Raw genomic sequence first — 258,454 nt, 5'->3', positions numbered from 1 at the left:
AAAGGAAACACATCACCCCGCTCTGTGGCAGGGAACATCACAAACAGCATCTCTGGAACATCAGGGCAGTTCACAGTCTGCTCCTTGTGAGTCCCAGGCCCCTTCTCCGGCCCTGGCCGTGCTGCGGGGATGCTGCTGGTCGGACACTCGCTCTGGTGGTGGCCACACGCTCTCAGGCGCGAAGTGGCAGGACCCTTCTTCCCAGTGTGGCCCCCGCCCTGTCGGGGTTACGATCCAAGCCTGGCCTGCAGAGCCCCTTGGCTGAGGCGTCTCCCTGTGCGGGGCCCGCTGCCCAGGGTCCCCCTCGCTCTCCCCAGCTGCTCACCGCACCCAGCTCCGGACTGCTCCAGCCCCACCACTCGGTCTCTGCACGGCTGCTGCTCTGCCCCCGCTCCCTGGGCTGCTTCTCTGGCCCCTCTGGCTCTGGTTGCTCCCACGACAGGTCTGCTCTCTCTGGGCTGCTTTACTGGTCCCTCTGGATCAGCACAGCTCCGCTCCCCAGCTCAGCTCGGGCCCCTGCTTTCTCCTTAGCTCGGCCCCACTCTGTCTGTCTGACCCAGGCAAATCCAGCTCTCACAGAGGACGGGACCCCCCTGGCCTCCTGACTCCCTCATTAGCCTTCTCGCCCTGTCATTCAGGCTGACCTGGAGCGTTGGCCTCTCCCCATTGTTCCTGGGGACTATCAGTCTCAGGGTCCTGGTTTCCCATCGACCCTTCCCCTTTTAGTACTGGGAGCGAGCCAACCAAAACACCCCCACTGACTGTTAGTAAGGGGGCAACAGTCCCCTTACATTTAGGCTGTAGCTGGGGGGGGTTGAGGATTGGCGGCATCTCAGTGTCAGATTTAGGGAGCTAAAGTGAAAGTAGCAGCCAAGCCCAGCTCAGTATTTTTGTGGAGCTAGCCCCTGGTGCCTAACCTGTTTGGAACAGCCCCCTAGGCCCCCATCTGTGTGGTCAGGTGCCCGATCCCAGACCTACATTATTTTAAACAGATGCTTTTGAAAAACGTACCAAAAGTCTAACGGGCTCTAAAAATCAGCTGAATACATTCCGGGCCTACAAGCGCTAAAATACCTTAATCAAAACAGTGTCTTGTGCTTTGAACGGCATCACGACATGGCAGGGGCTGACAGTCAGTGCTAAATGTGTGAAGACCCATTTTTCATGATTCTTGCTAAAGCCAGTCAGCAAATGTCGTCTAGGAGTAAGTGCTGTAATTATGGGGAAGAAAAATCTGCATTTTTCACACGTAACAGAATGGAATAACTGCATTCAAAAATAAAACGATGGAAAACTTGAAAGGCCACAAGCCCTCTCAGTCCTACTGCTTGTTCAGCCAATCGCTCAGACAAACAGGGGTTTGTTGACATTTGCAGGAGCTAATGTTGCCCACTTCTCGTTGACAGTGTCACCTAAAAGGGAGACCAGGCATTCACAGGGCACTGTTGTAGCTGGCATCGCAGGATATTGAGAGCCCAGATGTGCTGAAGAATCATACGTCCCTTCGCGTTTCAGGCACCGTTCCAGAGCTCATGCGTCCATGTTGAGGACAGATTGAGATGTCACCAGCGGAAGGTTCATTTCCTTGTTCGGTGGTTGGGATCTTGTCGTTTCCACATTGGCGTGTTGCTCTTTTCAGACTTCTGAAACCACGCGCCACACCTCATCCCGCTCAAATTTTGGAGTCCAATTTCAGACTCTTAACTCTTGGGTCAAGTCCTGTGGCTATCTCTAGAAATCTCACATTGGTCCTTCTTCGCCTTTTGTCAGATCTGCAGTGAAAGTGTTCTTAAAACGAACACCACGTGTTGGGTCATCCTCCGAGATGGCTAGGAGATGAAATCTGTGGCAGAGTGCAGGTAAAAGAGAGCAGGAGAAGACAATTCTCCCCCAAGGAGCTGAGTCACCGATTTAATTCACACATTACTTTTTTTTAACGAGTATCGTCAGCATGGAAGCATGTCCTCTGGACTGGTGGCAAAAGCATGCAGGGGCATACGAATGTTTAGCATGCCTGGCACATAACTACCATGCAATGCTGGCTACAAAAGTGCCATGCGAACGCCTCTTCTCAACGTCCGGTGGCCTTGTAGGCGCGAAACGTTGACACTGTTTTCCTTTTGGGTGCAGTTCTGAACAAAACAAAAAATCTACATTTGTAAGTTGCACTTTCACGGCCAAGAGCTTGCACTGCTGCACTTTTATGAGGGGAACTGAAAAATGCTCTTTCTTTTCTTACTTTGACAGTGTAAATATTTGTAAACCATCATCCTAGAACGTGAGCCCTGTATTCTGTGTTGTCATGGACATCAGTATATTTGAAAAAACTAGAAAAACACCCCAAAATCTTTACTAAATTTCAATTGGTATTCAATGTTTAACAGTGTGACCAATCATAACTAAAAAAATCACAATTAAAAAATGAATCATGATTAATTGCAGTTTTAATTTTTTTAATTGCGATTCATTTTTTTGAGTTAATTGCATGAGTTAATTGCGGTTCTCCCTGCCCCAGCCCAGAGCCTGCACCCCCACCCTCTTCCCACACCCCCTCTCCTGCACCCAAACTCCCTCCTACACCCCCACCCCTTCCCCCAGCCCAGAGCCTACAACCAAACTCCCTTCCACAGCCTGCAGCCCCTCCCTCCGCAGCCCCTCCCATCCCCAAACTCCCTTCCAGAGCCTGCACCCCTCCACCCATCCTGCACCCCCACCCTGTGCCCCAGCCCGGAGCCTGCACCCAGCACCCAAACTCCATCCCAGAGCCTGCATCCCAGACTCCATCCTAGAGTGGTGAATAGGACAGATTACTAACTCATCACGGTGGGTTTCAGCCCCCTACGATCACCTGTCAGGATTTTTCCTTCCTTTAAAGAGGGCAGAACCCAAACCCCATTCAGAAGACACGGGGAATCTTACAGTAAAGTCTTCCCACATAGTCCCCTCTGTAATCCCATCTGTCAGAGCTTGCCTTAGCACACGAAAATAAGGCCACAGAGTGGTAACCACACAAACAAGACTTTATTTACGATGGGGGAAAGGACTAGGATAGGCTAGAGAAGGGGTGGAGTAACAAAACTTTAACTCTGGAAATACTCCACTCTCACAAACAATTACACCCAGGAGGAAATGTTGATGTGCTTTCTACCTTCTCTTGCAGGGAGAGCGATGGACAGCTTCTGCTCTCTTGACATTGGACGTCAGGGACAGACTTCGATGATGGACACAGGACCGGGTGAGTAGACCTAACTAAAAACCCTCCCTATCCCTCTTTGCGTCGTCTCTGCCTGGAAGTTAGACCCTATCTACGCGGATTCAATCCGTGCGTGGGAGTGTGCTTCCCAACCCAAATGAATATAGCCAATGGCAAAAGGTCACCAGATTCTTTTGCCAAGTCCAAGATGGCCACCTTATAGATAACAGAAAACGTACATGCCTTTCTTCCCTTCTTTTACGAAAATTTGGCAGGGGCAAACACCATTTTACACACCCAGAGAATGCATTTGACCAATCAGGGGACGTTGCGGGGCAGGGTGACCCATCCAGAAGGGGGTTGTATCTCCCCTCTGAGAACTCCTCCCTCTGTCCTCTACAACTGAAGTGGACGTCAGCTCTGTAGGACCACCCCGAGAGGGGATTTGACCAAATAGGGAAAGTGCCATAGTGGAGTGAGCTGCCCACAACAGGATCCTGTGGTCCCTAAAAAGTCCTCACACCGCCCTCTACCAATTGGCGAGGGTTTCTCTCCCACCTTAGGCCATCTCAGAAGGTAAACGTGTACCAATCCAGAACAGGTTTAGCCCGAAGGCCTAGGCCACGATTTCTGCAAAAGACATCCTTGGAACGAGACGGGCTCTTCCACGCAGTGTTGTGTTGCGACTTCCAGGAGGATGCTGCCAGCCACGCAAACATGGAGCTCCAGAGATCGGCGGCTTCTGGCCTAGACCTTCGGGCACTGCCTATTCTGATCGGTACGTTACCCTTCTGGGATGGCCTATGGGGTGTGTGAAACCCTGACCGATTAGTAGAGGACAGTGGGGGGATTTCATGGAGCGGTGATGGGCCCCTCTTACGGGCAGGTCACCACACCACGGCACTTACCCTGTTTGGTGAAATCCCCTCTCTGGCTGGTCCTAAGGGGCTGAGGCTCACCCCAACTGGGAGGAGTTCTCGGAGGGGTCACGTGACCCACTTCCGGATGGGTCACTCTGCCCCAGAACTTTACCCATTGGTCAAATCCATTCCTGAGGCACATGGATGGAGATAAAACACCCCCAGATTGGTAGAGGAGTGGCAGGAGCTCTTAGAGAGGTCACATGCTACTCCTTGCTTCTACTCAGATTTGCATCCTGATCCCGAAAGTCTTATATCATGGTGTGGGTCTTATGGTGACAGATGGGCGATGCCTTAGGGGTAAAGGAGCGAGGTCCCATGGGTGAAACTAAATAACTGTCCTTAGCCTCAGGGTGGTTTGGCCTTATGGCCAGAGCCAAAATGGCTGCCCTCTGACACAGGGCTGTGTGGCCCAATGCCCAGAGTCCGTGCGGCCGCCCGCTCCGTCGGGGCTGTGTGGCCCAACGACCAGAGTCCGTGCGGCCGCCCTCTCCGTCGGGGCTGTGTGCCCAATGACCAGAGTCTGTGCGGCTGTCTTCTCCGTCGGGGCTGTGTAGCCCAAGGACCAGAGTCCGTGTGGCTGTCCTCTCCGTCGGGGCTGTGTAGCCCAACGACCAGAGTCCGTGCGGCCGCCCTCTCCGTCGGGGCTGTGTGCCCAACGACCAGAGTCCGTGCGGCTGTCCTCTCCATCCAGGGCTGTGTGGCCCAACGACCAGAGTCCGTGCGGCCGCCCTCTCCAACCGGGGCTGTGTGGCCCAACGACCAGAGTCCGTGCGGCCGCCCTCTCCATCGCGGCTGTGTGGCCCAACGACCAGAGTCCGTGCGGCCGCCCTCTCCGTCGGGGCTGTGTGGCCCAACGACCAGAGTCCGTGTGGCTGTCCTCTCCGTCGGGGCTGTGTGGCCCAACGACCAGAGTCAACGGCTGTGCAGTCTAGTGGCGCAATGGGGACGTGGGCAGCCACCCGAGGATGAATGGCAGCCAGGGCAGGGGGACCCAGACTCTCCTTACTCCCCCTTGCCCTAGCCCAGGGCCTTGTCCGTGGCCAATGTGTTTGCCGTTGAGTCAGTGGGGATCCAACCAGAACATGCTGACGTCACTCAGCATGACAATGGCTCGTTCACCCAGGTTACTTCAGAGGAGAAGTCTCTCGGCCACGGGCTGGGGGTCTCTGGGCTCCCGGCGTGGGAAACTCCCAGACACTCCGATCTCCCTTGCACGTCTGCAGGCACCCGGGGGTGCGGCTGGGTCTCGGCGCCTCGGGGCTTCAGCTGCTTCTGGACTGGAGCCTCCAAGGTGCATCCTCCATTTTCGGTGCTCTGCCTAGCGTGAGCTGAGCTGCTCCCTTTCACACTGGTGCTCCAGTTGTAGCGTGTCCGGCAGAGCTGGGGAGGGGCTTGGCTTCCTCCGCCTAGACTGTGGGGTTACGTGGGGCTGGTACACCCCGGCACACGCTGCTCGGCCTCTTCTGTCTCCTCCTACCCGTGCAACAGCTGCTTTGCCATCTCACAAGAGATGGGATCAGTGGTGGGCTCAGTTGGCTCCTGTTGGCCTCTAGATGTCTGGAAGAGGGAGAAAGGGCAGGAGCACAAATTAGAAAAACAAAACCTTCAAGCAGGGTGGTTTTCCACAGCACAAAACCACCCCACTTTGCTAATGTTCATTTGCAACTTCCCGGAGAGCTGGCATTTCTTAAAGAGAGCACCCAACCCCCGGCAACCTCCGCTACCCTGGGGGCTGGCAATGGTTAAGGGGAGTCTGGGAGAATTTCTCCTCTCTCCGCCTGGCACTGATGAGTGAGGGAACCACATGCGAGAAGCTGTGTGAATGTCGGGCTCTGTGCGGTGGGGTGAGATGTCCCACATGGTGCCCAAAGGTGGGGTTTCCTGACTCTGCAGTGACTTCATTCCAGGGAGAGAGATGTCAGAGATCAGCTCCAGGGTGCTGCCCTGTAACAGAGGGTGGGAATGGGGCAGAAGTGGGGCAATGGTGCACTCAGGAAAGGAGCAGGGCTAAGGGGGGCCCAAGCTGCAGCCCCTAAAGCCCCTGTGTGCTGCGTTCCAGCCGGGCCGGCTCTGCCTGGCTGGGGTGGGGGCGAGGAGGATCCACGTGCTGCTCTTCCTGTCCCCCCGCAGCCACGTCGCCACGATGAGCACTGCACCGGGAACCTCTGTCCCGGGGGCTGCTCTTGCCTGTCGGCTCTGCCCTCCCCCCGCGCGTTCCCCCGCAGCTCCCATAGGCCGGGAATTGTTAATCCGGCCCTGGCCCTACTCCCCAGCCTGTTCCAATCCTGCTCTTGACTCCTGACTCCGGCTCCAACCCTTGGCTCCCCTCGGCTCGACCTCCACCACTCTGAGCACTGGGCCCCAGCGCCCTTGCTCCAACCACTGGGCCCAGCCAGCCGTGCTTTGGCTTCTGAACCTAGCGACAAGGAGGAGTCGTTCACCACACTGCTTTCCATGTGTATGGCCCTGCCCTGATCAGCGCTGGTTTTCATCCACCATGGTGCTGCCCAGTCACATGGCTTGATTAGATCCCTTTGAACTTCTTCAAAGTCTCCTCTAGGCTGATTAATCTGCATAATCTTGTGTCATCTGCCAATATCCACCTCGTTGTTCAGCCCCAGTTCCAAACATAAGAACATGAGAAAGGCCAGACTGGGTCAGAGCAAAGGTCCATCTAGCCCAGTATCCTGTCTTCCGACAGTGGCCACTGCCAGGTGCCCCAGAGGGAGTGAACAGACAGGAATCATCCAGTGCTCTATGCCCTGTCACCCATTCCTAGCTGCTGGCAAACAGAGGCTAGGGACACCAAAATGTTGATAAGCGTCTGCTGTACGTACCATAGCAGGACAAAAAGCTCTTCTGTGTCGGTCCCGGTTCCCTAGTCAAATGCAGAACCCGACACAAGATTTACAAGCTTCTGCAACCATTTATAATGTCTGTTGAGGATGTACCACGTGGTCCTGTCAGATTTCAAAGGCACTTCCTGAAAAGCTGAAACCAAGAGGAAACGGGTTGAAAAGCCTCTGGTGCTGATGTGCCTGGTGCCTAGGAAATCTCCACTCCCGATGGCCATCGCCCCCTGCTATTAGCTCCCCAAGAGTCTAAGGGCACAAGAACAACAACTCCGCTCCTCCCAAAATAGCCCTGCACAGAGAGGAGACCCCATTCTTGTCACTTCCCCCTCCGCTGGCCTACACCCGTACACACACCCCTACACACAGATGGTTGGGGGCACTTGTTCTTTCGATGGAACAGGAAAGTGACAGCCGCAGCGACATTAAACCATCCAACATTTAGGCCGAGATCCACAAAGGGATTTAGGCTCCTAATGTCTACTGAAATCTTTTCTGGCCCTGTGCCTTCATTCCTCAAGAGGTCACAGGGAGAAGTGTTTCCCATGTGCCCTCATGGGATTTCCTGTGAGCTGATGACCAATCTCGGAGGGAATCTCCCTGGCCTGCAATCACTCCATTACAGGGAGGGCAGGTGATGAGGGTAATTGTCATCATCATCATCATCCTTAATAACTACGGCTCTTTTCAATACTGTCAGGCCTTCCATTACAGACTTTCAGACCTTTATGAAGACACTTTCCCCACACAGCTTTAAGGCAACGTCTATACTAGGAGCTAGAGATGGAATTCCCCTGCTCCCATACACATATTGTGGTAGCTCGATGACGCTCGCATGACCATCCTTCTTCCTTAAACGCTGTCCTTAGACAGAGAGGGACCTGTGTCCACATTCAAAACTGTGTTCGGGCCCTGTGCTGCACCCCTGTACTTCCCACAGAGGCACAAACACACAGAGATATTTCCTTACCTTCATACAGGCGGAAGATGCCATCTTCATTCACTGTTTCAGACAACAAATCACAGTAATGGTGGATAGTATTTCCTAGACATACAATGAATACAATGGATCTCATTACTTTTCAAATCCTTCGCTGAAAACTGCTGAAAAGATGCAGCCATTTCCCCAAGACAGCCCTTCGGAAAATTAAATACATTCCTTACATCTGTTCACAAAGCACATTAGATAAAGCATCAGATGCCCAGCAGCTACTGAGAAGCTGATTTCTAAAGGAGACTGAATTCACATCAAACCAGCATGATGTGAATTCAATCTCCCCTAGGTGCAGCCAAAGAGCTGCTGTGGGCAGGGGAAGTTGGTGCAGTCGATACAGCTAAGTTGCTCCCTTCATCTTGGAATACATGTTAATTCTCTCTCTCTCACACACACACACCCCCCGTTTTAGGATTCTGGTGCTGTCGGAGGGAACAGAGCAGCTGTCTAGAAAAGGGCTTTGAAGGAAACATTTAAGAAAGCTCAAGTGAATTTGCTCTGCTTACCAATGAACAAGGCTGCAGAGTGTCGTATTGTTGTCTGTGAGCTTTCCAGGTAGTCTAGGGCCTGGAACAGGAATTTGGGGATGTGGCTCTCGTTGTTCTGCATCTGGAAAGAAAGAAGGAAGAAATGCACAATATACAAATGGCATATTCTCCCCACAGCGAATAGTCCAGGAAAGCCAAAGCATATAGCCAGGCCATGGCAACAGCCAATACGAACCCATACACCAGAGCAGCACCTCTCTGAAGTCACTGTTGTGTTCTCCAGAACCTCCGCTTTCATTTGAAAAGACAAAAGTTTGGAGGTCTGACAGTTGTGGAGGAAACTGTCAACAATGGGAACGGATTGTAACTCCTGCAGAAATGAACCAGCAGAGAGCCTGGAACAGAGTCTTGCAACCCGACCGAAGCGGATGGGTCCTCAGGCTGTGGGGTTAGAAAGGTCTCTCTCAAGTCCCCATTCACCCCTCTCAAGGCACAAGGAATTCACCTACCAGGCACTTCCCGACACTCTTCGAGAGCTGTGAGGAGCCATCCCAGGCCATGCTGCGGAACAGCCTCTTCAAATGAGCCCAGCCGAGAAACACTGCGCAGCGGAAGAGCGTCAGTTTACATCGCTGCAAGAGAAGGGGAGACCAAGAGGGTTCTCACTGAGAGAGGGATAGTGTGGGGGACACTGGACCTTCTCCACCCCTTGTGCTGTGTGCTGTGAGGATGGATGAGGCACGAGGCTCCAGCAGGGAGTGAAGCCGGGAGAAGACTCTGCTTGGGCAAGGGGCTCTGGTGATGACTGGAGTGGGGGCCCCAGGGGATTCTGGCTCTTTGCTCTGAAGGAAATAATGTCCGTGGCACTTAGCAGTGTCACACTCTCCTCCTGGTCTGCAAGATGCAGCAGCAGCGGGAGCAAGCAGTGGATGATTTCCTGCTGCACGAGGGCTTTGTCCGGGTCCTGCACCCTGCTCACCACGTTGCCAAGCAGTGAAATGGCAGCTGAGCGCACACTGCCCCTCTCCTGGCAATGACACACGGGGGGTGGGGACGCCTGGTTAAAGCCAGGCAGTATCAGAGCAGAACGCGACAGTGTCATAATCCGCCCACTGCTCCGGTTCCCCCGTGTGAACTGACTTGGGTGGGGGGAGCAGGGCGGACACCAGGCCAGCGCCATAGACATCTTGTGCAGGCGTGACACCCTGGGCAGGACAGCGCAGCCCCAGGGTGTCCCAGAGGCAGTTTCTGTCTGGAGAGCCTAGAATCCCAGAACCCGAGAAGATTTGGGGAGAGGGAGGGAAGTCTGCTGGAGACTGGTCTGGGGAAGGGGAGAAGCCGCTGCTGGAGCCTTGCAGGGATTCGCTGCTACAAAACACAGCATTTCTTTTGCTCTTCGGTGCCCCCGAGAGCCGGGCCATTCCCGACCCACCTCTTTCCTGCTGAGAATCTCCACCTCTTTGGGGGCCTGTGTTCTCCAGACAGCTGGGCATCTGCCCAGGGCCAGGCCCCCTCTCCCCCAGGCCAGGCTGCAGCAGGGGCTGGGAGCATGGCGCTGAGACTGAGCTTTGGCGAGAAGAGCTCTGACAGAGAGGTGGCTAAGCAGGACATTCCCCACCCATGGCGGGGGCGCTCCTTGGAGGCTCCATGGCAGGCCTGAAGGGCGGGAGCCAAGGAGATGGGGAGAGAGAGACAAGGGCATCAGAGACAGCTGGAGGGGGGGAACGGGCTTCTCCTGGGGTTCCAAGCCTTACGTCATCAATGAAGGGGCGAAGGCTGACTGCAATGTCCTGGGAGATGGAGCCAAGCCCCTCCCTCTTGAGGAGGTAGATGATGTCTTGAGCTTTGTGCATGGCCTCCTTGACACACCCTCCATCCCGGTCACAAAACCTGGCAACGGTTCCTGGCAGCTGGGCCTGTAACCATCTCACCTGCAGGAATGAAGAAGGCAACTCATTACTTTCCGGGGTGACAGCCTGGAGCACGTGCTGCACCACTCCCGCCTAGGAGAAACCACGGAGGGCAGAGCCCCCCAACGGGGCAGAAAGTCGTTCTCCTGTCACTCTGTGCCAGCTGCTCACTGTAACCTTTGTCGTTGCTCACCCCACCTCCCCCATTGCATCCCATCTGCAATCAGGGCTCCGCTCATGGGAGCAGGGAGCACGTCATGCCTTGATTTGCTCAGGAAAGCACCTCCACCATTTGAGGGCTGTGTGTTAAACAACAAGGGTTATGTGGGGATCTGGCTCTCGTTTCCGAGCTATTTGAGAGACATCGGCTTCCTCGGTCCCCTGGGCAATCCACGCCTCTTACCTTTTCTGGCTGGAAAACAATACTGCCAAGGCCTCGCAGACTGAGCTTACATATGACGGGATTTGTGTCCTTGGTCCATTCCATGAGCTGCGCCCGGAGCTCTGATTTTGTCAGCACTGTGTCAATGGAAGGACTCTGGAGAAACTGCAAAGAGGCAAATCAACATCAGGTTGAGGAGCAGAGGTCTTCCTGGGGGGTCTGTTCCCTGGACAGTCGTCTTTACCAAAGGGCCACTTACTCCCACCCAAAGTCTCTGGTGCGTAGGGAGCCAGTTGCTGCTGTTTCAGTTGGTTCATTCCCAAAAGTTGGACTCATGCACAGCTCACAAATCAACCCCGAGGGAAAGGGGCATCTCCAGGCCTCATTGAGCGCCATACAGAGACCCCTGGGACAGAAGAAAAGCAGAACCTCAGAAAAAGGTGAGGAGAGAAGCATGGTCTTGGGGCACTGGAGAAACCTCTCCTCTTGTCCCATAATCCCATCGAGGCACATCCAGCCAGGAGCAATCTCACCCTGTCTCTCCCTCCCTCTCTTTGCCATGCCCCACAACCATCCTTGTGCAGAGAGGAGCTAGCTGGCGGTAAGGCTGCTGAGCTGCTGACAATGTGCCCCAGAGCTTACTGGCCTGAGCTGCTCTCCAGAAAGCCCCCTTGTGCCTATCAACTAATGTATCTCACCTCAATACAGAAAGCCATGGCAATTGTTCTCTGCTCCTCCTCCCTCTCACTCTGGACGATGGTGATTGCCTCTCTGAAAACTGCAGGGAGCTGAGGGTTCTCACACTCGATCATGGCTCTGGAACATGGAACAGAAAGTCCCTTGTGATTTTCAAGGGGGAGAGAGAGTTCCTCTCCAGTTGCTGGGCTGAGCTGGCAGCCTGGAACAGAGGAATATTTCACACGGAAATCCCATTCCCAAGAGAGACCCAGTGAGGAGGAAACTTTGGGCTCCTACCTTGCAATCAGGCCAACACCCTGTGAGTAGTAATATCGGGAGGCTATCGTGTCCCAACCCTGCTGAAACTGGATGATGGCAAATTCCTTCCAGTAGCCGGGCATGGAGAAAAGAGTCTTCACAGCCTCCACTGACGTGCTAAAGAGAAAAAAATACCAGTCTCAGGCAACGAGATCAGCCCCAGGCATGGAAAATCTGCACAAGCCCTGGGAAACACAGCATGGTCAGCAGTAGCTAGCCTCCCCGAGGATAGATCCAGTGTGATATCGTGGTGCTTCCCTGCCCAATGGGCCCTGTCTACACTGCAGTTTCATTGAGTTTCTAACCAATTAGTGACAATGTAGCTTCTTAAGATGATTGGTGTCATCACTCCCTATGGCTGAATACTTGACTATTTACTGTGACAGGTAACAGGACTCAAGCTGGCATGTGGGGTCGGGTCCTTAGTTGGTGTAAGCGAGCAAAGTGATGTCAGTTTACACCACCTGAGGTGTCTTCCAGCGCTCTGGTTTTCCCGTGTAGATGGAAGCCCCTCACTGTGCCCACAGAGCCAGTTGAACGGGTCCCTCTTCCTCCTGCCTGCCTGTGAGGCTGAGATCCTGCAGGGCCTGGCCCCATGTGCTGACGGTGTGGCTCTGTCTGCGTTCGGGGACGGAGGCCCCCAGATTTGCTCAGCAGACAGTGATGAAAGCACTGACCCTTTGGCGGGTGGCACAGGTGGATGGATGCACAAACATGGCTGCTGCCTGAGTGTGTGGGGAAAGCAGCTGGCCTGTGGATGGCGTCAGATGAGCGAGTGTGACTCACAAGAACACACGGCTCTCAACCCTTTTCCCTCAAGAGAGACCTGCACCCAACTGAGCCTGGGCTAACGACAGCACCCGAACCACCGATGGCCATGAACGGACCCCAGGTGTTTAGCAGAACAAATCTGTTCTTCCTTTTCCTTTCAGTCATTACCTTAGGAGACTGAGGCAGCTGGATCCCTCCTCGGGGCTGGATGTCTCGCTGGCCATGTAGGTCCCTGGCAAGCGCAGATCCATCACATACTGCACTTGCCTGACGCAGAGGATGAGCAACTGGGGATACATTTCCAGGATGGCTTCTCGGTATCCCCATAGGAAAAGGACCTCATAAATGGTCTTCATGGCCTGGAGGGGGGAAAGCATTTCACTCAACTATCCCAATCTGCCCCCTGCCCCCATTGCCATTTGCGACTGTCCTTTTGTCATGTCTCATTTCCTCTCCAGCATGTTACAAAAGAGGATTGGCTCCTGAGAGGGGAGGAGACATTTGGAAGCTCCTAAACCTTCCCCCATTGCTGGAACGGAAGCAGGATGGAACCCTATGGAAAGATCAGAAGAGTCTGGGTGACGTTATTCCCCGTTATTTCTCTTAATGGTGCAGACCCTGCGCTTTGGCTTTCCAGCCGTGACTGGACGGGCTGAAATCATCCTGAGGAGATGCGTTTCTCATAGGCCCAGTGTTTCTGGCCCAGTCAAACGTACTGGACATCTCAAGATCCCATGCTGGGAAGGTTTCTAGCCACAGTTTACAAAGCCAGAAACCTGGATACTTCCAAGAGACGCCCGAACTGCACCTGCTCACTAAAGGGCCATCTAAAGCAGAAGACGACGGAGCCAGGGTACCAGCAGAGAAACCACTTAAGATCTGTAACTTTTACCTGGGGGAAACTTTATTTACACCTCTTTGGTTTGATTGGAGGTGGCCAGGACACACGAAGGTCTGATCTACACGACAGAGTTAGGTCAACACAAGGCCACTTACCCAGCATCACCCTAACTATGGAATTTCCTTCCCATTGGCAGAACTGCTCCTGGGGGCCAAGTTCATAACTCCACGTCCACAAGGGGCAGAGAGTCCAAGTCAATGCAGTTCGGTCGATGCAGTGTCAGCGTGGACACCACGTCGTTTACGTCAACTGACCCTCAGGAGCCTTCCCGCAATGCCCCACCCTGACCGAGGAATCGCGACAAGCGCTTCTGGTGAGGACGTGCGCTGCTGGCACCAGGGCTGGCTCCAGCTTTTTGGCGGCCCCAAGCGGAGAAGAGAAAGAAAAGAAAAACCCGATTGAGCTGCCCCCGAAGTGGCGCTGAAGAGGAAGAGAGGGAATGAAGGACCCGCTGCCGAATTACCGCCAAAGACCCGGACGTGCCGCCCCAACTTTCTATTGGCTGCCCCAGGTCCCTGCTTCCTTTGCTGGCACCTGGAGCCGGCCCTGGCTGACACAAGCAGCAAAGTGCAGCCCCACCCAAGGGATGGGCTTGCTGTGGCGGCTGTGAGCCGAGGGAGGTTAGGTCAGCTGAGCTGTGTAGTGGAGCTGTGGCCTGAAGCTCAGAAGGGGCGAAGCTCACACACAGACACACACACACACACACACACAAAGATGCACCATCCTCCCTGCGGTGGTGCGTTCGCAAAGTGACATCTCAAATCTCACTTACAGCCAGGGACACATGGCCGCTCTTCTCCTCCCGGCGTCTCTGCTGGAGCTTGTCCAGCAGCTGCCGCAGCACCTCCCTGGTGAGCTGGGGTTCTTCACCCAAGGCCTTCCACAGCTCAAGGGCACATCTGCAGAGTCCGAAACAGAAGTCAGACCTTCCCTGCCTGGCCACCTCTCGCCCTCCCCAGGGAGAGGCTTGCAATGTAGGCAGGAAAGGCGTCTCTCAGTGGAAACAACGATTGGTGTGGGGAGGCTGAGGCTGGGCAAGTCCCTTCAGAGAATGTTGTATTTATTCAAAGCTGAGGCACGGCAAGAAATTCAATTTCTTTCATGCTGCTCTTCAATTTGCTCTCCCATGTGACACAGATTTGTCTCTGGGCAGTGCAGAACAGCATTGCAGAAGATGCCGAGGAAAGCCGGAGTTGTGACCTCTGGCTAGGGTCCAAGTTGGGTTTCACGGCCCCTCGGGACATGGGGATTGTGTTCCAAACACCTCAGATGGATGACTCTGCAAAGTGACCAGCAATAACCAGCAGGACTCAGAGTTTACACCATATTGAGATGAAAAGAGGCACTCACCCCTCTCAGATCTATTATTGCCGGCTGTCTGCAGACTCAGGCAGGCTGCACTGCATTTACGCTCTGGTCATGTGTGGATGATTTTTTGTCTTTTTTGCAACAATAAGACCTGGAAATTTCTGTCTTCAGAGATTTACCTCTGCTGCACAGCTCCAGAAGAATGAGTGTATTTTTTGACCTATTCCTCAGCCATGGAATAACTAGGGATCTGACGACAGGTAACAATCCTGCCCTGGTCTGCAGAGGATAGACAGATGGGGCTCATGGGCCATTTCCGTCTCTGCCTTCTCTCATGCACTAAGGAGCAGCCAGACTTCATGAGCGAGGGATGTTGAGTGAGCCCCAAAGTCATTTATTGGCCCTGTACTGGATCTGAGAGGAAGTGGGTGACCCATAGAAATCAGGACAATGCTGGAATTCTCCAGAAAACTGGCACGTCTCCATCCCGGGGAGTGCAGGAGGAGGGGTTGGCTCCTCAGCGGCTGGGTTTGGCCATCTCCTTTTAGTAAGCATGGACAGCTCTCTGCACAGCAGGAAACTCCCTCCAACTGTGTGAGCCCCAGGGACCCTTCCCGGCCTGTGGCCTGTCAGTGGGAGCAGGAAGAGAAATAACAGACTGAGGTGATAACAGAGCAGCTTCCTACCTGTGCGATGACAGCGTGTGAGCCACACAGGTCAGAACCACGACCTGGGGGTGGGAGCGAGCCAGCAAGGCCGTGGCCCTCAGCGCTGCTTTTCTGGCTCTGGGATCACAGACGTTGTCGAGCCAGATTAAGATCCCTCCCACGACGTCTCCAACCTGAAAGAATGCCAGGAAGTTGAGGGATGGATTAATCAAAGAGTGGCCTCCTCCCAGGGAAGCCCTCCTGTCAGCCCTGCAAGCCGCCTCTGACCTCAGTTTCCCATCTTGGCTCCTCCCTAATCTGAAGAAAGAGGCTTTGACAAGTCCAGGAACCCCAGTCTTCCTGAGGTCTGGTTTAGCACCTTAAAGCTCAGAAACACACACAAAAGTCTTCCCCAAAACCTAACAGGGGGCACAGCCGAAACTCCCCTGATGTCCCAGGGTCTTCCCTGCCATGGCAAACTGCTCTCAGCCCTGCTCTCAAAGGCTTCCCTGCAGGAGCCTTTCCTCAGTCTCTGCAGCTTCCTGTTGCTCTTTCTAGCACAATCAGTTCCTCCAGACCAGGGGTCTCAACCTAGTTTCCATTGTGGGCCACATCCAATCCTACCTGTTTGGCCCTGAGGATGTCCCATGGGGCGCAGCTCTGTGCTGATTGGGACGCAGGCTGAGAACCACTGCTCCAGACCCCAGAGCCCATCCTAGAGATGGCAGGCCGGGCTAGTTGGATGGGGCGAGCCAGCTCCAGACCCCAGTCCTAAGGAGAACCTCTGTGCTGTGGGATTGTAAAACCTGCCGTAACAAATCTTAAAGCCGGCTCTCTACCCTCGGGCTCAGGCTCTGGCACCAAGAACAGCAGTGTAGACATGGTGACTTGGGCTGGAGCCCAGGCTCTGAAGCTCCCCTCCTCCTTGGGCTTCAGAGATCAAAGTCCAGCCCAAGCCCAGAAGAGTCTGCATTCCTCTTTTGGCCCCACAGTGCCAGCCCTGGGAGCCCAAGTCCATAGGGCCAGGAGGCTTTCAGACTCCTGCTGCAGAGTGTGCAGCACAGGCTAGACAGACCCTAAAGGGACAAGCCCCCCCCGAGGGCTCTTCCATGAGGAATTGGTCATGGCTCTTGCCTCTCTCGAACAAGGAGCAGGAGTTACAGCCCTGGGTGGGGGATTCTGGTGACCTGTTCTGCTAGCGGGGTGGGAAACGGGATCAGAGCTTGGGAGAGACAGAGAGAGACGTGCAAAGCCAAATTCTTCCTGATACTTCAGCTGGAAAACAAGGCCCTGCAGCATGTCTGAGGAAACCATGTCTGCTCCTGGAGCCTAATGTGGAGGCTCGTCAGCAGACTAGGTGAGTGCTGCCTTGCCAGGGCTGGGGCTGTCACACTCCTTCAGTGTGGCTGGGCGTCCTCAGGGAAGTGTCAGAGCTCCTTCGGGCAGAGAACACTTCAAAACCTGATGCCGCGGATCCCCGCGGCCAAGCGCTGAATGGCAAGGGGCTGAGCCAACCTTCAAAGCACCATGCCAGTGTGTCCCAGGAACGGTTTCCTAGGAGAGGCGATTCTCCCGTCCCCCACTCTTCCCAGCATCCCCCTGCCCCACTGCGGGCGTCTCTTACTCTCTCCATCTTGTCTCCGTGGAGAGATACGATGGCCCTCAGCTCTTCCTCTGCGGCTCTAAATCTCTGCAGGGTGGGTGTTGTCAGACCCTGCACGGCTGTCATCAGCAGGGCGTGGAGCGGGTCTGAGGAAGGGTGCTCCCCGAGGGTCTGCAATGAACAGGGACAAAGCCTGTGGGGACTGAGTTTTTCCCTCGGGCAGCTGCCCTGGAACAGTCTGTCCCCGGGGGAGGCTGCCAGCGCCGAGGGAGCCTGGAGACTCCGGCTGAGCCCATTTCTTAAAAAGCCTCCCCAGGTGCCAAGGTTTCCTCAGCCTTTCGTCCACGCTCTGTCCCCCTCTCCTGAGAAGAGACGGGAGGTTCTCGGGCAGTGCGGGGACCCCAAGGGCCACCCCATTTCCTCCCTCTCTAGCCCCTCCTCCCAGGATGCCCAGCTTTTGCTGAGAAAGCCTCAATGTCCTGCAAAGCCCATTCGAGTTGCTCCTTGAGTGTCGCCGAGGGGTCACTGGAGAACCTGCCCCATGTCCCATCCCACCCCGAGCGCCTGAGGAGATTGGCTCAGCAACTCTGGCAGCCCACAGTGTCTGCGAGGAAAGGAGTGAGAATAGGGCCCAAAGGGAAACGCCCTCTTCCTTCCCCACCCCGCAGCGTGAGGCGCTGCCAGAAAACAGGCAGGAATCGCCGGCAGGAGAAAAAGTAGCTGAGACTGAAGGAGCGAGTCTGCCTGGCTGAGGAGAACCCCAAACCGTGGGCCTCCGGGGCCAGGCTCCTGTGGGTCAGAACTCACTGGGCACAATGTTACTCCTGGGGGCCCGGTTCCAGGGTCACCTCAACCCAGGGCCTGGGGTGCTGGAGGCCTTTGCCCGGGTGTCCCAGGGCAGCCCCTGGGGATTGCTGCGGCTGGCCTGCGTGGCGCTGGATTAGCACCGTCTGTCCTGGATGCCCGCAGCTGAGGACGCAGTCGAGCACACCGGAGTGGCCGACTCGCCTCCACACTCCAGCCCCCCGGCACCTCAGGAGCTCCCAGAATTGCAGACTTTTGTACGTGCTGCAGGGTGCTCTGTCCCTGACAGCAAGAGTCACAAGGGCGTCGAGGTGCCTTTGTAACTCGGACGGAGCCCAGATGTCAGCAGGCGGGATCGAACCTGGGATCTCAATGCAGGAGCCGCTGCCACAGGAGCTAAAACCCATGCGGCTGTTAGCTCAGGCTGGAGAGCAGACTCATCGGTTCTGTCTCGAAGTGGTCCTGGTGCCACGAGATGGGCCAGAACCCCACAGCCAGGAGATATGCGGGTCACCCCAACAAGGGCAGGGATGGGCCTGGTCTGACTTTCAGCCGTGCCTGTGGGCCATGGGAAGTGCCTCAGAATCAGGCACCTGAGCCAGGCACATCTGCCAATCCCACGAAGCACCCCTGGGCTTCTTGAGGTGCCTAAACCCCCTTGTCAAACTGGGCCTCCTTCGACAACCAGAGAAACTCGTAAAGACTGGCTGGAGTTGATCACACTTCAAGAGTGTTCCTTTTCAGCCCCCTGAGGAAGGGGCAGGTCGTTCTCCTGTCAGAGATCCCAGCTCCGGGAGATATGAACACACACAGCAAGGGGTGCTTTCCATGAGCACAGCCACACAGCGTCATTACCATCGTCCTAGGGGAGATGCTCGTTAATGAGGAGACGGGAGCGCGCTCTTCTTCCTGCTCTTCTGGGCTCCCTTTTTCCCACTTCTCCTTCGTCTCCGACGGCTCCTTCTTCGTCCCTGCAGCAGAAAGAAACATTCTTAACATTTTGCTTTTCCATGTCTTCTCCCTGGTTTCCAGAGGGTGGAATCATAGAATCATAGAATCATAGAATATCAGGGTTGGAAGGGACCCCAGAAGGTCATGTAGTCCAACCCCCTGCTCAAAGCAGGACCAATTCCCAGTTAAATCATCTGGGAAGCTGGGCACAGAGCCCTGAAGCGAATTGCCCCGGCTCAGACTGAAGGTTGTTGGCAGAGCTGAGCAGAGAACTCCGATCTCATGCCTCTTAGCCGGGGCTTTTACCAAAGAAGACTTCTTCTTACCTCGGGGCCGGTTTCTTTTCTTTTCTACTCTTCCTCTCCCCTTGCCCACCTTTCCTGTCAGTGACGGGCGACAGGCCTCATTTTGCATTTAACCCCCCAAGAAGGAATGACTCAGCTCTGGTACGGTTCCCAGCTGTGACCTGCTGAGACCACGGGAGCATTTTCCTGATGAAAGGGACCCGATCCAGTGTTAGGATATAGATATTCAGGCCTGTCTGTGAAGGCCTAGACTCTAAGAATTTAGGTGTATTCTTATCGCTTGGCTAGTTCTAGAGGTATAAAAGAAAGAAATCACTGTCTGCCGGTGTAAGGGCCTTCTCTTACTGTGACAGTTTGTGGCCCTGTGCTTAGGTTCAGGCCTTTGGCTAAGCAGCAGAGGCAGCCATAAGCTGGGAAGCGACCGGTCACATCCTCACATTCCAACCTAGTCACATTGAAATAAGGTGCTATTGGGCTGTTAGGCACTATCAGGACAGGATTGTATTCCTATCACCTCCAGAGAAAGATAATCTAGGCATGGCCCAATATCTAAACAAATACTTTGCCTCAGTCTTTAATAAGACTAAAGAGGATCTTAGGGATAATGGTAGCATGATAAATGGGAATGAGGATATGGAGGTAGACATCACCATATCTGAGGTAGAAGCGAAACTCAAACAGCTTAATGGGACTAAATCGGGGGGCCCAGATAATCTTCATCCAAGAATATTTAAAGAATTGGCACAAGAAATTGCAAGCCCATTAGCAAGAATTTTTAATGAATCTGTAAACTCAGGGGTTGTACCGTATGATTGGAGAATTGCTAACATAGTTCCTATTTTTAAGAAAGGGAAAAAAAGTGATCCAAGTAATTATAGGCCTGTTAATTTGACATCTGTAGTATGCAAGGTCTTGGAAAAAATTTTGAAGGAGAAGGTAGTTAAGGACATTGAAGTCAATGGTAAATGGGACAAAATACAACATGGTTTTACAAAAGGTAGATCGTGCCAAACCAACCTGATCTCCTTCTTTGAGAGAGTAACAGATTTTTTAGATAAAGGAAACGCAGTGGATCTAATTTACTTAGATTTTAGTAAGGCGTTTGATACTGTGCCACATGGGGAATTATTAGTTAAATTGGATAAGATGGGCATCAATAGGAAAATTGAAAGGTGGATAGGGAATTGGTTAAAGGGGAGACTACAACGGGTCCTACTGAAAGGTGAACTGTCAAGTTGGAGGGAGGTTACCAGTGGAGTTCCTCAAGGATCAGTTTTGGGACCAATCTTATTTAATCTTTTTATTACTGACCTGGGCACAAAAAGTGGGAGTGTGCTAATAAAGTTTGCAGATGATACAAAGCTGGGAGGTATTGCTAATTTAGAGAAGGACAGGGATACCCTACAGGAGGATCTGGATGACCTTGTAAACTGGAGTAATAGGAATAGGATGAAATTTAATAGTGAGAAGTGTAAGGTCATGCATTTAGGGATTAATAACAAGAATTTTAGTTATAAGCTAGGGACGCATCAACTAGAAGTAACGGAGGAGGAAAAGGACCTTGGAGTATTGGTTGATCATAGGATGACTATGAGCTGCCAATGTGATATGGCTGTGAAAAAAGCTAATGTCGTCTTGGGATGCATCAGGAGAGGTATTTCCAGTAGGGATAAGGAGGTTTTAGTACCGTTATATAAGGCACTGGTGAGACCTCACCTGGAATACTGTGTGCCGTTCTGGTCTCCCATGTTTAAGAAGGATGAATTCAAACTGGAACAGGTACAGAGAAGGGCTACTAGGATGATCCGAGGAATGGAAAACTTGTCTTATGAAAGGAGACTCAGGGAGTTTGGCTTGTTTAGCCTAACTAAAAGAAGGTTGAGGGGAGATATGATTGCTCTCTATAAATATATCAGAGGGATAAATACCAGAGAGGGAGAGGAATTATTTAAACTCAGTACCAATGTGGACACAAGAACAAATGGATATAAACTGGCCACTAGGAAATTTAGATTAGAAATTAGACGAAGGTTTCTAACCATCAGAGGAGTGAAGTTTTGGAATAGCCTTCCGAGGGAAGTAGTGGGGGCAAAAGATCTATCTTGCTTTAAGATTAAACTCGATAAGTTTATGGAGGAGATGGTATGATGGGATAACATGGTTTTGGTAATTAAATATTCATGGTAAATAGGCCCAATGGACTGTGATGGGTTTTTAGATGGGGTAAGATCCAAGTTACCCGGGAAAGAATTTTCTGTAGTATCTGGCTGATGAATCTTGCCCATATGCTCAGGGTTTAGCTGATCGCCATATTTGGGGTCGGGAAGGAATTTTCCTCCAGGGCAGATTGGAAGGCCCTGGAGGTTTTTCGCCTTCCTCTGTAGCATGGGGCACGGGTCACTTGCTGGAGGATTCTCTGCTCCTTGAGGTCTTCAAACTACAATTTGAGGACTTCAATAGCATAGATATAGGTGTGAGGTCTTTTTTAGGAGTGGTGGGTGAAATTCTGTGGCCTGCATTGTGCAGGAGGTCAGACTAGATGATCATAATGGTCCCTTCTGACCTAAATATCTATGAATCTATGAAAGGGAAGTGCCTAGAAAATGTAAAAGGAAACTTAGTTTGATAGCATCCTGTCTGGCAAGAACTCACTTATCAATAGCTGGGATGTGAAATCTTCACTTCTGTATTGTTTTGTCATTATAGTTCCCACTTTGCTATTGTTTGTCTGTATAATCTCTCTGGTTCTGTGATTGTTCCTGTCTGCTGTATAATTAATTTTGCTGGGTGTAAACTAATTAAGGTGGTGGGATATAATTGGTTACATAATCATGTTACAATATGTTAGGATTGGTTAGTTAAATTTCAGGAAAATGATTGGTTAAGGTATAGCTAAGCAGAACTCAAGTTTTACTATATAATCTGTAGTCAATGAGGAAGTGAGGGGGTGTGGGTGTGGGTGGGGGTGGGCATGTGGGTGTGGGAGATGGGAACAGGGAATGGGGGTAAGAAAATTGGAATCATGTTTTGCTAAAGGGGGAGATGGGAAAAGGGAATGGGGGTAAGAAAATTGGAATCAAGTTTTGCTAAAGGGGGAAATGGGAACAGGGAATGGGAGTAAGGAAGTGGGAATCATGTTTGGCTAAGGGTAGGAATGGGAACAGGGACACAGGTGTAAGGCTCTGTGGTGTCAGAGTTGGGAAGGAGGATACTTAGGAAGGAAACTGGAATCATGCTTGCTGGAAGTTCACCCCAATAAACATCGAATTGTTTCCACCTTTGGACTTCGGGTATTGTTGCTCTCTGTTCATGCGAGAAGGACCAGGGAAGTAAGTGGGTGAAGGAATGAGCCCCCTAACATCCAGGAGAAAAGAAATGATTTCCTCCAACATCCAGCCTCTCTGTTCCCCTTACAGCCTGGAGCAATGTTAGTACTCCCCATCCCACAGAGCCAGAATCCAAGAGGGGGTGACGTGACATTGTCAGCTCTCCCCACCTCAGCGATGGACCTCTGCCACCCTCTCCAAGAGGATCCGGTACTAAATGGATTCCAGAGTCTGTGGTACCCATCACTGTCCCATGAGACGGCCCTGATGTGGAAGTGTAAGGGGACTGTTGGCCCCTTACTCAAACTCAGTGGGGTTTTTGGTTGGCTAGGTCCCAGTCCCAAAAGGAAGGGGAAGGGTGGATGGGAAACCAGGACTCTGATACTGACAGTCCTCAGGGGCCATGGGGAGAGGCCAACGCTCCAGGTCAGCCTGATGGACAGGGCGGGCAGGCTAATGACGGAGTCAGGGGGTCAGAAAGGTCCCCGTCCTCCGCGTGAGCTGGAATTGCCTGGCTCAGGCAGCGTGGGGCCGAGCTAAGGAGAGAGCAGGGGCCCGAGCTGAGCTGGGGAGCAGAGGCGGGCCAGCCAGCGGGGCAGAGAGACAGCCCAGGGAGAGCAGACCCTGGGCTGGGAGCAGGGCTGCAGCCACAGAGCCAGCGGGGCCGGAGAAGCAGCCCCGGGGGCTGGAGGCAGAGCAGCAGCATCCGTGCTGAGGCAGGGTGGAGCCGGAGCTCGAGCAGTGGGGCTGGGGCTGGGGCAGTCTGGGGCTGGGTGCGGAGAGCAACGGGGGCCAGCCAAGGGGGGACCCTGGCAAAGGGCCCAGCGCAGAGAGACACCCCCAGCCGAGGGTCCTTGCAGGCCAGACTGGGAGGGGGATCTGAACCCGGCGGGAAGGAGGGACCCACTCCCCAAAGCCCGGAGGGGTGTGGTCACCACCAGAGCAAGTGTCCGACCCGCTGCATCCCTGCGGCACAGCCAGGGCCGGAGAAGGGGCCTGGGACCTACGAGGAACCAACTGTGAACGGCCCTGACGTTCCAGAGACATGGTTTGTGACGTTCCCTGCCACAGAGCGGGGTGATGTGTTTTCCTTTCATCTTTCCCATTTTTCCTTATTCTTTTTTACATTAATTGCTGATTAAATAAACTGTATTTGCTTTAAATCGTATGTAATGATCAGTGGGTCAGGGAAGCGCCCAGTGCAGGGAGAGCACCCCGGAGTCGGGACTCCCGAGCCCCTGTCCTGGGTTGCCACAGCAAGGTTGGGGGTCGAGCCCCCCAGGAATCCTGGGCCCAGCCTTGTTGGGGTTACGAGGACTCTGCCAGACAGGAGAGTGGAAGGGGAGTCCTCCAGGGCAGGGAGGCCTCTGGGGAAAGGAAGTGGGAGCGAGGACTCAGATCCTTCCTCTAGCCCACTTCACCAGAGTAGTGCAGAAGCCAGGAAAGTTCCCCACAATAGCGGGACCGTTCCCCCGCTTCCATAAGGCTTGTAGAGTGACTGGTGAGAGTATTCCTCACATGCCCCTTGCTAACCATGTGATTTGTATCCTCACCTGTAAGATCCAGTTCAACTTGGTCTTGCTTCTCCTGCAGCTTCTCCTCCTCTGACGCCACCTGGTTCTTGGCTGCTTTCTTCTTCTTCTTCTCCTTCTTCAGGGAAAAGCACGTCCACCTTCTTGGAGAGGAAACTGTTCTCTCCTCGTCGCTATCTGCCATCGAGTTGTCAGACTGGCTACAGACACAGAGTCTTTTCATGCCTGATAGGATCTTCCACGAGCATTTGCTTCTCGTGGGCTTCTCTGGCAAGGCCTGTTCTTGCTGGCTGATGGCAGAGCATGCCTCCATGGCTGCCGGTTGGACGACCACCGTGTGCACATGGCTCTCTCTGTGCTCCCGAGAGGTGAGTCTTTGAAAAAAGGAACGAAGCCTGGAATAGAAAGACGGAGGAAATGGGTTTTTCTGTCCTACTCTAAAGGAAGGGAATTAGTCTGCCCAGGATTCCCAGATCCAAGAGAGTGGTCTTTTGAAGCCATCTGCTCCTCTAATAGCCACGACTGGTTCATACAACAAAAGAATATAAACAACAAAAGACTGGCCACACTGGGTCAAACGAAAGGTCCATCTAGCCCTGTATCCTGTCTTTCGACAGTGGCCAGTGCCAGGTGCCCCAGAGGGAATGAACAGAGAATCATCAAGTGATCCATTCCTGTTGCTCACTCCTGGCTTCTGGCAAACAGAGGCTAGGGACACCATCCCTTCCCATCTTGGCTAACAGCGATTGATGGACCGATCCTCCATGAATTTATCTAGTTCATTTTTGAATCCTTTGTTTCTTTGAAATTTGCTGCCCCTTATTAACAAAGGCTTCAATGGGGGCACTTCGATTTGAACCAAGGACCACTTAATGTGCAGTCAAACACTCTATCGCTGAGCTCTACCCGCATGACTAGACCCAGCCCCAGGTGAAGACACTTGGGACCATGGTGAAAGAGGAATTCTTCTGGGAAAGTTCCAGGGCCCGTGTTATGCAGGAGGTCAGACTAGATGATCAGGGCTGGCCTTAGAGCCTTTGAAACTGTGAATTTATGAACCTCAAGTTGCCTTTAACGGCTAGGATGAAAATTGCTGCTCCTGTCCAAGAGGAGATGCTTTGAGGTTTCCTTGGGGAGAGGCACCAGGATCCCCGTTCCACCTTTGTCACAGTCTTTCTTGAACACAGCACATCACAGCTTCTCCCCTTTTGCTCTATAACAAGAAACCTCCACGCACCAGATCTGTAATCCCGTCCTAGCCCAGTCACTGGCTCCAGTTCCTAGCCTGACTCTCACCCCATGGAGCTCACGCCCCCTCTGCCAATGGACAGACATGGAAACAGCCAAGGTCAATTTCTGTTTTCTTTGCTCATTGCTGGGGCCTAGTTGCAAAAATGCTTCATTATTAACCCCACTCCTTTGCGCACAGAATGTTGGGACTCTGGGAACAGACAGGGCCAAGCCGAAAACCAAGACACCTCTGTTCCCAGAGAAGCCAGGAAAAGGAAAAAAGATTCTCATCTAGAAGGCTTGAGGGTCTGGAAGGATGGATTAGCAGCTGCAAATATGTTGACTTATTCTCAACTATTCCAAAATCTGGACTGTATTAGCAGGGGGAAAATAACCAATAAACTTTAAGTGAAGAATTTCCCATACGATTTATAACGTCCAATGAGAACAATAGGCCACCCAAACAATGACAAAGAAATCACAGCGAGACCCATGACAAATTTAGGCTGCAGTTTATTTAACCCCTTTTCTGGAAAGGAATTGCAGGGGGGATTTAACACGTCTATTTTATGTAGCCCAATGGGGGAATAGTAGAATTTGTAGAGAGTTTTGAAGTCTCTCTCCATGAGATTATTTCTGAGAGAACTACCAAGATGGCAGCCAGGGGATGGGAGTGGAGCTGGGTCACTTTCAATAGCTTCAGATTTATTTCTTCAGCATATTTGAGCTCATTTATGTGCCTTTCAATCATGTAAATTCTGAGACCGATCTTGTCTCAATACACATACATTAGACAATCATGACATGAGACAGACGGTTTCTATTCACTACTTGAAGGCAAGGAGTGCATTAGGGGCAACTCCGAGGGAAATACTATTGATGGAGCTATCAGTCTAAATTCTACACCAGTTTTTTATCTTCCCTTTAGGTTATAGCCATGGAAATTCACCCATGCTAGTCTGCTGAAAGATAAAAGCATCGAAATCTGCCTCCAAAGACCGTGACAGGCTGAAGCAGACGGAGAAGGGAGAGATGCCCACATTCAAATCAAAACGGAACGCTGAGACCTGACTGTTGCAACGCTGGCCCCCACCCGTCCCTGCACCGGGGGGGGGGGCCAAGCTGAGCCTGAGAAGAGCCAGAATTGACCAATGGACATTGCCAAAGAGCCCCAGTAACACGCCAGCAGCCCCCCATCCACCACCCCCTCCAGCCCCCTGCACCTCCCGCCCAGCGGCAGCCTCGCCCGTCAGCGCCTCCCCCTCCCTCCCCACTCCTCCCGCCCGCCGCAATCGGCTGTTCTGCAGTGCGCAGGAGGCTCTGGTGGGGAAGGGGCAGCAGCGAGGGCATGGCAGGCTCGGGGGAAGGGGCAGGGGACTAGGGGGAAGGGGTGGAGAGGTGGCAGGACCTGGGGCAGAGCAGGGGGTTGAGCAGTGAGCACCCCACAGCGTATTGGAAAGTTGGCATCTGTATCTCCAGCCTCGGAGTCAGCGCTGTGCAAGGAGCCGCGTATTAACCTCTGACGAGCCGCATGCGGCCCCGGAGCCCCAGGTCGGCCACCCCTGCCCGAGGGGAAGGAGGCACCAACCTGTCATGTGCGATCGAAGGAGCAGGAAAAGAATGTGGGAATTACCTTCTGTAAAAACTCATCTTTTGTCGAAAACCTGTGGAAAAAGCTGATGCAAGAAGTTGTTGACAGAGGGATAGTCCGCGTCTCTCAGCAGCTCCTTGGGTCACCAGCCGTTGTCAACCAAGGCAGTTGGCAGACTGAAGGCAGGGCAAGAATGCTGAGGCCGAACAGTCTTTGCTGTTGGCATCCGTGACCTCACAATCAACTTAAGCATCAACACACACAGACCCCCCCCCACCCAGAGACACACGCACACACAGAAGCTGGTAACATTTACAACATGGAGAGATGCACCCAAAATCTCGAGGACTTTTGATTTGGGGGAGGGCATCATCGGCGCTGACTGCATGGGTGTCCCGGGGCTGGAGCACCCATGGGGAAAAATTAGTGGGTGCTTTGCACCCACCGGCAGCCAAGCTCTGCCGTCCCCCAGAGCATCTCCCGCTGACCAACTCCTCCCCCACCCTTCCAGGGCCTTCTGCCCACCACAAAACAGCTGTTTGGCTGCATTCAGGATGCTCCCATTTGGTGGGGGAGGAGCAAAGCCATAACTCACCCAGAGATGTGATTTTATTAAATGGTTCGGAGGCTCAGAAACACGTAGAAAATGTTCCAAGGCCCTGAGCTAGTGAAAGTGCCAATCACCCAGAGAGCAGTGGGAGCGGGTCCAAGATGTAGCAAAGAGGGTTTCCTGCAGGGAGAAGGGAAGCAGGGAGATTGCAGCTCTTTGGGACAGAGACTGTCTGTTTGTTCTGTATGTATGCAGCACCTGGCACAATGGGGCCTGATACCTGAGTAGGGCCTGGACACAGTGCTAATAAAGCAAGGGCATTTGTTGAATTACTGAAGTGCCCTGAGTCCCCTGAGTGGAAAGGTGGCAGGTGAAGCGGGGCAAACCCTAGACAGATGGGATCTGCCCAGCCTGGGGCAGCATGTGCGGGAAGGGGGAGGGGAAAGGCCATTGGGAGTGTTTCCACAGAAGCCAAGAAATCAGGGCACCAGCCCTAGCATGGCTGAGTGAGGCTGTTTCCTGGGATAGATCTCCACAGACAACATTCGTGGGCAGGCTGGGAGGGATGGCCTGGATTCACTTTGGAGTGGATCCAGTGTAAATGAGACTAGACTTGTCCCAGAAGGGCCCAGATACAACAGTGACAGACACTGTGGGTGGAGCCTGTGAATAAATAAATGAGGTGCATTATAAAACAGTAGTAAAATAATCCCCCTGCTCTGTGACCCCAAGTCTGACCTTGTACCTGTCAATGGGGCATCATCACTGAATGGGGGAGCTGTTAATGAGGCCCCACAGGGATTGGCTGTAGCCCCCTCACGTCTCAACTTTTTAGTTAACGATCTGGAAGGAAGTATAAAATCACTGTGGCTAACACAGCTTGGAGGAGTGGTAAATAATGCTGATGATGGGGCCGTTGTATGGAGCAGCCTGGAGAGTTTGGTAAACTGGGATTAGTAAAACAAATGCAGCCAAAAGCGAGGCCCTATAGCTGGGAATGGAGACGGGTGGCCGCACCTAGAGCCTCGGGAACGGTAGCCTGGAAAGCAGTGACTAGGAGAAGGATTTACGTGTCACAGAGGACAAAGAGCTGAACACCAACTCCCATTGCTAATGTGATCCTGGGACGTAGAAACAGGGGAGCAGCCTTGGCTTCTTTGTGTATGTAATTAAATCACCTCTTCATTTCTTTAAGTAGCTGGTTGCTTGTTTGGGGGCTTTTCTGGGGGCGCGGCTTCTGCTTTGGTTTTGGTTTTGTTTAAATTTCCCGCCGGTGAGGGTGATTGGCTCCTGGTTGTGCAATCGACTCAAAAAAAAAGATTTCAAGGGCTGCTGGCTAGTTCCTCTGCTCAGGAAAGTGCAGCTGGACCATGGCTGCCGGGGACCTAGCTGGGAGCTTGCAGGACGAAGTGACTTGCTCCATCTGCCTGGAGTATTTCACAGACCCGGTGACCATTGAGTGTGGGCAGAACTTCTGCCGGGCCTGCCTCAGCCAGTGCTGGGGGGAGCTGGAGCCAAACTTCTCCTGCCCCCAGTGCAGAGAAAGCGCCCTGCAGAGAGACCTGCGTCCCCACGGGCAGCTGGGGAACCTGGCGGAGCTAGTGAAATGCCTGAGGCTGCAGGCGGGGCCAGAGCCCGAGGGGCAGAGAGTGGGTGACAGGCACCAGGAGGCTCTGAAACTCTCCTGCGAGGAGGATCAAACCCTCCTTTGCTTGGTGTGTGACTGATCCTGGGCGCACCGCACTCGCACGGTGGTTCCCATGGAGGAGGCTGCCCAGGAGCACAGGGTAGGGAACAGTTATCTGCATGGTTGGAGTTACAGGGGCAGCTTCTCTGCAGCTACAGAGCCCCCCCGTGTGTCTGACCAGCCCTGGGTTAGAGCCAGGGAGCTGCGTAATAATGGGATTGTTGTGCAGTGGGAATTTTTCATAATAGTTTGGATGAATATTGTGTGTGCCTCAGTGTCCCCTATGTGGTGCATGTTTAACACCCACAGACCCCCGTTGTCGTCAGCTGGGATCAAAGAGGGGGACCTGTGGAGCTTAATGGACGAGCCTCTACTGCGTGAGCTAAAAGACCTGTTCTCCTGTCCAAGACTGTAGGAGGTTCACACATCTTTAGTTGGTCTAGGTGCTGCTGAAGGGGGACAGAGTGCCACACCAAGCAGGCATGGGTTACACATGGTTAAGGCTATGAGTTTTTCACAGAGGTTGCAGAAGTCACGGAATCCGTGACTTCCAGAGACCTCTGTGACTTCAGCTCGTAGCTCCAAGCGAGCCCCCACAGCTGCCCAGCCACTGTGAGAGGTGTGGGGACCCCGCAGCTGAACTCCCCGTGGACAGGTCACGGGCTTCTGTGAATTTTTCTTTATTGCCCGTGACCTGCCGTGACTTTTACTAAAAATATCCCTGACAAAATCTTAGCCTTACCCATGGTTAAGTAGGTGAGGGGAGGGGGGAAAGGTGTTACTTGTAGAGACCCAGAGATACAGGCATTAGGGACAGCTGGCTGCCTGGGGCCCCATGCCCATGGAGTGTCCCAGAAGACAATGGCCATTCCAATTGTCTGGACATTTGGCACCAAACAATAAATGACCATGGACGGCCCACCCTCCATGGGAAGCCAGCCAAGTGTGCCCAGCTGGAGGACAAAGGACTAGGCTGGGGTTCTAGGTGTGGACAGCTGGAGGCAGGAGAGGAGCTTGTGGGCTCGGACGACAGAGGGGACAGAGGGCTCTGGGACTGACCTAGATGGACCTTTCCCTTCTCTGTCTTCACTAAGCACTGTCTGCGTTGTGTTCCAGACATGTCAAAAAACAGGGAGAGTCAATTATTTTTTATAAAGGTCCAAATTTCTTGGTCAAGGCATAGTCAAGGTCCAGATTTCAGAGAAAATAATAAAAAATGATAACAATCTTGATCATAATAAAATAATAAAAAGATTTCAGGATCTGCTGGAAAGCAGCTGGTGGTCCAGACTTGGCCCACGGTCTGCCTGTTGACTGCCCCTGTAATAACCCCCCCTGCTTTTACAGTGCAGGTTGAGAGTCACTCCAGGGTAAGGAAGTGGGGGTACATGGCTCCCTGGGGGCCTGCAAGTCTCCCTTGGGTGTCCAACTCAGGTGGACTTGCTGATGTGAAGCAGGGGTGTTGAAGGCTCTGAGATTCAGAGTCAGGAGGCGGTGAAGCCAAGTGACTTTCCTCATTGGAAAAAGTGTGACCTTAAGGGGGTTGCCACACTAAAGAGCTCCTCCCAGGGACTGTTCAAGAGCACCAGACCTATGGCAGGGAAACAGCCTGGAGATGATGGTGCTGGGCCGGAGCGGGCCAGGCCCAGCAGCTCTGCCGGGGAGCTACCTTGGAGCTGAGGTCACTTTTTCAGAGGGTTGGAGAAGGGGGACCTGCTCCCACAGCCTCACTCTGCTCAGTGACGATGTTATCGCTGGGCCCAAACCAGTGACCCCAAACCAGCCCCCAGAGCCATTGTTTGTTTGCAGGAGCAAATCCTGACCCGCCTGCAGCATCTGTGGGAGGAGACAGAAGAGCTCCTGGGCCTGAAATCCGACTGGGACAAGGAGAGGGAGAGGCTCCTGGTAGGTGCCCTGCCCTGCCCGGCCGCTTTGCACAGGGGTGTCAGCAACAGCAGCAGGGGGTCTCTGCGCTGCTTGGGGTCTGGGTCATTCAGAAGGTTAAAGGGTTTCCAGGGTCGCTACAGGGAGACAGGTCAGGGCCATTTTAACCAGTGCAGGGCAGACTCTGCTCTCAGGTACCTGGTGTACACCAGGAGTGAGCCCACCGAAGTCAGTGGGGTCAGGTCAGACTCCTCTGGGACCCTGCTGTTAGTTCCCACTGGGGTCAATGGGTTTACACCAGGGTAGCTGGGAGCAGCCTCTGGCTCTGTCTCTCTAGTGCTAGGAGTGGGGGCGGAGGGAGAGGCCAGTAAAACACTGAATAGGCACAGATGTGGCAGGGTCAGGGCAGAGCAGGGGGAGACTTTTGCTGATCACAGGGTTCGAGTGTCAGACGTCCCAGTGATGCCATTGGGCAGTTTGGGAAGCACCATTTACCACAGCCTGGTCTGCACTTCACTCTGGTGCTGGGACAGTGGTGGGGACGGGCTGGGGGCTGGTGATTTTGGGTCACGTTTTTATACTAGCAAAAGCCCTAGTGTAGCCACGGTTACTCTGGCAAAGAGATGGAATGAAACGCTCTGGGGAGCCCGGACAAGGCTTTGTACCATTTCCCAAGACACCCGCTCTCCCCGGGTCCCTGCCCTGCCCCTGCGTCTCTCTGTGCACCCCAGAGGCAGACGGAAGTGGAGCGGCCGCTGGTGGTGTCCAAGTGTGAGGGGCTGCGCCAGTTTCTGGCCGAACAGGAGCGCCTCCTCCTGGCCCGGCTGGGAGAGCTGGGCGAGGAGATTGGGAGGAGGAGGGAGGACAATGCCACCCACCTGGGTGAGGAGATTTCCCGGCTCAGCGCCCTGATCACGGAGCTGGAGGGGAAGCGTCAGCAGCCGGTGCTGGAATTGCTGCAGGTGAGACAGTGTCGGATGCACCCAGAGCCCAGTGCAGGGAGGAGACGGTCCCTGAGTCACTCGGGCTGACAGGGTAACTCAGTGCAGGGCGCACGGCCCGGGGCGTCTGCAGGGCCAGGGGCCCAGGGCTGCAGAGAGACAGGAGTTTGGGCTGTCGGGGAGGTGGGGGAGGCTGGTGAAAGGCTGTTCCAGCCCTGGGCTCAGCACAGAGGACCCGGCCGTCCCGTCCCTGCGGAACATCTGGTGTGAACGGGGCTCTGCTCCCTCTAGCACAGCCCTTCAGAGTCTCCACCCCACTGGGGGAGCAGCCTGTGGGGCCGGGCTGGGGGAGCAGAGTGACCCGTCTGGGGCAGGGGGCCGGCTGGGCCATGGGCCCTGACTCTCTGCTCTGTCTCTCCTTCCCCTCTGGGGTGTCAGAAGTGCTGTGAGCAGATACACCCGGGCTCCGTCTGCCCCCACAGTCAGGGTATGTCTACACTACGGAATTAGGTCGAATTTATAGAAGTCGGTTTTTTAGAAATCGGTTTTATATAGTCGAGTGTGTGCGTCCCCACAGAAAATGCTCTAAGTGCATTAAGTGCATTCACTCGGCGGAGCGCTTCCACAGGACCGAGGCAAGCGTCGACTTCCGGAGCGTTGCACTGTGGGTAGCTACCCCACAGTTCCCGCAGTCTCCGCTGCCCATTGGAATTCTGGGTTGAGATCCCAATGCCTGATGGGGCTAAAACATTGTCGCGGGTGGTTCTGGGCACATATCGTCAGGCCTCCGTTCCCTCCCTCCCTCCCTCCGTGAAAGGAAGGGCAGACAATGGTTTTGCGCCTTTTTTCATGAGTTACCTGTGCAGACGCCATACCACGGCAAGCATGGAGCCACTCAGCTCACCGTCACCGTATGTCTCCTGGGTGCTGGCAGACGCGGTACGGCATTGCTACACAGCAGCAGCAACCCATTGCCTTGTGGCAGCAGACGGTGCAATAGGACTGGTAGCCGTCATCGTCATGTCCGAGGTGCTCCTGGTCGCCTGTGTGAGGTCGATCAGGAGCGCCTGGGCAGACATGGGCGCAGGGACTAAATTTGGAGTGACTTGATCAAGTCATTCTCTTTAGTCCTGCAGTCAGTCCTATTGAACCGTCTTATGGTGAGCAGGCAGGTGATACGGATTGCTAGCAGTCCTACTGTACCATCTTCTGCCGGGCAGGCAAGCGATGAGGATGGCTAGCAGTCCTATTGTACCATCTTCTGCCGAGCAGCCATGAGATGTGGATGGCATGCAGTCCTTCTGCACCGTCTGCTGCCAGCCAAAGATGTAAAAGATAGATGGAGTGGATCAAATAGACCAGATTTGTTTTGTACTCATTTGCAAACACACACACACACACCCCGTCTAGGGGACTCATTCCTCTAGGTCACACTGCAGTCACTCACAGAGAAGGTGCAGCGAGGTAAATCTAGCCATGTATCAATCAGAGGCCAGGCTAACCTCCTTGTTCCAATAAGAATGATAACTTAGGTGCACCATTTCTTATTGGAACCCTCCGTGAAGTCCTGCCTGAAATACTCCTTGATGTACAGGCACCCCCTTTGTTGATTTTAGCTCCCTGAAGCCAACCCTGTAAGCCGTGTCCTCAGTCGCCCCTCCCTCCGTCAGAGCAACGGCAAACAATCGTGCATCTGAGTTGAGAGTGCTGTCCAGAGCAGTCACAATGGAGCACTCTGGGATAGCTCCCGGAGGCCAATACCGTCGAATTGTGTCCACAGTACCCCAAATTCAACCCAGCAAGGCTGATTTAAGCGCTAATCCACTTGTCAGGGGTGGAGTAAGGAAATAGATTTTAAGAGCCCTTTAAGTCGAAATAAAGGGCTTCATCGTGTGGACAGGTGCAGGTTTACATCGATTTAAAGCTGCTAAATTCGACCTAAAGTCCTAGTGTAGACCAGGGCTCAGAGCCCAGGCAGCAGACCCAGCATCACCCTCTGGATCCAGCCCCCCTCCATCCCCATAGCCCTGGGGCTGCTGCCGCTGTGTCTGTGTGACCCACCCTGGGGAGGGGAGTGCCCCACAGCTCTGGGCTGGAGAACCCTCCCTGAGACCAGGCTGGCTTGGGGGATCATTAATGGGGCTGAGAGCCTGTCACCCCGAGGGCCCAGCTGGGACCTGGCCCCAGTTCTGTCATGGCCCAAAGCCTGTCCCGTGTGAGGGGGGCCCAAGGGCCTGTGGGGAAAGAGCTGAGTGTCCCAGCCAGGCCCTAGTGGGGCAGTGTCTCGGTCCCAGAACCCCCACCCCACGGGGAGTGACCAGGCCCCTTGGAGGCTGAGAGGAGAAGCTGAGGAGAAGCTGGGCCTGGAGAATGAGCCCCTCGCTCATCCCTGGGAGAAGCCCCTCCAGGCCCTTGTGGGGAACGTGGGGCTGGGCCAGGTGTGAGGGGAGCTGGCCCTGCCTGGGCTGGGTTTTCTCTCTGGATGGAGAGAGGCCCCCAGTCTCCAGGCCGGCCCCCCCCCCGGCAGATCGTGCAGGCAGTAAATTCCCTGGGCAGCAGAGGTCACGGCCCCGTTAGCCCTGCCTGTGGCCCAGCTCCCACCCACTCCCCATCTGGCTCTGAGGGGCAGGAACTAAGAGCAAAGGAGGGGGAGGAATAAACACGCTCGTGTCTCTGCAGGGATGAGAAGGCCATGTCTCCACATCCGGTGCCCGAGTCCCCTGAGCTGGAAAAGAGAATCCAGGATTTCCCTCGAGAGAACAATCTCCAGGAGGCTGTGACGGGATTCCTGGGTAAGGGGCGCTGCTTGTCGTGAATTCTCCATCACTGACAATTTAACTTGAGATTGGATGTTTTTCTGAAATATATATGCTAAGAATTATTTTGGGGAAGTTCTATAGCATGTGTTATATAGGATGTCAGATGAGATAATCACAGCGCTCCCTTCTAGCCTTTGAATCTGTGAGTCTAGAACAGTCATATTGCAACTCCAGCTATAAACATAAATCATCTTTCTTTCAGGTCTTTCTGGATTTTTCCCATTGCATCCTATGACAATCACAAATGCAGAAAGATTAAGGAAGAGAAGAGCCTTGAAAGCCATAACAGCTTCTGAGGAAGAAACTCCAGGTGACTGATAACATCTAACTGAACTGAATTACTCAAAAGATTACTGTACAGACAACGATCAGAACAGTGTGCCAACTAAAAAGGACAATATATTTACTACAGGCAAAGAAATGATAGTGGATGTGAATTATTTCATAAGAACATTAAAGTATTTTGAGGCTTTAGGAGTCCTCAGACAAGGATTCTGATTGTCCTCATTTGTTAATTACTTCTTATTTTTCACAAATTATTAATCTTTCATGTTTGTCAAACTGCAATTACTTAGGCCCAGATCCACAAAGGTAAAATTTAGGCTCCTAAATTCCACTGAAATCCAATGGAAGTCAAGAACCAAAATACCTTTGTGGATCTGGGCCTTCCAGATTACAGCATTCATACAAACTGAATACAAACTCCCGTTTTCTAAATAGCTCTATTGTGGAGGTAGAGAGAGCGTTACTGACTGTCGTAAGAGTCTAATGTATAGGAAGTTGTGCTGGATCAACGAACAGGTGAGGATGCACCTGGAGGCTTCCTTCTAAACGTCACCTTACCATTACTTAAGACAAGCCACAGTTGGTTTTTAATTTTACAGTGAACTATTTCAAGATTTTTGTTAGAGGAGGGACACTCAGACCTGGCCACTGTTGCTTCTTTATTTTCACCCAATGAAGCTGCAAATAGTGTAAGCAGCAGAAAATCCTTTTTTCGGTGCAGGGGTGCAGCACAGAATGTGACACGAATTACTTAACCACACTACTGTTCTTCCAGAAGGTATCCCACAGAACATGACCGCTCTAAACATAGCAAATACTTGGATGGTTTTATACCTTTCTCCCTGAACAGTATTTGATCAAACATTATACATGCATCCCGCTAAAACAATAATTTAAAAATCCAGGAATTACCACATGATGTTCACAGATTATCAGCCACCCATAGCAGCCATTCATATTCCAGCGTGTTAAGCACAATAAGAATTGAGCTATGTTCAGAGGCAGACGGCTATCTCTGTTACTTGGAGGAACTCGCACATCATTCATTCGATCGTCTTCCATCCACATTCTAACTCGCTTAAATGTCTTAGGTAAGGCTTGTACCATCCCCGAAGATCACCAGCTTCAGACTCTGGTAGACCAAACAAAGCCACTGAGTTTGAGTCATAGAACCATCACCCCAAAAGCCTTAATGCCAATCAGTGCAAATCTCAGAATTGATGATGGGGAGCACATGAGATCTTTCTCAGCCCACACAGTGCAGCGCATCACCCCTTTTAAAGCACTTGACGTAACAAAGCTGAGACACGCTCACTGGACGATCACAGTATCCTGCTTATTTAAGAAGAGCACAATACAATAGACCACTCTAGTGCTGACAGAAAAGTCGCCTTCCTCAGCTGTTGCTCCAAGATGGCAATCTGCTGCTGTTCCTGCATGTGAGGAAGTTGGTGGGGCTCAAAAGGAGGGCAGCTCACAGCAAGAGAAATGGCTGAGAAGAGCTAGGCAAGTTAGAGGCACTTGAGATTCATTGCAGGCCTGTGTGTTGCTCCCTTGGCAGCACACCCATAAGGGTGCGGGGAGAACCATGGAAACTCAGCCAGCTCTCACTTGCCAGGCAGCTGGGAATTGGTTACATTTTTAATGGAGACGTAAAATCTGAGCAAATGTATACATGGAACCAAAGAAAAATAAGATCTTTTGGGTGATACCTGAAGTCCTGCCTGAAAAGGTTCAGGCAGACATGGCTGGTTTGGATTTTGCCTATTAGTACATTTAAACCAGGGGTTCTCAGAACACATTTTTTGGTGGCCTCGGACTGTGACCACCGATTCTTGCTGGTGGCCGCACTGACACTTTTCCCTAAAATACTTAACTGTAGGAAAAACAAATAAATATGCACATACGCGTGTCCAAATCCTTGTAATTTATTTATGTAGGGTTTTTTCAGACTCACAAATAATATGAAAAATTATATTTGTATGTTGAATATTGCTTTTCGCAGCACACTCTGTAGCTAGCTGGGAGTTTGTGAAAAGTGATATTAACAAACATACAAGTATCACTTTTCACAGCCTCCCAGGTAGCTAGTCAGTGTGCTGTGAAAAGTGATACTTGCATGTTTCTTTGTTTCGCTTTTCTCAGCAAGCCCCGGGTTTGGAGAGGGAGGCAGCAGGGGTCTGGGGCAATGGGGGGGATAGAGGTGGAACCAGGGAAGGCAGTGGGGGCTGGGGGCGATAAATGGGGGTTCGGGGAGGCGTCGGGGAGAACGGTGAGCCCTGCTGCCATATGGCTGGAGCTGGGAGGCAGCACCCCCAGGGTCCAGAGCGAGCGGCTGGAGCCCAGGGTTGGTGGCGGCTGCTGCTGAGCAGCTGGAGGTGTGGATCAACACCCACCACCCTGGGGCTGGGGCTGGGGTTAGGGAGCGGGGTGAGGGCTGGGGGTCGGTGCCAGAGCCCGGAGCCAGCACTTGCTGCTGCACAGACGGGGGTTAGCGCCCAGGGCCAAGGTCACGTGGCCGGAGCCTGGGTCAGAGCCCGGGGCTCGAGCCGTGCAGCTGAAGCCCTGCGGCCAGGTTCTCACCCAGGGCTGAAGCCCAAGCCCCAACGTGCCCTGCCCACCCCACAGGTGAGTCAAGAACTCACCTGGCTCCTGCAGCATGGTGCCCCACCTGTCTCCAGAGGCGGTGCATGGTGGCTCATGCAGGAGCACCAGGGAGGGAAGGGGAGAGGCTGATGCTTTGGCCTCTCCACCACTGCCCAGGAGGCTGTTAGGCCTGCACAAAAAGCCCCTGGTGGCCGCATGCGAGAAATGCTGAGTTAAACTCACTTCCATGCTCTCAAAACCTTTGCCATTGTACCTCCTAACTGCTGGTTGCTCAGGTCAGAGTGTACTTAAGGGTTAAGTGAAGTGCTGCTGTAAGAATAAGCTTCGTGTCCTTTAAAGGAAACCAAGACAGAAAAAAATACTGATGATTTTTAATATTTTTTCTTTATCTACAACAATTAATGAAACGATATAGAAAATTCTATTAAACACACCTTTTGCATTTTACAGATTTGTAGTATGCAAAGTTTGATTTTATGTAATGCCCATCCCCATATATATTCCAGATTAGTATAAACAAGACATGATTTCCCTGGTAACTGGGACCAGTTTTTATTCTGTCTCCTCAAATTTAAAAGTTCATTTGTATGTAGGCTTTGGGAAGAGTTCCTTTCTCATTTCTAAACACACAACACGGTTTTCTTTTCTGGATTTCTCAGCCTCAAATACAAGGAGGTGGGTCTGCAGGGTTGCTTCTGGACCAGTCTGAATGAGGGATGGTTTATTCTCCTGTTTAAAAAACAAAATTATTTCTAGTGTTACAGGAATAAAAGACAGAGAAGTCTGGTTTATAAAGCTGGATCTCTGCATCCCTCTCCCAAAAGGACTGCATGATCAGGCTCAAGGGAGTATTCAGAAATAAATTGTTTATCATCCCTTTAATCGAGTTATACCAAAGCAAGAGTTAGACAGTGGTTGGGCAATCACCATACAGTTAAATGGAGTAAATATTAATTAGAATGTTACTGCCAACAGGGCAGGTGAGTGGCAGGGCTCGGGGTGTGGAGGGGGGATGAGGCGTGAGTCAGCCCTGTGAGGGGGAAGATGGGGGGTTTTGTGGAGTGGTTTGGGCCAGCCCTGCAAGGGGGAGGGGAGAGGGCCAACTCTGTACAGGGGGAGAGGGGCTCGGGGGAGCTCAGTGCCACATGGGGGGGGGAAGGGATGGAAGAGGGGCTCAGAGCACCTCCATGCAGGGGAGAGGAGCAGGAAAGGTAGAGGGTCTTGGGTGCGCGCCATGCCGCACAGTGGTGGAGGAAGGAGAGGGGCTTGCTCCAGTCCCACACAGGGAGCCCCTCGCTCCAGCGCCAGGTGGGGGGCTAGGGCCAGCTCAGCATGGGGCTTGGGCGAGCAGCACTCAGCCAGCTCTGTCTGAGGCGGGGGGATTCCTCACCACCTCCAGGCTTTTCTGGCTGGCCTGAGGTGGGGCCTCCGGGGGAAGAGGAGCCGGAGGGGGAGAGAGAAGGAGCAGGGGCCACAGCTAGATTTCCAGCTGCACCTGTGGGGCCCCCCAGTTGGTCGGGGCCTCTGGGCACGCCCCTGTTGGCCCATACTGGCTGTGTACTGAGCCCTATTACTTTAAAGACAGTATCAGCTACACAGTACTCAATACCAAACATAACCCAGGGTGACAAAGTGCACTTCTCTGTCCCCCCTCGATTGACTGGGCCGCATAGATGTTTATTTGTCTGCTACAGCCTTTTAGCTCAGGCAATAAATAGAGGCTTGTAGTTTTAGATCCAGAGGTCCAAGTTCAATCCCGGCTGCTGACCCTCATGTACACAAACGCTACTGGAACATAGAGTCATATCATTGCATGTCTATGTTCATAATGTTATACAACACAACGAATTAACAGCTTATAATTCACATTGTGCATTGCTGTTTCAGTTAGCATGTTGGTGTGGCTTCACAGAGTCCAAGGTCAGAAGAGACCACTGTCATCATTTAGTCTGACCTCCTGCATAACACAGGCCATAGAGTTTACCCAGAAATTCCTGCATCCGGTCCAACAATTTGTCTTTGAACTAAATTGTATAGGTTAGAAAAGCATCAAAGCCTTGTTTTAAAGACAAAGTGTGGTAATTTAACCACTGGAACAGATTATCAAGAACTGTGGTAATTACCTTCCCTGATAGAACTGGTGGCATCTTACTGCAAGTTTCAACTTTGCTGACTTCAACTTCAAGCCAGTGGATCTTCTAACACCTCTGTCTGCTAGATTAAAAAGAGTCCCCTAGTATCAGATATCTGCTCCCTATGTAGATCACTATAGGACCATCATCAACTCACCTCTTAACCTTCTCTGAGGTAAACTAAATGGATTGAGCCAAAGTTTCTCTTTGCGGGGTATGCTGTCAGACCACACATCATTCTTGTAGCTTTAACTCTCTCCAATTTCTCAGCATTCTTTTTGAAGTGGTTGAGTAGCATTATGGTAGTAACCTAATGCTTGAGAATGAATGTTCCTTTAACTTACGTGTTTCGCGCTTTCTAATGTTTGTGTTTTTGTGAAGACATGCACTTGTGCAACCCTAATTCACAGGGGGTTTTTACATAGGATTGTCATTGTTTTAAAAAATAAAAACAGAAGTAAATGTGAGGGCTGAGGCCCGAAGGCTGTATTAGATCTCTTTTACTTAAAACTTTGCATCTTCAGAAGACAAACCTGAGCTGATGTTCCAGCTTCCTCTGACGCTCAAAGTTTTAACATTTGAAGGAAGAGCCATTTTATAAACCACATTTTATTCACAATTAGGAGATAAGGGACAGCCAACAATACAAAAATATTGTCATTTTAAGTTGTAAACGCATTCCAAATCCACACTTAAGATGTAATTATCCCCTCATCACCCAGAAATCTGACTATAGTCGAGAGAAGTTTCTCACAAGGGGCTTGTAGAATGAGGGAGGAGATGTCTAAATAATGGGACTTCTGCTACCACTGCTGCTTTTATTGAATGTCTGTTATTGTGGAAATCCCTACCCTTGTGGCAGGGTTGACAAAGAGAACTTACAGTTAAAGCTGAAATAAAGCTGTCCATCAGATAGTAGTCAGCTCCATCGTGACCCATTAAATGGCTTGGAATGAACGTGGATTTGTTTGTTGGATAAGAAGTTTTCTCTCTTGTGCAAAAGTCAAAAACTTGCACTGGTCCCCCACCATCACAGAATAGTTCTCCCTAGAAGTCCAAAGTAAAGAACAAAACACACCTTACTAAAAACGTCACTCCGAATTTTTGACAGTGTTTCTAGTGTGTCTAAAGCATGTCTACATTGCCCACGGCGTGGCCTCGCTTCAACATGGGCAGTGTAGACGCACCCTAAATGTAATGTCCACAATGAGTTTGTATCACAATAAAAATGTATATAAAAATCTCTAAATAAGATATTAAGACCACTCCTAGAAAAGTTACGTTGTATGTTTTTAATATCTTCGCTATGGACAGCATCTACATGGTATTAAAAGAATGGCTAGCTTAATCAGCAGGAGGATCAAAAATGCATGACAGAGCTATTGCACTTGTTTATTTGCTGGCCACTGACCTCCAGTTTGACAAAGGCCTCATATGGTCACAGGCCTTTAAAATGGGTCTCAAAAGTCAACATAAAACAGCAGGAAATATTATATGGTAAAATAGTCTTGGAGAGGCAGTTAGCATACATAGCACTGAATTACTAGACCATCGTGGTTTGCGTAACAGAGGTGTCCAATAAACCAGTGCAGCAACAGAGATGAAAAACAGTTGCACTCAGCAAGACGTTTCCCCATAACGACACTTTGTTAGCAGTTACACACATAGTATGCGGAAGGGTTAGTGTTTATAGCAAGATATTAATTCAAAAATCGCTAAGGCCCATAATCCAGGCATCATCTTTGATTTGGCCCTCTTTTGACTCACACACGTTCAAGCCTTGCTGCTTCTCCTCACATAATGCCGACTGTTCTACATTCCTACCTTTCCAAACTACCATCGCTTTTGCTTAGAATCTCTCATACTTTGAATCCAGGCCCTCAGTGTCTCTGTCTCTCTGGCCTTTAATGGGAATGAGGTAGTGTCCCCATAAGTAAGGTCCTCAGAAAATAACAGACTTTTTTTTTTTTCTTTTCTTTTTTAAATTCACGGTAGCGTCCCAGGTAAAAGTTTGCATTTCATGGGACAGGCATGGCTGCTGATCACCCCTGAACTGCTGTGATTTTTCCAACAGTGCCAAGGCAGAAGCACAGTTAGCGGGTCAGTCCCATCCCAGAGTGTGGTAGGAGGTGGAGGGCTGGTCCTATCGCAGGCAGTGTTGGTGTCTTACCACACGATGCTGGCCAGTCCAACCCAGCCAAACCCAGGTCAGGGATTGGGGCCCAGCTAGCTCCATGCTCAGCTCCAGCAACTGCTGCTGTTTCCTGTCTGTCCAGTGGGGAGAAGGGGGCAGCCCTGACAACACCACGATTCGATGCCCCAGCCTGGCCCGCCCCATTGTGACCCCCGGCAGCCTGGGAGGAGACAACACAACACCAGCTGGCGGGGAGCTGAGGCCAGGATCCCTCCCCTCAGCCTGATCCTCACACTCTGATCGCCCTGCAGGGAAGAGGGCTACCTCAAGCCCCGATCTCTCCATCGGGGTAGGGCCTCCTCACGCAGCTGCTCATATTCCAAGTGGCTGCAGTGCTGGCCGTTGTCGTTGTGTTGGCTACGGTGGGGGATGGATCCTGGTCTCAGCTCCTGTGCTGTCTCCCCCAAGGCTGCCAGGGGCTGCTCTGGGATGGGCCACTCCTAATCGCTGCATTATCAGGGCTGCCTCTCTCTGCCTGCTGGCCAGACAGGAATCAGCAGTGGCAGCCTAAGCTGGATCTCAGTGCGGAGTGAGCTAGGCCCTGATTCCTGCCCCAGACCATCTAGTGCCATGCGGTCAGACGCTCCCCTCACCACGCCCTGGGATAGGACCAGCTCACCATCCTCCTGCCCCCCTCCTGAATGGGACCAGCCTGCTAACCCCCGCAATGAGCAACCTCAGTGGGGACGCGGGAGCAGTGATGCCCACTTCCACCTCCCTGCTGTTGGAAAGGGCTAATTCCATGATTTCCATGCAGTCCATGAACGTGTGATTTACAAAGGGCCTTACCCATAATATCCTTATAATAGGCCTTATCCACAACTCTCATTGATTTCAGTGGGAACAAGATTATGCTCAGTAAATAGAAATGGTGAGGTACTGAACAGTGGGGCAATCTCCCGTTCATTTACCTTGGTCCCATAGATGGTGGTTTTCCTTCTACACAGCTGCTCCGTAAAGGCCATCATGGTAAAAGCAGCTGTTGCTCCTCCTTCAAACTCCATGTTAACAACCTGCAGAGAGTAGAGAAGTTAAGAAACATACGGCCCCTCTAAAAGTGCCGAGGGGAATCTGGCAGGAGCGGGTGAAGGTGTATTTCCTGTCATCTATCAGATAACTAGGAGTTACAAAGTAGACAGCACAAACAGCTGAAAGATGAAATTAACAGAAGTTACATCTCTAGCACAAGAGGCAAGCTGTAAAATCCATGAGTTGTGTGTTGTGAACATTTCTACTAGAGCAGCACAGAGTTCAAGTGTTGTACAGGCTTTATTTGTCACAGAGTTTTACTTGGTTTTATCTTGTGCTGCGCACAGTATGCTTTTCAACAGGCGACTTTTTCCAGCGGGTTCACGCTGTATCGGAGTGGTGCTACTAGACCTATGCTTGTGGAAGCATGTCCAAAAGACTAGAGCTTACACACCAACGTTTTCTCAAGGGCCAATCTTTCCTTACAAAATCTCAAACAGGGAAAACTTTAACCAAATAAAACAGCTTAACTGATTTATTTGAAGACGTACTGGTTTCATACTCAGGACTCATCTCTACAATTTTTTAACGTAAGTAAATAAATAAAATTTTACATACACTACTTAGATGAACAAAAAAATATCATACCTGGTTACTGACAACATCATTGTCACATTCATAAACGCATCTTCCGTATGGACCGCTGCGTAGGCCCTCTGTCACAGATTCTATGTCACAAACTCCACTGTTGCACACAACAGACACTGGCCAATTAAAATAACCCTACAAAAATAACAACAATGTTACTTATGCAAGACATACTGTATTCTTATCTCATCTAAAAAGGCAAGAAACTTGCCTCTTCTTATCTTGGACCAAATTCTCATTTATATGTACAGAAATCAGAACCATTTGCTGCAGCTGGGGCGCAAACCTGTTCCTGTCGGTAAACAACGTGAACTCACAGCATGATGCTGTGGCAAGAGAGGTAGCATGATCCACTGAGGTATAAACAGGGGAGCATCGAGTAGGAGCCCAGAGGTGGTATGATCTCTGTGTACACCGGGTCCACTTCTGGTGTCCACACTTTAAAAATTATGTTAACAAATTGGAAAGAGCTCAGAAGAGAGCTACAGGAGTGACTCTAGGTCAATAGGCAACTTGATTAGTCTAATTTCCTACATGAAGAGAAGATTTCTGATAGTTGGGGGGTTTCTAGGCAACAAAGGCATAAAAAGATCCACTCTCTGGGTGCAGAAGCCAAACAAATTAAGATGGGAAATAAAATTAATTTTTTTTTTAACTAAAAGGGTAATTAGCTATTGGAACAACTTACCTAGGTAGCTGGTGGATTCACCTTGAAATCTTTAAATCAAAATTGGAATTCTTTCTAAAAGATACGCTATAGCTAAGGCTCCGGGTCTGTCTGTCCGTGTCCGACTTCTACAGCGGCCAGTATGGCTGAGCCTAGGGCTCCCTCCCTGCAGCTGGTGCTGTGGGCCCCCCAGGGCTCCCTCCCTGCCCCCTCAAGATTCAATCAGGGTTATTTGTGGTATAAGTCATGGACAGGTCACAGGCCATGATTTTTTGTTTCTTGCCTGTGACCTGGTTCATGACTTCTACTAAAAATACCCGTGATTAAATCGCAGCCTTAGCTATAGCTCAACTGAGGAAGGTGAAATTCCATGGGCTGTGTTATGAGAAAGATCAGTCTAGATGATCATAATGGTCCTTTCCAGCCTTGAAAAGTCTTATGAATACTTGCTATCTTTGGGATTCTCCACTCACCTCCTCAGGTCACCCCTGAATCACAACAAGAAAAGATGAGAAGACCCTGAATGATGCAATGCACACTTTGGAAACTGGTATTTTGTGTGAGGGTTGGAATGATATACTTCAGCCATTCAGCAAGTGCAGTCTAAGCTTGCAAAGTGCTCAAATTGACCTTTCCAGTGCTGTAAACCTAATGAGGAGCCTTGGAACTGTTCTTCAACAAATGTGGGATAGTTTTAATGCCTATGAAATTCAGGGGGCTGCAAGGCCTGCTAACTATGAGTAGAAGTCTGCCAAATGCTGCAAAAGACAGAAGACATGCAACGATGCAACTGCCCACTCATTCAGTGACAAGGAGGCCTTCACAGTTAATACCTTCATCACAATCATCGACAAACTGAAGAGTGCATTAGAACATCGGATTGAGGCTTATGAAAATATTGACAAAACCTTTAGAGTACTGACAAATTTTTTGCCTAACATTTCAAGTTCCAAAGTCAGTGAAGGTATCAAATGTCTGTGTCAGAAGTACCCAAACGATCTTCCAGTAGATTTTACTAAAGAATTTGTTCAATTTGTTGAATTCGCATCACACTCTCAGATATAGAGAGAAAAGATGACAAAAGCAAATCTATTTGGATGTACCAAGTTATCACTGAATCCAGTGACAGAAAGTTTCCCAAATGTTGAAACTGCATTATGGCTGTATTTGTCACTAATGATCACTAACTGTAGTGGAGAATGTTTCTTCTCTCTTCTAACAAGGGTCTAAAAGGTCCTCCAATCCACCATGACTCAAGAGCATCTCAGTGCTTTGTTCCTCTTGAGCATTGAGAATTAAATCATCAGGGTTTTGAATTATGATGACATCATTCATGACTTTGCCAAAGCTAAAGCTAGGAAAAAAATGTGTTTGAAGAACTGAGTGTCATGAGAGCAGAATAACCTTGTTAATTTTACATAAATAAATAATATGTAAATATGTAAGTAGAAAAATGTTTGATGACTTCATAATTTTTTTTGCAATATGTAATTCATACTTAGACCCTTCCCTCCATTAGCCTTAGGCTCCTCATAATCTTAATCCAGCCCTAGGTGGCACCCCGAGAGGGGGGACAACCCATCACACCAATTCCTCACTTTCATACTTGTGTCCTTGTAAAGAGATGTGCCTCTTAGATAAACTCAGCCATCCCCCTACATTACTACAGGAATGTATTGAGATATTCAGCATCTGCAACTCCCACTCAGTTCAATGGAAATTGGGTTTGCACAGCACTTCTGAAAAAAAATTAGGCCATTTCTATTCATATGCTTCTAAATTTACATTTAGCATCTTAAAAGGGTTCTGGTGGATTCTCCATCACTAGAAAATTTTAATCAAGATTGGATGTTTTAATAAAGGATATACTCTAGTTCAACAACAGCTACTGGACTTGAAGCAGAAATTAATTCAGGCAAGTCCTATGCCCCATGTTATGAGTCAGACGAGATGATCACAGTGGTCCATCTGGCCTTAAAATCTATTACTGAAGCTCCCTCCTAACATTTCTTTGATCCCATTTATTTATAAAACCTTTAAAATTCACTTTTATACAAAGTTGGAGTCAGAAAGAAATCATCCCCTTCCCATGGCAAACACTCAGCAAACAGCTTGGATACATTTTGGCCTTCTTGTTTCTTCCAAAACGTCAAGTGTTGGCTATCGGAAGCAAAATATTATCCTTGATGACACAATGGTCTGATGTTATACAGTAATTCTTATGTTCCAAGATCTTAGGAAAACCAAAAGATGAGTTCCTTTTGCTTGGAAACTGAACACATTTTGAGATCAATGTAGTCAATATTTGGAAGATATATTGCTTGAAAACAGTACTATACTCACCTTCTCTGCACGTTGTAGATAAATCTTCTTGGCTGAATATGGACAGGTTTGTTCAACTGAACAGTCTAAGCACCGACTGGCAGCTCCTTTGGGCTAAAGCAAATTTACAGTGGTTCATTATTTATTAATTTTACTCATGTATTTTCATCCACAGAAAGACACTTATTGCAATATTAGGAAGATTTAGCCCCTGGGCCAGCACCAGCCACTGCAGAAGTCACGGAGGACATGGAAAGTCACGGAATCCATGACTTCCGTGACCTTCATGACAGACTTGCAGCCTTATTCATCATCTCCCAAGAAAAAGTGGTTTACAACCATCCAGTTGAGCCTCCAGTCCAAGGTGCTGCAACTAGCCCTCTGTCACCAGGGAGCTAGATAAGTATATGCTAACAGTACTAAATAACATGCTCATGCAGCAAGTACTGTAATTGGTAGTTAAAGTTGGAAAACTATTTTCATTTTACCCCATTTTCACGTGTTCACAATCTTCCAAGAATTCACCTTTGGGGCTGAAACCTTTGATCTCTGCCCAAAAATTATATTTTTTTAAAAGTCTGAGCAAATCTTCTCCCTCGTTTTAAGTTATGGGATAGCAGAAAATATTATGCAAAATATTCATTGTAAAAAATTAAATCTACACATTCCTCAAGATACAGCAGAAGCGGCCAGGGACTAAAACTTTGCAGTTAAAACAGACATACATAAACACTGTGTTTGGTTTGAGGGCAAAAAGGAAGTTAAAATTATTTCTGAATTAGCTTCATTGGCATTTGGTGCCTAAAGCACTTAGACTCTTGAAAATCCCAGCATAAGGCTACGTAAAACTATTTCCCCATGTTTATTTTCCCCCCTACTGTTCCTCACACATTCTTGTCAACTGCTGGAAATGGCCCATCTTGATTATCACTACAAAAGGTTTTTGGTTTTTTTGTTCTGTTTTTTCTCTCTCTCTCTCCTGCTGGTAATAGCTCACCTTAACTGATCACTCTCATTATAGTGTGTATGATAACACCCATTGCTTCATGTTCTCTGTGTATATAGATGTAAGCAGAGTCAGGATGAGCTCTACCCTGACATCTGGTGGGGAGTCATGGTGGGCTGTGGAAAAGAACTTTAGGGGCTGATCTCATTTGCATAGGCACACCCACCCTGCCTTGATGGTCACTTTGGCTGCTGTAGGAGCCCCAGTTTCTCTGTTATTGGGGCAAGAATAAACTGTTATTATCCTGATTATGTGAATCAAGGACAGTGGAACTGTACTCGGCCTTTTGTTATGATGGAGGGACTCACCATCAACTAAGCAGCACTTGCTAGGCAAGGGTCATGGGTTCCAAAAACCCAGTGAAGGGAGTGAGGCTGGGGACAGGTATTAATACTTGGTGGTATGGGCTCCCTGGTGAGGGCTTTACATGCTAATTGTACTTCCTCCTCTCTCCACTGTGGAATATCAGAGCTAATTTTGATTCTATTAGGAGTCTGGTTACAGGCTGCTGAGCTCAATTCACTTTGGGCTAATGGTGCACCAGCACTGAGGCTCCCCTACTACAAGCTGAAATCACAAAACAGCTAAACTTACTAAGAGCTGAAATCACTGAGTGTTGTGTTAAGTATAGAATCATAGAATATCAGGGTTGGAAGGGACCCCAGAAGGTCATCTAGTCCAACCCCCTGCTCGAAGCAGGACCAATTCCCAGTTAAATCATCCCAGCCAGGGCTTTGTCAAGCCTGACCTTAAAAACCTCTAAGGAAGGAGATTCTACCACCTCCCTAGGTAACGCATTCCAGTGTTTCACCACCCTCTTAGTGAAAAAGTTTTTCCTAATATCCAACCTAAACCTCCCCCACTGCAACTTGAGACCATTACTCCTCGTTCTGTCATCTGCTACCATTGAGAACAGTCTAGAGCCATCCTCTTTGGAACCCCCTTTCAGGTAGTTGAAAGCAGCTATCAAATCCCCCCTCATTCTTCTCTTCTGCAGGCTAAACAATCCCAGCTCCCTCAGCCTCTCCTCATAACTCATGTGTTCCAGACCCCTAATCATTTTTGTTGCCCTTCGCTGGACTCTCTCCAATTTATCCACAATTTATCAAGTAGTGGGGAGCCTGAAAATATATGGCGGAGCAGTTTGCAGGACAGTGAGCAGAGCAGGGTTTGTGGAGCAGAGCAGTTTGCGGGACGGCTGGCAGAGCAGAGCACTGCAGTTTGCGGGACAGCTGGCAGAGCAGAGCACTTCAGTTTGCGGGACGGCGAGCAGAGCGGCTGGTGGAGCAGAGCAGTTTGTTGGATGCCTGGAGCAGCTCACGGGGCAGCTGGCAGAGCGGAGCCCCATGGAGAGGTGGGGCCATCAGCTTTGGACCACGTAAGGTGCCCCTTAACCACCACCCGCCCCCCCATCTCCACCCAGGTTGGGAGGTAAAACTTTGCAGATAAACTTTCGAACTCTGGGGCTGCCCTGACCAGGGACAGAGACTTTTGGGTCATTGGACTTTTGGGACTTTGGGTGATTTTGGGTTGCTGGGCTCAAGAACCAAAGGGAAAGGACACACCCCAATTTGCTTGGGGTGGTTTTTTTGCTCATAGGTTGTGTTATGAATCCTGTTGGTGGTGTTTCCCCAACATAATGCCACATTGTTTCTCTCTGTCATTAAAAGGCTTTTTGCTACACTCAGACTATGTGCTTGCGAGAGGGGAAGTATTGCCTCTTGGAGGCACCACAGTATATATTTGTCCCAGGTCACTGGGTGGGGGCTCGAGCCGGTTTTGCATTGTGTTATTGGAATGGAACCCCTAGATACTGAACCTGGCCCTTGTTGCTGCCAACTCTGACGGGCAGAAGGGTTACATATATACATATATCTTCCTACTGTATTTTCCACTGCATGCATCGGATGAAGTGGGTTTTAGCCCACGAAAGCTTATGCTCAAATAAATTTGTTAGTTTCTAAGGGGCCACATGTCCTCCTACTATAAATACAGGCATTTTCCCCATCCTGCTCTTGGAAAAGAAAGCAAGTGCCAGTGGCTAAGTTAATGAAATGCTGAGGTTGCACAATTACAAAAAGTCAAGATCTGGAAAATGCGAAGGGCTCCAGCAGCCACAATAATTCAGCCTCATTGCTCATATACTAATATCTATTCCTACTCATCTGGTTAAACGTGTAACTCAACAATGGTGTTTAGATACCCACAACTACAGGTACCTTAGAAATGCCCAATGTTGATATTATCCACACCTGAGATTCACATTACAGTTTAGGTAACAATATGTATACTACAAGACACAGAATTTACAAGATGGCTAAATTAATGTTGATGATGGATCCTTAAATTACTTTACTGCTTATTATTTGTATTGTGGTAGTGCCCAAAATCTGCTAAGACACATTTCAAGCCCCAAAGAGCTTATACTTCGCAAACAAACCAAATATATGCAGGACAGGGGAAATGGATACATTACACAAGAAAAGTGATCTCGATGATGGCAGGCACATCTTGTTAGCTTCATAGTGGGTTTAGGGTGGTTTTTTTCGGTTGGTTGATTTTTATGTAAGTGTATTCATATTTTGTAGGCAAAGCTGCAACAGTGGTTTTTACGTTCTGTGTTTCCTTTTTGGTGAATCCAAACAGACAACCAGACAGTTACATTTACATGGCCTTTGCATTTTTATAAACTGATCATGACATGAAACATGATTGTGAGGAATGAACACCTAAGCAGACAAACTCTTTTGTCCTGACTTTTTTTAAAAACAAATTCAGATTATTTAGCTGAATATTTATTCTCTTAAAAGTTAGCTTACAATTAATAGATGCTTTAAATCAACATTAGAAAGTCAATAGTTTTTCCATTAAAAAAAATCCAAGGTCCCAAACTGTGAATCCAAATATTCTATGAACTGTGGGCCCAATCTAGTAAAATTTATGCACATGAGTAATTTTACTCATGTGAGTAGTCCTATTGACACAAATTAAAATCCAAATCTAAAGTAGAGTTAGATACTGAAAGTGGTGTGGAACAATTTTATAGCATGGAAGGTGCTAAAGAGAATGGAAGGCATAATGGGAAAGCCAGGATGAACTAGCTTGGTGCGTCTTTAGACGTAATGCATACTATACTGAGATTAAATATACATTTTTTTAAATGGCATAAGCAGTTTCTGCTTGGGCTATGTCATTTTAGGCTCTCTACACTCCTGAGTTATTTCATTAGGGCTTCAGGAGCTTGGCTACTGTAAGATTAGGCTTCTGTTAACACAAAAGAAGGAATTTCCTGCAATGTTTATGTCATTTTCACTATATTTCAAAATGCACATTTTTAGCAGAAAAAACACTGATAACTACAGGTATGTTTAAGATGGTCACATACTTCCTGGAAATAAAATAAAATGGAGAGTAAATGATAAGTTAGACCCCAAGGTAGCAAAGAAGTATGAACTTAATTTACAGCACGTGCTTAAGTGGTCTGTTGAATCGAGATAGACTTAAGCACATGCTTAAATGCTTTGCTGAAATAAGGCTAGAGACTTTGAGTATTCCTTTATATAGTAGTATTTATACAAACCTTATGCTCATTAGTAAAATGAGAGAGACTGCCAAAAGATGACACCTTTAAGCACCTGAAATAAAACAGATATTTTCATAAATAAACAAACCTGTCAGTATAAAAAAGTGTAGAAATTGTCATTTTCTTAACTGTTCATTTTGGGCCTGATCCAACACACACCGAAGTCAACAGAAAGGCTTTCACTAATTTCAATCTAACCTAGATCAGGCTTTTAGATATTCAAAGTCCTTCAACACCAATTAATTGTTGGTTTTCTGTTACACTAGTGGGGCAACTGTTTTCACTAAGATTTTTTTCTGATGACATGTCTTAGTATTGGAAATAATTTTATTACTCAGTGTGACGGGGCAAGGCCAGATGGCTATGGAAAAGTAGTGGGAGATAGATATATTAGCTCCAGGCTAAACAAATCCCTGGTACCAGGTTAAGTGAAATGGAAGCTGCTCCAGGTCAATTAAGACACCTGGGGCCAATTAAGAACTTTCCAGAAGGCAGGGAGAATGCTATGTTGATAGGGACACCTGAAGTCAATCAGGGGCTGGCTGAAACTAGTTAAAAGCCTCCCAGTCAGTCAGGTGCGGGTGCATGTCAGGAGCTGTGGGAGGAAGTTGAGCTGTTGGAGAGGCTGAGTAGTACACACCATATCAGGCACAAGGAAGGAGGCCCTGAGGTAAGGGTGAAGTGGAGCTTAAGGAAGTGAGGGCTGCTGTGGGGGAAGTAGCCCAGGGAATTGTATATGTCATGTTTCTAAAAGGTCAGCTACCATAGGTGATACTAGTAGGGTCCCTGGGCTGGAACCCGAAGTAGATGGTGGGCCCAGGCTTCCCCCCCTCCCCACCTTTGCCCCTTGATTAATCACTAAGGCTGGGAGACAACAGAGACTGTGCAAGGAAGAATAACTTCTCCTCACCTCCCTCACTGGCTTATGATGAAAATGGCTCAGTAGACTGTGACCCTTGTCTCTAGAGAAAGAAGGGTTACGTGGAAGATCACAGTGAGCCTCTGAGGCTAGCTAAATCCGCCAGGAAACATGGGACCCACGGAGGCAAGGACAGAGCTTTGTCACATCAGGAAATCTCTAACTGAGCAGGGTCCCAGTCAACGGAATGATGTCAGAAGAACTCAGATTTTTTTCTCTTGTCTCCAGTTTGTTATAAGAATTTACAAACAATAACTGGGCTGCCTTCAAGGAACTGGAAAAAAATATGTCTTTAGTTCTATACTAAAAAAATTCTGAGACTAAAATGGGTCTGAGAATACAAAATACAACATCTCTATGTTTATATTTTTAAGTCAAGGATCACAATTTCTTTATGACCTCTAGTCCAGGATAAGTGCTGCATAATATTTACTGGCCCTGAAGGTGTTTGCATTGGTCCCACTGGATGTTCTGAGAGGTGAGGAGCTATCAAACCGTAAAAATCACATCATTCTGATTCTCATCTTCTTTTCCTCCCTCACCCACTTCAACTCTGGCACGATTTTTAGAAACTGATACTTCACAGACTGTTCAAGATTATGGACCAGTGAAGACAAATGACTTCAACAGGAGCTGCACAACAGTAACTGAGACTATCTGAACAGTTAGAAGATGTAATCCAACCTGGCTAATTCTAGTGGTTTTAGAGATAATGTTACAGAAATTAAGTATTTTACAAAAATAAAAGGGGGATAATAAAAATAAGATATTATGGTCTGATATCTCAATCTCTCAGGATAGAAAAATAATGTATGTCATTGAGAAATGGAAATGCTTGGTTTTCCACAAGCTGACCTTCCAAGGAATATTTCTAGCCTTGAAAATTAGTAAAATTATCACACCTTGAAAATGTCTCTGTGGCATTCAACAAAGCACTTAAGCAGGTCCTTAAGTCCCATTTAAGCATATGTTTGTGTTCTTTGCTGAACTGGGGCCCTTATGCACTGGTTCACAAGTAGACACAGCGAGTCCCAGACTCAGGGCCATTGTCATTCCAATTCCTCCATTTTTGAGGATTCCATCCTTTTCTGATAAATACAAGTTTTACATTCAACTTGCAACTAAATTTTCCAGTGAAGCTATAATAGTTTAGTTAGTTAATTTGGCTAGGTTGGTGATTTTGGACAGCCTGGAGATGCAATTTAAAAAAGAAATTAGACCGTGCTTGGAATACTAAGTTTCAGGAGAGAAAGAATGACCTGTGGCTAAGGTACTAGTGTTGGACTCCGGAGGTTTGGGCTGAGCTCCCAGCTCTGTCACAGACTCACTGTGTGGCCCTGGAAAAGTCACAGACTTTGCCTCAGTTCTCAATCTATAAAATGGATATAAAACCCCCTACCTCACAAGGGAGTTGTACGGATAAATTCATTAATATTTGCAGTGCATTCAGATACTACAGTGATGGAGACATGCATGTCCCTAGATAGATACTTTCCGCCACAGTCTGATTACCGCCTTTGGTTTATTCTTCCTGCCAGGACGTAATAACAACTACGAGCATTTTCCTTTAACTAACGTGAACGCCAATATTTAAATCAATGTAATTTAATCGATCATTTTTTGTATCACTGCAGGAGATCTACATTTAGAAGAAGGTTCAGGCTTCTTGTTCTCTAGGAGGGTGACGGTCAATTACACTCAGCGGGGAAAAGAGCTAACTGGGGCTAGGTTTACACGACAAAGTTTTGTCGGCACAGCTATGTCGGCAAACCTCCAATGTACTGACAGCAGAGTTCTTCTGACGACATAAGTAATGTCGTTTGGAGGAGTGGTGCTACTGTGCCGACAGGAGGAACTCCTTCTCTCATCATAAGCTGCATCTACACTGTAACTAGACTGGCAAAACATCTGTAGCATAGACACAGCCTTAGTCTCTCGGAAGGGGAAAGTTACATAAAACGTGTGTAACTATAACACACCATATTTGTGTTTGCACATGTTTATTCTTAGAACAAATATGATAAAAAAGATGCTGTAAACCTTTTATCACCCATCCAAAAATGAATGAGGTCGATGTCATGGCAGGATTTGGCTAACAAAGAAAATGTACTTTCTGCTTCATTCCTCCAATTTCCTCTCACAAACGAGTGGGCAAAATGCCAGAATCCAACCTATGCTTACAAGAAATAAACAGTAATTAATGAAGTGAATAGATACAAGTAATTTATAGTTTAAAATAATTAATAATCCCAAATCTTAAAGGCGGGGGGCTTGACAGCTAAGAAGTTGCTAGATTGACAGGCTCACTGAGGTCTTATAATAAGGATCAGGTACAGCAAGAGAAGCAGCAGTGCAGGCTTACCTCACCCTATGCCCTACAAGTGTTTCTGACTCTTGACCTGAAAGGACAAACTTTAGGGACTCAAGTGTCCATGGCTTTCAATCCCTGGATTCCTTATGAGACTATCAAAGTTACCAATTAGTGCTAACCATGGTTGTCTTCTATATTGTGGACCCCTGTCTACTAGAAACTTGAATGAAGACACCAAATTCATTTCAGCTAGAAAAACATCACCTTGGTGCATACTCCAAAAACATGTTTGAAATTTGTATATTGCATATTCTTAACATACAGAAAACACAGTTAAAGACCACTGATCCTGTAAATGATGCAGATTTCAACCACTTATATATATATATATATATCAGATAAAATTAAAAATAATATTATTTTCAATTTTTTCTTAGTGAAAAGGTTGTGGTAAAATGGAACATTTAGCAAAATACATTACATTGTGTCAACAGTATTTCCATCTGAAATGTCGCACACATTTCACGAACTTCTTCAGTATACTTCTGTGACAAAAGTGGGCTGTGTTTATCAAATGAACTCCATTTTGTACTATGCACTGAAGATATATCTAAACTTTCCCAAAGCAAGTAGGTAAGTATAGCCGTCAGTACGTTTCCTGTATAGGGTGGTGTTTATGTGGCCATCGCTTATTAGCACTGTAATGTCTAGGAAGTGGATCTCTTGTGTGGACTGGTCCAGGCTGAGGTTGATGGTGAGATGGAAATTGTTGAAATCATGGTGGAATTCCTCAAGGGCCAGGATGGTGTTTTCTGGAAGATCACCATCCTGGCCACTATGGATGTAGAAGCCATTTACACACAAAGATGGACTACAAGCCATCAGGAACAGTATCTCTGATAATGTCACAGCAAACCTGGTGGCTGAACTTTGTGACTTTGTCCTCATCCATAAGTATTTCACATTTGGGGACAATGTATACCTTCAAATCAGCGGCACTGCTATGGGTACCCGCATGGCCCCACAGTATGCCAACATTTTTATGGTTGACTTAGAACCACACTTCCTCAGCTCTCATCCCCTAACGCCTGTACTCTACTTACCCTAGGTTGATGACATCTTCATCATCTGGACCCATGGATAAGAAGCCCCTGAGGAATTCCACCATGATTTCAACAATTTCCATCCCACCATCAACCTCAGCCTGGACCAGTCCACACAAGAGATCCACTTCCTGGACACTATGGTGCTAATAAGCGATGGTCACAAAACCACCACCCTGTACCGGAAACCTAATGACTGTTATACTTACCTACATGCCTCCAGCTTTCATCCAGACCACATCACAAGATCCATTGTCTACAGCAAAGCTCTACGATACAACCGCGTTTGCTCCAACCCCTCAGACAGAGACAAACACCTACAAGATCTCTACCAAGCATTCTTAAAACTATAATACCCACCTGTGGAAGTGAAGAAACAGATTGACAGAGCCAGAAGAGTACCCAGAAGTCACCTACTACCGGACAGGTCTAACAAAGAAAGTAACAGAATGCCACTAGCCATCACCTTCAGCCCCCAACTAAAACCTCTCCAACGCATCATCAAGGATCTACAACCTATCCTGAAGGATGATCCATCACTCTCACAGATCTTGGGAGACAGGCCCGTCCTCGCTTACATACAGCCTCCCATCCTGAAGCAAATACTCACCAGCAACCACACACCACACAACAAAAACATTATCCCAGGAACCTATCCTTGCAACAAAGCCCGTTGCCAACTCTGTCCACCTATCTATTCAAGGGACACCATCATAGGACCTAATCATATCAGCCACACAATCAGAGGCTCGTTCACCTGCACATCTACCAATGTGGTATATGCCATCATGTGCCAACAATGCCCCTCTGCCATGTACATTGGCCAAACCGGACAATCTCTACGCAAAAGAATAAATGGACACAAACCAGACATCAAGAATTATAACATTCAAAAACCAGTCAGAGAACACTTCAACCTCCCTGGTCCCTCAATTTCAGACCTAAAAGTGGCAATTCTCCAACAAAAAAACTTCAAAAAAAGACTCCAACGAGAAACTGCAGAATTGGAATTAATTTGCAAACTGGACAGCATTAAATTAGGCTTGAATAAAGACTGGGAGTGGATGGGTCATTACACAAAGTAAAAACTATTTCCCCATGCTAATTCCCCCCCACACACTGTTACTCACACCTTCTTGTCAACTGTTTGAAATGGGCCATCCTGATTATCACTACAAAAGATTTTTTTTCTCCTGCTGATAATAGCCCACCTTAATTAATTGGTCTTGTTGCAATTGGTATGGCAACACCCATTGTTTCATGTTCTCTGGTATGGCAACACCCACTGTTTCATATATATCTTCCTACTGTATTTTCCACTGCATGCATCTGATGAAGTGGGTTTTAGCCCATGAAAGCTTATGCCCAAATGAATTTGTTAGTCTCTAGGTGCCACAAGTACTCCTTGATTTTTTTGCTGATACAGACTAACACAGCTACCCCTTTGAAACCTTTGCTAAACCTGTGTTCCTTGCTTTCCTTTGTCCCCACAGGGCTTAAACTAGAAGCCCAGAGCATCCATAGCCTTAGTGGAGCTCCGCAGGAACATGAGTAAGCAACTGTGAGGCTCAGGAGGTCTCAGACACAGATTTCAAGGTCTAGGGCAGGAATGTCCTATGTCCCAAGGAAAGGCACAAAGAGGTCTAAGTCTTGGAGAGTGTCCTAAGGACCCAGACCCAGAAATGGTGATGAGATGCTATCCAGACCCAACTGGCTTGGAAGCACATGAGAGCCAGTATACATATTCACTCAGACTGGTGTCCATATAAAGGGGTATTGGGCCAGACGGTAACAACTTATACTTCCTATAAACTCCAAAAACGGAGTTCCAGGAAGCAAAACAAAAATCACAGTCCCTCCCAATCTACTTAAGTATAAACAAATAATTTGCCATCTTCTTTGTGAATGATCCAATCCAGATTTGTTTGCCTAAGTGTCACAGCAGAATTTGCTGAATATCTAAAATCCTTTTCACTAAAAAAAGGAAGCTAATTTCCTGAGTGTTAGTAATGTAAAAAGGTCATAGGAAAATTCTGCTTTTCTAAACACCTGATTTCTGCCAGTTTATTAAAAATGCTTACGCTGGGGACACAATTTATGTGACTTTAATTTTGCTCGAGGTAAAGCGTGCAAAAGTAGATAGTATCATTTAACCACTGTACTTGGAAACTGAAGTATTCCTCCTAAAACAGAATAGTGAACAAAGACAATGTTTGTCTGCTTGGAATTTGTAAGCTACATTAGTTTCTGACATACTAAACCACAAATGAAATGGTAGGGGAAAAACATTATTGACATTTAAATAAAATTTAATTTCAGTGCTTGAATTTTTAAATTTTCACTAACTTTAAACAGTGATGATCTAACAGTAAATTTCTTCTGACTTATATCAACTTTAGAAATAAAAATCCAACATTTTACTGAGAAATTAAAAAAATTCATTGGTAAGGCCCACACAAAATAATGCTCTCAGCACCTTTTTGTAGCTCTGATTAGAAGTTACCACAAACTATTTCCAGATATCGCACATTCCTGCTGATTCAATAGATGCTGTTGGTATACAAACAAGGATATACATGAGAAGGAGCTAGATTCATATGGGGGTAGAGTGTGGGAGAAGAGAATCAAATCTGCCAAATAAGATGGGACAAAATATGAGAGATTCTCCCTCGCCCACACACAAATACTTTTAAAAATGGATTACACAGTCAGCAGAAAGTTCAAAACAAAAAATTTGTTTAGGGATGCTTCTCGTTACAAGGGTCATGGAAGTGAAGTCAGCAGTTCTCCAGTGATTTACCCCCGAGTTTTGGCAACAAGAGGATTAAGCCATTTGTTTTCTAAAGCATTTAAAAAGGAATATTTCTAGTTGTTTTATGTTCACAATAGATGATTAATAAAGAATATAAAAAATACACAAGACTTAAAAATAGTAAAATAAAAAAGTCTGTTGTCTCAAATCCTATTTAACTAATTAAATTTTGTAACTAAGAAGGAAAAGGAACAATAGTATTCAGCACTTAATTAGTTGCTTCTAGCACACTTGAGAATATGCTGAATAGCATATATGCTAACTGTTATGTACGCTAAGTACCATTGTGTTCTGCACGGGCTGAAATTGTGGAAAAGCAGCATCACTTGCCCCATAACCTCAGCCGTGCAGAACACAACAACATCCACAGCCTCAGGAACAACTCTGATATCATAATCAAAAAGGCTGACAAAGGAGGTGCTGTCGTCATCATGAATAGGTCGGAATATGAACAAGAGGCTGCTCGGCAGCTCTCCAACACCACTTTCTACAAGCCATTACCCTCTGATCCCACTGAGGGTTACCAAAAGAAACAACACCATCTGCTCAAGAAACTCCCTGAAAAAGCACAAGAACAAATCCGCACAGACACACCCCTGGAACCCCGACCAGGGGTATTCTATCTACTACCCAAGATCCATAAACCTGGAAATCCTGAACGCCCCATCATCTCAGGCATTGGCACCCTGACAGCAGGATTGTCTGGCTATGTAGACTCCCTCCTCAGGCCCTACGCTACCAGCACTCCCAGCTATCTTCGAGACACCGCTGACTTCCTGAGGAAACTTCAATCCATCGGTGATCTTCCTGATAACACCATCCTGGCCACTATGGATGTAGAAGCCCTCTACACCAACATTCCACACAAAGATGGACTACAAGCCATCAGGAACAGTATCTCTGATAATGTCACGGCAAACCTGGTGGCTGAACTTTGTGACTTTGTCCTCATCCATAAGTATTTCACATTTGGGGACAATGTATACCTTCAAATCAGCAGCACTGCTATGGGTACCCGCATGGCCTCACAGTATGCCAACATTTTTGTGGCTGATTTAGAACAATGCTTCCTCAGCTCTTGTCCCCTAAAGCCCCTACTCTACTTGCGCTATACTGATGACACCTTTATCATCTGGACCCATGGAAAAGAAGCCCTTGAGGAATTCCACCATGATTACAAAAATTTCCATCCCACCATCAACCTCAGCCTGGACCAGTCCACACAAGAGATCCACTTCCTGGACACTATGGTGCTAATAAGCGATGGTCACAAAACCACCACTCTATACCGGAAACCTAGTGACCGCTATGCCTACCTACATGCCACCAGCTTTCATCCAGACCACAGTACACGATCCATTGTCTACAGCCAAGCTCTACGATACAACCGCATTTGCTCCAACCCCTCTGACAGAGACAAACACCTACAAGAGCTCTATCAAGCATTCTTACAACTACAATACCCACCTGCTGAAGTGAAGAAACAGATTGACAGAGCCAGAAGAGTACCCAGAAGTTACCTACTACAGGACAGGCCCAACAAAGAAAACAACAGAACGCCACTAGCCGTCACCTTCAGCCCCCAACTAAAACCTCTCCAACGCATCATCAAGGATCTACAACCTATCCTGAAGGACGACCCATTACTCTCACAGATCTTGGGAGACAGGCCAGTCCTTGCTTACAGACAGCTCCCCATCCTGAAGCAAATACTCACCAGCAACCACACACCACACAACAAAAACACTAACCCAGGAACCTATCCTTGCAACAAAGCCTTATCTATTCAAGGGACACCATCACAGGGCCTAATCACATCAGCCACACTATCAGAGGCTCGTTCACCTGCACATCTACCAATGTGATATATGCCATCATGTGCCAGCAATGCCCCTCTGCCATGTACATTGGCCAAACTGGACAGTCTCTACGCAAAAGAATAAATGGACACAAATCAGACGTCAAGAATTATAACATTCAAAAACCAGTCGGAGAATACTTCAATCTCTCTGGTCACGCGATTACAGACCTAAAAGTGGCAATTCTTCAGCAAAAAAACTTCAAAAACAGACTCCAATGAGAGACTGCTGAATTGGAATTAATTTGCAAACTGGATACAACTAACTTAGGCTTGAATAAAGGCTGGGAGTGGATGTATCGTTACACAAAATAAAACTATTTCCCCATGTTTATTCCCCCCCTCCCCCCGCCCCCTGTTCCTCACACGTTCTTGTCAACTACTGGAAATGGCCCACCTTGATTATCACTACAAAAGGTTCCCCCTCCCTGCCTGTCTCCCCCCCCGCCCCCGCTCTCCTGCTGGTAATAGCTCACCTTACCTGATCACTCTTGTTACAGTGTGTATGGTAACACCCATTGTTTCATGTTCTCTGTGTGTATAAAATCTCCCCACTGTATTTTTCACTACATGCATCCGATGAAGTGAGCTGTAGCTCACGAAAGCTTATGCTGAGATAAATTGGTTAGTCTCTAAGGTGCCACAAGTCCTCCTTTTCTTTTTGCGGATACAGACTAACACGGCTGCTACTCTGAAACCAACCCTTTACTACCAAGGCACTGATTAATAGGAATAACTAAGCTCAGACAATACCATGACACACACACTTACGGGCTCCAGATGCTGTATGTGGCAGATGTCTCCAATTGCTCCAGCATCTAGTAGCTCCTATATAAACAGACAGCGAGGAAACATAATTCAGTTTGCTCTGCCTACTCAGGGACACAAAGCCTCTTTCTGATACCACAAATAGACATGGCAACTCTTGCGAATTTATCGCGAGTCACAATTTCTGAGTCAAATTAAGTCTCACTCACGATCTAGCGATAGAACTCTCGAATGTCAGGATTTTTTTTGAGCTGCAGCACATTCTGAAAATGGGTTTCTGGTCAAACAGGAGTTACCTCCCACAAACAAAGGAATGTGGTTTCTCCAGTAGACAGTTACTTCCAAAGTACTTTGAAAGACATTGAGAATTTCATTTACATATCAGATAAACCAAGCTATCAAGCTGGGGGGAAGGGGGGAAGAGGGAGAGACACCATGGCTACACCCCAGCAGGGAAGAGAAACTTCATCTGAGGTATAAAGAAGGGGGAGAGCCAAACCTCAAATAAGCAATTGAATCAACTGGGAAAAAAAGAACGTACTCACCTTGTGCGGTAAAGATGGTTCTTCGAGATGTGTGTCCCTGCGGGTGTTCTACTGTAGGAGTACATGCGCCCCCCTGCGCTGCTGATCAGAGAACTTCAGTAGCCGTGTCTGTTGGGCTCGCAGAGTCATGGCGAGAACTCCGAAGCAGAGGGGAGGAGGGTGGGTAGTGGAGCACCCGCAGGGACACACATCTCGAAGAATCATTGTTACTGCACAAGGTAACTTCTTTGAGTAGTGTCCCTATGGGTGTTCCACTGTAGGTGACTCCCAAGCAGTACCCCCCTTGGAGGGCTGGGACTTCGGAGTTAGGTTAGTCACAGATGAAAGTACTGTGGAGCCAAAGATGGCATCAGAGGCAGAGTCCCCGATGATTGCATAATGTTCTGCGAAGGTGTAGACTGATGCATCCATCAACCCTTAACCAGGGGGCAGGTCTAGTCAGGGAGACCAGGGGTTTAAAAAGCCTGCTCCTAAGTGACCAGAGGAGATAGCAAAAAGAAGCAGCTAACAGGGGAGTTTTGCGAAGGAGTTCTCCAGGTGAAGGAGGAGCCTTAGGGTGCACTGAGGATACCTCTTGCACTGAGAATACCTCTCCAGGGGAGAAAACTCCAGTTATTAGGAAGAGACAGGTAATAGTAATAGGGAATTTGATCATTAGAAACAGATAGCTGGGTTTGAAATGACTGGGAGAACTGCATGGTGACTTGCCTTCCAAGTGGGAAGGTTGCAGATCTCTCAAGACATGGGGAGGAGCCTGTGGTCCTGGTACATGGAGGTATCAATAACAAAGGGAAGGATAGGAGAAAGGTCCTGGAGGCCAAATTTAGGCTCATGGTATAACTCATTTGCCTCTCTCCAGTGTCACTATTCTGTAGTATCAAATGTATTTATAGCTAAATATCAATTTAAGTCAAACTTAACAGCATCTCTTTTAACTTGTCAAGATCGTTGTGACCCCGGAAGCCTCTCACTGCCGGCCAGCAGAGGATGCAACATATCGTAACTCATACAAGACCTGACACACTCATTGCCCCACCTCACTATAGTCATAATCTGTATCTAAAAGGTGTCTTGTAAGGTATCCTATATAAACTGGTGACATGCTGGTCATTCATATTATTGTGGGGTGTATGAAGAATTATAAATATGTGCCGGAAATACATTCTCAAAATGTGTTTGGCAGGCAGTGTTTAAGTCATCCTGTTCTGGACAAAGAAACATGGTTCCTCTTGCTTGGATGTTTCTCCAATGTAAACTGAACAAGAGAGACAATTAAATTACTTTTACATGCAAGACAGACAAAGCCATTAGGCAAACCAGTGTGGGGGGTGGCCACTTAATTCTCTCAGTGCGGGATGGACGCTGCAGCTCCAGGAAACCTTCCCACATCCTGAAGCAATATCATTGAACTTTGGAAAATATAAACAAGGACAAAGAGCCATCTTGGGTATCCATTACTGAGCAGATGCAAAATGTCAGAGCTCCTGTACATCTCAGAAAAGTGGAACCTTTTAACAAAGAGGGTTGGAAGTCTCTGAAAACTGAACATAAGTGAGAAACTTGATTAGACCAAGACTGTAGCTTGCTGAAGTTAAATTTAATCACTAGAAAGCATATTTTGGTTGTAACTTTTCATCTCTTTCCCTCTTACTAGACCTCACTTAAATCCTATGGTCTTTGCTAACCAACTTATTTTTAGTTTTACTACAAACCAGCTCAATGCTATACATTTCAAACGAGTGTGGGCTTTCAACTAAACTAGCAGGTTGGTGTTTGTTCTGTGTCTTTGGAGGCAGTGAACTTACTATCTTCTGTGAGGGTCCACTGAGAAGGACTGGATACTGCAGGGGAGCCAGTCTGGGAGGAATTCGGGGCTGGAGGGGCTGTTGGGGTCACCCTTCCAGGCTGGTGGAAGCCAGGGTGAGACCATTGTGCTGTGAGCATGATACTAGTATCAGGGCTCTGAGCCAAGGCCACACCACGGAACCAAGGGTGCAAGGCAGGTGGTGCCAGAACTCCTTACTGGCCCGGGTTGAAACCCAAAGCATCACACTGAGATCTTACACAAAAGTGTACCATTATGGATTTTTTTGGGAAATAAAGACTTGGTATCTTTCCACAAAGTGGGAATTAACTGTTCCAACTCCATACCCCCTTTACCCTTCCAGATAATATGATACTTTTGTAATCCTATATTTTAACTGCCATGCATTTCTAGACAACGTGTGCCCATTTGATAATCTTTCATAATACACATTTCCACAGCTCAAATCTGTCATTAAATCTGATTGTCAACTAAAGCTTTACAAATACAGGTTTCATCTAATTACAACCACTGACAAGGCCCCCACATACTCAATTAAGTACAAAATCAAGCATCCACAAGACTCAAATAGTTGGCAAGGAAGGCAGGGACTCCAGAGTCACACAGGCAGCCATCTCAAAGGAACCACTCTTCATGCACTGGTTGAGACCAGGTCTCCATCCGCCGTTCTTTTTCTGGGTTAAGAAATAGTGAGAATAAACACTGTTCCCTATGTGTTATGATGGTAGTGGTCCCATGGCACCCAAATGTAGGAGGTGGTTTACTTCTTCCCGTAGAGGATGTTTATGAGAGGGGTCACTGAAGAGAGACAGGAAGGGAGAGTGGGTAGGGGGGATGGAGATGAATGGTATTGAATAATCTGTGCTGAGTATTTCTAGAACCCATTTGTCCATGGTGATGGCCTTCCATGCTGAGTAGAAAGGGGTCAAATAGTGTCCAAAATAGGGGTCAATAATGGTTTCAGCACTGAGGAATGGGGGAGGTGTCTCAGGCCCTCGAACAAACCCTCAAAATTATTGTTTTGCAGAGGGTTGCTGGGACACTGATGATTGAGCAGGGAGTGGTCGACACCTTGGAGATCTGTCTGCGTTTTTGTGTATCATATTGTCTCTGTTCCCGGGCGTAGGGGGCAGCTCTTGCAAGCTGGGTTGAATAGTATTTCCCCTGTTTTTTCCTCTGCAGATGTGTATATCCTGAGGGAATGAAGAGTTGCCCTAGACGCCTTCAAGGTGTGAAGGGACTCATCGGTCATCATGGCAAACAACTTCAGACCATTAAAAGGGGGATCCTCCACAGTCGATGTACTTTCCTTGAGAAGCCGGATAAGTGAAGCAATGAAGCCTGACGCATGACTATGGTGGTAGCTTTGGAACGTGCCCCCATATCTGCCACATCTAGAGACGTCTGTAAAGCAATTCTGACTAGGCAATGGCCCTCTGCAATCATCACTTTGAATTGTTCTTTTTTGTCCTCTGGTATATATTCAATAAAGTCTGACATTTTGGAGTACAGTGATTCCTTGCTTAACGTTGTAATCATGTTCCTGAAAAATGCTACTGTAAGCAAAAAGATGTTAAGTTAATCCAATTTCCCCATAAGAATTAAAGTAAATAGAGGGGTTAGGTTCCAGGGAAAAAAATTTCACCAGACAAAAGACATTGCATACAGGATAAGTTTTAAATGATTTTAAACAAACGATGTAATACTGTACTCACCAATGATGATTGTGAAGCTTGGCTGAGGCAGGGGCATAGCGGGGTCGGGGCGTGGGGGCTTGCCTGTTCCCTGGCTGGAATGCCAGGAGGGCAAAATGGGGTGAGTCCCTGCGCCCTGACCCCACTCCCTGGTAGGAGCGTTGGGCGGGCGGAGCAGAGCAAGCCCCCGAACCCTGACCCCGCTCCCCGACTGGAACGCCAGGCAGGTGGGTGGACCAGGGAAAGCCAAACAACCTTATAACGGAACACTGAACGACTTTAAACGAGCATGTTCTCTAATAGATCAGCAACCTAATAACAAAACAATGTTAACCGGGACAAATTTAAGTGAGGCGTTACTGTAATTTGTATGGTCATATTTTTCCATCAGTGCAGCATAGTTAGCAGTTGAAATTGGAAAGTGGCCGATGAACAGGCCTTGCGGTCAAAGCAGTCTAACCGTTTCCATACTTTGTCATAGGGAGTGGATCTGCAGTGGTGTGGGGTGAGAGAACAAAAAGTCCATCCCCTTTGAGTGGACATAATATTTTTTTATCTGCTCTTTTGTAAGTGGGCGGGATAGTTGCCAGGGTCTGCCATATATTTCTTGCTGGTTCCATAAGTGCTTCATTTACTGGAAGTGCAATCTTTGATGATGTTTGCAGAATGTCTAGTAATTTATGTTGGGACACTGGAACCTCCTCTAGAGACTCTAGGGAATCGGTAGTTCTTCTGAACAGCTCTTGAAAGTATCTGAAATCATTGGCTGTTATGGGTGATGGAGGCATCATGGCCTCATCGAAGGAAGAAGAGAAAATGTTGGTTGTTGGGGTAGTTTCTTGTACCAGGGTTTCTTCCTGTTATTCAAAAATTTCACTGAGAGTGGTGGAGGAGATCTAGTCCTCTCTATAGAGTTCGGGAGTCTAGGGTATTGTCTCCTGTATGTCCCCCGGGGTCCCCGTAGGGCCATTATGTAGGGAATGGCATAGATGATGGCATCCATGGGTGCCCATATTGTATCTAGGTGTCAGCTCAGTGGTGATATTTGGGCTGTACAGGTGGACCTAATACCATACTAGTTTGAATGGGAGAGGAATGGCATGATGAGTAAGTGCCCTCTTCTTCATCCTCCCTGGAAAATGGAGGGGCCAGAGGTGAGGTGGGTTGGCATGGGTACCATGTGCACCAGAGTAACATCTGTGCTGAGGAGTGGTGAGTCCGGTGTTGACCAGATGAGTCAGTCCTTGTGGTGAAGGAATTAGTGCAGTACCGATGGTTTCGGTACCGAGACGGTCCAGATGCACTGTGCCATTGCAGCTGGAGACATCTGTGCGGACGTCAGAGCACGCTGCGCCATGGGAGCTGAAGGTGGCGCCGTAGCCTGTGGAGAACCTGTCAGTGTCACACGTTTGGACAGCTCTGTCGGTACTGTGGTGGAGGAGGCAGGCATCTCTTTGCCTCCTGACTGAGCCTGCCCGCTTGTGGTCGCTGGCTTTTTTAGTATGCTACTGGAGCATAGGCACCGACTCCACGGGTGCTCTGGGGCTGCAGCACCCACAGGGAAAAATTGGTGGGTGCTCTGCACCCAACGGCAGCTCCCCGCCCCCCCGCCTTAGCTCACCTCTGCCTCCGCCCCGAGCACGCCGCCACGTCCTGCTTCTCCCCCCTCACTCCCAGCACTTGCACCGCGAAACAGCTGTTTTGCACGGCAAGCCTGGGGGGAGGGGGGAGGAGGCGGGGCTGGGGCAGGGATTTGGGGAGGGGTCCAATAGGGGCAGGGAGGGGCGGAGTTAGGGCGGGGACTTTGGGGCAGGGGTGGAGTAGGGGTGGGGCCGGGGGCGCGAGCACCCACTGGTACCGAAAAAGGTTGGCGCCTGTGTACTGGAGGACCCTGGTGCTTTGTACGTACTCAGCCATGGTACGACTGGTACTGAGGACTGAGAACAAGCCGGAGACCGTTTCTTTTTCAGTGGCTCTTTAAGAGGGGAAGTTGGTCCTTGTTTTCTTGCCATCTTTTTAGAGGAGTGATCTTTCCTCTGTGACACAGGTGAAGTCTGTGTGTCAGAAGTGGTTGTTGGACAACGGCATCCAGAGGGAATCTGCTGACTGGGGTCGGATGCCGAGCGTAGTGACTTCTCCATTAGAATAAGTTTAAGTTTTAAATCTATTGTTTTCCTGGGGCGAGCTTTTAAGTTGTGGCAGCGAGAGCATTCTTGTGGGATGTGTGTCTCAACAAGGCACCAGATGCACTGAGTGTCCATCGGAGATTTGGAATCGCCTCCCACAAAAAAGGCACCTCTTGAAACCCAGTGAACCAGGCATGGCTCCAACCGTAGCGAGTCTGCCATAAGGGTGAAAATGCACTACCCTAGGGGGTAATCAAACTTAAATAACGAGGAAAAAAATTGAGAAAGAAAAAAAAGAAGAAATGGGGATAACGGGGTTAGTGAAATCTAACTAGAGTTCTAAATAGGCCATTCTGATGCTAAAGCTAAGTATCAAGTGTTACGCTTCCGAGAGCAAATGAGAAGGAACCGGGGGGGTCTGGTTGCACAGCACTAGATAGGCATCAACAACAGTGCAAATTGGTGAGGGCACATGTGCGACCCAGACAGTCAATGCTGCTGAAATTCTCCAATCAAAGGTGCAGGGACGCTCATTCACCTGAAGTGGAGCACTGACAGGGACACTCCTCGAAGGAGAATCCTAAATTTCAGCTGACATGCATTTCTAGACAATATGTGTGCCAATTTGATAATCCTCCATAATACACATTTCCACAGCTCAAATCTGTCATTAAATCTAGTTGTCAATTAAAATTTTAGCTCTAAAACTTTACGAATACATTTTTCATCTATTTACAACCACTGACAAGGCCCACATATACTCAATTCAGTACAAAATCAAACATCCACAAGACTCTGAAATAGCGGGCAAGGAAAGCAGGGAGTCTGGAGCCACCCAGGTAATCATCTCAAAGTAACCCCTCTTTATGCACTCAAGTCTTAGTCCCCAGAACCAAAGAAGTTACATAGAGGAGTCTCAGTTCCCTCCAGGTAGCAGTGTTGCATTTCCCACTGATACAGCACACTCTAACAGCTCCAAAGTAGCCTTGTAGAAAGATTTCTAAAAGAGGTTTAACGCTTGCTGGTCCTGGAATGCCAGCTAATTTATAGCCTAATCCATTTGGGCAATCTCTTAATGGAATTTCATTTACAGCCTTATTTTCTCAGTTAACTGAACACCTAAAGTCCTGGCCTAAACTTTCACAGCTGCTTCTTGTAATTCTAAATGATTATTTTTCATGCGCTGACAACCAATCACAGTAGTACTAGGAGTGTGACACATAGCAGTACAGGAATTTATTGACCCTACTCCCATGACCAATGTCAAGCTCACGAAAGTTAGTACCCGTGTCACATAGCAGGAATGAACATTTACTGACTCCACTGGTTACTGTCTGAGCAATGAGTATACCTTTATCTTCAGCGAGGCTGGGCAGTACCGTAGGACATGGCACACTGCAAGCATGACATTGTTAGCTTTACATACAGACACAATGTCTTTGCAGTCCTCAGGTGTTACCTTATAAACCAGAGAAAACAACCCAGTCAGTTATTTCTATTCTGTCTGCATTATGTACCACAGTTACTGCATGAATCCGCTAACTGTCACAACACTTGCAATTTGAAAAATACGTTTTATTAAATATCTTTGTAGGCACTTATGTGCTAAATTGAAATTTTATCTGCAACTGTATGAAAATGGCACTCACCAATAATTCTCTAGTTATGTATACGTTTGCACTATCAATAGAAACTACATTTAACTAGACCAAAGCACTCTCCTGCAGGGTGAAACTTGTCATCCAAGATTTCAGCACATATTTTGATGTTTGGAAGGACCTACCATACTGGATATCAAAGTATCTGACATTAGAGGAAGGGTGGTTTTAAGGCACTACCCTTGGGACTCCTTGATTTTACGACATTCGACTTACGACGAATGGCACTTATGGCGTTTCTGAATCGACCCCCGATTCGACTGATAACAATTGGTTTTGACTTTACGACACTTGTTCCCGCAATGGAGTGCATTGCAGTTCCAAGTTATGACGTTTTGACTTACGATGCAATTTTTCAGGAACCAACTGTGTCATAAGTCCGAGGACTGCCTGTATTGGGATCAACTCCTAGGCTCTGCCAGACTCTGTTACCATGAGTATGTTGCTTCTCTGTGCCTCAATTTCCATCTATAAAATGAAGATAATATTCCTTCTTTTTCCCACACTGTGTCTATCTTGTCTATACTCTTTGAGGGGAAAGATGGTCTCTTCCTACATTTATGTATAACACTGAAAGCACACTAATACAAATATAAACAATAATAAAAGATATGTTATTTATATAGCACCCCAAAACTGGTGAAGATTTAATCCATCTGTAAAGCAACTTCAATAGTACAAACTTGGAAGTGCAAAAACATTTATGTAGAAAGACAGGTAGATTGCAGGAACTGGTGTTCCTCCGACTCTCAGAATTAGCTCCCGTGCCCACTGAAGTCAATGGCAAGGCTCCCACCGACATCAGAGGTGCAGGTTCAGGGTACCTTATTGCAGATAGCAGGACAGTATTAAACCAAACATTTCATTTCTTCTTCTTCTAGATTCTGCAATGAAGTCAAAATCCGGTGCCTAACGTTATGGTCTATTGCCAGAGAAATTACATGATATCATAAATTTAACATGACCACCTTACTGCAAGATCCCAAAGCCAGAGATGTGCTGTAAGGAAGCAAACCTTACACTATAGTTACAGACAGGCAGAATATTATTTATTACATTAACACCGACATGTGCTAGGGCTGTACAAACACACACACACTTTAAGGGAGTTTCTACCCTAAGGAGTTTATATTCTAAGTGAAATGAAAATAGGAAGGATCAGGGCAAGGAAGACTATGTACAATTTTTTTTCCATTTTTTGTTTGTTAAATATAAAAGAATATGGATCAGGGCTTTCATAATTAGCAAATGTAGCAGAAAAGATACTAAGACAAATTGATTGAAGATTTTACCCTGATGTTTGAAAATTATCCCCACTGTTTAAACTTTAACATTATGATCTTGCTTAACTTACTGCCATGGGCTTTTCCAACAAAATGTGGTAGCCTTTGTTAGCAAAAGCTATCGCTGGACCCTAGGAAAAGAGAGAAACCAAAGAGACAAGTTACAAGAAACTAAATGTTTCTCCCTATCATTGTTTACTCACAATTAGAAATAAACAACATTTTTCAGATGAACAGTTTATTCAACAAAATATGCAGTTTCGGGCCACCAAAACTACGTGAGAATTTCACACAACTTCACTAGATAGTTTTGGCCCATAACATTTTCTGGGCTAGATTTGCAAGGGACGTTAGATGTCATTCACAAAACCAAAGGAAGCGGAAATGCCTCCCCCACTCCATAGACCCATGGTACAGGACTTACCTAGGGCCCCGTGTACCCTGGCAAGTTTGCGTGCAGTAAAGCAGCTGTGAGCTCTGTAGCTCCCGAGGTGCACAGACGGCCAAGGAACCGAGTGTGCAGAAACTGTGCAGATGCAGCGCTCTAAGATAACCACCCCGAGGAGGGGCGTAGAGCTTTCTGTGCTGGGGCTTACAGCACTCTGGTGCCAGTGTAGTCGCCGGGGTGATGACACTGCTGCGATTGGCCTCCAGGAGGTGTCCCACAATATCTGTTCTTACCTCTCTGCCCATCGGTTTGAACTCGACTGCCCTGCCCTCAGGTGACCCACTGTCAGCCCCACCCCGGACATTCCTGTGCAAATTTGAAAGTCCCCTTCCTGTTTGCTCGGTGGTACGTGCAGTGGTCTCAGCGCATCTTTCCAGGTGGCCACGCCTGCTCCACGCACCAGGCGGTCCCCTGCTTGGAGCAATGCCAAGCTGCTGGACCTCATCGGGATTTGGGGAGAGGAGGCTGTGCAGTCCCAGCTGCGCTCCAGCCGTTGGAATGATGATACCTACAGACAGATTTCTAGATGCTTGACAGAAAAAGGCCATGACCGGGACACACGGCAGTGCGGGGTCAAAGGGAAGGAGCTGCGGAACGCCTACCGCAAGGCATGGGAGGCAAACTGCCACTCCGGTGCTGCACCCACCAGCTGCCGGTTCTACAAAGAGCTGGAAGCGATACTCTGTGGTGAGCCCACCTCCACTGCAAAGTCCCCTGTGGATACTTCATTGGCTTGCGTGCCAGCTGAGAGTGCACTGAGCCGGGAGGAGGCAATCTTGGATGAAGGAGGGAGGGGAACCCAGAGGCAGAGGATGACTTGGAGGCCAGAGATGCATGCAGTCAGGAGCTCTTTTCTACCCTGGAGGAGCCTAGCCAGTCACAGCGGTTGGATCTTGCCGAAGCACAGACAAGAGAGGAGGCCCCTGGTAAGTGGATCTGAGTTTGGGAATTGCTGATGTGAGATGCTGGGGGCAGGAGGGTTGCAGGAAGCAGGCTTGTCTCCCACCGCATGCCTAGTTTGAGCAGCGGAACAGGCTGTTGATACACTCCCTCACTTCACGGAAATCTCCCTCAGAGATCTCCAGGAAACTCTCGTGGAGACACTGGGCAATCCACTGCCGCAGGTTCCTTGACAGAGCTGCTTTGTTTCTTGCCCTATTAACCATAAATTTCCTGCAGCACTGTGCCATTATGGGTGGGGTGAGGGGACACCATTGCTGCACAGAGGCTAGCTGCATAGGGGCCAGGGCGGAAGCCACAGGCCTGGAGAAAACCCTCCCTTGATTCCCTGCTCACCCTCAGCAGCGAGATATCTTCCATAATGACCACCTCCTGTGGAATGTGTGAGGAGAGGAATGATTATCCGGCCCCCCCTACGGTGCTCGCTGTCCCCAAGTGCCCAAGAGCCATGTGCCCAGTGTACAACAGGGTCCGGGAACAATGATTTACCCTGCCCCTGCAGCTACTCACCATTTTGGGAGTCTTGTGGCTTGTGTGTGCTTGCCTGGGGTCAGCCAATTAGTATCAGGTGTGAGAGTACTGGCTGTGTTTTAAAGCATTGAAACAGTGTTGTCTATGTTGCAAACAATACTGTTTCTGTAAAATGTTGCATTTAAACTTCACAGAGAGGACCTTGGGAGGCCAGCCTCCCTTATGGGCGGCAGAACGGTTGTGAAGAATTAGGAAGCGTCCAAGAAGAACTAAGGAGGACTTTATGCGTGAGGTTATGATGCACTCCGCCGCTGAGAAAAAGGAATTGAAGGAGTGGCAGGACAGCGAGAAGAGGGAACGAAAGGAGAATGCGGCACACCAGAAAGAACCACCGAGCAGCTCGTAATAGTTCTGGAGCGCCAAGCAGACACACTCCAGGTGATACTAGCTGTTCAAACTGAGCAGCTCTGCGCCCGCCCTCCTCTGCAGCCGCTGTCGCAAAACTCTTTCCCATGCGCCCCCCAGACACACACACACACCCCGCCAACACACTCCTATCAACCTCCTGGCTCCACTGTCTACCCGCAGCATTCCACTCCTCCCTCCTCACAGTCCAGCAGTGTGGACTCCCACTACGTACTGCACTCAACACCCATCCCTCTGCAGTTTGGCCCTGCTGACGTACAGCACCCGCTGCATCGTACTCCAAAGGAGAAGGTTGGGTGTGATCCCTGGGCATACACAAATCTGTAGCCATCCCGGGACCCCTCCTCCTCTTGAGACCTTCCGTTCCCCCATCCCCCTCCCTGCTGATGAACTTTTTCATTTGACTCTCTCCTCTGGTTGCTGTCTTTCAATAAAAGAATTGTTTGTTTGAAACCAATCTTTTTTCTATTAAGTGAAAGCAAAATGAGCACTACAAAGCAACATACAATTATGTTAAGGCCCCTTCTTGCATCATGTGCACCATCCACCTCTTAGCATTACAAGCACCGCAATCCCGAGCATAGCAACAAATATTAGTGGCTTTCAGCTTCAGATTTCTGCCTCAAAGCATCCCTGATCCTTGTGGCCCCGTGTTGCGCCCCTCTAATAGCCGTGGTCTCCGGCTGTTCAAACTCAGCCTCCAGGCGCTGAGCCTCTGCGGTGCAACCCTGAGTGAAGCTTTCATTCTTCCCTTCACAAATACTATGGCGCGTACAGCACGCGGCTATAAGCATAGGAATATTGTCATCGGCCATGCCCAGCTTCCCATACAGGCATCACCAGTGGGCTTTTAAATGTCCGAATGCACACTCCACAGTCATTCTGCACTTGCTCAGCCTGTTGTTGAACCTCTCCTTGCTGCTGTCAAGTTGCCCCGTGTAGGGTTTCATGAGCCACAGCATTAAGGGGTAGATGGGGTCTCCCAGGATCACAATGGGCATTTCGACTTCCCCTACGGTGATCTTCTGGTCCGGGAAGAAAGTCCCTGCTTGCAGCTTCTTGAACAGGCTAGTGTTCCAAAAGATGCATACGTCCGGCACCTTTCTGGACCAGCCTGCGTTAATGTCTGTGAAACGCCCACGGTGATCCACAAGTGCCTGGAGAACCACTGAGAAATACCCCTTCCAATTAACGTACTCGGTGGCTAGGTGATCTGGTACCAGAATTGGAATGTGTGTGCTATCTATCACCCCTCCGCAGCTGGGAAGCCCATTTGTGCAAAGCCATCCATAATCTCACACACGTTGCCCAGAGTTACGGTCTTTCGGAGCAGGATGCGATTGATGGCCCTGCACACTTCCATCAACACGACTCCAATGGTCGACTTTCCCACTCCAAACTGGTTAGCAACCGATCGGTAGCAGTCTGGAGTAGCCAGCTTCCACAGCGCAATTGCCACGCACCTCTCCAGCGACAGGACAGCTCTCATTCTCGTGTCCTTGCTCCGTAGGGCTGGGGTGAGCTCATCACACAGTCCCATGAATGTGGCTTTCCTCAAGCAAAAGTTCTGTACCCACTGCTCATCATCCCAGACATGCATCACGATGTGACTCCATCACTCAGTGCTTGTTTCCTGAGCCCAAAAGCAGCGTTCCACTGTGGTCAGCACCTGCGTGAATGCCACAAGCATGTCTCATGTCACAGCTACTACGTGTGGCGAGATCGATGTCACACTCCTCTTGCCTTTGTAGTTTAAGGAATAACTCCACTGCCACTCGTGACATGTTGGTCAGTGTGAACAATATTCTGGTCAACAGCTCGGGATCCATTCCTGCACCCAGAAAGAGGCAGGGCAGGGCGCGCAGTACACAAACCGTTGAAAGATGGCCCCAAATGCGGACGAAAACACAGGGATCGCTGGGATGCGAAGCAATGCATCATGGGGAATTGAGACAAGACCCAGGATGTCCCGCTACCCCTTCTACCTTCCCACAAGTCTTAGTGGCAAAAGAGAAAGAGGTGCCCTGTGGGATAGCTGCCCAGAGTGCACCGCTCCGAATAGTGCCGCAAGTGTGAACACGCTATTGCGCAGGCAGCTGTCAGTGTGAACACACAACAGCGGTTTTCCTTCGGCACTCTCTGAGCAGCACTGTAACTGCCGGTGCTGTAACTTTGCCAGTGTAGACGTGCCGTAGGATGTCTGAGGCCCAGGTTCAAGTCCCCATTCCATCTCATTCAGAGGAGGGATTTGAACTAGGGACTCCCACTTCCAGCAGAATAGTCCAGTGGTTATGGTACTGAGTATTCTGGGATAGCATCAACTCAGTCACTCCTATGGAAGCTGTTACACTTGGTATAAAATACTTAAATAGTCACTGGGGTAGAGACAGAGAATGACACTACAGCCTGCTGGTTAGGAGACTGTCTGGAAGGAGACACCTGCATTCCACTCCCTCCTCCAATAAATTATTAAGCTGTGAGAGACTAAAGTTCAAATCCCTGCTGTAAACCAGGCAGAGTTGAGACATAAGCCCAGGTGTCCCCCACCTCAGGGAAGTGCTCTAACCAAAAGGCTATAGGATATACGGGGGAGGGGGAGGGAAGGGTTGGTTGTCTGAATGGTGTTTTTGTATTTCCTTTGCTCTTCATAAAAAGCTGGCTAAAATCAAAACAAAGTGTTGAATTCAACCCAAATATTTTTCCTTCAGATATTTGTTTCTCTAAGAAAAGTGAAAAAAAAATTCATTTTGGGTTGATCCAAAACAATTTTTATTTTTCAGTATTGACTGTGTTAATGTCATGCCTTTTGCATGCAGCCACTTAAGGTTTGTCTTCTGATTTACATTCTTAATTTGCCTTCCTCTTCCTGCTTCATATAACAACTTCCTGAAGACCTTCTGGGTCTGTAGAACATTCAGACTACCAAGCAGTCTTCCCTTCGTTTGTTTAATTGGATACTGCAGTGTATTGTACTGTTTTATTGCCTTTTCGGCTTGGCATCAGTGGGCTTTGAATGAGATCCTTCAGCTGTAAGCTCTTTGGCACAGTCACTCTTTATATAACCTGTTCTATAAATACATAATCTCAAAAAGTGATTTTCTAGATTTTTTTCTGTTAAAAGGTGATATTCATATCTTCTCTAAGGGGTTATAAATGCTAAGTATGATTATTATTACTAATAGAATATTCCATGTTTTAGTTCACTGACAATACTGCCAAAGTCCTTATGATGTTATAACTTCAATAATACTAGAGTTGATTTTCTAAGGGAAATTTACAGATTGATTTTTTCAGGGGAGGGGGTATTCCTTCTTTGAGCAAGTTAGTGTGGACAGGGGCGAGAAGCTGTAGATGTGATATGTCTTGATTTTAGTCAGGCGTTGGTCATAGTCCCACATGACATTCTCATAAGAAAACTAGGGAAATGTGGTCTACGTGAAATTACTATATGGTGGTTGCACAACTGGTTGAGAGATTGTACTTAAAGAGTAGTTATCATGGTTTGCTGTCAAATTGGGATCGCAGGTCAACTGGGATCCCACAGGGTCAGTTCTGGATCCAATGCTATTCAATAATTTTCATTAATGATTTGGATAATGGAGTTGTGAGCAATGTTCCTTCTAATTTTTTCCATCCGTGTGCGGAATAAATTTTGTTATGTGCACCGAGGTAATGTGCGGCTGTGCACCACCAGTAGAAACAAAAAACCTAGATATAATATATATTTTTAAAAAGTTACCACAGGGATAATTACTCCAGCCAGGACAGGTTAGGTATTTTAGAACTCACTACTCAAAGAATTAAATTAAAGTGTAAGAGAGAAATAAAAATTATGAAATGCGTAGACCAGACAAAAAACTAAAATAACAGCACTTTGAAAGAATAAAATTACAGAGAATATCTGTGCATTGCAGGAAGTACCAAGAAGTAACAACAACAACAACACAAGTATGTGTTGGGGGGTGAGTGTGACAGAGAGAGAGAGAGGGAGAAAGACACATACACACACACAGACCCAGAGTGTTTGCTGGCTGCTGGGGAAGTTTCTGAGAGATACCGTGCGCTGTCTCTTCAAGGCACTCTCACTGAAAGCTCTCCTGCTCCTGAGCCCTGTCCCCCACTCCCCTGCTCTGTGGAGATGGGGTACATAGGCAGGGGGGAGGGGGACAGAGTGTGTGTGTGAGAGACAGAAAGAGAGAGAGAGAGAGATTGTGTGTGCTGGCTGGTGGGGAAGTCTCTGAGAGACCGTGCGCTGTCTCTTTAAGGCTCTTACTGCCCAGAAGGTTCGTTCAGACCTCAGAAGCTCTCCTGCTTAGAGTCCTGAGCCCTGTCCTCTGCTCTGCGGAGATGGGGTATAGGGGCAGGGCACACCCTCACATCAGCATCCCCTCCACTCCCTGGCTCTGCACAGCCAGCAGGAGGGTCCCTGGAGCAACTGGCCAGGGGCTCCAAGGCAGAGGGCAGGAGCAACGTGGCTGCAAAGCAGGGGGGGCAGGGGCACCTGAACACACCCTGCTGGATGTGATAATCAAGTGTGCAGCACTTGAATCACTCCTGGGCGGCTGCCCGACCACGCAGCTTAGAGGGATCACAGGTTGCAAGTACACTTATAAAATTTGTGGATGACACCAAGCTGAAAGGGGTTGCAAGCACTGTGGAGGACAGGATTAGAATTCAGAACAACACTGACAAACTGGAGAATTGGTCTGAAATCAACAAGATGAAATTCAATAACGACAATTGCAAAGTACTACACATGGGAAAGACAAATCAAATGCACAACTATAAAGCAGGGACTAATTGGTTAGGCAGCAGAATGGCAGAAGAGGATCTGGGGATTATAGCAGGTCACAGACTGCATTTGGGCTAACAATGCAGGGCAGCTGCAAAGAAAGGCTACTAGTCTGGAGCACACTGACAGGAGTTTTCGGAGCCCAGTTCAGAAGCCAGGCTTCAGGCTTGCTCCTTCATCAAGAGCTTGAACATTATTTCCTTGTTTTTACGAGATCTGCTCTTGAACAAGGAGCAGACAATACACTTAGCCTGTATATAGGTGTCTCCCAAACAGACACGAGAGTGTCCACCACTTACTGGGACAGCCTGCCAGCAGAAAAGACAATGTTTAAAGCCTGGAGATCTCCTCGTTAATTAAAATCCAAAACCAACCCTAAAATGGGGAACCGGCAAAGGGGGAACAGCAAACTCCAAACTCAACTCACTGCACTAAGTAAAAGTAAAGCAGGCATGCTTGTGGCTCCATCTCAGGCCAAAGGTGGCTGAGAAGGAACAGAGGGCAGTTTTCCCGCACAGCCCTACGTATCCCATATGGGTCATCAGGATGTGGGGGGCACATGTGTGGGTAAAATGGGCACTGCTACCAAAATTCTCCAATCAAAGGCATGGGGGCGGATACTCACAAGAAGACCAGTTGTCCTACCTTCACTGGACATGGAGAACAAGGGACAGGCTTAAACTGCAGTAAGGGAGATTTAGGTTAGGTATTAGGAAAAACTTTCTAGCTATAAGGGTAGTTAAGCACTGGAATAGTTTCTCAAGAGAGATTGTAGAAGAGGGGTGGGCAAACATTTTGGCCCGAGGGCCACATCTGGGTATGGAAATTGTATGGAGGGCCATAAATGTTCACAAAATTGGAGTTGGGGTGCGGGAGGGGGTGAGGGCTCTGGCTGGGCGTGCGGGCTCCTGGGTGGGGCCAGAAATGAGGAGTTCAGGTGCAGGAGGGGGCTCTGGGCTGGGGCGGGGGGATGGAGTGCATGGTAAGGGATCCGGCTGAGGGTGCAGGCTCTGGAGTGGGGCTGGGGATGAGGGGTTTGGGGTGTAGGAGGGTGCTCCGGGCTGGGATCGAGGGGTTCAGAGGGTGGGACGGGGATCAGGGCTGGGGCAGGAGGTTGGGGCGCAGGGGGTTGCTCAGGAATGCAGGCTCGGGGCAGCGCTTACTTCAAGCAGCTCCCAGAAGCGTGGCCAAGTGGCTCTGCTTCGCGCTGCCCCATCTGCAGGCGCTGCCCTGCAGCTCCCATTGGCTGTCGTTCCTGGGAAATGGGAGCTGCGGGGGCGGCCCTTGGGGCAGAGGCAGAGTGTGGAGTGGACACCCTGGCTGCCCCTACGCATAGAAGCTGAAGTGGGGACATGCCACTGCTTCCAGAAGCCACACAGAGCGGCCCCTGACCCTGCTCCCTGGCTGGAGCACCTGAGCGGGACAAGCCCCATATCTCGCTCCCCAGCAGGAGCTCGAGGGCTGTATTAAAACGGCTGGTGGGCCAGATGCGGCCCACGGGCCATAGTTTGCCCACCCCTGTTGTAGAATCCCCATCATTGGAGATTTTTTAAGAACAGGCTGGACAAACAACTGTCAGGGGCAGTCTATGTTTACTTGATCCTGATGCACCGCTGCGGGTGGGCCTTGATTACTTCTCAAGTTCCCTTGCAGCCCTACACTTCTACAATTCTATGTGTAAAATTTTAAAACTCTCATTTAAATTCCTGACCTTTTGATTCTGCTAAAAACCAGATGGTGCCAGTGATATCTTCTCCCCAGTGTGGTGACTTCAGGGAGCCTGTACAACTTATACGTTCTGCTTGATATTATAAAACTGCTGTATCATGTAAGGCCTCTGTGCCTCTGGCCATGCCTACGCTACAGAGCCTATGGCAGCAGAGGAATGCCAGCACAGCCCCCTAGCATAGACACACTCTACAATGACATATTTTATTCTGGCATATGATCACCACTTTCCTGAATGACATTTGCTACATCAACAGAAGCACTCTTCTGTTGACACAGTTGCATCTATATTGTCAGCACAGCTATGTTGGTGAGGGGTGCATTTTTTTTCACACCCCCTGACATAGATATGCCAGCGTAACTTCTAAGTGAGAACAAAATCTGTGTATCCACCATAGCCAACAAGTATTTTCCTCATCTGGGAGGTACAATGGTGGAACTCAGTGACCATCTATTCGGGATGAAGCACCTCGGGACAATGGGCTTGCTCAAGCTGCTCGTGTCTGAAGTGATGGGGGAAGTGGGGTGAGGTGGGGGTGGAGGGGAAGAAATGGTAGAAGAGAGAGAAGTGACCAAGCAAGAGGTTGCAAAAGCATTAACTGGAGGAAGGCTCCAGGAAATGCACAGGAAGTTTTGGGCAAGAAAGGGGAAGGAGAAAACCAGTCAAGGGGAGGTAGTAAACTGAGCAAGACACTCCAGCTTTCAGAATCCAAGCCGTGCAACGGCCCCGGATACCATGACCCCAGCCCAGAGAACATTCCAGTGTGGTGAGGAAACTGAAAAGGTAAATGCATGAAGGGTTTATTATTTCAATATAGATTATTAGCATGAGAAATACATGAAAAAAGAGCAAAAGCATCGGAGAACCCTGCGCAAAGCGTCTATGAGTTTATAAATCACACCCACCCCGCGGCCCCTTCAGGTGGGGATCTGACAGAGGGTGTGTTCAAGCTGCGGGAGGAGGAGTCTGAGGGCTGGTTCTAGGGGCTGGGCCAGGGAACGCGGGACAGAAGATTGGCTGCTTGAGAATGAGGCCGGAGGCCCTAAGACAGCGGCTCTGGCAAAGCTCTGTTAAGGCTCTAGGGGTTTAAGACACCTGGGGATTCAGCAGCTGGCCCCATCACGGCAAGCTGGTGAGCCGGGGGGGCCCAACTGGACATCGGGAAAGGCTGTCATCATTTAATGGGTTAGGTGTTAAGTTCCGGATTTTAATTTTTCTAACTAAGAGGCTATTGGTAGAGAATGACTTAAGTCCTGGCATTGAATGTTCATGCATGTTCATATTTTCCAAGTGCATATCAAACCTGCAGTGAGAAAGAATGGATCGAAGTCGTGAACAAACCAAGGTTGGAAAGACAGAGCTAGGTGAACGATGTACACTTTACAATCTGGGGCTCTCCTTTGTTATTCCAGTTATGATTTTTGTGTAATGCTCAAGAAGTCCATAGTACCTTATGCAGTCTATCGGGTGTTGCTATTATAACAGCATCCGCAAACCTCTCTCTCTCCATGGCTACTTTCCAGTCTGAAGAAAAAGAGATTTAAAATAGTGAATCAACTAATGTCTGTAGCTGAGACAGCCTTTATGTTACAAAAGTGAGCAAGTATAAAAAAAGGAAAAATATTATTTCACATTAAAAAGAATAGAACAAACTATTTGTTACTACAGTGCAAGTTTTATATACACCTCTTGAATTAATTCTAGGCTCAATTCCAAGTAGTCTGTTACACTAAAACTGATTCTGTAATTAAGGCTGAGACAGTATTTTAATGCCCCCTCTGCATTCACTGAAGTCAATTAAAATAGAATGAGCCTAAGATCCTGTTTCAGATACTTAACTTTCTGAAACAATTAACATGACACATTAAGGGACAAAAGGTTACAGCTCAAAGGAAATTTTTAGAAAGCCTGAATAAATGCTCTGAGCTCTTTTTAAAAATGTTTCACCACATTTCTAAAATGTTTCATTGTGACTTTCTAAAAGTCACAAAATAAAGGACAATTATATTAACGTGGAAAAACAATTATTTTATCAATCAAAACAAAGATTAATATATTTAAATATACACAAAGCCGCTACATGCATGGCTTACTTAATTGCACAGTATCATGTCATACAGGATTACTCTGACATTGCTCTTTAAAGCAAGTGTATTAGACTGAAAAGCCAGTGATAGAATTAGTAACTGTAGGTAGTGGAAATATTCTTTTGCCTATCACTTTTGGAGGCAGATATTCCATTTATGGTATTTTTGTAACACAAATCCACCTCACTTCAGTGTTAGTTTTAGAGGGTTGTGATGATCTACAGTGACTTTTTCCATCTTTTGCACAAACTACTCCTTGCAGTTGATCTATGGAGTACTTGCCCCAGAACGAAATCTGTCCGGCAGTATTCCTGTTATTAGATCTTCCCAGGAAGTTCAAAACCTGATACCTATACTACCTAAATTCATAGATGGCAACTCTTAATAGGGATGCAGAAAATAAAAGATGCGTATTAGCTAGTTTCTCCCTTATTTTTGCCAACCGTAGCTTTAATACCTTTATATTTTTGTATGTATTGACCCACTGGGCACCCCCAAAAATAGTATACTTTTGATAAGCAATTCAAAGTGTTCATTGTAGGCCTGTACTTAAATAAAATGGATTTTTAAGACGTGTTTAGATGCTTCTTTTCTACTTAACTTAAAACAACTTCACTTTAGAACTTAAAATTTGGCTTGTATGCAGCTCTTACTGAGAAATACCTATACGTAATTTGCTATATTTGAAGACATTGCTAAACAGAATCAGATGCAGTGAACGTCACATAATGTGGATTCACACAGACTGCATGCACTCTTCCAGATGCACACTGAAATAGGCACAGTTGTGTTATTTCAAAGATCCAACCATCAAAAAAGTTTTTCCCCCTTATACTCCTAACTTCTGTCAGACATACTGAAATGCAGAAAGCCACAATAATCATTACTATGAAGTTTCCACCACTGCAGGTTTGCTTAAATCAAATTCCATCATTTTATCAAGATCTAAAGATTCCCTCACTAAGCAGATCCCAGCCTAAACTCACATACTTTCCTTCAAAACAATAGTTCACTATTTTTATTCAGTACAGTGGAACCCCAATTATCCAATCTTATCCAGATCAGATAACCAAAAATCCAGGTAAACCAGATAATGGCCACCAGGTGCTGACAGCCTGAGCCCCAGCCACTCGGGGGGCTGACAGTGGTTGAGTTAATAAGGAGAGCCAGAAAATGGAGTACTCCTGGGGGAATTCTGTGCCACTGCACACACACAGAATTAATGTCCCCTGCAGATTTTTTTGCTTCCCTGCAGAAAAATTATTTCTGACAGGGAAGTAAATGGATGCCACAAGAGAGGTCATGCGCCCCTCCCTGGCAGCATAGGCACATCTTTCAGGCACCCGGAGCAGCTTGCAGAGACGGAAATCACCACTGGGTGTGTGTGTGTGTACAGGGCTTGGCAGGCATGCATGAAGGAGGAGACATCAATCAATGCCGGGGAGGGTTAGGGGGGCTGGGCGTGTCAGTGAACGAGACTCTGTCCCTCTCGCTCGCTACTGCGGCACACCCGGTACGGGAGGCAGGGCTTTGGGGATATTTCTGAGGCGGTAAGCATGAGGCAGGCACTGTCAGAGCAGAATATAGCAGCCTGCCTGCTTAGTGAATTCCCCCAGGAATATAAAACAGGTGTAAAAGATTTAAAGGTCCTTAACATTGCCAGAGTGGTGTAAAGGAGCTTTTATTGTAAACGACAGTATAGCCTTATAAATGCTTTAGTCAATATAAATGGTATAAATTTTTGAACTGAAAAACGTTCTTATCAAAATGTGCTCCATGAACTGTTTACTATTGACCTTTTTGGCAATGGTGAGTAGCCAATATAAATTTTGATTCTAAAGCCCTCACTTGCACTTCAGTTGCCTATGATATAATTCTGAGCATATGGCTGCATATATTTATTGACTAATAACTAGGAACAAAACTAGCTACATTACTATTAGACAAAGGCAATTTGGAGATTTCCTCCAGTGCTCTCCACTCCTATTCTCCATCCATCGTATTGTAGTTTAAAAAAATTACCAAAATAATTGAAACTCGCATGATTATATTGCGTTATTTTGACAAATAAAATATGCAGAATTTTAAAATGTGTGCAGAATTTTTAATTTTTTGGTGCAGAATTTTCCCAGGAGTAAATGGAGACTCAGTGAAGCAGGGGTCTACTGTATTTAAAAGGGTTTAGATGTCAGTGGTAGACATCACATTATGGGTTTTATTATTGTTCTCACAGCAAAAACATTTAGCTATTACTGTAGAATAAAATGTCACAAAAGGAAGACTTGAGCAGATTACCTAAATATGGCAATAGTGGTTGTTTCTATGATCCACTATAAGTAATTTTGCTCTAACATGTACAGTCACCAAGGGAACATCATCCTTCTGAAGATGAGAAGTTATAGTTTTTTTAAACTATGTCAAGACTGCTCAAAGCCCTGAATGGGCATTTTTTGATTTTTTTTTAAAAATACAAAATAAAATTATATTCCATAAATACAAACCCCAGATGTATGTCCTAAAAGGCTCCCCAATATAAACTAATATTAGTGTTTGGATATATAGAAATATATTTCATTAATTTAGTCTTTCATAATATGGCTTATAGAACAAGACAGTGAGGCAAATATTACCATTAAATACATTTTTCTTGTCAATGCAGTGAATCTTCTGAAGGTCATTTCTAGCAAAAGCATGAGGATCTGCAACTCCAACTACCTAAAAAAAGAAGAACATTGTTATGTTCTGCAAAGGACTGTGGGAGTGTCAATACCAGAAAAATGTTAACAAAAGAATTCAGAGAACAGCAACAAAGTGATTAGGCAGATGAAGACATTGACTAAGGTGAAAATATTCCAGGAACTAAGTACAACCTGGTTTAACAGCTATATGGGAAGAGGATAATCATTTACAAGTAAAATAGGGTTTACACATAAAGGAGGAAGACGAATTATTTAGGACAGCATAATTAAGATTACATACAAAAAGCCAAGTTCGTGGTTATAAAGTTAAACACCCAAAAGTTAGTAAATGCCAGATTTACAGTCACCCATGAAACCTTAATTTCGCTCCCCTATGCATCTATCTTGTGCAATGGTTACTCCTGGGGGAATTCTGTGCCAAAAATTTAAAAATTATGTACATAATATTTGAAAATTCTGCAAAAGTCTGCATATCTTATTTGTGAAAATAACACAATATAATCATGCCAGTTTCAATTATTTTGGTAATTTATTTCTAAATATCTGTCAGCAAGTATGTCTGTAACAATACAGACCCCCCCTCCCCCCCAAAAAAAAGATTTTGGTAATTTTTTTTTTTTTAACAAATAGATTCCTTTCTAGACATATTAATACAGAACTTTGTGTAATTCATTTAAATTACAATACAGAACTGTATTTCCTGCACCTGTCAGAAGCAGTGAAAAGGCTTGGGGGAGTCAGAGGGAGGAGCAGAGGGAGGGGGAAGGAGCCTAGGAGTGAACCTAGCGGGTGTTGGGTGTGATGGGTTTTTGGGGGGATGGAGGCTGGGATTGTTGGGGAGTTGGGAAGTCTCCCCCATGCAGATCCTGGCTGACCTCAAGCCTCTCCCATTCAGTCAGCCATGTCTGCCCTTGTCCCTGCACCCCCATCGGTCTCAGCAGCCCTCCCCGCCCCATCCCCAGGCTCAATGCTGTCAGCCCACTAGCTCCTGAGCCCATTCCCCAGTCTGTTCCCCCCCCCAGCTATTCCAAACCCCAGTCTGTGACCCCCCAGCAGTCCTGTGTTCCCCACTCTGCCCTAACCTGGTTCTGCAGGCAGGGTGCTGTGAACAACTTCTACTCCTGAAGGAATTCTGCACCATTGAGCATAGAATTTTGTATTTTCCTGCATAAAATATATTTTGCCTAAGAAGTGCTGCAGTCCTGCCTTTTGCCCACCAGAAGCTGCTCTGGCACCAGACCAGCCGGCATGAATGCAGCCGACTGTTCGGCTCCACAATGGCTTCTGGTGGGCAAAAGCCAAAACTGCAGCACTTCTGAGGTAAAATGTACTTTATGCAGGAAAATACACAATTATATGAGACAGAGGAATTCTGCATGTCCGCTGATGCGCAGAATTCCCTCAGGAGTAAGTGATGGAGACAGGTATCCTACGATAATAGCGTGCTATCATCGTAAAGATCAGAATGCATACACACAAGGGGGACAAATGAAGGTTGCCGAGGCAGCCATAGGCCTGGGATTTTTTTAACATCTGAGCGCATAACTTGGCAACCTAAAGAGTTCCCTCCTTCCCTGTATGTAAATACATAAGGTATTTTTAAAAGGTAAAAACAAATTATGTTATGTACAACTGCATAATCATCAATAGGATTTGAACCCTGAACCTTAGCCAGTCCTGTAGCACAAGCTTTGCCTAGGTTAGCTGGCAGCAAGAGAAGACTGCTAGCTTCAGGGTTATGGGCCATTGGGGACATGTGCTGAACTGGGAGGGGTGTGGTCAGGGGAACCCACCTTAGGCCCACCCTTTCCCCACTTCCAGCCACTACAGCTGCTCCCAGGCATTCCCAGGGAAGTATGTGCGAGGGCTTCTGTTGTGATGGTGTGGGCCAGGCTCGTTAGAGTTCTCATTGACTGGTAAGTATTAAAACATGTTGATTTACAACTAAGTATCACCTTTGCATTAAGTCTGGTATTTCTTTTTGCTAACCAGGAGGATACATCATATCAATTTATTTAAGCAATTATATAATTTAACTTTACATTTATTCAGATTCATAATTTGTACTTTTTTACTATGTCAGAAAACGGTGAATGATGCATTTCTTATTTACTAGGTGATTAGTTGTTTACTTGTATGCAGTGTTGTTGTAGCCATGTTAGTCCCAGGATAGTAGAGAGACAAGGTGGGGTATAACTCTGTAAGTGTCTACACTAAAATGTTACTCCCACTGCAGTACCTCACCCACTATACCAGGGGTGGACAAATTTTTTGGCCCGAGGGCCACATCAGGGCTGCAAAACGGTATGGAGGGCTGGGTAGGGAACGGTGTGCCTCCCCAAACAGCCTGGCCCCTGCCCGCTATCTGACCCCTCCCACTCCCCACTCCCTGACTGCCTCCCTGAGAATCATAGAATATCAGGGTTGGAAGGGACCCCAGAAGGTCATCTAGTCCAACCCCCTGCTCGAAGCAGGACCAATTCCCAGTTAAATCATCCCAGCCAGGGCTTTGTCAAGCCTGACCTTAAAAACCTCTAAGGAAGGAGATTCTACCACCTCCCTAGGTAACGCATTCCAGTGTTTCACCACCCTCTTAGTGAAAAAGTTTTTCCTAATATCCAATCTAAACCTCCCCCACTGCAACTTGAGACCATTACTCCTCGTTCTGTCATCTGCTACCATTGAGAACAGTCTAGAGCCATCCTCTTTGGAACCCCCTTTCAGGTAGTTGAAAGCAGCTATCAAATCCCCCCTCATTCTTCTCTTCTGCAGGCTAAACAATCCCAGCTCCCTCAGCCTCTCCTCATAACTCATGTGTTCCAGTCCCCTAATCATTTTTGTTGCCCTTCGCTGGACTCTCTCCAATTTATCCACATCCTTCTTGAAGTGTGGGGCCCAAAACTGGACACAGTACTCCAGATGAGGCCTCACCAATGTCGAATAGAGGGGAACGATCACGTCCCTCGATCTGCTCGCTATGCCCCTACTTATACAGCCCAAAATGCCATTGGCCTTCTTGGCAACAAGGGCACACTGCTGACTCATATCCAGCTTCTCGTCCACTGTCACCCCTAGGTCCTTTTCTGCAGAACTGCTGCCTAGCCATTCGGTCCCTAGTCTGTAGCTGTGCATTGGGTTCTTCCGTCCCAAGTGCAGGACCCTGCACTTCTCCTTATTGAACCTCATCAGATTTCTTTTGGCCCAATCCTCCAATTTGTCTAGGTCCTTCTGTATCCTATCCCTCCCCTCCAGCGTATCTACCACTCCTCCCAGTTTAGTATCATCCGCAAATTTGCTGAGAGTGCAATCCACACCATCCTCCAGATCATTTATGAAGATATTGAACAAAACTGGCCCCAGGACCGACCCTTGGGGCACTCCACTTGATACCCACTGCCAACTAGACATGGAGCCATTGATCACTACCTGTTGAGCCCGACAATCTAGCCAGCTTTCTACCCACCTTATAGTGCATTCATCCAGCCCATACTTCCTTAACTTGCTGACAAGAATACTGTGGGAGACCGTGTCAAAAGCTTTGCTAAAGTCAAGAAACAATACATCCACTGCTTTCCCTTCATCCACAGAACCAGTAATCTCATCATAAAAGGCAATTAGATTAGTAAGGCATGACCTTCCCTTGGTGAATCCATGCTGACGGTTCCTGATCACTTTCCTCTCATGCAAGTGCTTCAGGATTGATTCTTTGAGGACCTGCTCCATGATTTTTCCAGGGACTGAGGTGAGGCTGACTGGCCTGTAGTTCCCAGGATCTTCCTTCTTCCCTTTTTTAAAGATTGGCACTACATTAGCCTTTTTCCAGTCATCCGGGACTTCCCCGGTTTGCCACGAGTTTTCCAAGATAATGGCCAATGGCTCTGCAATCACAGCCGCCAATTCCTTCAGCACTCTCGGATGCAACTCGTCCGGCCCCATGGACTTGTGCACGTCCAGCTTTTCTAAATAGTCCCTAACCACCTCTATCTCCACAGAGGGCTGGCCATCTCTTCCCCATTTTGTGATGCCCAGCGCAGCAGTCTGGGAGCTGACCTTGAGAACCCCCAACCCATCCAACCCCCTCTGCTTCTTGTCCCCTAACCGCCCCTTCCCAGGACCCCCTGCCCCTAACCACCACCCAGGACCCCACCCCTTATCCAACCCCCCTGCTCCCAGTTCCCCGACCCCTATCCACACCCCTGCCCCCTGACAGGCCCTAACCCATCCAACCCCCCCCCCACTCCTTGTCCCCTGACTGCCCCCTCCCAGGACCCCAGTCCCTAACTGCCTCCCCAGGACCCCACCCCCTATCCAACCCACCCTGCTCCCTGTTGCCCACCCAGGGACCCCACCCCCTATCCAACCCCCCCGCTCCTTGTCTCCTGACCGCTCCCCCTGAACCTCCGCCCCATCCAACCGCCCCCTGTCCTCTGACTGCCCCCCGGGGCCGCCTGCCCCTTATCCAACCCCCTTCCCCTCCCGCCCCCTTACCAGACCACTCAGAGCAGCAGGACAGGCTTATTGGAAAGCCTGGGAGATGGGGGGGGGCGCACCGTGCTGCCCGCGCAGTGGCATAACTACAGGGGACGGGGGACAGTGGGGGAGGGGCTGGGGGCTAGCCTCCCTGGCCGGGAGCTCAGGGGCTCGGCAGGACGGTACCATGGGTCGGATGTGGTCTGCAGGCCGTAGTTTGCCCACTTCTGAACTACACCAACTTAATAATTCCACCTCCCTGAGAGGCATAGCGCTTAGGTTGACGTAGTCAAGTTGATGCAGTGTCAGTATAGACTCTGCATTACTTAGTAAACTTTACTAGCCTCCAGGAGGTGTCCCACAGTTCCCTACCATGACCGCTCTGGTCACCGTTTTGAACCACACTGTCCTCTGGCCAGATACATACGAGCCTGCCCTTCCTCTTTTAAAGGCCTGTGAATTTTTGACATTCTCTTTCCTGTTTGCTTGGTCTGGAGAGCTCAGGCTGCCCAGCTGATCATGCTGGTTCCACACTGCAGACGTACTCATGCCTGGAGTACACAGGAAGTGGTGGAGCTCCTGGGTCTGTGGGGAGAAGAGGCTATGCAGGCACACCTCTGATCCAGCCGTAGAAATGTTGGTATCGATGAGCAGATTGCTCAGGGCATGGGCAAGAAGGGCTGGTGATGCTCTGTACCTCAAGGGAACACCCAGCACCCCCATGTTCATCCTTGTAAAATGATTGTGTGGTATGCAATGCAAAGTTTGTCATGTCGGGTGCCTTCGGAAGGCTCATGATGCACTGAGCATTGTAGTTATAGTGATGTTATAGTAACTGTTACAGTAATGTTATAGGCTTTAATTTTATGTATATCGTTATGAGGCTGAAAATGTATCTGCATAGCTTAAAATAAGCCCAGGCAAAAACTCTCCAAGAGCAGAGAGGCAGTTCACACCTCATCAGGGCAGGGCTGGGACAAACCCAGCCCAGCCTCACAGGAACAAAGGACCCTGGCCTGGGCAGCAACAAAAGAATCTGTTGGACCAGGGGTGGCCAAGCTGTGGCTCAAGAGCCCCATGCGGCTCTTCAGAAGTTAACGTGCGCTCCTCGTATAGGCACCGACTCTGGGGCTGGAGCTGCAGGCGCCAACTTTCCAATCTGCCAGGGGGTGCTCTCTGCTCAACCCCTGGCTCTGCCACAGGCCCTGCCCCCACTCCACTCCACCCCTTCCCGCCCCTCCCCTGAGCCTGCCCTGCTCTCGCTCTTCCCCCAGAGCCTCCTGCACATCACGAAACAGCTACGTCTACAGACACCACACCAAGCGACTGAAGCGCTGATCAAAGGGGAGAGCCTGCCTGAAGAGCAACCAGCCAGCCTGTCGTGAGAAACATCTACGTTTGCAAGGGCACTGAACGTGTTAAGATCAGCTTAGAATGTGTTCTGTTTTTATTTCAATTGACCAAATCTGACTTGATATGCTTTGACTTATAATCGCTTAAAATCTATCTTTATAGTTAATAAATCTGTTTGCTTATTCTACCTGAAGCAGTGCGTTTGGTTTGAAGCATGTCAGAAACTCCCCTTGGGATAACAAGCCTGGTACCTATCAATTTCTTTCTTAAATTAACAAACTCATATAAGCTTATAGGGTCCAGTGGGCATAACTGGATGCTGCAAGACGAAGGCTCCAAGGGTTGTGTCTGGGACCAAAGATATTGGCTAGTGTCATTTGGTTGCACAATCCAAGGAGTGGCTGACATGCCCGAGGCTGTGCGTGAACAGCCCAGGAGTGGGGGTTCTCACAGCAGAGCAGGGTAAGACTGGCTCCCAGGGTCAAGGATTGGAGTGACCTAGCGGATCACTGGTCCAGACAACACAGGGAACATCACAGGGCTACATGAGGGACCCGCAGCAGTGCTGCGTGAAAGTCGAGGAGCTGCAGCAGGCATCTCTGAATGCAAGGGAGGCTAACAGTCACTCTGGTGCAGAGCTGCAAACATGGTGCCGTTACAACGAGCTGCACGCCATCCTCTGCAGCAACCCTCCCCCCACAAGGATCCCGTGGATACTTTGGAGGAGTCAGAATCATATGAAGCAAGTCTAAGGGGAAAAACAATTGAAGACAGTTGGCAATTTTTCAAAGAGACATTAGTAAGGGCACAAGAGCAAACTATGCCATGGCATAGGAAAGACAGGAAGTCTGGCAAGAGACCATCCTGGCTTAACCAGAAGATCTTCAATGATCTAAAAATGAAAGAAGAGTCCTACAAAAAGTGGAAACTAGGTCAAATTACAAAGGAAGAATATAAACAAATAACACAAGTATGTAGGGACAAAATTAGAAAGGCCACAGCACAAAACAAGATCAAACTAGCTAGAGACATAAAGGGTAACAAGAAAACATTCTACAAATACATTAGAAGCAAGAGGAAGACCCAGAACAGGGTAGGTCCATTTCTCAATGAGGGGGGAAATAATAACAGAAAATGTGGAACTGGCAGAGGTGCTTAATGACTTCTTTGTTCTGGTTTTCACCAAGAAGGCTGGTGGTGATTGGACGTCTAATATAGGGAATGCCAGTGAAAATGAGGTAGGATCAGAAGAGGCTAAAATAGGGAAAGAACAAGTTAACAATTACTTGGACAAATTAGGTGTCTTCAAGTCACCAGGGCCTGATGAAATGCATCCTAGAATACTCAAGAAGCTGACTGAGGAGATATCTAAGCCATTAGCGATTATCTTTGAAAAGTCATGGAAGACGGGAGAGATTCCGGAAGACTGAAAAAGGGCAAATCTAGTGCCCAGCTATAAAAAGGGAAAAAAGGACAACCCAGGGAATTACAGACCAGTCAGCTTAACTTCTGTACCCAGAAAGATAATGGAGCAAGAAATCAGTTTGCAAACATCTAGAAGATAATAAGGTGATAAGTAACAGTCAGCATGGATTTGTCAAAAACAAATTGTGTCACACCAAACTGATACCTTTCTTTGACAGGGTAACAAGCCTTGTGGATGGGGTGAAGCGATAGATGTGGTATATCTTGACTTTAGTAAAGCTTTTGATACTGTCTTGCATGACCTTCTCATAAACAAACTAGGGAAATGCAACCTAGATGGAGCTACTATACAGTGGGTGTAAACTGGTTGGAAAACCATTCCCAAAGAGTAGTTATCAGTGGTTCAGAGTCATGCTGCAAGGGCATGAGTGGGGTCCCGCAGGGAATCAGTTCTGGGTCCAGTTCTGTTCAATATCTTCATCAATGATTTAGATAATGGTGTACAGAGTACACTTAAAAAGAAAAGGAGTACTTGTGGCACCTTAGAGACTAACCAATTTATTTGAGCATAAGCTTTCGTGAGCTACAGCTCACTTCATCGGATGCATACTGTGGAAACTGCAGAAGACATTATATACACAGAGACCATGAAACAATACCTCCTCCCACCCCACTCTCCTGCTTGGAGAGTCTCTAAGGTGCCACAAGTACTCCTTTTCTTTTTGCGAATACAGACTAACACGGCTGTTACTCTGAAACCTGACAGAGTACACTTATAAACTTTGCAGATGATACCAAGCTGGGAGGGGTTGCAACTGCTTTGGAGGATAGGATTAAATTTCAAAATGATCTGGACAAACTGGAGAAATGGTCTGAAGTAAATAGGATGAAATTCAATAAGGATAAATGCAAAGTACTCCATTTCAGAGGGAACAATCAGTTGCACACATACAAAATGGGAAATGACTCCCTAGGGAGGAGTACCGCGGAAAGGGATCTGGGGCTCACAGTGGACCACAAGCTAAATATGAGTCAACAATGTGACACTGTTACAAAAAAAGCAAACATCTTTCTGGCATGTAATAGCAGGAGTGTAATTCTTCTGCTCTACTCCATGCTGATTAGGCCTCAACTGGAGTATTGTGTCCACTTCTAGGCACCACATTTCAGGAAGGATGTGGACAAACTGGAGAGAGCCGAGAGAAGTGGAACAAAAATGATTAAAGGTCTAGAAAACATGACCTATGAGGGAAGTTTGAAAAAATTGGGCTTGTTTATTCTGGAAAAGACAAGACTGAGAGGGGACATGGTAACAGTCTTCAAGTATGTAAAAGCTTGTTACAAGGAGGAGGAAGAAAATTTGTTTTTCTTAACCTCTGATGATAGGACAAGAAACAATGGGCTTAAATTGCAGCAAGGGAGGTTAGGTTGGACATTAGGAAACACTTCCTAACTGTCAGGGTGGTTAAGCACTGGAATAAATTGTCTAGGGAGATTGTTGAATCTCCATCATTGGAGATTTTTAAGAGCAGGTGTCAAGGTTCCTTCCCCACTCTGAACTCTAGGGTACAGATGTGGGGACCTGCATGAAAACCTCCTAAGCTTACTTTTACCAGCTTAGGTTAAAACTTCCTCAAGGTACAAACTATTTTACCTTTTGTCCTTGGACTTTCGCTGCCACTACCAAACGTCTAACCAGTTTTATTTTATTAGGAAAGAGCCATTTTGAAACGTCTTTCCCCCCAAAATCCTCACCAAAACCTTGCACCCCCCTTCCTAGGGAAGGTTTGATAAAAATCCTCACCAATTTGCCTAGGTGACCACAGACCCAAACCCTTGGATCTTAAGAACAATGAAAAAAGCATTCAGTTTCTTAAAAAAAGAATTTTAATCGAAGAAAAAGTAAAAAGAATCACCTCTGTAAAATCAGGATGGTAAATACCTTACATGAGGTATGAGGGGAAAGCAGCGGACGTGTTGTTCCTTGACTTTAGCAAAGCTTTTGACATGTCTCCCACAGTATTCTTGCCAGCAACCTAAAGAAGTATGGGCTGGATGAATGGACTATAAGGTGGATAGAAAGTGGGCTAGATTGTCGGGCTCAACGGGTAGTGATCAATGGCTCCATGTCTAGTTGGCAGCTGGTGTCAAGTGGAGTGCCCCAAGGGTCGGTCCTCTGGCCGGTTTTGTTCAACATCTTCATTAATGATCTGGAGGATGGTGTGGATTGCACCCTCAGCAAGTTTGCAGATGACACTAAATTGGGAGGAGAGGTAGATATGCTGGAGGGTAGGGATAGGATATAGAGGGCCCTAGACAAATGAGAGGATTGGGCCAAAAGAAATCTGATGAGGTTCAACAAGGACAAGTGCAGAGTCCTGCACTTAGGATGGAAGAATCCCATGCACCTCTACAGACTAGGGACCGAATGGCTCGGCAGCAGTTCTGCAGAAAAGGACCTAGGGGTTACAGTGGACGAGAAGCTGGACAGAAGTCAACAGTGTGCCCTTGTTGCCAAGACGGCCAATGGCATTTTGGGATGTATAAGTAGGGGCATTGCCAGCAGATCGAGGGACGAGATCGTTCCCCTCTGTTCGGCATTGGTGAGGCCTCCTCTGGAGTACTGTGTCCAGTTTTGGGTCCCACACTACAAGAAGGATATGGAAAAATTGGAAAGAGTCCAGCAGAGGGCAACGAAAATGATTAGGGGACTGGAACACATGATTTATGAGGAGAGACTGAGGGAACTGGGGATGTTTAGTCTGCAGAAGAGAAGAATGAGGGGGGATTTGATAGCTGCTTTCAACTACCTGAAAGGGAGTTTAAAGAGGATGGATCTAGACTGTTCTTAGTGGTAGCTGATGACAGAACAAGGAGTAATGGTCTCAAGTTGCAGTGGGGAGGTTTAGGTTGGATATTAGGAAAAACTTTTTCACTAGGAGGGTGGTGAAATACTGGAATGCGTTACCTAGGGAGGTGGTGGAATCTCCTTCCTTAGATATTTTTAAGGTCAGGGTTGACAAAGCCCTGGCTGGGATGATTTAGTTGGGGATTGGTCCTGCTTTGAGCAGGGGGTTGGACTAGATGACCTCCTGAGGTCCCTTCCAACCCTGATATTCTATGATTCTACAGGGTAATTAGATTCAAAACATAGAGAATCCCTCTAGGCAAAACCTTAAGTTACAAAAAGACACAAAAACAGGACTATACATTCCATTCAGCACAGCTTATTTTCTCAGCCCTTTAAAGAAATCAGACTCTAACGCATATCTAGCTAGATTACTTACTAAGTTCTAAGACTCCATTCCTGTTCTGTCCCCAGCAAAAGCATCACACAGACAGACCCAGACCCTTTGTTTCTCCCCCACTCCAGCTTTGAAAGTATCTTGTCTCTTCATTGGTCATTTTGGTCAGGTGCCAGCGAGGTTATCCTAGCTTCTTAACCCTTTACAGGTGAAAGGGCTTTTCCTCTGGCCAGGAGGGATTTTAAAGGTGTTTACCCTTCCCTTTTTATTTATGACAGCAGGTTAGACAAACACCTGTCAGGAATGGTCTAGATAATACTTAGTCCTGCCACGAGTGCAGGGAACTAGATGACCTCTTAAGGTCCTTTCCAGTTCTATGATTCGATGGGCCACCGGCGTGAACCCTGAGAACGAGGTGTTGGAGGAGGAAGTAGGAGGAGGAGAATGGAATACAGGCAACCGGGGGATCCAGTGTCGCAGTGAGCCAGGACCTCTTTTTGACTCCAGAGCATTTGAGCCAGTCCATACAGTCCAGCACAAGTAAGCCTGAGGCAGGGAAAGGAACAGCTGGTAAGTGTGCCATTTGCTTTGATATTGCAGGGACACATCTGTTCATTTACTCTCTTTCAATCGTGTTAAAAGAGGTAGTGAAATAACCAATTGAGGTAGAGTCTTGATCTGCTTCTCACTTCCCTGTATAGCTAGGCACGAGGTGTGATGCTGTATGGGATCTGGGGGACACTTTAGGATATTATTCATACCAATATTATAAAATTGCAATGAGTTATGCCAGATATGCCATGTAAAATATCTGCAAAAATGTTATAATTTGCCAGATATGAGAATCTCATTTATGTGTTTGTATCACCTTTGTATTTTGGGTTACAGATACGTATGTATGTCTGTATTACAAAACTTGTGCTATGCTTCTGGGTGATAGCCTCAGGCAGTTTGGCAGCAGCACTGCCTAGCTTGCTTGATAGCCCATTAAGGACCATCAGTTTATACAACTGACCCATTGAGAGAAGGCAGATACCCTTATGACTCAGCAAGGCATGCAGGGACCTGCTGATGGACAGAACTCTAAGGCTTTCAAGCCACGTGCTAGGCAGCTTGTGTTTAAAACAAAGGAAGCACAGGCCGCATGGCAAAAGACTATAAAAGGCAGCTGCATCTTCTCCATTTTGTCTTTGTTCCTGCTTCTTACCTCTTCTACAAACTGAAGCTCTGAACAAAGAACTGAATGACCCATCCAAGTTGTGGATGTGTTCCAGAGGGACTTTCAAGCCAGCAAACTCATCAATACTGCTAGGAACCTGACACAAAGCCTTCAAAGTGCATGTATGTATGTGACTGTTTTACCATTTAACAACTCTCTTCTTGTTCTTTTTTCTTTATAATAAACCTTTAGTTTTAGACACTAAAGGATTGGTTGGCAGCGTAGTATTTTGAGTAAGCTCCAAACCTATACTGACCTGGTAACGTGTCTGACCCTTTGGGGTCAGAAGAACATTTTGTATATGTGTACAGAGTTTAAAATAACTTCTCGCTGTACTGGACCTAGGTGCTGACTTGGAGCCAGAAAACTGGAATGCAATAAAGGGGTGTCAAGGTTCCTTCCCCCACTCTGAACTCTAGCGTACAGATATGGGGACCTGCATGAAAACCCCCTAAGCTTATTTTTACCAGCTTAGGTTAAAACTTCCCCAAGGTACAAACTATTTTACCTTTTGCCCTTGGACTTTATTGCTGCCACCACCAAGCATTTAACAAATATATAACAGGGAAAGAGCCCGCTGGGAAACGTCTTTCCCCCCCAAAATCCTCCCCAAACCCTACACCCCCTTTCTTGGGGAAGGCTTCATAAAAATCCTCACCAATTTGCATAAGTGAACACAGACCCAAAACCCTTAGATCTTAAGAACAATGAAAAAGCAATCAGGTTCTTAAAAGAAGAATTTTAATAGAAGAAAAAGTAAAAAGAATCACCCCTGTAAAATCAGGATGGTAAATACCTTACAGGATAATTAGATTCAACACACAGAGAATCCCTCTAGGCAAAACCTTAAGTTACAAAAAGACACAAAAACAGGAATATACATTCCATTCAGCACAGCTTATTTTCTCAGCCATTTAAAGAAATCAGAATCTAACAGGTTTCAGAGTAGCAGCCGTGTTAGTCTGTATTCGCAAAAAGAAAAGGAGGACTTGTGGCACCTTAGAGACTAACCAATTTATTAGAGCATAAGCTTTCGTGAGCTACAGCTCACTTCCTCAGATGCATATCGTGGAAACTGCAGCAGGCTTTATATATACACAGAGAATATGAAACAATACCTATTCCCACCATACCTAGCTAGATTACTTACTAAGGTCTAAGACTCCATTCCTTTTCTGTTCCCGGCAAAAGCATCACACAGAGAGAATCTTTGTTTCTCCCCCCCTCCAGCTTTGAAAATATCTTGTCTCTTCATTGGTCATTTTGGTCAGGTGCCAGCGAGGTTATCCTAACTTCTTAACCCTTTACAGGTGAAAGGGTTTTTCCTCTGGCCAGGAGGGATTTTAAAGGTGTTTACCCTTCCCTTTATATTTATGACAAGGGCGCTGTGTGGTTTCTTTTTTGCTGCTTGATAACCAGTGTGAGGGATCGGAAGCACAGTTTGTGTGACTGGTTGGGAAGTTTAACTTCAGTGTTACCCACCAGTCTTGGGAGTATCTGCTCTCCCTTTTGCAGCCTGCCCTAACCTTAGCATTTCCAGTGAGGGCTACCCCAGGCCACAGAGAGATCGCTGTGGAACAGTTTGTATGTGCACTCGGATGTCCCATGAATCCTCCATAGAGATCTCGAGGAAACTTTCCCAGAGGTAGTCTGCAATCCTCTGCCAAAGGTTCCTGGGGAGAGCAGCCTTATTTGTTCCGCAGTGGTAGGACACTTTCCCAAGCCACTCAGCAATTAATTCAGCAGGGATCATTGCAGCACACAGACTAGCAGCATATGGACTTGGTCTGCAGCCACACGGTGCAGGAGCTGTTCCGTTTCAGCTTCCGTGCCCTTAAGAGTGAGATACCAGCTAAAGTCACCACTGCCTGTGGGAAATGGTGCCAGTATTCAATGCAACTGCCCTTTCCACATATACTCACGCCTGTGATTTCCCCCCTTATTGTGCCATCTTGCCCCCTACCCTCTGGGCCGTACTCACCAGGGCTGGGACTGCCGCTGTGCTCTATGAATCCTAAGCAGAAGAGAATGTAGTGCTTGTAAATCTTGTGGCTCAAGGAGAGTGAATACACTCACAACAGTACTTCTGTGTATTGTAGCTAGGGCTGTCAATTAATCACAGTTAACTCACGCAATTAACTCAAAAAATTAATCGCAATTAACCGCACTTATAGCAACAGGATACCAATTGCAATTTATTATATATTTTTTTATACATTTTCAATACTGATTTCAATTACAACACAGAATACAAAGTGCAGAGTGCTCACTTTATACTATTATTTTTTATTACAAATATTTGCACTGTAAAAATGATAAAAGAACTGTATTTTTCAATTCACCGCAGACAAGTACTGAACTGCAATCTCTTAACCAACCATGGAAGACATTCTTCTAGTACACAAAGAGTTGTCATTGCTGTCTGAGTGTATGTCTATGTTGCAATTAAACACCCATAGCTGGCCCATGTCATCTGACTCACGCTCAGGCTGCAGGGCTTTTTAACTGCGGTGTAGATGTTCAGTCTCAGTCTGGAGTCCGGGCTCTGAGACCCCGCAAGGTGCGGAGGCAAAAGCCATAGTCACAAACTCTTGCTGATCCTCCTGAGGCTTACATTTGCACTGGTTATTCCACTGGAGCAAACCAAGTCATCACAGGACTAACAGGATCCTCCAGCTTATTTTAGTAATACACAAAAGGCCAAGCATCTTATCCATTACCAGAATACAAGTGGCAATTGTCTTATTAGCAACTGACTGTACGTTAAACAGCTTGTGTCGAAGGTTAGGGTCTCTGCATGCCATTGCCCCCTCCCAAACAAGTGATTAGCAAGATCAGTGGGACATTCTAAGTAAGATTAGCAAGCGCCACACCTTGAAAATAGCCACAGTCCTGGCAGGAAGAGCGAACAACTACAGGCATCTTGCTGCACAGGAGAATCCTGTGCCATGGTCACTCCACCGCCACTCACTGCTGTCAGCACTGATCAGAAGTGGACAGCACAGCAAAAACTAAGTGCAGGAAATCTCATTCTCATAGTACCATGACAGAGGGGGGCAGTTTGGCATTTGTATAACAAAGTTTGGTTTACTGACACAGTTAAACTGAAGAGGGTACGATGGCAGAGTAGGCTCCTGATGTGTCTCACAAGGAGCTGGGATTAGAACTCTGCTCCTCAATGTCCTTGATTATCACAACCTCTATTGCTACTTTAAAGGGATATGAGGATAATTACACCACTGCTAGCTGTTGGAAAGGGTGCTCTCAGATCCACCGGCCAAAACCCGCATGTCCTATATCACGGACTAATGCGGTGCTGTGGGCACAGCCCAGACTTTGGCCTTTAAGTCTTAAATTTGCTGTTGACTTAGTCAAGAGCTTCTTTAGACTGTGCTCAATGTAATTTAATAGTTGGAGAATATGATGTCAAGCATTTTTCTAGTAGTGCAACTGAACACCAGCTCTGTGTCCCTTGTTCTTTTTCTCCTTCACTAATTGCTCACTTGCAGTCGGACCTATAACTGCTGCAGGTAAGTACAAATGCCCAAAGGGGACTTGTTTTTTTAGCAAGTGTGATCTAAATCAAACCACCTCTCTCATGTAGGATAGTGAAAGAGGAGGGAAGAGAGTCCAGCTTCAAAAGAGAGTTTTGTCAGATTGCTCGTAAATGCTCCAGCTTAACCTTCTCTAAAAAGAGGCTACGGTTCCCCAGCAGCGCATGCATGCACAGGTGCTCTACCTGCAATTCTGAACTTTAAACTGAAGGAAAAAACAACGAAGTGCTCACACTCAATACAGCACTTTCAGAAGCTAAATACAGTAGTTGAAAACCATCACTTTTCTAGCACAATGCATTGTGAATGCTCTGTTTGAAATTTAAAATTCCTGCTGTTATGAGTCATGAATCAATAAAACAGTAAGATATCAGGAAAAGATCTGTTTTCTCATTAACAACTTTCAAACACTTAAAGTAATTTACCTCATGTTTTATATGGTGATTGCTGCAATTCAAGAACTCTGCTCAAATTAACAACCATAAAACACATGACCCCTTGAAAAATGTTGACAGCATAGGACATCTTTACCTTCATTCGATTGGGAAAATGCACAGCAAAATAAGAGTAGTGTTTTCCCCGGCATCCAGCTCCAATGATCAGAACAGTTACACAAGGAGCCATCTCTGCTCAGTCATCTACCTGGAACCAGAAATAAGACAATGTTTTAGAATCATCTAGGTTAAAAATCCCACCAATATTAGGCGTACTTATTTTTATTATGATTAAGTAAGGCTGATGTCAGTACTATCCGATATAAACCTATAGAGCATGAATTCTCAGAAACGCCCTCCCCACCGCCCCACAGATGCTTCCTTTTCCCTCCCTCTCTCACCGCACATTTTGTTTCCTTCTTCCTCAGGCAAGCTGAAGTTTAAGGTCACAAAGTTATACACTCAAAAGTTAGGAAGTACAAGAATTGAAGTTACGCATGGAACCTACATTCCATTGCTTGGCATGAAAAAATACCTCCCCCCACCCCACTTTCCTGCTGAGATTTGACAATGAGACGTAAGTCCTTAAATTAGCTAGGAATTGCAATGCTGAGCACACCCACTCCGAAATACCACGACATTTCTGAGCCTAAATGCCTCAACCAAGTCACACTGGAAGTCTGTGTGAGAGCAGAGAACAGAACCCGGATCTCCTAAGCCCGAGGCCAACACCTACCCGTGAGGGGGGCGGGGGGGGGCCGGAGACCCGCCCCCCGGGGCCGGCAGCCCCGTGAGGGGGGGGGGGCCCGGAGACCCGCCCCCCGGGGCCGGCAGCCCCGTGAGGGGGGGGGGGGCCCGGAGACCCGCCCCCCGGGCCGGCAGCCCCGTGAGGGGGGGGAGGCGGGGGGGGGGCCCGGAGACCCGCCCCCCGGGGCCGGCAGCCCCGTGAGGGGGGGGAGGCGGGGGGGGGGCCCGGAGACCCGCCCCCCGGGGCCGGCAGCCCCGTGAGGGGGGGGAGGCGGGGGGGGGGCCCGGAGACCCGCCCCCCGGGCCCGGCAGCCCCGTGAGGGGGGGGAGGCGGGGGGGGGCCCGGAGACCCGCCCCCCGGGCCGGCAGCCCCGTGAGGGGAGGGGGGGGCGGAGCGGAGACCCGCCCCCCGGGCCGGCAGCCCCGTGAGGGGAGGGGGGGGCGGAGCGGAGACCCGCCCCCCGGGCCGGCAGCCCCGTGAGGGGAGGGGGGGGCGGAGCGGAGACCCGCCCCCCGGGCCGGCAGCCCCGTGAGGGGAGGGGGGGGGCGGAGACCCGCCCCCCGGGCCGGCAGCCCCGTGAGGGGAAGGGGGGGGGCGGAGACCCGCCCCCCGGGCCGGCAGCCCCGTGAGGGGAAGGGGGGGGGCGGAGACCCGCCCCCCGGGCCGGCAGCCCCGTGAGGGGAAGGGGGGGGGCGGAGACCCGCCCCCCGGGCCGGCAGCCCCGTGAGGGGAAGGGGGGGGGCGGAGACCCGCCCCCCGGGCCGGCAGCCCCGTGAGGGGAAGGGGGGGGGCGGAGACCCGCCCCCCGGGCCGGCAGCCCCGTGAGGGGAAGGGGGGGGGCGGAGACCCGCCCCCCGGGCCGGCAGCCCCGTGAGGGGAAGGGGGGGGCGGAGACCCGCCCCCCGGGCCGGCAGCCCCGTGAGGGGAAGGGGGGGGCGGAGACCCGCCCCCCGGGCCGGCAGCCCCGTGAGGGGAAGGGGGGGGCGGAGACCCGCCCCCCGGGCCGGCAGCCCCGTGAGGGGAAGGGGGGGGCGGAGACCCGCCCCCCGGGCCGGCAGCCCCGTGAGGGGAAGGGGGGGGCGGAGACCCGCCCCCCGGGCCGGCAGCCCCGTGAGGGGAGGGGGGGGGCGGAGACCCGCCCCCCGGGCCGGCAGCCCCGTGAGGGGAGGGGGGGGGCGGAGACCCGCCCCCCGGGCCGGCAGCCCCGTGAGGGGGGGGGGGCGGAGCGGAGACCCGCCCCCCGGGCCGGCAGCCCCGTGAGGGGGGGGGGCCCGGAGACCCGCCCCCCGGGGCCGGCAGCCCCGTGAGGGGGGGGGCCCGGAGACCCGCCCCCCGGGGCCGGCAGCCCCGTGAGGCGGGGGGAGACGGGGGGGTCGGAGACCCGCCCCCCGGGCCGCAGCGCAGCCGGGCCGGGCCGCGCTCTCCGGGCGGGCTCACGGGACTCACCCACCGACGGCAGCGCGCGCAGCCGGAGGCACCGGCCGAGAGGAAGCCCCAGCGCCCGAGAGACCGGCCGGTCGGCAGCTCGCGCAGCGCCGGCAGCCAATCAGGGCGGCCGTCACAGCATGCACGGGAGCCCATTGGCTGCCGATGAGCCAACGTGGCGGGGCGGGGCCGCGCTGCGGTGGCCGGCTCGGGGCATTACGGGCGGCCACGGCCCGGCCGGTGCCTGCTGGGCCGAGGGGGGTGGGGCCGAGGGGGCGGGGCTGCGGGGCTGTAGTGGGGGCGGGGCCGAGGTGGGGGCGGAGCTGAGGGGGCCGGGGCCGTGGCGGGGGGCGGGGCCGAGGGGGCGGGGCTGTGGTGGGGGCGGGGCCGTGGCGGGGGGCGGGGCCGAGGGGGCAGGGCCGTGGCGGGGGCATTATCCTGCAGGCGCTCAGTGCCGGTCCAGGGGACCCTGACCTGCAGAGTTGTGCAGGAGGCAGGGATGGGTCGTGCTCTGGGCGACTCGGACCCAGGCCTTTGGCCAGAGTTTGTTTCTGGGCCTGCTGGGAGAGAGAAGGGGCGCGTCCCCCTCAGAGCTGTGCGCCTCGCCCTCGCACCCTGGGACGGCGCGGCCCGCCACGCTTTCACACGCTGTCAGGATGGGACGCGAGCGGAAGGCTGGCTGGGAAAGACCCAGCGCTCTCACCGGCAGGCTCTTGCTTCAGCTGCAGGAGACTCTCCTCCCGCCCGCCCTCCGCGGGGGTGGAACAGCTGAGACCCTCACTGCTGAGGTCATGAACACGCCGGAGACAGGCCTAGGCCTAGGCCGGGTTTGCCACTGGAAGGCCAAGACTACAGCGCTTTCAGAATTCCTTTGGGGGGCGTTTCCCAGCAGGCGGAGACCGACTGCCACCAGCCAGGGGTGCATTTATACCAGCTAGCAAGAGGGCAAATGAAGACCCCATCATTTTGTGGGGATTCTGCTTTCCAAGGTGCATTGCTTTGCATTTATTAACCCGGAACGTCCTCTGCCATTTTGTTGCCCAGTCACCCAGTTTTGTGAGATCCCTTTGCAGCTCTTTGCACCCTGCTTTGGACTTAACTACCTTGAGCAATTTTGTATAGTCTGTACATTTAGCCCCCTCACTGTTTACCCCCTTTTCCAGATCACTTATGAATATATTGAACAGGACTGGTCCAAGTACAGACTCCTGGTTATCCTGCTCTCTGATGTGATCTGATGGTCTGTAGTAGACGCCAACTGGTACCCCATCTTGTGCTTTATCGGTTAGGACATTGATGCATCAGCATTCTAGATCATTTTCTTCTGAGTTATCAGTGACATGGGAAAAGGTTAAGTCATTTTTGACAGTGTGCCACTCGCCCTCCCCTTCTGCCCCCTCAATCCTTCCTAAATAGGTTATACCCATTGATTTTAACATTCCAGTCATGGGAATCATCCCACCGAGTCTCAGTAATACCAAGTAGATCAAATTTATGCTCATAAATGGGCAATTCTAATTCAAATTCCTCTTGTTTGTTACCCAGGCTCCTAGCATTGGTGTATAAGCAAATAAGTAATTTTTTCTCTTCATGTCCTTCAGTTTCTTGATTTTGGGTTGAGTGCTCAAACCTTCCCCCTCTTTACTCTGCACTCATTACTCATGTCCCTTCAGTTTATCCTCTCCAGCTGAGTACGGTGCTTCTCAGGGCTGAGGCGCTCAGTGTGCTCCAACCAGAGCTGGAGAGAATGGGGGATAGTTTCTAGGCTGGGTGTTCTTGCACCTGTCCTCCTTGCACACAGCCCCTCCTTCCAGAGCCGCATCAGCCTCCTTTAATGACTCTGCACCCAGACTGCACATGCCATTGGGAAACATTCACTGCAGTGATTTCCAACTATCAGCAGGATCTAAGAGGTCTGTCACGCTGGCAAATAAGCATTGCTTGGCCAGTTCCCATAGCCAGAGGTGCTGGCATTGTACCAGTATATGATGAACAAGTACAACCAGTGCATATGCAAACTTGTTCCAAGTAGATACATTCACAATGATGGTGGCAACACCCAGGAAGGCTTTATACATGGACTCAGTCTCACAAGAGCGGCAGAGTGCGTGGGGAGCCATGTTTGTCTCCCAGAGCATTCCATCCAAAATGACACGGTTTCAAAACTAAGGTTTTCATAACTGCCAGCTAGCCATGACTTGGGTTCTGGGAGTCAAGTCGGGCTCGCTTCTTCCCCTTTGTTGTCATCAGTAAGCAAGGTAATGGAGGACAAATCAGGCGCTGAGATGAAACCCCACTGACTCCAAATTACAGTAATGATCATGGTTTACACAGACAACTGATTTGAGCTTAGTAAGCAACTGTGCATCAGCAGCACACAGCAGAAGAGAATCCAGCTCACTCTTTCTGAACTGCGTTGACTCCGCGGCACTAACAAAAGCTAATAGATGTGATCATGGCTAGTCACTATATTAGAAGAGACGTGACTGCCTACGCAGGGACAGAACTGAGAGTATGAACGTAGCAGTTACAGAGATGCTTTTCACATCAGGAGTCACACTGGAAGAGTCAGCTGACCATTCACACTCCCCTGGACTCAGGTGAGGATTAGGAATCCTGAAAACATCACCAGTTGAGACAAACTTAACTGACAGTATTTGGGAAACAATTCAGGCTAAGCCAGAAGCTCTGTCGTGCCAGAGGAATTCAGCTGACATAGGACCGGGGTGGAAGGGAAGGCTTTCTGACAAGTCCTAGGATATTTTTTATTTAAATATCAATTATCAAAATTGATAGAGCTGGTCCAGCTTTCCCTTTTACTTCCCAACACAGCAACACAAACATTTGCAGCATATATTTTAAGATACTTATTTGCTTTATCATCTCTCAGCAATTAGGCATAGTCAACGCACGTAAAACTCTGGGGTATCTTTTTCAAAGGTCTAGTCTATACTGCAAAGTTAAGTCGGCTTCGCAACGTTACTCAGGACTGTGAAAAATTCCACACCCAGTGAAACGTAGTAAAGCCAACCTAAGCCTTGGTGTAGACACTGCTAGGTCGTTTTCCGTCGATCTAACTACTGCCTCTCAGAGAGATGGATTCATAACAGTGAAGGAAGAACCCTTTCTGTTGTGTTTACACGACAACGGCACAGCTGCAGCACTGCAATTGTGTCACTGTAGCATTTCTAGTGCAGACATGGCAAGTCTTCAATGCAAAGTAAATGCAGAGTAAGCAGCATTTTTGTGTAGTGATAAATGTTGACAATACAATTTAAGCCACTCAAAATTTATTATATACATGGGAAGGTTACATTGGTACATAGTTGAAAGCATGATCTCAAAAACAGTGCCAAGGTTTCTTGATTCCATTTTACAGTCTTACAACACTAACTGCAAATGCAGAGCAGATCAACCACAGCATTACCAGCGAGCCATTGCTGAGAGCACAAGGCATGTGGACTGGTTAATTTCATTTCAGTCTGTTTCAAAAATAATCCCAAAGGAGCTCCATGGTCTGCAGGAAGAGTTTACCAGCAAGAACAGCCTTCGCGCATACCCTCCCTTTCCTTTTTTTAAAACCCACATTTTCCAGTTTTTATCAGCAGATCCTTAACTTAAAAGATAAACCCAAATTTACTACTGGTATTTTAAGGAGAAATGAAAAGCTTTACTTTAAAAAGAGAGACTGGGAAATATGTGGGGACTTGGGAGCAGGGGGAATTTTAAATACAAACATTTAAATAGGCAACTCCTTTCCGATGGGTGGGCAAGAAGGAGAAGCTGCTCATTGCTAAACCTGTCGGTAACCATGTTTCAGAATATCTGATCAATCTAAGACTGAAACAATCTGGCTTTCTTACATGAACAAACCCTTCCATTAGAATTCTCTCATTAAACACACTCTCCCATGAGTTCACTGCAGATAATACTTTTATGTTAAAATAAAAATGATGCAACTTTCCAAACAAGAACCTCATGAGAAGCTGAGAAACAGCAGCTGCTAAAGAATTCCTCAATGCCCCTGTGCTACTGAAAAACAAAATCGCATGTGCTCGGTTCTCAGCAGTACACTATTCCACACAAGAGGGAAACCGCTCTTTCAGGACATAGCTGCCATAAACAGTCAACATAACGAAACTTAAGTCACAAAGTACAGAATCCCCTTGCATGGAGCATTATTCAGAGACAACAGTCCAGGAATCTTATGGATTCTTGAGAACAAGAACAATGCTCCAAATGTTTCTTAAACAGGGAGGAGATATTCGTGGGCAGCTAGGAGGCTCAAAAGGCAACTGAACCGTGAATAAAAAACAAGCACACTAGAACAGAACAATTTCCATAAACTACAAACTGCTCAGCCTGTGACTTCTAGCTATATTCTGTGTTTAGATTAGAGTCGCATTGTTCCCTTCTACCTCAGGATCCTCACTGACTTAGGACTAACCAACCTTACGACATTCTTTTAGTGAAACCAAATTGAGCTGCATGATTCCAGCAGAATGGCTCTTCTTCCTGTACACCCACTGGCAGGATTTTATTGTTCTCGTTTCAGCAAAGACCAAAATCCAATCCCAGGCTAAAGTGTTAACTCTGCCAGCCTGGTGGCCTACAGTTTACTCAGCAGCCTTACTCTATTACCAAGAGGGAGCCCACCCAAGAGGCTGGCCAGGCAGGGAGGTTGGCAGTCAAAGAAGGGGGCGGGCTGCTTGGTTTCCCTCACAGCTGTGAAGATGAGCAGATACTGAGCGTCTGGATGGCGGTCAGTCTACCCCTCTCTGCTGGGGCAGTCATGGGACGCAAGCGAGGGGAGTTCATAGAAAGGGAACATTAATGTACAGATTGAGCCTGAAGCACTGCTTGTCATGAGGCAACCAGTTCCCCACCTCTGGCACAGGGCAGCTGGTGTGAAGGAATCATGGTGCTGGAGGACCCCAGACAATACCCAGACGTGGGCTCACAAGAAATGCAGAGCTGGGCAGACGAGGGGCTGTGAGCAGACACACACCCCCTCTGCTGGGCGAGGGATTGGTGCACAAGATCCATCCCTGTCCAGTGGTATGTTGCCACGATTCCTCCCCGGAGGAGAGGCATAGTTTCTAGCATAGGCCCCTGCTGTGGGAACATTTATTGTCTGACCCCACATCCTGGACAATCATTCATCGTGAGATCTCTTGCTCCACATGCTGGCTTAGTTAAACATGGTTAAACATCCACCATGTCCCGCAGGGCAGAGAGATGAAGCTCACAGGCGATCTCCTCTTCCTTGTTAGCTCTAATCAGCCGTTTTAAGCGTTTCAGTCTGTCCGACAGAGAGGTTCCTGTCTCCTTCACCAGATGCCCATGTTCCACACGACTTCCAGCCTGTCCAGAAGGAAAGATGCATGACTTCTCAAAGAATCACTTGTCCGACAGGAACAAGGGAAAGTTAGCCCTGGAGGGATGTGCCTGTTAAATCCCTCTGCTACCTCTGGAGACAGCCTGGCCTCTGAACCAGCAATCTCCTAGCGGTGCAGGCCAAGCACTTCCCTTCCCAGGAGGGTGGGGCATAGCCAGCACTTTCACAACCCATCTCCCACCTTTAACTCGGTGGAGCGGAGTGTTGGCTGGCTGATTCTCTTGCGCCACATCTCAGCTCACAGTTACTATGCACAATAGTAAAGGGGACAGCGACAATGCGATGGGCTGATCAGAAGGACTCATGTTTAAAATCACATATAAACACAAGGCTAACCCTGTGTTTCTGGGAAATATGCTCACAGCAGCCCACTTATCCAGGACAGCTGGAGCCCATCTCCCAGGCAGGCAGAAATTCTCTCTCTCGAGAAATTCACAGACTTGGAATTCTACCATGAAAACCATCTGTTACTCCCATAGCAAGTTCAGGACATCAATCTGTTCAGCGTTTGCTCAGTGCTCTGCAGAGGTAAAGCTCTAATTTCTTGCCAATACATCCATCTCTTTTTACCTGTGCCTGTGGGGACATGGGCGTTCCACTCAGTGGATGGGTAACCTGAGGTGTACAGACCAGGCTCTGAGGGAGGTAGAGGGGAAGAGACACAGAGCATGGGAGCTGCTCAGAGTCTTCTGCTAACCACTGGTGTAGCTGCTCCTCAAACCTAGAAAGAAACAAGGTCATAGGCACAAGTCAAACGGCAGCTCGGCTTTATACACCTTGTGCTTTTCTGCCGAAGCATGCACATTCTCTGGGCTGATGTAACCACAGAGGGAAATCAGGTCTGACCAGCAGCCCGAGCACCCCAGGGACAGTGCACAAGTCAGAAGTCCTGGGAGAACAGCATGGCTCAGGAAAGGGGTAACCGCACCACTTCTCTCTCTACATTGCCAGGGCAGGAATGAGCCCCTCAGTTGCCATGAGCCGAGGCAGTTTCTTCAAGGGAGGTTTAAATCGAACAGATCGCTCCTGAAAATGGCACCTTGCAGAAGGAAAATCAATAGCTTGTTGGATTCCAAACGAAATGACCATTTCCCCGAATTAACCAGTGAGACTCGTCCAGGCCTGAGTGCAGTGAGCGAGTTCATTCTTAGCAATCCATACGGTGTTTGATTTGGGATTCTCCGCACGTCTCCATTCGAAGGTTTGCAGTCTAAGTTACAGAGACCCATTCAATGCAGTCCTGTTGATGAAGTTCAGAGAGAAGTCGCTGACCCCTTAGTTTACAGACAGTGATGGAAATACAGATGGAGAAAAATGAGAGAACTTCCCCTTAAAATGATCCAGGAGGCAGGGATGAAAGCAGAGCTAACAGCACAAGGAGGGTGGTGTAGCAGGGCAGTTGCCCCACTCCTGTCAAAGGCTAGGCTGACTGGGGAAGCAGCCACAGCTGGGGCCACGCCCCAATCAGGCCACAGCTGGCCCTATAAAAGGGCTGTGAGTAGGGTGACCAGATGTCTCGATTTTATAGGGACAGTCCCGTTTTTTGGGTCTTTTTCTTAAATAGGCTCCTATTACCCCCTACCCCCATCCCGATTTTTCACATTTGCTGTCTGGTCAACCTAGCTGTGAGCCAGGAGTTGAGTCAGTCTCTCTCTAGCTCTGGAGAGAGAAGGACCTAGCTGCCTGCGAGAGAAGGGTATCTGAGGCAGAACAGTGCTGGGGAAAGGCAAGGGGAGCTGGGGAGCTCCAGCCTGGTAACTCCCAGGCTGCAGGCCTTGTGCAAGGCCTAAGGAAGGTACTGGGCCTGCCGAGGTACAGTCCGGGGTTAGGAAGAGGCAGCTGGTCCAAACCCCCCTTGCCAGTGATGAGAGGCCATTACAGACTGCAGTCTGCCCCAGTGAGCAGGGGCTAGATGACAACCGGCAGTAGCCACTGAGGCAAGATGGAGTTTAGAGAGTTGGGGATTCCCCTGGGAGGGGAGACCCAGGCTGTGGGTTACTGCTGGGGCAGAACCCCGAAGTAAGAGGCACCGGGGTCCGGGAGGGACTCGGGGGCCAGCGGCAGGTGAGCCACCGGCAGGCAGAGGGCGCTCCGGGCTGGAATCGAGCTAATTCCCAGGATCACCAGCAGGAGGCGCCACACCGGTGAGTCATCTCATCACTACAGGTGGGTTCTGCTTGTAATCAATCATTCCATCCATCATGTTCTGAACTCACACAGTGTGGCTCAATTCAAGCAAAGCGCACTGCAGAAAAAGCTGCAAGGAAAAAATCCCCTGTAAAACGGCTAATCTGAAAATCACCCCCCTTCTTCCCACTCACCCTGAGAAAAGGCATCAATCCAATCAGGACTCCAACAGCCGAGCAGGGGTAGGCAGCACACCCCAGAGACACTGACTGTCCACGCCAGCATAGGTAGATAAGAGGGGAAGGGAGAACACCTGATGCTAGAACAGATGCTCATACAGCAGCTTTGATACCAATAGATCCTAAACTGCATACAGTAACACCTCACTTGGCAAACCTTAGCAAATGACACATGACAACCATCAGTTTAGCTGGGTAGAGTCACTCCGGAAGAACAAAAAAAGCAGTGCTCAGAATCAGGATTAGCAATGCCCCGGAGCAATCCACATTCTTGGGGTATTACTTAGCCATCAGATCAGAGTTCAAGTTATTGGCTTCCTCAAAGCAATGAAAGATGCCAAACCCTGGGAACTTTTAGAGAAATGGATCCCTTCAGTTAAGCAAGGGAAACAGCCCAATGTACTATCTAACCTGTTCCAGGATCCCGGACAGAAAAGGTCAGTGAGAGAGAACAGGGACATACATTCACCTTCTCCTGATCTCACAGACAAGGAACTGCACATGGCAAGGTGAAGTGACAGGGGCAATGTACAGAGCACTCTGCCTTTACCCTAGAAATCCCTTCCAACTGACTGACGTGCAGCATGGAGCACTCCCACTGGTCAAACAACCCTTCCCTGTGTCTGGCACAGCAGCGCTAGTGCTTCACCCACTAAGACAAGACATGTCATTGTGGAGGGCCTTGCTTTGGGATCCAGCCTCAGATGTCACACAGTCCCCATAGCTACAGAGGAGGGCTGGAAGAACAGCTGAAGGCCTGGCCTGATGACTGGCACAACGGCATGCAATAGCATGAGGGCTCGTGCTGAGATTTGGTTGGTAGGATCACACCTTTCAAAGAATCCTGGGTTAAGCTTTGTGATTTCACTCCTCGTACCCTCCGGGCTCATGGAAATTCCAGCTCTTCTGTTGCACTCAGCCTCGCTATAGTACTGATGGTCTGACTGTTGGTGGCAGCCATTGGCTGGATCTCAAACCCCACAGTGCCCACATTATGATGTTTCTGAACCCCAGGAATGGCCCTAGCTGTTTTGCTGGCCAGGGCAGAAAACATTTTTGGCACCCACCTCCCAAGCAGTTGAAGGGAGAAAACAGCTGAGCACCCGCAAGGAATGGGTGCCCATGGTCTGCTTGCCTGCCCTCTAGAACCAGCCCTGTTTCTGATAGCCGAGGAGAGGAGTGGGAGAGGGAAGGAGGACACAGCAGCTTTATGCAAAGGAGAGACTGTCAGCAATAATCTGGGTTCCTCCATGAAACCACTAAACCTCAGCTCCATACAACAGAGAAGCCAAAACTCTGTTCATGAACCCCAGCACCCTGCAAAGCCATCAATGAGTCTGCTAGGAAAAGGGTCTGTGCAGCTGTTCCTGTCACTTACCTCCTGTGCTCTCTCTTCTCCAGCTCCAGATTAGCAGCCAGGCGCTCTGGGAGGCGCTCCTGGGCCGAGGCCACGTGTGTTAGATCTGCTGCACTAGGAATCCTCGTTTCTTGATCCCCCAGCCCGACGACATGCTCAGTTTGAGGCGGCAAAATGGGATAATGTTTTGCAAATGACTGAGGAGAGCATACCCTTGACCTGGAAAAGGAAAGTATTTTAGAGGGAGGGAGGAAAGCCAAAGCCAGTATGCTCCTGGCTGCCTAGAATTCAGAAATAGCAGAACTAAGGAAATAATCACATTTGCTGGGGATGAAATCCCCCTGTATGGAGGGTTCAGCACGAGGCCTCTGCATCACCTACATGCCACTTAGGCCCTGAAAATAAAGCGTACATGGGAATTGAGTGGGGCAAGGAGTTTCTGGGCCCCAACACAGGAGTGGGTTTCATTTAAGGAAAGATACCCCTGAGGCAGCGCATGCTACTTGGACTCTAAGGCCATGTCTACACTACAAACGCATGTTAGAATCATAGAATCATAGAATATCAGGGTTGGAAGGGACCTCAGGAGGTCATCTAGTCCCACCCCCTGCTCAAAGCAGGACCAATCCCCAACTAAATCATCCCAGCCAGGGCTTTGTCAAGCCTGACCTTAAAAATATCTAAGGAAGGAGATTGTTGACTCAAGCTACGTGGGCATACAGCCACCACGATTAGTACAGCGCTAGTGTGGGTGCGAACTTGGTGCCATCTGTCAATGGCGCACGTACTTGTCAGGAGTGCTTGTGTCGATGCAGACTGCAGGGCACCATGGGTAGGTACCTCAGTGTGCAACTCACCACCGGTCAGTGCCATGTCTTTGGGGAAGTTTTGGCAATGCATGGTGGGGCTAAACGAGTCACGCAGGGGTCTGCTTCCCAGTTTGCAACAGTCTCTGTTCCATAATATTGTCCATTTCCCATAATTTTTGCACCTTTTTTCAAAATGCCACAAACTCGTGTGGCCTCTCTCACTGTCTGTCATCTCTGACAGACGCATGGAGCCCGCACAGCTCTGCACTACTGTCATGAGCATCGCGAGCACACGACGCACGATCCCGGAGTATTTGCAGAGCTGCAAGAACCATGGAACCAGTGGAGAACATGACAGTTCCTTGGAGGACAGATGGCTGTGGGACATAGCGCAAACTAATTCAAGGCTGTTGGTGGCATTCATGGAGCCACTTCACCTGCATCAGGCTCACCCATGCTCGACTGGCTGGACTCAGTGGAGTCAAAAACAGGTCCTGGCTCACTCCACGGCTGGATCCTCTGGTCACCTGTCCCGCACACTCCTCCTCTTCCTTACCAACCACCACCTCCTCCTCGCTGTTCACTGCAGGGGCCTATGACTTGGGCTCCTCGGAGGTATCCACGATGCTGTGAGGTGACGGTGGTTGGGTCTCTGCCAAGTATGACATGCAACTCTTTGTAAAAGTGGCAGGTCTGCAGCTCCACACCGGATCGACTGTTGACCTCCTTGGCCTTAGGTAGGCCTGCTGCAGCTTCTTGGCTTTCTCACAGCACTCCTGCTGGTCCCTGTCATACCCCTTCTCCTGCATCCCCAAAGCAATCTGCTTGTAGATGTCTGAACGTTTCTTCACCCGGTTCAGAGCTGGGTCAGCACAGCCTCTTCTCCTGACAGGTGCAGGAGAGCCAATATCTCCTGACTACTCCAGGCAGGAGCAAGTCTGGAGCATGTAGCCAGCATGGTCAGCTGGTCAGTTGAACTCAATAATGGAGGGCTATTCAGTGTGCTCGCTAAGCCAGACAATCAGCAAAAGGAATTTCAAAAATCGGTGGGGCTTTAAATGGTGTCGGGGAAGGGGAGGTTCCAGTCTCCGTGACCCCTGGGCAGTGGAGTTCACAATGGTGACCAGAGCAGTCAGTGTGGCGCATTGTGGGATAGCTGCTGGGGGACAGTTAAGGTTGATGTAAGTAACAGTGTCTGCACTCACCCCGTGTTGACTAAAGTACATTGACCGTGCCTCTATGCCGCTCAGGGAGGTGGTGTTACTCTGTCAGCATAAGGGGGTGCTTACATTGGTGGGAGACAAATTTAAGCATAGACACACGCACAACTGCCATACATTGATCTCACTTTGTAGTGTAGACCACACACCTGAGGGCAGCCAGTGCTCTGATGAGAAACACTAGCCACTGGCTTCATCCTATGCCTTCTGGAGACAGCAAGACAGTGGTGAGTAAGTTGCTAGGGGCTCGCTCCTCTAGAGGGATACTACCCGCCCCAGACACCAGCTCTGTGCCCCTGACACACTTGCTCCTACAAGCAGCTCCTCTGGCTCTTTGCTTACCAAAGGGCCCTTTCCCACTCCATCCTGCAAGCCAGGGACAGAGCCTCCTCTGGAGCGCAACTGCTGGGAAATACAGTTACAATAAGGGATGTGAATAAAAAGCAGCTTTTGATCCAGGCTGACAACAGCACAATGGGACCCTGCCTTCCCACATTTCATTAAAGGCATTCACTCTTCTGAATAGGCCAAAGAGCCCTGGTGCTGCAAGACACAACTTGTAATTAATTTTGATGGAGAAGACAGCACAGACGGTTCCTTTACGCCCAGCACAGCCTCTAACAGACATGTGACAGACACTGACACTGGACAGAATGGTGACATACCATTAGCACGCGATCAAGGCTTTTACCATCGTGGTATAGAAGGTCACCAGACCCCCAGTTAACATTCTCTTCCTCCAATTTTGTGCAGCCAGAAGCAAATCATTTCATGTTTAGCAAGAGTTAAAATGCTTTCATATATTTCATCGTAAGACATGAGAGAAGCTTTGGAAAACCCTAACAAGTCTGCACTGTGATCTCTGGATAGGGCTGTAATATAGTGTGTCTCTCCAAAGAAAGTATCCCTTTTTCATTATAGAAATATGAAGAGCATTGGGAAAATAAAAACCCCACCCTATGCAATCATGAAGACGCTGTGCAATTTCCCAGTATGTACAGAGCCTACTCAACTAGTGACATCAGTGCAATTTATGAAGATATAGTCATGCTATTTATCATGACAAATTTAAAAAATCATCTTGCCTTGTGTGTCCCTTCTGGATCTCCTTCTGCGTTTGCAGTCTGGCCCGCTCCCATGAAAAAGGAAGAGTGAAGGTTTTTAAATGTTCCTCAAAGAAATAGACATATATCTGGCCATCTTCACTCACTGCTTCTACACACCAACAAACATGAAAAATCTAGTCAGGATCAATACAGGCTTTCAGCTTCAAGAGAAATACAACATTAAAACATAGCTCATGGAAATTGTGCATTACGTTTTGAAGATTTCAAGGAATTAGATCTGTTGAATAGACAGAACTTGCAGTAGTGTGCCTTTTGGGCCTGATTCAATATCCAGGAAATTCCAGATCGGATTGTCGGGGATTACTGTAAAATATTGCTTTATCTTCACTTTTAACACCCCAGTGCACCCAACCCCACAATGTGCAAGGCATGAACGTTCAATTCAGCAACAGATATTTTTACACTGAAATGAAGACTGGTGTTTCTCATGCAGAAAACACCTTTTACATTGAATCCATCTGCAATTTCTCTGGAAGGAGTTCGGCCCAAGGAGATTTGTGCCTCAACTCCTCTCACCAGTAATGCTTATTCATAGCAACAGGTTTTACTGGTTTATGTAAAACTAACAAGTCGCCAGAGTTTACCCACCTGCTTTAAACCTTCAGCTGAGATGTGTCGGCCGAGTACTCTCAGACACCCTGAAAAGTAATCATCAGCCCTCTCAAGCCTGCTCTATTTGCAACAGTCTGCACATCTTTCAGGGAGGATATTTACCTCTAGGCACCACAGTACACCCATGAGTTCAGTCTTTCTGCATTTAGCTTAACACGTTGAACAACCATCCACATTTTGTCCTTATTTCTGTTTGCTGGAATATGGCAAAACGGTGATACTACTAATTCTAAGGGTGTGCTAATATTATTAGATATCCATCATCAATTCTCAGAGCACATCCTCAATGCCTGAACCCAGGAGTCAGATTTCAGGGATGCATGATAGATGAATGGTCACTGGCAACATGTCTGAGCGAGAGCTGAACAATGTCACTGGGCAAAACAATGCCTGGCAATTTCAACGTTGGGGCCAAATTCTGACCCCGGATAGGTGCATGAAGCCTCTAGTAATTTGAATGGATCTAAGTGTATGAGGCCAACACTGGCTTATACATTAATCGGATTTGCACTAGACTTGAGAGGTTCTGAACATATTCTTCCATGCAAGCATGAGGAGCAATGCTGGGCAGAGTTCTAGCTTGCCATGGGCTCAGGAAGAGAAAGTCCCATGGCTGGCCAACGGATGTGCAGCAAATGCAAATGCACCCACAATCATCCCACTGCTAAGAGCAGCGGGAATGATGGGGAGCCAGCCCTCCCAGAGAACATGCCATGCTAATGCTATACACTGCCTCTGGAGACCATGGGGATGGGCCCGCAAGTTATGCTGTGTTAAATGTAACAGAACAAGAGAGCAGTATGTAACAAAGCACAGACCAGCCCACCCCAGAACACTGAATACCTGGTATGACAGGCAGCCGGGGGGGTTTCCAGTCTCTCAGTTTATGATCAATGCACAGCACAAAGATCTCATCCCAGGGGATTTCGTCAACAGCAGGTCCATCATCTCCTGAGCTGGCAAACAGCCTGCCCCGCCATTTGCAATAGGTTCTGCTCAGCAGGTTCTCCACTTGAGACTGGAGTATCGGCTGGGTCTGGGGAGAGCTGGCGATCTGGGACACGTACTGGAAAATCATGGAGCAGACAGGACGCCAGGGAGCTGGACAAAAACAGCATACGCAACTGGTTAGCATAATCTCCACTGAGTAACTGTTTGCACTGGGAACTACAGTCAGGGAGGAGCAGCAATGGCCAGTCCACCGCACTGCGGGGAAGGCTTCCCCAAACTCAGCTCTGCTGATACACCTCAGTCTGAACCTGCTGCAATCTCCTCCCTCCAGGGCTGGGCCTACTCTGAGCAAAGATCAGGATCACGCTAATGTGCATAATGCATGAGACACATGCACTCAGGCTACAGAACAATCATGAGATTTATGGCTCGATTTTGATACAAAAAGACTGAAACACACTTTAAATGTAAGGGGAGAGACATTTGTTGGCAAAGGGACAGACTTTGTATCCTGACACTAAAACGTCTTGAGATGCAGCTTTCTGCCCAGTGCAAACTACATACCCCCTTGAGGAGGAAGGTCCATGTGCGGGATCTGGAAGGACAGCACGGCCTTCCTCAGCCAGCCCAGGTGATCCAGTGTGTTCCACTGGAGGTGAGGAAGCAGCCGATTGCCGCCAGGCTCCACGAACTCAGTGACAGGCCAGGACTGGTCACAGAGCTGTTCTGAGGAAACCACCCCAGACAGGAACTGCAGGACGCTGTTGTACAGCTCAATGATAGCACTGGGCTCTTGGGAGGGCAGGCCAGCCAAACGCCTCTGCCTCTGGTCATGGTAGAAGCGCCCGCTGAACTCACGGCTAAGCCCATCCTCGATGAATTGCTGGAGGGTCTGGCAGCCGAGCTCTGGGGAGCTGGGGCACTGGGAAAGCAGCCATCGCACTGCCTCGGAGAGCTATGGCACAAACATTGACAGAACAAACCAGTCAGCCAGGCCGCTTTAGAAGCTCTGCTCAATATTAACTAGTGACACTACGGACTCAATCCTGCAGCCCCATTGGTTTCGTAGTCCATGGTACAATGCGAACAAATCCCACAGCAACAACCGTGACATTCACAGCAGCAATTGCTAAATTTTGCGGCACCATTGATTTACTCTACCTCCATGAAACAACCTTAATTCCCACCCCACACAAGCACACCATGATCAGAGCTGAAAACAGATGTTGGCACAGAATCCATTGATAACTGTTCCCAACTGATGATTTCCAGATTGGGGTTTGGCATTCTGCTTTCCAGGCACCTTGGCTCCACTCCCTGAGCCTCGGCCCTGGTGACCGGATTAGTCTGCAGTTCCCCATACAGGAAGAAGTTCTCTGATAGCAAAGGGCTCTGGAAGACAAAAGTATTATGAGACCCAGTGGCTGAAAGTTGAACTCAGCCAAGGTGATAATGGAAATAAAGGTGCAGATGTAAAGAAAAGATAATTTAGCCACTGGGACAGATCAGCACTTGGCAGCACGTCAGTCTCATAATCTGAAGGTCCTGAGTTCAAGCCTCAGAGAGGGCAATTGTTTTAGGGGGGAGGGATAACTCAGTGGTTTGAGCATTGGCCTGCTAAACCCTGGTTTCAATCCTTGAGGGGGCCATTTAGGGATCTGGGGCAAAAATTGGGGATTGAGCAGGGGCTTGGACTAGATGATCTCCTGAGGTCCCTTCCAACCCTGATATTCTATGATTCTATGATCAAAGTTTGTGGCAGATTCTCTGTCACTTGGAGTCTGTAAATCCAGAAGGAGTGTCTTTCTTAAAGACAGACTCTATCTTAACCTAAGCTCCTGGGCTTCATATAGGAACCATTGGGTGACTTCCTCTGGCTTGTGTTACAGAGAAGGATAGACTAGATGTCCTAACGGTCCTTCTAGACTCAGAGTGTATTATTCTGTGTAAAATGCAGACTGGAAGAACAGGAAATGTACTGGGTACATTCTGACCCCTTTAGGCTCTGTTATGGAAGTGGCCAGACAAAGACCTAACACCACACTAGTTCCCCTTCCTCTGTGTGGGGGGAAGGACCAAAGCACCCCTCCCATTTAATGTAGAGGGTACTGGGAGGTGAACAGAGTATGCAGAACAACCAGCTGAGTACAACCTGCACAGGGCCCTTTCCAGCTCAAGACCCAAGTCCTAAGGAACACTGACACTTTCCGAGTACACACAAGGTCGTTACAAGGAGGAGGGAGAAGAATTGTTCTCCTGAACCTCTGAGGACAAGACAAGAAGGAAGGGGCTTAAATTGCAGCAAGGGCGGTTTAGGTTGGACATTAGGAAAAACTTCCTAACTGTCAGGGTGGTTAAGCACTGGAATAAATTGCCCAGGGAGGTTGTGGAATCTCCACCATTGGAGGTTTTAAAGAGCACGTTAGATAAACACCAGTTAGGGATGGTCCAGATTATAGTTAGTCCTGCCATGAGGGCAGGGTCTAGACAGGATGACCTCTCAAAGTCCTTTCCACTCCTACAATTCTATGATACAAAGGTTTGCCCGTAATCCAACATAACATTGTTTGGTTAAACAGCAGACACACCCCCGTTAGCCAATATAAGGTGGAGACAGCTGTGGATTATATTATCCTGCCACTGAAGACCATAGTGCTATAGCTCAAATACTAGACAGGGCAGACACCAGTTTTGTGCAATTAATTGTGTGGGTCTCCAGACCATACGTAGAGGAAAGGCAGGAATACTGGTGGATGGACAAAATGCAGGGGCAGAGTTAAGTTAGGGCTGGAGCCTTAGTTGAAAATGTGTGTGTTATTTTACTAATATTTTAAAGAACAATATCTTCTGAAACATAACTCTAGCCAAGTCCTGCTCTGGCCAAAGGTTGGTTCAGTAGGACCTAAGTTTTCTGTGCACAGACTATGATAAAGCTCAGTCTTAGCAATGGGAAAAACAACCCACAAAATAAAAGGTTTGTAGCTTAAAACGCAGAGTTATTTAGAATGTGGAGAACATTCCCCACCAGATGTGAACAATTAAGGTAGTAGAGACCTTAGTGATAAGCTTTTGAATATTTAATTTTGGAATTACTGTTCCTACCCTGTTGGTGCCTTGCAAGTCACTGACAGAATCCGGAATCTCAACAATAATGTAGTCTGAAATAAGCTGAGCTGAAATCAAATCCTGCAGCATCAAACCTTTAAAGGAAAAGCAATTGCTGAAATAGCAGGCATTTTTCATTATTCATACACAGACAACAGAAAAAAAATGAAATTCTCCTATTCAGCCTATTCCCATTGACAGCGGAGATTTACTACATCTCTGACTGCCCCATTCTTTTCCCACACTGTAGCAACAAATTACATGCAAAGTAAAACTGAAATCCTTGAAAAAAACCCCTAATATTTGGTTTTCCTTTTCAGTTTACAGTCTCTTTCCTAAGGCTCTCTGGATTCGTGTTCGAGATCAGAGGATTCTTCCATCTCACATCTATAGCTCTTAGCCAAATGCTGCATTTGGAGGGACACATTTATCGCTCATTCTCTGCCTTGGGCATAATCCTAAATATTAATAGTTATTTCAAGGTACAGAAAATCACACACCCTCTTCTACTTCCTTCTCTGTGGCCTCTTCTCCCCGCGTAGGGACTAGAACCACCAGAGGTACTATTGGATGGAAAGGCTTCGCCTGAAGGAGCTGTTTCAACTGCAGCAAAGCTGCAAGCCAGTAGACATCCTCCTCAGCCACATCATCACTCCTCGCTCTAGGGGGCAGCAGGAGAACAAGACCACTCGTTCCAAGCAGATCTTTTTCTGCCTCCGCCACGTCAAGCTGCGTGTCACTGAGGGTTCCATGGGCCACCTGTGCAAGCACAGAGAAGACAATTCAGTTACAGCAAACAAGAGGGGCTCAAAACACACTGAATGCTGTAGATCAAGCTAGCAATAGCATTTCGGACAGGAGGCTCCTTCCTGGAACTTTATGGGAGGGGGGGGAAAAAAAAGCTCGTGGGGGAGGCGAGAGAAAAATGAGTGAGACATTGAATACGGGCGCATCATACACATGCACATAAAAACTTCATAACAGGAATTTTATTTAGATTGCCAAGTCAAGCACTCAAAAGCTAGGAAACACCAGGATTAAAGCTGCCCGTGAAACCTTAATTTGGCACCCTCATTATCCAATCACATAGTAGTTTTCATTTATTGAAAAGGACTGAAAAAAAAGAAAAGAAAAAAAGAGGAAAAGGAAAGGAAAAAATAGGGAACTCAAAAATTAAAAAATTTCCATTTCAAACCATTTTTCACAAAAAATACAGATTTTTATCGGTAAATGTCTATAAAGATCGATTTTGCTGATAAGCACACAAACCAATGGGAAAATATTTCCAGTGATAATCAAAATTTACAGACAAGAAAGAAAAACGCTGCTTGAGAACCTACTAGAGTTTGATTTAAGGCGAACATTTTGAAATAGTATGCTGACAATTTGCACTTTAACGATTACAAAGTTTTAAGTCTCAATGTTCAATTTAAATAATTATTGTTGTCCACCCCCACTGCTTGAACCCCCATATTTTACCACAACTGTGAAGATTTAAATAGATGAAAAGTTTTTTAAAAGCTTAAAATAAACATTGATATTACCCATCAAAATTACAAATTACAAAAGAATAAAAACTGAATTTTGCTAAACTGGACAATAAAGCTTTGAATAGGGTTAAAATAATGAAATATTGAGACTCCCTGACTGGTACGACTTCGTAAATGGTGATGAGCTTGCAGATGACACCACACACTCATAGCCTTGGCAAAGCATTTCTTAGCATCAGAGAGGTGATGGGCCCAGGGAGCAGCACACAGCTTACAGACTGCTCTAACGTACCTTTACACACAAGTTGACACAAACAGCCTGATCTCCTTGCATACCAAGAGAGTTAAACAACGCAAGTGTCTGGACTCTCTCCTCTGTGTTGCAGATCATATCCTTGGATCTTTTATCTCCCATAAATTTGGCTTTCAACCAATCCGCTAGTACCCTGTGAACAAAAACACAAACCATCTTTTTCATTTGATGTGATAGGTGGCGCTGGCAGCAAAGTCTATAGTTAAGCGACCACTCTCCATTATAAACCCCACTTTTAAGTTGCTTAGAACTTTGTCAAAGTTTAATTATTTGGGCTAAAACTTTCCATGCCAGGTGTCTGCCTCACGTTCGTTTGTTCAAGCAAAATGGCTCAACTGTTTCTCTGAATGAAGTTAGGGGAAAATAGGTAGCTTTGCCAACTTGAAATTTAGCAGGGAGATAGTCCTACAGGTCCCCAGGAAAATCCATCCAGATTTATCTCAGTTACAAGCCTCTGAAAACTGCCATTTGCAAACGATCAGCTGAACTTTTTGGAAGCTTGCTACTAAAATCTCCAAACCTTCCTTTCATAACGAGCATGTTCCAACCCCGAGCTTCTACGCCCCAGATTCTATGACAACCCTCATAGACCCCACTCATCCTCCCAAATGGGAGGCGCAGAGCTAGTGCTCAAGCAGGGACACAAGCTCAGCAGCAGTGCTCCCCACCACCTGAGACCTAGAGAAAAGTGTGCTGGGCTGAGTGTCAGGAGCCTTCCCTGGCTGATGATAATTCTGTGTACTTTACTGCTCCGACTGAGGAAACCTCTCACCTGCACCTTACTAAGAGTTGGCAAGTATCATTCCTCCCATTTTACAGATGATACCTGAGAGGTGGCACAAGGTCATCCCTGGCAGAGCCGGAAATAGAACTCTGTCTGTAATGCTAGACCCAAGTGTCATCCACTTGGCCATACTCTCTTTCAGAATGAAGATGCCAAAGCTGTTGTCTAACGATTAGACAACACTCCCTCAGAGCTAGGAAATGAACATGGGAATCCTGATTCAAAACAGTGGTCTGCTGTGTAGCAAAAAGAGCTGTACAAGCCACTGACAAAGTATGTTTTGCATGCTGTGATGTTCTGGTGTTCACCCAGGCCCATAAGGGATTTGCTCACCATCTGCCTTGCAATCTTGGGTGTTTTCTGGTTGTGCAACTTTGGTCCAGAGCTCTGATCCCAACAGCCTGCCAGCACCCACAAGCCTCACCCTGAACATTGCCCAACTTGGTTACTCCTGGCAGGCTGATCTCAGTACCCTTCTATCCCCGAATTCACCCTCAAATTGTCCTACCGCAGGGATCAGTCCCTCTCACCGAACAGTCCCAGAGAAAGTGTGAAATTTGCTGCCTCTTCAAAGACAGTGAAACACTCCGACCTGTCAGTTTTCCAAAGCACACACTTCACTGAACTTTCCCAACACTGATGGTTTGTAATGAAAGGAAAATATTTTAACAACCAACGAACATGGATTAAGTGATAAGTAAAAGGGCTAAAGGTAGAAATGGTTACAAGCAAACACGCATCTAAAAGACTAAAATTTAATCTGGAAAGATAGTCTTTGTTCAAGATGGTTTCTCTCACGCACAGTCCCCTTTCCAGCTTTTATTGGCCAACATCCCATAGCAAGATCAGAGAGATCAAATTGCTGGGTTTGTCGTCTCCTAAGGTGAAGGGTGAAGACAGAGTCTCTCTCTGTTGCTTACATTCCCAAAGGGACTGGCTTTGTTTTACAAGTCAGGAAGGCCTCCTGCAGATTCTCTCTCTCTCTCAGATGCAGGAACTATGCTAACTCTCTAGTCTCTAAGGTGCCACAAGTACTCCTGATCTCTGTCTCCTGAGTTCAGGATCAGGATAACCCCCTGCTGGATTCATTTACTGATACTGTAATATGTAAACTGAGGTAAACCTACATTTCTCTGTCTAGGACAGATCTGTTAATCACCTTCACCTAGACTAGACAATCTGGTCTTGAACATGTTCTAGTATCATCATGCAGAGGGAATTCATAACTTCACATATAGAACATTGACACATGCATTTTACAATTATACTGATCACCAGCCTTCAGACGATACCTTAACACAATCCCTTTTGGATAAGTATCATGGCAGCAGAGTGTTGGCTGCAGTGAGTTGGCTGGCCTGCTGAGAGTCAGCGCACCGTATGCCTCGGTAGTAAGGGCTCTTAGAGTCATACATCTCCTGCTAGAGGTTGATTCATATAGGGGATAACAGACTATTACTGCTACCATTTATTAGTCCATGCTGTGAATCCAACCGTCCTGCTTACAACCTTGATGACGACCATGGCAGGGGTCAATATGGGATTGCTTTGTCCCACATGATGGAATTTCTGTTTTTACAGTTAGCTTTTTTAAAAAGGTAGGAAATTACATATGCATTTTAGAAAGGTGCAATTTTATTTTTTTAAAACAGGGATGGCAATCAACCAATAGAACAGCTTACCAAGGGGCCCAGTGGATTCTCCATCATTTTAAAGCTTTGAAATCAAGATTGGCAGTCTTTCTAAAAGATACGTTCCAGGTTCAACCACAAGTTACTGGGCATGATGCCGGAACAGTTGGGTGAAATTCTATGGCCTGTATTGCATAGGTGGTTAGATAAGATTATCATAACGGCTCCTTCTGGCCTTCGAATCAATGAATCAACAGAAAATATCACAGAAAACTACAATGAAAGAACATTAATGTTGTAAAGTTAAACACTCCAAGTTAGGAAATGTCAAAATGAAGGTTTCTCATGCCACCTTAATTCATCCCCCTTGTGCATATGCATTATGATACAGTCTTAACAACAATCCCAGGTTTGTTCCATAGACCGCTGCCTCATTCTGTGCACAGGGTAGACCATGAATGAGGCAGAGAGTTGTGAGAAGAGAGAGAAGATTCTGTTGGGCTGAAGGGACTGGAGTGGACCCAAGAAAGTTGGGTTCTACTCTCTCTCTCTGCCACAGACTTTCTATGTGAAGCTGGTCAAGACTGCGTCAAAACCCATACACACCTGGAGCAGGATTAAAGTTGCCCTGGCCACCTCAATTCTCACATTTCCTGGATTTCGAGTGCTTGACTTTGCATGTTAATGTCCTTTTAATGTATGGGGTATGTAACAACAGTCTTAGGGCATGGAGATATTTATTTATGACAGGATGTGAGGGGTGAGAAAGGGAATGTGGCTCCATCTCTAGCAAAGCGCAAGGAATTTCCCCTCTCTGCAGCAAAGCTATTAACTTTAGAAAGGTGCTAGAACACACTGAAGATTTAGCTAAATAAACAGGGAACATTCTACTGACCAGTATTTCACCCCTTTGTCCTGTCATTCATTTCCCTTCTTTCTACTCAGGACATGGGGAGCTACATTTCAATGACAGTACAAACCCATCCCCTCCTCCATTCTGTCTCCATGACATGCAAGGGAATGCCGGTTGGCTCCTCTGCTTACTGGCTGGGATCCTCTGCTGGACATCCTTCGTAACTCGGCAACACCAAGAGCACCTTCCAAAAGATCTGTTCTCGCTGAACTGGAATATGTTCAAGGATCAGTGAAGGCAGATCCAGGGGTGTCCATGCAGCATCACTTAAAGACAGTGAAAAGTATATGAAAAATAACTAAATATCTTGAATTTTTTAATGACTCTTCCTTTTCGCCCTAAACTAGATTTAGAAAAAAAGGTGATTTTTGCCCTATTCTGTTCATTCCCTTGGAAGCACCTGGCATTGGCCACTGTTGGAAAACAGGGTATTGGGCTAGATGGACCATCAGCTGATCTCATGGTCTTGAAAGGTCAGTGTGGCTGTTTGGGCAGCTGCGTGCTAAGGTAACCAACATTTTGAAGCTGTGAACATTGAATCAATGAATGCAGTTATAGTCTGATAAAATTAAGAGCTAATGTAAATGCTTTCTTTAAACGTTTTGCTTTCCACAAAGGAGTTACAAAGAGTTAAATGGGCATTCAAAGCAAGGAAGTCAAAAATTAGACCTACGGGACTAGGTATTCAGCCAATGTGTATTGCCATAGCTCAGCTGATTTCAAGGGTTACACTGATTTACACTGGCTGAGAATCTGGCCCATAAAATTTGTCTTGGTTTGTTGGATCACATGCACATCCCCACTCTCCCCTCACTGTGCCTGACTACTTTGATGTTGTAAATAGGCCAGGGATTGAAGTTCATAAGAAGCCTACACAGGCAAGTGCCTGTGGGTTTAGAGAATACAATGAATGAGTAGGTTCTTTTGGCATCCTGTCAAACAACACTGAGAAAACTAGCTATTAGTTTATGGCATTTTCCCAGGAACCAGTAAAGCAGCCTTTAAACTCATTGATCCAACTTTCCATCATCCTATCAAAGTTCTATATTTATCATTTTTCACCCCCGTAATCATTTCAGATTTCACCACATGTTAAATTGTCTGAAATTTTATGAGTGATCTGGTTGCAGAAGAGACATTTTTTAGTAAGTTTTGGGGCGAACTGGACCAACATCTTGGGACTGTTCAAAACGTCATTTACTAATCTGGAAAAGTTTCCTAGCTTTTTTGCCATGTCTCAGGAAGCAGTCTGCTTCCAAACTCCAACTAGATTTATTCTGACAGGTTTCAGAGTAACAGCCGTGTTAGTCTGTATTCGCAAAAAGAAAAGGAGTACTTGTGGCACCTTAGAGACTAACCAATTTATTAGAGCATAAGCTTTTGTGAGCTACAGCTCATTTCATCAGATGCATATCGTGGAAACTGCAGCAGACTTTATATATACACAGAGAATATGAAACAATACCTCCTCCCACCCCACTGTCCTGCTGGTAATAGCTTATCTAAAGTGATCATCAGGTGGGCCATTTCCAGCACAAATCCAGGTTTTCTCACCCTCCACCCCCCCACACAAATTCACTCTCCTGCTGGTGATAGCCCATCCAAAGTGACAACTCTTTACACAATGTGCATGACAATCAAGTTGGGCTATTTCCTGCACAAATCCAGGTTTTCTCACATCCCCCCCACCCCCATACACACACAAACTCACTCTCCTGCTGGTAATAGCTCATCCAAACTGACCACTCTTCAAGTTTAAATCCAAGTTAAACCAGAACATCTGGGGGGGGGGAGGGGGGGGTAAGGAAAAAACAAGAGGAAACAGGCTACCTTGCATAATGACTTAGCCACTCCCAGTCTCTATTTAAGCCTAAATTAATAGTATCCAATTTGCAAATGAATTCCAATTCAGCAGTTTCTTGCTGGAGTCTGGATTTGAAGTTTTTTTGTTGTAAGATAGCGACCTTCATGTCTGTGATTGCGTGACCAGAGAGACTGAAGTGTTCTCTGACTGGTTTATGAATGTTATAATTCTTGACATCTGATTTGTGTCCATTTATTCTTTTACGTAGAGACTGTCCAGTTTGACCAATGTACATGGCAGAGGGGCATTGCTGGCACATGATGGCATAGATCACATTGGTGGATGTGCAGGTGAACGAGCCTCTGATAGTGTGGCTGATGTTATTAGGCCCTGTGATGGTGTCCCCTGAATAGATATGTGGGCACAATTGGCAACGGGCTTTGTTGCAAGGATAAGTTCCTGGGTTAGTGGTTCTGTTGTGTGGTATGTGGTTGTTGGTGAGTATTTGCTTCAGGTTGCGGGGCTGTCTTTGGATGGGCTATCACCAGCAGGAGAGTGAATTTGTGTGGGGGTGTGGAGGGTGAGAAAACCTGGATTTGTGCTAGAAATGGCCCACCTGATGATCACTTTAGATAAGCTATTACCAGCAGGACAGTGGGGTGGGAGGAGGTATTGTTTCATATTCTCTGTGTATATATAAAGTCTGCTGCAGTTTCCACGATATGCATCTGATGAAATGAGCTGTAGCTCACGAAAGCTTATGCTCTAATAAATTGGTTAGTCTCTAAGGTGCCACAAGTACTCCTTTTCTTTAGATTTATTCTGTTCTCCTCAACAAGGATGGACTTTGTTGAGTTAGTTTGGGAGTTACTGAATTCTCTTTTGTCCACCGGAGGGGAACATCACAGAGTTCACGAATTCCACCTTGTATGTGCTAAGTTACAGATGTCTGCAGCTGCATGTTAATGACTTCTTAAAATATCCACACGGACCGGCAGAGATTCTGGTTTTAGACTTGTAAGTGTTCTCTCTCCTTGGTTTATCTCTGCTCTGAGCAGTGCTGTCTCCAGCTACAGCAGGTTTCTAGACACCAAAGTCATAAAGAAGTGGCCTCCTAAAACTAAGGAAATTCTGCCCACCTCCTCCATAACCATCATTACCTATCTGACCTTCAGCTATGGGCTTCAGATCACTATTCTCTCACCGAGAGGTCTATAGTACTTACCAACATTTAAACTACAATTCCAGCCCACTGAAGACGAAGATCTGATGGTCCTTATGTTACAGAGACCACATCTCACTTATTGCTCTCTGCATATGAGCCATACTAGACTCTGCCCCATCTGCCACTCCACACACTCTCCCAGTATCAGGCAGACACTGCACTCTACAGGTTTAGGCACAAGAAAAGGGTTCTGATATTTTGGAGGATCCACCCTTCACCCACCTTCAGTTACATACATCCATAGGGGCTAGTCTGAAAAGTCCGCTAGAGCCCGATTCACCACTCTGCACCAACGTTTTCAGGGCACACAGCAGCTTTGTGCTAATGTAGCTCCAATGAAGCTCCAACTTACCATAGCAACTGCTGGTAAAAGTACTGAACTTTCATTTGGTGCTTTGTCCTGTTTCTCAGCCATCTTAACCTGGAAACAAAGAGGAAGTCTGGTCAGGATGCATCAAAGGTGTTGAGTCCCCTGTACAACACGTATAGGTCTGCAAGAGCTAAGAGTGCTCATCTGTGCACCAAGCAAGCCGGAACACTTAGGAGACTTACTACCATGGAAGAAGATCAGAGAGAAATTCTCTCTGGGTTTTCAGTTTGTTTCTCGTATGTGTCTGACTGCAATGTGTACAGCCAGTGTCTTTTTCATGAGGGTCCTTCACAGGACAAGGGATATAAGAAGATGTGCTTGTAAAACAAAATTTATATTATCAGGAACCTGTGCTCATGTGAAATTATTTTAACTTATCTTTTGAAACTGACTAGATTTCAGGTTAGCTGTGCAAGTGCTCTTACCTGGTGCAGGAGATTCCCAGATTTCCTGCATGTCCCAGGTTTACAATTCTCTTAATTAGGTTCTCCTCAGCAATAGGACACTCTGCACTGGGGGATAATGCTTTCAGTTTGTTTTTTGGATCCACACAACAGGGAGCTGCTGGGAATGCCCTCATTTGATGCTTCAGCTTCTTCCGCGCTGCAACAACTTCCCTCCATCTTTAAAAGAGAAAATACATATATGCTGTACTAATGAATGATGCTTATAAATAAATAAATCTCAAATTGTTTTCACAGATTTTCTGTTCAGAGTTATTCTTCACTATTAACTTTCTGGAGCTACTTTGGCACCTTAGGTTTATTAGCAGTTCAAAGTAGAAAAGGAGAGATCACTTACCTCACAGTAATTTGAGTTCTTTAAGATGTTTTGTCCCTATGGGCACTCCACTGTAGCATGTGGATGTGCCTGTGCACTCTTGGCTGTAGTCTGCAAAGTAACGTTTGTGGGCCCACGCAGACCAGCGCCTTATGCTGTGAGCGAGGGCATTTAGAGAGGTGTGAGTTCACCACCACTCAGTTAGTTCCTTCTCCACTGTGCAAGACTCCCAAGCAGGAATTCAGTGAGATGGGTGCTACGGAGGTAAGTCCAGGACAGTTTGAAGGACTGTACCACCAAAGGTGGAAGCAGGTAAGATGGTATAGTGTTTGGCTAAGATATGGCTAGAAGACCAAGTAGCAGACCTACAGATTTTTCAGTCAAGCTATGGACATGGACTGAGCTCTAGCAGAATGTGCTGTCACTTCCTGAGGGGGGGGCATGTAACCCTGCATTCCCATAACAAGCCCTGATGCAACCCAAAACTCGCTTAGACAGTCCGTGTCTGGAAACTGGTTGGCCCTTCATCCAATCCAAAAATCAACACGAATAGCCTAGCAGAGGTGCAGCATGGTTTAACCCTTTTCAGGTAGAAGGAAAGGGCCCTCATTACATCCAAAGAATGAAGGCCTGATTCTTCTCTGGAGACCCCACCCCGCCTCTTCCCCTTCCCTCCCCCGCACCCCTCCAGTGCCTCCAGATGCTGAAACAGCTGATCGGCAGTAGGTGCTTTGTCAGCAAAGTCCTCCAATTCACCATAGTTAAGGAAATCGTACTTGGCCAATAAGACCTGGTAGTTTGAAATTTGGAACTGGAGGCTTCCAGAAGAAAAGACCCTCCGGCCCAGAAGGTCTAAGTTTTTGCTTTCTTTATCCATCAGGGTGGACTGAAAATTTTGCTGTCTGAAGCGCTCTGCTGCTACCTGCACCAAGATGGAATTGGGCGGAGGGTGTGAAGAAAGAAACTCCGACCCCATGGCTGGTACCTAGCCTCTCTTTTCGTCCTCCTTGGTGGTAGGCATGCAAGTAGCCAGGGTACACCAAACCATTCAAGCTGGATGAAGACTGGCATAGTTGATCTATAGGGCAACTCTGCCCACTACAGAGTGAAGAATGAATATACAGCTCATCCAGCTCCCTTTGCAGGAGCTCCTGAAACTGGCAGAAGTCGTTAGGAGGTGAGGGAGAGGCTGAAGTGACTGCAACATCCAGAGAGGAGGAAGGAAAACGCTCCTTCTCTGACAGTGCCCTCAGAACTGGACTGAGCAGCTCATCCTCCATAACATGTACAGAGCATCTGCTCGAGGATGCCCTATGCGTGGACAGGAGCAAAGCCTCCCTGGTGGAAGAGAGGGATAATCACGTTGTGTAGTAACTGCGGTTCTTCGAGATGGTTGTCCCTGTGAGTGCTTCACTTTAGGTGGTGTCTTGATGCCCTGCGCTTATAATCAGAGATTTGTGGTAGCAGTGCTCAGTTGGGCCGCGCACAAGCCATAGCCATCTTGCGCCCCTCTGAGCGGTTACATGGCGGTGCACAGCCAACCGGCCCCCTGTTCCTTCTCTACCTCAGAGAATCGGCCTTCGCCTCCGAAGTAGACGGGAGGAGGGAGGGTAGTGGAGCACCCACAGGAACAATCATCTCGTAGAACCTCACTTGCTACATAGTGGGTTGTGGTGGGGGCATTATGGTTTCCTCCAGTGACGAAGATGAGAATATAAGAACGGCCGTACTGGGTCAGACCAAAGGTCCATCTAGACCAGTATCCTGTCTTCTGACAGTGGCCAGTGCCCGGTGACCCAGAGGGAATGAACACAACAGGTAGTCATCAAATGATCCATCCTGTTGCCCATTCCCAGCTTCTGGCAAACAGAGGCTAGGGACACCATCCCTGCCCATCCTGGCTAATAGCCATTGATGGACCTATCCTCCATGAATTTATCTAGCTCTTTTTTTAATCTTGTTAGCATCTTGGCCTTCACAAAATCCTCTGGCAAGTAGTTACACAGGTTGACTGTGTGTGGTGTAAAGAAATACTTCCTTTTGTTTTAAACCTGCTGCCTATTAATTTAATTGGTGACCCCTAGTTCTTGTGTTATGAGGAGGAGTAAATAACACTTCCTTATTTACTTTCTCCACACCAGTCATGATTTTATAGACCTCAATCATATCCCCCCTTAGTTGTCGCTTTTCCAAGCTGAAAAGTCCCAGTCTTATCAATCTCTCCTCAAACAGAAGCAGTTCCATACCCCTAATAATTTTTGTTGCCCTTTTCTGAACCTTTTCCAATTCCAATATATCTTTTTTGAGATGGGGCGACCACATCTGCATGCAGTATTCAAGATGTGGGTGTACCATGGATTTATATAGAGGCAATATGATATTTTCTGTCTTACAATCTATCCCTTTCTTAATGATGCCCAACATTCTGTTCGCTTTTTTGACTGCCGCTGCACAAGGAGTGGATGATTTCAGAGAACTATCCACAATGACTCCAAGATCTCTTTCTTGAGTGGTAACAGCTAATTTAGAAAGCTGGGATTATGTTTTCCAATGTGCATTACTTCGCATTTATCAACACTGTATTTCATCTGCCATTTTGTTGTCCAGTCACCCAGTTTTCAGAGATCCTTTTGTAGCAATTTGCAGTCTGCCTGGGACTTAACTATCTGGAGTAGTTTTGTATCATCTGCAAATTTTGCCACCTCACGGTTTACCCCTTTTCCCAGATCATTTATGAATATGTTGAATAGGACTCGTTCCATTACAGACCCCCTGGGGAACACCACACTGTACCTCTCTCCATTCTGAAAACTGATAATTTATTCCTACCCTTTGTTTCCTATCTTTTAACCAGTTGCCAATCCATGAAAGGACCTTTCCTCTTATCTCATGACATCTTACTTTGCTTAAGAGCCTTTGGTGAGGGACCTTGTCAAAGACTTTCTGAATATCTTAGTACACTATATCCACTGGATCCCCCTTGTCCACATGCTTGTTGGCCCCCTTAAAGAATTCTAGTAGATTGGTGAGGTATGATTTCCCTTTACTAAAACCATCTTGACTCTTCCCCAACAAATTATGTTCATCTATGTGTCTGACAATTTTGTTCTTTACTATAGTTTCAACCAGTTTGCCTGATACTGAAGTCAGGTTTACCGGCCCATAATTGCTGGGATCACGTCTGGAGCCCTTTAAAAAAATCTGCATCACATTAGCTATCCTCCAGTCATCTGGTACAGAAGCTGATTTAAAGGATAGGTTACAGATGACAGTTAGTAGTTCTGCAATTCCACATTTGAGTTCCTTCAGAACTCTTGGGTGAATACCATCTGATCCTGGTGACTTATTATTGTGTAGTTTATCAATTTGGTCCAAAACCTCCTCTGACGACACCTCAATCTGGGACAGTTCCTCAAATCTGTCACCTAAAAAGAATGGCTCAGGTTTCGGAATCTCCGTCACATCCTCAGCCGTGAAGACTGATGCAAAGAATTCATTTAGTTTCTCCGCAACGGCCTTATCATCCTTGAGTGCTCCTTTAGCATCTCGATCGTCCAGTGGCCCCACTGGTTGTTTAGCAGGCTTCCTGCTTCTGATGTACTTAAAAAAAATTTTGCTATTATTTTTTGAGTCTTTGGCTAGCTGTTCTTCAAATTCTTTTTTTGGCCTTCCTAATTATATTTTTACACTTCGTTTGCCAGAGTTTATGCTCCTTTCTATTTTCCTCACTAGGATTTAACTTCCACTTTTTGAAGCATACCTTTTGGCCTCTCACTGCTTCTTTTACATTGTTTAGCCGTGGTGGCCCTTTTATGGTTCTCTTACTATGTTTTTTAATTTGATGTTTTTTACTATCTATGTTTCTAAATTTGTTTTTTTTTTTTAAACGAGAGGTGAGTAGGCAGCAATGTGTCATATTTGGCTGTGTCCTCAGGTTTCTCGGTGTCTCCCTCTTGTGTTTCTGAGGGTGCCGGGACAATTGGTGAAGGGGACCGGGCTGTTCTGGACCTAGGCGGGCTAGGGGGCCTGTGGTTTTGGGCCCTGTACATCGCCCATGGATCCCAGTATGACCAGTTCTCATTGCGCACACACACAAATCCCCTGTGATCACATCATCACTCTGGGGTCTCAGAGTATGGAGAGAGGAGTCTGTATACTGAGTAAAGAGCCCTTGAAATGGAAGGTCTTCCACTGTGTTTTCAACTGCTCTTGGAAGTCCTGAGGATTGGAGCCAGGATGCTCTTCTCATGACCACCTCTGTAGCCATGGACCTGACAGCTGTATCAGAAGCATCTAATGCAGCCTGCAGAGAAGTTTCGATGACCAACTCTCCTTCAGTGATAATAGACTGAAATTCAGCTTTCTGGTCTTGTGCCAAATGCTCATTAAAATGTGTATACTTGGAGTACGTATTGAAGTCATATTTTGCCATTAAGGCCTGGTAGTTGGCAATGTGAAATTGGAGAGTGGCTGATGAATAGCTCTTCCTTCCCAGGAAGTCCGGCCTTTTTGATTCCTTACCTGGTGGAGAGGGCCTACACTGAATTTGACAGTTCCTTTCATTGGCAGCCTCCACCACAAGGGAGTTGAGGTTAGGGTAGGAGAAGTAGCACTCTGTTCCTTCAGGTGGGATGTAGTATTTCTTATCTGTCTGCTTACAGGGCAGTGGAATTGTGGGAGGTATTTACCACAGGTTATACGCATGAGATACAGTGCCTCATTGATAGGTAAGGCAACCTTTCCCTGAGGACTGGTGTTCAGGATGTCCACCAGGGAATGTTTGGACTCTTGCACCTCCTCTAGTGGAATACTGAAGGGAGTTCTCTAGCCTTTTCATGAGTTCCTGGAATCTCTTGAAATCACCTGCATAGGAGGGAGGTGGTGGCATCACCACGTCATCTGGATATGAAGATGACTTTCCAGACTGAGGAGAGATCTCCTCTCTCTGAGGCTCCTGTTCCTCTTGTACATCTTTTGATAATGGAGAGCAGCATGGTACCAAATGGGCACTGTACTAGAGGACGTTCTGTAGAAGCTGGTAGTTGGTATGGTACCGATGGGTACCAGCGCTTTTTCCTAGACATTATATTAAGTTGCTCACCATAGTGACCCCTTAGGTACCAGTAGTCCATCTGGGGAGAGGGATAAGGTAAGGTATGCCAATGATAATCATAACCTCTGGGCCTATGATGTTCTGGTAGGTTCCCCAGGCCCATCTTCATGCAAGGGGCTCATGGAGGTAGGGTAGTATGGTACCCGAATGAATCCCTGTACTGAGATCGCTGACAAAGCAGCAACAGAGGCTGTCTGTGACATAGAGGCCAATGTATGAGGAGGGAAGCAGACCCTTTGGGAGCTAACACATGCTCCATTAGCATGAGCTTCAGTCTAGCCTCCTTGACCCTCTTGGATCTGGTCTTAAAACCTAGACAGACCATGCATTTGGCAGGGTTGTAGGACTCCCCCAAAGACCACAGGCAGCTGGAATGTCCATCGCTGCTGAGAAATGACCTCTGGTAAGTCTCACAGGCCTTAAACCCTGGGATCTTGGGCATAACAACTATATTCCAACACAAAATCAAAGAAAATGAAACGGAAGGGATGGACTAACACAAAATAAAGTGAAGTAAAGTGAAATAAAGGTATATGGAAACAGAATAATTCAAAGAAAGAATGATCAAACAAAGAAGTAAAAGAATAATGCACAAGTGAAGGCGGGAAGCCAAATACAACAGTCAGTAGACTCCATCTCAAGTTGCAGGTGGTAGAGAAAGAACTGAGTGATGGCAAGACTGTGCATCCCAATATGCCCTCACTCAGAGCACGGAGGCGCCAACTTCTGCTGGTGCTGGTGGGTGCTCAACCCGCCTCTGCGCCCAGCCCCGCCCCCATTCCAACCCTTCCCCAAAGTCCCTGCCCCAACTCCACCCCCTCCCTGCCCCTATTCCAACCCCTTCCCCAAATCCCCGCCCTGGCCCGCCTCCTCCCCTGAGCACGCTGCGTTCCCACTCCTCCCGTCTCCCTCTCGGAGCTTGTTAAGCCGTGAAACAGTTGTTTGGTGGTGGCAAGCACTGGGAGGTAGGCAGAGAAGCGGGGACGCGGCGCGCTCAGGGGAGGTGGCGGAGGCCAGGTGAGGGGAGGTGAGGGGAGCTCGGCTGCCGGTGGGTGAAGAGCACCCACTAATTTTTCCCCGTGGGTGCTCCAGCCCCGGAGCACCCACAGAGTCGGCACCTATGCACAGAGGTGCCATTCTACACAGGCACAGACCTGCAAATACTGCTTTCCAGACGCCAGTCAAGAGTGCACGGGTGCGTGACATCCTATGGTGGGGCACCTATAAGGATGTGTACTTGAAGAACTAATGTTGTCCCACAACATACGTTGGTTATGCCAGCATGACAGCAGTTAAGTCACCCACTACCAAAAACCTGGACAGGGTGGCACACACTGACAATTAGGGGGCCTGGTTTTTGCTCTGACTTGCTACCACTAACATCAACGGTTAAAAGTCACAAGAGCTATGGTGTTATGGCAGTCGCACATTAAGGAGCTGAGACCCAGAAGTGAGAATTCTATTCAGAATGCATCTTGAGATAAATATTCTTCTTAATTTCAGTGTTTACTCTGTGCTTGTACAGCATGTATATTTGGTGTATAATCCATTTAATTGCTTTCCCCTGGATTATTAAACAGCTTCCCTCTTGCTGAAAATACCCTTATAAACATTACCAGGGGAGCAGAAAATCTTAAATAATTTTTTTAAGCAATTATAAAAACCTGTAGGGCATGCTACCTGAAAGATGATTTATCAGAAGTTAGAGACTATCTGCATATTAAGATTCCAGGATTGCTATTCTGTAAACTAGAACATCTATGTGCAGTGATGGAAATAGCTACAAGCATAGTTGAGAGCTCTTTTTGTTCAGAATAGCACCAGGCTCAATCATCACTGGAATCTGGGGTCTGTTCCTGTCCAATTCTTAAATTTTCAGCCACTAGGGGCTTTTTACACATTAGAAATTACACCTGTGTGACAGCACGGGCTTTCGTCTCGTCTGTTACATTAAATCAGTTTCAAAACATTTGAGCTGACAATAGAGAAATAATTTTTTTTTATTTACACCCTCAGTCCGTAACAAGGAGTACTGACCCTTCCCTAGTAATCTTCTTTCACACAATCCACTGAGAACGTATTTCAGATCCAGCGGCTGGAGACGGGACACTAGATAGGGAGGGCTTTGGGTTACCACACAGAGAATTCTTTCCCAGGTGTCTGGCTGGTGGGTCTCGCCCACATGCTCAGGGTCTAACAGATGGCCATATTTGGGGGTCAGGAAGGAATTTTCTCCCAAGTCAGATTGGCAGAGAGGGGATTTTCCCCTTCCTCTGCAGCAGGGGGCACTGGTCACTTGCACACTTAGACTAGTGTGTCAATGCTGGATTCTCTGTAACTTCAAGTCTTTAAATCATGGATTTGAAGACTTCAGTAACTAAGCCAGAGGTTAAGTGTCTATTACAGCAGTAGGTGGGCAAGGTTCTGTGGCCTGCAATGTGCAGGAGGTCAGACTAGATGATTGTGATGGTCCCTTCTGGCCTTAAAGTCTATGAGATCTTTACAGTCTCCCTCACATGCAGGGAAACAGATGAGCCTTGCAGCGTGCCCTGAAGGGTCAATACCCCAGGGCTATTTTAGACCGGGGTGAGGGAATTCCAAAACTCCACAAAGAAGGCCCTGCCACCCCCCTGTGACCCTAAGAGTCTCTTTATGCCAACCGGCAAAGGGCGCATTCACACTGTTGTCAGAATATTTAGCTAAACAGCATCTTGTAAGGTATCATATGTAAACTGGTGACACGCTGGTCATGAATATCATCATATGATGTATGTATGGGTTGTGTATTCAGAGTTATATGTGTGGTGTGGAGGCAGCTAATAAACAAGCCTGCTGTAGACTAAGGAATTTGGGTTTACCCGTCTACATGTATCTTGCTAAGGGGCAGATGAGAAGACAGCATGGGTTGATTACAAGCAAAGGACAATGAAAGGACATTTGACTCCAAGGTAAACAAAGTGATAGACACAATGGAGAAAGCAAGTTGGCCAGAGGATGAAGAATGGGTTTGGTGCCTGCTCTCCAAAGAACACACAGCAGGGGAGAGGAACTTTGTCCAGGTTTACTTTTCAAAGAATACATTTCAAAGGTTTTCAGGGAAGGAAGAGGACTCCTCATTTGTTATCCAACATTGATGGAACAAAGGGATCAGTGCCCCCTGATTCTGTGAACAGCTAATCCTCCTGCTTGTGGGGCTGGAGCTGCTGAGAGCTTGATGCAATTGAGAAAGCTGCTTATGTAAAGATTCGCAAAAAGAAAAGGAGGACTTGTGGCACCTTAGAGACTAACCAATTTGAGCATAATCTTTCGTGAGCTGTAGCTCACGAAAGCTCATGCTCAAATAAATTGGTTAGTCTTTAAGGTGCCACAAGTCCTCCTTTTCTTTTTGTGAATACAGACTAACACGGCTGTTACTCTGAAACCTATGTAAAGATTGGAGCTTGCTAAAGTCACGTTTTAGATAGTAGAAAGGTCCCATTGTTGTTTTGTTTTAACCACGTTTTTCTCTTGCTTAGTATCACTAAAATCTAAGTTCTTTATTAATAAAGTTATGCTTGGTTTTATAAGCCATCTCAGTGCAGTGTATTAAAGTGTGGGTCCTCAGCTAGACCGCTAGGCTGGTGGGTGCATTCTCTTTGGAGGCAGCAGACTTGGTAATTTCTGTGAGAGTGTCCAGCAATAGGGAGTGGATTCTACAGAGGACCGCTCTTCCTGGAGGTTTGGGAACTGGGGTTCACCAAATGTTACCCGCGAGGCAGGGCTAAGACTGGCAGACTCCCAAGGAGTTTTCTGGGGAATAGGACAAATTGATGCGGCAGGGAGCTGACACACAGTTTAACCTCCAGCAAAACTCTCCCTTGTTGGGGTAACACATGGCTTATGGTTCTGGGTGGCCCTAGAAAGCGTCTCCCTCTCTCCCCGCCCCTTGTCTGAGTGAGGGTCCAAGCCAAGCACCCCACTGATCTGGCAATATGGCAGAGGGAAAGAGACACCTTTTGGATAAGTAGATCCTGGGCTATTTAGGGCTTTATAACCCCTCACACCCCCACCCCTCCCCCCAAAAAATCTTAAAATACTAATCAGTGCTTAATAATTAGCCAATGTAAATAAAAAAACACTGGTATCATGTGCTCCTGGCAGGATATACAATGTAAAACATGAGCTACTAAATTCTGTACCAGCATGAGTTTCCAGATAGATTTAAACTGTAGTCCCCGTAGAGCTTGTTAAATAGTTTAATCTAACTTCTTGTTTCCCCTTCCCCCAACCTCTGTTCACTTGTTTGTCTCTCCTTAGATTGGGAGCTCCTCAGGCAGGGACTGTTCCCTCTTCTCTGTCTGGAAAGCACCTAGTAGGGACTATCAGAAACAGCATACTAGGATTAGCAAATGCTACTACTGATCCTGTTGGAGACCACTTGACGGTCTCCTCAAGAACAGTGTCTGTGGTACGGTTTGACAACTCACCGCTGCAGATATTTGCAGAAACACTGGAGCTCCTGGAGGGTCTCCTTAGCACTCTGGAAAATCTCCTCTTCCAGAAACAGCTGCATTACATCAGCACAGACTTCCTCTGAGCAACGGGCAATGCGGGCTTTTTGGTCTCTTTCCAAAGCATACCTGGTGCAGAATGAAACAAAATAAGATTCCAAGGCAGAAATGCCCACTAAGCAGCACTCACGACAGTAAATGCTAAAAAGAGCTGTAAGGCAAAAGGCAGGCATTTCCAGCACAGATAAGTAGTCATTTTAAATCATTTCCCTTTCTGGAAGCCACTAGACTTCTGTAAGTTTCGCCTTTGAAAAGGAAAAGCATAGGCCTTTCTTATCTAGGGGGACAGAAGTTGTGCACACCCTGGGGGGGCGGGGGGGGGGGGATTCGAGGCCTTTACACTGGAAAGAATGCAAGTAGTAGTCTTCAAAGGGGTTTGCAGTCCCTGTTCAAGGACACATACACAAACACCACACACACATTCCCAAGTACCCGTCCAGAATACTAATCATCCCCTCACACTTCCTCCACTTCTAACTCATCCTATTCTACTCCTGGCCACTATCTTTCCAGTCAGTGATGATTTGTGGAAGAAGAGCATGGGAGATCTTCAATACACACCGTGTTCATAAAAGCATCTCTCTCTGTACTGTGGTGAGGCTTGTTCTATAGAACACTTATTCTATAGTGTTCCTGCTAGAGCTCTCCACATACGTACAGGCAAGGACTAAGTTAATTGTTGGTGCTTAATGGACAATGCACCAATTGCACTCCTGGAAATTGACCTCTAATCCCCTGGTGAGATGCATAATGGTACCAAACTCAGAAGCCCGTGCTAGCCCACTGGGGAGCCTAAGCGGGAATATTTTTTGCCTGCCCATAATAACAACAAAAAACAAATAGAGGGCCCCCTTGAGCTGCTCCGGGCCCTAAGCAATTTCTTAGTCTGCTTATGCCTAATGCCAGCACCGACCAGGCTGAACAGGGTCAGGGGTTCCAGGACAGACAAAGGAACTCTGACATGGGTAAACTCAGAGCAGGGGACAGGGTAAGGCAGAGATTGCACGCTCTCTCTCCTAGCCCTGAGCCTGGAACAAGTGGGACCTAAGTACAGACATGCCAACTCTCTCAAATTGAGGCAACAGTTGTGATTTCTGAGTAGAATTAAGCCTCACTCATGATCTTGCTATAGAACTCTCAAATGTCAGGATTTTTTTCACCCGCAACACATTCTTAAAATAGGTTTCCAGTCAAACAGGAAAAACAACAAGTAGTTCTTGTGGCACCTGAGAAGATTAACAAATTTATCTGGGCATAAGCTTTCGTGGGCTAAAACCCACTTCATCAGATGCATGGAGTAGAAAATACAGTAGAGAGGTATAAAAACACAGCATATGAAAAGATGGGAGTTGCCTTACCAAGTGCCTTACCAAGTACTAACAAGCCAATTCAATTAAGGTGGAAGTGGGCTATTCTCAACAGTTGACAAAAAGGGAGGAAAAATCACTTTAGTAGTGCTAATGAGTTCAATGTAATCTAGGTGGTCCATTTCAAACAGTTGACAAGAAGGTGTGAGCAACAGCAGGGGGAAAAGTTAGTTTTTGTAGTGACCCATCCACTGCCAATCTTTATTCAGACCTAATTTGATGGTGTCCAGTTTGCAAATTAATTCCAGTTCTGCAGTTTCTCGTTGGAGTCTGTTTTTGAAGTTTTTCTGTTGAAGAATGGCCACTTTTAAGTCTGTTATTGAGTGTCCAGGGAGATTGAAGTGTTCTCCTACTGGGTGTTGAATGTTATAATTCTTGATGTCAGATTTGTGTTCATTTATTCTTTTGCGTAGAGGTTGTCCAGTTTGGCCAATGTACATGGCAGAGGGGCATTGCTGGCACATGATGGCATCTATCACATTGGTAGATGTGCAGGTGAACGAGCCCCTGATGGTGTGGCTGATGTGGTTAGGTCCTATGATAGTGTCCCTTGAATAGATATACAGACAGAGTTGGCAACGGGCTTTGTTGCAAGGATAGGTTCCTGGGTTAGTGTTTTTGTTGTGTGGTGTGTGGTTGCTGGTGAGTATTTGCTTCAGGATGGGGGGCTGTCTGTAAGCGAGGACTGGCCTGTCTCCCAAGGTCTGTGAGAGTGAGGGATCATCCTTCAGGATAGGTTGCAGATCCTTGATGATGCGTTGGAGAGGTTTTAGTTGGGGGCTGAACGTGACAGCTAGTGGCATTCTGTTACTTTCTTTGTTAGGCCTGTCCCGTAGTAGGTGACTTCTGGGTACCCTTCTGGCTCTGTCAATCTGTTTCTTCACTTCACCAGGTGAATATTGTAGTTGTAAGAATGCTTGATAGAGATCTTGTAGGTGTTTGTCCCTGTCTGAGGGGTTGGAGCAAATGCGGTTGTATCTTAGAGCTTGGTTATAGACAATGGATCATTTGACGTGATCTGCATGAAAGCTGGAGGCATGTAGGTTAGTTTAGCGGTCAGCAGGGTTCAGGTATAGGGTGGTGTTTATGTGACCATCGCTTATTTGCACTGTAATGTCTAGGAAGTGGATCTCTTGTGTGTACTGTTCCAGGCTGAGGTTGATGGTGGGGTGGAAATTGTTGAAATCCTGATGGAATTCCTCAAGGGCCTCCTTCCCATGGGTCCAGATGATGAAGACGTCATCAGCCTAGTGTAAGTAGAGTAGGGGCGTTAGGGGACAAGAGCTGAGGAAGCATTGTTCTAAGTCAGCTATAAAATGTTGGCATACTGTGGGGCCATGCAGGTACCCATAGCAGCCCTGCTGACTTGAAGATACAAATTGTCCCCAGATCTGAAATAGTTGTGGGTGAGGACAAAGTCACAAAGGGCAGCCACCAGGTTTGCTGTGACATTATCGGGGATTCTGTTCCTGACGGCTTGTAGTCCATCTTTGTGTGGAATGTTGGTGTAGAGAGCTTCTACATCCAGAGTGGCCAGGATGGTGTTTTCTGGAAGATCACCAATAGATTGTAGTTTCCTCAGGAAGTCAGTAGTGTCTCGAAGATAGCTGGGAGTGCTGGTACCGTAGGGCCTGAGGAGACAGTCCACGTAGCCAGACAATCCTGCTGTCAGGGTGCCAATGCCTGAGATAATGGGGCTCCCAGGATTTCCAGGTTTATGGATCTTGGGTAGCAGATAGAATACCCCTGGTCAGGGTTCTAGGGGTGTGTCTGTGTGCTTCAGGGAGTTTCTTGAGCAGATGGTGTTGTTTCTTTTGGCAATCCTCAGTGGGATCAAAGGGTAATGGCATATAGAATGTGGTGTCAGAGAGCTGCCTAGTAGCCTCTCGTTCATATTCCGACCTATTCATGATGACGATAGCACCTCCTTTGTCAGCCTTTTTGATTATGATGTCAGAGTTGTTTCTGAGGCTGTGGATGTTGTTGTGTTCTGCACGGCTGAGGTTATGGGGCAAGTGATGCTGCTTTTCCACAATTTCAGCCCGTGCACAGCGGCGGAAGCACTCTATGTAGAAGTCCAGTCTGTTGTTTCGACCGTCAGGAGGAGTCCACCCAGAATCCTTCTTTTTGTAGCATTAGTAGGAAGGTTTCTGTGGGTTAGTGTGCCGTTCAGTGCTGTGTTGGAAATATTTCTTGAGTCAGAGACATTGAAAGTAGAATTCTAGGTCACTGCAGAACTGTACCATGTTCGTGGGGGTAGAGGGGCAGAAGGAGAGGAGTAATTTAGATATTTTAGAGTCCTTTTTCCTCTGTAGAGAAGCCACGTGTGTGTTGTAAATGGCTTGTCTAGTTTTTGTAAAGTCCAGCCATGAGGAAGTTTGTGTGGAAGGTTGTTTTTTTGTGAGCGTTTCCAGTTTTGAGAGCTCATTCTTGATCTTCCCCTGTTTGCTGTACAGGATGTTGATCAGGTGGTTCTGCAGTTTCTTTGAGAGTGTGGGGCACAATCTCTCACCATAGTCTGTGTGGTATGTGGATTGTAATGGATTTTTTACCTTCAGTCCTTTTGGTATGATGTCCATCTGTTTGCATTTGGAAAGGAAGATGATGTCTGTCTGTATCTGCACTTTTCATGAGGCTGATGGACTTCCACTTAGTTACCCCCCCCACAAACAAAGGAATGTAGTTTCTCTACTGGCAGTTAATCCCAAAGTACTTTGAAAGACAATGAAAATTCATTTACATATCAGAAAGCTCATGCTCAAATAAATTGGTTAGTCTCTAAGGTGCCACAAGTACTCCTTTTCTTTTTGCAAATACAGACTAACACGGCTGTTACTCTGAAAGCTATCAAGCTAACAAGTGAAGGTGTGGGGAGAGACAGTGTAACTACACCCCAGCAGGGAAGAGAAACTTCATCTGAGGCATAAAGAAGGGGGCGGGGAGCCAAACCTCAAATAAGCAACTGAATTAATTGGAAAAAAAAATCCCCACGTTTGAGAATTCTAAAAATGAGGCTTAATCTTACATAGGGCTTGTCTACACTACACAGCTTTTAGCAACAAGACTGTGTCGACAAAAGACAAAACTTTTGTTGACAACGTTGCAGTGTAGACAAGCCCTTAGAAATCCTGTTAGCCGCCAGGGGCGTGGCTGGGGCTACGGCTGTCAGCCCTGGGCGACTGCTCCCCTGCCAGCCTTGGAAGTGGGAGACGGGACCCCACAGCAGCTCCCCCAGGCCTGGGAAGGGTGAAGAACCCTAAGGTGCAGAAGAGAGGCTGGGAGGGCTAAACTATGGCATGGCAGCTGCAGCAGGGCTGAAGTGAGGAGGGCGAGGGCTGAATTAATGGTAGGTTCTGGACAGATGGGGTGAGTGCTGGGAGGGTGAACTGATGGGGTGGTGATGACAGGGTTGGGTGACTGAACTGAGGATGGGGCTGAACTGAGAGGGGTGGAGTGGGGGGACAGGATTAATTGCTAGGCAGGAGTTGGGCAGATGTGGGAGTGAAAGCTCTTGCAGCAGGGCCAGACTCACCTTACCCAGTACGTGTGGGAGAGTGGTTAACACGACTGTTACATGCACACACCCTGGGGACGGGCAGGGGGAGTTCAAAAATCAAGAAACACAGTATGCTCTTTCTTTACAATGTCATGATTTTGGGGGGCCCAACTCATGATTTTTGATCTCTTGAAGTTGACAACACTAACTACATGTGGGGGAAATGCTAGGGTTTAGGTAAGACTTTCTGTGGAGACAGTAAATAAGGAAGTGTTATTTACTCTCTCTCATAACACAAGAACTAGAGGTCACCAATGAAATTAACAGGCAGCAGGTTTAAAACAAATAAAAGGAAGTATTTCTTCACACAACGCACAGTCAACCTGTGGAACTCCTTGCCAGAGGATGTTGTGAAAGCCAAGACACCAACAGGATTCAAAAAAGAACTAGATAAATTCATGGAGGATAGGTCCAACAAATGGCTAGTAGCCAGAATGGGCAGGGATCGTGTCCCTAACCTCTGCTTGTCAGAAGCTGGGAATGGGCGACGGGATGGATCACTTGATGACTACCTGTTGTGTTCATCCCCCCGAGGCACTGGGCATTGGCCACTGTCAGAAGATGGGATACTCGTCTAGATGGACCTTTGGTCTGACCCCATGTTGCCGTTCTTATGTTCTTAAGACAACATGCGGCCTTTTGTTGTTTTAACTCTCTTGTCTCAGCTTGCGATGGTCCTTTGGATAAATAAATACTTTGTTTTGAAGAAGCTGTTTGATGTCCCTGCACTTTCTTTCTGATCACAGGGTTCCAAAGGGAAGTCTACAGCAGGGGCCAAAACCTAGATGGTTGGTAAACAGGGGTACTGTGACCTGGGGAGCTGGTCTAAGGGGTGGGACAAATTGTGGAATTCCATCCTGAGACAAGTACACAGGGCTATCCTTTGGAAGGGATGTGCAGGGAGAGACAGAGCAACGGACCAAAGGTACAGCTTGCCCTGAATCATGACCGAGTTTCATGGCGTAACAGTTAGATCTAGCCAAAGCTACTGCTTCTTTAAAGGACAGAGGGACTGCTGTTGACAGATATGAGACATTCCAAATTTACTAGATGCTGAACGTGCTTTTTCCTCTGGTGCATGGCCATCCTTTGTCTCCCTGTGCCCTCACCCCACTCTTCCCTCTACAGAGGTTTAACTTCAGGTGTAATTATATACATCACAAAAATGCAGACCAGAAGCAACAGTACAGCTTTGCACATGGGTTCGCTTTGAGACTGCTACTGAACAATCTAGTTGCCTTCTATGATGAGATAACTGGCTCTGTGGATGAGGGGAAAGCAGTGGACGTGTTCCTTGACTTTAGTAAAGCTTTTGACACTGTCTCCCACAGTATTCTTGCCAGCAAGTTAAAGAAGTATGGGCTCGATGAATGGACTATAAGGTGGATAGAAAGCTGGCTAGATCATCAGGCTCAACAGACAGTGATCAATGGCTTCATGTCTAGTTGGCAGCCGGTATCAAGTGGAGTGCCCCAAGGGTCGGTTCGCAGGCCGGTTTTGTTTAATATCTTCATAAATGATCTGGATGATGGGATTAATTGCACCCTCAGCAAGTTTGCAGATGACACTAAACTGGGAGGAGAGGTAGATACGCAGGAGGGTAGGGATAGGATACAGAGGGCCCTAGACAAATTAGAGGATTGGGCCAAAAGAAATCTGATGAGGTTCAACAAGGACAAGTGCAGAGTCCTGCACTTAGGACGGAAGAATCCAATGCACCGCTACAGACTAGGGTCCGAATGGCTAGGCAGCAGTTCTGCAGAAAAGGACCTAGGGGTCACAGTGGACGACAAGCTGGATAGGAGTCAACAGTGTGCCCTTGTTGCCAAGAAGGCCAATGGCATTTTGGGATGTATACGTAGGGGCATTGCCAGCAGATCGAGGGACGTGATCGTTCCCCTCTATTCGACATTGGTGAGGCCTCATCTGGAGAACTGTGTCCAGTTTTGGGCCCCACACTACAAGAAGGATGTGGAAAAATTGGAAAACATCCAGCGGAGGGCAACAAAAATGATTAGGGGGCTGGAACACATGATTTATGAGGAGAGGCTGAGGGAACTGAGATTGTTTAGTCTGCGGAAGAGAAGAATGAGGGGGGATTTGATAGCTGTTTTCAACTATCTGAAAGGGGGTTCCAAAGAGGATGGCTCTAGACTGTTCTCAGTGGGAGCTGATGACAGGACAAGGAGTAATGGTCTGAAGTTACAGTGGGGGAGGTTTAGGTTGGATATTAGGAAAAACTTATTCACGAGGAGGGTGGTGAAACACTGGAATGTGTTACCCCTAGGGAGGTGGTGGAATCTCCTTCCTTATAAGTTTTTAAGGTCAGGCTTGACAAGGCCCTGGCTGGGATGATTTAGTTGGGGATTGGTCCTGCTTTGAGCAGGGGGCTGGACTAGATGACCTCCTGAGGTCCCTTCCAACCCTGATATTCTATGATCTTCTATGAACCACAAGGGGAAGCAAGAAGCAAAGCTCCTTGAGGAGCTAGTCCACTAGTGAAGAAGAGAGGGTCAGTGCAGCAGCAGCAAGGGGCAGAACACCTATGAGGGTAGCGCCTACCTTTGCAGATCTAAGAGGCTCCCTCTTCCTGGATCAATTAACACTCTGGAGAAAGGAAATCCATATAAAAGATTTGACGTCCTACCCCAAAGTTAAAGGTTTGAAAGTTAACAATATACAATACTAAAAAAAACTTCCTTATACATCATTAAATAGTTAAAAAAAAAAGGGATGAGTCCATGTTTTCCTTACTCCTTTGCAGGTAAAGTTTCGTACAATAGATTTTTTTGCCTGGTTTTTCAAAACCTACTGATGAAAATGTAGAAAGTAAATTGTGCATAGTGAATTGTTTGAAAATTTAACCAAATGATGTTCTTTGCAATGGTTCCATTCACCCTGTACTGGTCCAACAAAAGGAGCAGCGAGACGTCCACCACTGCTTGCCAGAGTCTTACTTTTCCAGGAAAGTAGTTTACAATGCAGGCATTGTGTTATAGAACATACTGTACACCCTACATAGCTAATGTTGCACTTACTTTAATTCACTAGCTGAAGTCTCTTGAACACCTTCCTTTATTACTTCTTCTGTCAGCTCCGCACCCAGTGAATGGCTCAACTGTTTTATCAACCTCTCTCTTTCCTGCTTCTGCCTAAAGGATGGAAACAAATTACACACAAATAAGGACTGGCAAAACCTGTCTGATGATCTGTAACACATACATGCCATAACACCACCACAGATAATTTTGAGACAGAATAATTAACCTCCATATTGGGCTAGTCTAATTTTTCATGTTTCTCTTTCTAAAAGTAGCAGAGGCAAATGTTTTGCAGCACGACCAGCTTTGCAGGGGGTGGAGGCCCGTCCCCCCCACCAACTGATCAAGGGACTGCTTCTTACAATACTCAAATGGGAGATAACTCCTAAGCCACTGCCAGGGCAGCTGGCACTGTGAGAGATGAGGGGTTGCCACCCTTTTCACCCCCTAGAAGCCAGAAGGGAGGAGGAAGTGGCAGGACTAGAGCCCAGTTTCACACTCAGAAGTTTTGGGGTGCAGTGGTATGTGGGGGCACATGAGAACTCCCGCTGCATATCCACTTAGTGTGATCTATAGGCAGGAGACGTATGGTACATGGAAGGAGAAACTCCTCTGTAATGTTTTATGAATGCTGTGTGTTGGTTTCTTTATGGGGGACACTTATACAAATGTATGAAACAAAATCATTGAGAGAGAACTGTAGATACATTATCCAGAAAAGGAGTGCCAAAACATCCCTAGGTACTTGGCAAAACCTTTGCTCTGTTATTTGTTCCAAGGGTGGAAAGATAGCCTGAGAGTGGTTGTATCTGCTACATGGCAGACAATAAGCTAACTCAATCCTGTGAAGTTTTACACATCTCCAGAAAGGAAGACTGTTGCCAGTGTTTAACAGACAAGACAGTGAATCTGTTGCTGGAAGTCTATCTGCAACCTCCTCCCTCAGCAAGATGCCCAGGGGTCGCAGATCAAATAAAGGGACTTTGAAATAGATAAAAGACTGCCTGCAAATTCAGAGGGAGACACTGACTGAGGCTCAGGTTGAGAGGCGGAAACTGCAGGAGTGCGTTGCTCTGTCCTGCCTCAAGGCTGGGAGGGGAGGGACGGGGGTGTGTATACGTCTGGGACAAGTGGGACCACCTAAACTTCCAAGGAAGGTTTAGGTAAGATAATATGAAGATAGGCCTTTTGTTCTTTTAACCCCGTCCTCTGTTTATTTAATTCCTATGGATAAATATTACGTTTAAAAAAAAAAAGGCTATTCTCTGTCACTGCATTTTCATAGCGGTCACAGGCTCCCACCGGAAAGTCAACAGCAGGTGCCAAACACAGCTGGACCTGCTGAGGGAACACAGCTGGTGAGCAGGGGTGCTGTGACCTGTGGACCCAGTCTAAGATTAGGGTGAAGTGCAGAGTTCCCTGCTTAGCTCTGTCACTTGGAAGGGCTGTGCATGGAATGAACAAGTGAGAGGGCAAAGGTACAGCTCACCCTGTGCCATAGCAGCCATATTCTTAACACAGGTGTCATTATTAAGTATTGCTCTGATTTAATCAATTTTCAAAAGAGACACAATAAAACAATATTTTTAAAAGATCATTTTACAATTTACAGCTAAAATATATTAGAGAATAGTTAAATAAAGAAGAGAAAAAACACACTCCTAGGTAAATTTAGACCTTTTAACAGAAAGAAGCCATCTGACCGATGACTATCCTGGGGCTTGATTAATGCTGACAACCTCAAAGTAAGGGTGAGTTCTAGGGATGTAAAAGGTTAACCAGTAAGCATTAGGCTTACCAGTTAACCAAAGTTAACCGTTAATCCCAGCGGCCCCACGTCGGGCCAGAGGGAGGGACCCCAGCCCCAACCGTGCCAGCAGGACCCCAGCCCTGGCCACGCCAAACCGGACCCCAGCCCCGGCCACACAGAGCTGGACCCCAGCTGCTGTCATGCCAGCCCACCTCCCCCAGCTACCTCAGTTACGGTTAACCCGTTAAAAGAAATAATTGGAATCGTTTAACCAGTTAACTTTTTTAACCAATATTTACATCCCTAGTGAGTACACCCATTACCAGTTCATTGAACCATCCAGTCCCTCAAGTTTTCACCTGCTGATCTTACATTTACTACATCTATAAGAAACGAGACTACTCACTTCTCTTCTTCTGCTCTGCGTTTTTCCTCTTTGACTCGCTCTCTTTCTGCGCTGACTACATCTGTTGCAACTTGCCTGAGAATCTCCATCATTACTTCGGTCAAGAGTTCCTCTCCGGTGGCATCAGAGGTACTGCATGAAGAAAGGCAGCGGTTTTGTGTTTTTCTTTTCCTTTAACGACACACTCCAGCTCAGACCCATTTTTGTTTCCTAACTCTATTTAAATCAGACATATCAAACACTGATTTGATAGCAAAGACTACCCACTCAATAGGAAGGATGAATGGGTTGACTGCCCATCCAGGACTACTGAGGCAACTCACTGATCAAAATTCTTGGCACTCAAACAGCTTGCCAGATACATTCCTGGCTACTCCATATCAGCTCCAATTTATAACTTGCCAGCCCACAATAACAAGGGTGGGAAGAAGTAAGAACTAGTGGATTTTCTGTAATAAGATGACCATTTATCGTAAGAAAATGTCTCTCTTTCACCCTTACGGATCTCATTATAGTGGAGCTGAGGCTCTGCTTTAATTAAGGTTGAGTGACTGTTTAAAAGACAACACTGTTGTAAGTGCTCTAAAACCCACATGCTTGTCTTGGATTATGTTGTGCCTCATTAAAATACAGGGTAGAGTTAGTGGTCCAAATTTTGGAATCATTTGAGCAAGGGATTCCTGTGATACAGCTATGACCCTAAGAGTACCCTAACGAGAGACGACACTATTGTCATGATATTTAACCAACAGGTGGCATTGTAATATATCACTGGAAACTAATAACTCACAGGTCATTAATATTCTTGAATGATGTATGTGCAGTTAACCCACACAGAACTTCACAGATGTGCTGGAAATGTGACTAAAATGTGTTTAAACCAGTCACGTGAGGGGGAATTGAGATAAGTTTTCTCCAGACAAAGGAAAGAGGCCAACATCTCAAGTGAGATATGGCTGCAGAAAAAGATCATTTTCAAAAACTCCCCACAGGGGAGGAACTAGCCTGCAGCCTACTCCACACAGCAAAGCATCTACACCCAGCAGGGAAAAGGAACTTTACCCAGGGAGACCTTTCAGAATAATACATTTCAGAGGTTTACTGGTCTATAAAAAGAGAGGAAGAGAACCCCTAATTTATTTTTCACCTCAGGAGACAAAGGAACTGAGCACTTTGAGCTCTGTGAAGGGTCCTGGCTAAAAAACTGATCAGTCATGCTGGAAGAAAGGAGTGGTGAGAGGGAATGTCTTTGAACAAAGGACTCTAATTTGTTAAGTTATAGAGAAGTCTTAGAAGTGTATTCTTATTTTTGTTTATTTGTAACCATTTCTATCTTTATTCCCTCTACCTGATATAATTTAAACTGTCCTGCTATTAATAAACTTACTTTACTTCTACTATAAACCAGCTCAGTGCTTTGACTGAAACAGCATGTTTGTTCACTCCAGTTAAGGTAATAGGCTGCTTGGCACAGTCTCTTTAAAGGAGCAGCAACCCTGATAAGGTTTTGTGGGTGCTACAATAAGAGGGGTTGAGCACTACAGAAAGACGTCTCTGAGGAACTCAAGAATTGGGCTTCACTGATGGCTACCTGCTAGGCATGGTCTGGATTGGCAGAGTGCTGAAGAGTTGGCTGGCAAGCAGAGAGGCTGGTGTGTCAGGGAGCTGACACATCGCTCAGCAGAAGCAAAGCTCTCACTTACTGAGGCTGAGAGGGGTGATCCAGTGGCTCACAGTTCTGAGAACCCCAGCAGATTGTCACAACAGCCTCTCTAAAAAGGCACATGTTTACAAAATCACCTGCTTCTGCTAACTTTTTTGCCCACACCTGGTGATCAAACTGTCACTCCGACCCTCCCCAAGCTGATCTCACCCACTCAGAACTGATAGCAGCTCGTGCACGGTACCTGCTGCCCTTTGGGAGAGCAATACGGAAACCCTATCAAAGTTCACTGTCCCAGCATGGACTGACCCGGACAGACAAACCAAAAGGTGAAATGGGCACGTGCAACAAGACGACTAGTGCTCTGCTTGCAGGCTGGCTGGTGACCCAGTAAGCGGGTGGTTAAAGCTGACACGCTATGGCCTTTGAACCTGAGCTCTGGCCCAGTCACTGAGGGGACAGCCCTTTCCTAGGTAATGACACTGAGTAGCGTCAGAGATCATTCAAACACTGTTTTTGAAAACCTAGCTTGATTAATAGAACTTTGATGAAGACCTGGGTTTCCAAAAAGTGCAGTTCTTCTGTGATTCCTCAACAAATAAGGGCTCATCAAAGGGACCTTTGCTCGCTGGGAAGCACTGACAGAACAGAATTGTAAGGGGGATGGGGGAAGCTGGGCATCTTCCCTGCCAACAACATATTTTGGGGGGAGAGTAGTGGGCAACATAGTTCCCCTTCAGCCAGACCGCGGCCACAGGGGTGAGTGCTGGTGCCTGTTAAATTACTGATTTGCCTTGGGGTTGCAGCTTGGACCCTTCCAAATGTCTTTCCCTACTTCCCATGGTTCTCAGCAGTAGAAAGGAGGACAAGAAGAGAAAGAAGGGAAGGAATGCTGACGAATTCGCCAAGGTCCACAGCATTCACTATCAGATCAAAGCAGAACCAGCACATTGAGCTACTTCTGAGGCCATAGAAAGAGCAGACTGGAGCTGAAACCTAGTAGCCTGGACTATGTAGGAAAGTTGTTTGGCAACCAAGAGTTTTGATCAATGAGATGCCTCTGTTGCCCTGGATGGATGGAGTTAACCCAATAGTCCTTTCCAGACTAGTGGACTGACTGCATATGGTTTTCACCCAGCCTAATCACTTGGACCTTAGAACTACCACAGTCTACTGTCTGGAAGGACTATAAAGGTGCTTTTTTATTTTTAAATATATACACAAGATACATTTCAGGACAGGAAGTGTCATTTTAAGCATGGGGAGGGAACCAATGCTGGCCCTATCAATCCTGACATTGCCACTTTAAATAAAAATAAAACGAAAATATCCTGCCACTTGGACACCTCGCCCTCCCCAATATAAATGACAGTTTGCTGTCTTCACACTAATTGCTAGAAAGGCAAAGTGACACCTAGATAGTGACAGGCCCCTGAAATGTCAACAATAGTAATAATAATTGCCTTTACCACATAGCCGCAGTCACGTAAGCTGCTCCTGTCTTGCCGATTTCTCTGCACTCTCCTTTGAGAACTTCATGCACCAGGCCCTCCAACACTTCTGTAATGTCCTAAAAAGATACATCCAGGAGGAAATAGTGAGAATGAGTGTTTAACATGTATATAGGATTGCACAAAGGTGTCATTTGGGGGAAGGAATCTTTAGAACTGGTGAATTATGTGGCTGGAAGTTAGAAAACCTATCGTTTTACTGGTAAACAGAGCAAACAATCTGGAAGTCGAAACAATATGGAACCCCACTATGCCATTTTCTTCAGTTACTATCAAAATAATAGAAGTGTAAAACATTAACCCCACCAAAAAAGAAAAGCAACTCCTGAATTAAACCTGCAAAAAAGAGAGTATAAAACATAAGGAATGGATTTTTCTTAATATTTCAAATGTTTAATATTTTCATGTATGACAAATTTTTCTCCAAGGGGTACAGTTTCAATGGCAAATATTAATAAAATGAATCTAATTTAATTAAATAGTTACTTTCATTTCAATGGACTCATCTTACCCTTCACTGAAATGCAGCCACCTCTGAGGTGGAACACAGCAGCAACAGGACTATACCAAGCAGCTTTACACAACAGTTTAGGATACTCATTGAAGAATGCCACCAAATCCAATTAAAACTACAGGAGGAAGTGAGGGCAAATAGCACAGAATCACCCAAACTGGTATGTGTCCATGACTCAAAGTCAACACCGCTACTCTTGTGAAAAGGACCTCTGTTTTAGGTCTCATTTAAAAGATGACACACTGCTATTCTGGGGGCTGGTTTAGTACTTGACTCACTAAAAGAAAGTGCCACCCGCTGAATCTCAGTAAGTAGTTTTTTCACCATCGTAAGTTTTCATTGGAGGTCTCCCATCTAAACACTGACCATGCGAAATCTTGCTTAGCCAGAGAGATTTGTCAAGGTCATAGTAGCAGGTGACATTTTCAGCATGTCTCATCAGACATTCAGCTCCCATTAATAACTGGAGCCAAGTTTTCCCAAATGCCACAATGAAACTGTACCCAAGTTTCTCTTGGTTTGGGATAACAATTATCTGGAGCAGCTGACTTTCTCTGGTCTCTATTATCTTAACACCAAGATTCAGAAACAGGAAAGGAATTGTCTAACTCCAGTACTGACTATTCTGTAACAAAAGGGCAACTGAAATAATCTTCAATATGCATTTCCGCAGCGCTCGCGACTCCCAGGAGCCGGGTCTCTTACCGTGTCTGTGTACGGAGGCTGAGGTTTCGAAGGTGGAAGCTCAGGCTGCACGATCGGCTGAAAGGGGGACTGTGCTGCAGGAGGCACTGGTGGATGAGGTAACAGCGAAGGCAATGGCTGAGCTGGAGGCTGGACTTGTACCACTGTCCCTTCGGACTCCACGCCTCTCTCTTCTAGCCTTCCTTCTGCAGGAAAACATCCAGCCATTCACAGGAAGTAAAACAGCAGCCGTCTGCATAACTTTTAACCGAGCGAAGTAATTCTTTTCAAAAGTTGGCTTGTTTGATGAATTGCAGTGTCATAAAAATGAGCTCCTATGAAGGCTCAATGCACTGTAATTAACAGTAGACATTCTCGTTTGCATCAGATTACACACTAAATTAACGGGGAATTTATTTATGATACAAAGACTATTTTAAGGACTAGGGAGGAATGAGCGTGGCACTTACACGAGCACCCTTCCTTCTCCTACACACACTAAACACACAGCCTGTTTTAAGTAGTTATGGTTTATCAGTGTGATATTTTTGTATTTTGTCTGTCTGATACAGCAAAAGCGTAAACCCAAAATATTTATTCACTTTAGAACTGGGCAAATAATTGTAAAATTTATTCAACAAACTGGGCCTCATTTTCTATTTGCAACTTGTCTGCAAGGAGTTCATTACATTCTTGAACCAATTCTCAGTTTATCAATCATTCACAAGCATTTAGCTGCACGTGCTCAGGATTCAAGGTTCTACTTTTGCTGGTTAGTTTCTGACTGGCAACAAGGTGTGGTTTCTACTCCCTGACTGGCTGAGTGAAACATTTTAGAATCAGGTTTCACTACAAACACTCATGGTGGGGAGCTCAAAATTTGATTTCCATTAATACATTTGCTGCTTTGATGACACTCTTGCCACAAAGCTTGTTTGCTAGAATACACCGGGAAAGCAGCCACTGAAGCAAGTTGTGGTTTCTATTTCATTGAATATCCATGCAAAGTTCACACAGCTCGACGACAAGTAAATTGGGAAAAACCAACAAAACAAGATTTGACGAGACCGGAGGTCTCTGAGCAGCAGTTCAGATGTTGGCTATGTCCACCTGCTCCTACCTGTCACATTTACACTGGCGTTCTGGATGCTGCCGGCTGGCTCCCCAGCAGCGCTCCCTGCTGTGTACTTGTTCTGCCCATTGAAGCTACATACAGGTACATGGCGAGTTACTGGGGGTAATGCTCCTCCATTTACAATTTCTCCAATGGATGCGGTTAGCTTCTGCTTAACAAACAATGACTTTCTTGGTTTGGGCAATCCTTCAGACTCCAGGAAAGCTAAGCGATTCAACTCCACATAACTAGTGAAAAAACCAAACAAGCAGACAATCAGTGTTGTGACAGCTGGAGCCTGGACAAATCCTGGAGGACACAGGGAATGAGGTAAAACATTCAGATTTATTATTGTATTTTTCTTCACCCACCTGATTTTATAATTGTTAAAAAAATACAACTAACTTCAGTGAAGATTATTTCTGTTTTGTTTCACTAAAAAAAGCTTAAAATATGACAGTGGATGATAAACATAAAACAACAAGTGGTTTTAATGAAAGTCTTCCACCCTCTCAGTACACCTGGGGGGATTCTGCGCGTGTGCAGAATTCACATCCCCTGCAGATTTCTTTGCTTCCCCGCAGAAAAATAACTTTCTGACAGGGAAGCAAAAAGCAGTCACACACCACTCCCTAGCAGTGCAGGTACATTGTTTCAGGCACCCAAAGCAGCCGTCAGAGAGGTAAATCACTGCGAGGCTGAAGACACCACAGCCCGTGGCTCCTACCCTGAGCCAGTCCCAGTTGGGCTGAAGGCAGGAGAGGATGGGACTTCCTCTTCCCCTGCAAGGAGTGGCTGGGGTGGTCAGACCCACGCCCAGAAACCTCTCCCAGCTGCAGGAAGCTCAGCATCCTCGCCTGCTTCCTGACCCCATCACTCCTCAGCTGTGGGGGGAGGGGTAATTGTAACTCCTCCATCCACTCAACCCCCGTGCATCCGGACCTCCCATACCCAGACACCCCTGACAAGCCTCACCCGGTACATCCAGAATCCCCCTAGCCCTCCAAACCTGGACCCCACTTCACTGAACCTCAACCCCTGCATCTGGAGCCACCCTGCACCCAGACCCCCTGCCTCTGGACCGCCACCCCTGCTCCCCCACTGAGGTCCCTGCACTCAAACCCCCACCCTCTGCACCCCCACCCTCTGCACCACCCTAAGCCCCCACATCCAGACCCCCAAGGAGCTGCACCCAGACCCCGAACCCACCAAGCCCCACTCCACCAGGACCCAGACCCCCACCCCCCACGGAGACTCCCCTACACCCAGACCCCTCTGCTGAGCCCCAACCACCTTCACCTGGAAGCCCCTGCAGCGAGCCTCTGTGCATTCAGATCCCCCCACACCTGGACCCCTCACTGAGCTGCCTACACCCAGACTGTCCCACACAGAATCCTCTCACCCCACACCTGGATCCCCCCTCACTGAGCCCCTCCACACTTGGATCCTGCCTGCTCGAGCCTGCCTGCCCCACACCTGGTGTGCCTGGTGTCTCTACAGGGCCCCAGGGTGTTTGAGGGGCAGGCCCAGGCCTTGTGCTGTCAGGGTAGGGTGCAGCCTCACCGTTGAGTGTGTGTCCCGGGGCTGGAAGAGCTGCAGGATGATCTCCCACCTTTGTGCAGCCAGTGGCCTGTGTTCCCCACCACCATGCTGGAGCCTCCTTATTTATTTATTGATAAATAAAACTTGCAGAATTTTGTAGAATTTTAAAATATTGTGCACAGAATTTTTAATATTTTGGTGCAGAATGCCCTCAGGAGTAATCTCAAAACAAAGAAGCACTTTTTGCAGTTATTAATTATGGACTGCAACTTCACTTCTCCCGTTGGACAAGTCCTAGCCTCAGAAAAGACTAAAAAAGAAAAGGCAACTTTTCTATGGGGCTGCGTACTTCCTATAACTTGCCCTACCGCAGTGCGTTTCATTGCACTACATGCCATGTGGCATGCCCTTTCCCTACCACATCCCCAAGATGTCTTTACAATGAGAAAAGCATATACAGTACCGTGTACACTTTCCAAGCACTAGCTCAGTGAAACCAGGGCTCAGACAAGGCAGGGTGGCACCGGGTTGGCAACCCAGAACCCCCTCCCCCCACCTTTTTTTTTTTTTTTTTTTTTTTGGAGATTGCCATCTTACTTGCCAGAATCTCAGCTTACTTTAAAAAACAAAACCCTAGTTCTCATGGTCTTGTCTATACTACAAAAGTTGCATTAGTGTAACTAAATCAATTTTAAATTGATCTAGTTAAACTGGTACAAACCTGCAATGTAGATGTGCTTAAAGCTTACCTCAGTAATTTACTGAAGAAGCTAAACCACATTAAAACACTAATTTAGATCCTTCTATTTTTGCTATACAACCTCCAGATTCAAGGCAGAACTCTCTCCCACCTTGCCCAACTCACAATAGACAAGCCACTACAGCAGAGATGGGCAAACCACGGCCCGCAGGACCATCCTGCCCAGCCCTTGAGCTCCCCACCAGGGAGGCTAACCCCCGGCCCCTCCCCCACTGTCTCCCCTCCCTCGCAGTCACGCCACCGTGCAGGCAGTGCTCTGGGCAGCAGGGCCGTGCGCTCCTGCAGGGCAGTGCATCTGGCTCCAGCCAGGCAGCCCGGCTGCCAGACATGCCGCTCTGAGCAGTAAGGGGGCCAGGGCTGGCAGGTCCCGGGGGGACAGTCAGGGGACAAGGAGCAGTTGGATAGGTGTGGGAGTCCCCGAGGGGCCTGTCGGGGTGGTTGGATGGGGTGGAGGTTCTGGGAAGGTGGTCAGGGAACAGGGGGGGGTGTGCGGGGGAGTTGGAAAGGCGTGGGAGTCACAGGGAGCCTATCAGGGGGTCGGGGTGTGGATAGGGGGCGGGGCAGTCAGGGGATGGGAAGTGGGAGGGGGTGGATAGGGGGTGGGGGCCAGGCTGTTTGGGGAGCACAGCCTTCCCTACCCAGCCCTCTATACAGTTTTGCAACCTCAATGTGCCCCTCGGGCCAAAAAGTTTGCCCACCCCTCCACTAGTTACTGAACTGCAGTGAAAGGTGCTCCCTCGCAAAGGCTAAGCATGCTGCCTTCACATCACTCGTAGCACAAGGTGCTACAAAAGATGAACTTCAGATACATACATTTATAGAAACAAATGCACTCTAGGATTATGTAGTTAATGCCCCAATGTCCCAATATGAATGGTGGAATTTCCCAAAGTGCTCAGCGTTGGCTTAACTCATTTTCCATTTACATCAATGGTAAAACTCCCCGACTTCAATGGCAGCATCAGGGCCAACATTAATCACTCTTGAAAGTCCCACCTTACATCCTAGCCTGTTTTCTGAAGGTTTCTAATGACACAAATAGTGTGTTCTGGTTATTAGGAACATCAAGCACAGAATTCAACAGTGACTGGATAGTTATTTCATTTAGAGCTGCAAGTCACCTTCAATTCATGCAGCTGAAGTTTTGAGACAATCTTCTGCATATTTTACTAACCATTGCTGGTAGCAATGTGGCAATGTAGTCTGCCTGTTAGCTCTAGCATCGCTGGAAGGGACAGATTTCACGGCCAGAAGGGACTACACTGTGATCAGCTTGTCTGATCTCTTGTATAACAAAGGCTACAGAACTTCCCCAAAAATAATTTCTTTTGAAATAGAACAGATTTTTTTAAAAAATCCAGTCTTAATTTAACTCATGTCTCTTTCCTGTTGCCAAGCTGCAGCTCTCATCTTGGATCAAAGATGTGTTTGTACAGCAGCGAGCACAACAGGACCCTGAGCGAGGTTTTTGGGCACTAACAAAAATACAGACTCTCCTTGGTCTTACCCATCGGACACACTCAAGCCATAATAACTTATAAAATCAGTGGCTTCTTCGCAGTCTCTAAACAGTAGCATGCGAACCAAATTATCCAGAGGAAAGACAGTGGATCTCTGAGTGTTCACAGTGTAGGCAATATTGAGCGACTTGAGAGCATCTCTGCGTATCTGGAAAAAGGAAAAAAAAAAAAAAAAAAAAAAAAAGCCAAATAGCTATTAAACTTCTGGAAGACCTCATAAAATATGTATTAGACAGAGCTGTTCTTTACAACTAGAAAATTAAGAGGGCACTGTCAATAGGAAAATCGGTTTTGAAAAATTATACATTACCACCACCTTCTACCATCCAAGGAACTGTTTATATTTAATTTTCTTTTCACTTTTTGCATTGTTTGCTTTTTAGCTTTTACTCATTGTGGACAGCGACTCAAGCCTGGCCCCTCACGAGCGTTTTCTTTTGTTTCTCATGCACTAGCACAAATGCCTAAGGGTTTCCAACACCGGAGCACTGACGTTTCCCAAAACGAGTCAAGAATGTCTCTTTGTTCTCTGGTAACATTGCACCTAGCACAATGGGGCCTGGTCCATGAGATGGACTTCTAGGCACGATGACAGTACAAATCATAGGAATAAATGAGACCCCAAAATAAAAAAAAACATCCTGAAAATGTGTTCCATATTTTGTGGGATGTAAGAATATCAAATTTTAAAATGGTTATGCACTCACTCTGAAAGCAAATCCTATATTTTACATGCTTTTCTATGTTGCATTGTGGTGGAAAGGCATTTTGGTTGCTTCCTTTGTAAATCTGAGGTTTTTCTTAAAGAATACATCAGGCAGAACTATTAGGGTTTAATAGATATGCACTGGGTTTGGCGCTCTTTGAATCAACCCTGGCCCACACTGTATTATTAGACACTGGTACACAACACACACTCCTTTTTCTTACCTGGTTGAAGTAACAGTGTAAGAGACAGGCATTCAGATAGGAAGCTGCTCGCACCAACTTGAAAAACCTTACAAAGTTATTGCTGTTTAATGCAGCAAAGGCTTGAACTGCAAATCTGACCTCAGCTGAGTTTCGGACAGCAGGTTGAAACTGTTGCACTTCTCTGTTGAGACAAGAAAGATGGGAGTTTTATCATCTAAACATTAATGACCATAGCTCAACAGTGATGTCTGTGAATGTATTTTTAAAAATGGCCACTTTTAAAACACTCACACAATTAAAGATCGTCTTGATGCCTTGATAGCAAAACTCTAATGCATGTAAATTGAATTAGTAGCAGTATCCTTTCATCATTTATGCTCTTATGTAATAGTTCAATTAGCATTAGCATAATGGTATATTGTCATGGCTGACTAAGTTAATTCATTTTAAAATGTATGTATTTAAACACTTTCTGAAAAAAGAATCCCCTGTGACTAAAGTTTTGCGCTTTTCTCAGCCCAAAAGGTGAGTTTTGAGTTACTTACACATGGTGAAAAATGGAAGGTAGTATTGAAGCACTTAAAGAAATTTAATGTTTTTCTGATGCATTTAAAACAGGGCTGTTTATTTCAGTAATCAGATATTCCAAAAGACGTTTATTCAAATGTTTATATTCAAAGGTTGGGTTTTTTCTGGGTGAGGAAGAAGATTTTAGTAAATTCCATTCACCCAGTTTGGGATTGGTAAAAAAAATTAGTTTTTCTTTTTACTAAAATAAGATAACACTTTACGACATACGGCAGGAAAAATGGCTGTAGTTTGAAATATGTCCCATAAATAGTCCTTAATAACAGGAAGTGAAAGTTTGAGAGGGTTGGGGTGAAAATGAATACGTTTTAGGCAAATGAAAAATAAGTTCTGAGCATCTTCACTGAGCATCTGAAGAGTAAAGAAGCCTTGTCCCTTTTATGACATCACTGCAAATTTCCCCACTCCACCCTGCACGGCTGTTGTCAGGATGCATGAGGCTTGCATTAGCACACACACAGGAAAATCTCTCTCTACACCTTACCCACAACCAGCGCCTTAAAACCAGCAAAAAAGCAGATTACAAAACTTGCAGAGAGGCAGCAGTTTTAGGGTTTCTCCATAATGTTTGTTCCATTCTGTGATATCAGCAAATTCTAAACTTACACGTAAAAATCTATAGTTTTCATTGGCAATGATACAGCCATCACAATGTAAATCAATGGGATGCTGCCCTGCTAACCCAGACATACAGAAAGCTGCCTCCAGTCCAACTGGTCCCAACAAATGTGTGAATGTGACCAACGTTCCCTCTAGTTTTTTCTGTCCATGTGCAGAATTAATTTTATGAGCAGCAATACCGAGGTAATGTGAGGCTGTGCACCACCAGTAGAAACAAAAAACCTAGATATAAAAAAAAAATGTTTAAGTTCCCATGGGGATAATTACTCCAGCCAGGACAAGTTAGGCATTTTTGAACTCACTGTCAAAAAATTAAATGTAAGCGTAAGAGAGAAATAAAATTATGAAATGCAAAGACCAGTCAAAATACTAAAACAACAGCACTTTGAAAGAATAAAATTACCGAGAATGTACGTGCATTGCAGCAAGTACCAACAAGCAGCTGGCCAGAGGCTCCAAGGCAGAGGGCAGGAGCAGCACGGCAGCAGAGGGAAGGGGCACTTGAACACAAGTTGCCAGATGTGCACGGCACTTGATTGACTCTTGTGCAGGCGCGCAGCTTAGAGGAAACCCTGAAAGCGACCCTCACCCACTACATTTGCCTCAGTGAAAGGAAAAGCAAAAACCTAATGGGAATTATTCAAATGCTAAAAAGATTAGAGCATAAACAGTTTCTTTCTTCTCCGCTCTCTCAAAAGTAAGTTACAGGAAATGCAATGCAAAACCTGAATATATAATCATGAAACATCTCCATGATGACAATTTGTATTTTTTAAAATGTAACAGTAAAGCCTTCACCTAAGAGCTTCTAAATATGAATTCTATATTATACAAATGTTCCAGAGGCAAAAGATGAGGCAAGTGTGACAAGCTGACAATTCACCTGAGAATATCCCCCTTGTTGAGATTCAGCAGCACATTGTAGCCTCTGAACTCTGCTTCACTCTTGCAGTAAATACCCTTATTAGCCAGGTCCTGGTACATCTCCTTCAGGCTCTGCAAACATTTAGTCATGTTCTCATTGTTGATCTTGGCATCAAAGGAGGACATGGGCTCCTCGCACAAGTGGTGGGCACAATGAATATGAAAGCGAGTGCACTTCTCAATCAAGGATACTGTTAGAGGGTCACAAAGATGTTGCTGGGTTATATCCTGACCAAAAAGAAAAGCAACACATTTGTAAATTTAGAAATAGTTACAAACATAGCCAAATAGATAAGTCATTGTGAATTCCAGCTGGAATTCATATTTTATATTTTTCACACAAGCATTCTACAGAAAACTTTGTCGAAAAGATGAGTCTTTTTTTTTTTTTACTTTTTGTTTAATTTTTGAACTGCTACAGGTGTATTTTGGATTCTAACTGTCAAGTGGGTCCAAGTGCCAAGGGTTACCTTTCTTATTCCACGTGTCCTATTCCATACAAAGTCATACCACTCTCGGTAATTCCCTTCCCCTTGGTCCATGATTTGGGTAACTAAATAGTCCATGGTCATGCGCAACACCTCTGAAGGTCTCAGTTCATGGGGCAAAGGCTCCTCCTGGTCTGCCGAAGACCTGCTGTATTCCTTTATTGCAGCTGCATGGTTTACCTGAGAGAGCAATCAAAGAAACACGGAGTGTATATTAAAATCCTGAGTATTAAGTTGACTGTGTTAACATAACCATTGCCAAATATCTACTTTCAGAAAAGAGTAGGCTATTGAAAAAGAGTTTGACATTGTCCACACTTGTGACCAACCCTTGCTGTGGAGAACAACATCTTTTACATAAGAATGGCCATATTGGGTCAGAACAATGGTCCATCTAGCCCAGTATCCTGTCTCAGATAGTGAACGGTGCCAGATGCCCCAGAAGAAATGATCAGAACAGGGCAATTTTGAGTGATCCATCCTGTCATCCAGTCCCAGCTTCTAGCAGTCAGAGGTTTAGGGACACACAGAGCATGGGGCTGTGTCCCTGACGATCTTGGCTAATAGCCATTGATAGACCTAATCTCCATGAATGTATCTAATTCTTTTTTGAACCCAGTTGTTCTTTTGGCCTTCACAACATCCTCTGGCAATGAGTTCACAGGCTGACTGTACATTGTGAGTAGTAGTACTTCCCCTTTTGTTTGTTTTAAACCTGCTGCCTATTAATTTCATTGTGTGACCCCTTGTTAGCCAACGGCCAAGGATGTTTGGTGAGGTGCCACCTATGCCCGTTTATACCATCCGTGACTTTAACCGCTAGGACGCACTGTCCCTTCGCGGCAGGCAGCCCGGGCTAGGCTGACGGATGCCCCAAGGTCCTAACCACCCGTGACTTTAACTGCTAGAGCTCAGAGCTCCTTCGCAGCGGGCAGTCAATACTGACTGACAGGTGCCCCAATGGCAGCACTAAGACCCTCTCCACACCCGTGACTTTAACTGCTAGAGCTCAGAGCTCCTTCGCAGCGGGCAGCCAGGATTGACTGACAGGTGCCCCAAGAGTTTGCCCCGTGGAGGCGGCACAACTCAACGCTAGGCTCTTAGTACTCTCACCTAATGGCCAGGCTTTAGAGCCAAAACGGCTGAGGTTCTTTAATTGTGTTGGCTGCTTTACAGTAAACCAGAGAAAACAAGTCAGGCTTATGCATAAATGGTTACCAAAATTTATTAAGCTAGATTCTAATCATGTGGTTACAAATTGCTAGTGCCTACTTATTTAAATGTAGAGATGTTACACACACAAACAAGTTACAAAACTGAAGCCACAATCCCAAAGAAAGAAAACAAAGTATAGAGCTCTATTTCAAAATATGCGTACACTAAAGATAGGAGATCAGGTGTGGGTGCTTCTTACCCTCCTTGCGTCTCTCGATTCCAGCGGTGCCAAGCCAGGATCGGTCACTCAATTCCGCGGAAAGACGAATAAGGGACAAGGCTTAGGGACCCTCTTAGCTGCAGAAGCCTTGGGAGGCTGTCACTTATCTGACCAGCAGATAGATAGTGAAAAGCACTCAAAAATCATGGTGCTGTAGGTCCCCTACTTATACCTCTGTACTCCTTTATTCTCTTTCTCCTTTCTTATGCCAAATTGAGGCTGGTCTGTCGGGGTGACGCCAGCTTTCGCAAGAGTAGTTTACACTTGCAAGGGAGAGAAACAATAAGTGTCGACTACTGGACATTTCTTTTATCAGGGTAAATATTTTCCCACCTAGGATGTTGGTGTGAGTGCATCACGCTATTTAGTTGGGGCTAAGAGCCATGTCTGTCACAGGGCCTCTGCCTGCTGTGAGCTTAATCGTCGTATCTCTTCCCAGAGGCACATTGTAGCAGCACACCTGTGCTTTCACAGCTTCAAAGGCTGTGCTGGAATATATGTTAAGTGCCCTGTTCCGGCTTCCTCCTGTGTTTCCAGCAATGCTGGTCTGGGGGGGGGGGGGGACGGGACTGGCTGTCTGGCTACAGCCCTAGTTCTTTGAAGGGATAAGTAAACACTTCCCCATTCACTTTCTCATACCATTCATGATTTTAAGAGACCTCTATTATATGCCCCTCCCGTTGTCTCTTTTCTAAGCTGAACAGTCCAAGTCTTTTTGAACTCTCTTCCCATGGAAGCCGTTCCATACCCCTCATAATTTTTGTTGTCCTTCTCTGCACCCTTTCCAATTCCAATATATCCTTTTTGAGATCAGGTAACCAGAACTGCAGAGAGTATTCCAGGTGTGGGTGTTGCATAGATTTATATAGCGGTATTAGGATATTTTCTGTTGCATTATCTATCCCTTTCCTAATGGTTCCTAACATTTGGTTAGCTTTTTTGACTGCCGCTAAACACTGAGTGGATGTTTTCAGAGAACTAGCCGTAATGACTCCAAGATCTCTTTCTTGAGTGGCAACAGCTAATTTAGACCCGATTGTTTTGTATGCATAGTCGGGATTATGTTTCCCAAACTGCATTACTTTGAATTTATCAATATTGAATTTCATCTAGCAGTTTGGGGCCCAGTCTCCCAGTTGAGTGAAATCCCTTTGTAACTCCATGCAGTCTGCTTTGGACTTAACTGTCTTGGGTAATTTTGTATTATCTGCTAATTTTGCCACCTCAACGTACATCCCCTTTTCTAGACCATTTCAGAATATGTTGAACAGCACAGATCCCAATACAGATTCTTGAGGGACACCACTATTTACCTCTTTCCATTGTGAAATCTGACCGTTCGTTCCTACCCTTTGTTTCCTATCTTTTATCCTGTTACTGATCCATGAGAGGACTTTACCTCTTATCCCAGGACTGCTTACAAGCCTTAGTGAGGGACCCTGTCAAAGGCTTTCTGAAAGTCTAAGTACACTATACCCACTGGATCCCCCTTGTTCACAGGCTTGTTGACCCCATCAAAGAATTCTAATAGATTGGTGAGGCAGGATTTCCCTTTACAGAAGCCATGTTGGCTCTTCCCCCACAAATCATGTCCATCTGTTTCAACCCATTTGCTGGTACTGAAGTTGGGCTTGTTGGCCTGTAACTGCCAGGATCACCTCTGGAGCTTTTTTTAAAAATGGGTGTCACATTAGTTACCTTCCAGTCATCTGGTACAGAGGCTGATTTAAGCGATAGGTTACATACCACAGTTAGTTCTGAAATTTCACACTTGGGTCCTGGGGACTTCTTATTGTTTATCAATTAGTTCCAAAATCTCTTTTATTAACACCTCAATCTGGGGCAGTTCCTCAGATCTGTCCCTTAAAAAGAATGGCTTGGGTGTGGGGATCTCCCCAAAGTTCTCTGCAGTGAAGACAGATGCAAAGATTGCATTTAGTTTCTCCGCAACAGCCTGGTCTTCCTGGAGTGCTCCATTAGCACCTTGATCATCCAGTAACCCAAACGACTGTGTGACAGGCTTCCTGATTCTGATGTACTTAAAAATATTTTTCTGTTAGTTTCTGTGTCCTTAGCTAGTTCTTTTCTGGCCTACTTTATAATTATTTTACACTTGTCTTGCCAGAGTTTATGCTTCTGTTTTCTTTACTAGGATTTTTAAAGGATATCTTTTTGCCTCTGCCTCTATTACTCTCTTGTTTAGCCAGGGTTTCATTTTTTTTGATCCTCTTACTTTTTTTTTTTATTTAGGTATACATGTAGTTTGAGCCTCTATTACGGTGTTTTAAAATAGTCTCCCTGAAGTTTTCAGGCATTTTACCCTTGCCAATGTTCCTTTTCGTTGCTATTTAACTCATTTTTGTGTAGGCTCCATTTTGGAAATAAAATGCCACTGTGGTAGGCGTATTTCACATTTCCCCCCTTAAAAAGATGTTAAATTTAATTACATTATGCTCACTATTATTGAGCTGTTCAGCTATATTCACCCCCTAGACCAGATCCGGTGCTCCACTTAGGACAAAAGCAAGAATTGCCTCTCCCTTTGTGGGTTTCAGGACAAGCTGCTCCAAGAAACTGTCAGTTATGGTGTCAAAAAATGTTCTCTCTGTATTCCTTCCTGAGGTGACATATACCCAGTCAATAAGAGGATACTTGAAATCTCCCATCTTATTGCATTTTCTGTGTCTGCAGCCTCTCTAGCCTCCCACAGCATTTCACAATCACAGGTCAGGTGGCCACAATCATCCAGGTCAGGAGGTTGGTAGTGTATTCCTACTGCGATACTCCTATTGTTCAAACATGGAATTTCTATCCATCGAGATTCTATATACAGTTTGATTCATTTACAATATTTACTTTATCTGAATCTATGCTTTCTTTCAAGGACTATAAGGCCATTGCGGAGAAACTAAATTAATTCTTTGCATTGGTCTTCACAGTTGAGATGTGAGGGAGATTCCAAAACCTGAGACATTCTTTTTAGGTGACAGATCTGAGGAACTGTCCCAGATTGAGGTGTCATTAGAGGTGGTTTTGGAACACACTGATAAATTAAACAGTAATAAGTCACCAGGAGCAGATGGTATTCACCCAAGAGTTCTGATGGAACTCAAATGTGAAATTGCAGAACTACTAACGGTTATCTGTAACCTATCGTTTAAATCAGCTTCTGAACCAGATGACTGGAGGATAGCCAATGTGACGCCAATTTTTAAAAAGGGCTCCAGAGGTGATTCCTGCAATTACAGGCCTCAGAGGCCTGACAGACATATTGTCAGACATATAGATGAACATAATTTGAGGAAGAGTCAAGATGGTTTTAGTAAAGGGAAAACATGCCTCACCAATCTACTAGAATTCTTTGAGGGGGTCAACAAGCATGTGGATATAGTGTATTTAGATTTTCAGAAAGCCTTTGACAAGATCCCCCACCAAAGGCTCTTAAGCAAAGTAAACTGCCATGGGATAAGATGGAAGGTGTTCTCATGGATTGGTAACTGGTTAAAAGATAGGAAACAAAGGGTAGGAATAAATGGTCAGTTTTCAGAATGGAGAGAGGTAGATAGTGGTGTCCCCCAGGGGTCTGATCTGGGCCGAGTCCTATTCCACATATTCATCAATGATCTGGAAAAAGGGGTAAACTGTGAGGTGGCAAAATTTGCAGATGATACAAAATTACTAAAGATCGTTAAGACCCAGGCAGACTGCGAAGAGGTACAAATGGATCTCTCAAAACTGGGTGACTGGGCAACAAATGGCAGATGAAATTTAAAGTTGATAAATGCAAAATAATGCACATTGGAAAGCATAATCCCAGCTATACATATAAAATGATAGGGTCTAAATTAGCTGTTACCGCTCAAGAAAGAGATCTTGGAGTCAGTGTGGATAGTTCTCTGAAAACATCCACTCACTGTGCAGCAGCAGTCAAAAAAGCGAACAGAATGTTGGGTATCATCAAGAAAGGAATCAATAAGACAGAAAATATCATGTTGCCTCTATATAAATCCACGGTACACCCACACCTTCAATACCGCGTGCAAATGTGGTCGCCCCATCTCAAAAAAGATATACTGGAATTGGAAAAGGTTCAGAAAAGGGCAACAAAATGATTAGGGGTATGGAACAGCTTCCATATGGGGAGAGAGTAATAAAACCGGGACTTTTCAGCCTGAAAAAGAGACAGCAAAGGAGAGATATGACTGAGATCTATAAAATCATGACTGATGTAGAGAAAATAGGTAAGGAAGTGCTGTTTACTACTTCTCATAACACAAGAACTAAGGGTCACCAAATGAAATTAATATGCAGCACGTTTAAAACAAATAAAAGAAAGTATTTCTTCACACAATGCACAGTCAACCTGTGGAACTCCTTGCCAGAGTATGTTGTGAAGGCCAAGACACTAACAGGGTTCAAAAAAGAACTAGATAAATTCATGGAGGATAGGTCCATCAATGGCTATTAGTCAGGATTGGCAGGAATGGTGTCCCTAGCCTCTGTTTGCCAAAAGCTGGGAATGAGTGATGGGGAGGATCACTTGATGATTCCTATCTGTTCATTCCCTCTGGGGCACCCGGCACTGGCCACTATCAGAAGACAGGACACTGGGCTAGATGGACCTTTGGTATGACCCAGTCTGGCCGTTCTTATGTTCTTATATAGTGCCACTCCTCTACTAGCCTGACTTACTGTGTCAGTCCTATATATTTTGTACTCTGGTATTACCATGTCCCCTTGATTAGCCTCATTCCACCAAGTTTGCGTAATGCCTATTAAATCAATACCTTCATTTAATGCTGGGCACTCCAGTTCACCTATTTCAGTATCTAAACTTCTAGTATTTGTATATTATACCAGTTGTCCCCCATCTGTCATTTCTGCAGGCAGGGCCATAACTACTGACTTGATGGTATTTAATTTATTCACATAAAGGCTTTTGTATGGTCCCCACCACTATAGTATTTGAGCACTTTGCAAATGATAATGGATAATTCTCACAGCACCCCTGTGAGGCTGGGCGGTGCTATTATACCTCTGTTTTAATGGTGGGGAACAGAGGCACAGAGAAACTGAGTGACCCATCCAAGGTCATACGAGGAGTCTGTGGCAGAACCAGAACAGAATTCTGATCTCGAGTCCCAGTCTAGTGCTTGCACCACAAACCATCATTCCTCCCAAAATATCCAGAGTGGCTTCAGTCACAGCTGCAGCACTTCTCTTTGCTGCCTGAAGAGGAGGCTGCAGTGCTCACAGGGTGAGGAATAACTGTTTTGAGAAGGGAGAAATTCATCCCAAAATCAGCAGGGTGTCTTGTCAAGTACATCAGGAAAAAGTAGCATTCATCCCCGAATGAAACAGTGTATAAAAGCCCAGGCTCTCCTCCTTTGGGAGACAGACACACACACAGACAGGTCTTGTTTAGATTCAGTGGGATGAATGAGCCCTTGCTTACACCACAGACAAGACAAAGCTGCTGTATTTGGACTACAGGTATAAAAGCGGATCAAGATATATTATAACCAAATGCTCAAATACAAAATAGGGGATAACTGGCTTGGCCGTAGCACTGCTGAGAAGAATCTGGGAGTTGTGGGTCAGCAGTGTGATGCTATTGCAAAAAAAGCAAATGTAATTCAAGGTTGCATTAACAGAGGCATAGCATGCAAGTCACGGGAGGTGACAGCATAGCTCTACGCAGTGCTGGTTAGGCCTCAGCTGGGGAACTGTGTCTAATTTTGGTCACCAATGTATAGAAAGGATGTAGAGAAGCTGGAAAGGATCCAAAGAAGATCAAAGGTACAGAATGCAAGCCACCTGAGCAAAGTCTGAAGAAACACGTGAAAAGATAGGAGTTGCCTTACCAAGTGGGGGCTAATGAGGCCAAGTCAATCAGGGTGGATGTGGCCTAATCCCAACAGTTGACAAGAAGGGGTGAATATCAGCAGAGGGAAAATTACTTTTTGTAGTGACCCAGCCCCTCCCAGTCTTTATTCAAGCCTAATTTGATGGTGTCCAGTTTGCAAATTAATTCCAGTACTGCAGTTTCTCCTTGAAGTCTGTTTTTGAAGTTTTTTTTGTTGAAGAATGGCCACTTTTAAGTCTGTTATTGAGTGTCCAGGGAGACTGAAGTGCTCTCCTACTGGTTTTTGAATGTTACAATTAGCACTCACCCCCCACTTGGTAAGGCAACTCCCATCTTTTCATGTGTTGTATATTTATACCTGTCTACTGTATTTTCCACTCCATACATCTGATGAAGTGGGTTTTAGCCCACAAAAGCTTACGCCTAAATAAATGTGTTAGTCTCTAAGGTGCCACAAGGACTCCTCGTTGTTTTTGCTGATACAGACTAACACAGCTACCTCTCTGAAACCTGAAGGAACATGGTATGTTTAGTTTGGAAAAGAGGATATTAACAGAGGACATTAGAGCGGTCTTCAGATACCTGAAAGGCTGGCATAAAAAAGATGGAGAAAACTTGTTCTCTCTTGCCACAGAGGGCAGGACAAGAGGCAATAGGTTCAAACCACAGCATAGCATATTTAGATTAAATCTCAGGGAAAAGTTTCTAACTAAGAACAGTAGGACAATGGAACAGACTGCCTAGAGAGGTTGTGGAAGCTCCTTCCCTGGAGTTTGCAAAGGGAGGCTGGATGGCCATCTGTCTAGGATGGTTTAGACACAACAAATCCTGCATCTTGGCAGGGGGTTAGGCTAGATGATCCTTGCAGTCCCTTCTAACCTTTTTGTGACACTATGCCCCATATTCTTCATAGAGATATAGTTATGTTTTATGCAAGATGGGTCATGTAAGATATTTTTGGAAAGGTTATGATGTACTGACTATGATTATCCTATTTGTATGGATGTATCATTTCTGTATCTGAAGTTAGGAATATTGACTATGTAACAATTATAACTGTGTTTGCACCTGGGGAACGCCCAGCAGACAAAATGCAGTCAGTCTGCCTGGTTAGTCAATGGGCCATTACGGAGAACAATAGGACTTTGAAGATGCTAATCTCCCACCTTCCTGAGAAGCTTCCTGGGATGCTGCTTTGAGGTTGCAACATCATGTGATCATGTCACCTGGTACTAGATTCCATCTTGGACTACTAGCATTTTTCCACAGAGGCGGGAAATCACACAGAGACAAAGGATTCCGGCCATATTTAAATCCTATTTAAGGCAGGGAAGTGAGGTAATCAGGGTCGGTTCTTCACTGAATCCCTGCCCAAGACGACTGCTGGAAACACCCAAGACTGATCTGGGGAAGGGAAGAATGGACCCAGGCTAGAAGGTGTCTGGCCCGTGAAAGGAATATCTGGAGTTCTAAGCTGCAAGCAAAAGAAGTTGTTCTTCAAGAATCTTTGCAACCTGCTTAAAACAACATTAGGGTGAGAAATTATTACTTGTAGCCAGTTTCTTTAGTGTATTAAGCTTAGTTGGTGTGTTTGCTTTATTTTCTCAAGTAATCTACTTTGATCTGCTTGCTATCCCTTATAATCACTTAAAATCTGTTCTTTGTAGTTAATAAACTTGTTTTTGTTTCCTATAAACCAGTTTGCGCAATTCATAACTGGAGGGCAAAAAGCTGTGCACATCTTCCTCCACATTGAGGGAGGGGGTGATTTTCATGAGCTTACGCTGGTACAGATTTGGGTGCAGCACAAGACAATACAATTTTGGGTTTACACTCCTGGAGTGGGTGTGCACTTGAGTGCTGGGCAATCCCTGAACTGAATTTTCCCACACAGAGCTGATCTGAGCTTCTGTGTTCTTTTACAGCTGGGTGTTGCCTTACCTATGTGTGTGCCAGAGGAGGCTTGAGGGCCTGGCACAGCAAGACAGAGTGAGCAAGCCAAGGCTGGAGGAACGGGAGGACTCAGTGGATCCCCAGTACATCAGGGGGCACGCCGGGGGAGAGGGAGCAACCTGTCACACCTATGAGTCTATAATTGTTACAATAGCCTATTATCAATTTAAAAGAGAGCTTTTCCCCTGTAATGGGGAATTTTATATACCCGTACTGCAGCCTTGGAAAGGGTTTTACTATCTGTGCATCTACAAACAAACAAGGGATTTCTTTGTAAAAAACCCAGTTCATATTTAAGTTCTGGGACCTAGAGTCGTTGGTCCCTAGAAATTTTCATCAGAATTAAACCAGAAATATATTGCACAGTGTTGACAGCTTAACTGACAATTCAATGACAGCAAATAAACAATCACAACAGCAGCAGTCAGTACATAGAGGCTGGTACCTTGTCAGATCCTGGGACCACTTCAAAGATACTGAGCTGGTTCCTTGTCTCCCTCATATAGCGTTCTTTTTCAGGACACATGTCTGGGCACGTTCCAACAAATGTTTTAGCTTTGCCTAGATCGGTCCTTTTTACTCGAGCTAAACAAGTGTTAAACAAAAACAACGGTTAAGTGTCCTGCTCCTTCATTTCCAACTGATATACATCACCCAGATATAATCAAATCAGATTACAGCCCTAGGTATGCCATGTTTCAGCAGGAACCCAAACATCCACTCTTTATTATTTACTAGAGTGCTGACAGTACACTGTACTGAACAAATGTAGAGGGTAACTAAGATCATTCAGGCACTAACAGTGGGTCACCTGACAGTGGATTCCTCTTCTTCAGTGACTTTGCATCTATCACTCTGTCTAGCCCAGTGGTGGGCAACCTACAGCCCAACAGGGTAATCTGATTGCGGACCGTGAGACATTTTGCTGACGTTGACCATTTGCAGGCACGGCCCCCCGCAGCCCCTGGGAGAGCCAGACTGGGACACTTGGGGGAAAAAGGGGTAGGGGTACTCTGGACGAGTAGTTCTCAACCTTTCCATACTACTGTACTCATTTCAGGAGTCTGATTTGTCTTGCATACCGCAAGTTACACATCACTTAAAAACTGCCTGCTTACAAAAATCAGACATAAGTGTCACAGCACGCTATTACTGAAAAAGTAATTACTTTCTCATTTTTACCATGTAATTATAAAATAAATCGATTGGAATACAAATATTGTACTTGTATTGCAGTGTAAAGTATATAGAGAAGTAAAACCAGGTCATTGGATGATATTTTAGTTTGTCCTGACTTTGCTAGTGCTTTTTACATAGCCTGCTGTAAAACTAGAGAAGTATCTGGATGAGTTGAAGTACGCCCTGAAAGACCTCTGCGTACCCGCAGGGGTACACATATCCTTGATTGAGACCCACTGCTCTAGACAAAATCCAAGGGCAGATAGATGTTTTTGATATGATGAGCTGAGTAATAGGTCATATTCAAATAATCATTAGGCTGCAGAGCTGACACAACAGAGAGATAAATGGCAGTTCACATGACTCTTAAGACTAAATTATGCATCTTCCCCCATGCAAAGCCAGGTTATAGAAAGGATGAGGGAAAAGGCATCTACATGCATAAGAAATTGGTGACTAGTCACTCTGCCTCAGGGAAGCCTGTAATTTAGGGCCAAGCATGTAGTGCTTGATCCATTGTCTTGCTCCCCATTCCTGTAATCTTGCTATGCCAACATATCCCTTTTCCTTGCAGAGTCCACTTGAACAACATACCCTTTTACTCAGCAGTTTTACTGCATTTAAACACTTCAGCAACACAGACATTTTTCGCTGTCTGCACTCAGTACTGTAACAATCCACTTTCAAAAGGATATCTTCGTCACTAAAAACATGCAGGTTGTTTTTTCTTTAAATGTGCAGGTCTTTCAGAAACTAATGGCGCCACCAGAAAGATGCTGGTATGCATAGCACCATGAAGCAGCTCAATCCATATGAGGTAAACATTCCATGGCTCCAAATTAATTTTAGAGTCATGCCCCTATAAACCCATGTGCTGACTATTTATTGCTTACCAATGTAAGATTTCCAGATCAAACACACACACACACAAAAACTAGTGTCTATTTGCTAAGACTTTTGCTCCAATAACATTACACAAATACAGTAGTAAAACAAGTTTAATATGAAACTACTAACATGGCATCTAGATAGTTCCCTAGGGAATCCACTGATCCCTTCTCACATATAAAAGACAGGTTTTTAAGAATGGACTCTCTTACAATTTCTGATCTGTGTAATACGTATCTTTACTCCTTCAATGCACTTTAGCCTTGTAGCTGCACTCAAAAGTTAGCTCCCATACAATTCCATGTTTTGAGAAATGTTTAAAATATCCTAAACTAATGCCTCTTTTATACAGTACATGTCAATAAAGTATGCATAAACATTCTTTTGACAGGGATACGATCTGATACTTACTCGTCAGAACAGATATCCATGTGCAATAAAGAAACATGGAATGTTGTAAGGACTATGAGAAACAAGTCTACCTAAACAGAGCAGTCCCTCTGACAGGAGGAGAAAACCATGCTATTTTATAGGCTGTTCTATGCAGATTCTTACAGCACAACCATCCACCATGGTAACTGAGAATCCAGAGTCTAACCTCTTTGGTTTCATACGCAGACATTGTACTCATTTACCTCACTCGAGAGTCCCTTTCCAGCAGAAAAAAAGATTTTAAATAATGTAAGTAGATTTCATAATACTTCATTGCCTAGTTTCTCTCCCTAGTAAATGATAGAGAGATTGTGTTGATCTCATCAGACAAGCCTAATAAGGATCTAGCTAATACAAATGTCCTAATGGTAAAAACTCTACAAAATTATAAAATAACATTCTTACGTCTCAGAAGCAATGTGTCATTTTTATCATAAACCAGTTTTATTAAATACAACAAAATAAATGAAAAATAAAGGTAAAAGTTTACCCTCTTGGGATCTGAGCTCAGGTATTTTATTGTCACTTGAGTAGTCGAGCTGCCCCCCCTGAGGATGCAGCTTTATAGATGTTGAACTTCTAGATTTGTAGTGTCCAAGTTTAAAATAAGACTCTCAAGAGTGACAAGTAGGATACGAGATTTGCTAGGGCAGATCAAACCATTGGTCCATCAGGTCCTACCTCTACTAGTGGCCAATGCTGGATGCCACAGAAAAAGGCCATATTTTGACAGAGAAAGAATTCCTTCCTAGTTCCTACAACAATCAGCATTACATTTGATTATCCTCATCTACACACACACAATTACCAATGTTACCTTGACGCATTATTTTATCCCTTTGGTCCAGAAGCCGATATTTGTCTTCAGAGGTCTCGGCCACTGAGCCTATCAGGTTACTGACAGAGGATGCTGATACAGCCAAACTCTCAGAGTTCTGCCCTTCAGTCCCAGAATCAAAAGGGTCTGCCTCAAATTGCAGCGACTTTGTAAGAGCAGATTTCTTAGCTGGAGAACTAGAAAAAAACAACAGATTTGATCAGTGATACTCTACTGGACACTGTGAAAATAAGAGGGACTGCAAGCCAAAGAGAATATACATTTGCCTGGATTTCTACTCTTAACATACATCTCACATTATTGTCTAAAACCATTCTGGAAATGTGATCCTGTCAGCAATGTTATACTTCTGTACATTACAGTTATGATGGTCAGTGCAGTCTTGAGCATTTAGACAACTCATTTACATAAACGCGTAATTAATTTAAGTGGAAGTTATGTATCTAAATCCCCTAGACAGATCTGAAAAAAGTCTCAAATTTGGACAGCCATGGGACATACTGCATGCAGCAGTTCAAGATCAGCACACAATATGGTAGTTTGATTCTGTTCCTGACTGCAACAAACTTTTTCGTATAATACTAAAGAACTAGAGTGTTTGGCTAGTAAAATCACTTGACAGACTATTCAGTCTTGAATAGATGGTATCTTACATGTTGGAATGCTATCCAGAAACACAACAGGTTATTCCATTAGGACCATATTCCATACCGACACAAATATATCCAGAGACTATGAAAGGCCCAATCCCGCAGGCATTTTATAACAGCTGATTAACCAACAATTGATTTTTATAACAAATTAGCAAAAAGAAAAGGAATACTTGTGGCACCTTAGAGACTAACCGATTTATTTGAGCATGAGCTTTCATGAGCTACAGCTCACTTCATCGGATGCATACTGTGGAAATTGTTGAAGATTTCCACACTTTCCACAGTATGCATCCGATGAACTGAGCTGTAGCTCACGAAAGCTTATGCTCAAATAAACTGGTTAGTCTCTAAGGTGCCACAAGTATTCCTTTTCTTTTTGTGAATACAGACTAACACGGCTGTTACTCTGAAACATAACAAATTAGGACAGTATTTACAACTGAGATTTATTTGCATGGTGAGCTTCAAGTTTTAAAATGCAGATGAGCAAAATGAGCTGCCACAATAATTTAATGTACAACATTTTATTTTTCTCACACCACAAAACAAAAGTGGCTGAAGGGATTTTGCTCAAATAGCTAAACAAAATTCACCTTTGGGAAGAGAACAAGCTTGGAAAACTTCAGCAAGCTAAGAACATCTGAAAACACAAGTTATAATGGTTTGAAATCTTAACTATAGTGGTTATTATCTAAGCCTATTACAATGAAAAGAACAGAAGAGCAGTTGCTTTATGGTCTTGTAGCCAAAACAGTGTGAGGCCCCATTGGGAAAAAAAGCCACCGATATATAACTTAACAGGCAAATTAAGAATAAATAAGGCATCTTAAGATCCAAATCATGCATGAAATCAGAAGCATTACTGCACATATAGGAAAAAATTATCTGTTCAACATATGCCTCAACCTTCAAATTTTAACAAGACCAAGAGGCTCCTAAGAACACTCACATTCCAACTGGAATGAACAACAGAGAAGGTAAACAATAAATATACAATACAATTAAAGGAACTTATCAGAAACTGCAAACAAAACTGCCATGACTAAATGGGAACTTTGTTTTTTTTTTCTTGTTTACTCAATACAAAATGATTGTGGTTACTAGACATACATTCTGATAGGAAATTCCTGTCATGGAAAAGGTCTCTATCAGCCAGACTGCTAGAGAAATGAACATACCTTTTACTAGACAGGTTGCTACTTGTGGAGGGTCTTATTAAAGATTTGCGAAGAGGGGAATGCTGATAGTTTTGCTCTTCTTTGCTTTGTCTCCCTTCATCTTCATCTGCCTTCTTCTCCTTAGATGAAAATTCTCCCTTACCAAGACCTGAATAATATACCAAGTGAGGTCAGATACTTGCCAAATCATGCAACTGAAATTTTTAAATTTACTTCTTGAAAAAATGTGTTCTAATTTGTTTTAATTGTATTTCCTTATGGTTTTAGAAGTCACAGACATGTGAATTTAAACAGCATTTGCAAGCTATTTTGCATTAGAGGATGTGTCATGCACCAGTTCAATTCCACAGTGCAGGACTATGAAACTTATTGGTTCTGTTGCAGACTGATAGAATGAGACACTACAATCCATACAGTTATGTAGTTCAATATGAACCGACAAAAGGTTTATTGAGCAATAACTGTAGTTGTTTGGCAGATTGTCAACAAATGTAAAGCCTGATTATCTGAACTTTGGATTTCCCAGTTTTGGATGTCTCCCAAATCAGAAATTTGTACAGATATGAATTTTATCAGAAATTGTGATTTATCCAAGTGTTCTGAATGTCTCCCAAGACATTTGGATAATCATTGTACAGACTCATTCTCAGATGCACGTGTCCTCAGAACTTAAATCTGAACTCTGTGGAGAGCTGGGGCCATGCGTATGCCTTTGGCAGCCGCAGCACACATCTGGTATGTTGGCTAGGTTGTTCTGCTAAAATGATCAAAAGTGAAATAATTTAAGATGAAGCTATTTTCACAATCAGGCTCCAAAGTTAATGTCATAATGAGAGGAGCATGGGCAAGTAAGCACTCTCAGAGCTTCAGGAGGACAACACTGCAGCAGTTTGCATTCGTTTTTTGTGGGGAAGTTAGGGCTGTGGAATTATGAGGCAATACTTTTGGTACTGGTATTTGTCCAAGCATTTCTCAAAGGCGGCCACCAGGGGCTTTTCTTGCGGCCACAGCCTCCTGGGCCGTGGTTTGGGAGAGCAGAGGGCAAAGTATCAGCCCAGGGGCCACTAGCAGTGGTTGGGCCCGCCTCCCCCTGGAGGAGCAGGCAATTAGTGAGTTCCCCACCTTCCTGGGAGTGGTGGAGTTGGGCTTCAGCCCCGGGGTGGTGGGTGGCAGGCTCCAACCACGGGGCTTCAGGCTCTGTCCCCAGGCCCTGTCCCAGGTGTGTGGCTTTGGGCTCCGTTCCCTGGCTGTGTGGTGGCAGGCTCTATCCCCGAGCTTCCCCTGCCCCCATCACCTCTGGCTCCCATTGCCTCCCCCAGTGCCGCATCGCCTGCTGTCTCTGTACCCACCTCCCCTCCAGGGCTTAATTTGTCCCTGGAGGTGAGTAAGTCTGCCATGAAAAGTGATATTAACAAACATACATATATCACTTTTCACAGCAGACTTACTTATAGCTAGCAAGTCTCAAAAAAAAAAAAAAAAAACAAAACCCCACAACCCAAAAAAGCAAAAGAAACAACAAGAAAAAAGAAAAGGAGGACTTGTGGCACCTTAGAGACTAACCAATTTATTAGAGCATAAGCTTTCGTGAGCTACAGCTCACTTCCTCAGATGCATATCGTGGAAACTGCAGCAGGCTTTATATATACACAGAGAATATGAAACAATACCTATTCCCACCCCACTGTCCTGCTGGTAATAGCTTATCTAAAGTGATTTCCAGCACAAATCCAGGTTTTCTCACCCTCCACCCCCCCACACAAATTCACTCTCCTGCTGGTGATAGCCCATCCAAAGTGACAACTCTTTACACAATGTGCATGACAATCAAGCTGGGCTATTTCCTGCATAAATCCAGGTTCTCACATCCCCCCCACCCCCATACACACACAAACTCACTCTCCTGCTGGTAATAGCTCATCCAAACTGACCACTCTTCAAGTTAAAATCCAAGTTAAACCAGAACATCTGGGGGGGGGGGGTAGGAAAAAACAAGAGGAAACAGGCTACCTTGCATAATGACTTAGCCACTCCAAGTCTCTATTTAAGCCTAAATTAATAGTATCCAATTTGCAAATGAATTCCAATTCAGCAGTTTCTCGCTGGAGTCTGGATTTGAAGTTTTTTTGTTTTAAGATAGCGACCTTCATGTCTGTGATCGCGTGACCAGAGAGATTGAAGTGTTCTCCGACTGGTTTATGAATGTTACAATTCTTGACATCTGATTTGTGTCCATTTATTCTTTTACGTAGAGACTGTCCAGTTTGACCAATGTACATGGCAGAGGGGCATTGCTGGCACATGATGGCATATATCACATTGGTGGATGTGCAGGTGAACGAGCCTCTGATAGTGTGGCTGATGTTATTAGGCCCTGTGATGGTGTCCCCTGAATAGATATGTGGGCACAGTTGGCAACGGGCTTTGTTGCAAGGATAAGTTCCTGGGTTAGTGGTTCTGTTGTGTGGTATGTGGTTGTTGGTGAGTATTTGCTTCAGGTTGCGGGGCTGTCTGTAGGCAAGGACTGGCCTGTCTCCCAAGATTTGTGAGAGTGTTGGGTCATCCTTTAGGATAGGTTGTAGATCCTTAATAATGCGTTGGAGGGGTTTTAGTTGGGGGCTGAAGGTGACGGCTAGTGGCGTTCTGTTATTTTCTTTGTTAGGCCTGTCCTGTAGTAGGTAACTTCTGGGAACTCTTCTGGCTCTATCAATCTGTTTCTTTACTTCTGCAGGTGGGTATTGTAGTTGTAAGAAAGCTTGACAGAGATCTTGTAGGTGTTTGTCTCTGTCTGAGGGGTTGGAGCAAATGCGGTTGTATCGTAGAGCTTGGCTGTAGACGATGGATCGTGTGGTGTGGTCAGGGTGAAAGCTGGAGGCATGCAGGTAGGAATAGCGGTCAGTAGGTTTCCGGTATAGGGTGGTGTTTATGTGACCATTGTTTATTAGCACTGTAGTGTCCAGGAAGTGGATCTCTTGTGTGGACTGGACCAGGCTGAGGTTGGTGGTGGGATGGAAATTGTTGAAATCATGGTGGAATTCCTCAAGGGCTTCTTTTCCATGGGTCCAGATGATGAAGATGTCATCAATATAGCGCAAGTAGAGTAGGGGCTTTAGGGGACGAGAGCTGAGGAAGCGTTGTTCTAAATCAGCCATAAAAATGTTGGCATACTGTGGGGCCATGCGGGTACCCATAGCAGTGCCGCTGATCTGAAGGTATACATTGTCCCCAAATGTGAAGTAGTTATGGGTAAGGACAAAGTCACAAAGTTCAGCCACCAGGTTAGCCGTGACATTATCGGGGATAGTGTTCTTGGACTACAAGCCGTCAAGAACACTATCCCCGATAATGTCACGGCTAACCTGGTGGCTGAACTTTGTGACTTTGTCCTTACCCATAACTACTTCACATTTGGGGACAATGTATACCTTCAGATCAGCGGCACTGCTATGGGTACCCGCATGGCCCCACAGTATGCCAACATTTTTATGGCTGATTTAGAACAACGCTTCCTCAGCTCTCGTCCCCTAAAGCCCCTACTCTACTTGCGCTATATTGATGACATCTTCATCATCTGGACCCATGGAAAAGAAGCCCTTGAGGAATTCCACCATGATTTCAACAATTTCCATCCCACCACCAACCTCAGCCTGGTCCAGTCCACACAAGAGATCCACTTCCTGGACACTACAGTGCTAATAAACAATGGTCACATAAACACCACCCTATACCGGAAACCTACTGACCGCTATTCCTACCTGCATGCCTCCAGCTTTCACCCTGACCACACCACACGATCCATCGTCTACAGCCAAGCTCTACGATACAACCGCATTTGCTCCAACCCCTCAGACAGAGACAAACACCTACAAGATCTCTGTCAAGCTTTCTTACAACTACAATACCCACCTGCAGAAGTAAAGAAACAGATTGATAGAGCCAGAAGAGTTCCCAGAAGTTACCTACTACAGGACAGGCCTAACAAAGAAAATAACAGAACGCCACTAGCCGTCACCTTCAGCCCCCAACTAAAACCCCTCCAACGCATTATTAAGGATCTACAACCTATCCTAAAGGATGACCCAACACTCTCACAAATCTTGGGAGACAGGCCAGTCCTTGCCTACAGACAGCCCCGCAACCTGAAGCAAATACTCACCAACAACCACATACCACACAACAGAACCACTAACCCAGGAACTTATCCTTGCAACAAAGCCCGTTGCCAACTGTGCCCACATATCTATTCAGGGGACACCATCACAGGGCCTAATAACATCAGCCACACTATCAGAGGCTCGTTCACCTGCACATCCACCAATGTGATATATGCCATCATGTGCCAGCAATGCCCCTCTGCCATGTACATTGGTCAAACTGGACAGTCTCTACGTAAAAGAATAAATGGACACAAATCAGATGTCAAGAATTGTAACATTCATAAACCAGTCGGAGAACACTTCAATCTCTCTGGTCACGCGATCACAGACATGAAGGTCGCTATCTTAAAACAAAAAAACTTCAAATCCAGACTCCAGCGAGAAACTGCTGAATTGGAATTCATTTGCAAATTGGATACTATTAATTTAGGCTTAAATAGAGACTTGGAGTGGCTAAGTCATTATGCAAGGTAGCCTGTTTCCTCTTGTTTTTTCCTACCCCCCCCCCCAGATGTTCTGGTTTAACTTGGATTTTAACTTGAAGAGTGGTCAGTTTGGATGAGCTATTACCAGCAGGAGAGTGAGTTTGTGTGTGTATGGGGGTGGGGGGGATGTGAGAACCTGGATTTATGCAGGAAATAGCCCAGCTTGATTGTCATGCACATTGTGTAAAGAGTTGTCACTTTGGATGGGCTATCACCAGCAGGAGAGTGAATTTGTGTGGGGGGGTGGAGGGTGAGAAAACCTGGATTTGTGCTGGAAATCACTTTAGATAAGCTATTACCAGCAGGACAGTGGGGTGGGAATAGGTATTGTTTCATATTCTCTGTGTATATATAAAGCCTGCTGCAGTTTCCACGATATGCATCTGAGGAAGTGAGCTGTAGCTCACGAAAGCTTATGCTCTAATAAATTGGTTAGTCTCTAAGGTGCCACAAGTCCTCCTTTTCTTTTTGCGAATACAGACTAACACGGCTGCTACTCTGAAACAAGAAAAAAGACAAGATTGTTCAAAGCACCTTATTTGTGTTTCTATTCTGTTTTGGTCTAGTAAAGAATAGAGACAACTATACATTATTTGTATTATTGAGTCTTCAAAAAACAAATAAACAAACCCTACATATATAAATTATAATGGTCTGGACATGTATATGTGTATATTTATTTGTTTTTCCTAAAGTATTTTAGGAAAAATTGTCAGAACGGCCACCAGCAAGAATTGGTGGCCACACTCTGAGGCCACCAAAAAATTTGTTGTGAGAACCCCTGTGCAGAGTACCACGTAGTGATACTTCGATCCTAGGAGTATGTTTACAATAAGGTTAACTAGAGTGTTTTGTTCCAAAGGAAAGTTAACATGGGACGTATACTTCCAAGCTGGACCACCGTCTGCGGGAGCTGTTCATAACAACTCATGTCTGACAGACCCATACAAATTATTACATTTAAACACTTATTTTAACACAATACACTAAAAGGGAAAGACATAACTAAGAAGCCAAAACATGAGGAAAAGAGGAACAGGAAAGAAACTGAAGACATCAGCACCATGTAACCTTACATCAAACATTTAATTCAGCAAGGGAGAGTATATCTGCCCCAGAAGTCAGCTTTCCAGATGGTTCCTAGTTTGCAAGAATACTAGAAGGAGAAAACACCATCTCTTTTATTATGCAAATAGTTCTCACATTAAAATTTTACCCAACAATCTAAAAAGTTTATTTGGCAGCATGAGGGTCTTGCTACTCATAAAACCACAATGTTAGGAACGTTCACAACAGCTAGTGCCTAATCGGCTGGTTATCCATGGGTGCTTTATAAAGGCATTATAGCTTTTAAGTAGGACAGTTAAATTCAAGACCTACATTTAATCCTTAAGGCCAAAAACAAAAAGTGAAGTAGGAGAATAGCAGATTAGATATATAACAGGTAAGGCTACGTCATGGGTATTTTTAGTAAAAGTCATGGACAGGTCATGGGCAGTAAACAAAAATTCACGGCCAGTGACCTGTCCATGACTTTTACTATATACCTCTGACTAAAACTGGGGGGGGGGGGGGGGAGGGCATGGCCCTGGGGCACTGCGGGTGCTTGGGAGGAGGCGCAGGTACTGCTGTGGGTGCTGGGGCGGAGGGGTTGGCAGGGCTGGGGCAGGTTCCCCTCCCTCAGCTCCTGGGAAGCAGAGACCTTCAGCTCCTAACTTCAGGGCTGCCTCCGCTGCATCCCAAACCCCTGTTCTGCAGCTCCCATTGGCTGGGAACTGCAGCCAATGGGAGCTGCAGGGGGCGATGCCTACGGACAGAGGCAGCACATGGAGCTAAGAGCTGATGGAGGGGAGTTCCTGTTGCCCTTCCGGAGAGACCCCCCCAGGTAAGCACCCCAATGCCCAGCCCTGAATCCCCTCACATCCAAATTCCTGCTGCTGCATGGCAGGGGACCTGAGACTGCCCCAGCAACAACTGGTGCGAATGGCCCACGGGCTGCCCAAGCTGCTCAGGTGGCTCCCGGGCCAGCTGCATGGGCCGCTGCAGAAGTCACGGAGGTCATGGAAAGTCACAGAATCCATGACTTCCATGACCTTCGTGACAAACACGGAGTCTTAATAATAGGTCGTTGGAAGAAAACCACTCTCACTTAATCAACATCGTCTTATGAACAATATTTGACTTTAAAAAGCTGAGGGTTAGCAGACACTACCAAGAATTGCTTTATTTTTGAATTTTTACTCCAAGTACATTCGTCTTATTTTCTTACAGACTGTACAAATCAGATACTGTACATAAGCACAGCCTTTGCATTTGGTGCCCATCACAAAGGGAGAAACCACCACAGAAACAGTGTTTTACTTCTGGAGCCAAATTCCAACCTGGTGCAAACAGGTGCCACTCCACTGAAATCAACTGATTGTCACCCTCTTATATCATGCCTAGAAGAAATACAGACAATAAAAGCTTACTTGTTTTCTTCTTATGCCAAAATGTTACTATGTCTTTATGTAACCCTTTTGCCTTCTTCCTTGCCTGAGCAGCAGCAGCCTGAAAAACAGCATGCAATACCAGGGACAATTAGCATCGGAACAAGATGTAAAGAAGTCTATACAGCATGTACAAAGATATGTTTGTTCCACGGGGAGTTCGGAGATCTCCCTAGATGTCACTAAAAGCCAAATGCCGTATGTGGCAAGGAGACTGCCCCAGCAGAAGATTGCCTTGTGTGGAGGTCACATAAAGCTGAATTCTATGGTACCCTAATCAGTACTGTATCAGGCTGATAGCTCAAGACTGAAGGCCTCTTTTTAACTACAGAACAGGTACAGCACCTGTTAACAACATAGGCTTCCCCATGCTGTTCCATCAATATACCCCAATCCTGATCTGATGGGATCACCTTTAGTGATTAGAATATAGTCTGGTCTCCAGATGTTGATTGGTTAGAGCAGAAATCCATTAACTCCACCACAGTGAATGGCTGTACACATCCCAAACAAACATTTAGATACTACACATCTATTTTTAAATTTACATTAAATACTCACATGATCATAAAAGTGAATAATAGCCAGCTTTTTGCTGCGCCTGGTAAAGATGCGCCGGACTTTCATCCGTCCAAAATGCTTCTCGAGCACATTCGTGTCATTAAGGTAGTCAGGGATATTTTTGCACTGGATTGCTGTGAGTTCACTTGGCGACAAGCCACCAAGACTGTCCACACTCTCGCTGCTTCGATTTCGACGTGAAGGGGTCACAATAGCAGAATCTGACAGAAAGTGTTGAAAGAGTCCCGAAATCAGGCTCTAGAATTGCCTGTGGTTTCTTATTTTGGATCTCAAGAACTTAGATGTTAAATCAGAAGTTTGCAATAAGCAGGGGGTACATATTTTTATTAGTAGATTAGTTAATGAAAACACTACAATAATTCAGTGTTAAGGTTGAAATTTCGAATTAGCAAAGCAAGGAAATTCAAAGTTCTCTTTAACAAACCCCTGTATTGAAGAGTCCTTCATTACAACTGGCAAAGTGTGCAATTATGTATTTTAAGAATATTGTTCAGCTTTGTGGAGGCATGAAAATGGACTATGCAACACACAATCACATATAGTTGGTTATGAAGTGAGAGTAAATAAATTAAGATGTAAACAGTTAGGTTCTCTTGTTCATATGTAAAGTCACAAAACTAACTAAATGAAATGTTGTAGCCAGACAGCCAGCCCCCGCCCCCTCAGACCAGCATTGCTGGAAACACAGGAGGAAGCAGGAACAGGGCACTTAACATATATTCCAGCACAGCCTTTGAAGCTGTGAAAGCACAGGTGTGCTGCTACAATGTGCCTCTGGGAAGAGATACGACGATTAAGCTCACAGCAGGCAGAGGCCCTGTGACAGACATGGCTCTTAGCCCCAACTAAATAGCGTGATGCACACACACCAACATCCTAGGTGGGAAAATATTTACCCTGATAAAAGAAATGTCCAGTAGTCGAAACTTATTGTTTCTCTCCTTTGCAAGTGTAAACTACTCTTGTGAAAGCTGGCGTCACCCCGACAGACCAGCCTCAATTTGGCATAAGAAAGGAGAAAGAGAATAAAGGAGTACAGAGGTATAAGTAGGGGACCTACAGCACCATGATTTTTGAGTGCTTTTCACTATCTATCTGCTGGTCAGATAAGTGACAGCCTCCCAAGGCTTCTGCAGCTAAGAGGGTCCCTACGCCTTGTCCCTTATTCGTCTTTCCGCGGAATTGAGTGACCGATCCTGGCTTGGCACCGCTGGAATCGAGAGATGCAAGGAGGGTAAGAAGCACCCACACCTGATCTCCTATCTTTAGTGTACACATATTTTGAAATAGAGCTCTATATTTTGTTTTCTTTCTTTGGAATTGTGGCTTCAGTTTTGTAACTTGTTTGTGTGTGTAACATCTCTACATTTAAATAAGTAGGCACTAGCAATTTTGTAACCACATGATTAGAATCTAGCTTAATAAATTTTGGTAACCATTTATGCATAAGCCTGACTTGTTTTCTCTGGTTTACTGTAAAGCAGCCAACACAATTAAAGAACCTCAGCCGTTTTGGCTCTAAAGCCTGGCCATTAGGTGAGAGTACTAAGAGCTTAGCGTTGAGTTGTGCCGCCTCCACGGGGCAAACTCTTGGGGCACCTGTCAGTCAATCCTGGCTGCCCGCTGCGAAGGAGCTCTGAGCTCTAGCAGTTAAAGTCACGGGTGTGGAGAGGCTCTTAGTGCTGCCATTGGGGCACCTGTCAGTCAGTATTGACTGCCCGCTGCGAAGGAGCTCTGAGCTCTAGCAGTTAAAGTCACGGGTAGTTAGGACCTTGGGGCATCCGTCAGCCTAGCCCGGGCTGCCCGCCGCGAAGGGACAGTGCGTCCTAGCGGTTAAAGTCACGGATGGTATAAACGGGCATAGCTGGCACCTCACCAAACATCCTTGGCCGTCGGCTAACAGAAATTGGCGTCACGAACAGGATTGTGATATAGGCTGCACTACAGTAACACAATGAAACCAGTCATGATAAACACCACAGAATTCCCTGAGCTAGAGAAAAGTTTGACCCAAGAGGGATGGGGAAATCCTCTGTGGAGCAAAGAACTGCTGGAGAAATATTGGGGAAAACCAGCAGAGATCTGGCAGCATTTCTGTAACTGGAGAACTGCCTGCAAGATGAAGAAAGGGAAAGGAAAAGGTGCTTGTATATGGCTGCTTACTAACACTTGGCAAGCTGCCTGTAAGGATTATCATAGTCTGGCAATAGAATTTAATAGGCTGCAACAGGAAAGGGACACACTGCGCCAGGAATGCCAGAATTTAGATACCAGAGTAAGAACACTGAATAGGGATATGAAACATCTTCAGAAAAGATTACTTCCCTTAATTGAGAAAGAAGGGATAGAACGAAGGGAAAAGCTGGAGACTAAAACACGCAGAATCAACCGGGCTAAAGTTGAGACTGCTCTCTGGCTAGACCCTGAGGAATGGGATGGAGACATTTGGGATTCAGCAAATGAGTCCCCCTCCTCTGAGGAGGAAGGTCCCTCTGTAAAATTAAGACCAGCTATCACACATCACAAATCAGAAGAACATGAGGAAAATTTGAGTGGGGCAGAGCTGGATGAAGAAGGGGATGACTATTATCCATCCACCTCTTCAAAAACAAAGAAGGGAGGTAAAAAGGGAAAAGGGAGTAAAGCTCCAACACACTTTACCAAAATTACCACCCGCCAATATACTCCCATAGAGTTAAAAACAATCCAGGGAGATTTTGCTAAAAAGCCTGAGGAAGGTATAATAGAGTGCCTGGTCCGCCTCTGGGACACTGGGGGTGGATATATACGCCTGACAGCCCAAGAAACTGAGCGCCTTAACTTAGGTGCAGGAATATTCCTGGAACACTCAGAGGGGAACACCCCTAAAACACTTTGGTCTCTGGCTTGTCGATGGGCAAGAGGAATTTACCCAGCAGACCGAGATGAACCCACAGTAATGCACGGGACCAACATAGATGAGGTAAAAACAGCTCTATTAACTGTGGCTGTCATTAGCATGCTTGGCCAAAACCCTCAAGAGTTAGCCTATGAAAGCCCATGGGAGGGTCAGGTAGATGTAGATGATCTCAGACCCCTGCTTAAGGGAGTTCCGAGTAACCACAGGGCTATGGCACTGTCCCTTAGATCAGAAGCTGCAGCACGTAACAGTACCTTTCGGGCACTGCTAAACCTTCTGGTGTCATACTTTAGAGAATTCGGAGACATCAGAGCACTGACAGGCAAAGCTAAGATGCGTTCCCTTCAGGGAAACAAGGGGGCACCATCTAAAGGACATAAAAACAAGTGAGAGCCAACCCAGGAGGAAAAGGAGCTTAGAGCCAAGTTGTGGAGACAATGTCTGGCTTTAGGTTATCCCAGAGATGTGATAAATGGACTGCCCACAGAGCAGCTAAAATTATTCACCACCTTTAGAAGAGCTGACTGGGAGACAACTCATGCGACTCCCAGTGCACCTCTGCAGCTCTCTCCTCTTTCCCCACCTGCAGACACCCGGTATACTCCATTGCGGCGGCAACTGCAAGAGTTACCAGAGCAGGGAAACTAGCTTGCGGGGGCCAATCTCCTCTCCTAATAAACCAGCTTAAATCCAAAGAGGAGAAAACAACAGCAAAAGACCCCCGGATACATGTTACTGTAAATGACAAACACATTATTCCTTTCTTAATGGACACAGGGGCTCAAAGGTCCATGATTAAGCGAGAAAGTTTTCAGGGCTCGCCACCTACTGGCGGAAAGCAGGTACTTGTTACAGGGGTAAATGGCAGTACCATAACTTACCCATTAGTTAAGATAAAACTGGATATCCCCTTGCAACCCCACCATCAGCCCCGAAAATATGAGGTGATTTTGGGCAATGCCAACCTACTGGGCATGGATGTTTTAAGAGGAAAGAAGGGAAGGATTAATGGGGAAAGATGGGCTTTTGGAGTCAGTTCTGTTCCTCATGCCACCCACCTGGAAGAGGAAAGCCCTCCCCACTATTCTGTAAACTTACTTAGCAGCACGCCTGCTCTCCCGCCCTCAACAGTAACAAACATAAAGCAGTATAATGTCCCAGCTGAGGCCATAAGCCCTGTTACTGACCTGATCAAAGATTTGGAACAGCGAGGAATTTTACTTCGTACCCACTCTCGCTTTAATTCTCCTGTGTGGCCCATCAAGAAACCAAATGGAGACTCACTATAGACTATAGGAAGCTAAACAGTAACACTGGACCATTAACTGCAGCAGTCCCTAGCATAACAGATATTGTAAACACCATACAAACCTGGGATAAACCCTGGCTAGCAGTATTAGATGTAAAGGACATGTTCTTCATGGTCCCTTTGCAACCAGCTGACCAGGAAAGATTTGCTTTTACTTGGAAAGGTGTACAATACACTTTTACCCGAATGCCACAAGGGTTTAAACACTCACCCACTATTTGCCATGGGGCACTGGCAAAGGTCCTAGATGACCTTATCCTGCCACCCAATGTACAAACTGTGCAATACATTGATGACATCTTAATAGGTGGGAAAACCTCAGAAGAGGTACAGGAGGCTATGAATCAAATCAAAGGAGCACTAGAAGCCCTTAATTTAGAGTTACCAGCTGAGAAATGCCAAGGTCCCTCCCAAGAGATAAAATTCTTAGGTACTGTATGGATGGGAGGTAGGAGGTCTGTGCCTAATGACACTGTGCAAGAGCTAAATCAGGCACCCTCCCCTGAAAGTAAAGATCAATTGAGACAGATTTTGGGAACCTTGGGGTTTTGGAGAAAACATGTACCTGGCTTTGCCATTATAGCCAGACCATTGTACAATTTGTTAAAGAAAAGTGCTGCCTGGGAATGGGCTCCTGCCCATGAGGAAGCCCTCAGGCAACTGATAGGGGAGATACACACCTATCAGGCTCTGGGTCCCATACATCCTGAAGCCCCATTCCATTTGTACCTAACTGTGGGAGCCACTGGAATGTCTTATGCTCTCTGGCAAGACAGTAACACTGCTCCCAGACGACCAATTCAGTTTGGTTCCAAGTCATGGCAAGGGTCACAGGCTAACTACACGCCTTATGAGAAGGTGCTTCTGGCAGCTTATACAGCCTTGAGAGAAACTGAGGAATTAACTCAGGATAAGGACATCACAATTCACACTCCTCTTCCAATCATTAAACCTATATTGGAAGGGAAAGAGTTACCACCTGGTGTAGCACAAAAGATGACTATCCAAAGATGGGCACTTTACATACACCACAGGGTAGGGAGTGCAGACACTGCACAAAACCCCACTATGATTCAGGAATCCCTATGGAAAGTAGGAATGCCTGATGAATACCGCCTACCTCCACAGCAGTCTCCCATTAAGGATGCTGCCCCATTTGATCCTTCTAAGCCTGAGGGAGTATGGTTCACTGATGGCAGTGCCAGGCTGGTAAAAGGAAAATGGAAGGGAAAAGCTGCAGCAGTGCCTGCAGACACCTCTGCAGCACCCCTAACTGCTGAAATTGATGGGTCAGCACAACTTGCAGAATTAGCTGCAATTAAACTGGCCTGTGAAGCAGGAGCCACCGCAGTATATACGGACTCCTATGCGGTATGGGCAGGTGCCACTCAGTGGATCACTAACTGGAAAAATAACCACTGGGAAATAGGAGGTAAACCAGTCTGGGGACTGGAATACTGGAAGTGGTTATATCAGCATGCCCTGCAACAACCCCTGTCTATAGGACATGTCTCAGCTCATCAGAGGAATAATACCCCAGCTGCACAGTTAAACGATTTAGCCGATGCAGCTGCCCAGCTCTTTACCACACAAGTAGAATGGGAACGCTTATATTCATGGTTACATGATAATTTAGGACACACAGGAAGTGATGAGTTAGTGCGGCAAGCACATATCAGGGGGTGGCCTATCACCCACAGACAGGCTAGAGACCTGGTGCAAGCCTGCACTATTTGTGCTGAGACTAGAAAACATATAGCAGAAGGACAAAGGTTTGCCAGGCTAAGAGATGGAAAAACACTATGGGCAACCTGGCAGGTCGACTATGTCGTACCACTGCCCACTACAAGGCAGAGGTGGAAATACATCTTGACTGGAGTAGAAATTGTTTCAGGGATTGGTTTTGCATATCCAACCCGATTGGCAACAGGGTTGTCCACAGTTATGGGACTAAACCGCTTAACAGCAATTGTCCCAATGCCTCAAGAAATCCAATCAGATAATGGTTAGCATTTTAAGAATAAACTTGTAAGGGAATGGACCCTTAACCATGGAGTCCAATGGACCTTCCACCTTCCATATCGACCTCAATCTAATGGCATGGTCGAGCGCTGGAATGGGTTGCTAAAGAATCACTTGAAGCCTACTGATGGCACATGGGGAGACAGACTGGACGAAGTGGTGCAGAGATTAAACAACAGACAGACTCCTACAGGAAGTCCAATCAGCAGGGGATTCTTCCCTACAGGGAAAGCTATCTCCTCTGCTAGAACACCACTGCACAGTTCCAAGTATGCTCCCGGAGATACTGTTGTGATTAAACACCCAGCCCTGGGAACCTTTACCTGCGTTTTGCACACCTATAAAGAGAAAGGTGTATGGAGTGCCTTAAATGCTGATAAAAGGCTAATAACCATTACAGAGGCTTGGATCGCACCCAAGACCGGCTGACCATGTGATTTATTGCAGGAATGGTCCCATGGTTCCGAGCAACCTGCCAGCTAACCTGTCAGCAAAATGGATCATGCAGCAGACCTGTTTGATCACTAGAGACTACTGTGGACTGTTGATATATTTGCCATTACTTATAATAGCAGGTGTAATTTTTGCTTTTGGTTTTAAAATAAGTTTTTTAGCTAGAACACGACCCACCAGAGATATGTTCCTGCAAGCCCTCATGATCCTTCTGTTGGCTCCAGTCACCTTGGCAATACCAGAACATCCTCTTCGGGGAGCAATCCAAACCATCGCCTCAGCTGCTGGTGCTACCAATGGCTGGATGTGCACCTTGCTAGATTCAACCCATGGCCTGGGACTTGAATTGGTACCACTACATGCAGTGGCTGAGAATGGACAAACCTCATGGATGCAATGGTTAGCTCAACACTTGGGATTCTCCCTCTCCCCGTTTTTACATTCGGTTGTGAAAACTGTTTTAACCATTTTAATTATTGTAATTGTTTTTTGTGTAACTTTATGTATTATGAAGCGTTTGATTCAAACTACTCTTTCCTCCACGCAAATCAGATACCTAGAGCTAAAAAGGGATCCTAACCAATTCCGCGAACCCTCATCCTCTAATTTGGTTGTTGGGTATTTCTAGATTTCCCCAAGGAGGGCAAGAGGTGCTGGCATCACCGCCACCTTGCAATCTGGGATGTAGTGTGGTGCATCAGGGGGTGGAATGTAGCCAGACAGCCAGCCAGCCCCCCCCCCCCCCCTCAGACCAGCATTGCTGGAAACACAGGAGGAAGCAGGAACAGGGCACTTAACATATATTCCAGCACAGCCTTTGAAGCTGTGAAAGCACAGGTGTGCTGCTACAATGTGCCTCTGGGAAGAGATACGACGATTAAGCTCACAGCAGGCAGAGGCCCTGTGACAGACATGGCTCTTAGCCCCAACTAAATAGCGTGATGCACTCACACCAACATCCTAGGTGGGAAAATATTTACCCTGATAAAAGAAATGTCCAGTAGTCGAAACTTATTGTTTCTCTCCTTTGCAAGTGTAAACTACTCTTGTGAAAGCTGGCGTCACCCCGACAGACCAGCCTCAATTTGGCATAAGAAAGGAGAAAGAGAATAAAGGAGTACAGAGGTATAAGTAGGGGACCTACAGCACCATGATTTTTGAGTGCTTTTCACTATCTATCTGCTGGTCAGATAAGTGACAGCCTCCCAAGGCTTCTGCAGCTAAGAGGGTCCCTACGCCTTGTCCCTTATTCGTCTTTCCGCGGAATTGAGTGACCGATCCTGGCTTGGCACCGCTGGAATCGAGAGATGCAAGGAGGGTAAGAAGCACCCACACCTGATCTCCTATCTTTAGTGTACACATATTTTGAAATAGAGCTCTATATTTTGTTTTCTTTCTTTGGGATTGTGGCTTCAGTTTTGTAACTTGTTTGTGTGTGTAACATCTCTACATTTAAATAAGTAGGCACTAGCAATTTTGTAACCACATGATTAGAATCTAGCTTAATAAATTTTGGTAACCATTTATGCATAAGCCTGACTTGTTTTCTCTGGTTTACTGTAAAGCAGCCAACACAATTAAAGAACCTCAGCCGTTTTGGCTCTAAAGCCTGGCCATTAGGTGAGAGTACTAAGAGCCTAGAGTTGAGTTGTGCCGCCTCCACGGGGCAAACTCTTGGGGCACCTGTCAGTCAATCCTGGCTGCCCGCTGCGAAGGAGCTCTGAGCTCTAGCAGTTAAAGTCACGGGTGTGGAGAGGCTCTTGGTGCTGCCATTGGGGCACCTGTCAGTCAGTATTGACTGCCCGCTGCGAAGGAGCTCTGAGCTCTAGCAGTTAAAGTCACGGGTGGTTAGGACCTTGGGGCATCCGTCAGCCTAGCCCGGGCTGCCCGCCGCGAAGGGACAGTGCGTCCTAGCGGTTAAAGTCACGGATGGTATAAACGGGCATAGCTGGCACCTCACCAAACATCCTTGGCCGTCGGCTAACAAATGTATATTTCATAAAATAGCTACAAGGGATAGCTCAATGGTTTGAGCATTGGCCTGCTAAACCCAGGGTTGTGAGTTCAATCCTTGAGGGGGCCATTTAGGGATCTGGGGCAAAAATTGGGGGGATTAGTCCTGCTTTGAACAGGGGGTTGGACTAGATGACCTCCTGAGGTACCTTCCAACCCTGATATTCTATGGTTCTATGAACATTAAGACAGCAGAGTGAAGCACTCAAAATTCAGGAAATGCTAGGCAGCCTTAAATCCCACTGTGAGTATACATTATGATGTAGTCCTCTTTACAAAAAGGCACACTACTGAAGAAGGCAGTGGAGGAGAAGAAAGCGGGGAAGGGAAGAAGAGAGACAGAATAAGGAAAGAGATGGGGAGGTTTGCAAAGGAGGAATCAAGACTTCTCTGAATTTCCAGGGAAGCTTTGGGGTGTCAGGGTGGGAGGGGATGGAAAGGCTTCACAGAATTACTGTATAAATATTTAGAAAGTGCCCATTATCACATTATCAGGTGCCAGTGCAAAGGTTAAGATAGGGGTTCTCAAACAGGCATCTAGGGCCCCCTGCGGGGCTGTGAGCAGGTTTCAGGGAGTCCACCAAGCAGGGCTGGCATTAGACTTGCTCGGACCCAGGGCAGAAAGCTGAAGCCCGACCACATGGGACTGCAGCCTGGGGCCCCCTAGCCCCGGCACTCAGGCATGAAGCCGAAGCCTGAGCAATTTAGCTTTGCGGTGCCCCCTGTGGCGTGGGGCCCTGGGCAACTGCCCTGCTTGCTCCCCGCTAACGCCAGCCCTGGCTGTTATATGCAGAAAACCGGTTGTTGTGGCACAGCTGGGCCGTGGAGTTTTTACAGCATGTTGTGGGGGCCTCAGAAATTAAAGGTTGAGAACCCCTGGGTTAAGTAGTATGTATTGATGAACTTGCAAGAGTTCAGTTTTCTTTCTCCTGAAACCCCAGAATGAGGGAACAGCATGTACGGAACCATGATGAATGCACTATAAGGTGGGTAGAAAGTTGGCTAGATTGTCGGGCTCAACGGGTAGTGATCAATGGCTCCATGTCTAGTTGGCAGCCGGTGTCAAGTGGAGTGGCCCCAGGGGTCGGTCCTGGGGTAGGTTTTGTTCAATATCTTCATAAATGATCTGGAGGATGGTGTGGATTGCACTCTCAGCAAATTTGCGGATGATACTAAACTGGGAGGAGTGGTAGATACGCTGGAGGGCAGGGATCGGATACAGAGGGACCTAGACAAATTGGAGGATTGGGCCAAAAGAAATCTGATGAGGTTCAGTAAGGATAAGTGCAGGGTCCTGCACTTAGGACGGAAGAACCCAATGCACAGCTACAGACTAGGGTCCGAATGGCTAGGCAGCAGTTCTGTGGAAAAGGACCTAGGGATGACAGTGGACGAGAAGCTGGATATGAGTCAGCAGTGTGCCCTTGTTGCCAAGAAGGCCAATGGCATTTTGGGATGTATAAGTAGGGGCATAGCGAGCAGATCGAGGGACATGATCGTTCCCCTCTATTCGACATCGGTGAGGCCTCATCTGGAGTACTGTGTCCAGTTTTGGGCCCCACACTACAAGAAGGATGTGGATAAATTGGAGAGAGTCCAGCGAAGGGCAACAAAAATGATTAGGGGTCTGGAACACATGAGTTATGAGGAGAGGCTGAGGGAACTGGGATTGTTTAGTCTGCAGAAGAGAAGAATGAGGGGGGATTTGATAGCTGCTTTCAACTACCTGAGAGGTGGTTCCAGAGAGGATGGTTCTAGACTATTCTCAGTGGTAGAAGAGGACAGGACAAGGAGTAATGGTCTCAAGTTGCAGTGGGGGAGGTTTAGGTTGGATATTAGGAAAATCTTTTTCACTAGAAGGGTGGTGAAACCTAGGAATGTGTTACCTAGGGAGGTGGTAGAATCTCCTTCCTTAGAAGTTTTTAAGGTCAGGCTTGACAAAGCCCTGGCTGGGATGATTTAATTGGGGATTGGTCCTGCTTTAAGCAGGGGGTTGGACTAGATGACCTCCTGAGGTCCCTTCCAACCCTGATATTCTATGATTCTATGAGAGGGGTGGAAGGTAAAGGAATAAGGTAATTAGGGAATGGAAAAGGGAGGAGGGAAGAAAGCAAAAGAGAGATACCAAACAAAAAGAGAAAACTGGATGGAAGAACCTTATGAATTTGACGTGGAGTGGGAACACGAGGGAGAAGAAGAAGAAGGTGAGATAAAAGTACACAAAGGAGAATGGGAGACAAGAGCGAGAAATACAAGAAGGAACTCTGAAAAACAATCAACCCTGCAAAACAAAAATCAAACACCAAGTACATTATACAGAAATTCCTGCCTAAAGAGCAGCACAACTATGCATCAGCTGAAATAAACTAAGCATAGCAAAATATATGCCTGGATTGGCTTAAATACAATAGCAACCACAAAAGGAGTTGAGAGAAGAGATGTGTGCCCTAGACACTTCTCAATGCCATTTTCTAACCTGTAGCTCATGTTGTCTTTACTGACCCACAACCTCTACTAAATGTCAGTCAATTTCGACCCCTGAGAAGAGTAATTAACTTAATTAAGTAATGCCACAGAGGTGAGCCTCCACTACACTGATATTTGACTAACCAAAGGAAGAAATATCTGTCTTCACAGTGACCACCCCAGATAATTTAGAAGCAACACTGACGTATTTGAAAGCATGCGCTGTTCAATCCACCTTAATCACAACAGTAACAATCACAGTTGGGAGCAACAATTGCAAAGGGCACCTCCAGGGTAGGATGTAAAATTAAATCATTAAGTCTCCAAAAAGGAAAACGAGGAATCCCTTGGAAAAGCAAAACTTTAAAGAGAGCAAGCCATCCTGTTAACTTCCACTGCCAGTAGCATTCATTTCCACTCCCTGATTTATTGAATAGTGCTGATTCCTAACCCTTACCTTCCTTAGTTTTCTCTTCAGTTTTCTCTTTAGCATCTCCCTCTTTTAATGGTGCCGAGAGCCGTGGTGCTGGAAACACAGACTGGCTTGCTCCCAACATCTGTTCATTTTCTCCAGATTCTCCAGATACTCTTTCCTTTTTTGACTCTTTCTTAACACGTCCACTATCTTTATTGCTTTTTAGCATATCCTGCAATGTTCGGCTAAACAAGCCAGCTGCTCCACGTGGCCGGTTTAACCGAACAGGCCGCTTATCTGGAGGATAACCACTCCTAGATACAATCTCTGACTCCTCTGCAACATCATAATCCCGCCCTCTTGGGGAACGATCTCGTTCTTCTTTTCTTTTCATTCCTTTTACAAGGTTGGCAAGTGGCTCACTCTGAGCTTCATCATGTTCTGATTTAGGCGCTATACTGACTTGGAAGTTTCCTCCTAAATCCAAGGACCCAGATGAGCTAGAAAAAGTAGTGAAACTGCTGCTAGGGCTTCCAAAGAGCGGCTTTGTTCCCTTTTTGTCATCCTCTACTGTTTTGCTTGGTACAGAAGAGGCAAAGGAAGACGGCAAATTACTGCTGCTAGCTGGTTTTGAAAAGCTGAAGTTTGAACTGGTACTAGAGCTACTGGTCTCTTGAGAAAGGCCAAAAGGGGCCAGTAATCCAGGCCCACTACTAACTGGATGGGAAAACGTGAAAGATGTTGGGATGATCTGGCTTTGTGTTTTCTCTGGCTCGGAACCAGCACCAAAGATTGGTTTAAATATTGCATTTTCTGGTGTTTTAAAGCTGAATTCTGATCCCACAAAGCCACTGCTTGAAACTTCTCCAGATATAACTCCAAAGTTAGAAGCATTCTGAAAAGTTCCAAGGTTAGTAGGTGGCTTAAAACTGAATCCTTGGTTTCCAACAATAGAGGAGCTAGTTGGTGCAGAAGACGCCACAAAAGGGGAAGGTTGTCCAAGACCATAAGACTGTGTAAACCCAGAGGGTGGCCCAAATACCAAGGTTTGCCCTGAAGCTGGATGGCTTAATCCCGAAGGCTGAGTAAAGCTGGATGGCTGGGCAAACCCCAGGTTCTGTCCAGATCCTCCACTGCTCTGTCCAAACATAGAGGGCTGACCAAATCGAAATGGTGTTTGAGCCTGAAACATTCCTACAGAACTATTAGAAGGTGCTTGGAAAACAGCAGGCTGTTGTCCACGAAAAGGACTGTTAGGGTTCATCTTCAAAAGTAGGAGTTAGTGAGTATCTGCCAAAGAGAGCTCACGCCTCGAACATCTGTTAACTTTCAGTTTCCAGTCAGTCATTCTAGTAATCTGAAAAACAAATGTACAATTACATTTTCTAATTGGTTTCCATTTATAATAGGGAAGTTCAGCCAAGATGATTAGTCAGTTTTCTTAATAGTCTTGTGAGGGACTATTTGAAAGTCCTAATCTACCAGTTCTTCTTTATCCATTATTTTGCTGATAACCTCAAACAATTTGAATATATTGGAAAGAGAGAGAACTTCCCTTTACAGAAGACATACCATTTCATCTCTATTGTGTCATATTCATGGGTGTGTTAAAATTGTCTGTAATTGCTTTTCAACCATTTAACCTGGCATCATAGTAAGGTTCACTAGGATTGCTTCTATTGCTTTTTTCAAACATAGGTATTACTCTCCAGTCCTGTGACACAGTAGCGGAATGTGATAATAGATTGCATAGTTTTGTTAGCAACTCAGTCACTTCATTCTTAACTTCCTTCAGAACTCATGGATGTACCATCCAGTCCTGATGACTTGATGCTATTTAATCAGTTTGTTTCAGCACCTCTTCTTTTGACAGCTCAGTCTCTGACAAGGCTTCATTCTTTATTACCTGAAGAGAGTAGGTCAGGATAGATATGTCCCTAACATTCTTTGTGATGAAGACTGAAATTATTTAGCTTCTCTGCAATGTCGTTTTCATCTTTAATTGTTCCCTTTATTCCCTGGTAGTCTAGTTGCACCACCGATTTCTTTACAGGATTCCTATTTCTGATATACCTGAACAATTCTGTTTATTTTGCTCGTTTTCCAATTACTTTTCTAAATACCTCAGCCTTCTTAAACCATAAGGTGGAATTTATCTACTATACATGTGACCATTATGGTATAATTAAGGCCCTGATCCTGCACTTACATCTTTGCAGGCACTTTTACCCATGAGGAGGTTCTCAGTGGGCAGATCCATACATATCCAGACGCATGATCAGGCCTTAATTTGTTTTCATCAGTGCTGACTCAAAGGATTTTTTGTTTTCACTTTGGGCTGTAAAAGCTTTGTGACTATCTGCCTTAAAATATATATATAGTGTTATCTTTAGGTACTACCCCTTCCCTGAAAAATCTTACACTTAATTTTATTGCACTTACTGATACTGAACAGATTAACTACTTTTTGAACCATTTCCTTTGCACTACTTTTAAGAGACTGCTGCACAAGAAAAAGGAAGGAAGTCCGAGCAAAACGCTATTTCCCAGAATAATATACCGTAGCTACTCCCTCCAAGGAGCAACCAGGCTACAGCTGGGCCAGAACTAATACCCTAGCTCTGAAACTCATCTTTCCATAAGGGACAGAGCCAGACCTAGTAGTGTGGACAAACCTGAATTTGGGGGCTTAAAATCATTTTCCATAAGTTCCTGGCATCCGGATTGAACCTACTACAGAAGCCATAAATTCAAACTGCAAAGCTGCATCTGTAGTCCTCTGCCCACGCAGCCTAAGCTGCATTTTCATTTCAGCGCTGCCCCCCACGCCCCAGCTCAATGGGAACTGCCTATTCAGAGACAGCAGGTGTAAAGAGAACAAAGAATAGCAATAATTCACACGTAGCCATACGAGAGGCTCCAGACCCAGACTGTGGCACAGGCAACTCAGGGCAGGGGAACAGGGACTGCGCTTGGACACGGAGGAAAGGAGTCTGGGGGGCAGGGGTGGGGGGCAGGGGCAGTGCCCAGGGACAAGGCCTGGGCAGGGGAATGGGGGCCGGGGTTGGTGGGCAGGGGCCACGGGGACAGGGTTTGGGGGGGTCGGTGCCCGGGCAAGGGAATGGAGAGGGGGCTGTGCCTGCAGACAGGGAAATGGGGGCAGTGGGCAGGAGCCGGGGAATGAGGGCACGGGAGGGGTGATGCCCATAGACAAGGGCTGTGGACAGGTGGGTCAGTGCCCAGGCAGGTGGCATTGGAAGGGGGGGGCCGCGGCGGTGCCCACAGGCGGGGGGCCAAGGAAGGGGGGGGCCGGGCGGTGCCCACAGGCGGGGGGCCAGGGGATAAGGAACAGAGACTGGAGGTGCCCAGAGGCGGGGGGCAGAGGAATGGGGGGCAGGGGGCGGTGCCCAGAGGTGGGGGGCAGAGGAATGGGGGGCAGGGGGCGGTGCCCAGAGGCGGGGGGCCGGGGAATGGGGGGCAGGGGGCGGTGCCCAGAGGCGGGGGGCCGGGGAATGGGGGGCAGGGGGCGGTGCCCAGAGGCGGGGGGCAGAGGAATGGGGGGCAGGGGGCGGTGCCCAGAGGCGGGGGGCCGGGGAATGGGGGGCAGGGGGCGGTGCCCAGAGGCGGGGGGCCGGGGAATGGGGGGCAGGGGGCGGTGCCCAGAGGCGGGGGGCCGGGGAATGGGGGGCAGGGGGCGGTGCCCAGAGGCGGGGGGCCGGGGAATGGGGGGCAGGGGGCGGTGCCTAGAGGCGGGGGGCCGGGGAATGGGGGGCAGGGGGCGGTGCCCAGAGGCGGGGAGCAGAGGAATGGGGGGCAGGGGGCGGTGCCCAGAGGCGGGGGGCCGGGGAATGGGGGGCAGGGGGCGGTGCCCAGAGGCGGGGGGCCGGGGAATGGGGGGCAGGGGGCGGTGCCCAGAGGCGGGGGGCCGGGGAATGGGGGGCAGGGGGCGGTGCCCAGAGGCGGGGAGCAGAGGAATGGGGGGCAGGGGGCGGTGCCCAGAGGCGGGGGGCCGGGGAATGGGGGGCAGGGGGCGGTGCCCAGAGGCGGGGGGCCGGGGAATGGGGGGCAGGGGGCGGTGCCCAGAGGCGGGGGGCCGGGGAATGGGGGGCAGGGGGCGGTGCCCAGAGGCGGGGGGCCGGGGAATGGGGGGCAGGGGGCGGTGCCCAGAGGCGGGGGGCCGGGGAATGGGGGGCAGGGGGCGGTGCCCAGAGGCGGGGGGCCGGGGAATGGGGGGCAGGGGGCGGTGCCCAGAGGCGGGGGGCCGGGGAATGGGGGGCAGGGGGCGGTGCCCAGAGGCGGGGGGCAGAGGAATGGGGGGCAGGGGGCGGTGCCCAGAGGCGGGGGGCCGGGGAATGGGGGGCCGGGGAACGGGGGTGGCGGGGGGCCGGGTCGGGCGCTGAGGGGGTCGCCGGGCCGCTCCCCCCCCGCCCCCATCTCACCAGAGGGGGTCACCGGCAGAGCCGCCGCCGCCATCGCCGTGCGGGGGGGGGCGGAAACCGGACGTCTCCTCCGCGCGTGCGCACCAGCCGGGCGGGGCCGGGACGCGCCCGTTTCCGGTTCGTGCCGCTCGGTTCCGGCCCGGCCCGGTGAGCGCGAGCGGCGGGGGGGGGGGCGGGGTTTGGCGCCTCTTTTCCCGGCCCGGGGCCGCGCCGTGCAGGGAGCGGGCGGCGAAGGGGCGGCCCCGGGCGGGTGTCTGCGACCCCCCCGGGACCCCCCCGCACCCCGCGGAGCGTCCCAGAGCGCGGGGCGGCCCCGCCTCGCTCCCCGCGACAGCGCCCCCAAGACACTGCCCCCCCCGACAGCGCCCCCCCCCCGGCCAGCGCCCCCCAGACAGCGCCCCCCCGGCCAGCGCCCCCCCGACAGCGCCCCCAAGACACTGCCCCCCCCGACAGCGCCCCCCCGACAGCGCCCCCAAGACACTGCCCCCCCCGACAGCGCGGCCCCCCCGACACTGCTCCCCCCGACAGCGCCCCCAAGACACTGCCCCCCCCGACAGCGCGCCCCCGACACTGCTCCCCCCGACAGCGCCCCCCCGACACTGCTCCCCCCAGACCGTGCCCCCCCAGACCATGCCCCCCCGGCCAGCGCCCCCCCCGACAGCGCCCCCCCGGCCAGCGCCCCCCAGACAGTGCCTCCCCCGACAGCGCCCCCCGACACACCCTCTCTAGACAGCGCCCCCCAGACACTGCCCCCCCCGACAGCGCCCCCCGACACACCCCCTCTAGACAGCGCGCCCCCCAGACACTGCCCCCCCAGACACTGCCCCCCGGCCAGCGCCCCCCGACACACCCCCTCTAGACAGCGCCCCCCCCGGCCAGCGCCCCCCGACACACCCCCTCTAGACAGCGCCCCCCCAGACAGCGCGCCCCCCAGACAGCACCCCCCAGACACACCCCCTCTAGACAGCGCGCCCCCCCAGACACTGCCCCCCCAGACACTGCCCCCTGGCCAGCGCCCCCCGACACACCCCCTCTAGACAGCGCCCCCCCCCCGGCCAGCGCCCCCCGACACACCCCCTCTAGACAGCGCCCCCCAGACAGCACGCCCCCCAGACACTGCCCCCCCCGGCCAGCGCCCCCCGACACACCCCCTCTAGACAGCGTGCCCCCCAGACACTGCCCCCCCAGACACTGCCCCCCCGGCCAGCGCCCCCCGACACACCCCCTCTAGACAGCGCCCCCCCCGGCCAGCGCCCCCCGACACACCCCCTCTAGACAGCGCCCCCCCAGACAGCGCGCCCCCCAGACAGCACCCCACAGACACACCCCCTCTAGACAGCGCGCCCCCCAGACACTGCCCCCCCAGACACTGCCCCCTGGCCAGCGCCCCCCGACACACCCCCTCTAGACAGCGCCCCCCCCCGGCCAGCGCCCCCCGACACACCCCCTCTAGACAGCGCCCCCCAGACAGCGCGCCCCCCAGACACTGCCCCCCCCGGCCAGCGCCCCCCGACACACCCCCTCTAGACAGCGTGCCCCCCAGACACTGCCCCCCCAGACACTGCCCCCCCGGCCAGCGCCCCCCGACACACCCCCTCTAGACAGAGCGCCCCCCAGACAATCCCAGACAGCGCCTCACAGACAGTGCCCCCCCCGACAGCGCACCCCCCAGACACTGCCCCCCCGACACACCCCCTCTAGACAGCGCCCCCCAGACACTGCCCCCCCGGCCAGCGCCCCCCCACACACACCCTCTAGACAGCGCCCCCCCAGACACTGCCCCCTCGGCCAGCGCCCCCCGACACACCCCCTCTAGACAGCGCCCCCCCAGACAGCGCCCCCCAGACAGCGCCCCACAGACACACCCCCTCTAGACAGCGCGCCCCCCAGACACTGCCCCCCCAGACACTGCCCCCCGGCCAGCACCCCCCGACACACCCTCTCTAGACAGAGCGCCCCCCAGACAATCCCAGACAGCGCCCCACAGTCAGTGCCCCCCCCGACAGCGCACCCCCCAGACACTGACCCCCCCGACACACTCCCTCTAGACAGCGCCCCCCAGACACTGCCCCCCCGGCCAGCGCTCCCCGACACACCCCCTCCAGACAGCGCCCACCCCGGCCAGCGCCCCCCGACACACCCCCTCTAGACAGCGCCCCCCAGACACTGCCCCCCCGGCCAGCGCCCCCCGACACACCCCCTCTAGACAGCGCCCCCCAGACAGCGCCCCCCCCGGCCAGCGCCCCCCGACACACCCCCTCTAGACAGCGCGCCCCCCAGACACTGCCCCCCCGGCCAGCGCCCCCCGACACACCCCCTCTAGACAGCACCCCCCAGACACTGCCCCCCCGGCCAGCGCCCCCCCACACACCCCCTCTAGACAGCGCCCCCCCAGACACTGCCCCCCCCAGCCAGCGCCCCCCGACACACCCCCTCTAGACCCTGCCCCCCAGACACTGCCCCCCCAGACCGTGCCCCCCGGCGAGCGCCCCCCATCACACCCCCTCTAGACAGCGCGCCCCCCAGACACTGCCCCCCCGGCCAGCGCCCCCCGACACACCCCCTCTAGACAGCGCGCCCCCCAGACACTGCCCCTCCCGACAGCGCGCCCCCCAGACAATCCCAGACAGCGCCCCCCAGACAGCGCGCCCCCACAGACAGTGTGCCCCCCAGACAGCATGCCCCCCCAGACAGCGCGCCCCCACAGACAGCGTGCCCCCCAGACAATCCCAGACAGCGCGCCCCCACAGACAGCGCGCCCCCACAGACAATCCCAGACCGCACCCCCCAGACATTGCCCCCCCAGACAGCGCGCCCCCCCAGACAGTGTGCCCCACACACACTCCTAGACAGCGCCCCCCCAGACAGCACCCCACAGACAGTGCCCCCCCAGACAGCACCCCACACACAGCGCCCCACAGGAGGCCTCGCTCTGTCCCGCGGACCTGGGGGCCCCGTGGGTGAGAGCCGTGTAACCCTGCACAGGTTATGCAGGTCAAGCCCGGCCTGAAGGGCCCACCTCTAAGGTGAGAGGGTTGTTTCAGCCTCCAGGCATATGCGCCAGCATATTTGCTGAGATTGCCAACCTGCGGTGACTCTGCCTGCTAGCTTTAACTTATCTAATGCAGGCAATGGAACAGACGCAGGCTGGCTATTGATAGGACTGATTTGTTCTAGATTTGAAATGGTAAGGGGATTGGATGGTTCAGAGGATTGACAATAGGCTATATAGGCTGTTTTTTTGGTCTAAATCAAAGCAGCTGGCTTCTAAAATTATCTGTTTTACCCTCCACCATATCTTTGTCTACACTTTCCCAGATTCTAAAGCAACAATAGTGTCTCATAGCTGCTACTGGATTATTAGTTTCTACCACTGCCTAATATTCATTTTTTAAAATTAATTTGCAGGGCCCCCTTGAATAGTTTCTAATGAGATGAGTTTAGTCATTCGAAATCTGCAGAAAGTCATCCCCCTCAGGCGAATCCCACTTCGCAGAAGAATAGAAATCCTTCAGAAGATTTTGCACGTGCAGCAGTTCGACCTGGGCATTATCTGCGTTAGTAACAGAAACATTCAACTTCTCAATAGCACCTATAGGCAACAAAATGTCCCCACCGATGTGCTTTCCTTCCCTTTTCATGAGGTAAAATTGTTTTTTTGGTTTTTTTTTTCCTTTCTTCTGCTTTCCACAGCGACTTTCTTGGTCTGCCAGACACAACTGACTTCTTTGCAAGCCATTAGAGAAAACACCGTAACCCTTATTAAATAAATCCTAAAGTAATTTGATATCCTATTTCATTGCAGTGGCTCTCTGTGATGATACACTAGGACATAGTGGTGCTTCAGGGGATCCCAGACATTTTGTGGAACTTGATGGTGATTTGGGACCTGTTTCAGGGCTCTCAGAGGGTATTGTCTTTGAGAACATCTTCAGCAATCCTCATTAGCTGTTTTATATGTTCTTCCTTGCATGGCACCATAAATGCATGAAAACAGAGCCATGAGTAAAGTTATACATACGTATAGGGCCTGTTCCCCAGCATTTCAGGAATTCTACTACCACAAGGCAGCTGGCAGCAGTTAACGTGCCACTGCTGGGAAGCTGAGAGTGGACAACGGGATGGTTCACTTAATGAGTACCTGTTCTGTTTACTCCCTCTGAAGCACTTGGCACTGGCCACTTTTGGCAGACAGGATGCTGTGTCAGATGGACCATTGGTCTGACCCAGTAGGGCCATTCTTATGTTCCTGCTTTTTTCCCTTTTTTTGGTCAGTGTTGTTTAAATCTTCAAAGTAACCAGTAGGGAGTTTGATTATTTAAATTAGGTAACTTGTTGATAATATCTAAATGTCTTTCTGTTGCTCTCTTATGGAAGGAAGGCAGTCAAGATTTAAAAGAAAAAATGTACAGGCTCACACATTCGGCTACCATCAGGTACGAGGTATAGGAAGAGAAGGCATTGGAAATATAACTTTTCCATCAAATGTACATGTTTAAACACTTTGGGATCCCATTTGATTTCTGCTGACATGAGAACAGTATAATTGCTCGCCTAGGTTCATAGGAGTGGCCAAAATATTTCCTAGGTAAACAATAATTAGCTAAGTTTCAGAGTAACAGCCGTGTTAGTCTGTCTTCGCAAAAAGAAAAAGAGTACTTGTGGCACCTTAGACACTAACCAATTTATTTGAGCATGAGCTTTCGTGAGCTACAGCTCACTTCATCGGATGCATACCGTGGAAACTGCAGAAGACATTATATACACAGAGACCATGAAACAATACCTCCTCCCACCCCACTCTCCTGCTGGTAATAGCTTATCTAAAGTGATCATCAAGTTGGGCCATTTCCAGCACAAATCCAGGTTTTCTCACCCTCCAGCCCCCCACACACAAACTCACTCTCCTGCTGGTAATAGCCCATCCAAAGTGACCACTCTCTTTAAAATGTGTATGATAATCAAGGTGGACCATTTCCAGCACAAATCCAGGTTTTCTCACCCCCCCCCCCACCCCCCTCCAAAAACCACACACACAAACTCACTCTCCTGCTGGTAATAGCTTATCCAGAGTGACCACTCTCCTCGCAATGTCTATGAAAATCAAGGTGGGCCATTTCCAGCACAAATACAGGTTTTCTCACAACCTGGATTTGTGCTGGAAATGGCCCACCTTGATTATCATGCACATTGTAGGGAGAGTGGTCGCTTTGGATAGGCTATTACCAGCAGGAGAGTGAGTTTTTGTGTGTGTGTTTTTTTTTTTAAAAAAAGCAGGTGGGGGAGGGGTGAGAAAACCTGGGTTTGTGCTGGAAATGGCCCACCTTGATTTTCATACACATTGTGAGGAGAGTGGTCACTTTGGATAAGCTATTACCAGCAGGAGAGTGAGTTTGTGTGTGTGGTTTTTGGAGGGGGGTGGGGGGGTGAGAAAACCTGGATTTGTGCTGGAAATGGCCCATCTTGATTATCATGCACATTTTAAAGAGAGTGGTCACTTTGGATGGGCTATTACCAGCAGGAGAGTGAGTTGGGGGAGGGGGGGGCGGAGGGTGAGAAAACTTGGATTTGTGCTGGAAATGGCCCAACTTGATGATCACTTTAGATAAGCTATTACCAGCAGGAGAGTGGGGTGGGAGGAGGTATTGTTTCATGGTCTCTGTGTATATAATGTCTTCTGCAGTTTCCACGGTATGCATCCGATGAAGTGAGCTGTAGCTCACGAAAGCTCATGCGCAAATAAATGGGTTAGTCTCTAAGGCGCCACAAGTACTCCTTTTCTTTTTGCGAAGACAGACTAACACGGCTGCTACTCTGAAACCCAGGAGTAGAGTTCATCACAACACACTGCCTGTAGATCCAGGTTAGGACAGAGTGGGGCACACAGGATGGCTGGGGTCACAGGCGGGGCTTCAGAATGGCTAGCGGTGGGGACAGACTGAAGCATGGGCTCAGGAGCTAGTGAGGTGACGGGACCCACACAGAAATGAGGAGGTTGGTTAAACAAAAATTGAAAGGTCCAGCACCAAAAGTAAAATCCCTGCAAACTGCACAGAAACTTAAAGACACCAGAATAGAGGCTCAACTTAAATGTATACCCCAAATTAAAAAACATAGTAAGAGAACCAAAAAAGAGCCACCGTGGCTAAGCAACAAAGTAAAAGAAGCAGTGAGAGGCAAAAAGGCATCCTTTAAAAAGTGGAAGTTAAATTCTAGTGAGGAAAATAGAAAGGAGCAGAAACTCTGGCAAATGAAGTGTAAAAATATAATTAGGAAAGCCAACAAAGAATTTGAAGTACAGCCAGCCAAAGACTCAGAAAGTAATAGCAAAAAAAATTTTAAGTATATCAAAAGCAGGAGGCCTGCTAAACAACCAGTGTGGCTGCGGTTGAGGAAGTAAGAGAGATTCCAAAACCTGAGCCATTCTTTTTAGGTGACAGATCTGAGGAACTGTCCCAGATTGAGGTGTCATTAGAGGAGGTTTTGGAACAAATTGATAAACTAAACAGTAATAAGTCACCAGGAGCAGATGGTATTCACCCAAGAGTTCTAAAGGAACTCAAATGTGAAATTGCAGAACTACTAACTGTCATCTGTAACCTATCATTTAAATCAGCTTCTGAACCAGATGACTGGAGGATAACTAATGTGACGCCAATTTTTAAAAAGGTCTCCAGAGGTGATCCCTGCAATTACAGGCCTCAGAGGCCTGTAAGCCTGACTTCAGTACCAGGCAAACTGGTTGAAACTGTAATAAAGAACAATGTTTTCAGACATATAGATGAACATAATTTGAGGAAGAGTCAACATGGTTTTAGTAAAGGGAAAACATGCCTCACCAATCTGCTAAAATTCTCTGAGGGGGTCAACAAGCATGTGGAATAAGGAGATCCAGTGGATATAGTGTATTTAGATTTTCAGAAAGCCTTTGACAAGATCCCTCACCAAAGGCTCTTAAGCAAAGTAAGCTGCTACGGGATAAGAGGGAAGGTGCTCTCATGGATTGGTAACTGGTTAAAAGAAAGGAAACAAAGGGCAGGAATAAATGGTCAGTTTTCAGAATGGAGAGAGGTAAATAGTGGTGTCCCCCAGAGTCAGTACTGGGCCCAGTCCTATTCAACATATTCATAAGTGAACTGGAAAAAGGGGTAAACAGTGAGGTGGCAAAATTTGCAGATGATACAAAATGACTAAAGATAGTTAAGTATAAAGCAGACTTCAAAGAGCTACAAAGGATCTCTCAAAACTAGGTGATTGGGCAACAAAATGCCAGATGGAATTCAATGTTGATAAATGCAAAATAATGTACATTGGAAAGCATAATCCCAACTATACATATAAAATGATGGGGTCTAAATTTGCTGTTACCACTCAAGAAAGAGATCTTGGAGTCATTGTGGATAGTTCTCTGAAAACATCCACTCAATGTGCAGCGGCAGTCAAAATAGTGAACAGAATGTTGGGCATCATTAAGAAAGGGATAGATAATAAGACAGAAAATATCATATTGCTTCTATATAAATCCATGGTACACCCACATCTTGAATACTGTGTGCAGATATGGTCACCCCATCTCAAAAAAGATATATTGGAATTGGAAAAGGTTCAGAAAAGGGCAACAAAAATGATTAGGGGTATGGAACGGCTTTCATATGGGGAGAGATTAATAAAACTGGGACTTTTCAGCTTGGAAAAGAGACAACTAAGGGGGATATGATAGAGATCTATAAAATCATGACTGGTGTAGAGGAAGTAAATAAGGAAGTGTTATTTACTCCTCATAACACAAGAACTAGGGGTCACCAATTAAATTAATAGGCAGCAGGTTTAAAACAAAAGGAAGTATTTCTTTACACCACACACAGTCAACCTGTGTAACTACTTGCCAGAGGATGTTGTGAAGGCCAAGATGCTAACAAGATTCAAAAAAGAGCTAGATAAATTCATGGAGGATAGGTCCATCAATGGCTATTAGCCAGGATGGGCAGGGATGGTGTCCCTAGCCTCTGTTTGCCAGAAGCTGGGAATGGATCACTTGATGATTACCTGTTCTGTTCATTTCCTCTGGGGCACCTGGCATTGGCCACTATTGGAAGACAAGATACTGGGCTAGATGGACCTTTGGTCTGACCCAGTATGGCCGTTCTTATGTTTGACACATAAAATATGCAGAATTTTGAAATATTGTGTGCAGAATTTTTAATTTTTTGGTGCAGAATTCCCCCGGGAGTAACACCGCTATTTTATTAGCGTGCTATTGCAAGTCCCACTAGTCCAAGTCTGTCAACCTGGGCTAGGAGGCTTGGTGCCACGGGCTGTGTCAGCCTACCCTAAGCAAGTCCAGGACATGTGTAAATTTTACACTAGGTGCTGGACCTATACATGTTGCCTGACACTGCACATAGCAAATCTTTCACAGCTAGTGATTCATCCTTTGGATCATACAGTCAAATCCAAGTCCCTTTCTGTCATTTTCCAGTTACTGTCCTAATGGAAGTTAAAGAGCCCCTAGCTAATTTCCTCTGTCAGTAAAAAGCCTTTAGTGTCTAAGGTTCCATTTGCATGAACCACCATTGCTGTATCAGTGCCTAGCTCATTACTTTGTAACAACTTTGGGAAGCCTTGAGGATGAAAAGTACTCTGTATAACCAGATTCTCACCTATGTTAACTTTTGGAAGGGCTTCTGTATTTCAGAATCTGAAAGCAGGTGAGCTGCCTCGGCCGAGTCTTCGAGACGAATACAATCTTGGTGATGTTTTCCTAGGAGTAGAGTATATCTATCAGCAGTGCCAAGAAAATGGGGAGGATTACTACAGCATTCTTACAGTAAGTGTTTGCTTACTAATACAGATTTCTCCTCACAGACTCGATTTAGGAACCACGGCTGAAACAATACTAATATTCACTGTTGGGGGGGATTTTTTGCCAGTTTATGGACATTGCAAAGATTCATCTACAGAAAAATATTCTGAATCCCAAACCTATAATGTAAAGGAATTTAAATTTATGTTCTCCATGTAAGCATGAAGTCATGCTAAAACACATTTCCAATTGCAGTCTTTTCTTAAATGTGGCTAGGATGTCTCTGGTAACTGTGTTCAGTGCTGTTACAACTTTGGAGGAAAGACTGAGTGGTAGAATAATACTTTTGTGAATAACCAAAGGATCAGTTGAACTTAAGTCAAGAAAACTTACAAGTGATGAATAAAATCAGGAGAATGTCACCTCGGCTACCTTGAGGGCTGGGAATTAATCTGCAGTGAGGGGTAGTTGTGGGGAATTAAGACAGTTTAGGAGCTATACTCTATAGATTCACTGTAGAGGCTAAGCAGCAAGCAGGTCTCATCAACTGTCTAACAGCAGAAACTGCTCACACGAAGGAGCAGAAGCAACGCAGCTGCCATAACTTACCTAGGAGCGGTTGCTTCTCTGTCTGAGCTGAATTAAAGTAACTTCCATCAACAGCAGAGGTTCTGCTTTACTTAATGTGGTTCTCTTTGTCCATATAAGGGTTATTTTTAAATACAATAGAACAAGAAAACATAACTCTGAAAAACTAGGAAAGTAATGGGAGCTAAGCATCTCTAGATATTAGCTGTGGAATAAGATGGGCTCAGAGGTGACTTGACCTCTTAGTCTGGTCTGGATCACTTGGCAAACTGGGCACAGACAAACAATATGTGTTGTATAAAGCTAAACGTAAATATATATATCAAGGAACAAAGAATGTAGGTTACACTTATGCAGTGGAGGACTCTATCTTGGGAAGCAGTGACTCTGAAAAAGATAGGGGGTTTGAGTGGATAATCATCTGAACATGAGCTCCCAGTGTGCCACTGGCAAAAAGGACTAATGTAATCCTTGGACACATAAATAAAGGTATCTCGAGTAGGAGTCAAGAAGTTATTTTACCTGTCTATTTGGTACTTGTGCAATCGCTGCTGGAACATTCTGTCCAGTTCTGGTGTTCACAATTCAAGGAAGATGTTGGTAAATTGGAGAAGACTGAGAAAAGAGCCACAAGAATGATTAAAGATCAGAAAACCTGCCTTATAGAGATGGACTCAAGGAGCTCAATCCGTTTATCTTAACAAAGTGAAGAGAAATTTTGTTAGTAGAGAGCTCTATAATCTAATGGACAAAAGCATAACAAGATCCAGCGACTGGAAGCTGAAACTAGAGAAATGCCAGCTGGAAAAAAGGTGCATATTTGGCTTACAGCAACTTAACATTAGATATAGTGCATCACTTGACATTCAGTCTTGATTTAGAGTTGTGTTTAAAGAGATGCTGTACCTCAACCAAAAACTTATGGACTTGGTTTGGGAATTATTGGGTGAAATTCTATAGCCTATTATACAGGTCAGACTAGGTGATCTTAATGGTAACTTCTGGCAATAAAATCATGGATATGGAATTCAGGGACTTAGCAAGATACTTTTAAAAATAAGTTTGATCCACCTTTTAAACATAAGTTTCAGAGTAGCAACCGTGTTAGTCTGTATTCACAAAAAGAAAAGGAGTACATGTGGCACCTTAGAGACTAATAAATTTATTTGAGCATAAGCTTTCGTGAGCTACAGCTCACTTTATCAGATGCATGGAAATCCGATGAAGTGAGCTGTAGCTCACGAAAGCTTATGCTCAAATAAATTTGTTAGTCTCTAAGATGCCACAAGTCCTCCTTTTCTTTTAAACATAGAGTGTCATGGCTTTCAGTCCCTGCTGCAGGTCCCCATGTTGGTCTTGCGGTCTAAGGCCTTGTCTACACTGCAGAGTTTTGTCAGCAAAAGGCAGCTTTTAGAGGCAAAACAGTGGAGGTGTACATACTGCAATGCCATTTTTGATGACAAAGCTGCCCCTTTTTAGCGACAAAATAAAACCACCTCAATGAGAGGCATAAAGTTTTTTGCGGCAAACTTAAAGCGACAAAGTATCAGTGTAGACCGGTGGTGGGCAACCTGCAGCCCGTCAGGGTAATCCTCTGGCGGGTCACAAGACAATTTGTTTATGTTGACCATCTGCAGCTCCCAGTGGCCGCGGTTTGCCGTTCCCGCCAGTGGAATCTGTGGGAAGCAGTGGCCAGCACGTCACGTGCCCTGCCACTGCCACTCATTAAATTGCCATAACTAGCCTCTCCCAGTATCTCACAATGCCTACCGTGACCACTCTGCTCACTGTTTTGAACTCTGCTACCCTGCATTGCTGATACACAGGCATGTGCCTCTAGCCCTTTTCAAAGCTCTGGGAAGTTCCAGTTTTGTTCAACATCTTTAATAATGACCTGGATGATGGGATGGATTGCACCCTCAGCAACTTGGCAGATGACACTAAGCTGGGGGGAGAGGTAGATACGATGGAGGGTAGGGATAGGGTCCAGAGAGACCTAGACAAATTGGAGAATTAGGCCAAAAGAAATCTGATGAGGTTCCACAAGGACAAGTGCAGAGTCCTGCACTTAAGACGGAAGAATCCCATGCCCTACTACAGGCTGGGGACCGACTGGCCAAGCAGCAGTTCTGCAGAAAAAGACCTAGGGGTTACAGTGGATGAGAAGCTGGATATGAGTTGACAGTGTGCCCTTGTTGCCAAGAAAGCTAATGGCATTTTGGGCTGTATTAGTAGGGGCATTGCTAGCAGATCAAGGGACGTGATCATTCACCTCTATTCGGCACTGGTGAGGCTTCATCTGGAGTATTGTGTCCAGTTTTGGTCCCCACACTACAAGAAGGATGTGGAAAAATTGGAAAACATCCGGCGGAGGGCAACAAAAATGATTAGGGGACTGGAACACATGACTTATGAGGAGAGGCTGAGGGAACTGGGATTGTTTAGTCTGCAGAAGAGAAGAGTGAGGGGGGGATTTGATTGCAGCCTTCAATTACCTGAAGGGGGGTTCCAAAGAGGATGGAGCTCGGCTGTTCTCAGAGGTGGCAGGTGACAGAACAAGGAGCAATGGTCTCAAGTTGCAGTGCGGGAGGTCTAGGTTGGATATTGGGGAATACTATTTCACTAAGAGGGTGGTGAAGCACTGAAATGGGTTACCTAGGGAGGTGGTGGAATCTCCATCCTTAGAGGTTTTTAAGGCCCGGCTGAAAAAGCCCTGACTGGGATGATTTAGTTGGTGTTGGTCCTGCCATGAGCAGGGGGTTGATCTAGATGATCTCCTGAGGTCTCTTCCAAACCTAATATTCTATGCCACTCAGCTCAGGCAGCAAAGACAGCAAAGAGCAAATCATTAACATGGAATGCTGTTCTCTTCCACACTATGAACACAGAGACAGGCAGGGGTGGGTGGGGGTGTGGGTGTCCCTCCCTCCCTCCCTCTCTCGCCCCCCCGCCCCCGCCCCCCGCCTTGGTTGCTTCTGGCGGCTGCCTGAACTTAGAGACAGCAAGCCGGCACACTCACTCTCCCCCAACACACACACTCTGTTTCCCTCACACACTTCAGTTGAAAAGCTGCTGGCAATCTCAGAGGGTGCCCACAGAACGATGGGATTGAGAAACCTGCATCATGTGACGCTGTACCTGCCCCATGAGGAATTGCAAACCCTTCCCAAAGAACCCTGTGGTCAGTTGCATAGTGGGATAGCTACCCACAATGCACAGCTCTCTGTCTATGCAAGAGCTGCTAATGTGGATGCACTCTGCCAACACAAGGAGCATAGTGTGGACATGAAATAGCGGTTTAATTAAAACAGCATTACTTTTGCCAACAAAACTCTATAGTGTAGACATAAGCCTTAAACTTTCTGATCTCTTCAAAATTGTTTTTTATTTACTGTTTCATCTCTGTTTTGGGGAGAGAAAAAGGGTGAGCTTTGCCCCAAAGAGGAAAGGGATGCTGAAGGCAAGAATGCTTCTTCATTGAAACCTATTCTTATGTACCTTCATGCAGCTCCTACCAGGGAACCTAAATTTGATTTACTGAAGTCCTAGAACAATTCCCTCCCTTGTCCCCAAGGTTCTGAGTGCCCACAGTTCTAATCGAGGTGAGTGGGAGCTGTATTATTCAGTGCCTCTGAAAATTACCACAGATCCACTGGTGCCATAAGGGGCATAGTTCCATTTGAAATTAGTGGAGTTGCTGAGACTGATAACTTTTGAAGATTAGAGCAGGAGATGGGGTTGTGTTCCCAGTGACCCATCGGGTTATTTTGATTAGCAGCAGATGTATTTTCTTGGACATGACCATAGATAAAGATATTTTACCATTTGAAAATGTCCTTTTTGGGGACAAGAGGTTGAAGATAAACTTGTGGCTGACTTGTCAGAGGAGGCTATTATTACAAACACTTTCCTCTGGAATTTCTGTTTTCTTTTGGTTGGTGACTTTAGATATTACCTGTTCTTGTACTTTTTGGAGTATTAACTGGTTTTCCTCTGAAGGTTTCCCAAAAGCAATAGAATATATACAGCTGACAACATGTGAGAAAGCTAGACTATATTCATACGATTAAAGTTAGTTATTCTTGCTGTTTTTCTGCTCTTGCCCCCTCTTCCCATCTCAGTCCAAGGTATGCAAGGACCATGTGCATTAGACTATTGATCTTCATGTACTGTCTAGTAAAAGTAGTTAAAAGTGCCACAAGTACTCCTTAACTTTATTATTGTCACTTTCTTTGTGAAGAACTGTGCTAACTATTGCAAGACCGCACCTACATACTACAGTGATGCACACATGAATAAATGTTTAGAGATCTGTAAAATACTAAAACCATTTTTGTTTCCTTGGACAGGTGACTGCAGCTCATGGGCTGTGCCATTTGCTGGGATACCGGCACAACACAGAAGCGGAGTGGGAGCAGGTAAAAGGATGTCCTTACCTAAGCTGAGATAGATGTATTAAGAATGCCCGAAGTACACTAGTGATGGTACATCAAATTCAAAACCTTATTGTAAATGCAGAGACATTTTCCTGACTCTTCACACATATTGTAGTATAACCTTCTAATCCTGATGCTCTCAGGGGCACTTTGCAACCAGTCATTCATACATACATTCAAACCATGAAAGTAACAATGCAAAGTTCTAATAGTGCCTTTCATCTTAGAGAATCCTCAAGAACTACATCTGTGTTTAAAAGGGTAGTGGGTTCAAAAACAGGGCTTAGTATGGACACTTTCAACTTTAACTGTGGAGACACAACTGTGCCTCTATGGGGCAGGAATCTGCACAGCAGCCATATAACACTGCAAGGCTACAATACTTTAGAAAAAGAAGTGGTTTAAAAAAATATCTAATTGACACTGTAGTGGGAATTTTAGGAAATAATGCTGTGCAATTATGTTTAGCCGTCCATCAGAGCATCTCAAAAGTGTTATCCTAATTTTACAGATGTAAAAACAGACAAAGAGTTTTAACTATTTGTGCAAGTTCACACAGAAGACTACTTAGAATAGAGAACAGAACCTAGTATGACAAAGTTAGTGGGGGGAGGGATAGCTCAGTGGTTTGAGCATTGGCCTGCTAAACCCAAGGTTGTGAGTTCAATCCTTGAGGGGGCCATTTAGGGATCTGGGGCAAAAACTGGGGACTGGGCCTGCTTTGAGCAGGGGGTTGGACTAGATGACCGCCTGAGGTCCCTTCCAACCCTGATATTCTATGAAAGTCAGGCCAGATGGCTGCAAGAGGGTGTGGGAAGGCAGATATGTAAGCTCTAGAATGTTAAAGGTCCTCTGCCCTATCAGCTGAGAAGGAGTTACCTCAGGTCATTTAGGAACACCTGAATCCAATTAAGGGCTGCCTGAAACCTTTTAAAGCCACTCCCCTGTTGAGAGAAAGCAGGAGGACACATGCTGGCAGGCAGTTACTAAGCTAGTGACAGCAAGGAAATGAGCATCTCCAGGAGCAGAGACTGTGCTCCTTCCCATACAGAAAAGACAAGCCTGAGCACCTGCCAGGGAAGGACTGATTCCCCAGGGCAAACCACAGGATGATACCCCACCCCAACAAGGAGATGGGGGAAAGTATCTCCCTTTGTATTAGTGTCTAATGAAATAGTTCCTTCTGTTTGTTGGAGGAACACCCCTTAGACCTCCCTGAGGCCTACCCAGAAAATACGGCCGAAGGAACACAGAAGGGGGAAGACTAAGACTGCCCCCAGTGTGGCAGATGGGTTGATTTACCCCATGCCCCTCTCGCCAAAAGGAGAAGTGCTGGGGCTGGTGAGACAAAGGTGCCTTGCCACACGAGGTATGCCAGGTTTCCTGTTCTGTTAACTGGAATATGTATAGTACCTCCCATAAGCAGGTGTAATAAATCACATTGGAATCTTGCCAGAACATCAGGATTAACACCTTTTTCTTGTGGAAAAAGCCTTATGAGCTGTTTAATAACCCATCTAATCAGGGCCTGCTTTTTCCATCTTTTTTGAAATTGGGACCTCCAACAGCCCAATGCCCTAACTCCAGTTTGGGGGATTAGTTGGATACTTACTCAGAGGGAAGAATCGTCTCTTGCAGCAGAAATAGCCACCATTGCCTGGATTTCCTTTGGTTTCAAATAAGATGACTGACCAGGCTCAACCTAGCTTAGTTTGTGAGAGATGACAAGATCATAGGCAGAAGTTGCATGCCTGCAGGCATATCACCAGTTTTCTTAATGAACCATAGGTAAATGTGACTGCAATCAGTGGGAACTAAGGACAGTCAGCATCTCACAAGGGTACTGTGTATCTGGAAGGACTGAGCACTAAAAGTGCTTTGAAATCCTTGCATGAAAGGGTCTGTGTAAGAGCCCAGTCCTGTAAATGCTTATCCATGTGAATCTCTGTGTGCTCATGTGCGATGTCTTATTGAGTTCATAGGTAACATTTCTCATGTAAGCAAGTATTTAAAAGGAAAGGCATGATGCAGTTTTAGTGCCCATTCTTGTAAAGTGCAGTTCTGGTCAGAAATGTGACTGTAAATACGGTATAGTGGGTTCTGGATTTATGATGTCTCACTGATTCTGTATCAAATGTGTGGGTGGATGTCCGGCAAAGACATGGTTTCCTGACTGCCAGCTCTGCAGACTCAGATTGGGCTCTTTTCTTCTCACTTGGTCATCACAGTACTTATTTGCTGCTGGTGAAATTGTCCAACGTGACACCTGTGCAACTCAGTTGCATGAAGAGAATCCCGCTGACTTCATCTTAACTGTATTGGCTCAGCGGTTACTTTTGTCCATAACTCGTCTGTTATGACTTTGAATTCACACACGGCCAGATCTGTTGAGTAAGAAGTTGCCATTTTTACATCGTTTATTTTGTGGATTAGAACAGCATTTTAAAGTCTATTGCTTAAAATTATAAAGAATGTACATGAAGGGAAAATGAGCATTCTTATTGAGTTTTTTCCCCACCCTTATAGATGTATCAGAAGGAAAAACAAATTCTTGAGGAGCTAAATGGAATCACTGGTGCAAACCTCCAGCCACTGACTAAAAACCATTTCTGATCACGTCACAAGAAAAAGAAAGAGGACCCAGAAAAATAAATCCTCATTCTACTGAGAAGAAACCAAGTAGCATGGATACAACTAACTTAAATGAATCACTGTTAATACTTAACAGGCATCTATGTTAACTTCATATAGTGTCAACAGAATATCTTGCATTGTAGTGTGTAATAAAATTCAGCCAAACAGTTTCTCTCAAGCAGAGTGCAGTTGTATATGTAACTTGTAACCAGTAATAGATTCCAATATCAAACAATACAAACGTATGTTGAAGTATCTACTGGAGACCCATAGAAGCAGTTGAAAACTACAGTGACTTACTCCTTTATACTGCTGTCCTATCTTTAGTGGGAAAGAGGGTAGAAAAGTGGAATCAGAGTTTCAATTAATTAAATTGTTCAAATATAGTCCTGTGTCCAATATCTGAAGTTGGCTTTGAAAAAGACTTAAGATGAGAAAGATGCTACCCAGAGAGTCTTCCTTTGAGGTTAGTGTATCCATATAAAAGTAGCAGTGATTTAAATCATTTCATGCATGAGTTGCTGTAGAGCGCCACAAAAAATTTTTCTTCTTGATCTCAGGTAAGTGTGTTAACTCAGTTAGGGCCAAAATCTTATCTTATTCAAAGTAAAAAGCACCTAGCATCTGTATCTGTAAGTAGTCCCACGGCCTTCAATAGGACTATTTATGAAATAATGTCCTCGTTAACAGGACTAAGGTGTCACCGTCTGGTCCTAATTTTGGGGGAAGTAGTACTGTAGTACTGTTCATCCACTCCTTTTGAATATTTATTTTTCACAGTTATAAAATTTCTCCTACTAACTTGCACCTGGGAATGTGTCTCTATCTGCATGTATCAAATCTTAGCTCTGGACACTTTCAAAGTGTACTCATGGACCCTCCTATGGAATAATGTGTTGCCCATCTGGACCCTGTTTAGAATAATATAACTGTCTTACACACAATGGGAAATGTTTAAAAAAATATGGTGTACGTAACACACATGCTTAAGCATGCCATGAGGGGACTGTTACATCTGTGTCCAACCATTGTCTTGATTGTACCCTGAAGGGGGTTGTGTGTAATCTCTGCTGAAGCTAAGAACTAGCTGATTGTCATTGTTATTGTGAGATGTTTGTACGGGTAAAAGTTTGAGAGCTATGGAACGTACAGAATATTATGTTCCAAATCTGTTTGGAGTGAAACCAATCACCTGAGCTGACACAATCAACATAAGAACACTGAGCATCCCTAGAGCCAGCCTACATTTAGTGTCTGGGGAAGATGCAACCTTGAGCATACTCAAGGAAAAATGAACCCCAGGAGAGCTCTGAGAAGAGGGGGCCTCTTAGGCTATTGTCCCTTAGTCCATGACTGTATCAGAGCAGAAGAAATGGCCCAAGTGGCTATCTATTACAGGAGGGAATGCTCTGTCAGCAGGGATGTGTCTCTCATGAACAGTAGACCTCAGCTTTCTGGGCTGGACAAGCATGAGAAGGATTAACCATTGGGTGATAAATACTTTATTGGCCTGGACAGTAACTTATTAAGTACAGGCTCTAGTTTGCATCTTAAAGGTTTTTTTTTTTTTCCGGTAACCTTATGTTTCCAAATCCTCTTACTTGCCTTTATTTTGAATCTTAATCTTAAACACAGACACGAAATTAAAGTTTTAACAGAGTGCCTTGTGCTAAGGAGAATGTTGAACTGAGATAAAAGTGGTGAACTGGGGTACACTATGTCCATGGAGGTAAGGGATTGGGGAGCATTGCAGGTGTCCAGAAGATAGGTGTAACACAGCAGGGTGTGTAAATTTTCTATCCAGAGGGGAAGAGGAGAGCTCGGGGAGCCTGGAGCAGCTATGTTGCCCGTCAACAGTGGTTGGGGAGAGTTTCCTCTGCTGGACCACAGACAGGGCTCTCTCCTGCTGTGAGGTAGTGATTCACCCCAGCCAGCTCGGGTAGCCCTGAAAACTGTCAGTGTACATTTCTAAAATAAAAGCCACTTGAAGTGACCTTCCTTTACTGTTGGGCACTGAAAAACAGTTGCTCTCTGTAGGCTGTAGCTTCAAAAATATTCCACACACCCCCTTCCCCCCGAGGAAACTAAAATTTCTTCTAGTGCTGTTGTTTATTCTGGGGTAAGCATGTGGAAGCCTCATTCAGGATTGGGCTCCTACTGTGCTAGGGGCTGGAGAAACACAGATGGCATGGACCCTGCCCTAAAGAGCTTACAGAGAGCTCTGTGCAGGCACTGCAGTCTGCATGTACATGAGCAACTGGCAGGATCAGCATCTAAGGAGCAGTCTACACTAACCTTTGTATTGTTAACTTCCTTACAGCAAGAACCATGTTCAAACACACTTCATTAGAAAGCTACTAATGCTGTTTCTGATCCATGGAGAGAGACTCTCAGGCCAAACTGCAAGTTGTTCCACCTGGGCAAAACTCAGTGCCCGTGTAGATTTCAATAGGCACAAGAGTCCTTGTGCATAGAACATCTTGCAGAATCAGTGCCTTTCCAAATAGTTTTTTTAGGCTTTTTATTTATCCTACTTCATCAGTATTGAATTCATCTGAATTAACAGTATTTCACAATCAGTTGTCTTTTCCTCTTTATACAGGAGGTAAGAAAAGTGTATACCTGCCCTTTGTTTCCTATCTTTCAACCAGTTACCAGTCCATGAGAGCACCTTCCCTCTTATCCAGTGGCAGCTTACGTTGCGTAAGAACCTTTGGTGAGGGACTTTGTCAAAGGCTTTCTGAAAATCTAAGTACACTATATCTACTAGATCCCCCTTGTCCATATGCTTGTTGACCCTCTCAAAGAATTCTAGTAGATTGGTGAGGCATGTCTTCCCTTTACAAAAACACTGTTGACTCTTCCCCAACTAATTATGTTAATCTATTTGTCTGACAATTTTGTTCTTTACTATAGTTTCAACCAGTTTGCCTGGTACTGAAGTCAGGCTTACCGGCCTGTAATTGCCAGGGTCACCTCTGGAGCCCTTTTTTAAAAGGGCGTCACATTAGCTATCCTCCAGTCACTTGGTACAGAAGCTGATTTAAATAATAGGTTACAAACTACACATAGTTGGTTTGCAATTCCACATTTGAGTTCCTTCAGAACTCTTGGGTGAATACCATCTGGTCCTGGTGACTTATTACTGTTTATCAATTTGTTCCAAAACCTCCTCTAATGACACCTCAATCTGGGACAGTTCCTCAGATTTGTCCCCTAAAAAGAATGGCTCAGGTTTGGGAATCTCCCTCACATCCTTAGCAGTGAAGACCGAGGGAAATAATTCATTTAGTTTTTTCCACAATGGCCTTATTGTCCTTCAGCATCTCCATCGTCCAGGGGCCCCACTGGTTGTTTAGTAGGCTTTCTGCTTCTGATGTATTTAAAAAAATTTTTTGCTATTACTTTTTGAGTCTTTGGCTAGCTTTTCTTCAAATTGTTTTTTGGCCTTCCTAACTATATTTTTACACTTCATTTAACAGAGTTTCTGCTCCTTTCTATTTTCCTCACTAGGATTTAACTTCCACTTTTTAAAGGATGCCTTTTTGCCTTTGTCTTTTACTTTGTTGTTTAGCCACGGTGGCACATATTTTGTTCTCTTAAAACGTTTGTTAATTTGGGGTAAACATTTAAGTTGAGCCTCTATTATGGTGTCTTTTTAAAGTGTCTCTATTATGGTCTCTCTAAAAGTTTCCATGCAGCTTGCAAGGATTTCACTTTTGGTACTGTACCTTTTAATTTCTGTTTAGCTAACTTCCTCATTTTTGTGTAGTCCCCCTTTCTGAAATTAAATGCTATCATGCTGGGCTGCTGTGGAGTTTTCCCTGCCACAGGGATGTTAAATTTAATTATATTATGGTCACTATTACCAAGTGGTCCAGCTATATTTACCTCTTGGACCAGATCCTGTGCTCCACTTAGGACTAAATCTGGGGTTCTCTGGGGTTGGGACCCCTCAAGGGGTTGTGAGGTGATTACATGGGGGGTCGTGAGCTATCAGCCTCCACCCCAAACCCCAGTTTGCTTCCAGCATTTATAATGGTGTTAAATATATTAAAAAGTGCTTTTAATTTATAAGGGGGGGTCACACTCAGGGGCTTGCTATGTGAAAGGGGTCACCAGTACAAAAGTTTGAGAACCACTGGACTAAATCAAGAATTGCCTCTCCTTTTGTGGGTTACAGGACTAGCTGCTCCAAGAAGTAGTTATTTAAGGTGCCAAGAAACTTTGTCTCTGCATCCCGTCCTGAGGTGACATGCACCCAGTCAATATGGGGAAGTTGAAATCCCCCATTATTATTGAATTTTGTATTTTTATAGCCTCTGTAATCTCCCTGAGCATTTCACCGTCACTATCACCATCCTGGTCAGGTGGTCAGTAGTATACCCCTACTACTATATTATTATTCGAGCATGGAATCACTATCCATAGAGATTCTATGATACAGTTTGGTTCATTTAAGATTTTTACTTCATTTGATTCTACGCTTTCTTTCACATATAGTGCATGACGTGTTCTGTCCTTCAGATATATTCTGTGCCCTGGTGTTACTATGTGCTATTGATTATCCTCATTCCACCAAGTTTCTGTGATGTCTATTATATCAATATCCTCATTTAATATGAGGCACTCTAGTTCAGCCACATTATTTAGACTTCTAGCATTTGTGTATAAGCACTTGAAAATCTGTCTCTTTGTAGGTGTCTGACATTACATCATGTAATTGAATGGGACTCTTTTTCATTTGACTGTTTCTCATCTATCATACCCGTATTTTATTATCTTCCATTCTGTCCGATTTATAAGGATATAGAGAATCTCCATTAATAGATCCTCCCCTAAGGGATGTCTCTGTCCGAACCACGTGCTCCTCTGCACCTATTGGCTTTCCCTCAGCCCTTAGTTTAAAAACTGCTCTACGACCTTTTTAGTGTTAAGCGCCAGCAATCTGGTTCCATTTTGGTTTAGGTGGAGCCCATCCTTCCTGTATAGGCTCCTCCTTTCCCAAAAGTTTCCCCAGTTCCTAATAAATCTAAACCCCTCCTGCCTACATCATTGTCTCATCCACGCATTGAGACCCTGTGGTTCTGCCTGTCTAGCTGGCCCTGTGCGTGGAACTGGAAGCATTTCAGAGAATGAGACCATGGAGGTCCTGGACTTCAATCTCTTACCTAACAGCCCAAATTTGGCCACTAGGACCTCTCTCCTATCCTTCCCTATGTCACTGGTACCTACATGTACCACGACCACCCATTCCTCCCCAGCACTACACATAAGTCTGTCTAGATGTCTCGAGAGATCCGCAACCTTCGCACCAGGCAGGCAAGTCACCATGCAGTTCGCCTGGTCATCACAAACCCAGCGACCTCTTTCTAATGATCGAATCCCCCATAACTATTACCTGTCTCTTCCTAATAACTGGAGTTCCCTCCCCCAGAGAGGTATGGAACTCTTGCCATAGTAACTTTCTTTTCTTTTAAAATAAATCTTAGATTTAGTTAATAAGAATTGACTATAAGTGTGTTTTGGGGTAAGTTCGGAAATATTCATTGCTCTAGTTGGTAATGTGTTTGATCTCTTGGGGCTGGTAAAACTTTATATATGGTGAGTAGATTTTAAGTAACCTTCACTATATAGACTTGGCTGTCTGGGTGGGGGCCAAAGGCTGGATTGCTTGAAGGGAACCATATTTTGGCTTCTTGGTAACCAGTAACTTATTGGAAAATCTGTTTTGTAACTGGCTTGGTGAATCTAATTATGAGAAACGTACTTTAAAAACACAAAAGGAAGTATTTCTTCACACAACACACAGTCAACCTGTGGAACTCCTTGCCAGAGGATGTTATGAAAGCCAAGACCATAATAGGGTTCAAAAAAGAACTAGATGCATTCATGGAGGATAGGTCCTATTAGCCAGGATGGGCAGGGATGGTGTCCCTAGCCTCTGTCTGCCAGAAGCCGGGAATGGGCGACAGGGGACGGATCACTTGAGGATTCCCTGTTCTGTTCATTCCCTCTGGGGCACCTGGCCCTGGCAGAAGACAGGATACTGGGCTAGATGGAGGCTTGGTCTGACCCCGTAGGGCCCTTCTTAATATACCACCGGTTTGGGGAGTGTGGGCCCTGGTTGGCATTCTCCGTATAGCCCCTCCAAGGAGCCAGGTCCCGCAGTACCCAGCATTCTACATAATACTTGCCCGCCGCTGTCCTTTCCAGGCCTATGGTGTAGGCCGGGGCCAGCAAACCTGCTCCCTTTTATTACCCCGGCCCGGCCCGGCCCGGCCTGGCGGCGAAGGCTGGACAGGAAGGCTCCCCGGGGGCTGATCCCCTTGCCCCGGGGCGGCGGGGACCGGGCCGTTTTAACCACAAGGGACCAGGCGCCGCGGGCAGGTGCTTTGGGGGGCTGGAGCCCTGCCGGGGGGCGGCAAACAGGACCCGCCGCCCCCGCCCATCGCGCCCCCAAGCGCCCCGCGGCCTCCGGGGCTCTTCCCTAGGGAGCAGAACCCGCCCCCGCCCCCGGTACTCCGGGCAGGCCCAGCGAGGGGGGCAGGCCCCGGTCTCCCCGGCGGAAGGGCAGGGGGCGGGGGCCGCTCAGCGCCGGGCAAGCGGCCCCGGCCCGGCCAGCTCCCCGCGGGGCCCGGAGCCCGGAGCCCGCCCCTCCGAGCGAGCCGCGGATCTCGGCCCGGAGATGGCGGCTGGGCGCCCCGACCGCCTCCTGCTCCTGCTGGGCCTGGCCGCCGCGCTCTGCCCCCCGCGGGCCGCCCAGCCGCCCCCCGCCGCCTTCCGGGCCGGGCACGGCGCCGCCTCGCTCCCCGCCGCCGCCGCCGCCGCCGCCCGCCGCCGGTGAGGAGCGTGTGGGGCGCGGCCTGGCTGGGGCCCCGGGGCCTGGCTGGGCCCCGCCGCCGCCGCTGCGGGGAGGACCCGGGGGGCCGGGCCGGGCCGCTGACCCCGAGCCGCTGCGGGCGCCTCAGCCGCGAAGGCCGCGCCCGCAGGTGCCGGGTTCGGAGGCCGGCGGCGGGTTGGCGGCGGCCGCGTTGGGGCTGCGAGAGGCGGCCGGGGCCGGGGCCGGGCCGGGTTCTGTGGCCCGAGCCAGGCCGGGGCCGCCGTGCGCGGGGCCGGGATGCCGGCGGCTGTGGCGGGGGAGACCCGACGCCTGGCCGCCCCCCGTTTCAGCCGCCCTGTCACCGGCCCGCCTGGGGCCGCAGAGCCGGCTCCGGGCTCTTTGCTGCACAGAGCCTCGCGGCAAATGCCCCCGTGAATATTTTCCTTCGCGTTTGGGCGCTTGCCTTGCTCGTGGCCCAGCGCCGTGCTGTCCAGCTCTGATCCAGCTTAGTTAACGGCCCCAGGTTCCTTGCTGCCTTCCTGAAGTGACCTGATGACATTTTGACCTTGTTTCAGCGTATTGCAGCCCTCCTACCCCGTTTTTTGCCCTCCCGTAAGGAGTCATAAGAGAGACATTGGGAGCCTAGTAAAGTGATTCCAAATTAGCGACAGATAAATTCTCTCTGTAAATGCTCGAAGCCTCCCAAAAGTGATTCTAGTTTCTCACTTTCTCCAGGTATCTTTTGTATGATGTAAATCCTCCTGAAGGGTTCAATCTACGCAGAGATGTCTATATTCGTGTTGCCTCTCTTCTAAAGACCTTGCTGAAAAGTGAAGCTTGGGTATTGGTCCTGCCTCCTTGGGGACGTCTTTATCACTGGCAGAGTCCTGACATTCATCAGGTCCGAATCCCTTGGTCTGAGTTCTTTGATCTTCCAAGCCTCAATAAAAACATCCCTGTTATTGAGTATGAGCAGTTTCTTGCAGGTAAAGTACATTTATTCTGTCACCTGTGAGGGGTTAATAAATCTTTGATGTGTTTCCTTCACAGGTTTTTCTGTTTATGATATGCATTAGAACAAGGTGTGTAGGGTGGTACTTTTTGTGCTACTCTAAAGAGGAGTTTTGAAGTCTGCTCAATGATTGACCCTGTCCGATGCTTATATTTTACAGTAGGAAAACTTACTTCTAACAAGTTACCATGTGTCATTGCAAAGAAAGATCTCTTTCTGACCCAGCGAGCACTCTTAGTGTGACTGCACTTCTATCAGTTTAGTATCCTCAAGCTAGCCACTATGAAACTAATCTGAGAAATGAGAAGCAAATTTGAATTAAACAAGAGCACCTGTGTTATATAGAGTATAGGGCCAAGGAAGGCCGGAGGGAAGAAAACGGACACTCTCGTTATCACCTCATTCAGAAGTGGTGACTTTCAAGAGCCACCATATGTTCCGAACCTGATTTTCCTCTCTAAAGTGTAACTACAGAGAAGCTCGTATGACCAAAACAGGTCATTGTGTGTGTGTGTTCTGATTTACACTGGGGACCAGAACAATGGCTAGGTAGGTGGTTCGGGTTGAAGCGAGCGCAAAGGGGTGCTGTGTGCTCCTGCCCGAGGTATTTGTAAAACATGAAAATATCTTGTGCTTTCATTCACTTTAAGTGAAATTGACTCCATCTGCCTAAATCCCAGGTGATCCTGTTCTGTGTGGAGAGGTTGGTGCAATTCACGCTCTCTTCCCTACTCAGGTTCAGTGCGTTATGCTGCTGTACAAGCCCTCCATTCCCCAAGGGGGAATTTCACCCTTGAAGCTGAAGGGTCTTGGTCTTTCCAAGTGGCATAGAAGAGTTTTGTTTGTTTTGTTCCGATCACCATTGTTATTAAGGATGGCTTTCTAAGGTATACTGGAACAAGCATATTTTCATTTCAGTCCACTAGATGTGCTTTGGTTGACAGTGACGGGAAGTGTTAGAGCTTGAGCATTGATTGTTGTAAGGTCAGAGTGTACCCGATAGATGTAGTTAGGGGTGATGACACCGAGGCAAAAGTGTAATAACTTTATGCTATAATGAAACTGATTGGACTCTTACTTCATGTAGGCATTACCTGAATAAAACCTCTCAGGTGGTTTTCTCCACCGTGGCACAAAGTGTACAATAGATCCTCAGTCCCACCACATAACTTGCCTTTGAATTTTTGTGCTATTTTCTAGACGCTAGTGTTGTTTTAATGTGATTTCAGTAAAAGTCACAGTGTTCATGGGTTTTAACTTTTGTGTTTTACCTCCATTGCTCGCAATTTTTTTTTTCTTTTGGTTGCGTCTTTCGAAGTGTCTTTCCCTACTGTTGCTATCTTTATACAGTTGAGAGAAAAAAGGTATGCTCTTTCTTGCTCAAAACAAGTCAACTCTATCCGTGTCGTGACACTCATAGGCATTGAGTCTTGTTTTGTGCTCACTCGGCTGCCTTTTCAGTAAAGCTACATAAAGTATAGCAGTAAATCATTGTAAGTAGATATGAAAATGCCCTATTAGATCTAGTCTTTGCCTTTGCAAGGGCAGAAGACAGTTGTCTGTCCCCTTTTGGATTCTAAATGTCTATATAATTAACAAACCCACCGCAAGTGCTGATGAATTACCTTTTGGCTGAGTTCAGTCTTACTGATGATCTACTCTCCATCAAGTTATGACAGTTTCAAGGAAGGTCAAATTTCAGGCCTTAACAAGATTGAGTGTCTTATTAAAATATTTGACTTAATTACTGTAAGTACGTGAAGAGACGTTGATGAACATATATAAGGTATGAAATAGGATCCTTAACCTCAGTGCACAAGCCTAACTAGTTCTAAATATTTTTTTAAAATGCTGTAGTAAAAGCAATTACAGACTTACTTTATCACATTGGTTTGAAAAAACAAGACCACTCTTCAATTGTAAAAGCCCAGAAGACATCTGAAAAATTAAACTTTCATGGTTTTACACTCCTAATTAAAACGTAGCCAAATTTCTCTCAAAGTAATAGCCCTTAGGACTTTAAACACGTGAAAATGGCAGGGTTGGCAATTTTCTTATATTTAAAGAGTGATCAGGACTCAGACTCTAGACTCTGGCATGAGAAGACAAGGGTTGTGGGGAGTGGGGTGGAGGAGGAGAGAGAAAAATATTAAAGGTAAAAGCAAAGGGATGGAAGAGGCCAACTCTGAAAATGTTCGTATTTTATAATAAAGCTGTAGGAAAAAGTAATCCTGTTTACCTGGTCACAGCTGTACTTACTCATAGTACAGTAACAGAGCCCATCCAGTGCCGGTGGAAGCTAAAGAAGAGATTCTTATTGACTTCAAGGAGAGTAGAACAAGGCCCCTTCTGAGAAAACTCCCCGAGCATGGCCAGCCTGTGCTCAGTTCTCACATGCTTGCTCTGAAGACCATCTCTCAGGTGAATGACATGCCAGTCTTCTGAGAGTCCCATTGTGCTTGTTTTTTTAAAAAAAAATTATGGATGCACAGAAGAGACTTTGGGGCCAGTTCATCCCTACAGTAAATCCATTTTTCTCTGTGGAGTTACAACAAAGATGAATTTGGCCCTCCATAGTCAAGGTTGTATGGAGACTGCCAGTGTAAGCTACATTTTCTACCCACACTCCTAAATTTTTGATGGGTACGGGCAATTTGTGTGAAAGCTTGTGTGGCTAAGGTAATTAGGAAGATGACTTTTTGCCTGAGAACTTGGAAACTGTAGGTTAAAGTTTCCTTCATTAAGTGGTATTTAGTGCCATCACCTGTGTATTAAAGTCTACAACAGTATCTCAGAATCTTTCAGCCACTTTCTCTCAGCAGAGGAGATATTTAAGTTTAATGTATGAATATAGGTCTATAACTGGGCTGTTGGCCCACACCTTGGGCATGTCTCCTCTTCTTTTAAGAAGAGCGAAAACAAGACAGGAAAAATACAAGGGGGATAAAAGGTAGAGAGCCCTGACCCTTCAAGGTTCAGTCGTCCCCTTTCTTGGCGGAAGCTCTGCTTGTTCCAAGGGGTAGCTCCCCATCTCATTGACAGCCTCAAATTCTTAAGTCATCTTTTGTCAGGAGGCACAGTTGTTGGTTCCACCGGCCAATTGCTTAAAAGGGTTACCACTGTCAGCTCCTTTCTCCAGGTCTGAAATCCCAGGCAGTCCCTACAGGCAGGGCTTAGTATCCTCCACTGGTACCTTCTGGTTACAAATTTGACACCACCCAAGCAATGTTCCCTCTAATATTTTATATCCATGTGCGGAATGAATTTTGTTAAGTGCACCAGTATGGAGGTGATGTGTGGCGGGGGTGGGGCCAAGGGATTTGGAGTGTGGGAGGGGGCTCAGGGCTGGGGCAGAGGGTTGGTGTGGGGTGGGGGGGTGAGGGGTTCAGGGTGCGGGGGGTGAGGGCTCCAGCGGGGGGTGAGGGCTCTGGGGTGGGGCCGGGGATGAGGGATGTGACACATAGCCAGAAAGGGTTAAGCAGCTTGCAGGCTGATTGACCAAGAGTCAACCATTAGAGAGATGTGAGAACAATATGTATAATTAAGGCCATTCCTTGCTCGATAGGTTAGAACTTTGAAATGTATAGCAGATCACCTGAGAATGATGGAAAGCGGGCAATTGCCTTACGTTAATCTGTGTGGGTAATTACCGGCGATGTTTAGGAAATGGATCTACTTCAAAAGTCCCCATAAATTGCCTATTGTTCACTGAATGACTCCAGGCTGTTATGAGAAGGCCTGAAAACTGTATAAAAGATCCTTGGGTCCTGATCCTGTCATCTCAGATCTGCTTAAGCTTCATCGGTGAAGTTTGAGTTGCAAGATTGAGAATCCCAGTCCTAAACTGGAACACCCTGAGTATGATATTGGACATTGGACTATAACCTATGGACTAAATTCTAAAAAAACCTCTTTACAACTATAAAGCTCACCATCTCTGCTATGAATCTGAATTTCAAGAACTGTACTCGTGTCTGTATGTATACTAATCTTTTAACCAATACTCTCTCTTTTTTCTTTTTTAATAAATTGTAGTTTAGTTGTTAATAATTGGCTGTAAGCGTGTATTTGGGTAAACTCTGGAATATTCATTACCCTGGGAGGTAATGTGTCCGATCTTTTGGGGTTGGTAGAACTTTTTTATATGATGAATAAGATTTTCAGTAATCTGAAAAAAAGAAAAATAAGATTTTCACATTTGACTTCGGTGTCTGAGTGGAGGCCTGAGGCTGGGTTACTTTAAGAGAACTGTGTTGTTGGCTTCTGGGTAACCAGTGAGGTGGTATAGAAGCTGTTTTGTGCTGGCTTGGTAAATCTAAGAATTGGAATATCCACCAGCTTTGGGGATTGCCTGCCCCATTCTTTGCAGTTCACCCTAATTGAGTGACCTCAGTTGGTTCCCCTGGGACCCTGGTCACAAGGGGTTTGGGGTGCAGGCTGCCTCGGGGCTGCAGCGGGGAGAGAGGACTCCTCCCAGCCCTCTCTAGCTGCAGCAGCCATGGACAGGGGGGAGAGGCGCCTCTCCTTGCCTATGCGGCCGCACAGCTTAGAGGGAACTTAGCACCCGCCTTACATCTTGGGGGGTTTTGTTTTGTTTTTTCTTTCTCTCATTTTGATGACTTTTCTTTCATTGTGTCTCCTTCACTCTGATGAGGTGAGGCTCTTTTGGGCACCGCACCTTCCTACAGAAGCCAAGTATTTCCTAGAGTTGACATTTTTCCTCTTAGCCAAGTAAAGCCCCGTCATGTACAGTCTCTTCTGAAAAATAAACTCAAACATTCTTAAAAAGCAGTTTTAACAGGAAAAGTTAGTTCAAAGGAAATGCACTGAATGACGAAAAAAGATTCATCAAGATAATGTGTAAAAGGAAAGGGGGACATTCAAAGGTGATACAAGGTGGGTTGTTTTTTTTTTGTTGTTGTTTTTTGATAAAATGTTTGGTTTACCCAGCATTCTGAATCTTGGGTTTTGTGTGTTAGATATATCCAAACCAAACACCTTTTGTTTGAGGTGGGTAATGAATAATCCCCAGACTCCTCTGGTTTCTATAGATCACCTTATCATTTTTTTGGTAAGTTGACTAGAACTGTATAGAATATGTTGGAAATTATGGCAGCTTCTTATCTAAAACAGGGCAAGCAATGCTGCTGTATACGTAAATCAAGTACTCTTACATGCTGATAGTTACTTCTCTTTGCTTCCTATTCAGAGTCAGGTGGACCCTTTATAGACCAGGTATATGTCCTACAAAGCTATGCAGAAGGATGGAAAGAAGGAACTTGGGAAGAGAAAATAGATGAGAGGCAATGCATTGATCAGCTCATGTACTCAAAAGACAAACATGAATACTACAGGTAATATTTTACAGGATATGTGACTCCTTCATTTTCCCATTTAGTTCAGTCAGTGAGACATTTGCCTTCCTTCCACATGCAGTCTGGTTTGTTTATTGAACTTGCTCATGAGTATTTGGGTGCTTGAGGCTGATTTTGCTACATTTTTAAAGCGCACTGAAGCTGTCGTGTTGGTTAGGGGAAGGGATGGTAGGAGGCAGCATAAAGTAGTACAATAGTGGAAGCAGGATGGAAATTTATATTTCCTACAGGTTTTGTAAGGACACCTAGGAAAATCAATACAGCAGTCTTCTTATTGCTGCCATATTAGTTGATTGTGGTTTTTCTTTCTTCTGCTTTTTGTGGGGAAAACACTTTGAACAGGTGAGGCTGACCCTGGAAAAGGCACTTTGGAAATATATTTTTCTAGCACAGTTCTTGATTGAAAGCAATGCATCATTGCTCTGGACATCCTCTAGTAGAATCTCAAGGGGTAAGGCCTGTGCTCTGTTGTTTTAATTCTGTTTTCGGGGGTTTTTTTGTACAAGCATTTGCATTCTGCAAAACCAGACATCCGTTCTGAGAACTAAAGAATATGGAAAACTTGAAAAATCACTGAGTGAGCTGCTCTTAAAGTTAGAAATAAGGATTTCTCAAAACAAAAAGTAGCCCTTAATCGAGGATTAATACAGACTAACTTTGAAAACGGTTCCAAATAAAATCTTATAGGCAGTGAGATGAACGTCTGAATTTCTACACGATCACTATAAAATTTTGTTTGCACTTTGAGATTAAACTACTTGGTTCTTTACTAATGGAAGAATAATGGCTTTATAGCAGCCTCTGGCTATTCAGCTATCCTAAATTGTCCCAGGCGTGTTCTGTCACTTATACTAGGAAAGAAGACTGTTCATTTTGTTTGATATGTGGGCTTCCCCATGGTTACCTAGGCCTTTGTTCACTCAATACTGGTTTGCTGCGCGGTGCTCAGCATGGCCCTACACCATCTAACCCATTTGTAAATCCTGATCATTCAGAAACCATTACCAGCTCCTCCGTGCTCAAGGGGATCAACAATCCTGTAGTAACTACAAACTAAAGGTTTATTAATATTAAAAAAGAGAGTTATTAAGAGGTTAAAATGAATCATTTACATTACTGTTGATTTCAGAGTTTGTAGACCAGGATAATAGCAGTGATGTTAAATCTGCTAGCTTGCAATAAGTCTCTTTGGATCATCACAAATATTGGGGTCCTCAGTCCATTGTTCAAAGCTCTTCTTTTGCTGGAAATCATGGTCTAGAGATGTGGAGCAGGAAAGAGGCAAGAAGGTGATGTCAGCCTGGGGGGATATAACCTTGAGACTATGTGCATGGAAAGTTACTGTCTCAAACATGGAGACAGCAAACACATGTTCTTCGTGCCCTGCTGAGTCGCTGGGCCTCCATTGTCCGTATGCTCTCTGAGGCCTCCTCTGCAGCGGCCCGTTGGAAGAGCTGATTCTCCTTAAATGGCCCATCACCTATGGCTGTAAATCTGTCTTGTGGCTGTTACCCCGGAACAGAACATGTTTGAGATACAAACACACAGCAACGATTCATAACTTCATATACAATGATAATACACGCATATAAACAGAGTAACAATACTTAGCAGACTATAACATTTCCATTGATACCTTAAAAATCTTTGTATCATACTTTGTACAAGATCTATTTCAATTGTAGAACAGTGATAACATCAGTGGTATAAATGGTCACCTTTCTTTTTATACAGTGTCACACAAAGGCCTTATAACTGAGTTTAGTGTAACCATGATAGCAATGCAGCTCTGAGCTCGTATCTCACCTAGTGTTGGGTACCATTATATTTCTAGCACTTCTTTTATCAATTGATGCAAACATTCTGAGACACCAGTCAGTTTTTAAAGACTTGGAATATATTTTATATCAATGGTATTTCAGTTTTGAACCATGCCCACAGGGTATTGTGTCTGCTGGCTATTTGGACTCCAAAAGAGAAGTTACCTTTACTTATGATTAGGGCTTACAAGCGTTTAAAAATATTAATTGCAATTAAAAAAATTAATCACAATTAATTGTGCTGTTAAACAACAATAGAATAACATTTAAATAAATATTTTTGGATGTCTACATTTTCAAGTATATTAATTTCCATTAAAACACAGAATACAAAGTGCACAGTGCTCACTTTATATTTATTTATGGTTACAAATATTTGCACTGTAAAAAACAAAAGAAATAGTATTTTTTAATTCTCCTAATACAAGTATTGTAGTGCAATCTCTTTATCATGAAAGTTGAACTTACAAATGTAGAATTATGTACAGAAAAAAACTGCATTCAAAAATAAAACTATTTAAAACTTTAGCGCCTACATGTCCACTCAGTCCTACTTCATCCTATCACTCAGACAAATAAGTTGGTTACAATTTTGCAGGAGATAATGCTTGCCTGTTTCTTGTTTACCGTGTCACCTGAAAGTGAGATCAGGCATTTGCATGGTACTGTTGTAGCTGGTGTCGCAAGATATTTATGTGCCAGATGCGCTGAAGATTCATATGTCCCTTCAGAAAGAAAAGGAGGACTTGTGGCACCTTAGAGACTAACAAATTTATTTGAGCATAAGCTTTCCTGAGCTACAGCTCACTTCATCTGATGCGAAATAAATTTGTTAGTCTCTAAGGTGCCACTAGTACTCCTTTTCTTTTTGCGGATACAGACTAACACGGCTGCTACTCTGAAATATGTCCCTTCAGGTTTCAACTACCATTCCAGAGGACATACGTCCATGCTGATGACTTGTTCCACTCAACAGCGATCCAAGGCAGAGCAGACATGTTCTTTTTTATCATCTGAGTCAGATGCCAAGAGCAGGGGGTTGATTTTATTTTTCGGTGGTTCAGGTTTTGTAATTTGCACATCAGAGTGGTGCTCTTTTAAGACTTTTGAAAGCATGCTCGACACCTTGTCCCTCAGATTTTTAAACCTTGAGTTGAGTGCTGTAGCTATTTTTAGAAATCTCACATTGGTACCTTCTTTGCGTTTTGTCAAATCTGCTGTGACAGTGTTTTTAAAATGAACGTGCTAGGTCATCATCCAAGACTGCTATAACATGAAATACATGGCAGAACGCAAGTAAAACAGAACAGGAGATGTACAATTGTCTCCCAAGGAGTTCAGTCACAAATTTAATTAATACATTTTTTTTTCATGAGCTTCATCAGCATGGAAGCATGTCCTCTGGAATGGTGGCCGAAGCATGAAGGGGCATATGCATCTTTAGCATATCTGGCACATAAATACCATGCAATGCTGGCTACAAAAGTGCCATGCGAATGCCTATTCTCACTTTCTGGTGCCGTAAATAAGAAGCAGGCAGCAGTATCTCCCACAAATGTAAACAAACCTGTTTGTTTTAGCGATTGGCTGAACAAGAAGTAGGATTGAGTAGACTTCTGGGCTCTAAAGTTTTATAGTGTTTTGTTTTTGAGTACAGTTATGTAACAAAAAATTTACATTTGTAAGTTGCACTTTCACGACAAAGATTGCACTAAAGTACTTGTATGAGGTGAATTAAAAATACTTTCTTTTATCATTTTTACAGTGCAAATATTTATAGTCAAAAATAATATAAAATGAACACTGGACACGTATTTTGTGTTGTAATAGAAATCAATGTATTTGAAAATGTAGAAAAACATAAAATATGTCATTTCAATTGATATTTTATTGTTTAACAGTGTGATTAAGTGTGATTACTTTTTTTGAGTTAATCGCGTGAGTTAACTGCAAATAATTGACAGCTCTACTATGATATAGGCTACTGACATGCATTACCACTATTTGTCATATTTTCAGTATGAGCTATTTATCCCTCTGGCTTATATCAAGCGAATATTGTGACATCTGTATATGACAAACAGTACTTTCGATTACAAACACCAAGCAAGACGGGATCTCTACGTTTCTGTCAAATTCTGTAAAAAGTTCTAGTTTTGCAATTCCTGGATTGTTTTCCTGTCCTATAGTCCAGATATCATTAATTGAGGCTCTGTTTTTATTGTTAAACCTGATTTCTACTTATAACAAGTAAAATCCTGGAAGGTTCTCATTGTCCTGAAGCGTCACTATGACACCACTTGTCATCAGCCTAGATGCTCCTGGAGAAGTTAAGATTCAGGAGTTAAGAGAGAACACCGTATCCCCTTTGGGAGTCTAGTCGCGGGGAAAGGTAGCTGTGTACTTACTAATAAAGGACCTTGCAGATAAAAGGCGATCTAGGTTGTCAGGAGGAAAGCCTCTCCATTTCCCCAGAAAACACAGGAAGTCTACTAGGACAGATCTGAAATCAAGCCCTTTACTGCACACTCGTTTTCTTGTGTATACTCTGCCTGTTATGTGAGTAGCGGTTATCCAGCCCTGCGGCCTAGCGATAAGCATCTGAGTCTGTTTTCCTTTGGTTCTGTGTGATATATAATAATCTGCAAGTGTCTCTTCCAGTGGCAGCAGAGGTGCCTTGGGTGGTTTGTGTGGGGGTGCTAGGGCTGTGACCTGAACTGGGTGCTTCCCCAACTCCTTGTTACAAAACTAGATTGAAACCTGAAAAAAATTAGTTATGGAAACTTCCACCTGTTAGCTCTCTTGGTGGCTTTTTGAGATGCTGAGTCACTGGTCATTAGGAAGAGCTCCGCTCTGTACTGACTGTCAGCCGACTCGCAAACAAAAGGCCTTGTGCCAGTCATTGAGCATCCTCTGCCACTGCCATAGTCACAGAAGAACCGCTGCACGTGACTATTGTTTAGAAATCCGTCTAGACTGTTAGCAGAGGAACGGGATGGAATGCAACTGAGTTCAGTCCAAAGCAGAATGTGAAGAGTTACAAAGTGATCTCACAGGCAGATGAAATTCAGTGCTGATAAATGCAAAGCAATACACATTGGAAAACATAATCCCAACTCTACATACAAAATGATGGTGTCTAAATTAGCTGTTACCACTCAAGAAAGAGATCTTCCATATTTGAAGAGAAGGTTAAAGGACTAGAGACCCAAGTATCAACCCTGCATTGCATCAGAGAAAATGAAGATTTTTCTGGATAGAAGTCAGTGCTTGGCACTGCAGGTACAGCATGCTGAAGAATCCAAGGGCAGTGCAGAACGGGGAAGAAAATAGGCAGTATGTGACCTCTAGAAGAAGAAAGGGGAGAACCCATGTACCCCCAATGCAGATTGAGGTAAGAAACTGTTTTCAGGCTCTCTGTACAGGTACTATGTTGGAGAATGGTTTGGAAGAGTCATCTGAGGGAAAGGATCTGAGGGAGACCCCATCGACCGGAAGGCATGGGCTGCATTGTCCTAAGGATGGGGGTTCCACGACCACTACTCCCAAGAGGAGGAGACGGGTCGTGGTGGTCAGGGACACACTCCTAAGGGAGACAGAGTCATCCATCTGCCGTCCAGACCGGGAAACTCGAAAAGTGTGCTACTTGCCTGGAGCTAGAATTCAGGATGTGACTGAGTGTCTGCTGAGACTGATCAAGCCCCCGCAACACTACCCCTTCCTACTTCTCCAAATGGGCACCAGTGATACTGCCAAGAATGACCTTGAGCAGGTCACCACACAATACCTGGCTCTGGGAAGAAGGATAAAGGAGTTTGAGGCGCAAGTCATGTTCTTGTCCATCCTCTCTGTTGAAGGAAAAGGCCGAGGTAGGGACCATCGAATTGTGGTATCGGAGAGAGTGCTTCGACCGTGGGATGTTGTTCCAGGAGGAAAGATTGCTAGGAAGAGATGGAATCCACCTAACAAAGAGAGGGAAGAGCATCTTCACAGGCAGGCTTGCTAACCTAGTGAGGAGGGCTTTAGACTAGGTTCGCGGGGTATGGCGACCTAAGCCCAGAGGTAAGTGGGGAAGTGGGAACACCCTGACATCTGCTGGGAGAGCAATACAACAGTGCACAGACAATCCAGGAAGTTTTTGGAGAGTGTTGAGGACAACTTCCTGGTGCAAGTGCTGGAGGAACCAACTAGGGACCATGCTCCTTTTGACCTGCTGCTCACAAACAGGGAAGAATTGGTAAGGGAAGTAGAAGCGGCTGGCAACCTGAGCAGCAGTGACCATGAGATGGTCGAGTTCAGGATCCTGACAGAAGGAAGGAAGGAGAGCAGCAGAATACGGACCCTGGACTTCAGAAAAGCAGAACTGATGGGCGGGATCTCCTGGGAGGCTAATATGAAGGGGAAAGGAGTCCAGGCGAGCTGGCTGTATTTTAAAGAAGCCTTATTGAGGGTGCAGGAACAAACCATCCTGAGGTGCAGAAAGAATAGCAAATATGGCAGGCGACCAAGCTTGGCTTAACAGAGAAATCTTCGAGGGTTGTGGGGACTATAGCCACCCCAACATTTGCTTCAGTCCCCCTGTAGCAGCCACCACTTTCTGGCTGTCCACCTCTGAAGGCAGAGCGGAGAGAGCAGCAGCTGCTGGCCGGGCTTCCAGCTCTGAAGGTGGCAGTTCCAGAAACAGTATAGGGGTACGGCCAGGCAGGGGACCGGGGGGCCTGAGAACGGTGCCTGGCCTGTGTCTCTGCCAGCACACGAGAACCATGAAATTAATAGGCAGCAGGTTTAAAACAAACAAAATTAATTACTTCTTCACACAACGCACAGTCAACCCATGGAATGTGTCGCCAGAGGATGTTGTGAAGGGCAAAACTATAACTGGGCTCAAAAAAGAGTTAGATAAGTTCATGGAGAATAGGTCCATCATTGGCTATTAGCCAAAATGGTCAGGGGTGCAACCCCATGCTCTGCGTGCCCGTAAGCCTCTGACTGCTGGATGCTAGGACTGAACAACAGGGAATAGATCACTATAATTTCTGTGGTCTGTTCATTCCCTTTGAAGCATCTGACACTGGCCACTGATGGAAGAGATGGACCACTTGTCTGACCCAGTATGGCTGTTCTTAGGTTCTAATGACTTTGAGATACTTTTGTTTAGTTGGCTGGAGAAATTACCAGCTTACTTTCATATAAAACCTGGTAACTTTAGCTCTACAAATAGTTACTTTTGATCAGGGAAAAAGTTGTTCCATTTTTTCACTTGATTTTTTTTAACCCCAATAATAAAAAAATATACTCTGAAAATCAAGAGAGCTAAATCCATCGTGATTGCATACAGTGATATCAAAAAGATATTTTCTTTTTTAAGGAGTATGTGTACATTTTTGTTGAGACCAAGGACTATTTTTTCTCTAGGATGTGCTGCTAACTAATCTTACTATGCACAGCAAATTCATCTTAAAATGGTGATCTATTAATTGGAGACTTTTTTTACTATCTTACAGGGGATGGTTCTGGGGTTATGAGGAAACACGGGGCCTAAATGTCTCTTGTCTATCTGTCCAAGGATCAGCATCTATCATAGCTCCTGTTCTTTTGAAAAACACTTCAGCACGGTGAGTTGCCTCTATTATTTTTTGTGTGTGTTCAAAAACCTATCTTCACAGCTAGGAGAAAGGTGGCAAAAGCTTCCGGCATGTTACACCATGATGGTATCTCCTCACTGGAGAAGTATAGTTCATTAGAAGTGTTATAAAATGTCTGGCATCAGACAGGAGGATGAGGTAGAGACGAGGCTTTCTTCAGACAATTAACAGAAGTTTCCAGATCACAGGCCCTGGTTCTCATGGAGGACTTCAATCACCCTGACATCTGTTGTAATATCACAACAAAAAACTTCAAATCCAGACTCCAGCGAGAAACTGTTGAATTGGAATTCATTTGCAAATTGGATACAATTAACTTAGCCACTCCCAGTCTCTATTCAAGCCTAAGTCAGTATGCAAGGTAACCTATTTCCCCTTGTTTTTTCCTACCCCCACCCCCTCCTCAGACGTTCTTGTTAAACCCTGGATTTGTGCTGGAAATGGCCCACCTTGATTATCATACGCATTGTAAGGAGAGTGATCACTTTAGATAAGCTATTACCAGCAGGAGAGTGGGGTGGGAGGAGGTATTTTTTCATGCTTTGTGTGTATATAAAAAGATCTTCTACACTTTCCACAGTATGCATCCGATGAAGTGAGCTGTAGCTCGCGAAAGCTTATGCTTAAATACATTGGTTAGTCTCTAAGGTGCCACAAGTCCTCCTTTTCTTTTTGCGAATACAGACTAACATGGCTGTTACTCTGAAACCTTTTATTTATAGGCCTTTCTGGAGCCACCATCATCCAGTATTTGAGTACTTAGTAAATAATGAATTTATCCCTGTAGCAACCCTAGGAGTTAAGAAATGTAACTATCGCCATTTTTACTGACCAACAGTTGAGCAGTGAGTGAGATCAACATTTTCACAAATGAATGCTAATTTTCAGATGCCTGACTTCAGTTGCTTTGGGCCTGATTTTCAGAGGTGTAGCACGCCTGCTGTTCCTGTCCATATCAGTTGGAACTGCAGAGGTGTCCAGCACCTTTGGAAAGCAGGTTCAAAGTTAGCACCAAGAATCACTGGCCACTTTTGGAAAAAGTCACTGCACGAGTTGCCCAAGAGGATCTGTGGCAGAGCTGGGAATGGAGCCCAGGTCTTCCAGGCACTTCCTGGATCAACATGCACAAGAAGGTTACTAATAACCTTTAAATATAACCGGGCAATATTAGAACGTAAATGATCCTGCATAGAGAGATCTCTGATTGGGTTTGCTGTTGAGGTAACAATAGTTGTAGAATTTGTACAATGAGATTAATACACACAGGACGAGTTTACTTCAATACCATAGTTAAACACATGCAGTTCATAAAAGGACACACTAATGTAATGATAAATATGGTAAGGCTCAAGGCCTTTCTCAATGTTCATCTTCACATCATCCTTCTGTGCATAGATAAATACGTACAGTTCCCCCAGACTGTGATGGGAGTTGCATAGAAGTATTAAAGGACAGAACTGGTTCTATGTGTATTAATGTTGGCTTTAACAGCATAATTAGCAATCCAAAATATTCCCTAAGTGCTATGTGAATCAGTAGCACAAGCAGAGCTTTAACTCTTGTGTTTTCTCTCTTGAGGGTGTTTACAATTTTAACCTCAATATTATATTAACACATTTCACTTTTTTCTTTGAAAATGGTAAGACTAAAACTAAACTCTTCACTGGTTTTACTATGAGAATCTACGGTTCTGTATTTGAAATCTTATGCATCTGTGGTTTCACAACAAAGTAACATCACAAAACCATACCTACGTAACTAATGAATGTTGATATGATGCATGTTGTTATGTAGTGTTGTAAATAATAACTTGAAATTGTCACCTATGTGTCTAACATCTTTTTAGTTTTATACAACTTTGTTTCAAACTATCTGGGAGACTAATCCTAAGTGAGGACTAGTCAGCCACAAAATTTAAACTTGCAAAAGTCAGCTGCCATGTAATGTTCAAAAGTCTTACATTTGTTTATAGCAGAAAATAGGGGGAGGTTGTGGTTGGTTTGGTTTTGTTGCTCTTTCATAACTCATGCATTTTTTTGTTCCAGTTTATTTTAAATCACCTTTGGGCTTCTACAAAACATGGTCAATTTAAGCTAAAACAGAACCTTACCATAAGTTTATGAACAGGTTAAAATATATATAATTGTGGCCCGTGTGTTTCTTGGATGGATTTTGGATTTTGTCACAGACACTACCACTTTGCCACAGAATTGTATCCCAGAATCTCAACTTTTGTTTAAAAACTGAAATTTAGATATCTGCCTCTTATGGTTCAGGAGATACACTTTCAAATGTAAGCCAAGCATAAATGATGCTGTATTATCTTCCCGAGTTTGTAGAAGGCCTAAAACAAAGACTGTCTCGGATATGAACTGCTCAACTGGATTTTAACTTTGATACCTAATGGCTCAAATTTAAATGTTAAGATAAACAATTTACCTGCTTATCATTTTAGTAGAAAAAAATCCCACTCAGTGGAAAAACTTCTGTGGGAGTTGGATCAGACTTAGAGTGCTCATTGCACAGACCTAAACTACTTCCTATATATTTCTGGCTGCCCCAAACTCTAATCTTGATTTTAAAATGATCAGTGATGGAGAATCCCCACACCCCTCAATAAGTTGTTCCAGTGGTTAATTGTTCTCACTGTTAAATATTTACACCTTATTTCCAGTTTAAATTTGTCCCGTTATTTAGTGGTAGTTTACTCAGTGTCCCTTTAAAATGTACGAGAGTGGCCAGATCCTCTCTGCATTGGAGACGTTCTCTTGTTTGCTTCCTGAGGGCTGGTTCTGTCACACAAGGGGCTCACAAATGTTTTCAGAGTATGGACTGTACCTTAACAGAGAGCTGTGTCGTGGCTCACTCCCTACTATGTCCACAGATGTAGACCCCCTATCCTCCCACAGAGGTGCAGAATTAGCACTTGTAGTGGCTGCCAAAGGGCTAAGAGGGGACCACACATAGTACTTCTGACAGAATTCTGCGCCCCTGTGGGGACGCAGAATTCATATGGCCCGCATATTTCTGTGCCCTCAGAGATGTAAAGCACTGGAGTTGGAGAGGGAGCTTGGCATATGTGCCTGCGGGGGAGATGTTGATCACCGTCAGAGGGCGGGGCTGGGCGTGCATGCCTGCCAGCCAATGAGAGAGAGAGACTGTCCCTCTTGCTTTCTACTGCGGCTCGCCGGGGATGTGGAGGGGAAGGTCTTTTTATTATGCAGGAGGAAGGCTCTGTCCGGGGGGCAGAAATGTAGCAGCCTGCCTGTTTGTTAATTGATCTCATTCTCTGAGGCAGAAATGTAGTAGTCTGCCTGCTTAGTAACATTGGTAATGTTCCTACTGTTAGTTAACTGTTGCCATACTCCATCAATTCCCCCAGCAGCATAAAAGCTGTACAAGTTTTAAGGCCGCTACGTTGCCAGAGTGAGGGAATCAGCTGGGAAGATCTATGCGCTGTCTCCCTTTTTTCCTGTGCCAAAGTGGCACAATGGGGTTAGTTTACAGCTCAGGATTTATTTTACTTACCCATTAAAAAAAAAAAAAGACTTTGACAGCAAATAAAACATTGACCAAGCAGTCAATAAAATGTCGGGACAGTCAGAAGCAAGCACTTCCCAAAGTACCCAGCCAGGTCCAGGACAATATGACTTTCATGTGTGAAAGTCTGAGCAATTTAAAATGACATTCTACTCTCTCCCCACCCCCCACCCCGCCCCCAGTTTGGTGTTCTGTAATGTAATTTAAATGAAAATCCAGGGTTATAACTAGAATGCAGGGTATTAGCTACCAAGTATTTGTAACTTAACGTTCATGTATTTAGTAAATGCTGAATAGTTATTGTGGAGTTTTTTCTGTACTGTAATTTAAATAAATTACCAAAACAGTTGAAACTGATGTGATTATATTGCATTATTTTGACAAATAGAATATGCAGAATTTTTAATTTTTTGGCACAGAATCCCCCCAAGAGTAAAGTGCCTAGATGGGAAGTAATATTAGGAGAGTTTTTATTTATATTTAATTACCTTAATTAATTTTAGCAGCCAGTAATGAGGAGAGCCAGCACTGTGTGATAAGACAGCACTGCATGAATCCCTTGTGGTCCCTGGGCCACAATTTGGAAATGCCTTCCTTATACCAAACTGGCTAAAGGTCCTGTTGCTGTAAATACAGCATGCTGAGGAAAGTGTTTCATTCTCAATGTTTACTATACACATAGAGGGCAGTCTTTGCTTCCCTTGCTACTGAACATAGTAATGTAAAGTATATTTCTAAGGGAATTGCACTCAACTTTACCATTTTTAACAGGTCAGTGATGTTAGACAGAGCTGAAAACCTTCTTCATGACCACTACGGAGGGAGAGATTATTGGAATGTGAGTATTTTCTAATTAGCGTCTCCAGATTTTCTATTTGATATTAATAAAAACCTAGTATTGACTGGTTTTTGCTGTGAGGTCCGAGAAGCAGCCAGTCTCATAGATGATCTGTTCGTTGTATGTTGCCACCTGTTGGAGCAGGAAGTGTCGTTGCTGTATCAGACCTAGAATGTTCACGTGCTCCTGCAGGGAGCAATCTGTGGGTGGACCTCTGCTCCTGTTTGGAGCGCAGTTGAAGTCAGTAGGGCGCTGATAACAGACCTCCTCACAGGTACAGGCCTGAGACTATAAACATTTCAGGTGGGATTTTCCAAAATGCTTAACAATGGCCTAATTCCTGACTTCATTGGGAGTAGAGTTAGGTCAACTCCGAGTGTTTCAGAAATTCCAAACCATAGCCTTTTAATAGGAGGCATCAAGGTTGGGAGTTTAAGGTTTTCATCACTGATTCAGTGGTTCCGCCATAAGAAAATAGCGTGTGGTGTGATGTAATGTACTGAATGTTCTCTGCTTCCCTGTTTCTTGTGAAGCTGATCTAGATTTATGTACGCAATTCAGAGAGTGAGCTGGTATGGCTGCATGAATTTCTTAGAGCTTGAAGATGAGTTAGAGTTAAAAAAAAAAAATCTAGCCAGGTTGGGTTTACAGATGATTACAGTTGCTGTCTAATTTTCAAGAGGAGGTCAGCTTGCTGGAGAGAGTAAATAAATTGTAATCCTAGGCCTTGATCCCGCAAACACACAGGCGCTCGATTTAAACCCGAGTAGTCCTATCATCTCAGTTAACAAATTATTTTCTTGGGTAATTCAGAAAAAATAAACCATGAATTACTTGTGAGGGAAAACTTCCCCCCTAATAAAGAGATGTGGATGGATCATAATTTCTAAGACTGAATACTAATCTGTAAAAATAGGACATAAAACCCATTTATGTCATAATGTATCTTCTCTGATAGAGGCACTATGGACTTTTAAGGCCTAAATTTGCTTGATCAAAATTCATAATCTAAGAATGTTCTTATTTTAAGCAGGTTTTTTAACAGCCGTAATTTTAGTTAGAGATATGTTTAGCATGCGAATTTCCTTATTCTTCCAGAGTGGTGGTTCTATCTGTGTTCATTCCAGTTTATATCCTAGACAGAGCTGTATAGACACAGAATTTGTGAAGATTATCTTAGGCAGCAAAATACTGTACGACAATATTTGCAATATATAATACAATCAGTAACAAAGATGTTTTCAGTATTAAAATGCAAATAATAAAAATACTAAATTTAAATGTTAAAAATTTTAAAAGGCTTGTCCTATCATGGCTGCGAGGTTGTTTGAATAAATTGCTTTATAATTTTTTTATGACAATATCTGTTCTTGTGAGCTAGACTCACTTGTGATAAAAAGTCTGACTTGATGCTGTTTCTTCATTTTATCACAGTAGCAAAATTTAGAAGAGGTGTAAAATGATCCCAGTGCCTGAGATTTGCACTTGTGTGTGAGTTACAGCGCAGATATCCAGGCCCTGTAAGTGGGACAGCAGCCGAAGTGTTAGCACTCGTACCGTGCCAATAGCTAAGAGCCTCATCCAAAGAGAGTTGTGAATTTTATTTTATTTTTTGTCACCAGCAGAATCCAACTGACGACCATGTTTGCAAGTTTTATGCAATGAACACAAACCTTGTATTATGTGATTCCCATCATCAGCTGCTTTATTTCTCACACACAAAAAGCTGTACATGTTGGCCAAAGCGAAGAGCCCGCAACCCTACTTAAAGAGCACATTCCAAGGTTCCCGTATCTGCGAACTGACTAGGCTTCTGCCCCTGGGTTGTGTGTCGCTTTCTTTTTCCCTGCACCTACTATATTCTGTCACCAAGTGTTGACCTCGCTAAGTGCTAAACCCTGCATGATAAGTTGTGTGCCGCGTAGGCAAGCATGCAGGTCTTCTAAGAGTTTCCTGTGATTTTACTCACAGTTTTCCACCATTTTGAAGCAACAAACTTGTGAGAGACAAACATCTTTGCTAACGTAGTTTCTAGGTAGAAATCTGGACCTCCACTTTTAAATGCTGGAAGAAAAGGAAACTAGCGATTACATCCCATCAGCACTTTTCCAGCATCCTCATCCTGTTTTGGGCTCCTCCTGTCACCTTTTTATTTAGGATCAGTTGCACCCGCTAAAGAATGGAAAGGTTACACAGCGTCTCTGAATTGCCTTTTGATTTTACCCTTGTGTGATTCCAATTAATCAAGGCAGAATTGCATGGCAACGGTGACAATGGTGTCAGCAGCTTGTTCAAACCTCCTTCCGTTTCTTTTGTAAGTGTGGTGCTCTCTGTTGTGTAAAATGTGTGCTGTGTTTTGATGGAAGACCTCCTTCTGCTAGTCTCATATTTCAACTTATTAGTTGAATGCAAATACAGATGCACAGTCTTCCTGAGAGTTCCCCCCTAGTGTCACTGAGAACTGGGGCATCAATCCTTTTTTCAGTCATCCATCCATGAGGCTGATGATGGTTTCAGAAGAACATTGAAGAGCTGCTGGAATACCAGGATCAGGGACATAAATAATTGTGGTTACATTTTAACGATGATGGCAGTATTGTAAATGTCTCACTTGCAGAATCATCAGTGTTGTGCTCTTCCACTTCAATAGCCAAGATTTCATTAAGTGATGCATCTGGTCACGATGGATCCAAAGAAATGAGTTTACTGCAGTTTCCTTGCAGAGTGACGTCTCTTGACAATGTTTCCATTTTGAAGAATTACTTAGAAAAATTGTCTATTTTCGTTACTTCAGTCATCCAATCGCTTCCTTCATCTTCTGGCATGTTGAGTCAGATAAATGAATTCATTGATATGAAGATCCCTAAACACTAATCACCCATTTGCAGTATTGATCAGCAGCTTTCACGTTGGCTATAGTTGAAATGAGACACTACTATGAAATAAATTCAACTCCATGAAGACTGGAAAGTAAGATGACTCGCCCACTCTGTATAGCAGCCATGTTAACAGTTGCCCTACCCACCTTCTAGATGTTTCTAGATTGTAACAGATCAGCCCCCCAGGCCCTCCAGGCTGCTGCCCTGTGGTGGTGGTGTGAGAGGAGCACACACATGAAAAATCCCCCGGTAGTGCTGTTTCATCCTGCTCCCTTAGAAGCACTAGCAGGCTGCTCACCTAGTGGTTACTCACCTGATTCTCCACACTGCGAGGACGGGGTATGGAGGGGACGGAGCCCTGGCTCTGCTCTCTCTACTGCGGCTGGAGTTCAGGGCAGTCAGCTGTAACAGGAAAAGAGAGGCAGTACCAGCCCCCCTCACTGCTAGAGCAAGGGGAAAAGAGAACCTGAGCAATTGTTCCTCAGAATGCCAGGTCATTCTTGCTCTGCTCCTGGGGTAGGTAGGGCAGCTATCCACAGTCCCTTACTCAGGGCAGACTATGGGGTTAGACTAGCCCTATCTGAATTTCACCATTCTGGTGAGAGAAGAGAAGCTTTTGTGCCAAGTGCAAATGGATCTTTGTCTTGAAAATAAATTCAAAAATCCTCAGTGCATCTTCATACAGTGTTCATTGCTCAATGGGGAAAAAAGCATTTTGCTTGTAAATCAAGAATTTGACCAAACTTCTGATTATTGTGGTTAACTGAAGTCAGTAACAGAGAATTTCCTTAGTACTGTACGCTTGTACTAACAAGGATGGTTCTGCTTTGCCTCGATTCCAGATGGTAACTGTGTCACAAAACACATTTGAAATTATTAATACCCTCAGGTATGGGGAATAGCTTCATTTTTGCCAGTTTCCCTTTTACTGTGATTGGGGCTTTTGGTGGCTAGAGGCATGTTTCTTAGAGCATGTTTAATTCCAGTAGTAATTTTGTAAGTTAACAAGTCTTTCCACATTTTTCTTTCCAAAAGATGAGCTGCACTACTTCTGTACTTGATCTGGTACAGAAATGCCTTCTTCACTTAACAGGGCAGCCATATGGTGCGGTGGCTAGAGTGAGGGAGAGCTACATATGTTCTGTGGTCTAATGCCATCTAAACCACTGTATGACCCTGCACAAATCACTCGTGACCTCAGGGTATTTACCTTAACCAGCTTTTCAACTGGATTTAATGAACAGGAACCTCACTGAAAACTATTTCTAAATTGAGCTCTCCTAGTTTAATGACCCCATGTGTCAACACTTAGATCTTTCTGCTACCATGGGGAACGGCTGACAGACCCTGTGCTGGCACAAGGAACATAAGCATTGTGGACACTTGTGTAACAGAGGCACTAGCCATTGGCTGGGTGCTGATAACACATTTGTTAGTAAAATAAATACTATCCTTGCTCTGTTTTGAAATGTGTTATACAAAAGTTAAAAATTACTAAATTTAAACTACAAGGTAGATGAATCTCGACTCTTTTCCCAGTTTGTAGGTCTAGCTATTAAAAGGCACTTTTGAAACACTCCTGCAGTGACAAGTTGTGTATATGGGATGTAAGTGCAGTTACCCACAGGTTGGTAGAAAGTACCCTTAAATGCTGGAAATTGTTACCTTGCAGCGTTGTAGGAATGTGTTAAAAGTAACCCCATTCCTGGAGCTCTAAATGGAAGCAGGTTCTCACATGCATGTGTTTATAGCTATCTCCCTACTCCCAGACAGTCACTCAGCAGCTCCTCTCATCCTGACAGACCCGTCGAAGTATGGTGTTTGCTAAACACCTGCGTGTGGTGGGGGATGAGTTTAGGAGGAAATACCTTCACTCCACTGATGAGGCAGACAGGACAGACTACAATGAGGACTGGACACAGATGAAGGTAAAGTAGTTTGTAATCTGTTTTTTCTGTAACAGATGTATCCAATATATTTGTTTAGTATTTTGACTGCACTGTGAGAGGGATTGGGAAGTAACTATGAATGTGATGATTCTAGTACACAGCATTTCTAGTCTCTCTGCCCTTCCAAGATTTTTCCTCCTCTGGAACGAAGTTTTCCCAGTCAGTTCAGATCTTGTTGACTGAACTGTTTGCTAGAGAGCAGCACGGCAAGTCTCACTGTGATGGGTTTCCTGGGGTGCAACCTGGAACTGGCTTACCGCTGAGCCCTCTGGCTTACCAACCTGGGCTCCCTCTCTCACTGTGATATTGTGGCAAGCTGCAAACCTTTCCAGGTACTGCACTTACACAGACAACCAAGGGCAGGGACACACCCAGCTGAGTTATATGAATGCTTCTCCTAGCTACTCATGAACTAATAATAGAGAGGCTCCAGCCAGTTCCCCCAGCTCCCCAGCCGAGGACCCAGGGCTATACCGACCTGCTCTGGTCAGAAGCCTGACCAGTATAGGTTTATAACCCAGTCCACCCCTCTCTCAATGTGGAGAGGACATGCACCAGCTCTTGTTCCTGAGCAGATTTCCCAAGCACTTCAACCAAAATGCACTGTTCTTGGTAAAATGTAAAACAGATTTATTAACTACAGAAAGATAGATTTTAAGTAGTAAGTGTACAGATCAAAGTTGGTTACCTAAGAAATAAAAGTAAAAATCACAGTCTGTGTTCTATAAACTAGACAGGATTTGAATCGGTCAGTCTCACCCTGATAGATCATACAAGCAGGTTACAGATCTTCCATACACAGGCTGGAACTCTCCTTCAGCCTGGGACCACCTCCCCAGTTCAGTCTTTCAGACATGTTTCCAGGTGTTGAGTTGGGGGGCAATGAGGTCAAGTGATGATGTCACTTCCCCTCTTTTATAGTTTCTTCCAGCTTGCTGGAAAGATCCTTTGCTATGATGTGAGTGAAGCAGTCTCCATTGTCTATGTGCTATCTCTGAGAAGTCTCCGTTGTATACGGTTCCTGGGATAGTCCTTGGGAGTGTGGAGTCCTTTAATGGGCTATCAGCAGCGTCTGGCTCCTCCATTGTTGCACCTGAAAGGCTGGTTGTGGATGTTCCCAGCCTCACAACGTATTTCAGTAACGCACACATAGCAAAACTTCATAACTTCCACAGTGACAGCATATACAATCCAACCGGGTATTAATGTTCAACAGATCAATACTTTTAAAATGATACCTCACAAGGCATACATTGTACAAAACACATCATAATTCTATGATAGTGGTGAATATGGGGATTCCAGGGTGCGGCTTTGAGCATAGCATGTCACACCCAGTTCCAAGAAGGACAACTTTGTCTGTTCTGCATCTTGTTGGATGGAGCAATGTGCTGTTCAGAACTGTCAGTCGCTTTAGTTTAATGAGGCCACTCTTTGATGATAAATTTGAGATCTTTATAAACAGCTCTCTCCATCTTGCATGGTTTATTTATTCATTGCTGCCAGATATCAAAACACAGTAATCAGCTGTAAGTGCTACAAAATATTGTCAACACACACCTTACAATGGCTCGCTTTCGTTGAATTAACACAGTGCTGTACCTACTTCAGCGCAAGTGTTCATGTACCCAAGACCCTTTTCATTCTGCGTTGAGACTAGTGTATTTTGATTACACCATGTGCTGATTGTTCTCTGAAGGTAAAGCTGGGCACTGCTGTAGGCGGGCCATACCTTGGGGTTCACCTCAGAAGAAAAGACTTCATCTGGGGTCACAGAGAAGATGTGCCAAGCCTTCATGGAGCAGTGAAGAAAATCCGCAGCCTCATGGAGAGGCATAAACTTAAGAGAGTTTTCATAGCCACTGATGCCATTGTGGAGGGTATGCACACCTGTTTAATCCTGGGTCTTACTTCACAATAGAGATTGGTCAATGTGGCAACAGTTGTCACTTCATATTCATGGATTATTGAATATTGATAGCCTTCCTGGGAGACTGATCAGCTCAGGAAATTAAAAGAGGGACTGGAGCCTTTCATCTCCATGCTGACCATTCAAATCCAGCCCAAATAGGTAGTGCCTAGAAAGTAGTCACTGGGTGTTTCACACAGGCTGTTTGGCCATCTGCATGAAACAAGCGTGATGCCCTGGTCCAGTTCCCAGGAGCAGATGTCCACATAGCACAAACTATCATCATGACTAGCTGTAACCGGCAGCTTTGGGAGATCAGAGTATATGGGTGAGGAGATTGAACTTGCCTCAGCCATAGTGTTGGCCTCTCATGGGTAGGGATGAGGCCCATTGATAAAGGAGGGAGGTTCCGGCCATGCTGTACCTGTTCTGGGAAAGAATAAGACTTTTTTTCCAGACCAGTCAAAGTAGCACCTTTCATATGCATTAAATTCACAGGAAAACATCTTGCATTGTTTTTAATAGTCTCTCCTAATAAGGGGTGGGTATTTTTGTCTTTTCTTCCTCTTCTTTCCCATTTCCACTGCACCTTTTCTTTATATGATTCCACGGGTGTCATTAAAAAAGCATTGAGAGGGGAGGCCATTGTGGCATATACCCTAGAGGTGCAATCATTGTCTGTTGCTTCTGTAGGATTAGAAAGTGAGACTAGTGGTACCACCTGTTTCCCGGGCCCGTCAATTCCAGGCCCCCTCAGTCCATCAGCATTTGCTATCTCATCCGTGCAAAGTGTGTCTAACACTCCTTCACTGGCACCTGTCCCCCAAAACTTCCCCAGTCATGTAGCAAGACGTGTTTTACACATCCTAGGTCAAATTTGAGCTTCCTCTGCTTTGCAACCTTTCCACCAGTTTGGTCCAGCTCTTCAGTGAAATGTAGGTATAGGGCAATATTATCGTTTTCTCTAACGGTCCTGTGCCGGGCGGCTTATGGCATTTTTTTTCTTTCAGAGACTGAAGAGCTCAAGAAATTACTGCCTGAGATGGTGAGGTTTGAACCCACTTGGGAGGAGCTAGAAGTCTACAAGGATGGAGGAATAGCAATCGTTGACCAGTGGATCTGTGCACATGCTCGGTAGCTAGTTTGATTTTTGTACGTGTCTGTTCAGTTTGTATGTGAAGGCAGATTTTAAAATGATTGAATCTTGCAAACCTAAATAATGCGACTGAATGAGATGCAGTAATGTCTGTGTTTCTGATTACAGATAACTCATTATAAACAGATTAGACATTGATAAGGCCCTTATTTGTACCTTAAAAACAAAACCTTCTCCAATAACCAGTTTTATTTTCCTTCACAGGTATTTTACAGGCACCTCAGTTTCTACATTTTCCTTCCGGATTCACGAGGAAAGGGAGATCCTGGGATTTGACCCCCAGACAACTTACAACCGATTTTGTGGTGAGAAAGAGAGAAACTGTGAACAGCCAACCCACTGGAAAATTGTTTATTAATAAAACCACTCCAAAGGACTGCAGTAAGTGGTGAGCTCACCAAACCAAGAGAAAACTCACAGGAAACATCTCTTTCTAGCTAAGCTACTACTTTCTCCTCCTCTTCCTGGTGTTTGCTCTGAGTCTGGGTTTTAAGCACAACTGGGTAGCAATACCATGGTCATTCTCCTGACCAGGCCCTGATATAACTGGTCAAAATGAAGTGAGGTAAGGGTTCAGTTTTTGGTGTAGCTGGTAGGCCAGGACAGTATACTCACTCTCTAAACGTTTACTTTAGATTTCAGAGGCCAAGCATTGTTTTAGGAGGCAGCAAAATGTTTTCACTCAAAAACCTTGAAACAATTTTTTGTTTGTTTGTTTTTTATGTACTGTAACTATAACATAGCTATAGACTGTACCACATTCCTGTGTTCAGCGGGTTATTTTCTTTTCAGCTTTATTTGAGTCACTGTAGTATTATCTGTTTACAAGGAGGACGTTTAGGTTTTGTAACCTGCACTTTGTGAGAGCTGCAGATTGTGCACAGAATTTGCAGTTCTGGAGGGAAAATCCAATAGTAATTTTTGAACATTTCAAACTGGTACAAAAATGCATTTCATATTCGTAAGAAGGAAGGATAGGTGGTATTTTTACCAGACCCCAGACCAGTGTCACAGCTAGCACCTTTAACAGCAATTCTTGGCAGAGAGGTCAGTGGCTAAAATACATAAAGACTGAAATACATTGGCAACCCCAAAGCTGGTTGGGTTCTGTTTAGTAGGGCTGCGAGGGAAAGTGTGTACCGCCTGTCATGTACATGTTCTCCCTGAACGGGAGCCTTCATTTTATAGAGCTGTCATTCATCACCTTTCTCCCATGTTAAATTCACTCAAATCAAGGCAAATATAAACAGCATTTAGGGAGTTTCCTGCTTTGCAAGAAGAACTCTTCAAAGCGTGGAGCTGCTTGTTTAGGCTTGAGGGTGTTTTGCAGCTGCATAGGGGGAGCAGGGTGGAGTATTCTTTCTTTCCCCCTCCACGCCTAGCCTGCTGCACATTGGAAGCGTTCCAGGGCATGGCTTCATCCCTGGATTCAGACATGCCAGAACTGACCAGCCATTATAAAGGTCATGGGACTCTTTGCTCTTCCCCTTAATTCTGCGTACCCATCAGATCTCCCAGGTGAATGCTGTGCAGCTGCATGCAGGTGACACTCTCCCTTGGGACTGAAATGTCACACGCAGCAAGGGCACATGGAAGCAGTGTAGTGGAGTACCCCCTTCGGTGAGCCATCATGGCATGGGGAGCTGTTGCTTTAACCACAGTGTGGGCAGAAGAGAGTGCAATGGCCGTCTGAGAAAACACTTCACGAATATGACGCCTGTAACATCTTTGACACCCGCTGTTCAGAGTTGGCTACGTGCAATCAGGTAGACTTCTGTCTTGCCGTTTTAATCTGGCTCATGGTTCTGCGACATCTCCGATTGGTCTGCTTAAGAAAAAGGGGAGCCGTAATTTTCAGAGTTCAGCGGTATGTTTTTCCTCTAAATGTGAACAGAACACGGAGCAGTTAATGGGTTCATCCTCATGTTGTCAAGTGTACTCTTACTGTGCCCTTCACCCACCCCCCACCTCTTTCTTTCTTTCAGCAGCATTCTTCTTAGCTCCATCCTGTGTCCCATTGGGCTTCTTCTCATGTCCACCGCCTACCCGCTTGGGCTCAGTAATATACCCCTCCTGTGCTCTCCATGGGAACCTTACTGTATCCTCCCAGACAGCCAAGCAGGCTTGTCCTGTGCTTTGTGCGGGAAAACTTGTACAGTCTCCTCATAAAGTGAGTAATTTCAGGCCTCCTGTGTTGTTACCAGCTATTTGTTTGTATCTCTGTACAGCAAGGGTTCCTTTCCAGTGACAAAATGAGGCTTGTGGGAGCCTTGTATTCTCCAAGCAGTGCCTTTTCCAACTGAGTTGGACACTGGTGTCATGTAGCCTGCGTGCTGTGCAAAGTATACCTATAACTGTATACCTCAATTTCTTATGAAAAATAAAATGCTTTGTAGTATCTTATGTGAATTTTCCATGTTTCTTACTGCTCTTGGTTCCCTCATGTGACGTACCCAGCTCTGTCATGTCAGATCGATGGATTCTAATGGCAGAAGGGGCCATTATGATCTAGTCTGACCACCTAATAGAAGGCTCTTCAACCTAGCAGACAAAAGCAGAGCAAGATCCAATGGAAGGAAGCTGAAGCTAGACAATTTAGACTGAATTAAGGTGAAAACTTTTGACCAGGGAATTAATCATTGGAACAACTTACTTAGAGATGTGGTAGATTTTCTGTCACTTGCAGTTTTTACATTGAGATCAGATATGTCTTTTTAAAAATATGCTCTAGCTCAACTAGAAGTTATTAGACTCACTGCAGGATTGACTGGGTGAATTTCTCTGCCCTGGATTAGGAAAGAGGTTAGTTCAAAATGATGGTTATAACAGTCCCTTCCTGGCCTTAAAATCTATCCGTCACATGCTCTCATGCAGAGCCAATCCACTTAGAAGCACTGATGAGCTGTTGCACCATACAAAGGTGGCAGAGGCATGACTGCCTGGTGCCTTGTGCTGCCGTTACCCCCTTCTGACTTGCTGCCATTTATGGTCCCTTGGCACGCTGCACAGGTGAATGGCTGGGCAGTGAGGAAGGAGCCTTCTGCAAATGCGGAGTGTAGATAATGATGATCTGGCCGTGTTCTATGAACTAACCTATCAGAGCAGGTGTCTTCACTCCCTGCCCCTCCCACGGCACATGGAGGTGGAACACACCTAGCCAGCGCTCCCGATGGAGCACATCGTTGCACAGTTGTCATGGGAAGCATTCAACACAAGATGAAAGCTGCATGCAGGGCTAAAGTAGTCCATGTGGTCCCAGAGCCACAGGATGTGTGTGGCTGCTATAATGGATATGTTCTGCCACAGTAGCTAATTTCAGTACACAAACGGGGTGATTTTCAGCTGTGATCCAAATATGTTTACATTGATGTGTCTGTGTAGCAGGCTGCACCATATTTCCACCTCTGAGGTGCTTTGCCTCTCTGCCCTCTGGCTGCTCAGTTGGCTTCAAAAACGTTTGCAAAACAGATAGGTTTTGATTGTCCCTTTAAACAAGACAACTTAGTCCCAAAACTCAGCTGTGCTCCTTGCAGTCCGAACCATCTCCTCCTCTGTGATGGATAGGAAAATGTCAGCTCAAGGGTTAATTCATTCTCTGCATTTCACTCAGGGAAAAATGGAAGTAGGAATTTTCATTGCTGAAAATATAAAAGGGAAGAGAGGTGCACAAAAATATCCACCACCAAGTTTAAAACAGTGAAAATTCCACCACTGAGAAAGCTGTGGAATAAGTCTGTATGCCTGTGCTTGTTCCCAAGGTAGGGATGTAAATAACGTTTTAAAAAAGTAAATGTTGAAACTATTAACATTTTAGCACTTAAATGTTTAACCGTTAGGCTCTGCTGCCTCCCCACAAGACCGGGGTCCCAGCTGCCACCCCCACGCCTGGAGACTCAGCTCGCTGCTGGCCACAGGCCCTGGCTGCCTCCCCGTGAGCCCAGGACTCTGCTGCTGCCACCATGAGTCATAGAATCAAAGAAGATCATGGGTGGAAGAGCCCTCAGGAGGTCATCTAGTCCAACCCGCTGCTCAAAGCAGGACCAATCCCCAACTAAATCATCCCAGCCGGGGGTTGGTCAAGCCTGACCTTAAAAACTTCTAAGGATGGAGGTTCCACCACCTCCCTAGGGAACCCATTCCCGTGCTTCACACCCTTCTAGTGAAATAGTGTTTCCTAATATCCAACCTAGACCTCCCCCACTGCAACTTGCGACCATTACTCCTCGTTCTATCATCTGCTACCACTGAGACCAGCCGAGCTCCATCCTCTTTGGAACCCCCCCCCCCACACGCCCAGGGCTCTGCTGCTGCCCCACACACAGCCCAGGTGCGAGGCCGGCAGCCGGGACCCTGGGGGTGGGGTGGCAGTGGAGTCCTGAAGCCAGAGTTTAAATGTTAACAGGAATACCTTACTGATAAGACTGAAGCTTATTGGCTAATCAGTTAACCGGTTTAACATTTTGCATCCCTATCCCAAGGGAGTTACTCCAGAGGAAGATACAAAAATGGAAAGGAACCCTAATCTAATCTGTGATCCTTCACGATAAAAGGACTAGTAATCCCATAAAAGCCTTGAAGAAAACCTACCAGACCGGGGCCAGTGGAATATCGCTCCCCTAGAAATGATTTGATGTGCAATGGGTTCTGTGTGGTTGCTTTGTTTAGACCAATGAATGGCCACACAGTCTTTTTGCCACAGGGTGGTGACAGTAGACAGTCAGATCAAGCTGCCTTCGAGCTGTGTCTGCACACAGAGCAGTAGCAACTGCTTGCGTTTCATCCAGCACCTCAGATAGGGATGATGGCGCAGCGTAAAACCTTAAGGGTGGTGTTTTAATGATGCTGGTGTAATTAGTACATGCCAATGACTTTAATCAGACTTAAATCTCGTATCCTGCTCAGTTTAGGCATAAGAAGCAGAACGTGTCAACATGGTGATTTTGAGGTCCCATCTGTACTAGAGCATAATAAGCCTTCATTGTTACAGCAGATGTGTGTGTGATGCTGTTAGAAGAACATCCTGTGAAGAAAGCACACACCACATTCACACCTGCAATGTATGAGAGTGCACGAATGTCCCTGACTGGACTTTGCCCCACCTCATGGGCATTGACTTAATTGTTCTTTGCCAGGGCATGTACCCCTCTGTATTGTAGGGTTTTTTTGATGGTTGTTGAATAGAATCATCTTCAGTGTTTAAGGGTAGGTGGATGGATTTGTTACAACATTGTTATTTATAAATTGGCTTCATTCTCATCAGTTGGAGGATCTAACAACACTCAATGCAGCTAATTGGCAGAGCTGGAACTCAGCTGCTACAGTCTCCTACAGCATGACCCCATGTTGCAGATAACCCTCTCCTGAGCAGGGAGTGCCAGTCAGTGATGCTGTGGTATGGAAAGCAGGGACTGGGGTGGGACCGTTAGATTCCTTATAGCTCACAAACCACTGACACAGTTTACCACAGACCTCCGGGATGTTGAAGGATTATATCCAAGCCAGTGCAACCCATCTCAACACACACTTTTTACTCGTGAGTAGTCAATTTCAATGTCCTGTACAGGATCACACCAGGCATCTCTGGGGGCACCTTGAAGACAGCGTGGGTGCTTTGCCTCTTCTGCATAAAATCCTTCTGTTCGGCTGCTCTGGCCTGCAGTGTAAACCTGAAACCTCAAAGCTGCTGGAACTGGATCATCTGTTGATGCACTATTTGATCAAATTTATCTAGAAACCGTACAGGGACTAGTATAGAGTCCGCTGATCATAAGAACTGAACATATAACACTCCACACTCCCATCTGAGATGTCGCTAACATGTTTCTGTAACTTCTTCAGCAGTGCCAAGAAGTCAGCATCCAGTGAGCAAGAAATAATTAAGTGTCATTGTTGAGAACTATCATAGTTCCTAGTGGAGTTGCCATGTAGTTTCCAATCTCTGTGCTAACTTGTGCTTCGGAGTATACAGTCCTGGGTTACAAATGGACCTTGCCTGTGTGCATTTAGAGCAGCTGCTGTGGATCCTGGCATGTGAACTCTCCAGGTCTATAATTTGGCTTATGGAGAGGGGGATTGGATCTGAAGACCTCAGCTGTTACCAGTAGCCAAGATTTTAAAAATGTTAGTGATTTTGGGTGTCTCCATTTTTGATGCCCACCTGGAGAGACACTTTTAGAGGGGCCTGATTTTCAGAGGGATGAGGCAGCTGAAAATATTGCCTAGAGTGTTTGGACTCACTGGAATGCATTGATGATCAAAAGAGTGAGACAGTTACTCTATGATTACATCACCACAGGAATAGCACTGGAGCTGTCAGACATGTAAGCAGGATGCCAAAGGCATGACGAGACTGATGTCCTGCAATTACAATACTTCACAAATTGTTGGAACAAGCATGGACTGGCTGAACCCCAGCATGACGGTGGCCATTTCCATGGTGTACTATTGGAGAATCGGCAGACACACATGGCCAACACACAGAGCTATGTAGGCAGGAGAGGGGAGGGTGCTTGTAGCTATCTTGCTCCAGCTGTTCAGAATCTCAGAGCAGCCGTAGTGCCAGATTGAAGCAAGAAAGCTGCTCTGGGGGCTCCAGAAACAATCTGCGAGCGCTCCATTGCTCGGGCTGGGCCATGTGTTGAAGCGTTAACTTGGGCAGCAGTAGTCTGGATTGCAGAGAGCTCATCCACCCCTTTGAGGGAGGTATGTGTCCTTTGCAGCGCCTGTCCCTCTGACTCCTCCCCTGCCCTCTTGGCCATACCCGCTTTTAGCCTGCATGGCTCTGGCACCTGTTCTCGGGGTGGGCCTGGTTGCGGCTAGGAGACAGCATGCTCTAACCCTACAGTTTCCTTCTCCTCCGGTTGCCTTTCCCTGGCCCTTTTGGACGTAGCCCCTCTCCCCACAACACAAATGACACCCACAGATCACAGTAAGTCGGGAGGAGTGGTGCCTCAGTACAGACAGAAGAGAATACGCAGAGAGCTGGGACTTTGGATGCAGGCTGAAAAGAAGAGTTAGATTCAGCTGGGGAAAGTGCAGGGACACCTGGGGAAAACAAACCTAAGACCACATCTCCTGAGATCGAGAGAGCTGGGAACTAGTGGTGCTAAGAGAGTTTGCCAGGAGACACACTTCATGTCACAGCACGGGAGGATACAGCCGCTTTCTGTGCAGCTTTACTGCTACCCCGCTGGGCTGCTGCAAACGTGTTAAGGGGGCTTCAGGGAGAGGGCAAGGCAGGGAGCGGGCTGGGAGGACTCGGGGAAGAGCATTGGGGTGGGGGTGGCGGTGTGTAAGTGGGCTGTGAAGGGACAGAGCCTGAAAGGAGTTATGTTCTTGAGCGGGACCCATCACCACTCCCTCTCCTGTTCCTTTGGGATGCCCCGGAGCTGCTGTCTCTTCCGGAGGAGAGTCCTGCATAGATGGGACAGTTAGAGCAGGGGAAATTACTGAGCTGTAATTCTGCTTCTCTGCGGCCATGAGGTGGCAGGCCACTCCCTCCCTCTGGTGCAGTGCTTTCCTCCCAGCCTGGTTGCCCAGTGCTCTCCGGCACGGCTTGGAGTCTGGTGCTAGAGCTGGCTGAATAAGCATGCCGGGGGGGAGGTTGTTGTGGAAACTTTTGGATGAAAATCAAAAGAAAATGGTTTTCATGGAAATTTTTCCTCAACGTTTTTGGTTAAAACTGGAATTTTTATTTTTATTTTTTGCTCAAAACCTGAAAAATTTCAAGGAAAACAGACATTTTCCACACAAAATTTCCTGTTTACAAGAACAGTCATTTTTTGCCAAAAAAAACCCTTTCAGATGAAAAAATGGCGGCCAGCCCAGAGCTGGCTTTTCTTTCTGAGGTCTTTGCTTCCCACACAGGTGGCCTGCGACAGCCAGAGGGGAAGGGCCTGATTGGTATTGGAGCAAAAAGCTGGTAGACTTTGGCCTGTCCTGCTAGACTGCGGGATGCTGTCGTGGTCTGAGTCGGACGTCTGATGTTTTTTGCAGTAATACTATGGAATTAGCCGAAGCAGTGGTGTCCGACTGATGGCATTTACGCTGTAATTGTACAGAGCCGGCTTGCATGATTAGATCTGTGACTGATGTTTTTGTGCTGTAATGGTACAGCAGTTGCCTGCGTGATTGTATTTATGGCTGACATTTTAATATTACAGTTTTTCAGTGATCCTTGGAAAAGTGCATTTTAGTGTTTACATCAATGGATTTCTGACCCTGGTCAGATAAAAACCAAATAACACAAGAGGCTGAAGCAGCAGTCCTCAAGTTCCTTCCCATGTGACATGCAGAACATTACTCCTTTTAAGTGGTGAACTGGAATAGCAATGAACTTAGAGATGTGCGGGGTTTTTGGGGGTTTTTTTGGCTCATCAGTTTGGAAGTGCTGCTCATTCAGAGAAGATGCTATGATACATTTTCCACAGATGGAGGCTGAATAAACCTCAAATGTGCCTGATCAGTTTACAGGACATTTGTCTTCAGCTTTTTCTCCCCACCTCCACCCCAACAGTATTTTGGGCATTTGTTTAGATTCCTCATTGCATTAAGGAGCTAAAAAACTAACTAGATGGAATATGCCATTGACAGTTTTTGTTACTGCCTGCAAGAGTAAGGTCTTGCCCACTTGCTCGGGGTCTAACTGACTGCCCTGTTTGGGGTTGGGAAGGAATTTTCCCCAGGTCAGATTGGCAGAGACCACGGGGTATTTTCACCTTCCTCTGCAGCATGGGGCACAGGCGACCTGCAGGTTTAAACTAGTTTAAATGGTGAATTCTCAGTAACTTGAAGCCTTTAAAACATTATTTGAGGACTTCAGTAACTCAGCTAGAGGTTGGGGTCTATTACAGGAGTGGGTGGGTGAAATTCTGTGGCCTGCAAGGTGCAGGAGGTAGGACTAGATGATCACGATGGTCCCTTCTGGCCTTATAGTCTGAGTCTATACGAGGCAGAAAGGGAACAGCACAACTGGGAAATAATAATAATCAGCCCAGCAGAAAAAAAAAAAACATGAGTTCTGCTTCTTCTGCAGCAGTAAGGTCTTTTCCTTAGCAGCAGTAGAGCAGAAACCTTCCCCAGGAATAGTTAGGGAGAATGCTACTTACCAAACTTATTTTGACAGGTGGTGGTGTCCCTAGACCCTCCTATAAAAACATAAGAACGACCGGTCTGGGTCAGATCCAAGGTCCATCCAGTCCAGTATCCTGTCTGCTGACAGTGGCCAATGCCAGGTGCCCCAGAGGGAATGAACAGAACAGGGAATCCTCAAGTGATCCTTTTCCTGTCGCTCGTTCCCAGCTTCTGGCAAACAGAGGCTATGGACGCCATCCCTGCCCGTCCTGGCTAATAGCCAGTGATGGACCTGTCCGGGGGTGTGGATAGGGGTCAGGGCAGTCAGAGGGCGTGGAACAGGGGCGTTGAATGGGGGCATGGGTCCCGGGGGGGGGCTGTCAGGAATGAGAGGAGGGGTTGGATGGGGCAGTGGGGGGCAGTCAGGGAACAGAGGGGGTTGGATGGGGCAGGAGTCCCGGGGGGGCCCATCAGGGGGCGAGAAGCAGGGGGGGTCAGATAGGGGTCGGGCGCCAGGCCACGCCTGGCTGTTTGGGGAGGCACAGCCTCCCCTACCCCGCCCTCCATACAATTTCAGAAACTCAGTGTGGCCCTCAGGCCAAAAAGTTTGCCCACCCCTTACCGCGCTGCCTGGAGCGCTGGTGGCTGGGGGCGCTTCAGCCGTGCCGTCCAGGGCACCAGGACAGGCAGCCACGCCGCCCGGCTGGAGCCAGCCACGCCACGGGGCAGCACAGAGCACCGGGTCAGGCCACGGCTCTGCAGCTGCGCTGCCCAGCCAGAGCTCGCAGCCCCTCTGCCCGAGGGTGCAGTGAGCTGAGGCTGCGGGGCAGAGGGAACAGCGGGGGAGGGGCTGGGGGCGAGCCTCCCGGGCCAGGAGCTCAGGGGCCGGGCAGGAGGGTCCCAGGGGCCGGATGTGGCCCACGGGCCGTAGTTTCCCCACCTCTGTCCTAGATAGTGTTCGAGTCTGATGGGCTCTCATGGATTGATCACCAGTTGAGGGATGGTTCCTGCTGGAGTTTCCATAGGGAGCTCCATTTTCCTAATCTGGGCACCCTCTTATTATGTGATTCTGACTATACCTCGTTAGATTTCTGCATATTGTTCACCCTGTGTTAGGGCATGTGTTAGGAAAAGGTGATTACCGGTTACCTTGTAAGCAAAAAATTATTTTCCTGTTAATTTTTCGCAATATCACCCATTGGTGCATCTTTTCCCTTAATCTTGTGGCATAGGATCATTCTGTGGTCACTTAATTATGTCAGCGTTTCTCATCTTCAAGGCCTAAAATAGCAAAGCTAAAATCTTGCAGGCCTCCGCCTACAGGTGTTGCGTTTCAGCCCTTCTTACTTAGACACCTAATACATAATTATCCCTTCTCACTGTTAATCAATCTGAACCTTCTATAATTCTACAATGTAACTCTATTTAACATGCAATGCTTATATATGACATAACATGTTAGTTAGTCATAACCACACAATAAATGAACAATAAACTAAAATAATTGGCTACAAGTCTGTCCTAAGACCCACCATCACAACCATTTCTAAGAGGACT

General features: G+C 46.7%; 5 protein-coding genes across 14 annotated transcripts; 3 read left to right on the top strand and 2 right to left on the bottom strand.

Moving 5' to 3' along the window:
- Nucleotides 1–28,627: 28,627 nt before the first annotated feature.
- On the top strand, nucleotides 28,628–35,080 carry LOC311528576 (zinc finger protein RFP-like; the record flags this gene model as incomplete). The annotated part of the gene is made up of 6 exons (XM_084643787.1): nucleotides 28,628–28,972; nucleotides 30,292–30,314; nucleotides 30,714–30,849; nucleotides 31,560–31,837; nucleotides 34,449–34,561; nucleotides 34,791–35,080. The coding sequence occupies 6 exons, from the start codon at nucleotides 28,628–28,630 to the stop codon at nucleotides 34,904–34,906; spliced, it is 1,011 nt and encodes a 336-aa protein (XP_084499913.1). The 3' UTR covers nucleotides 34,907–35,080.
- Nucleotides 35,081–37,834: 2,754 nt separating this feature from the next.
- Nucleotides 37,835–101,631, bottom strand: LOC311528292 (2,7-anhydro-N-acetylneuraminate hydratase-like). Of its 8 annotated transcripts, none has more exons than XM_084643134.1 (14): nucleotides 101,410–101,631; nucleotides 99,313–99,423; nucleotides 83,447–83,531; nucleotides 80,180–80,253; nucleotides 69,975–70,034; nucleotides 68,314–68,421; nucleotides 60,776–60,832; nucleotides 53,961–54,091; nucleotides 50,999–51,053; nucleotides 46,434–46,526; nucleotides 43,424–43,558; nucleotides 42,718–42,819; nucleotides 40,495–40,659; nucleotides 37,835–38,209 (listed from the first exon to the last, which is right to left on the bottom strand). In XM_084643134.1, exons 2-14 carry the CDS (start codon nucleotides 99,403–99,405, stop codon nucleotides 38,060–38,062), a joined length of 1,308 nt encoding a protein of 435 aa, XP_084499260.1. In that variant the 5' UTR covers nucleotides 99,406–99,423; nucleotides 101,410–101,631; the 3' UTR covers nucleotides 37,835–38,059. The 8 variants fall into 8 exon arrangements, with proteins under 8 accessions (XP_084499260.1, XP_084499261.1, XP_084499262.1 ...); XM_084643135.1 differs by having other exon boundaries at nucleotides 101,414–101,631; XM_084643136.1 differs by lacking the exon at nucleotides 101,410–101,631 and adding an exon at nucleotides 99,839–99,857.
- A 3,030-nt stretch (nucleotides 101,632–104,661) lies between these two features.
- On the bottom strand, nucleotides 104,662–207,146 carry MCM3AP (minichromosome maintenance complex component 3 associated protein). Of its 2 annotated transcripts, none has more exons than XM_084643482.1 (29): nucleotides 207,079–207,146; nucleotides 194,022–195,336; nucleotides 182,382–182,602; nucleotides 181,803–181,881; nucleotides 174,690–174,837; nucleotides 172,838–173,034; nucleotides 169,967–170,106; nucleotides 160,250–160,447; nucleotides 159,739–160,007; nucleotides 157,665–157,827; nucleotides 156,722–156,882; nucleotides 152,919–153,160; nucleotides 151,820–152,004; nucleotides 150,559–150,659; nucleotides 147,427–147,558; nucleotides 145,268–145,381; nucleotides 137,223–137,375; nucleotides 127,289–127,486; nucleotides 126,846–126,914; nucleotides 123,596–123,730; nucleotides 120,116–120,269; nucleotides 118,834–119,092; nucleotides 118,331–118,428; nucleotides 115,793–116,183; nucleotides 115,121–115,378; nucleotides 113,624–113,753; nucleotides 110,531–110,728; nucleotides 107,357–107,507; nucleotides 104,662–106,752 (listed from the first exon to the last, which is right to left on the bottom strand). In XM_084643482.1, the coding sequence occupies exons 2-29, from the start codon at nucleotides 195,241–195,243 to the stop codon at nucleotides 106,594–106,596; spliced, it is 5,925 nt and encodes a 1,974-aa protein (XP_084499608.1). In that variant the 5' UTR covers nucleotides 195,244–195,336; nucleotides 207,079–207,146; the 3' UTR covers nucleotides 104,662–106,593. The 2 variants fall into 2 exon arrangements, with proteins under 2 accessions (XP_084499608.1, XP_084499607.1); XM_084643481.1 differs by lacking the exon at nucleotides 207,079–207,146 and adding an exon at nucleotides 198,419–198,479.
- Nucleotides 198,446–215,057, top strand: YBEY (ybeY metalloendoribonuclease). Of its 2 annotated transcripts, none has more exons than XM_084643486.1 (5): nucleotides 198,446–198,565; nucleotides 201,827–202,062; nucleotides 207,114–207,245; nucleotides 212,159–212,227; nucleotides 214,772–215,057. In XM_084643486.1, exons 2-5 carry the CDS (start codon nucleotides 201,853–201,855, stop codon nucleotides 214,856–214,858), a joined length of 498 nt encoding a protein of 165 aa, XP_084499612.1. In that variant the 5' UTR covers nucleotides 198,446–198,565; nucleotides 201,827–201,852; the 3' UTR covers nucleotides 214,859–215,057. The 2 variants fall into 2 exon arrangements, with proteins under 2 accessions (XP_084499612.1, XP_084499613.1); XM_084643487.1 differs by lacking the exon at nucleotides 198,446–198,565 and adding an exon at nucleotides 201,306–201,444.
- A 6,336-nt stretch (nucleotides 215,058–221,393) lies between these two features.
- POFUT2 (protein O-fucosyltransferase 2) lies at nucleotides 221,394–249,736 on the top strand. Its single transcript, XM_084643485.1, has 9 exons — nucleotides 221,394–221,722; nucleotides 222,438–222,688; nucleotides 227,924–228,068; nucleotides 235,414–235,524; nucleotides 239,866–239,932; nucleotides 244,614–244,739; nucleotides 246,460–246,640; nucleotides 247,680–247,803; nucleotides 248,030–249,736. Exons 1-9 carry the CDS (start codon nucleotides 221,568–221,570, stop codon nucleotides 248,181–248,183), a joined length of 1,314 nt encoding a protein of 437 aa, XP_084499611.1. The 5' UTR covers nucleotides 221,394–221,567; the 3' UTR covers nucleotides 248,184–249,736.
- The last annotated feature ends 8,718 nt before the right edge of the window (nucleotides 249,737–258,454 follow it).

The sequence above is a fragment of the Lepidochelys olivacea genome, assembly GCF_965140295.1.
Source record: "Lepidochelys olivacea isolate rLepOli2 genome assembly, chromosome: 11".
NCBI classification, from domain to species: domain Eukaryota; kingdom Metazoa; phylum Chordata; order Testudines; family Cheloniidae; genus Lepidochelys; species Lepidochelys olivacea.
The sequence above is the reverse complement of the archived record's forward strand: the minus strand, read 5'-3'. Positions and strand labels throughout refer to the sequence as shown.

Excerpts from the sequence above, each read along its gene's own strand:
- POFUT2 (XM_084643485.1), top strand. The coding sequence starts at position 221,568 with ATGGCGGCTGGGCGCCCCGACCGCCTCCTGCTCCTGCTGGGCCTGGCC. Across the intron at positions 221,723-222,437 it reads GCCGCCGCCGCCCGCCGCCG|GTATCTTTTGTATGATGTAA; the intron begins GTGAGGAGCGTG and ends CACTTTCTCCAG. Across the intron at positions 239,933-244,613 it reads GAGGGAGAGATTATTGGAAT|ACCCGTCGAAGTATGGTGTT; the intron begins GTGAGTATTTTC and ends TCATCCTGACAG.
- YBEY (XM_084643486.1), top strand. The coding sequence starts at position 201,853 with ATGAGTTTAGTCATTCGAAATCTGCAGAAAGTCATCCCCCTCAGGCGA. Across the intron at positions 207,246-212,158 it reads ATTACTACAGCATTCTTACA|GTGACTGCAGCTCATGGGCT; the intron begins GTAAGTGTTTGC and ends TTCCTTGGACAG. Across the intron at positions 212,228-214,771 it reads CAGAAGCGGAGTGGGAGCAG|ATGTATCAGAAGGAAAAACA; the intron begins GTAAAAGGATGT and ends CCACCCTTATAG.
- MCM3AP (XM_084643482.1), bottom strand. The coding sequence starts at position 195,243 with ATGAACCCTAACAGTCCTTTTCGTGGACAACAGCCTGCTGTTTTCCAA. Across the intron at positions 123,731-126,845 it reads TTTTACCAGCAGTTGCTATG|TGATGCTGCATGGACACCCC; the intron begins GTAAGTTGGAGC and ends ACTGTCTTTAAG. Across the intron at positions 116,184-118,330 it reads ACTTGCAAGGCACCAACAGG|CTCTCCGAGGCAGTGCGATG; the intron begins GTAGGAACAGTA and ends TTTGTGCCATAG.
- LOC311528292 (XM_084643134.1), bottom strand. The coding sequence starts at position 99,405 with ATGGCTCCTTGTGTAACTGTTCTGATCATTGGAGCTGGATGCCGGGGA. Across the intron at positions 83,532-99,312 it reads ATTTTCCCAATCGAATGAAG|GTAGTTGGAGTTGCAGATCC; the intron begins GTAAAGATGTCC and ends TTCTTTTTTTAG. Across the intron at positions 38,210-40,494 it reads GCTTTATTTCAGCTTTAACT|GAGAATAAACCATCCCTCAT; the intron begins GTAAGTTCTCTT and ends TTTTTTAAACAG.